Source organism: Tamandua tetradactyla, chromosome 13 (genome assembly GCF_023851605.1).
Source record: "Tamandua tetradactyla isolate mTamTet1 chromosome 13, mTamTet1.pri, whole genome shotgun sequence".
Lineage (NCBI taxonomy): Eukaryota > Metazoa > Chordata > Mammalia > Pilosa > Myrmecophagidae > Tamandua > Tamandua tetradactyla.
This window is the reverse complement of record NC_135339.1, coordinates 10,877,286-11,130,738: the sequence shown is the minus strand read 5'-3', so window position 1 is coordinate 11,130,738 and position 253,453 is coordinate 10,877,286. Positions and strand designations below refer to the sequence as shown.

The window sequence follows — 253,453 nt, the reverse complement described above, 5'->3', positions numbered from 1 at the left end:
CTATAGATAACTCTTTTACCTCCTCTGCAAAAGGACAGCCAGGGAAGGGCCAGGGCTGGGTTGCCCAAGTGATTGGTCACTTTCAGGGAACTGCCCTGAGAAGCAGAAAACCCCATGTCTTCTAAGGGAGCAAGTTGAGTGTCTCTCCCTCTTCTTTACCATTACTATGAGAAGGCTGCCTCCAGTTCTCATGATAATGGGTGATTCCAGAGTGGTCCAGGTCCCTAACTCTGAATCTTGTTGGCTCCTTCTTTGAATTTGCCTGATAAACCACCAAAGGCTTCCTAGAAATACCCCTTATTGCTTAAGCCAATGTGAGTTCACCTCCCTCACTTACCCCTCATGTACCTATCAATGGAATGGGAAAGCCAGAGAAGGCAGTGAGACCTAGGCTGGGATGCAGCGTTGAGCGCTTGTCACCTGCTTGCTTGTAACCACCAGCAATCAACCTACCTGTTCTGGGGCTACTGGTGATTTACTTGACTCCTGAGCTCATTTTCAATCTGTCAGTTGAAAAAAATTGAATTAAAAAACCTCTTGGTGAATCATTTCAGAACCAACACCCTATTCATAAGCCCATGACAAAATAAAGGGATTAGAAACTCTATTCAGAGAGAGCATTCTCCCCATTTCCTCCTCAGATTCGAGGTGCCTGAGCTATCACTGTCTTATCTATTTGCAGTTGCATTGTCTCTGTCCTGACTGAGACACCCCATCCCAGCACAGGGAAGATCCTACAACTACTTCCTTGAGATCTCATCCTCCTGTCTCAAGGCAGTCTTGACATGTCATTGCAGGAGGACAGCATAAAGCAGAAGGGCCAGAATCCCTGAAGAATGAGGTTTCCAGGCATTATGGAAACAACAAGCTAGTTTGGCCCCTCTCAGGGTCTAAATGCAGTTCCCATCACATGACATTTTCATCAATCCAGAAAGCCAGCAGGACCCGAAAGAATTCTGAGTCTGGGGCTATAATTACACAATAGGAAGCTATCTGACAGTTATCTGTCCCTCCATACTTTCACTGAGGGCAGTGACAGCACTGTTCCAAGGACAAGTGTATCAGTTATAGCTTAGTATCTGGAGCCAGAAGGTGCTGGGTTTCAGTGCCATCACCAGTGCATGCTCACTGTCACCTTGAGCAAGATACTGAACCTCAGTTTCCTCATCTATAAAATGGGGATAATGACACCTACTGTCCAGAGTGGCTGTGAGAATTTAAAAAAAAATTAGCTCTTCTACAGAACAGTGCCTGCGACCTGGTGAAAATGTTAAATAAATGCATAGCAATATTTCACTTACAGATTCTATTCTAAAACATGTATAACCAGGTTGACAAATCAGAGAGGCTGAATTCTGGCTTTGACTTAGATTATAGTTTCAGATTTTATAAATACTTAGATCATAGTATTTCACAGAAATGGCAAGTTTTTTCTTGTTATTAAACTGACCCTCACACAAAGACAAACAAACGAGCGCAACACATCTTTGAGCTCTTTTCATATAGCTCTCCTATGCAACTTAAATATAGGCCATTCAATTGTTCTGAAGGTTGTTTAAGGAACCTTGGAAGTCTTAGACCCACTTTCCAGAAGCAGGCATTTGGATGAACGTTTTTCTTTGGAGAAAAATATTCTCCAAATTTTTCATAAATGTGTTAAATAATTGCTCTTGAAAATTGCTCAGAATATCCAAAGGAAATTATTCAAAGCACTCATTCTCTGGTATCGGAGGAAAATCTCTTGCCTTGTTGGAACAAACAAAATAAGCTTGCCAATGATTTCTATAGAACCTTTCTATTATTTCTCTCCACCATAAAATCTTATAAGTTGCTGCATGTGTGCAGCAACTTAAAAAAATAAAGAAAGAAGATTTGAATGGATAGCTATCTTACTGAATGAGAAATAATTTTTCTACTCTCCAATTATTCTGTTCTGCTGGTCCCTTCCAGTGTTGGGAAACAGGGAGATAAAACACTCTTATTTCAACCCATACTAGTAATTTAGATAATGACAATTATAAGATAGAAAAAGATTTCATAAAGTAACCCTTTCCTAACTTCTATAGAGGAGCTGAAGCGGAATGAAAGGGGAAGGGATGGACCTGGGGATGCAGGAGTGGAGTTAAACATCTTGATAAATTCTCACTCCAAGCTTTACAACATCCTTTATTTAATTGAATTATAAGAATCCTGTGAAAAATCTGCAAAATGGACACATGCTCATTATGCTTGTATTACAAGAAATACATGAACATAAATATATGCACACATGTCCACAGGTATCTGAAGGGCTTTAAATATATGCCATTAGCAGCCAGAGGGTAATGTCTTAATAGCAAAAAAATTTCTGGCCTGGGAATAGGAATGGGGCTCTATTTATGTAGACTTGCCCCAGTCCCTCCCTGCTAGATTTTCACATCTGTGAAAGGAGATATTTGGTAGGCTCATATCACAAGTCTTTCTCCTTTGCTACTGCTACGATATGAAGGGTATTTTGAGGAATTCAGGCAAGGCTAAAGCTGTGATGGCCCCAGGCTGGCCTCCTGGCAGCATGGGTACTATCTCTGGTGCTGAAACAAATCATTAGCAATGTCCAAACTCAGAGATGGAGCATACTTCACTCCCAGGTATCTCATGGCTAGTGCTGGTGGGAGGTCATCTCCTGTTTCCTTCAGAGATTTATTTTGGCAGATAGAAAAAAAGGCCTGAGTTTGAATGACAATTTGGAGGGAAGGCTAAGAACCATGTTCCAGGGTCCCCATGTGGGTGAGCCACTTCCAAGAGCACAGCTCACCTTGGAGGCTTTGGGGAATGATACTCTAAATAGCCCCAGCTTTGCTAGCATGGAGGGAAACAGTTAGTCTTCCCACAGGGCTGGGTGGGTGTACATTGTGGGGCAATACCTGCAAGCAGTGGTATTAAATGGGTGGGTGGTGGGGAGAAAGGGGGCTTGCAGACTCCTGAGCCCTGTCCTCAGACTCCTGTGGGCCACACTGTCAACACAGGGCCTTCCCAAGAATGGGAATCTCCCACCAGGGCAGAGAGTGTTTCTGGAGTATAGAGGTGTAAGCCTGGGGTCTTCGGGCTTCCTCTGATGTAAGGTTAGCTCTGGTTCCCTGGAGCACACACTGCTACCTGGGGATGACCTAATTTATCCTCTTGAACATGGATGATGGATTGGGAAGGCAGCTAACTGGCAGGGCTCTGCAAGCTTCATCCAATCTTCTGGGAAAAGACTTCATGATTTCATGAGATAAAGAAGAGACGAGGGAGCCTGAAAGACATGAGGCCAGAAAAAGAGAGAGTGAAAGGGAGATGGGCAACATGGGGGGGGTGAGAAAGGGAAAGAGAGGGATGAAGGTAGGAAAGAAAGAGGGAGGAAGAGGGAGAAGAAGAAAGAGGCAGAGTTAAAGAGAGTAAGAGATGAGAGGGAGCAGAGAAATAGAAGAAAGTAGAGTGGCATGGGAACTCAGTAGCATCCTGAAAGCTCACCTTGGAAGGACATCTCAGCTTTCAGCAAAGATCATTCCTGTGCCAATCCGGGGTCAGTACTTGCCCATCAGCATAGAATACCAGTTGAATGGCTTGGGTCTGCCCTTTCTCTAAATTTTTCTGAGGCTGGTTTCTATTCCAGGACAAGCTGGAAGGCATTTGGTGACTCACAGGCTGGGGACCCAAACAGGCTCTAAAATGGCCCCAGTAAGAGGCATTGTACACACCATACTGAGATCTGAGAGTACAGTAGGATTTGGGCTTGCCAGAACAGGGAATAAGTGAAGGATGCTCTTCCAGTTGGAAGGATGGTCACTGGTAAGGCATGGAGAAATATCTAAAATCCAAAGAAGATGACTGTGATATGTAAAGTTTTCTAGGAAAAGCAGAGCTATAGGGGTCTCAGTAAGTGGCTAGAAAATGAGGGACATTGTGCAGCCTTGAGGGAGAGGGCTCAGCTGAAGATTGACCCCCCTACTCAAATAGGGCCACTCGCTCTCATTCCCTAACTCCTTAACCAGCTTGATTTTTCTCCTAAGCAGTTATGTCTCCCAGGCAGTATGGGAAAAGGCTGCAGTTTGAACCCAGGGCTGTCTGAGGCCAAAGCTCTTTGTTGAACCTGGAAGTGGCACTATGGCTGTAAAGTCCAGGGATAAGGAGATGAGAGGAATAGAGAATGAGGCAATGGGTCATCTTGGAATTGTGCACATATAGAAAGAGCACTCTCAGAATCACGGTCAAAAGGAAAAGAGGAGAAAATGCAGTGGAAACCAGAAATCCAAGGTTCCAGGGCATGCAGGTCCCGAAATGTCACAGGGAAGCAGAGGAGTACACCCTCATTATTTCATAGAAATTCATCTATTGTTGAATTCATTTCATCACCTTTTTAATTTCAGACCACTGCCCCCAACTCCACTGTATCTCAACGCTCAGTTCAGCTACTTAACGGGGTGACACCCCGAAGCCTGCATTTTACCTGCTGCCTCTTCAGCAGGTTGCAGCCGGCACATCCGATAGGAAAGAAAATTACCTTTACAGAGAACCAAGCCTGTTTCCATGGAAACATGTACTCTTGGGAGGGGACTAAGAGGGGCCAGTGGGTGCTGGAGAGAACCTTGTAAATATTCCTGGGCTTATTCTGTTTGCTTTCTGATTCACAATATAAATTAAACACCTCATCATTCACTAATGGTTCTAACCAGGAGTCATTATGAACAGCTCCAGTAGCCTAGGACTCAATCGAAACAGATGGTGATCTAAGCAACCTTCTCCAGGAAGAGTCTGAGAGAAGCAGAGTTACCTATCTTTCCAGTTGAGTAAGTAACACAGCAAGCTGTGTAACCATTTATAAGTATCACTGTAGAGCACCCAGGAATTGTCTTGGATGAGGTTGTCTTGTCAGCAGATATGTGGCTCATCCTTGAGGCACTTAACTATGACCAAGGAGGCACTGGTCAGTCATAACCTCAGGATTCCTACCTCGCTTTTTACAAGCTGTTTCTAGAGATGGAAGGATTTTACACTTAAGCAGGGACCTCACTTGCTGTCAATTCTAGGCTTTCACTAGGTGAGTCCTCTTGCATCCACCCCTACAATGATGCAATGGAAATCTCAATATAAAAGAGAAATTCAGGCTAGTTACTTAGGGGGAAATCCAGGAAGACCCTGTAAAGTATAACCCAGGGGACATTGGTCCTTTTTTTTCCAACTTTAGGTCATTTCTCCTTCATCAAATGATTGTTCCTTCTGGTTGGAAAATAGTTCCATGGAACCCCTGGCATTTCCTGTCCAACTACACACCCTCCTTGGAGACTCATACCTAGGAAAGGACAGCCCCACAGATCATGTAATTTCCTTATACCTGCCAGAAACTCTTTGATCAACTGTGAACCCCGGACTGGGGATGGGCTAAACAGAATCTCTATTGCAGTGTATTACTTAAGTTTATTTTTGTTTATAATAGAATTAAAAGAAGCTTAATTAATCATTGCCACTTATTCCCAAACAAAGAAACTGTTGTACAACTAAGCTTTGAGGAAGATGGGGACTCAGGCAGCTCTCGAGAACTTAGGAGCCAAAGCTTATAGAGGTACCCAGTAGAACAGTGTCATTCTACGTGTTTTTACTATGCATGACCTACAGTAAGATCTACATTTTACATTGGCCTATAATAAACACACAGACCTGAAATAAAAGTTTTATGAACAGTATACACCCTTACTGTGTGCAATACACTCTGATACTTTCTTGTATAGTATATTTTACTCTAGGTTCTTTTTTTTTTTTTTTTTTTTTTTTGCAAAACTGCTGGTTATCACCTGCTAAATTGATTTTACAATATACTAATGGGTTGGGTCCCACATTTTGAAAAACACTCTAGTCTAGAAAACTTCATCTGACATCATTCAGTGTCCAAATCTCAGTCTTTAATCTCAGTTTACATCCCAATGTTCTCAAGAAAGAAGACATGACTACAGTCTGCAGTCTTGATTCTGAGGTCTCTCCTTCTTCCAATCAACAATGACTGGAAACCAAACATGGTTGCTCACATCTACGTCTGTAGATCACAGGGCGTGTTCATAAACTGGGAGCAGGACAGACACTTCAAATGCTGTCTACTATTCACAGGCACTAGAAATTGAGATAAAGCCTGAGTTGATCAAATGGTAATGGTACACTACTGTACTAAGCTGCTAACTCAGGTACAGCTGTGGCCAGAGCTGAAACTATGACAATCCAGATGGACAAGCAAGATGACTTCGTGGGTGAGCAGGGACGGGAAACCTTGCAGAAGAAGCCATATGTGCAGAAATACACAACAAAGAAGAGGAGAATAGAGGTCTACTCTGTGACTCTTCAGGCTTTGCTAGGGGCTGGGCTGCACTTACTGGAGTTGAAATCTGAGATTTCCCTTTTGGGGTAAGAAGTCACTCGAGATGTTTGATGCTTATTATTTCTCTCTTTCTTTTTTTTTTTTTTTTTACATGGGTAGGCATCGGGGAATTGAACCCGGGTCCTCTGGCATGGCAGGCAAGCATTCTTGCCTGCTGAGCCACCGTAGCCCGCTCACTTATTATTTCTTAATGCTTGGATATATGATTTGTAGGATTCTGAATTATTTCATTGACAGGCATAGGGAGGTCTTATAAATGTATATGTAAATATCAGGTGGAGAATTTCTCCAATTTTAACATTTTTTTCCCCACTAAAGTGGGAGTTAAAGGCCCTGTGACTATTAGACAAGAGTATGGGAGTGCATAGTTCTATTGCTACCTTCATTCATTGAAGCTCAGAACCCTTCCTCCCACAGCCACACCTGTGCCCAGGAGCAGTGGACAAGTGTGTCCAGAAGACAGTCTGGTTGCCATTGCCTCGGGATCTTCTGGAAAAGTGAAAAACATTTCCCAAATGCTTTGAGGAGTAGTGGTCAGGGCAGGAAAAGAAGAGAGTGTTGGCATAGTTCAAGATTGAAGTCAGAGTGGAATACCATGTCCCAGACAGCTAACATGAGGAAGAACAAAAGAATATTGACTCTAAGACAAAGCTTTAGGTATTGCTGGTCTAGTTAGGAAATGAATATCAGTTTGTTAATCAAAGGGCAGTAAAAAAATAAATGGCCAAGAGTCATTTATTTTTACTTTCAATAGGTAGTAACAGGACAGATCCCAGAGTTTGTCATGGGCTACCATACCATCATCTCAGAATTTTCCTTCTAGCTGCTCCAGAACATTGGAGGCTAGAAGGAACAAATTTTTTTTTTATCATCACAATTCACCGTTTTTTTCTTTTGTGAAAAATAACATATATGCAAAAAAAGCAATAAATTTCAAAGCACAGTGCAACAATTAGTTGTAGAACAGATTTCAGAGTTTGATATGGATTACAATTCCACAATTTTGGGTTTTTACTTTTTGCTGCTCTAAGACACTGGCGACTAAAAAGAACATCAATTTAATGATTCAGCAATCATATTTGCTTGTTAAACCCTACCTTCTCTGTATAACTCCACTATCATCTTTGATCTTTCTATCACACTCTTTTTTTTTTTTCCTATCCCACTCTTTAGGGTATTTGGGCTATGGCCATTCTAACTTTTTCTTGTTGGAAGAGGCTGTCAGTAATATGGGGTGGGGAGGTGGAACTAGCTGATGTTCTAGAGAGGCTGGCCCTTATAGATTTCAGAACTTACCTGGTTCAGGGACCCATTTGGAAGTTGTAAAGTTCTGGAAAGTTACCCTAGTGCATGGAACCTTTGTAGAATCTTATATATTGCCCTAGGTCTTCTTTAAGATTGGCTGGAATGGTTTTGGTTGGGGTTTAGCAAGTTATGATAGGTAGCAATGTCTAACTGAAGCTTGCATAAGAGTGACCTCCAGAGTAGTCTCTCAACTCTATTTGAATTCTCTCTGCCACTGATACTTTATTATTTACACTGCTTTCCCCCCTTTTGGTCAGGATGAAATTGTTGATCTGACAGTGTCAGGGCCAGACTTATCCCTGGGAGTCATCTCCCACACAGCTGTTCTAGGAGATTTTTGTACATTCTTTGAAATTTTCTGTGTAGACAACCATGTCATCTGTGAACAAGGAGAGTTTTGTTTCTTCCTTTCCAATCTCTATACCTTTTATTGCCTTATTGTACCAGCTAGGACTTACAGCACTATATTTAATAGGATTGGTAATGTAAGACAACCTTGCCTTATCCCTGAACTTGGAGGAAAGTGTCAGTTTCTGATTGTCTCATAAATGATATTACATATGATGTATGATTTTTTTTTGTATGCTGTATGGCGGGGTCACATTTCGTTCTTTTTCCATGTGAGTATCTGTTATTGCAGCACCATTTGTTGAATTTTTTATTGGTTTGTTTCTGTTGGTTTCTTTTGTTTGTGAAACAGTTTGATGTATGATTTTGTAGATATTCTTTATTAAGTTGAGGAAATTCTTCTCAATTCCTTGTTCTCTGAGGTATTATTCTTAATATTTTCATCATGAATGTGAGTTGAATTGGCTTTTCAGTGCCAATTGATATGACCCTATGACTTTTATTCTTTGGGCCTGTTGATATGGTGTTCTCATATTAATTGGTAACTTTCTATATTTTTCTCTCTGAATAACTAGTTACGAGAAGTTAACTTTCCCATTGATTTCAAGCTACCAATGTGATATCAACTGGATCACAAAATTCCTGAACATTTAAGGATCTGCTCTCTCCAGAGCTGCTATGTCCTGGCCCCAGCACACAACTCCCTGTTCTGCTTCATTACTCTTTTCTTAGATTATTAGAGATCTCCAATAAACATTGAAGAATGCTTTATTGCTCCAGTGAACTTTGGAATCATTTCATCAAGTTCCTTTCAAAATTGGTCAGTGTTATGATCAGAATAAAATTAATCTCATGAATTAATCAATTAATGAGAATTTATATAGCATATGTTAAGCTTTCCTATCTCGAGAATTATTTTATTCTTATTTTCTTGCATAGGCAGGCACCAGGAATTGAACCCAGGTCTCTGGCATGGCAGGCGAGAATTCTGCCACTGAACCACCATTGCACCACCCAAGAATTAATTTTTTAGTTTCTATTTTTTTTGTAATTTTCTTATAAAATATTCTAGATTTTTCATTGTAAACAAATAAATAAATATTATTTCTCTTTTTTTGTCTATGCCATTTTCTTTTTTAATGTTTGGAAATAAGTAGAAGTACATTTATCTTGTATAAAGCCACTTTGTTGGCCATATATTTTCGTTACAGAACTCATTAAAAGATCATAAAACCAATTCAGTATTCACAACCTGTATTTTTTCCCCCTTCATTATTATTTTTTAAATAGTTTAGGACTAACAACAACAGGGGGCAAAAATAGTACAGCTTCCCCCAATGATAGCATTTCATATAAACTTAGTACATAAGTCAAAACCAGGAAACTAATATGGGTACAATACTATTGATTCAAATACAAACCTTACTGAGATTTCCCAACCATGTATCATGTGTAATAATGGTATATATGGTTTGCGAACATTTTGTTTCACTTTTACTGGGTCAAGAAATAGATGTCAGTGCTGTGATCGAAAGGTAAAAGAATACTATGCTAGAAGGTCTTATCAATTGTCATAATCTTTTTAAAAAAATTTCTGGCTACCCTTCCTTTTGTAGTATCTCTATAGGTTTTTTGAATGAACATATTGGTTTCTTTACTGTTTTGAAAGGATTCAAAACCAGGCATCTCAGTTCCATTTAGAAGAGATGGACCTTCATGAAGACAGCATATTGTTTCTGGCTGCACACCTCTGTCCTGTAACAAAAGCACTCTGACTAGAGTCCAGTGAGGATAGGCTCCTGAAAGCTTTTTATTTTTCAGAGAGGGCAGGAAATTGTTGAGTTCTTGATAACCTCATTAATCTACATATAGAGCTTAAGCCTTAGCACTCATTTCTCCCTTATTATGATATATACTCCTGTTCATTTGTCTGTTAACTTACTTAAAAAAAAAACAAACAACTACACTAATTTTCACCAAATTTGGAAGATACATTTGGGACAGATTGAATTAAAATGCAGGCTAGGTGGCATATACAGAGCTCACCTTCAAGCTCCTGGGAGAAGGGACGCAAGTGAGGATGTAGGGCTTTGGCACATCCAGCCCTTTATAGTATGCTGTATGGAAGTGGTTTCCAAATTTTGATTCCTGGACCAGAAATATCAAGATCACCTGGAATGCAAATCATCTGGCCCTGCCCCAGCTAAGTAAATCAAAATCTGTAGGGCAGGTGTCCTTAAACTTTGATGCTCATTGACATCAATTGAGGAGCTTAAAAAAAGTCCAGTGCCCAGGCCCACCTAAGACCAAGTAAATTGTCATTTCCTGGGATGGACCTAGGCACCAGCAGTTTTTAAAACTCCATTTCAGGTGATTTCAAAGTGCAACCAAGAACTATACATTAAGAAGTTGGGATAATTGTTTTAGAATGTATTTCTGTCCTAGGGTGAATATCAACAGAGATTTACTTATTCAGTGATGGGTGCTGATTCCCTGAACAACCCTTGGAAGGCCACTTAGCTGGATGATGTTTTCACCCAATGCAATGTCTTGTTTATCCCTTCTAAAGGACCAATCAGAGTTAAAAATGCCCACTTATTGACAGACCTGTCTAATTGATGACCTCAGTATCCAACTTTAATACCCATTTGATTCCACAGTGTAAATCCCCACCAGATAGTTGTATCTGTTGAGGATTTAGATCCCCAGACTTTCCTGCTCCAGTGGTCAGCTCCCTCTCTCTCCTGTAGTAGGTAGCAATGATTTTCCTCAGCTTGCTGATTCTCCCATCCTATTTCTCCACAGGCAGCCCAGCTTTGCAAACCTACACCTTATCTGCTGATAAAGAATCAGTCGGCCATAGTTTACTATGCCCTGATGGCCCTGATGAATATCTGCCTGTCCCAGGCAGTGACCCTCGGCAGGCACCGACAGAACCACATGACCCCGAGCTGCAGAAAGCTAATGAACAGTTGTGTCTTCAAATCCAGGGAGATTTTTGCAATAACCATTTCCCTTTGGCTGGGATTACTCTGCATGAAGGTGGAAGGAAGAGTTTCCAAGTGCAGAGATTCTGTGATAAGTTATCTCTTCTTTGAGTTATAAGAAATTATCTACGTAAAAAATGATCTTGGGAAAATAATGCATTTCCAAAGAGATGTAGAAAGGCAGTCACAGACTTTAGAATGCATTAAAAAAAAGTTTCCATTCTTCAGTCTGGCTCAAGGTTTGGTTTCACATTCCTGTTTTTTTTCTTAGGATCAGAAAACATAATCTTGTCAATCTTCAGTTGCCCTTGCATTTAAATCAGGTTAAAACTCAGCCAGATCAAGACCTAACTTTCTGAAGGAAAAGAAAAATGGCTGGGTTTGAGAAGAAACATGGCTATGTTGGGCCAGATCAATTCCATAGAATCCTCAGGTTTCTATGAGAAGAATTTGATTCTGTCTCAATTACTTGACTTCCAGTAAGGTAAGCATAGCTTCATATACCCCAGGAGATTAGTTATCTAGATGTAAAGTTTCAATTTGACAATATCTTATGCTCAGAATATTTCATACATTAAGAAGTTGGGATAATTGTTTTAGAATGTATTTATTTCAGAACTGAAGGATATTTGAAATAATTTGGACCAAGAGCATTAGGTAACTGGCTCATTCACAGTTTGGCATTTAATAATCTATCGATTTAACAAACGCTTAGGAGGTGACTCCTCTGTCTGTAGTAAGTAAAGGATAGGTCATAAGTAATCCTTAATTTGTCCTACTGGTGGCTTCCAGTGATTAAGGTGTTTGTAAATTTGAAACAATGGCACATGTGTGTTCTAATGGTTGTAATGGAGAGGTTCACAGGGGCTGCAAGGGGTGCAGTGAGTAGGCTAGACAGGCAGGACCAGTGGTGGCCTCAGTAAGCAGGTCTTAAAGGTCATCCTGGAGTTTTGATATGAGCGAGGTGTTGAAGGTAGACTGTCTAAGGAAAGAGAACAGTAAAATGCCCAGGGAGGGGAAAGATTGTGGCATTCGGGAAGTAAGAGGGCATCATGATTTTCCTTCTCTTCACTGAAACATTTTTTGGAAAAGCTAGACAGACAGTGAGAAAAATATACAATTTTTTACAGTGGCAAAATGGAAGAAGGACTCTGGAAGTCAGAAAGGAGGGTGGGCTGGGGAAGGTGGCACCCTTTGAAGAATCTTAAAAGAGCTCTGTAATTACCACTTGACAAGAACGAAAGCAATTCCAGTGATGGAAAGAACCCATAAACCACCAACCTCCAAAATCTTACAAGTGAATCATCTAATCGTCATCAAATACTTAATTGGGAGCCTGCCAGGTCTGCACTTGGAGCTTTATTCCTTATGACAGAAATATCCCAGCCCTGGCATTAGTATGCCACAGCGCCTGCATTCACTCTTCTACCTCAGTCTGTTGTTTCGCAGCCAGCATAAATCAATAGTAACCACCCGGGGCACAGGGATTGTTGGAAGTTCGGCTCACAATGAAAGCAGAACAAACCCCAAACCACAGGCATATCCAGAGCCCAGGCCCACAGGCCTCTGAGGCCCGGGGAGTCGGGAACCATTCAGCCCTCCAAGAGGGCCATGAGTTGGGAATAATAAATACAGTTATTCACTATTTAATCCTTTACTGTCTGTAACCCCTGAAAACCTCAGGTAGTAAAGGAAGCTTGTTTGGAGCTGGTGTGGGAGGAATGCTGATGAATTCTGATGAAGACATGTGCCCAGATCTGCCCCATGGTGCTTCCTTGCCCTCTTGCAATTGCTGCGTCCAAGATCCTTAAAGTGCCGAGCTCCTGGACTTAATGGTAGGGTGTGGATACATCTGCTCACAGCCAGAGACTGCCTGAGCATGACAGAGTACCCAGAGAGCCTGTTCTGCTTCACCCCTTCTTATAAATCAACCCTTTTCAATCACGTGATTAGAATGAAAGAGATATGAAGAATTTTATACCCAAGACTTTATAAATCTAGTGAGTATTGCATTGTGAAATCACTTGAGAAGTGCTTACATATTCCAAAGAATCTGAAAATGCTCTAGAACTCCTCTTTGGGGAATATCTCTGAGGACTACAGATTTCTCTTCCCAATGGTGCTGGAAGGTCAAGGGCCAAAGTCCGTGTATCGAGAGCAGCCTTCCTTCCACAGCACCTGAGTCTTCGGAAGGGTACTTGGAGCAAATAAATCAATCCCAGGTAGGAATATGGCTGTGCAGTGTATGGAAAAAGATAGTTGGTCCCAGTTAGAGAAACTTAAGGCTTCTGAGAGTTTGTTCTTCTCTACTCAGTAATGTACTCTTGAAAAACCCAGCCCATCTAGGGTTTTTCTCATTCCCCTTTTCAAGGCACACCTATCTTCTCAGGCCCAGGCTGGCTTATTTCCTTATTCCTGGAGAATCTTAACCAAGTCTGAGACTGAGGATCTTTCCATCAGTCAATCCACTTTTGTTTATGGCATAAACGTTAGAGGCTGAGAACTTCCAAACTCAGACTTTTGAAATCCAAAATCCTTTTAATTCTTTTTATGTTGCATCATTTCTGTGAGCGAAGCAATCAATGCTTCTTCTGACTTAAGGGAGTGGAAAGCGGAAGGAGTACAAATAATGGTGGGAAGGTAGTCTCTCAAAATGTTACCATACAGCATTTATACAATGGAGAGTAGACTAAGTACTTGGGACCACAATCAACATTATTGTCTTATATTGTTATATTGTTTTTAAAGTTCTTCCAAGACATGAAAACGAAAAAAGAGGCATAAATTTTGAAGTAAACTAAACTGATGGTTTGTGGAGAACATCTAAAACAATCATTTTACTATTTTCATTATACTGCAAACTGTAGAAGGTGACATAATAAGAGTTAGACAAAACTCAATAGATTTTTTCACTCCAACCACCATTAATAAGATGTGCAATAAAAATATATTCTATTCCCAGTATTTGTCTATTGTCTACCAAACAATAAGTTGGTACTATACAGGTAGTTGCAGGGCCTTTCCTAATTTTCTTCTATTAACTATCATATGACATATTATCCTTGTTTTTCTAAAAAGAATCTTGAGTAGAAAAAGCTCCTTTGCTGCTAATTTTCTGTGCTACCTCATCTTAGAATTAATAGAGCAGAATCTAAATTCTAAATTCTAAAGAACCTCTGTGCAGTAGAATAAACTAAAATCACAAGAAATATGACTACCCACTCAGAATATATTTCTATGAAATATGACAGCTTAAAGAAAAAAGATAAAAGGTATAGAGGATGTGTTCAAATGCATAAACACTCCCAAGAACATAATAGTTAAAATATGAAGAATATGAAGAAACAAAGATGTATAGACAATTCATAAAGACATTATTGGAAAATACCCATCACTTTTAGTATTCAGAGAATTGCTAAAGTAAAAAAGACATGTAGAAATCATTTTGCAGCTACCAAAGAAGCAAAATGAAAAGTTATTACGATAGAACTTCAAGTTGGCCAACATATGGTCCTACCAGCGTGATTATTCTTGACTGATGAAGTTTGAAGTGGAAAGAATGCTTTTGAATAGCATTATGGAAATCTTTTGTAAAGACCCTAAAAGTGTATGTAATTCTTGACCTAATTATTTCTGACCCTATGAATTTGTTCTAGGGAAATACTTATCAAGGCAAAAAAGCTTGTATGTGTACAGATAGGTTTGTTGCAGTAGAGCAAAGTGTGGGATGCTTAATGCACACACTTGGGAACAGGATGCTCTTGAATTCAAGAGTTGTCTTTCACTCAACTACCTGGTGACCTTGGGCAAGTGACCTTGGACATGAGGCACTTCTCTGTACCTCAGTTTCTTCATGTGGGTAATAGTGTTGGAGCCTAGCTAATGGATTGCTGTGAGGATTAAAGAGGTAGTATATGTAGATTACTTAGAACTTATCTGGTATATTTTATGACATTAGTATAAGCTATTATTATTGCAAAAGTAATAATAAAAAATAAATGAGCTTGTCTAACTTGTGAAGGTTATGTTCTGATACTCAACAGGACCCAAACCATTGGACTCACTGGCAATGGATTCAACTGGAGTCGTAAGAGACATCCTAAGAAATGAAAGCCACATGGGTCCACTCAGCGCTACAGACACTGACAGTGAACTTGATTTGCCTTCTTCATCATGTATCACCTCATTAGCCTCAGTGGAAAATATCCTTTTCTGGAATTAGTGATGTTGCGTGGACTGACAAACATCATCAGAAAGCAGGAGCTTTAGGGAAATTGTTAAAAAATTGCATTGCCCTGACATGATGCCATTTTATAAATCTTTGAGGACTGTGTAAACCGGGAAAACAAATTTATGATGTAATATTCAGTAAAATAAAGGACTGCAAATTCTGAATTTGTTGTGATCACAACCATGCAAAATATGTATGAAGCAGAGAGGAGGAAAATTGTTGTGTTGGAGTGGTTGGATTATGAGTGCTTTGTAGAGCATTTCCTTTAATCTTATATTGCCTTTTTTAATTAAAAAAATGAAGTGATACCATAATGAAAGTCATTCTTTTTAAACACTGTCTTTGCCTTCGTCTGCTCTTAGTATGCGAAATAAAGCACACCTGGAATGAAGCTCTTTGCGAATCCTCCAGGGGCTACAAGTAACAAGCTGGGGGCTGCCAGCTGCAGCCTAAACTGAGCAAGCTGCAATAGCAGGCACACTGCACTCTCACTTGTGCTTGCAAGCTCCAGCTCCATCCAGGAAACCCTGCCTGGGTCCTGCAAACTTGGATGGGGAGGGAACATCAGTATTCCCTTCTGGCCAGATCAATGAACTTGTCTGTCAAAGTGAGGTTCTTTGTTTTTCAGTGAAAGTGTCTTAAGGGACTTGGGAACTTGCTATTGTTAGAAGTCTAGAGTCAGAAATCTAAAAGTCCCTTTCAGATGAAGAAGTGGGCAATGAGATGATTGAACTTGGCCCAGTTTTGTCCTGGGACAGGTGACGATGCATTAGAATGAATAATTAGATGGGAGGACCAGTAATAATTAAGATGAAGATAGTCTAGAATTGGTGTCAAGATGCTGGTCTTTACAGTGTAAACTTCTGCTCCTGGTGTGTGAACTTAGTTGTGTGCCTAGGCAAGTTGCTTTCCTTATCTGTGGAACTGGGGTAATGAAGGTGCCAAAACCATAATGGGAATAGTGTCAGGACCGGGCATATAGGAAGAACTCAAAAATGCTCCTCCTTCTGATGTGAGTAGTGGTAAGAAGAGTTATGCAAGAGAAGGACAGAAAGCAGGACAGAAAGCAGGAAACTGACGAGGGGCAGGCAGCTGTTCAGGGCAAGGTCACATAATAAACCTGATTGCTAATTTTAAGGGTCGCGACGGATCAAACTGTCTCACTGTCATCACAGAAAAATCACCTCCACGAACACAGTCAGTTCTTCTCCAGAGCCTCCTTTGGTGACATGTGTGGCTCTGCACTCATTTTGCAGCATTGCTGAGTCATAGAAAAGGAAGGCTTCTATTGAGGCTAAATGAAGAAGGCAGATAGATGGAGACTCAGCTGTTGGCCTTCCAGCAGTGAATAGATTCAGACACACACTTATCAGAGTCTCTTAGAACTACAGATAAAACCGTTGCTAGGGATGCCAATGGCTTTGATTCAATTAAATATCAGAACATATTCTTCACAAACCAGGAAGTCCCCTCCATGAGAATCACCATACTCAGAATTGTTGGGGTTGCCTGGGGTGAGACTTGGGTGGTTTTTGTTAATCTTCCATAGAATGGAATTTGGTGGCAAATACTTTCTAAGATTCCTGGCTGACATTGCGAATGGGTACGTGAAAGCAGTACACTGCGGTTTTCCAAATCTGAACTTCCTTAGTCATAGAGTGAAATTAGAACTCTATTGGGTGCTATTGAGCAAACTGGATGAGGAAAGAAAATATCTGAGAAACAGTCATAGTCAAGCCCCCTAGGGTGAGGTTTTGCCTGGCTCAGGTCAGGGCCCCCCTTTCTTTACCATTGTGATGAACTCACTTCATAGTGAACACAGTGCAGAAGCAGCCTTGTTATTGTCTGATGTGTTAGGAACAAGCCCTGTGGTACCCCTACAAGCTCGATTGAATCTATTTACTCATTTACAGGTATTTGCTATGGACTAGGTGCTTAGTCTAGGTGCTGAATATACAGATGGGACAAGACAAACCAGTTCATGCTCTCATAGAGAGAGCATTCTGTTTGGAGGGACAGACAATTAATATGTCCACAAATACATAGATATGACTGCCAGTTAAAATAACTGATAAAGAAGTGTGGCACAGCCTGAGAGGACGATTCAGGTTGAGAATTTGGGGGAGGTTCCTCTGAGGCTATTACATTTGGGCAGAGGGCTAAATGAAGTGAGGAAATGAGATGAGTAAGGAGCGGAAATCACACATGTGGCCTGTCAGAAAATCCTGTTGGTTCTTCCTTCCAAACATATCCAGAATCCAGCCACTTTTTACCACCTCCACTGCTAACTCTCTGGACAAAGTCACCATTACTTGTCGTGGGTTACACAATGGCTTCTGTATGTATATCTCCTTGCTTTACTCCACTTCCCAACATACAGAATATATTTCCAACATAGACGAGAGAGTACATCTTTAAAAGTCAGAACATGTCATTCCTGTGCTGAAAATCCCAAATGACTATCCATTACATCTGAAGTCAAACCCCAAGTTCTTACCAAGGCCTAAAAGCCCTCTATCAGCTAGCTTTGCTTCCTGTGGATCCATGAACAAGGATGAGTACAATGCGTGATACGGATATGGCCCTATACCCCCATTGCCTTCCTAAACCCTGTGGAAATAGAGATTCTTTTGCTTCCATTGTCTGTTCTCTGGGCCCCTTGTTGACTCTAGACAGATTCAATGAGTCTGGAATCAGTGTGGGCAGTAATGAGAGCTTAGAACTAAGAAGGACTACTGTCTTCTAGTCTCCTTCTTGGAAAACAAAGGGACAATTTGGTAAATGTCAAGGGTTCAAACCTAGTGTATTAGGAAGGCTAAACACACAGACCCCAAATCTCAATGGTTTAAACCAAAAAAAAAAAGGTTTATTTGAGGCTTATATGAAGTCCAGGGGTGAGTGAGAGGGGGTGTCTCATCTAATTCTGACATCCTTAAGGTCCAGAGATCCTCTCCATCTGGTAGGTTGAAGAAGAAAGAGAAAAATCATGACATATAGCATGGGATATTTTGAGGGGCCTTTAGTAGCATCCATCACCTCCCTACCTACAATCCACTGGCCAGAGCTGGTTATATAACCAACCTAGATACATAAGGGCAGGGAGATCTTTTTTGCCTATGTATCCAGGAGGAGGAATCAGGTTTGATGAGGATTTGGTGAGATTCTGCCGCACCTGGGAGAGCTGGAGCCTGAGACATGAATTGGGTCAAGATGTTGACTTAGTAGGTAGTCCAGGTACAGACACAGGAAATCATGGTATTTTGTGCATTTGAAAACTGTTCTTTTTTACCTGAACATAGGGTATTTCTGGGAGCCTGGCAAGGAGTTAAAACTTGAAGGACACATGGGGGCCAGGCCTCCGGGGCTTTCCATGTTATGCTGTTTGAATTTTGTCTTATGGTGAATGGGAGAAGGGCATTGAGAGACTATAAATAAAGCATTGTCATGTTTAGATTTACATTTTGGAAAGCCACCTGGGATAGAGGACAAAGCCTCATTCCAGCCACCTGGAATGGAGGAAACAAACACCAATCTGGAGCTTTTTCTTCTAATAGTCCTTTTCTCAGGCATTTTCAAACTTGGCATATAATAGGAACTGTATTTTACAACTTGACTCAGGATTCATATACTTGTGTATGTACATGTATACTTTAAATGGGTATACATATACAAAAATAAATGTGTGCCTGTTTGAAGCTATTATGTACCCCAGAAAAGCCGTCCTTTAATCTTCATTCAGTATTGTTGGGTGGGACCTTTCTGATTGTTTCCATGGAGCCATCCATTGTGGCTGGTAACTTTTGATTAGATGGTTTCCATGGAGGTATGGCTCCACCCATTCAAGGTGGGGCTACTTACTGGAGTTCTTTAAGAGGGAACCATTTTGGAAAAAGCTTTAGAGCCACCAAAGCCACCAGAACCGACAGAGGCAACTGAACGGACAGATCCCCTGGGAAGCCACTGAAGATTTTTGGAGAGAAAGCTAGTAGACGTCGCCATATGCCTTTCCATTTGAGAGAGAAACCCTGAACTTCATCAGCCTTATTGAACCAAGGTAAATCACATTCTGGCAGCTTGCAAACTAGAACAATGTGTTAACAATTTATGGCATTTTCTGTTCTAGTCTACTTCATTTTATAAAATGTTGGTTGTCATGCATTAAATTGAGTTGTTCAGCCTCTAATAAGTTGTGGCCTACATTTTGAAAACCCATTGCCTCCTCTCACTGAAAGATATTATTCTACAACTAGCCTCTGAGGCCAAAATCTGGGCATCATATCAGAAACATCAATTACCCCCACCACCTTGTCTTAATTTGCCAGAGCTACTATAACAAATTCCATAAACTGGTTGGCTTAAACAAGAGGAATTTATTGTCTCACTGTTTTGAAAGCTTGAATTCCACAATCAAGGTATGATTTCTCTGAAGCCAGCAGCATTCTGGTGGTGACTTGCCGGCAGTTCATCTCTGCCTCCATTTCCTTCCATGGTTCCTGCTAGTCTTGCTCAGTCATCTGTGGCTCATCTCATTATAAAGACTTATTGGATTAAGTCATATTGGATTAAGCCTACCTGGATTCAATTTGGCCTTTCAAGTTCTTACTTATATATGAGTCCACACTCACAGGTTTGGGGGGTTAGTAGGTTAGGACTTGAACATGTCTTTGTGGGGGCCATAATTCCATCTACTACACACACCATACACTCGGTTAATCATGACATTTTTATGGCCTATATTTTAAAATACCTTTCACCTGATTTTCACTCGCACATTGCTTAAATGAGGTGGTTTTTTTTTTCTTGTGCAACATAGGAGCTCTCTGAGATTCTTTCATGGGGTCCATGAGTTGAAAACTGTTCTCATAATAATACTAAGATATTGGTTGAGCTTTTCACTTTAATTCTCTCAAAGATTTACATGGAGTGTTCCCGGGGCTAGACAATGAGTGCTGACATCAGTTGCTGTGATGACTAATGGAACGGATGCCCATGCATTCTTGCGCTTTATTTTGTTTTTCAATTTTAATTTCCTATAAGCTAAATATTGATAGATATGACCTTCTTAATCAAAACCTCAAAAAATTTGGAGTGTAATTGGTTCCTGAGACAGAGGAGTTTAAGAACCCCCAGTTTAAAGCTTCATACTTTTGTATTTCCATTACCACTGTTAATAACTGGGAACCATTTGGTGGTCTTAGGTACCTCTGAACAAACATCTTGGCAGATTATGTGGTCCTCTGCAATAATATTTCCTTTTTTAATTATAGTGAGGATGTCTTCACTCTAATTCCTGCCACACCAATGCCAAATCTGCCAAGATTCTCAGTTTCTTGAACCAATGTTAGACCCTCAGGACTCCATCTTCCAGGCCTTTAAATGGAACATGCAATGGCTCTGTCTTTGGACCTGTTTGTACTCTATTAGTTCTCATTCAAACCATGACTTTAAACACTATCTATGGTGTTTTGGTTTGTTAAAGCTGCCAGAATGCAATATACTAGAAACGGCACAACTTTTAAAAACGGGATTTGTTAAGTTGCAAATTTACAGTTCTAAGGCCATGAAAATGTCCAGATTAAGACACTAATAAAAGGTTACCTTCATTTAAGAAAGGCTGATGCCATCTGGAACACTCTGTCAGTGGGAAAAGCATACTGCTGGTGCCTACTGAGGTCTTTGTCTTCTGGATGCCTTTCTCAGCTGGATAGGCACAGGGTAATGTTTGCTAGCTATTGCTCCTCATTTCTTACTTGCCTGGGGACATTTTCCTTCTGCATCTCCAAAGTTCTCTGGCTGTGTGGACTCTGTTGGCTCTGAAGCTTTTTCCAAAATGGTTCCCTCTTAAAGGGTTCCAGTAAGTGACCCCACCTTGAATGAGTAGAGACACATCTCCATGGAAACCATCTGATCAAAAGATACCACCCACAACTGGGTGGATCACATCTCCATGGAAACAACTTAATAAAAAAGATCACACTCAACAATATTGACAAGGATTAAAGAACATGAATTTTCTAAGGTACATGATAGTTTTAAACTGGCACATATGGTCTAACAGTTTATATCGGACCAAATATTTCTTATTAAGGTTACATTCTAGGGTTTGTGCAATTGGAAGAGTCCAAGAACCCAGTACTGCCAAAGTCATAAAATATACTCTATACAAAACATTCCCTGTTTTTAATTTCAAAATAACCTTGTGAGGGCATATCAACCATGCCTGGTAAGGTGATATTACAGAGAAGGTGTTTGGATCTCAGGAGAGGAAATTGGGGCCAGGACTCCAAGGAAATCACATGATTGTAACACAGGGCTCTCTGGTCTACCTAGAGGTCCTCAACATGCTCCATCACCTGAACTTCCCAACTTCGTCTGACTCAGAACTGAGGACACTCTCCAGTCTTGTTTTATTCTAAGGCTGAGATAAAAGTCATTCCCAATGGCTGGATATATGTGCAATTAGATAAAGAGGCAGACTGGAATTACTGGGGCCACAGAAGCAGCACTTATCTGATAAGAAGGGGCAAGAACAGAACAAGGCATGTCAGTAATTCCAGAGGACATGGTAACCAGTAGGAAACTGAAATAGGCTCTCAGGCATAGGGAGGAGAGAGAGATAAGTTAGGGACCCAGCTTTTGAGAACACAAGCAGTAGCCCAGGTACAGAGTGCAGTGGTGAAAACATCCACGTTGACTTGATACTGAAAACCTTAAAGCATTTGATACTCTACTCAATTAAGTTTTCAGGGTACACATTGATGGGACCAGGTCTTACAGCTGCTAGTCCCCCTGTTTTAGATGTCAGTCTTAGGAAGGTCATTCCAGAGGACAGGAGCCAAGAAAGAAAATGCCTCTCATTTTCTTTCTTCGCGTGAGGCCTTGTACACAGTGCTGCACAAGAATGTTCTCATCGATTCTTCAAATAGCCTGTTAGGGAGAAGTTATTATCCCTATTTTAAAGGTGGGGAAGTTGAGATTCAGTGACATCGATCAAATCAGTCAGTCACGCAGCCAGTGAAATGTAGAGCCAGAGCTGACAACGAGTCCTTCTGAATTCAAAGCCCATGCTCTGAAATATAGCACTGTATCCTCAACCATAATTCCTGGGGCTGGAGGAACACTCTGTATCGAAGCCAGGAGGCAGTGAGCAACCCAAGAACAGGAACCACACTGCTTTCCTCTGTGTGTCATTAACATCTGGCATAGCACTGGGTACTTTGCAGATGCTTAGTGAAAATGTGCTGAACTGAAATGGACTGATCTCATCTTTAATCTCTCAAGTACTTAAAGAAACAAACATGACAGTAATTTTGAAGATGAAATCCCCCCACCCCCCACCCCAAATCTGGGTTCATCGCTTCGAGCGCTTAGGCACAGACACACCAAACAGGCTGTGGAGGAAAAGGTTTATTTGCACCGGTGGAAGGGCAGGGAAAATTCCCAAATCTGCCTCCCTGTAGTGATTTTTCACGATGCTTTTATACATGTTAAAGAAAGAAAGTTAATCATCTTGGGTAACATGTAACAGGGGTCTGGAAAACATCATTAGTTCCTTATCTCAGTTATTTACTATGTCTTTTAGGATTACATTCTCCAAGATACAAGGTGCATGGTGCCTCCACATCTGGGGCGAGAGATGAGAGAACAAACAGCAGTGATTAATGTATAGCTTAATTGGTGTCTATTCACGTCAGGATGCATACTCCACATATTGCTTCTCTGTGAGACACAAACTTAAATACACAGCTTGCTTACAGTTTCAAAATTACATTTAAAATGCTAAACACTACCATCTAAGGCTCTAGTATTTTGGTAATGGGTAGTAGAGGCTTCTGCCTCCATTCTTTATCACTTTTTACCCCAGTGAACCCCGATTTCCAGTATTATCTTGCATTTTACACTTTATATACCTCCAGCCATCAGCCCCAAAGCAATACAACTCAGAGGGACAGGGTTACCTCCTGTTCTTGGAAAATCTCCAGCTTTGTGTTCACAATAACTGATATTTCCCTGAGCATCAAAGTCCATTGTCATCGTGACTATGACACATCCACGTGCCCCTCCTGCTGGGCTGTGGGTCCTTAAAGGCACAGGATGCCTTGAGGACAAGGCCATGGTTAGATCGTGGGAGCTCCGTTTTCTTCACTGAAACAGAGTTTGCTGCTGGAAAGAAGCTACACTTGCCCTTTAATATTCATGATCAGCCACAAGGCATCCCTCTTCTAACTTAGGGGAAGAAAAGGAACAGTCTTATGGAATCCCATGTGCATTAAAGAGAATCTTCCATGTTGCTGTGATAATGCCCACAAGTGACCCACACAAAACATCAAGTCTTGTCCCGGGTCAAGAGCAAATGAACCAATATAAGCTGTTCATCTGTCCGAGCCTGGGGGAATGTGAGTAGCCTGATGCTGCGCCCTTGAGCTGTGATTTACGATGGCCAAGGACATCGCATCATGTCTGGGATTCCAAGGCCTTCATGCCACCTTCTCCCTCCCCATTTGTACTCATCTATGGCAGGGGCTGAGGAGGTGGGAGATGTCTTTTTCACTCACAGGGGTTTGAAGGTGCCTTGCATCTTTCCTGGAGGGCTCCACACCATTCTATCCTAATGAGTAAGATACAGTTCTCCAAAGCCCAAGCTTCACAACTGGTGGTTCTCAAAGCGTGGCCTAATCAGCATCAGCATGCCATGACAACTTGTTAGTAAGGCAAATTCTCAGGCTCCCACTCCAGATCTATTGAATCAGAAGCCCTGGGTGTGGGACCCAATAGCTTGCATTTTAACAAGACTTCCAGGTGATTATGATGCACATTAAGATTTGAGAACCACTGTTTTAAACCCTGAAAGAAACTCATTTGCTCCATGGAAAAGTCCATAATAAGAAGAGATGCTGGCATTAGATTTTGCACCGGTCTCTCTTCACCAGTTGTTACCACTTAGCCTAGTCAAATCCTGTGTTCAAACTTCCTTCAGTTCTCCAGATTTTGTAAACTGAGCTTTTGCTCTTGATGCTTTGTCAGCTTTATGTTTCTTTGACAGGTGATTTCTTATCATTATAGATGACTTCACTTTATTTATAGGTCCCCAATAGTGTATAAAGATGAGGAACTAGTCTTTGATACAGGATGAGGGGAATTAGTTTAGGCATAGGGGCAGAACTCAAAGCAGCTACTGACAGGTGATGAAGGAAAATGGTCCAGCCTGGGTTTGAACTAGTTTCCTTGCTTTGAGATGGGGGTGGGAGTGGGGGAAGGGGGCTTGGGAGGATGGGGAGATGGAATGTGCATTCAGGGTCAGCATGAGGCTGAGTCTAAAAGCGGATAGCTGCACCCACCCAGGGTGAGGACAAGTAAAGCTGCCAGTCCTGGGGGTGTGGGCTCCTGGAGCAAAGTTGCCTGGGCAGAGTGGCACAGTGAGTGTCATTCCGGAGACTGGAACCTCAGAGAGGGCAACAAAGATGTTGAGCTGGGGTGGCTCTCCCAGGAAGATGGAGGTGAGTAGTTGCAGAGCTGGAAGTGACGGGGAAGGAAAGGATATGCAGAAAGAGCAGTAGTACCTAGGAGCAGATAGGACAAGATTTGCTCAGGCTGGCTCTGCGGAAGGCTGCATTAAAGAGCCTTTTGGTTCTCTTGTTAAGGGTTCTGTTGGGGACGAGAGTACTGTGATAGGGGTCACTGGGTGGGTGTCTCTGTGGAAGGTGAGTGAGAGGTACCCAGATTCTGGAGGGAAGGATACATGTTTTAAAAGATACAATGAATGTGCTAATACTGGAGTTGGAAAAAGTAATTTTTCATTTCACCGTCTAAGACTCGATACTCACTATATGCCAAGCACTATGTCTTTTCAGGACCTAGCAACCAAGAGTTATATTTCTGATTTCTCTGTGTAGTTCTAATATAGCTTTACTGCACACACACACACACACATACACACACACACACATGCACACATACATGCCCCACCTCCTAATTCATGGATCAGGTCTTATTAGTGTATGTAAATTGCTGTTGTATAAGGTACCTCTGGTCAAGCTGAGGTTTCCCTAGAAGCAAATAGAGACCTTGCTTTCTGTGTCTTGTACAGAGTATTTCTGGCAATTTATAAGAAATGACATTATGTTCTTTTGGGCAAGATATTTGCACTCCTTGGAGGAAAAATCATTATAAACAAAACATTATCCTAGAACAGCACTATTTGGTTTTATTTTTCTGTTTTTTCCCTTCTCCACAATGTCTGGCTCTGCCAACACATTTCCAGGAGCTCTCTGCCCAGCTCTAGCGGAGGTCTTTGGGCTCTAGCTGTTCTCCATCCCCTTCTGGTGCCTTCTACCATCATTCAGATTCAGACCTGGGCTATTCTAAGGACAGGCGGTGGAGGAAAGTGAGGAGAAAAAAGGATCATTAAGGGCATTCTTTGCAACAATTGAGAGCGAGAGGGCCAGTTGGCTTGGATAAGTGTGCTCTTGAAAATCTGGGTGGTTTGTTAAGAATGCTATGTCAGCTTCAAAAGCTTGAGGAAGTTTGATTTTCTGATCAAAATATGTAGGCAGTGATCGATCATGATTGTGATCTGAAAATAACTGAATTTTAGAAGCAAAGGGAAGATCAAAAGCTAATCACTCCAAATTCCATAAAGACCTTGTCGAAGGACATAAAGAGGGGATATTAAATTAGAATTGGGACTAGTAATAGTATTATGAACTTCTGTTAATCAGAATAAATCTGAAGTCAGCAGATATTCCAAACTGCTTCAGACTTTATACTGAACCCATTTGTCGTTGTGGGCAACCCCTGGGGGGGGGTGCCATCTGGTGATAATAAATAGCCCCTTTTATTTTAGAGCATGTGATACAAGTAGAGCTGCATAGTTAGTGCTGGGATTCTTTCCCATTTCTTTATTTAATGTGTGGAATTTATGTAAGTTTACTATTCATTCACATTTCTAATGTGGACGCTCTGAAGGACATATCTAGTTCTGAGCGATGCCAGTGGTAAGAATACCCAGATGCATTAGGACTCCACTTGTGGATGTTTTCTGGGACTGACAGGGGACTTCTGTAGGTTACAAGAGGCCCCTAGCAGGCTGTGGATCTTTTCACAGGCCCCTCTAAGGATCTGTGTCTCTCCATCAGTGGTGGGTGGGTGGTTTATGTTTTATTCTGGTTTTTTTTCTGTTTTTTTCCATATGTCTCTTGATGACGACGCTGCTCCATATTGTGGGATGTGCTTTGTTTTGGGAACTGCGGACTTAAATTAGGAGGAGATTTTAAAAGATGACCCAATGTGGAGAAGCCGCTTAACGATCATAAACCTTTGTCAAAATGTTGCTTTGCATCTAGGCTTGAAACTGCACAATGCCTACAGCTATGTTTCCAGAGGGTACCGCATGAACAATTAAACCAAGAATATGGGGACCAAACTGCTGTTAGGTTATCTTTGTGTTGCCTGGAGCCACAGTTAGCACAGAATTTTCACAGTATTCTACTGCAGTAAAAAGAGGAAGTGCTATTTTATTTGCATACCTTTGTCCAAGAGAGTTGTGGGTGTGTTGGTTTTAAAACAGTTCTGTACCTTCTTTGATGATCTTCGCATAGAGGTGGGCATATGTCCCATTCCTGTGAATCTAGATGGGCTCGAGACTGCTTCAACCAGGTGAATATGACAGAAAGGAGGCTGTGAGCCTTCTGAGGGTAAGTGATAATGGTCTTGCAGCTTCTGCCTTATTTTCTGGAACACTAATTCTTGGAGCCCTGAGCTGCCTTGTAACAAGTCTAACCACCCCCTAGTCTGCTGTGATGGAAAGACCACAGGTAGGCCCTGTTGAGCTACACCTCCCGCCCTATGTGTGGAGAAACCTCCAGATGATACCACCTCCAGCCATTTGAATCAACCCCACCCATTCACGTCTTCCCAAAAGGGGCTCTGATATTAAGGAGCAGGCGCCAACCAGCTCTGCTGACCTGGTCCACATTTACAACCCACAGAATCTGAGAGCATAATAAATTAGCTATTGTTTTATGCCAGAAAACTTTAGGCTATTGTGTAGTTGGATATACTCAGAGCAGTTGGGAAGGATGGAATTTGCACAACAGTCAGTCTCGTTTTGTATTCCAGAGAGTAAGGCAAAGCAAAGCATTCTAGTCTCTTGGGGTGGGGGTGTAATAAATATATACTGTAGTCATGAGTAAGTATGTCTTCACTTACAGGCAACTGTGTGTCACTTAGGGGGCATATCCCCAGGGAAATAGTCACCCTGGTTGGCAACTTGCCAAGTGGCCTGACCTTAGCAAAACCATGCATCTTCTCATGATCTTTTTGCAGAACATCAAGTCGTCCAATTCCCATTGTGCCCCTCACTTTGTCAGTGATAACGGGTATATTAGTCAGCATTCATTAGTTTTATAGAGGGGATTTAAACTAGGTAAGTAGGTTGTAATATATGTATCTGTTACCACAACAGTGCTGTATAGCAGACCCCCACTCCCATCCAGTATTAGCAGCTTAATATATTTATCTCACAAGCTAGGGCTAGGGAAGAGAAGTATTGAGGTTACTAGAATTGCACTAGTACCTTGGATGAGGGGCCTTTGCATGGCCGGTACTTGAGCTGTGCAGGGGTTTTCCATGCTACTGATGCTCAGGCTTATGGTGTCAGCACTTTGGGCCAGGTGTTTCAACCAACAAGGAGGTGTTGATAGGATGGGGCATGCCTGGAGCTGGGACTGCCCAGAGATGCTGGTGGCTGAAGTTATACCTGCCTGCTGCTGCTGCCAGAGCTGGAAGCAGGGGGATCCCTTTCTCCCTTCCACTTGCCTTCTAACCTCCTGCTAGTACCTCCATTGGCCAAACCTCTTAGGAAGATAGTTGTCATGGGTTTCTGAGAAATGTAGTTCCCAGCTCTATAGTCACAGAACAGATGAGGGATGATGTGAGAGCTGAGAATCAGTAGACAAATAACTGATGTAGCCAGGAAACTTAATCTCTGGAATCTTCAAGAACACGGCCCAAAGAAATGTCCACATATCACGATGCCTTAGTACTCTTTGTTGGGTGAAAATTAAAAGAACCCAAACCCAAATTAGCTTAAGCAGGAAACAAATTTTTGGGTCCTATACCTGAAGAATCCAAAAGTAGCCAGGTTCAGGCATGGTATTAAATGATGTCATCGGGACCTGATCCTTCTTCACCTCTCACCGTGCTTTTCTTGGCCATTTCTATTGTCATATAATATAAGGATCTCCTTATATTATAGCAAGATTCCTCCTAGTAGTTTTAGATTTACAACTTCACAGCTAAAAAATGTAACAGAAATGGGGATCTTTCCTTGCCATTTCAATCACTCCACACTGTATCCCTGGGTCAGCTCTGATTGATTTTAATGTGTCATGTTCAAATTGAGCTGAGTCCAAGCACACAATCTGGCTCAAGTTCAAGGATTGGCAATAATGTCAACTTGGACTCGGTTCAAATGTTCTTTACTGGGCTTTACCTCCTAAGCATCAAGGAAGCAGTGCAGGAACACATGTGTAGATGAGACGTGTGGATGAGGCTCCACATTACCTTTCTGGATTTGCTCAAAGGCAGACCCGAAGTCTCAGCCATCCATATGGAGGGGATGTTTAAAAGTCAGAGAGTCACATGCCTTTTGTATCCCAGCCACTTCAACACCCAGAAACAACTTCCACTATGATTCAAGGCTATGCAGAAGGCAATGATCTAAGCATAATGTCCATGGACCTTGAAATTCTTGTTATATTAACACTTGATTAGTCTCCCTGTTCCTGTGTTAAATCATGGAGCCTAGAATTTTCTAATATATCTATTTAAGGTCTTCCCATGGGCAGGCCTGGCCATGGTTTACCCATTCTCTTTACCAGTTATATCCAGGACAATTTGATAGTCTGATTGTATGGACAAGGGCCACATTCCCATTTTTGGATCTGGGATAAGATTAGCCCAACCCAAGGTGAGGCAAAGGGTACCCAAAAGAAAAGGCTGGGTGGGTACTGTTATCAGAAGAAGAGAGCTTGAGGATTAGGGAGCCAAAATCAATATATATTTACTAGAGAGGTTTCATCTTATTCTGTGCACAGGAGATTCTGAACCTAGGTCCCTGCTCATCCTCCTCAACTTGTATTCGGTGTAAGTTCAGACCTTCAATACTTTCTTTCTAGCTCTGGCTGTTCCCAACACCCAGTATGGGCCATCTTTTCCCACTGACATGTACTTCTCAGTGATTGTTGTCAACACACCTCTGAATGCCATGTCTGCATCTCTGGTCATTCATCGTTCTTCCATACTTGGCTGCTGTCCACTCATCCCCAGTATCTGCTGCCCTAGCAATGCCTTTCTGAGCATAAGGATGCTTTTCCACATCAGTTGCCTATCTAGCAGGGTTCTGAGTTCTTTCCAACCTCTGTGTTTTCCAAGATGCAATCCATTCTGTTTCTCTGCAGTTGGGGAGTTCTCCATAGCCAAGAATTACTTTTTGTTAAATCATCCCTTCCAAATGTTTTCTCTACAACCACTGTAATGAACCGACAGATGGGTGTCTGATCTTCAGGAGATATAATGAAGATTTATTTTCTAAACTGTTAGGACAAGCCAAGGTTATCATACAAAAAAATGCACTGTGAACTGCACACAATTCAACCAAAAATGCCAATTTCACTTGATAGAACAATTTCCTCCAGATCATGTTGATAATATAGATTTACTTTCACGTACAGAGCTTATATCATTGTGCTGATGGTATTGCTGATAAATACTAATTTTTGAGAAAACTGGAATTTTCATGACTTCCGTAAATCTTATCATATTCAGAATACCATTTTAAATATGTTAACTTGGATCAGGTAAGGATTCTGGTCATTTGATTATCTGATGGGCCCTTCAGAAAGAAATATTAGTACCTCATTTGCATAATCAGAAGAAAAAATATCCACATCTACAAAATCATCGATGCACATATTTTAAACTTAGGTCCAATTTATGCTTGACTATAGATAATGGAGGTCTGGAGTTAGAGATGTTACTGTAGCTCCTGTGACAATGAGCAAATGATCCTGCCGCAGGTAACCAGTTACTCTTCCTAGTATCTAACTACTAAGCCTGTCACTTGCCTTTCTAAGGGACTCTATTTTCTTACTCATACTGCAGTTTCCTCCCCTGTGCTTCTACTAAAAGAGTATTACTTAAGAATTTTCTCACAGGTTGAATCTAGATGTATTACCACAGATTCTTTTTCCTTTTTTTTTTTAAAGAAAAAACCAGTAAAGGGCAAATATAACACAAATTAATACCATATAATAATTGGCCTCTCTTGGTCTGCAATCTACACTGAAGCTGAAGTCCCATTGCTCAGTGCCTAACAATTCAAACTGAATGCCGTGTGAATGAATTGGCTCTACACTGGGAGAGAACAGGGCAAGCAAACCATAAAAAAATAAAATGTACTAAACCACCAACTGACATCATGAAAATAAGACACTGGCTGGCCAAAAACCACAGTGTATCAATTAGCAGGATCTTAGCAGTTGGCAGCGAGAACTCTTGGTTCTGGAAACAGAATGTTACATGTTTTATGTACTTATATAATATTTCCTTTGTATTGAAAGAAGGTATAAAACACCTGCAATACGTATTGGAAAAGCTCAGAGTTGCATCAACTCAGTTTGAAGCTTCCATCAATTAAATTTGGCTCAACACAATGACTGCCATTATCATCTAACATGTCCATCCATTTGCTTTTCTCTACAGCTCTCCATAGAGGCATCAAGGACACAACTTTTCCCCCTACCTGATGGAAAGATAAGATGAGAAGAGATTCTGACTGCCTGGTTATTTCAAATGGAACATCACAAAATGGCTGAAATTTGGTGTGATCGTGGGAGACAGATGTAGGTGATAGCTGTTTTATTTGTTAGTTCTCCCAGAGTTGAGAGAGTCAGAGGAAGAAGTTCATAATAGCCAGATACACATGGTACCAACCTTGTGTAGTTTGGTAATTGGAGGTAATGTGGGATGAAAACTCTGGCTTTGGCATTTACTAGTTTGTCACCCTTGGGAAAGGTCTTTAGCTTCTCCCATTTCAGTTTCCTCATTTGGGAAATGGCAAGAAAACATTATAGCTTTATAGTTATTATATATTCATTATGAAAATAAGAGTTAATAGATGTGAGCAGCTCAGTCCCATTCTTGGCATACAGTAGGTGTCGCTAAATGGTGTTATTCCTTTACAGTCATGGTAAACCCAGCTGTTCCCCAAGGGCTGATTGTTTGCTCAGCACACGTAAAACTACATCTCACAGTGGTGTTTTGTGTCCCGGAAACTCAAAATAAAGAGGTCTGGATGTCCGTCAAGGTGAGTTTTGATCTGAGACACCATTATTTTCACCTTTGTCCAATTTGTAATCAAGCGGATCTTTTGCTCTGTTTGGCTTTTCGAAAACTATTGGATCTTCCTGAGCTTCCATTTCTCTGTAGTAAAGTGGACAGAATCTTGGTTTTCTGGTGTTGCTGTGAAGATTGAATAAGATAATTTGCATAAGGTATGTTGAATAGTAACTGAAACTTCTAGAATAAACGTCATAGTTAATAAGTCAGCAAATATTGTCTCCTTTCTATTGCGTTAAATGGCAAGAGTGATCCATACTCTAAAGGGAGACCCTAAGCATGCCCCCTAGGTGTATAAACCCTAATTCCCTCTCCTAAGTAAACAGGAAGCTGTTTTTGCATAATCTCATCATCCACATTTATTAATATATGGTTCAGGAAGAAAAATAATATGGAAGATAAAGTTAAAGACATTTAACCACCCCATTAGCATTATTCGTTGATGCTAATTTCCTTGACTTGGGCTTTGATAACAGTCTCAGAATTTTATGAATTTATTTTAACCATTGTACACCGTCTACATCCTTACGAATTAGAAAGGGAGGAAGTGGGAGAAGGGGAACGATTAATCCAACACTAACTGGTATATGGATGGCTAAAAGAAACCAGTCAACACTTCTACAAACCTGCAACCCACTTGAACTTTTCCACTTGTATTAGTTTCCTTTGCAGCTGCAGCAATTGCCACAAATTCAATGGCCCTTCTGGTTTAGTCTTTCACAGTATTTTGATCAGAGTTTAACACAGATTTCACTGGGCTACACCGAAGACAGCATCAGAGCTGTGTTAGTTTCTGGAGACTCTAGGGTAGATTCCTTTCCTTGCTCATTTGAGTTGTTGGCAAAATTCAGTTCTTTGTTATGTAGGAATGAGGCTCCTGTCAGCTATGAGCTCTTCCCATCTTTTAGAGGCCCTCCCATTTTCCACATGTGGCTTGCTTCCTCTATCTTCAACGGCAGCACATCTTTCTCACAGAGCAGCTCTCTGATGCCCCCTCTTTCTTCTTTCATCTTCCACTTTTAAGGACTCATATTGTTAGATTTGGTCTACCATATAATAGAGGGTAATCAACCGTTCCCAAGGATCTTAAACTTTAAAAGAAGTCTCTTTTGCTATGTAAGTGACGTATTCACAGGTTTTTAGGGATTAAGATATGGACATTTTTGGAGTGGGATGAAGGCATTCTGTAGTTATGATTCTGCCTATCAAGCCTTTGGATTGACCTGGGTAGGAAGGGACATTAAACTGGAGTCTCTCCATTACATTGATTTTGCTATACGTGACTCAAACATTCTTGGGAAAAACATAGCAGATTAAGAATCTGTAACATGTAACAGATTAAGAGGTTTAAAAGCTAAAAAACAGCAACAGACTTTCTAGTACCTTGTTACAGGGCCTGTTAAATACAGTTGAGAATATTCTTTAAGGAATTTTTGACAGATTGGTAAATTACAACCTACACCTACACAGCCTTAATTAATTTTGTCATATTTCCAATTCACGCAGTTTGCCTGAGTTTCTTTCCTTCCCATTTGTCTAGTGGCTCTGGGTTTAGTAACTTTTTTGAGAAAATTAAGGCAAAGCAGAGAGGCAGCTAGGTATTGGTGTTTTTTCTTTTTTCTTTTTTTTTTTCATTCATGCTGTGATTTTCAGCTGAGTTCCTCAAGGCACAGAAAAACGAAATGAATTGTGTTAACCTAGAATCATAACATGGAACAATAATGTGGGACAATACCATGGTGAATAACATAAGCTAAGTGGTTCTTAAATCCCTTAAGTGATTCATAAACTTAGTCTCATGGGTGTTTCATTGGGTTGGAATGGCACTGACTGGGAACCTTTTCCTTTATCTATGAGGCCTAATGAGCAGACTGGGAGATGGTAATATTGTAAAAGTGTTTCTCAACATTCTCACATTAAGATCATCTAAGGAACTTAATGAAAATGCTAATATCTGGATCTCAACCCCAGAGATCCTAATTTAATAAGTCTAAGATTTCTTCTTTCTTTTAGCAGATCCCAGGTCATTCTAATGTTCAGCCAGGGTTGAGAACCGCTGCATCTGGTAAACTTCCATGACATTTATGATAGTTATGGAAAATCCCTGTGACCAGGCATCCAGAGGCTCTCAATGGCAGGGATATAGCAGCAGAGTTGACTGAGCTGAAGTTCCAAGATGTAGCTGATTTGGGCTGGGCTTCTGTATTCCTGACATCCCTGTTTTCTTACCTTTCCAACCAGATGGCGATGACGTTTCATGACTTTGGCCACAGATCAAAATTGATTTCTACTTCCAAGGAGCTTCGATACCAGAGGTTCCTTGTGGTAGATTGAAGTATGAACCCTGATGAAATGCATGTTCTTAATCTTAATCTTACCTGTGTTCCTGTGAGTGTGAACACATGTACAAATAGGACCTTTTGAATACATGATTTTGGTTAAGGTGTGGCTCAACTGAATCAGGGTGGGTCTTAATCTATATTACTGGAAGCATTTTAAAAAGAAGACACTTGGAAGCCAGGAGTCAGAGATGGCCACAGTCAGAGACTGGAAGTCAGTGAAACTGGAAGAGCAGATACAAGAGAAAGGGATAACCATGTGACAGGAGGCAAAGATGTAAGCCAAGGAGCCTGAAGGATTGCAGCAAGTCAGCAGTAGAAATTTTGCTGTGCTCATGCCTTGATCTTGGATATCTAGTCTTCCAAACCATGAATCGACATATTCCTGAATTTTTCACAGCAGCTTGGTGAACTAAGGCACCCCTTCATTTATTTCTAGGAGGAAGAATTCCCCTTCTTCTGTATTTTAGAGTCTTAAGGCCATCCCGTTATGGGAGTAAGTTAAAGAGGTAAGCTAACTCTGAACACCATGGTAAAGAGCTCCCCAAGTTCACAGCTTCATTCCCTAGTTTGTCTTTCTAGTGCCAGAAGTCATTATCCTCAAGATCTAGGTGGTCTTTCAGGGTCTGAGGCTCTTTCATCCTTCTGTGTCACATGGTCCCTCCATTGGGTCATTTCTTCTCATCCTGATTGCAAGGGCTAACCCATGCCCCCAGCTTTGGAGAAGATTTGGTTTCTGTATCACGGCATATTCACATGGTCATCTGTGATGTTATGTGGTCTCTGTAGGGCTGCTCATGCTACTGTGAAAAGGTTATAGATCTTCATGAGCATTTCAGTAGCCAAGCCCTTTTTAAGAAAAGTGTTTATCTTTTAACTCTCTTATTTCTTTTCTTATTTTTGGATGTTCAAACCCACTTTTGTTCTTTACTGTCTATAGAAGTTAATATGAGTTCTACTGAGGTTGAGAGCAAAGCAAATGTACGTGTCACTGCTTCCACTAATATTACCTCCAGCCAACATTGAGCCACAATTGCTGGTGTATTTATACTCTTATCCTTTTTCTACCCTGCAAGTCATGCAATATGAGATCAGAGTTCAGATAACAATAGCGTTTTTCCCACTAAAGAGATAGGTGTGAAACAATGAGAGGGGATCTGCTAGAATAGCATTGCATGCTGTGGCTCTCCTAAATAATAAATGTTAAAGTCCTAGGAGCAGAATCTGAGAAAATATAGGTGGCAGTATATCCTGGGAATTATGGCCTTTCCATATAATCCATCAGTTTAGGAATATCCTTCAAGTGACATTTAATGGTACCAAACTCTGTAGAACAGAAGGGACACCCTGGTTGGCTGATAGGATTGCACTTGACTGATGACTGGATTCCTGAATCCTTGACTCAGATCTAGGGCTGGTTGAATTTGAAATAGGAAGGAATATTTAATTCTTTTTCTTGTGCTGAATGGATTCCATCTTGGCCCTGTATAATAAGGCAAAGTATAATCTCACCATTTTGAATATATAGCATTCTTTGAATCCTAGCCCTTATTTACAGTGTTTGCCTCATCAGGTACTAGATTTTCCAGAATTCACTAGCAACATCAATTTCCTTTACCCACAGTTTTGTTTCAATATTTCTTGGAATTTGTATGTTTTTACCTGTATATTTAAAATACTTGTCTACATGATGGGAAATTTGATTACTTTCAGCTTATTTTACAGAGCACCATTGTCTGTGGAAAGAGTTGGACTGTTTCCCAGTTTTCTGGTTGAACTCAGTTCTCTGTGTCAAGCAAGAAATGGTAGAGAAGGCACCTACATATTTTCTTCCTATATATTTGAAGATGGTCTTCTTTCATAACATTAAAGTGGGATTTTGTTTTGATGGAAGCCTTAGTAGGGTATTTCCAAGTCAGCATTATCTACATCAAAATTAGAGTCCATTTTTCTCAGAGCCTAGCATTGGTCTCTATTGACTCCATTTATGGAGTTTCATTATCATTTTCCGCTTCTTTTCTCATCTGTATTTCTATAAGAATGTGGAACAGACTGCTTTGGGAGCTGCTGCCAGCCATCGTTTAGAACCAGAAGTCTTGAAGGCTGTTTATCATTTCTCCTTAATACAAGCCACCTGCCTCAAATTCGCCTTGCTTATTTGCTTCTACTTGCTTCTGATTTTTGCATGGTGGAAATGCCATAATTCTTGTGGTTTATGTGAACTGTGATTCTTGATGATTGAAATGCTTTCCTTCTTAGGAAGGCCACAAAGACAAAGAATCTGTTTCTCTCAAAACAAAAGACAATACAAAAGATCCTCAGGGTTATTCTTCAACCAATAAAGACCATCTGGTTCATTCATAATCCAGAGCTGTTCTGAGGACCGTAATGATGCTGAAGGATGATAGATGCATCTTTATCTGTCTCATGAATGAATAGGGAGTCCCCTGGAGATATGCGACCTCAGAGGGCATGAAAAATTCAGGCTCCTTGCAATTCTTGTATGGCCCAGGGTACCACACAAAGGTGGAGATGTTGCTTATTTCCTTAAGTGGTTCCTGTGTGAAAGGGGTAACAAGTCTCCAAGCTTGAGAATTTTTTTTTTTTATCTAGGCAAGGGAGAGTCTGGGCTTTTTGAGGATAGAGAGTATCCATCTCTATTGAGACAGAGAAAGAATAAAATTATCGCTCATGGTGAAGAGGTATGATGGAATCTGGGGGTGGAGGGTGGTTTTTCCATAGCAAACAAATGGGAAAATGAAAAATAGATAAGAAGGAGGAAGGGAGTATGAGAAGCGGAGGAGGGGCTTACCGTGATAATGGGAGAAGGATGTGGGTTTGGGAAAGGTTATCTGGGCAGGGTGGTGGGAGATGATGTAAAGATAGGAGGAGAATGTGAATGAGTGGGGGTGGGGAGGACAGTGCAAAAGGTGTGAGGATAGAGAGGAGGACAGGAGCTGAACCTCAGGACCAAAAGAGATTTCACAATAGTGAGGAAGGCATGAAAATGGTTGGTGAGCACAGAGATAAAATGACTCATGAATGAAACTGGCATTACAAGAAGCTTCATGAGTTAAGGGCATAATCAGCATGCAGGTGATATGGTAATAAGGTGAGGGAAAAGATACTGATAATTTGAAAAATCAAAGAAAATCTTAATTACACTGCTATGGATAAACTGTGATGAAAAATAGTTATCTTCCTGTTCTTTGGCCCAGTTCCCTGTTTGGAAGTTCTGAGGCTAAAGTGGGCTTATAAGGGAGGTAGTTGGATCTTTGCCACGAGATGTTGTCTAGGAAGAGATGAGCTGTCACTTGGTCATTATGGCCAGAAATACTGAGTTGGGTATCCCGGTCTGAGGGTTCTTCGTCACATGTGATAAACTCACAGGACCTCAGGGGTCATACCATCACACTTGGGGATTCGTCTTCAGAGGTGTTTGCTCCACTCCTTGTGTTCTAGGTCAAGTGGAGGTCCTTTATATAACTCACACTCTGGTGCTAAACTACCCTCTCTTCTCACCCAAGATCTGGGAAAAGTCTGACCTACTCTGCCTTCATTAAAACATCTCTTTCTCTACCCTGTTCATAGCCCAATTGAAGATTCCATGCCTGTGGTCTGAGATGGATCTTCTGCTCTTTCCCGGGGCCACTGGCTGCCTATACCAATAGCTCCATCCTTCAGAAAATCAGAGCCACTTTCTTGTTCAGGGAGAGATGGATAACCTAAATGCCAGATGCTATCTGAGACTATTCTTTTCTTGTGCCACTATCTGTACCTCTTCCCCACCCTGCCCCACCTGACCAATCTGCAATGTTTAAAACACAATAGGCCAAGAAAGAATTTGCATGGGATCCAATTCTGACTTTGCTTTCTATACCAAAATATAGTCTGGAGAAAGGCTCAGAGTCATATTTCACCAGTGTCTCATACTAAATTAATTAGAGACAGCTGTAATTCATCATACTTTCAATTAACAATTAATCCTGTTCAAGAAAGACAAGTGTTTTATTGAGACCAAGAAACAACATGGATCATTTGTAGTTTGGCTTTTTCTCTTCAGGCCATAGGGAAGGAATTTATGGGCTACAGATTGCATGAACTAGCTTGGCTTTGGAAAATGCAAATCCACCTGGACACAATATCAGAATGATATCCTGGAACCAGAAAGGCTCTGGATCTGGCGCACAGGGAACTGAGCATTTAGGTGTGCTCCTTTTATGCCCGGGGAGGAAGGTCTCACACAGAGCCTGTGTGTTGTTCCACAGAGCTCTCAAAATTCAAGGACTCCACCCCCTCGGCAAACACAGGGCCAAGGAAAGTTCTGCTCTGGAAAAAAGGAGGCAGTGAGAGAGGAGCGGAAGCAACAAGCTCCTCTGCGGCTCCACTGATGCACTATTGTTGCTAAACAGCATGGTCTTCACAGAGATGCTTCAAACAGCACAGAAAGTTCTCTGGTTCTGAATCAGACTGATTGCATTTAGTCATTTTTTATATTTGGCTTTGGGGAAGTTGGGCAGGCATTCCAGGCAGGCAGGATGGCAGCGAGTGACCACTGAGAACTTCTCTTATGGAGGATGTCTTTTGACTTCGTGGAGCCCATATCCCATTTCCAATTCCTGCTGGAACTCCATATCCCCAGACTTACCTTTTCTCCAGGGTTGGGATCTGAGTGCCTTGAGTCTATCAGTGTATCCTATATTTGGGACCTTGTAACATGTTCAGGGAACCAAAAATGAGCCAAGGAAACCTCAGGGGATGCTCACAGATAGACCCTCTATTCTTTGCTCTGTTAGTAGAGTAGTAAAGAGTATACTGCTATTGCTATATAATGCTATTGTTACTACTAACTACTGCTACTACTATTACTACTACTGCCAACACATTAACACTGCTAACACTTGTAGAGCTCTTATCAGATGATGGACACAGTTCTGAATGTTTTACATATATAAACTCTAAATATACTCACAGCAACCTATGGAACAAATACCATTATTGTCTCCATTTTTCCCTGAAGAGAACATTAAAACTAGATCAGTGAGTAGCTTGCCAGCATCACACAGATATGAAGCAGGGGATTCAGAAATTAAATCTACATGTAACCATTATATCATGTAAAGCATGTCACTGCAAATGACATGAAGAAGGTCTGAAGCTGCTGAGAGACCACTGTGATGAACTCAGGGAGGGAATGGATTTAGAAGAATCCAGAGGTAATATCAGGAGGCTCAAGTATCAAGTTCTTCCTACAGCCATAAATGTCTAAGTCTGGGTTTAAAAGTTATATGAATCAATAAACTTCCTCTATTGCTTGTGCCATTTTGGAGTGGGCTTTCTCTTCCTTTCAATAGAAAGAATACTGTTGCTGAGTTTGGCACCAGGAAATAGGAGTTGAAGGTGTCAGACCCTGAGATGCAGAGTTCAGAAAAAGAAAGAAAAAGTGTCTTGGTTTGAACCATATTTAGATGACATGCAATTACATTTTGCCTATGCCTGGAATTATGGTTAGAGCTAAAATTAAAGGGAGAACCCCAAAGGGAGCACATGACTCATTGGAAGCTAGCAGGTGCCACTGGAATCTTACAATTGCTGCTTATCTTGGCAAAGCATAGGGGGTGTGTAGCTTGGGCTAATAAGAAAGACCTTAACTAACAGAATCTCAGTGCACAATCCTTTCCTGGTCCTAATTACCGCCTTCCTCTTAGTCTCTTCGGCTTAGTCCGCCATGCCACCTCCTCATTCATCTCTTTCCTTTCCTCCTCCTTCTTGACTTTTCTTCTGTCCTTCTTACTACTTCTAGCTTTCTTCTTGGAGGAAAATCTAGGCCTCGTGGGATTTGTGGGGCATTTGAGGATCCGTCTTCAGAATAGATCCCAGTTCCAGCTTTATCTCCCAAAATCTCTGGCCCCTTCTTCGCAAAGTGGCATTTCCCCTTTCTGTTGGAAGTCTCTTAATTTGCCAATACTGTTATGACTAATAGGACACAAAGGGTTGGCTTAAGCAGCAAGAATTTATTGACTTACAGTTTGAAGACTTGGAAGTCCAAAGTAAAGATGTCAGCAAGGCTATGCTTGCATTGGGATTGACAGAATTCCGGTGGTGGCAATCCTCCATCCCATGCCAGTCTTTCTCTGCTCTCTGCTTTCCTCTGACTGACTGCATCTAAAATTCCTCTTTATAAGGCCTCCAGTTTTGTAGATTAAGGCTCATCCAGACTCAGCTTGGACATACCACAACAAAAATAACATCTTCAAAAGGTCCTGTTTGCAAATGGGTCCTCAGGCACAGAATGTGGACAAAGACTTAAGTCTCTTGTGGAGGGTATAAATCCATCCTCAAAAGGAGGTTTGGGGGAAACAGGGATTTTAGGCAATCCCATCCCCTTCCCCTGAGGCAGGCACTTGTTCCATGAAGAGTCAGAGATGAGAACACAGCTCTGATGCCCCAACCTGATCTCACACGTACCAGTGAAGCATGATCTTGATCTCAGTCACCAAGAGAAATGGGACAGATGGGTTTTGGAACACAGCAGTGATATGAAGGTGAAATGAATTATATTTATTACTATGTGTATGATGTAAGTGCTTTAATGTTTCTCATTTTCGGGAAGGAAAAGGCGAGAAGGAGAGGGAATGGGAGGGGAGGGAGAGAGACAGAGACAGAGACAGACAGACAGACAGATTGAAAGAGAGAGAAAGAGCACTGTTGATTTAAATAGGAAATAAATTGCAGAGCAAAGATTCAAACCCAAGTGTACCTTAAACTCTACTTTCGGCTCTGGGGCCATTTTCTCCAGAAAGCAGCATTTGAAAGTACTCCAAAGATGGCAAATGCAGGATGTGCTCAGCTGTCGATGTTTAGTGATTTACGATCACTAAAGTGTCAAGGAATAAACCGTTGACTGAAAAAGATAAATTTAAAGAATGAGAGAGAGTCTAGAGACATTTAGATACATCAGATATAAATTTTGGAAAAGGATGGCATTTCCAACCAATGGATGAGTGATGGAATATTCCAAAATAAATGGTATTAGGATATCGTGGAAAGCTCGACATAGTTATATCTCTACTTCACAGATTATTTAAGGGTACATATAATGAATAAAAGAACTAAGCAAAAATCTCTGAAAAATTTAAAACCCATGAAATTATTTTAACAGTTTGGGAGGCAATATTTTCTTAATACAAACACAGAGCTCAAAATCTATAAGGAGGATTTCATCAAGATGGTGGCATATGACTTCCTGGGGAATGTTTCCCCTTAGACGCAGTTCAATAAAAGGGCAGGTTCAACTTTCACAGAACCCTGGATGATGACCAAGACTCAAGAACAGATGTTCTACAAATGCTGAATTGAGGTAGGAAAAAACACCTTAAAAATGTAGAAGAGCAGCAAGGAGGACTTACCCGTCTAGACTCATCATCCTCATGCTCAGGTCCATGTGTTAAGAGACACACAGTGGTGGCTCACTGACCCATGCACCTCCTGTTGTGGCTGCAGATTGCAGAGCACCCATGACAGCATCTTGGAGTTCCATGCATAGGGACCCAAGTCCTCATAAACCCAGAGTGGGTTTCTATCAGGTCAGCACAGGCACACATTCAAAGTATTTCCCTGCAAACTAGAGCACACTGTGGTGGAGCTTTTGGCAAGCAGTGTGAGCTCACAGCCCAGACTCTGAATGCTGGTGCACCTAAATGAAAAATTGGGTGTCTTTTAACATTCACCACATGTAGTTCTGTGGGTCAGGATCATCTAACACAGTTACTGGAGGCAGAAAATCCACATGGAAAGTGGGAGCTGAGCTGCTGTATGGCAGAGTGGACTCAGGCTAAAAGTTGGAGTGAAAGGGGGACCAGAGCTCCATAGAAGTGAGAATGATTGAGCAAATCATTCTGCTGGGGAGAAAAATATGGATAAAAGAAAAGGAGCAGCTTAGGACTCCCCAAGAGGTAACAGAAGATGGGGAATTCTTTCTTGGGTAAAGAGTCATACATCCCATGATAATCTTGAAAGTTATTGCATACATCCAGGGTAAGTAACAGATGAAGAGGGACTTGAGAAAAAATCAATTGTTAACCACGGGCTGCTCTAAATGTTCAACATAAACTGGACAAAGCATTGAAGGAGAGCTTTAGCCTACAGTCAACCAACACTGTAGCCTTAGGCAAGAGGGAGAAACAGAATTCCAGATTTAGCACATCAAAATAGTCTAATGCCTAGACATTGGCAAAATTTCACATCAGACAAAGAAATGGGAAGAGATGACCTGCTCAAGAGAATAATTAAAATAACAGAGGAAGTCTTACAAGAAATGCTAAACCAGTAGTATGACATCCTCAGTATTCTAATTTTACTTTTTATTTCCCATAAGATTTAGAATGCAATTGAATTGGAAAAAGCATATTTCCTTGATAGGGACATGCTAACTATAAAAAGGTGTTATATGTACAAACTGCATAAGAGGAAAAACTGAAAGGACATAGAAGCAGAGACTGTGTATGTTATTGAAGTTAAAGTAGTGTCATTTTGAAGTATTAGATTACAGACTTAGGATGTTTTATACAAATCCCAGCGTAACCACAAAAAGAATATTTAAAATACATACAGAACTGAAAATGAGAAAGGGATTGATCAGTTATGTAACAAAAGATCACCTATACCCAAAAGAAGGCTGCAATAACGGATGTAATAAAAAGGATATTACATATAAGAAACAATGGAGAAAATCACTGAAGTAAGTACAGCCTTATCAGTAATTATACTGAGTGTAAATGGATTAAACTCTCCAAACCAAAGACATGGATTGGAAGAATGGATGAAAAGTATGATTTAACTGTGTGTTGTTTACAAGTGACTCATCTTAGAACCAAAGACAGAAAAAGGCTTTCAGTGAAAGGATGCAACAAGAAGACCGATTCTACGCAATAGTAACCAAAAGAAAGCTAGGGTAACTACACTAATATCGAATTAAATAGACTGTAAGTCACAAACTGTTACAAGAGACAAAGAAAGACACTATATATTATTAAAAGGGTCAATCCACCAAGAAGCTATAATAATCATAAACATCTGTGCCCATACCACAGTGTCCCAAAATATGTGAGGCAAAAATGGACAAAACTGAAGGGAGAAGTAGACACCTTTACAGTAGTAATTGCAGGTTTCAGTACATCACTTTTATCAATGGGTAGAACATCTAGACAGAAGATCAATAAGAAAATGGAGAACTTGAAGAAAACTGTGCATGAAATAGACCTAATAGACTTCTACAGAGCACTACTCCTCAAAACAACAGAATAAGCAGTACATATTCTTCTCATGTGCACATGAATCATTCTCCAGGATAGGTCAGATGTTACATCACAGAACAAGTCTCAGTACATTTTTAAAAGAGTAGAATTACACAAAGCATATATAGAAGTTAAGCACACTCTTAAAAAATCAATGAGTCAAAGAAGAAATCACAAAAGATATCAGGAAATATCTTGAGACAAAGGGAAATCAAAAGACAAATATATCAAATCAAAATTTGTAAGATGCAGAGACAGTGCTCCGAGGGAAATTTATAGCTCTAAATGCTTTCGTTAAAAAGTAAGAAAGTTTTCAAATTAGACCCTCCATATCACAGCTGAGAGGAACTAGAAAAAGAGGAGCAACCTAATCCCAAAGTGAGCAGAAGGAAGAAAATAACAAAGATTAGAGAAGAAGTAATAAAATAGAGAATAACAACAGCAGTAAAAAAACATTAGAGAAAATCAGTGAAACCAAGATTGGTTCTTTGAAAATATTAAGAAAAGCAACAAACCTTTAGAAAGACTGACAAAAAAAGAGAGATGATCCAACTAACAAAAATTAGAAATGAAAACAGGAAACATTACAACTAATTCTGCAGAAAAGAAAAAAGGATTATAAGAAGACACTATGAAAAAGCCTATGGCAATACATTAGATAATCTACATACAACGGACAAATTTCTAGAAGTACCCACACTACTTATACTGCCTAAAGAAAATTAGATCTCAACAGACTAATAACAAGTAAAGAGATCTAATCGCTAATAAAAAATCTTCCAACTAAGAAAGGCCCAGGACCAGATGGGTTCATAGGTGCATTTTATCAAGTATTTCAAGAAGAATTAACATCAATCATGTTCAAAGTCTTCCAAAAAATTAAAGAAGTTACATTTCACAACTCATTCTGAGGCCAGCCTAATAGCAAAGCAGATGAATTAATCACAAGAAAATAAAATTAAGGAACAATAGCCCTTATGAACATAAATACAAATATCCTCAACAAGGCACTAGCAAGCTGAATCTAACAGCATAATAAAATTATACTTCAAAATCAAGTGAGTTTTATTCCAAGAATGCAAGGGTGGTTCAACATAAGAAAGTCAATTAGTGTAATATACGACATTAATAGAACAGAGGACAAAAGCACACTGGTGGTTTTGAGCTGTTATGGACACCAGAAAAGGCCATGTTCTTTTTATTTTTTTGTTCCCTACTGGAGAACTCCAGTAGGACTGGAGCATTTCCACCTTGCTCCATTTTCCTGCTTCTCTCCCCTGCCCCCAGCTGGCCCCCACCCCCACCAGAGTGTGGAACTGGCTGACAGAGAGGGGCCTCTCTTCAGTTCCCTGCTCCCCAGCCCTATCTTGCATCCCCATTGCAAGCTTCCAGTGGTGGGGCAAGGGAAGGTGTCACTGGCTTAAAGGCAGATTTTAGGGTTCAGGCCTGGTGAGGGGCATGTGGTGGGGGCATGTGGAGGGGGCATGTGGAGCTTGGAAGTGCAAGTGCGTGGACATCTCTGTGGCTGTTTTTATGTCTTGGTCAATGGTGAGTTCCCTAAACAGGAGCCAGGATACTTTGCACCTTAGTTCTGCAAGGACAAGGGTGGGGTCCAGGACACATCATAAGAGCTTGAGTAGGAGGGGGGCAGCCTGGCCAGGCAGTGCGTCCTTTTCAGGCCCCTCTGAACCATGCTCCCAGGGCTGAGCTGGGGTCTACCCTCACCTCAGCCACCCAGCTTAGCATCTCTTGTACCCTTCAGGGTCTCTCTCCTTCCCTTCTTGTCTCTTCCCTTTGGCCCAGCCTTGCTCGCCTACCTCATTGCCCACCAGGGAATCCTAGGTACCCTGGGAAACACTCCTTTTTTTAAAAATTTAAAATAGAATATTTATTATGCATGATCAATATTAAAAATGTGAAACATATAGAAGCCATTACTTGTGAAATCATTTACACATTCTAGCTGCAGAGATCAACATCTAACTCACTGCTATATGTGAGTACAGATTTTCCTTCAGAGTTATATGATTTGGAATTTGCTCTCTTTACCAGAGTCATAATAATAAAATCATTCTATATCTATCATTTTGTGTCTGGCTTATTTCTCTCAGCATTACATCCTCTAAGTTCATCCACATTGTCATACAGTCCAGGACCTCACTTGTCTTACTGCTGCATAATATTCCATCTTGTGCATATTTTACCTTTTGTTTATCCACTCATTGGTTGATGGGCACTTGGGTTGTTTCCATCTTTTCGCAATTATCAGTAGTACCTCTAGGAACATCAGTTTACAAATGTCTTCGTGTCACTACTTTCAACTCTTCTGTATATATACCTAGTATTTATATTGCAACAATCAAGATGACCATGTGATTTTTCCATTTCAATTTGTTAATGTGCTGTATTACTTTGATTGATTTTCTTATGTTGAACCACCTGGGCATTCCTGGTATGAATCCCACTTGGTTATGATGCATAATTCTTTTAATATATCATGTATATATTTGATTGACTAAAGTTTTGTTGAGAATTTTTGCAGCTACATTCAGTAGGAAGATTGGTCTATAATTTTTCTTTTTTTTGTAGTGTCTTTATTCGGTTTTGGTATTAGAGTGATGTTAATTTCATAAAATGAATTAGGTGATGCTCCTGTTTCCTCAATTTTGGAAATGTTTGATTAAATTCTCTGTAAAGCTGTCTGGTTTTTCTTTGTAGGAAGATTTTTGATAGCTAATTGAATCTCTTTACTTGTAATTAGTTTGTTAAGATCTTCTATTTCTTCTCCAGTCAGTGTGAGAGTTTGTATGTTTCTAGAAATGTGTGCATTTCATCTAAGTTGTCTAGTTTGTTAGCATATAGCTGTTCATAATATCTTCTTATGATTTTTTAAGTTTCTTCTGGATCCATGATAACAATCTCTCTCTCATTTCTGATTTTGTTTATTTGCATCCTGTCTTTCTTTTTTTTCTTTTTCAGTCTACCTAGAGGTCCATTAATTTTATTGATTTTTTCGAAGAAACAGCCTTTAGTTTTATTATTCTTTCTATTGTTTTTTGTTGTTTGTTTGCCAGTTCATTTATTTTTTTTCTTTAATCTTAATTATTTCTCTTCTTCTATTAGCTTTAAAGTTAGTTTGCTGTTCTTTCCCTAGTTCCTTCAGGTTAGCAGTTAGGTCATCAATTTTTGCTGGTTCTTTTTTTAACATAGGCATTTAGAGTGACAAATTTTCCTCTCAGCAGAGCTTATAGCATATCCCGTAAGTTCTGATATGTTGTATTTTCATTTTTATTTGTCTCCAGGTATTTAACAATTTCTCTAACAATTTCCTCTTTGATCCAGATTATTTAAAAGTGTATTGTTTAGTAGTTCAGAGAAGGTGGCAGAATAGAGGAGATGGAGTTCAAGCCCTGCTCCAAGGAAGAGTTAGAGAAGGAATGGGAGGGTGACCGAGACGGTGATTCCAGTGAGCAGCTGACCTGGGAGAGCTTTCTGCACTATAAAGGGTGGCCCTGGTTGCAAAACCTGAGAAACTTGGAAGCAGAGAACTGGAGCCTAACACAGAAGCATGGAGCTCACAGGAGGATGGGGAGACAGAAATGAGGAAGTAAGCCAAGCTGCGTTCCTTGGACATGCTACCCTCACCAGCGCAGCTCTGTGACCTGCGACTCACCCAATACCCCATGCATCTGAACCTCATCACCCATCCCCACTCCCCATGCTTCAAGTGCCCCAGCCCCACCAACCTCCAGCATATGTACCTGCCCCACACCCCTACCCCCAAGTGCAGCCCAACCCACCACTCCTGCACCCCTCCTGAGCACTACCTCCCCCTTCCTGCTCCCTGCAGGCTATAGCCAGTGCATAAAGGCTGCTGGCGCCTACCTCCATACCCAGGCTACACCTGCCCCCTGCCTATAGCGTCACATAGCCTCACCCTGCTCTCTCTGAGCCCTGCACATTAGTTTATAGCAGTCCTAGACCTACGCAGGTGCTTGGCCCCCAGTCATGTCCCTCAGCTCTGGAAACATCAGTTTATAGCACTCCTAGACCCACACATGCACACAGCCCTCAGCCATGCTTCCCAGCTCTGAGAAAGTACTAACCTGTGTAGCTGGATCACATCCACCCCCTGCCATGCAGGCATAATGCCAACATACTGCTATAGCTCTGCACATGTGCAGAAAGGGTCCAGCGACCTAGACCAGCACACGCCAAGGTTACGCCCTCCAGACCTGTGCACCTGCACAGCTACATCCTCCCTGGTCACTGGGTGCCCACGTTCGCAAGCTCCAGTGCAACATCCCCAACCTGTGCTGCAGTGCATCACTGCACTGTTGTGTCCCACCCCATACCCTGCATCCTGCTCCACATCCACCCACAAACACAAGGCTTTAGATTACTGAAGGAAATCAACTTCCAAAGTAACCCTATCAAGATATTTACATGTTTCAAAGACAGCAGAAGATCATTAAACATATCACAATGCAAGCAGATATAGCCCAGCCTAAACCAAATTAAAACACCAGTAGAGAAACAGATGTTGGAACAAGTAATCAAAGATTTTCATATAACTCTACTTAATAAAATAAGTGGGATGGCTAATGATATAAAGGAGATCAAGAAGACAGTAGAAGAGCATAAAGAGGAATTTGAAAGAATAAATAGAAAAATAGCAGATATCACAGAGATTAAGACTCTGTTGACCAAATAAAAAACATACTAGAGGCACACAACAGCAGATTTGAAGAGACAGAAGTAAGTATGGAATGTTCATAGGATAAGAATGCTTATGTTTGTATGTTGTTTTGTTAATAAAAGTATTAAGAAAACAGAAAAAAAAGAACAAAGTATGCAAATATAAGAATCATTGGTGTCCCAGAAGGAGAAAAGGGGAGGAAAGGGCTAAGAAAAGTAGTTGAGGAAATAATGGGGGAAGACTTCCCAATCCTTATAAAGGACATAAATACATGAGTCAAAGAAGCCCAATGAACTCCAAAAAGAATAAATCCAAATAGGCCTTCCCCAAGACACCTACTAATCAATTTGTCAAATGTTGAAGAGACACAGAAAATTCTGAAAGCAGAAAGAGAAAAACAATCTACTACATACAAGGGAAACCACATAAGACTGAGTTCAGACTACTCAACTGGTACCATGGAGGCAAGAAGGCAGTGGTATGATATATTTAAGATACTGAAAAAGAAAGACTTCTAGCCAAGAATTCTGTACCCAGCCAAATTGTCCTTCAAAATTGAGGGAGAGATTAAAAATTTCACAAACAAACAAATCCTGAAAGAACTTGTCAACAGGAGACTGGCCCTACAAGAAATACTAAAAGGAGTTCTGTCAGTTGAAAAAAAAGATGGAAGAGGGTGGTCTGGAGGAGGGCACAGAATTGAAGTGTACCACTAAGGATAACTAAAAGGATAAAAGAGAAAGCAAGGAAAGAGTATATAGATTTGATGAATAAAATAAAAAAGATAAGATAGTGGAGTCAAGAAGCGCCTTTTCAGTAATAACTCTGAATGTTAACAGACTAAACTTATGACAGAACGGATTAAGAAATATAATCCAGCTATATGGTGCATACAAGAGATTCATCTTAGACACAAGGATACAAACAGATCAAAAGTGAAAGGATGGAAAAAAGATTTTCCATGCAAATCATAACCAAAAGAAAGCAGGAGTAGCTATACTAATATCGAACAAAATAGACTTTAAGTGTAAAGACATTTTAAGAGACAAAGAAGGACACTATATATTAATTAAGGGGACAATTCACCAAGAAGACATAATCATAAATGTTTATCTCCCAATCAAGGAGCTCCAAAGTATGTGGGGCAGACTGAAGGGAGCAATAGATGTTTCAAACAATAATAGTAGGAGACTTCAATATATCACTCTCCTCTATAGATAGAACAACCAGACAGAAGATCAATAAGGAAATAGAGAAGTTAAATAACGTGATAAATGAATTAGACCTAACAGACATATATAGGTCATTACACCCCAAAACACAAGGACATATATTCTTCTCTAGGACTCATGGAATATTCTCTAGGATAGATCATATACTGGGGCACAAATAGGCCTTTAAACATTTTAAAACGTTGAAGTTATTCAAAGCACTTTCTCTGATCACAATGGAATGGAGCTGGATCTCAATAACCACCAAAAAATGAGAACACTCACAATATATGGAGTTAAATAACACACTCTTAAACAACTAGTGGGTCAAAGAAAAAATTGTTAGAGAAATCAATAGCTATGTGGCAATAAATGAATATGAGAATACAATTCATCAGAACTTATGGGATGTGGCAAAGGCTGTGCTGAGAAGGAAACTTATTGCCCTAAATGCCTATATTAAAAAAACAAGAAAGAGTAAAATTGAGGATTTAACTGCTCCTGTGGAGGAACTGGAGAAAGAACAGCAAACTAACCCCAAAGCAAATAGAAGAAGAAAGATAACAAAGATCAAAGTAGAGTTAAATGAATGGGAGAACAAAAGAACAATCATAAGCATCAATAAAACCAAAAAAAGAGGGGATGCAAATAAACAAAATCAGAAATGAGAAAGAGTGTATTATCACAGACCCTGAAGAAATAAAAGATATATTAAGAGGATACTATGAACAACTACACACCACCAAACTCGACAACTTGGATGACATGAACACATTCCTGAAACAAACAAACAAGCTACTCTGACTCAGGAAGAAATAGAAGATTGCAACAAACCAATCACAAGTAAGGAGATTCAATCAGTCATCAAAAATCTTCCTACAAAGAAAAACCCAGGGCCAGATGACTTCACAGGGGAACTTTATCAAGCATTTCAAGAAGAACTAACACCAATCCTGCTCAAACTTTTCAAAAAAATTGAGGAAAAAAGAAGTTTACCTAACTCATTTTATGAAGCTAATATCATTTTAATACCCAAACCAGGTAAAAATGCTATAAGAAAAGAAAACTACAGGCCCATCTCCCTAATGAACATAGATGCAAAACTTCTAATACTTTGCTAATTTGTAAATATTAGCAAATTGAATCCAACAACACATTAAAAGAGTTATACACCATGACAAGTGGGGTTTATACTAGGAATGCAAGGATGGTTCAACACAAGAAAATTAATTAATGTAGTACAGCACATTAACAAATTGAAAGGAAAAAATCACATCATCATCTCAATTGATGCTAAAGACGCATTTGACAAAATTCAACATCCTTTTCCTATAAAACACTCCAAAAGATAGGAATCAAAGATATTGATTATCATATTCCTGACTATCATATTCCTCAATATGATAAAGGGAATATATGAAAAACCAATAGCCAATACCACATTCAATGGATAGGGGTGGAAAGCTTTCCATCCAAGATCAGGCATGAGACTAGGATGCCCACTGTCACCACTATTATTCAACATTGTGCTAGAAGTTCTATCAAGAGCAATCAGGCAAGACAAAGAAATAAAAGGCACCCAAATTGGAAAAGAAGTAAAACTTTTATTATTTGCAGATGACATGATATTATACTTGTTAGATCTTAAGAAATTTATAGCAAAGTTATTTCAGCTAATAAACAAATTGAGCAAGGTGGTGGGATATAAAATTAATGTGCAAAAATCAGTAACATTTCATGCACAAGCAATGACCTAACTGAGGAGTCAATTAAGGAAAAAGCTCCATTCAAAATAGCAACTAAAGGAACCTAGTACCTAGGAATAAACTTAACTAAGGATGTAAAGGACGTGTACACAGAAAACTACATAACATTGCTAAAATAAATCAAAGAAGGTCTAAATAGGTTGAAAGACATTCCCTGTTCCTGGACAGGAAAGCTAAATATAGTTAAGATATCAATTCTATCCAAATTGATCTACAGATTCAACATGGTACCAATCAAAATTCCAACAGCCTACTTTGAAGACTTGGAAAAGCTAGTTACCAAATTCATCTGCAAGGGAATGAGACTCTGAATAGGTAAAAGCTTCCTAAAAAAGAAGAATGAAGTGGGAGGATTAACAATTCCTGACTTTAAAACTTATTATAAAGTGACAGTGATGAAAACAGCATGGCACTGGCACAAAGATAGAAGTATTGATCAATGGAATCAAATCGAGAGTGCAGAAATAGACCACCAAATCTATGGCCAACTATTTTTAGCAAGGGCCCCAAATCCTCTGAACTGGTACGAAATAGTCTTCAATAATTGGGCATGGAAAAACTGGATATCAATAGCCAAAAGAATAAAAGAAGACCCCTATCTTATACCCTATACAAAAATTAACTCAAAGTGGATCAAACACCTAAATATAAGAACTAGCACCATAAAGCTTCTAGAAGAAAATACAAGGAAACATCTTCAAGACTTAGTAGTAAGAGGTAGCTTCCTAATCTTTACACTCAAAGCACAAGCAGCAAAAGAAAAAAAATAGATAAATGGGAACTCCTCAAAATCAAATGCTTCTGCACCTCAAAAGACTTTGTCAAAAAGATGAAGAAGCAGCCAACTCAATGGGAGAAAGTATTTGGAAATCACATATCAGACAGAGGTTTGATTTCCTGTATACACAAAGAAATCATACAACTCAACAACAAAAGAACCAACAAACCAATTATAAAATGGGCTAAAGATATGAATAGGCATTTTTCTGAAGAGCAAATGCAGATGGCTCAAAAGCCCATGAAGAGATGTCCATTTTCATTGGCTATAAGGGAAATACAGATCAAGACTACAGTGAGATACCACCTCACGCCTATAAGAAAGGCTGCTGTTAAACAAACAAGAAACTATAAATGTTGGAGAGAATGTGGAGAAATTGGTACACTTATGCACTGTTGGTAGGAATGTATAATGGTGCAGCCATGATGGAAGACTGTTTGGCAGTTCCTTAGAAAACTAAATATCGAATTGCCCTATGACTCAGCAATAGCACTACTTGGTATATACCCAGAAGAGCTGAGAGCAATAACACAAACAGACATTTGCACATCAATGTTCATAGCGGCATTATTCACAATCACCAAAAGCTGGAAACCAACCAAATGCCCATTGACAGACGAGCGGATTTAACAAAATGTAGAATATACATATGATGGAATACTATGCAGCAGTAAGACAAAATGACATCCTGAAGCACATGACAGGGTGGATGAGCCTTGAGGACATAATGGTAAGTGAAATAAGCCAGACACAAAAGGATAGATTCTGTATGATTCCACTTTTATGACTATGGAAAAGATAAAATCAGAGGCTTATAATGAAGACTATAGGGGACTTGGAGACACATAGAAGCTAGAGATGGGTGAACAGTTAGCTAATGAGGTTGAACTCCAGTGTGAGGGAATAGATAGAAGTGAAAGCAGTTCTCTAGTGGGTCTATAAGTAATATTACCATACTGAAGATGAACAAGATTGAAAGGGGTTGTATAGACCTACGTGTCCCACTGATTAATACTAGAAATATAAATTAGTTCTTGCAAAAACTACTTCAGAGGTATGATTCATGTACAAAGAGTGTTTAGTCCAGGGTACAGGGGGAAAACTGCTATTGCATGGTATGGATAATGTTTAAAAGAAAAACATCAGCACTACCACTTCAACAGCAGAGGTAAATAATGGGGTGAGGGACAAGAGTTAAGAGGAAGGTTTAGCTTTCCTATTTGGTGTGATGGTCAGGTTCATGTGTCAACTTGGCCAAGCGGTGGTACCTGTTTGTCTGGTTGGGCAACTGCTCGTCTATCTGTTGCATTGAGGACATTTCATAGAATTAAATCATAATCACGTCAGCTGAATCCACAGCTGATTCCATTTGTTATCAGCCAAGGGGAGTGTCTTCTGTAATGAGTGATGCTTAATCTAATCACTGGAAGCCTTTTAAGGAGGATTCAGAAGAGACAGGCTCTCTTCCTGCTTCGCCCAGTGAGCGTCTCCTGTGGAGTTCATCCAAACCCTCCATCGGAATCGTCAGCTTCACAGCCTAGCCCTGCAGATTTGGGACTCTGCATTCCCACGGTTACGTGAGACACTTTCATAAATTTTTTATTTGTCTTTCCTGTTGATTCTGTTTCTCTAGAGAACCCTAAGTAATACAGTGAGTGTATGCTTTTTGGTTTTCTTTCTCTTGGGAACAATGAACTTATCTAAAATTGAGAGTGTTGATGGACTGTGGACTTTGGGCATTATACATGATGCCTGATGAATGCAAGTGACTGAAGAATGCACTGAGTGAGAAGTAGATTGGGGAATGATGTTTTACATGAATGAATGTTATGTGGCTACAAAAAGGAATGAAGTTGTGAAGTATGTAATGATGTGGATGAATGTGTGGGACATTTGATGGGGCAAAATAAACCAGAAACAAAAGAACAACAATGGTATTGTTTCCTTTAAAAAGTGCTTATGAGCAAACAGGGACTTAGATTGTATGCTTTTATAGCAGACACATTTCTCCCAGAGTGGTAACTATTATTTCTAGACTTCGAGAAGTGCATATATATATACACCAGGACACAGGGGTAAGGAAGACAGTATCTATATTTTATAACCACACATAATGTTTGAGACCAGTGGAAGAAAGGCTTATTTTGTCTGGAACCAAAATTTTCTGTAACACATTATCTAACTCAACCTATCTATATAGCTCACTTGAACAACTGAAACATAAGGAGCCCAGAATAAAAAGAGGTCCTTTAATCCTGTATAGCTTAATATAATGCCTGGATACATCCTACAGTATATTAAGCAGACAATCAAAAAGTATTGGCAAAGTCACTTGAGGGATGGGAGAAAAAATATGAAACTATTAAACTTTACCATCAGGGAATCCCCTGATACTTTGTCAAACTTTAGGGACACCCAAATCAATAGGCCATGCCCTTGATCTTGAGGCTTACTGTTATGAAGCTTATGTAGGTAGTGAAGAAGCTTAGCTTACGTATAGACATTCCTAAGAGTTACTTCTGGAGGACCTCTTTTGTTGCTCAGAAGTGGCCTCACTCTCTCTAAGCTCAACGATTTCTGCAAGGGAAATCATTGCCTTCCTCCCTACATGGGACATGACATCCAGAGGTGAAAGTCTCCCTGGCGATGTGGGAGATGACTCCCAGGGATGAATACAGCCCTGGCACTGTGGGATCAACAATCCCATCCTGGCCAAAAGAGGGAAAAGAAGTGTAGCTATTAATGTCTCAGTGGCAGAGAGAGTTCAAATAGAGTTGAAAGGCTACTCTGGAGGCTGCTCTTATGCAAGCTTCATGTAGACATTGCTAGCTATCATAACCTGACAAATCCCAACCAGGATCATTCCAGCCAATCTTAAAGAACACCCAGGGCAATATGTAAGATCCCACAAGGGTTCTATGCACTACTGTAACTTTCTAGAAACCTAAAACCTCCAGATAGGTCCCTGGACCAGGTAATTCCTGAAACGTATTAAGGGCCCAGCCTCTCCAGAACTACAGCTAATTCTATCTCACTTCCCCATATTAGTGATAGACCCTTCCAAAATGAAAAAGGTAGAATGGCCATAGCCAAACACCCGTAAAGAGAGGGATAGAAAGATTAAAGGTGATAGTGGAGTTGCACAGAGAAGATAGGATTTAACAAATGAATATGATTGCTGAATCATTAAATTGATACCTGTTTTAGTCTCTAGTATCTTACAACAATTAGAAGTAAAAACCTAAAATTGTGGAATTGAAACCCATATCAAACTCTGAAATACGTTCTACAACTAATTGTGGTGCTGTGCTTTGAAATTTATTGCTTTTTGTATGTATGTTATTTTTCACAAAAAAGCAAAAAAAAGTCAACTATAATGATAAAAAACCTATTTATACCTTGTAGCCTCCTATATTCTGGAGTAGCTTCAAGGAGAAATCCGAGAGGATTGTATGGTAGGCCATGACAAACTCCGGGATCTGTCCTATAACTACTTGTTGAAGAGTGCTTTGAAAACCTATTACTTTTTTATTTCTTTGATTTGTATATATGTTATATTTATACAATAAAGATGTTAAAAAAAAAAAGTGAGGGAGAGTCTAAAATTTCCACAGATAAAAAAAGGGGAGCCGCAGTGGCTCAGCAGGCAGAGTTCTCACCTGTCATGCCAGAGACCTGGGTTCAATTCCCGGTGCCTGCCCATGCAAATAAAAAAAAAAAAAAGGAAAAACAAGATGTGAGGAGAATTTGTTAACAAGAAACCTATCCTGCAGGAAATACTAAAGGGAGTTCTGTCGACTGAAAATAAGGACAGGAGAGAGACTTGGAGGAGATTATAGGAATGATGATTATCAGTAGACAAAACAGCAATACTAACAGAGAGAGAAATACTAGATCTGACAAATAATAGCCAAGGAATAAAACGGATACAGCAAAAACAGCTTTTATAGTGCTAAAATTGAATGGTAAAGAGTTAAACTTCCTAATAAAAAGACACAGATTGGCAGAATTGATAGAATCATATTGTCCATTGTGTTGGTTTGAAACTGTTGTTTCCCCAGAAAAGCCATGTTCATTAATCCTCCTTCAAAATTGCTGGGTGGGATGCTTTTCATTAAGTTGCTTCCATGGAGATCTGACTCATCCCAATTGCAGGTGGAATAGATGGTTTCTATGGCGATGGGTCTCCACCCATTGAAGGTGGGGTCACTTACTGAAGCCCTTTAAAAGGAAACCATTTTAGGGAAAGACAGAGCCCACACAGCCAGAGACCTTTGGAGATGCAGAGAGAAAAGCCCCCTGGAGAAGCCAATGAGGAAACTAGTAGAGAAAACTAGCACATGTCTCCACGTGCCTTCACAGCTGACAGAAGTATCTAGAAGCCAAAAACCCCAGCAGTCATGAGGCAATGCCTTCCCAGATGACAGAGGTGTTCTGGACTCTATCAGCCTTTCTTGAGTGAAGTTAACTTCTTGTTGGTGCCTTAATTTGGGCATTTTCGTGGTATTAGAACTGTAAACTTGCAACTTATTAAATTACCATTTCAAAGCTGTAAAAAACAAGTATACTGTTTAATCTCCATACATTTGTGAAAGTTTTGGTATTGGTATTTGATATTAGTATTCAGGCTTTCAGCATTAAGTATAATATTAGCTGTAGATATTTGGTAGATGCTCTTTGTTCTTAACTTGCAGACTATTTTTACTGTAAATGAGTTTAGGATTTCTTCAAATGCTTTTCTGCATTTTTGATAAGGTCACGCAATTTTTGTTCTTTAACTTGTTGATACAATGGATTACATGGCTTGACATTTTAATAATAAACCAGCTTTGCATTTCTGAAATAAACCACACTTGGTTATGGTGTATAATTCTCTTTATGTGCTGCTGAATGCTAATTGCTAATATTTTGTTAAGGATTTTTGCATCTGTATGAAGTATATTGGTTTGAAATTTTCTTTTCTTTTACTTTCTTTGCCTGGTTTGGTTAGCATGGTAATGTTAATTTTACAAAATGAAATTGGAAGTGTTTTCTCCTCTTTTTTTTTCTTAGGAATAATTGTGTAGAATGTGTGTTAATTTCTCTTTAGACACTTGGTAAAATTTTCTGGTGAAACCTTCTGGCCCTGGATGTTTCTGTTTGGGGAGCTTTACAATTAGAAATTTCAATTTCCTTAATTATTCTAGGGCTATGCAATTTCATATTGTATGAGTCGAGGGGTCTGTTTCTTGAGGGGGATTTTTCCATTTGTTTTAAGTTGCCAAGTGTATATCTGTAAAGCTATTCATCATATTCCCATATTCTCCTTTTGATGTCTGCAAGGTCTATAGTGAATGATGTTCATTGTTTGATTCTTGCTATTGCCAATTTTATTGATATTTTGAAGAGCCAGCTCTTTGTTTCATTAATTTTCTCTGCTTTAAATTTCCTCGATTTCTACTGCTCATTATTTTTGTTTGCTTTGGGTTTAATTTGTTCTAATTTTTCTAGGTTCTTGAGGTAAAAGCTTAAGTTATGATTTGATACTTGTTCTCTCTTTTTTTAATATATAAATTTAGTACTATAAATTACTCCCTCAGCATTGCTTTAGCTGCATCAACCAAATTGTGATATGTTGCATTTTTATTTTCACTCAGGTCAATGTATGTTTTATATCCCTTGAGACTTCCTCTTTGACCTATGGATTATTTAAGAGTGTATTATTTAGTTTCCAAGGGTTTGCAGTCTTCTATCATCTTCCTGTTATTGATTTCTAATTTAATATTATGGTCTGTGTTGGTAATCTTCTGTGAGAACTTGAAAATTGTTATTATTTCTGCTGTTGGTATGTGGAATATTCTATAAATATCACTTACAAAATGTTGGATGATAGTGTTGTTGAATTGTATATATCGTTGGTATTTTCTATCTACTTGTTCTATCAACTGTTGAGAGAGAGAATGGAATTTAAATCATCAAATATTTCTTTTTTACCCCTTATTGTGGGTTAACACATTTTAGCATTTCATTTTTATTTCTCTATACTGTTTTGAGCATATGTCTTTGTAAAGTTTTTAATATATATATATATATATTAATATCTTTAAATGACTCTATAGGAGGCAACTTCCATACCACCCAGCAGTGGTGGGAATCCTTGGGAAGCAGGGGAGATGCCTCTTTCCTTCAAACTGGAGGAAAGAAGTCCAGCCTTCTCACTTGGTCTCCACTGATGTCATTGTGGAGATGTGTTTCCTTATTACTGCTATTGGGAAAGAATGCCCTGGTCCCCTACGAATATTTCTCTGACACCATCCAGTAAAGGGTGTCTACACATCTTAGTCTAAAGGTCTAAATCTAGGTTCTGTACTTGACCTTTGCTGGGGGGAGGTAGGGTGGGTTTACAGGTTTGCCTGTGATGTTTATCTTCCTATATTTCTCCTTTCATGGACCTTTGGCTAGTTAGAACAGGCTTTTGGGGGAGGCTCTTTTGACAGCACTCGTTGTAATTTCCAGGATGTTTCTTTAGTCCCATGTCTGGCATATAGGAGGGGAAAAGAAAACCTAAGGACTCAGAACCATCTCAGTTCCTGGGTCTGAGGTCACTAGCATACCTGCCTTCCCTTCTCCATCTTTCAGAGCCTCTTAAGTTATTTTATAAATAATGTCCAGGCCTTCAGTTGTACTTAGTAGGACTATTACAGAAAAGTGTGCCAGTATCATCCTGCTTTGAGTATAACAACTATATAGTGTATTTCAACACCTAGTAAGCAGGGTCCCTCTCACTATTCTTCTCAGTACATTTACTGAACACCATCAGACTATTTTCCATTATATTTTCTCTGAGATAATTTATCTTGTTTCAAAAGAAAACTGTCTACAAAATTGGAATTTTAATTGGAACAAGTTTAAATATATAAATATATTTTATATTGAGTTGATTATGACAGAAATCATGTTTTTATGATATTGTCTAACATTAAAATACACAATGTGCTGTTTGTTCAGTTATTACTTTATGTTCTTTAAACCCGATGGTTTTCTTATTAGACATATAATACTTTTTATTCTTAAATTTATTTCTGAGTGGTCTATTTCACTGAGTTGTTACTGTGAATTGATTTTGTTTCTCCCTTAATGTCTAGAATAGAGGGACATTTTGATTTTGCATAACTTTCTTGTACCCAACTAACTTATCAAGTATTCTTACTAATTTCATTAGTTTTTACTTAGAATCTCTATAGTTTTCTAGACATATAATTTATCAGCCAAAATATTTTTAATAATTTCCTCTCCATAGTAATGCTTATTGGTCCATTAGTTGAGTAACAGAGAAAGAAAGACAGACAAAGACAGTACAGCAACAACTGAAAATCAAAAGGAAGTGTATCATTGTGGGAACAGTTGAATGAAAGTTAGTTTGTCCACAAAATTGAACATGACCTGGCTGTTGAAATAAGTTACCTTAGGTAAATTTCAGCTGTGAAGGGTGAGGTGAGGAAAGCAAGATGCAAGAATCTGATCCTAGTATTCTAAAACAACAGAAAACTTATCTGAATGCATCTGTATATATATAGGATTGCATGAGCAGAATGAAAGCTATGAAAAGCTATCAGTCAGGTTTTAAGGGGGGGAGTAGGTGAGAGGAAAAAGAGACATAAATAAAAACAAACATTTAATACTGCATTAACATGTTGTTCACCACAGAGGTACATACTATAATCTCACTCATGTGAAATTATACATAGGTGTGTCAAGTGATACACAGGTTGAAAGTCAACGCAACATGCAGGATTTCAGAAGACAAATTTCATTTTTACCTTTTATGAATTATTCAAAAAATTTACAATAAAAAATGAAAACACAGGATAAAACAGTTTTCACGGTAAGAAAAATAAAAGCAAAATACCATAATGTCAATTCCAGCTCAAGTATCAACCCAGGTCTTTTGCAAATCTATGCTATATTGGTTATGATTATTTGATGGAAAGCACCAGAAACTGGCAACCTAACAATAAAGACAGAATTAATTAGTATTTCCCTAAGGAAAAGGCTCCGCAGCAGTCATCTGGAAATATAAGGACTTGGACAGCTCCAGAAATTTAGAAAATGGGAACTAGAGAATAATATCTCAGTGCTTCAGGATGAATTGGGTTGGATGGTTTTCCTTCTTAGGGTCGCTGTGTGCAAGATTCAAAGTCTTCAGTGGGAAAGTCCAACTGTCCAAGTTTGGGGTCACATGCCTAAAATGAACCCTTAGCCATGGTAAGCTGGAGCTCTTTGGCTCATCCTGCTAAGGTCATGTGTGATAGTGAAGTGGAAAAGTTTCATAAAAGGGATTGAGGCACACTGGCCAAAATCAGGAGTTAGGCAGTCTGGGAAGTTAAAAAGCAAATGCCAGATGTCCACCCCAGGGACATAGGGGAGCTGAAGGACTACCAGTGCCTGGCCCTTCTCATGGGGAGTCCAGAGCTCAGTCTGCAACTATCTGTGTCTCTCTTCTTTCGGGGGGAGGGGGCACTAGGGATTACATCTGTTTCCTCTCTGCTAAATATATTCATGGGACAGTCTTCCCTTCAGGTCTCACAGACTCTGCTGCTATTGTCCCTTCGCATTTGCCTTGCCAGTTGGAATTCAAACTCACTTCTTCAAACAGACACAATGAGACCACAGTGAATCAAAACTGAGTAAAAAGATGGCGATGCCTGATAAATATCTCAGTGAAAGGGGCAAATTGCTTGTGGAAAGTCAGGTTAAAAGAAGTTACCACTAGGAAGAATTAAACTTTCTGTGGACTGCCATGGTATCTTTCATGGTTAGGGACAGGTGTCAACTTGGCCAAGTTGTGGTACCTGTTCATCTGATTGGGCAAGCGCTGGCCTGTCTGTTGCAATGAGGACATTTCATAGGATTAGGTCATGATCACATCAGCTACATCCACAGCTGATTCCATTTGCAATCAGCCAAAGGGGAGTGTCTTCTGCAATTAGTGATGCTAAATCCAATCATGGGAAGCCTTTTAAGGAGGACTCAGAGGAGACAGGTTGCATTCCTGCTTTGGCTGGTGAGCCTCTCCTGTGGAGTTCATCCAGGCCATCCATTGGAGTCATCGGCTTCGGAGCCTGCCCTGTGGATTTTGGACTCTGCGTTCCTACGGTCACATGAGACACTTTCATAAATTTTATATTTGCAAGTGTTCCCTGTTGATTCCGTTTCTCTAGAGAACCCTAACTAATACATCTTGGTACCAGGAGTGGTTCTTAAGGAACAGAATCTTAAAAATGGGTTTTTATGAATGGTTTTCTACTCTGACTGGGCTCAGAGACACTAAGGACTCTGATTCCTGTAATCAGAATGACACTCCCAATCCATGGAGTGAGTTGGCAAAGGAGATAGTCAAAATATCATCATTCGATTCTCCTAATGCTTCGCTTGTATGAAGCCAGACTCTGGGGGATAATGTTTTTGACACCTTTACAGAGTTTTGTAGAAATAAGAGTTATAGAGATGTTGGTTGGTTGTTGTTAGATACACTGTCTACATTAAAGGGTGAAAGGGATGGGCTTAAGGCTTCAAACAAGAAGCTTAAGCACCGCCTGAAAGATGTAGAGGTTTCTATGAGTATCCTGAAGGAAAATTTTATTTCCTGTAGCCGTAGACTTGAGATCTATGAAAATCAGACTCAGAATCTTATTGTTAGAGTAGCAACTTTACAACGTAAACTGAAATCTCAGTCTTGCATGGTGTCTGCCGTTAAAGTGAGGGCATTGATTGGAAAGGAGTGGGACCCTGAAAAATGGGATGGTGACATATGGATTGATAATGATGTTGGGGGTGAGGCTGAAACCCTAGACCATGCTGAGCCTTCTTTAGATAACCCTGTAATAGTCTGCCCTGAGGACATAGCCGCCCCACCTCCAGCCTGCCTTGAGGAATTGGCCACCCAACCTCCTCCTGAAGGGATTAGCCCTAGAGTTATTAATCCTGTTTCACCAGATGAAACTGCAAATGAAAGCCCTGAAGCAAATGGCTTGGAAGATATTTCTAATTCTTTTCATGACCCACCCCCACCACCCCTCATTTCTTCTAGACCTATAACTAGACTAAAGTCCCAACAGGCCCCTAAAGGTGAGGTACAAAGTATCACACATGAGGAGGTACGTTATACTCCAAAAGAACTGTGTGAGTTTTCCAATTTATATAGACAGAAATCAGGGGAATATGTGTGGCAATGGATTTTAAGAGTGTGGGAGGAATATAAGGCTGGATCAGGCTGAATTTATTGATATGGGCCCACTAAGCAGAGATTCTGCATTCAATGTTATAGCTAGAGCAGTTAGAAAAGGTGTTAACAGCTTGTTTGGGTGGTTGGTTGAAACATGGATCAAAAGGTGGCCAACATTACCTGAGGTTGAAATGCCAGAACTGCCCTGGTATAATGTAGATGAGGGGATCCAGAGGCTTAGAGAGATTGGGATGTTAGAGTGGATTTATCATGCAAAGCCTGCTCTTACAGCCCAGGAATGTCCAGAGGATGCACCTTTTACCAGAACAGTGAGAAATAAATTTGTGAGACTAGCACCATCATCCCTCAAGAGCTCTGTGGTTGCACTTCTCTGTAGGTCAGATATTACTGTAGGAACTGCTGTCACTGAGCTGGAATCCTTAAATACAATGGGGATGACAGGATCCCGAGTTGGCAGAAGCCAGGTGGCAGCACTTAATCACCAAAGACAGGGTAGACGCGGCTATTATAATAGACAACAAACTCAAAGGAGTCATCAAAATTATATGACACGCAGAGATTTGTGGCATTGGCTAGTAAATCATGGGGTGCCTAGAAATACAATAGAAGGGCAGTCTACTAAATTCTTGTTGGAGCTGTATAAACAAAAGAGTTCTAGGTCAAGGGAACAGAAGTCTAACCTGAATTACAAAAACACAGAGTCACGGCCCCTTAACCAATTTCCAGACTTGAAACAGTTTACAGACCCTGAGCCCCTTGAATGAAGGGGAGGCCAGGTCCCTATGGGGGAAAAACCTGTTACACTGCCACAAATTTATACTGTTAATCTTCCTCTAAGTCTTCCCCAAGGAGACCGACGGCCTTTTACCAGGGTAACTGTGCATTGGGGAAAAGGAAATGATCAGATATTTCGGGGATTATTAGACACTGGTTCAGAAGTGACATTAATTCCAGGGGACCCAAAATGTCACTCTGGACCACCAGTCAGAGTGGGGGCTTACAGAGGCCAGGTGATCAATGGAGTTTTAGCTCAGGTCCATCTCACAGTGGGTCCAGTGGGCCCCCGGACCCATCCTGTAGTTATTTCCCCAGTTCCAGAATGTATAATTGGCATAGACATACTGAGCAACCGGCAGAATCCCCACGTTAGTTCTCTAACTCGTGTAGTGAGGGCTATTATGGTGGGAAAGGCCAAGTGGAAGCCACTAGAACTGCCCCTACCAAGCAAAATAGTAAATCAAAAGCAATACCGTATTCCTGGAGGGATTGCAGAGATTACTGCCACTCTTAAGGACTTGAAAGATGCAGGGGTGGTGATTCCCACCACATCCCCGTTCAACTCTCCTATTTGGCCTGTGCAGAAAACAGATGGGTCTTGGAGAATGACAGTGGATTATCGTAAACTCAACCAGGTGATAACTCCAATTGCAGCTGCTGTTCCAGATGTAGTATCATTGCTTGAGCACATCAATACATCCCCTGGTACCTGGTATGCAGCTATTGATCTGGCAAATGCTTTTTTCTCAATAGCTATTAGTAAGGACCACCAGAAACAGTTTGCTTTCAGCTGGCAAGGTCAGCAATATACTTTCACTCTCCTACCTCAGGGGTATATCAACTCTCCAGCCCTATGTCATAATCTTGTTCGCAGAGACCTTGATCGTTTCTGCCTCCCACAAGACATCACACTGGTCCATTATATTGATGATATCATGTTGATTGGACCTAGTGAGCAAGAAGTAGCAACTACTCTAGATTTACTGGTAAGGCATTTGCGTGTCAGGGGATGGGAGATAAATCCAACAAAAATACAGGGGCCTTCCACCTCAGTAAAATTTCTATGTGTCCAGTGGTGTGGGGCATGTTGAGATATCCCTTCTAAGGTGAAGGATAAATTGCTGCATCTGGCCCCTCCCACAACCAAAAAAGAGGCACAACGCCTAGTGGGTCTTTTTGGATTTTGGCGACAACATATTCCTCATTTGGGTGTGCTTTCTCCAGGAGAAACAACAGTGATACCACTGAACTGGAAGTTAAGATTGCCACCTGGCCACTTTGGGCTACTTATGCCTCTGGATCAACACACAAAGAAGGGGATTACATTATTGTCTGGGGTAATTGACCCTGACTATCACAAGGAAGTAGGACTGCAACTACATAATGGAGGTAAAGAAGAGTTTTCTTGGAATATAGGAGATCCCCTGGGGCGTCTATTAGTACTACCATGCCCTGTGATTAAAATCAATGGAAAACTGCAACAACACAATCCAGGCAGGACCACTAATGGCTCTGAGACTTCAGGAATGAAGGTTTGGGTCACCCCACCAGGCAAAGAACCACGGCCAGCTGAAGTGCTTGCTGAGGGGAAAGGGAACATGGAATGGGTAGTGGAAAAAGGTAGTGATAAATATGAACTTCGACCACGTGATCAGTTACAGAAACGAGGACTGTAATGCTGTTTTGTTTGTGTTATACTATTTAAGTTGTAAGATATCAAGTTTAAGAATGAATGTTGCCCAAGGATTTGCACGCTATTCTGGAGAGATTTAATGTGTTTCCAGTTATATGCAGGACAGTTGAGTATTGTCAGGTAAAAGAAAAAATGTGTGCTTGTTTTCATTTGGAAATTAAGTATGGTCTAAGGTGATATATATATATATATATATATATATATATATATATATATATATATATGTGCCAAGTTGACAAGGGGTGGACTGTCATGGTTAGGGACAGGTGTCAACTTGGCCAAGTTGTGGTACCTGTTCATCTGATTGGGCAAGCGCTGGCCTGTCTGTTGCAATGAGGACATTTCATAGGATTAGGTCATGATCACATCAGCTACATCCACAGCTGATTCCATTTGTAATCAGCCAAAGGGGAGTGTCTTCTGCAATTAGTGATGCTAAATCCAATCATGGGAAGCCTTTTAAGGAGGACTCAGAGGAGACAGGTTGCATTCCTGCTTTGGCTGGTGAGCCTCTCCTGTGGAGTTCATCCAGGCCATCCATTGGAGTCATCGGCTTCGGAGCCTGCCCTGTGGATTTTGGACTCTGCGTTCCTACGGTCACGTGAGACACTTTCATAAATTTTATATTTGCAAGTGTTCCCTGTTGATTCTTTTTCTCTAGAGAACCCTAACTAATACAGTATCCAATAAGCAATATGGCTGGCAGGAGAAAATATTTTAAATTGGTCCATGCCTATAGAGGAAAGTTGTCTACTGAGATGAGTACTGCCCTTTTAAAACAGTCCGGGAGACAAATTCAAGGAGTCAAAAAGAGGCCCCCCGGAAGGAATTCAGTTCAGCCACAGTAGCAGACAGACCTACCTTGAAGCACTTTTCTTTCCAGGTGTGGTTCATGTGTGCCAAAGCCCTGGCTTAGAGCACCGATCATGTATTCTTCCTCTCGGGTATGGGCCTGCTGGAGTGACACTGCCTCTGCTTCAGGTGTGCAGCTTGCATGAGGCATCTCTGCCTTATTCATTCTGGGCCCTAGGAAGAAGGGACAGAAACTACCGGAGGGAAACTTTTCTTATGGAAAATGGCAGAAGCAGGAGATGACATGCCCAACTATTCTTTAGTTTCAACCTTTAGTTTGCTTCACATCTGCTGACATCTCATTGGTCCAAGAAGATCATATGCTGAGCCTGACCTCAAGGGTCTGGAATTTTCTACTCCCTTAGTAGAGCTTGTGGTTGAGAAGGGAAGTAAACATATTTGAACAACAATCTAAACCATCTCGGTCCCAAAAGATTCTTGCGCCGGTCTTCTTGAGAACCAGAGAGGTCAGAACTAAGCAGACTTACTAGGAAATGACCTCCTTTTCACTGGACTTACAATGGATGGGTCAATAAGGAGTTTTTAAAGAAAAGAGAAAAGGGGAAAGAGAAGAGAGAAATCTGGAACTATATGTTAAATATTAACTATCATAATTTTCAGGTGGCAGTATAGGTGATTAGGATTTTTTTCACATCAGGTTCTGTATTTCCATTTCTATATTGGGTACCTAATATTTTCATAATAAAAAATTACACCCACCCACCCCCCCACACACAAAAGAAAAAGACCTCCAAGGTTTCTTTTCTTTCTCAGCTAATGGAAGCACAACAACATAGCATTGATGGAGGGAAGGGAGAGCAAACCTTTCTCTCTCTCATCTGGCATTTTCTATCTGTAGCTTTTAAAGAGAAGCGAAAGCTGCAGAATAACCATTTCTTTTATGCTAGTTAAATTCTGCACTCAGGGCAGAGGCTAGAGATCACATTTTTATAAGGCATTGATTTTTTTGGAGGGCAGGAGGTAGAAAACCTTTTAAGGAATTAATGTCCATTCTCAATCCTGTTAAGAGAGTGATGATTTATTGGGTCAAGGATGCTGACTTTTCCTTCTGTTCCTTGTCTCTCAGTTTCCTCACCTGCAGTTGAAGAGGCAGAATGCAAAGATCGCTGAGGTCTTCTGAACATGAAACTTTCAGTAATTCTAACATTCTTCCCACATCTCAATGATCTCCAGGCCCACTATTTCAAAATGCATGCTTTGAAGTGAAGGTCTAATTCTTTGCCATTTGACATTTTTATAGTAGCTTGCCCAGAAGTGCATGTGGGGCAGGTCTTTCATTATCATTTTCCAGTTGTACAAATATTAATGCCTATTGTAGAAATTGTTAAATGCAGGGAAAAGAAAATAAAAACCACTTATAATCCCCCCAGTATTCACCTTTCACAGTATGTTTCCAGTGATTTTTTTTTTTTTGAGCATGTATAGCATACCTTATTTTGAAAGATTTCTGGCCTCATATTTTTTACTCCATCTGTTGTGACATTTCCCAATGCAATTAAATGATCTAAGCAGTTATCTTTAATGGCTAGATGAGATTTAATCCTTTAAAAATGTTTACTGGTAAACTTTATTATCAGTAGCCTATTTTTTTCAGTGTGGGGTAAGGATTAAATTCATGGACTTTACAATGATGGCCTGAAATTGAAATCTTAGCTTGACATCTTTGTGACTCTGACTTCTCCACACTCCATTTTCCTGGTCTACAAAATGGAAATAAAGTATCTATTGTCTAGGTTTCTTGTGAAGATTAGATAAAATAACGTTGGGCAGTGGGACAACATTATAGAGTATTAACTATTGTGCTTACGCTCCACGCTGTCTTCTGCCCTTGAATTTTCTCACTTTCATGCCAGTGGCCCTTTCCACCTCAGAGTGATTGGCTTGCCCCATCACTGTGGAAACAAAATGAAGGCAGCTGCACCGGTTTGAAAGGATTTATGTATCTAGAAAAGCCATGTTTTAATCCTAATCAATCTTGTGGGAGCAACCATTTTTTTTAATCACTATTCAATAATGTAGGTTAGGTTATCTCCACGGAGATGGGACTCACCCACTTGTGGGCATTAAACTTGATTAGGTGGAAACGTGTCTCTATCCAGTCCAGGTGGATCTTGATTACTTTACTGGAATCCTTTAAAAGAGAAAGCATTTTGGAAAAGGCTTGAGATCTGAGAGAGCTGCCAGTCTGAAGAGAACAATGGGAGAGCAACAGAGCAGGGTCAGGAAATTCTGAGAGAGACAGAATTCACCAGCCAGTGACCTTTGGAGATGAAGATGGAAAATCCTGCCCAAGAAGCTTCATGAAGCAAGAAGCCTGGAGAGAAAGCTAGCAGATGTCACCATGTTCCCCATGCATGTGACTCTCCAGCTGAGAGAGCAACCCTGAACATCATCGGCCTTTCTTGAGTGAAGGTAACCTCTTGTTGGTGCCTTAATTTTGACATTTCTGCATATTGTTTTAATTTGGATATTTTCATGAGTTAAGAACTGTAAACTCGCAGCTTAATAAATTCCCCTTTTTAAAAGCATGTTTTCTTTCTGATATATTGCATTCCAGCAGCTAGCAAACTAGAACAGCAGCAAATACTTGAGAATTAAGTTCCAGTTTGGCACCAGTGAGTAAAAGCCAAATCCAGCTGTCAACTTGTAAAGAAAGTAACTGCCCTTACCCCCAAATTGGGTAACAAATGGGTTAAAAGGAAAGAGAGAGAAAGGGTCATCTTGCCTCTCCCTTGCATCTCCAGCATCCTCCAACTTTGGGCTAGTTGAGACTGGGACCACCTGTCCTTTGCAGCACAGAGGATAGGCAACTGATGCGTGCAGGCAAGTACCTGCAGGCTTCCTTTCTCCAGGCTGCTCCTTGTTCCCAGAGGCTCAACCCCTGTTGGATCCAATCCATCAGGTACACTTAGGCTTCCCCTGGCCTTGGGTCCCAGGGTTCAGTTGGAGACACAAAGGGCAGACTCCCACATCTGAGGAGGTAGGACTGCACAGAAGCAGTCTGGCTTCTGCACAGAGCCAGGTGGCCACACAACAGCTGGACTGCATGAATAAAATGCCTGGTGTCTGCCACATAGCAATAAGAACCCAGTACCGTGAATTTCCATAGTAGTTCCAACCTTTTACCCAATAAATACTGAACATTCCTGTATGTAGAAGAATGTATTTTTCATATCTCTTCTTGTTCCTTTAAGACAATTTCTTAGAAGTGGAATTACCCTTTAAAATATGGACATTTTTCAGGTTTTTAATAAATATAGACAACATGGCCCTCAGAATGATTAATTAACATTACACTCTAATGAAAAGATCTGCTCTTCTACGTTTTCACCAAAATTAGTATAAATAAATAGCAAAGTTTTGTTTTAATGATTATAAAAATAATACATACCTGCTTATTGAAAAAAAAAAGGCCAAGAATTCAGGAAAAGCAATTAAGGTTTTCAACAATATGACCTCTGCATAGTTATTTAAATGCAAGCTAATACTTCATAGCAGGGCAGGTTTCATTTAGCTGGCCTTTTATTGATAGTCGTTAAGGTTGGATACATTATTTCATTTGATCCTAAACTTTATGAGTCTTTGAATGCAGATCTTTGAGAATTTGTCCAATTGTGTCCTTGGTATGAATTTTGTTGAGTCAAAGCACAGACAGTTTTACAAGTGTTTTTTTTTGTTTTTTAATTTTCATTACCAAATCACTATTCAAAAAGGTGATACTAATTTACACTCCCTCTAGGAGTGGCCAGTTTTGATATCCTTTGACAACACTGAATATTGTTATTTTGAAATTTTGTTAATTTTTAGGACCAAAAAAGGCTTTAAGCCTGTATTGTATTTCCAAGATTATTAATAATTTTAGATAATTTGTATATGCTTATAATATACATTGGGGATTCTATGCATCTTTTTATATAGAATTGTTCCCATGGGATGTCTTTATTTGTTTGCTTTTTTTATATCTTGGGAGATTATTTTTCATATATAATTTAAATAATTCCCCTACTTTGCTGTTTGACACTTAGTTCCCCTTGATAGCATGCTTAGAATGCCCTTCCTTTTATTCCTAGATAATAAATGTATTTTTAAAGTTTTCCTCAACTCACTGCTAAATTTTATTTTCATATGAATTTGTGTGTGTGTGTGTGTGTGCTATATGGCCGGGTCACATTCCCTTCTTTTTCCATGTGAGTATCCTGTTATTCCAGCACATTTTGTTGAATTTTTGTTTGATTGGTTTTTTTGTTTGTTTGTTTGCTTGTTTGTTTGTTTTTTGGGGAAGTGCATGGACCAGGAATCAAAACTGGGTCTGCTGCATGGCAGGCGAAAATTATTCCACTGAACTACCCTCACATCCCCCTCTTTATTTGAATCTTGAACTCATCCGGAATTAATTAGGTAAAAGCTCCAAGATTAGAATCTAAACTTATCTTGCCCAAATTTTTAGTCAGTTTTCCCAGCACCTTGTGACAAATAATCTATTATTTATTTTTACTAATTTGAAATTACCTTCATATATACTAGATCCCATTGCATTTGTTTCAGAAATTTCATTAATAGAATATTTTTTCTTTGCAGTTCCAACTATAATTATTGGCATAGTTTTTAATGTTTACCAATTCTGGGCCTTTTAATGAATATTCTTAATCATTAAATGGAACTCAAGTTGATATTTTTGGTTTTCTCTAGCTAGGCAATCATACTATTTTCAAACTGTGATGATTTTGGCTCTTCCATTCCAAAATCACTTATTATTTCTTTGGTCATTAACTAGAATTTCTAGAGCAATACAAAATAATTATAGTGATGTTAGGCTTTCTTTTTCCTTCCTGCATTTAATGGGAATGCTACAAGATATGGATAATACATTCTGTCAGTTTCACATGGATATTTTCTACCATGGTAAGCAGGTAGTTTTCTATTCTGAGCTTTCCTAGAATCTTTTAAAGTTAAGAATGAATGGGCTTCTGGGATGATGGCAGAATAAGAGAGGCAGAGTCAACTTTTCCACTGTGGAACAACTAGAGAAAAGGCAGACAATGGCTGGGGCAGTGGTTCCAGGTTAAGAGTGTTCAGAGAGGGACTTCTACATTTTATAGGGAGGACCTGGATGAAAAAGCAGAGGGATTACAACTGAAAGGACAGGGTGAGCTTATTCAATCCTGTCTGCCCCTGTGGCTGGGAGAAGGTGCCGAAGGAGCTGAGCACTTCGACATTCCCATCTCTACAACGAGTTGGGGGTGACATCTCTCAGCCCAACAGCGAGGAACTCTCGCATGGGAATTCGGGAACCCACAGACTTATTTTAGCCACACCCAGAGAACTTGCTGCAGGGTGCAGGGCCTACCCACTGTGCCTACTTTGGGGAGAAGACTCGGAATGCCTTCCCTTGAGAGGAGAGGAGACACAAGAGGATAGCCGAGCCAATCGGACAATTAGCAGGCAAGAGATACTCCATGTTTCACCATCTTTTCTCCATGGAAGCCTGTGGCACTCATTGTGTGCACAAGGGTGAGGTGGGGGCAAGGGAAGGAAGCACCAAGACCTCCACTCCAACCCCAGAGTCCCTTGGGTACATGGTGGGCATGGATCTTGTGGGTCACTGACTAACAGGGCACTTCTGAGATGGATGGCAGAGGGCTAGGAAAGGTGAAGCTCTCAACCCCACAGCCTGAGGTTTTCTACTCAGAAGCCTGGGAATCATCAGATCCATCAGGCCCTGAAGTGGATTCTCCCCTGAAGTACACGGAACCCAACCCCCATACCTAAGGGCTGGTGGTATTCAGAATGTACAGAGACCTGCTCCACTGACTGGAATTCCACTTAGCTTGGACCACCACCCAGTTGGCTGCTACAGACAGAGAAAAGCAGGCTTGAGGGGAGGAGGTGGCCCACGAATGCCATCTGCTGGGAAGACAGGGAAAGTACACTCTGGCAAATTTGCTGTTCTGCCAAATCTCCTACAGATATCCAAATACACTTGCATCTCCCACAAGAGGACTTGACTTTGTACGGACTGATAAAACAAGTGTCAAAGAAGACCTTTAATGCAAACCCAAGGAAATATAAAATCTTAGGTGAGCAAAGGAAATCAACTTTGCAAAGAATCATATCAAGATCATCAACTGCAAAGAAATCAGCAGAAAATAACAAAGCACATGAAGATGCAAGAAGATAGGGCTAAGCCAAATAACCAAATTAAAAAGCCAGAGGAGATACAGAATTTGGAATAATTAATCAAAGAAGTACCTACAAATCTCCAAAATAACTTCAATGTCTGGCCAAAGACATAAAGGATATTAAGAAGAAACAAGAGCAGATAAAGAAGAAATTGAAAGAGAAAATATAAAAATAGCAGATCCTCTGGAAATGAACACTACTGTAGATCAAATTAAAAATATACTAGCGACACAACAGCAGACTTGAAGAAACAAAAGAAAGAATACGCGAACTAGCAGACAGGGAAATTAAATGCAAATGCACAAAAGAAAAAAAATGGTGAAAAAGATTGAAAAACTTGAACTATATCTCAGGGAAATTATGGACTACATGAAGCATGCAAATATAAGAATCATTGGTGTCCCAGAAGGAAAAGAGAAAAATAAAGGTCTAGAAAGAGTATTTGAGGAGATAACTGGGGAAAATGTCTCAACACTTATAAAAGAAATAAATATGCAAATAAAAGAAGCCTAATGAACTCCAAATAGAATAAACCCAAATATACCCACTCCAAGACACATATCAATCAGATTGTCAAAGTCTGAAGAGAATGAGAAAATCCTGAGAGCAGCGAGAGAAAAGTGATTCACAACATACAAGGGAAGCCACGTAAAACTAAGTACTGACTACTCAACAGGCACCATGGAGGTGAGAAGACATATTAAATATGACATATTTACGATTCTAAAGATAAAAATTATCAGCCAAGAATTCTTTATCCATCAAAGCTGTCCTTCAAAACTAAGGCAGAGTTTAAATCTTCATAAACAAATGCCGAGAGAATATGTTAACAAGAGACTTGCCCTGCAAGTAATACTAAAGGATTTTCTGTCAGCAGAAAAAAAGAAAGAAAAAAAAAAAAAAGACAAGAGAGATCTCTCTGGAGAAGGACACAGAATTGAAGAGTTAGTTCAAAAAGGTAACTTAAAGGATGAAAAGAGAGAAAGAAAAATATATCTAACACATAAAAACCAAAGGATAAGATGAGTGGTTCAAGTACTGCCTTTACAGTAATAACTTTGAATATGAATTGATTAAACCCCCCCATTAAAAGATGCAAATTGACAGAATGGATTAAAAAGTATGATCCATCTATATGCTGTTTACAAGAAACTCAACTTGAACCCAAGGATACAAACAGACTGAAAGTGAAGGAATGTAATAAAAATCCCATGCAAGCTATTCTAGTTTGAAAGCTGCTGGAATGTAACATACCAGGAACAGAACAGCTTTTAAAAAAGAGAATTTATTAAGTTGCAAGTTTAAAGCTCTAAAGCTGTGAAAATGTCTAAATTAAGGCACCAGCAAAAGTTTCCCTTCACTCAAGAAAGGCCGATGAAGTTCAGTGTTTCTCTCTCAGCTGGGAGGGCACATGGCAATACCTGCTAGCTTTCTCTCCTGGCTTCTTGTTTCATGAAGCTCCCCTGGGGATGTTTTCCTTCTTCATCTCCAAAGGTCTCTGGTTAATAGGGTGTGTTGGTTCTGGTGGCTCTCTTGGCTCTAAACGTTTTTCCAAAATAGTCCCCTCTCAAAGGGCTCCAGTAAGCAACCCCACTTTGAATGGGTGGAGATACATCTCCATGGAAACAATCAGAAAGGTTCCAATCAGAAACACTAAATGAAGATTAAGGAACATGGCTTTTCTGGGGTATATAATAGCTTAAAACTGGCACACAAGCTGAAACCAAAAGAAGCAGTGGTAGTTATACTAATATCAGACAAAATAGACTTTAAATGCAAAGATGTCACAAGAGACAAGAAAGGACACTGCACATTAATAAAAGGGACACTTCACCAAGAAGAAATAAAAATCATAAGTGTTTATGCACCCAAGCAAGGAGCTCCTAGGTACATGAGGTAAACATTGGCAAAACTGAAGGGAGCAATAGGTGTTTCTACAATAATAGCATGAGATTTCAATATGCCACTTTCTTCTATAGATAGGACAACCAGATAGAGGATCAACAAGGAAACAGAGAACGTAGACAATGTGATAAATGAATTAGACCTAACAGACATATATAGATAATTGCATCTCCAAATACCGGGATACACATTCTTCTCAAATGCTATTGGAATGTTCTCCAGGATAGATCATATACTGGGGCATAAAACAGGTCTCAAAGTACTTTCTCTGACCATGATGGGATGAAGCTGGAGATCAATAATTTCCAAAGAAACAGAACTTTCACATATATGGAGGTTAAACAACATACTCCTAAACAATCAGTGGGTCAAAGACGAAATTACAAGAGAAATCAGTAAACATCTGGGGACAAATGAAAAAGAGAATACAATATTCAAAACCTATGGAGTGCAGCAAAGGCAGTGTTGAAGGTGAAATTTATAGCTCTAAATGCACACATTAAAAAGGAAGTGGGTGCTTGGGTGGTTCAGTGGTAGAATACTCGCCTTCCTTGCAGGTTCAATTCTCAGATCATGCACATTACCCCTGCCCCCCCCCACCCCAAAAAGGAAGAAAGAACTAAAACCAAAGACCTAACTGATCAACTGAAAACATTAGAGAAAGAAGAGCCAACTAACCTAGCGCAAGTAGTAGAGAAGAAATAACAAAAGTTAATGCAGAAATAAATGAACTGGAGAACAAAAAAACAAAACAGAACAATAAAGAGAATCAATAAAACCAAAAGTTGGTTATTTGAGAAGATCAAAAAGATCAACAGACCCTTAGCTAAACTGACAAAGTAAAAAAGAGAGAAGATGTAAATAAACAAAATCAGAAACAAGAGGGGGATTATTACTATGGATACCAAAGAAATAAAATAAAAAGAAGATACTATGAACAACTGTATACCAACAAACTAGACAACTTAGAGGGAATAAGCAATTTCTTAGAAACCCATGTACATCCTATATGGACTTGGGAAGAAGTTCATGTCCTCAACAAATGAATCACAAGTAAAGAGATTCAGTAGGTCATCAAAAACCTTTCAATAAAGAAAAGTCCAGATCTAGATGGCCTCACAGGGGAATTTTACCAAACGTTCCAAAAAAGAACTAACAAAATTCCTGCTCAAATTTTTCTAAAAAATTGAAGAAAAAGCTATACTACCTAACTCATTTTATGAAGCTAACAATCATTTATTACCCAAACCCAGGTATAGATACTACAAGAAAGGAAAACTACAGGCCAATCTCTGTAATGAATGTATTAGGTGCAAAAATTCTCAAGAAATACTTGCAAATCGAATCCAATGGCACATTAAAAGAACTATACACCAAGACTAAGTGGGTTTATTCCAGGCATGTAAGGGTAGTCCAACATAAGAAAATCAATCAGTGTAATACATTAAATTGGAAATTTAATACATTAAATTAAATTAAATACATTAACAAATTGGAAAGGAAAAAAAATCACATGATCATCTCAGTTGATGCTGAAAAAGCATTTGATAAAATTCAGCATCCTTTTCTGACAAAAACACTTTAAAGGTAGGAATCAAAACTTCTCAATATTAGAAAGGACATATAGGAAAAACCCACAGCCAGCATCAAACTCAATGGCAAAAGACTGAAAGCATTCCCTCTAAGATCGAGAAGAAGACAAGGATGCCCACTGTCACCACTATTATTCAACATTCTGCTAGAAGTTCTAGCTAGAACAATTAGGCAATAAATAAATAAATAAAATGAAATAAAAAGCATCCAAATAGGAAAGGAAGAAAGTAAACTTTCATTATTTGTAGATGACCTGATCCTATATTTGGAAAAATCCTGAGAAATCCATAGTAAGGCTACTTGAGCTAAGAAACACATTTAGGAAAATGGTGGAATATAAGACTACTGTGCAAAAATCAGTAATGTTTCTGTACACTAGTAATGACCTAACTGTGGAGACAATTAAGAAAAAAATTCTATTCACAATAATAACTAAAAGAATCAAGTATCTAGGAATAAACTTAACCAAGGATGTAAAGGAAGTCTACACAGAAAACTATAAAACTTTGCTAAAAGAAATCAAAGAAGACCTAAATAGGTGGAAAGATAGTCCTTGTTCATGGATAGGAAAGCTAAATGTCTTTCAAATGTAAGTTCTATCCAAATTGATCTACAGATTCAATGCAGCACCAGTCAAAATTCTAACAACCTACTTTTCAGACTTGGAAAACTAGTTTCCAAATTTATCTGGAAGAGAAAGAGGCCTCAAATAGACAAAAACATCCTAAAAAAAGAACAAAGTGGGAGAACTTTGCTTCCTGAATTTAAAGCTTATTGTAAAGCCACAGTAGTCAAAAGCACATGATTTTGGCATAACGATAGACATATTGATCAATGGAATTGAATTGAGAGTTTGAAAATAGAGCCCCAGATTGATGATCAATTGATTTTTGACATGGCCCCCAAATCCATGGAACAGGGACAGAGTAATATTTTAATAAATGGGGCTGGAGAACAGGATATCCATAGCCAAAGGAATGAAAGAAGACCCCTACCTCACTCCCTATACAAAAATTAACTCAAAGAGTATCAAAGACCTAAATATAAGAGCCAGTGCCATAAAACTCCTAGAAGAAAATATAGGAAAACATCTTCAAGACCTAGTGATAAGAGGCAGCTTCTTAGATCTTATACACAAAGCACAAGCAATAAAAGAAAAAAGAGATAGATGAAACTCCTCAAAATCAAATTCTTCTGTATCTCAAAAGATGTGTCAAAAGGGGAAGAGACAGCTGACTCAATGAGAGAAAATTATTGGAAGCCCTGTATTTGATAAGGGTTTGATAGTCAGTATATATAAAGAAATCCCACATCCCAACAACAAAAAACAGACAATTATAAAATTGGCAAAAGATATGAATCAGCATTTTTCCAAAGAGGAAAATGTGCTAGAAAGCACATAAAAATATGTTCATCTTCACTAGCTGTTATGGAAATGCAAATCAAAACCACAACAAGACATCATCTCACACCTAGAAGAATGGCTGCCATGAAACAAGCAGGAAACTGCAAACGTTGGAGGAGCTGTGCAGAAATTGGAACACTTATCCAGTGCTGGGGGGGAATGTATAATGGTACAGCTGCTGTGGCAGACAGTCTGGCAGTTCCTCAGAAAACTAAGTATGGAGTTGCTGTACATCCCATCAATACCGTCACTCTGTATATAACTAGAAGAGCTGGAAGCAGTGACACAAACAGATAAATGCACACCAGTGTTCATGGCAGCATTATTCACAATTGCCCAAAGATGGAAACAATCCAAATGTCCATCGGCAGATGAGCTGATAAACAAAATGTGGTACATATGTATGATGGGATATTATGCAGCAGTAAGAAGGAATAAGGTCCTGAAACATATGATAAGATGGATGAATCTTGAGGACAGAATGCTCAGTGAAATAGGCTATACACAAAAGGACAGATGCCGTATGATTTTACTAACATGGACTCCCTAGAAAATGTAAATACAAAATGTTAAAATGTGAACTATAGGAGACCTAGAGATACAAGCTAGAGAAGGGGGAGCAGTTACCTACTATGTACAGACTTGCTTACAAGGTTGAACTTAAATGTATGAGAATATATCGATATTATGTATTGATAGTATGTTAGTTGGATTATAAATAATAGTGCCGTATTGAAGGTGAATATGGTTGAAAGGGGTTGTTTAAAGTCATGTATCTCAGCAGTTAGCACTACAGATATAAATAAGTTCATGCAGGGACTACTTCAAAGGTATAACACTTGCATTAAAAAGTTAATAATAGAGAGGTATATGGGAAAAACTACCTATTGCATATTATGGACTGTATTTAACAGGAATACCTCATTACTACCACAATCATATTATGGGTAAATAATTGGGTGGGAGATAAGAGTTATGGGGTGTTTGAGTTTTTCTCCTTGGTGTGGCTGTGTCTTAATGTCCCTTTTCTCTATGGAGCAATGAAAATTGTCTAAAATTGAGAGTAATGATGATTGTACAACTAAGTGTGGATCTGTGACACAATGACTTTTTTTTTTTTTGCGTGCATAGTCTGGGAATCAAGTCTTCTGCCTGAAAGACAGGCGTTCTACCACTGAACCACTGAACCATCTGTGCACCCTCTGACTTTTTATTATGAATAGAATGTATGCTATGTGAATATATTTCAAAAAATCTGCAGGTTCAAAATAAATAAATAAGAAAAAAATGAATGTTGAAATTCATCAAATGCTTTTCCACCATCTATTGATATGGTCATGAATTATTATCCCCATAATAATGATGAGTTAAATAAACATTTTTTTTAGTTAAATAAACATGTTATAGACTCCTTGCATTTCTAGAACAAACTTTATAAATTCTTTGAATCTACTTTATAGATTCAATCCAGTTTCCTCAAGTTTTGCTTTTGATGTAGCATCAATTTCACCACCACCATTATAATCATTGTACCTTAGTAAACATTATCAGACATAAACTGAATGCACACAACATTTTAGGATTTATTTACATCATATTTTAATCCCTGTACTTATTCTTAATGTAATTATTATTTTACCATGTTAGAGAAAGGGTTTAGAATAGTTAAGTGTTCAAATTACACACACATACACATATATTTAAATTGAGTAAGAATTTAAATATAGATTTATCCAACTTCCAACCCTAAAATTTTGATCATTTCATGTTTCTTATATATTTAAAGGAAAGATTGGTCTATAAATTATTTTTTAGAACTCTAGTTGTCAAACCTTATTATCAGGGTTATGTTAGACTAGTAAAATACATTGAAATGCCTTCTATTTTTTCCAGTGCTATTAAATATTTTTCACATATCTGAGCATTTTATTATACTCACAATTGCATATTTTTGTTTCCTTTCTTTTATTGATTTGCTTGACCACATCCTTTATGGCTTTCTTGAAAGGAGAATATAAATTCATTTTATATAGCTGGTAATGCTTTTATCCTAAATGCAATCTTGGTTTAACCTTGGAGATTTTTTTCAATTCTTGGATTGATCACTCATTTCATTTGTTCTCCAAGATGATGAGCGTGGATGTGACCAAATCCCATACGTTGTCTTCTTCCCACTTACAATGTCCTACTCAAGTAACCCAGTCAATGCATCAGCGAAAAAATTCTATATAGTCATCAGAACATAAAATGGATAACAGCTACCCACCAAAAAAGGCGGGAAATTCAGCAACAAATTGTATATGTGACGGTGGAGGGACTTTTTAGGGAGTGAGATTAAGGAGAGGGGTTCTAGCCAAACCCATCAGACCCCAACTCTGACGGATCATAGAATGAACCAAACTGCGACGTAAACGTTCTCTAATTGAGTCAGAGAAGATCTTCAGTTAAAGGCTTGTGCGATGAATAATCTAAGCAATCAGAAAAATAACCCCTGAGAAAATAGAAATACAATCATATTGCATTACTGGTACATTTTAAAGATCAGACAATAGAAAAAATCTGAGAATAGGAAAAAATATATTGTTGGTAACAAAAAGAACTAAAAGAAACTAAACTTTTAGCATAATTAGTGGATTTTGCAAACAAAACAAACAAGGCCAATAAGCAAGCAAAAGCACCGAAATTTTCTAATACAATATTATTATTATCATGTCAAATATTTCCATGTCCTCCTCTGTAGGGATCCTTCCTGCATCTCGAAATACGTTCCCCCTCTGTCATCAGGCTTGGCTGTTTGATTTGCTTTGGCCACTAAGATGCAAATGGAATTGACAGGGTTGAACCAGACAGAGCATTTAGCAACAAATACAGCTCATCTGTACCTTCTCTTTCACTTTGCCGAAGATGGCATTGGATGGGCTCAGCTCTAAAGAGAATATGAAACAGTCGCAGCCTCACTGTGATTTGCCTGTGTGGCATGAGAAAACAAACAAACAATCCTTCCATGTTACAAGCCACTGAAATGTTGGCACTGTTTGCTCTTTCAACATCTGAACGATTCAGGAAGGTTGAATAATTAACCCAGAATTCAGATGGAAAAAAGAGAAATAGGTAGAAATTCACAGATAAAGGATGCAAGAAATGGGTAATAGAGTCAAAAAGAAATCCAAAATATACAGCAAAGAAATTCAGAAGGATATTTAGTTAGGATTAAAAAAAAATTCTTTAAAGGTTCAGATTCATTGGGGGAGGACAGAATCGACTTCTTACAATAATAAATGTTTTCATTAAGGAATGTAAGGCCATTTATTTTCTTCTTTCTGTTCCTTCCATGTGCTGTTGCAGATTTGTTCTTATGGTTTGTGAGTACTTCTCCATTTTTCAAACCCAAAGGGATATTAATTTTTTTCAAACCCAAAGGGATATTAATTTTACACATCTATATTTACTAAAATCAATCTGAAATGTGTACATTCAGATTTAACCTGCTACAATGCTCAGATTCTCCAAGTTTATGGTGGTATCATAATCAGTTGTTGAGACTGTTAAGAATGGAAATTTCTGGGCTTCACCCCAGATCTTCTAATTTAATTGATCTGGGTGGGGCCTAGAAATGTATAGTTTTAATACTATTTTAGAAAATTCTAATTTAAGGAAGACTGATGTCCATACTTTGAAAAAAGCTTTGCTTCAAAGATTTCAGTTGATGTTTTTTCCTTCAAGTGGGAAAAAACCCAACAATATTAGAATCAGAATTTTTTTCCCTTAAATTTTCAGCCAGCTGAAGCCCCATACTTCAAAAGAGACAACCAGCTTTCAAATCACTACAAATTAAGTTTTACAAGGGCAGGAACCTTTATTTCTTATTTACCTCTAGTCCTTGGTGTTTAGAACAGTGCTTGGTTCAATTGTGTGCAATAATGCATATATGCTGTAATAAATGAAAATTATTATTTTACAAGAAAATTTTGAAACTTTGTGGCTTGATTTAATTCACCTTCTTTCCCCCTACCCCTGGATATTTAGAAAACCAAAGCTCTCTCCTTCGAAAAAAATTTTTTTTTCTCCTTTGAAATTTGAAAGATGGATTAACCCCAAACTCCTCCAAGGGAATGTGTAGGAGTGTTTTACTCCTTGTTTCTAAGTAAGAAAAGAGAAAACTCAAATAATGAATCATGGTCTAAAAATCAGTTATTTTACTTTTTTGTAGGCATATTATGATAGATGTTAAAATTAAGTTATTTAAAAATAAAAGCCAGGCCATAGTATAATCTGTGAGGCAACATCTCTGAAGCTCTTATTTCAGTTATTTGAAAATTCATTGCACACCGTCATCTCTCAGCTGAAAGGAAAAAAAAACAAAAAGGAAAAAAAACAAACAACATTGCATTAGTTCCCAATTAGCATATTTCAAGGAAAGAAATCTTAAAAATACCTCATCTATCAATTCAAAATTAATATCTATCTTGGGCACACACCTCTACCTCTTTGCTCCCATCTTTGTCTCCATTATAACTTTTTAACTTGACCCATGGTTCAATTTCCTAAATGAATGCCTGTGTTCTTTTCCTCAAGAACAAAAGTTGTTATTACATGTTTTACCTACAATTTACACAGGCATCATGAACAGAATATAGAATAATTTTTATTAAACATCAGAATATATATAACAGTCCTCCTATATCATGTAAAACAATGTACTCAGATAATAAGCAAACTTTACCCCAAATAAATCACTATTCTGTTTTTCTGTGAAATTATTTTACACAGTTGAGAACATACCATAGGCATAATTTCACATCCTGCTGTTTTCTTGATAGCTTAGTCTAAGCATCAATTCATATTAGTAAAAGATATGTATAAACTTCATTTAAGAACAGTAAATATTATACTGATTAAAATTAAAGAGAATGGTTTTAACATTATATTTATTATCCATTATTAGCTATAAAGCAGATATCAGGTCAATCTTATCTGACCTGTCAGCATAAAGAGGTCAATTACTTTTTGAAACTCTTCCTGCTTTATTAATGAGTGAAAACATAAAATAATCAGTGACCATGTTAGTCCACTGCTATAAAATGCTGTGTAGCAATGTGCTCAGTGATTTACAACAGCAATCACTGATTCTTTTGCTCAGAGATTTCCAAGCTAGCTGCCCCACATGTCTCATTCCAGGAACAGCCTGGAGTAGCACTGGCTTCCTAGAGTAATTTCTTCTCATCATAGGTTCTGAAAACTCCCAGAAGAACAAATGAAAGCAAGAGATTCCTCTTAAAGGCTTAAACTCAGAACTGATTCACCATCACTTTTGCCCATGTCCACACTGAAAGCATATTACATGGTTAAGTTCAATGTCAAAGTGCTAGAAAGTAGACTTACTCCTTGGAGGTTGGGGTGTGGAGGGGAGGAGAGAATGTTTTCTGATCAATCGTCTTAGTTACTATGGTGGAAAATGGCAAGAAGTTTATCCTCTTATTCAGTATGGTGGGAACCTATGTCCTAAGTTCATGTAAAAATGGCTTAAAATCATTAAGGAAGAAATTTAAAAGAATAAATGCAAAAACACCTCTAATTTATATAATATGTGAAATGGTTTGATTCACCAAGAAACTTTCCTTCATTGCAGAATCCTGCAGGAAACATTCAGTGCAGATTTTGTAAAAAATGTTAATATACAAGGAATTAAGGTGTTGGTCTACAGAATTAGAGGCTAACAAAAGATTAATACAAATTGCAAATGCTCTTAGAGTTCAGATCTTTCCATGATCTGATGAATGGGACAAAGCTGCGCTTGAAATCAGTCTTTGATAAGATGTTAAATAGACCAAACTATATCTAGAAGAAAACTGGTAGAAGACTTTTGGGAAGACTTTTTCTTACATGAAAGTGGGTTAGACCCTAATTTGGTCAACTGATATCCAGTTTGGTCAAAGATATCCAGGTCCAAACCTCTGGAGCCTGCAAAAGGGAATTTGCAAATGAGATTATGATAAGGATTCTGAGATTGGGAGATAGTTCTGGATTATTGGTAAGGACTAAATGTAATCAAAAGGTCCACATGAGATGGAGACAGAAGGAGATCTTACTAGAGAATTGGAGAAAGTGATGTGATGAAGGAAGCAGAGATTGGCATGATGGGCTTTGAAGAGAGAAGAAAGGCCCACGAGCCAAGGAATCCAGATGGCATTAGAACCGTGAAAAGCAAGGAAATGGATTATCTTCCAGAGCTTCTAGAGGCAGCAGGGGCCTGGCAACACTTGATTTAGTCCTACAGAAACCCATTTGGGATATCAGGTCCCTTGAAATGCAAAAAAAAAAAAAAACTTTTGCTGTGATTTAAGCTGCCCTGTTCTTTATAATTTGCTACAGAAACTGTTAGGAAGCTAATAGAGATGGTACTGAGAAAGTTTGTAAAGTGTCTGAATCGACCTACAGATTAGAAAACTCTGCTCTGCAAAAATATCATCACACAAAATTTTGTTCAATTTCCACTATTTGATTAAATGAGTTACTGTAGGAACCAAATGTTTCTTAGGCTCTGCACAATTAAGAAAGTTGCTTGAGGCCCATGGCTGGGAAAGGAGACCTTTCAGGTATCAATGACACATGGTGTTTTACAATTTTCTACATCCCCAAATTAACTTAATTATTTTTCCTAAAGGCTAAGTCCAAGACTTCCCCCTGGAATTTGTTTTAATCAGGTTTTGCTTTGTTTTATTTGTTAGTATTTAAATTTTGGATTCATGAAGTCCTAAGTAACTAATTCTATGTTTAATTTGGCAAGTTGCCTTGCTAACAAATCTAACCAAGTTTCTCTGTGTGTCTTCCTGTCTCTCTCATTCTCTATCTAAAAGAGCCCAGATTTTGTGAAACATGGTACAAAGAGGATTGCTTTCAACGAAATCAATTGGTATGGTCTATCAGGGAAGCTTCCCTCAGGAGGCAATTAGAGTAGAGCCCATCAGATAATCTTGAGATCATAAAAGGTCAATGGCATAGTTAGAAAGCTCTTCATTCTGTCTTTTCATTTCCCATCCATCTATATGTTCCCCAAAGTCAGAACCAAAATATATCTATAAATTCTGTTAGTGGCTAAGTGGGAATCCCTTGCTTTGGGTTGAGTCTGGCCAGCTGAGTGGAGATCTTGAATACAGCTGGTTTCACAAGGATGAAAGAGAGACACACATTCTAGGTTTTACAGTAGGACATTCTCCTGAGGGGTGTGAATCTTTACTTGTATCTTTCTGTTCATATCACTCTTTCTTATCAGATGGCTGCCTTCTAAGAAAGTTCTGAGGCATGAGGGAAATGGTATGAAAGGAAAGCACCCAAAAGCAGCTGCCTTGCGGCTGCCATGTTGAACAAAAGCCAGGTCCCAGACCCACTGCTCCTTTGGTCATGCAACAAGATTGCAGGGAGCTGCCTAGAAGGGCTAGTTTTCTTTTAGTCTTAATCTCAGTGTGTTTCTTTCTTAAACAAGAGCTAGGAAGATGGTAGTGCCTGGAGAGGAGGTGGACTAGTGAGTCAAAGAGAGATGCTTATTAATTTAACTTCTCCAATGTGGAGAATTGTAGATCTGAAAGGTGTAAAACTACTGTCACCAGTGTTAGTTGCACCTACTGCTGAGAAACAATCATTTCTGGAGGGCTTAAAGAATAATTTGATGGGAGTTTTAGAGTAGAGAAAGGTTCATGTCATTTTATTTACTCTACCATTGCAAAGAAGCTGGGTAACCGTGATAGGGAATAGTTTTGAGAGTTTACCATGTACCATACACTCTTCTATGTATTTTTCCTGAAATGATTCATTTCATCCTCATAAGAGCCTCTTAAAATACATGTTATTATTATAACTCTTTATTAGGTGAGAAAACTTAGAGGGTTCGAGTAATCACTAAACCAGCAAATGTGGCTTACACAATTTAGCAAAGACTAAAGTGGTTTTGACATGGTTTTTAAGTGCTGGGAACTCGTTTGCAACTATTGAGGATAAGCTGAAAAGGAAGGACACAGAGCTACGACTGTGCAGTTGAGATCTTCCTAAACCTTTCTTCAAGTGTCTAGAACACTGTTTTGTGTGTACTATGCCTGACGTTTGTGTGTGTATCAGTGTGTGTGAGTGAGTGTTTAAATCTATTAATGAAAAATGTAACAAGCAGTTTGTTTTGCTCTTGTAAATAAATATTTTCTTTTCATACTGAAGCTGAGTTTGTTCCCCTAGGACTATTTATTTCCTTTTGATTGAGTGAGTGAACGCATATTGATTAAACACCTACCTTATGTGGCATCTTGTGCTGGACTCTGAGGATACAGTGGAGAACCACACCCACAGGTTCTTTCCTTTCACAATGTGTTGGTCTGGATTGATTTTGTGCCTGCTATAGCATTAGGACAAGACACAGCATTAAGGGCCTGGGGCAAGAGAGTGAGATGCAAGGCTGAAGAAGAATGCAGTCCTTTGGCAATTCATCCTCCCTCCGAGTGCCCTAGAAATCAGGGCAGAGAGCTAAGCTGCATCCAATACTAGTCTGGGCTGTTTTTTCTGCTACCTCCTTCTCTCTCTCTTAAGCTGAACGAAGAGATGTGAGCGGCCACCAGTTAGCCTAGCTAAAGGAATTCCCTCAAAGCTCCATGTCATGGGCTGCTAAGGCTGGGAGTCTGCTAAGTTCTCAACTTTGCTGGCTTATCTATACAGCTGGTAGAGCATCAGGTCCCTTCTTTGAATACAGTCTTTGTCCTAAGCTGGAGCCATTTGTTTGTATAAATGCAGTAGAGGGGGTTTTAGTTTTGACTCTATCCTCCACTGTTACACAATTAAAAGGTCAACCAAGGATCCCGAACAAAGTGCTCAAAGGTTGGGAGGAGAGAGAGCAGAGGGAGTGCTTTGTCCGTGGATTAACTTGTTTACGAGAGAGCTGAAAAACATTTTGTTTCAAGCAGGGTTTTATGCATTTGTCAATAAAATCAGGCTTGGAAAGGGCAAAACTCAGCCTGCTTGTCACAAAGTCCCCACATGCTTAAGAAGCCAGCTCCAGCAGAGGGGCTTGCAAATGCTGGTAACACATCCAATTGCTTTCCTACTCTGGCCACTCAGGGAGAGGGGATGTGTGAAGCTCTGCCTCACGGTCTCAGGTGAAGGCCTTGAATGCTACCAGTTTATTTGAGAGGTTATCCAGGGTTACATTAGTAAGGGGACGAGAAAATAAAGTAAGGAAAGGAGGAGTTTGGTAAAGGATGCGTCGATGACAGGTTACTTCTCCTGACAATTGGGGCCCAATTTGGCTGGGGGCCTTTGGGAGACATGGAATATGTCTTGGAGTTGTGCCACCCATGTGGAAGGAAGCTGTGGGCATATTCACCAAATACCGTTTGGCTTTGGTGGCGGAACTGCTCCCAGGGGTTCAACTTCCCCAGCACTCTAAATACTCTGGTATTCAGAGAAAGCTTTGCAACAGAAAACTGCAGTGCTTGCAATAGGAAGAGATGAGTGGAGAGGGGAGAAAGAGGGCCATCAACCTTTCTCCTAGAAGCTTAAGCCTGATGGGAGGAGGAGAGCTCACTGGACTCCAGAACATTTTCATCCTTCAGAGGTGCTAGGATCACGACCCAGACCCAGATGGCTCTGCCCTTCATCTTCCAAAGTTGACTGCTGGTAAAGGAAAGGTAAAGAAAACCAGGATGTTCTGAAGGGTCCTGAGAACCTGGCCTCAGGACTCAAAGTCTGAATAAAAGTCCCGTAGAGAGCATGGAATGCAAGCAATCTGCACCAGAGGTTGGAACCAGCAGCCCAGGAACCGCTTCTTCCTATAGTTGTGCTTTGTTTGGCTCCCAGAGAAAAACTGTGTCTGTGTATGTTTGAGATAAATTACCTGCCAATTTATGCAAATCTAGAGATTGTGCCTAAAAATTCAGATATCTAGCTTTTATGTAAAAAAGCAAAACAAAACAAAGCCAGCAGATCTAACAATGCTGGACTGCTTTCATACCTGGAAATGATGCCTGGGAGGTAAATTGCCACTTTTCTGGCTTCCTTTGGCTTACAGTCTCACTCACCATCTATGGGTCCCTGTCACCTTGGAGAATAAGTTGCATTTATCCTAGTGCTTGTGGTTTTGATTTTCTTATAGCCTGCTCCATTCATTTTGTATTTCCTGCCTGGCTGCTGGAAGCATTTGTATAGATAATATCTGATTTTGGCAGTTTGTTTCCATCACAACCACACTCCAAGGATCACGGGTGGAAACTGGCTTTTAAGAATTTTATTGATCCTATCTCCAAAGTCAGAAGAGCATTCAAATTCTTTCCTTTATTGTTAAGATATTTGAAAACCTTCCATTATCTTAACCCAAACTCCCTCAATTTATGCCTCTTGACTTTCACACCTATGACATCTTTTCTTAGGGAAATTGACCAAACCCTGATATCCAGACTGCATCAGGTCCTAAACCAAACTCTTGATCTTCTCCTCCAAGCCTATCCTTCCTCTTTCTAAGTGCCAAATTCAGAAATATTAGATGTATTCCCTTTCCTCTCTTTATGTTAGAGCCCACACTTAGTGCCTCCACAAATTCTTTTAGCATTATCTTAAAAATATTCCTGAGACTCAAGAACTGTCTATCATGCCACCTCCAAAGCTACCATTATAGCATGGGGCACCGTCACCTCTCTTTTAGATCACTTTCATGGTCTCCTGAACGGTTTTCCTACTTCTACCATTGTCCCCCAAGAATCCTCTCCTCAGTTCAGGGACCAGTGTGACCCTCCTAATGCCTAGTTCAACCCATGCTGTTCCTTGGTCCAAGCCTCCTACCATTTCTACCTGATCTCATCTCCCACTGCTTCCCACTGTCACCAACTTGCTCCCACTACACTTGGCTCCTGGTTTTTCCCAGAAAACCCCAGGCATCCTCCTGTCTCAGGGCCTGGCAATTCCTGGTCCCTCTGCCTAGAATGCCAGTTCTCCATGTATCTGCACGACATACATGTGACCTTACCTCCTTAGACCCCAGATTAAGCTACTTTCTGAAGGAGACCTGCCCTGTCAACTTTATTTAAAATTAGAACCCTCTCCCTGACCCCTAGCAAGCTATAGTTTATTTCCCCCCATGATCCTTATCATCTGATGACATTTTACTTACTATTCACTGGTTACCTGAACCAGCCCCCCAAGAAGATGCTGTCTGTATTTGTGGGAAAGGACAGTTCTAGAGAGATCTGTCATTTTTCCCTGTGACCCACAAACACATCTTGTACCAAAGACCAGGTGTTTCCTGGAAGAGATAAAACACAATCTCCTAATATATAAAGAGCCTGCTGGAACATTCCTTGTCCTATGGCCTCAGGCATATGTAAATATTCACTTGGCACAGTCTGATAAAAATGAGTGTGTTTGGGCGGGCCGCGGTGGCTCAGCGGGCAAAGTGCTTGCCTGCTATGCCGGAGGACCTCGGTTCGATTCCCGGCCCCAGCCCATGTAACAAAAAACGGAAAAACAAAATACAATAAAACAAGAAAATGTTTAAAGATGTTTCCCTTTCTTCCTTCCTTCCTTCCTTCTATCCTTCCTTCCTTCTCTCTGTCTTTCCTTAAAAAAAAAAAAAAAAAAAAAAAAATGAGTGTGTTTTATGACACCTGGCTCACACCCTTGGGGTGTATCTGTCCCTAGAGTCAGGTCCCCCCACTACTCCTCACACAAACACCCAAGAGCAAAGGGTGCTGTGTATAGAAAGAACATCTCTCTGCATCAATCACGTATTAAGACCCACTGGCCATTGGGGACTGGTGCCCACTAGTGAAGCTGATTTGCTCAGTCTCTTCTCTAGGTGAGTAAAAGTGGATTCCATCTATTGCTGTGAGAGCCATGCTTCTTTTCATGTCTGTTAGGTCAGGGGAATAAGGGGGGGCTCTATGGCTGGAATCACAATGTCACTTCAGAATGGGAGGTAAACCGTTACAACCAAGGCTTCTACGCAGCAGACATCTCTGTTCACTCATTGCTCAACGGACATCTGACCACCCGCTGCTCAACCTCCTTGCATAATGATCCTTTGCTTAATGTGCCGCCCCTTTTATGTCATCCCCTAACCCCTGCCCTTAAAAACTTCATGCGCCAAAGCCAGCGCACGGACTCACCTCACTCCATCTTGGGTTCGGTGAGCTCCGCCCGGGAGCACAGTCAATAAAGCACGCTCACTTCAAATCATTTCGACTACTTTCCTTTCTCTCAAATACCTCATTTCTTAAAACCTTTCCGTGTCCTCAATGCCTGCAACAATGGAGTGGGGTGAGATGGGTTCCCTAGGACTGAGTTCCTGGTAGCAAGCCTTGGTTTGCTCTTGCCACCCTCTATGTGGTGAGACTTTACCCCTTAGGGTGGTAATTAGTGGGTGTCCCTCTTTCTGACCGACAGCATTATTTAGTTTTACCTACATTTCCTAGAATGGGACCTGACCCTGAGTAGCTGCTTGATCATGTTTGTTGAATGAGTATATCAGTTTTTTTCCTTGCTTGAATCTCCCTCCCCTGGACAGTTAATTTCCTGTCAATACTAACTAATTATAACCCTTTTTCTCTGAACAAGGTACCTTTCTACATACTCCAAAAAGCATTTCTGATTATTCTTGTCCAGCCTGATAATTACATTTCCTGAGATCAAAATAATGGGTGAAAAGATGATTAGAAATAAATGTTCACATGCTTATCCAGAAAAATGAGAAAGGGAAAGTGAGGTCTTCATGGCAGCTTCGATAAGTATTGGGAGGCAGAGAGAAGGACCAAAAAATCTGTGTGATGGTACCTTCTCTGTTGCCCAGTTCGCTGACCTCCCTGAACTGCCCCCTCCCACCCCGCCCCGGGCTGAGCTAATACACTCATGAATTAATTGAATAATTAAGACAGACTAAGAAGCAGGAGAAAAGAACTCTGATAGGATGACTCTGTTTTCTAGTTTAGCAGCTATCTGTAGCTACATAACAAACCACTCCCAGACTTTGTGGCTTCAAACAAAACAATCAGTGTTCATGACTGAACAAGAATCCATGGGTTCTTCTGATAATGTCAACTGGGTTTGTTTAGATGTCTGTAGATGGCCGGTGAGTTTGTGGAGGCCAGCAGGTTTAGGAGGGTCTCACTCATGTTCCCAAAGAGTGAGAGTGTGACTGACTGGGCTTCATGTCTGTTTCAGTTCTCCAGCATGCTAACCTTGGCTTATCCCCAAGGGGGTGACAGGATCCCATGGAGCACACAGAAGCCCATCAGGCTTCTTGGAGTGGTGGTGGCAGGGCAAAAAGGGACTTAAAAGTGGGTAACGTTACTTCTGCCAGATTTTGTTAGCCAAAGATAGTTCAAGTCCAACCCAGATGCAAGGAGAGGGGAACCAGGCTCTACCTCTTGGTGGGGGAACTGAGTTATGTCGTTGTATTGGACATGAATACAGGGAGGTGCGAACAACTGCAGTTGTTTTTGTAATCAAAATGCAGTATTAATGATTTAGTATCTGCCTTGCATATAAGATCCAAATCCTTACATTGTGTATACTGCCTAAGAGTTTGTATTTTACTATTTTATTACTCTTAGAAAAGTCAGAGGCAAACGACTGATGGTGAAATCAGCTCTTTGCATCAACACAGACATTCCGGCTGAAACCTTCAACTATAGAACACAAGAACAAATTTAAAAGATGATAACCTGCCTTGCTCAGGAAAAGCTTGGGGTGCATTTAGCCATCATGGCACTCGGCAGGTGAATACATGACTCCTCCAGCAGGAGGGAAGAACCCAGGAGCAGCAACTGCTGTCTGCTCCCTTAACCTGTGGGAACACAGAGATTCTTGAGGTTCTCTAAGCACTAGGGTTGGGGTGCAGAAAAGGCAGTATTTGTACCTTGTACAATGAGAGAAAAGGAGAAGAATGGGATGAACCTGGAGAAGAAGAGAAAGAGGAACCTTGAAGGACTTGAGGACTTTTTGTAATGAAGAAATTCAAGGCAGATAAGTCAGGACAAGGAGGACGTAGGCTTGAGACCCAGCGTGTTTAAGGCCCCTTGCCTTTCCAGCTACCTACCCTTGTGATATAAAGATATTCAGGGCTGTTCCAGCTATAGGAAACACCATCTGTGTCAGTCAGAGTTCTCTAGAGGAACAGAACCAACAGGAGAGATCTGCAAATACAAGATTTATAAAGGTGTCTCACACAACTGTAAGAATGGAAGAGTCCGAAATCCGTAGGGCAGGCTGTGAAGCTGGTGGCTCTGATGAAGGGTCTGGATGAACTCCACTGGCTGAAGAAGCAGGGAAAAAGTCTTTCTTCTTCCTTAAAAGCCTTCAGCTGATGGGTTATCTCATTGTTGGAGAAGCACCTTAGTTGGTCACAGATGTAATCAGTCACAGATGCAATCAATGGACTGATGACTTAATACACCAGCATTCTGGTTTATCAACCAGCCATGAAATATCATTGCAGCGATGGGCAGGCCAGTGCCTGCCTGACCAGACAACTGGTCATCTTCACTTGGCCAAGCTGACACCAGAACCTAACCATCACACCATCCAACATAGTCAAATGGGTCCAAATTCTAGGTGGTGGGGAATACCCAACAGGGTAACAGGGCAAGTTTGCGAAACTCTTTTCTCTTTTTTTTTCCTGTGCTTTAATAACCCACCAAATTGCTTGCTATCAGCCATGCCATAATTAAATATTCTTCAAAATTAGCATGTTTTACTTTGTTTTCTTTACTCATTATTTTGGAGACAGCCTGGTTAAAACCTTCCCACTCACTAAATTGCTAGTCAAAATATTTTAGGAAGGAAGCTCAAACATTCATTGTTTGCCTTATTAAAAATTAACTCAGGCAGATGGAGAATACAATGTGTACTCTCATCTTTGTCTCAACTGTTGTCTGTTCCTCCCTTCATTTCACAGACTTGGTCTCACAGATGCTCAATCCACCAGAGACCTGGGGCCAGGCAGAGGGGCCCACTTAGCTGAATGTCACAGTAATGAGGTGGAGGTTAGAATTTCTTGTCCATGAATACACAGATTGCAGATGTGGAGTCAGAGCTAGAGCTGCTTTTGGCAAGAACCAAGTATTGTTCACAAAGTACCATATTTACCTGTTTTTTGCTGCTTAAAGATGGCAGGGCAAGAATAAGAGCTCAGTTTCATTGTGCAAAAACACTGAGTAAAACTAACTGCTCTGAACCCCAACCACACCTCCAGAAACTTGAGAGATATCAGGAACTATAGTTTGCCTTTCTCCATCTGTTTTGGAGACCACTGCCTCATGGATCCTCAGCCCTTTTGCTTTAACTCCAGCATTCATTCATTTCTTCAAAGGCTCATTGATCCCCTCCTTTGTGCCAGATTCTCTTCTGGACAGTGCAATAGGAAAAAAAAATATTTTCTGCCCTCATGGAGGATATTGTCATGCAGGGATGCCAACCATTAGTGTGTATTGCAGTAATACACATCCCTGATGACTGACGTACAACGTGCGTGGAAGCACATGGAAGGGACACCTGGCACAGCCTAACAATTTAAAATGTCTGTGTTTGGGAGCATAGCTCCCATCCTTCCCTCTAATGATTTTTCACCCCAGAGATAGGCAGCACTGGGAAGGGTGAGAGGCTATTGGAAAAGAGGTGACTATTCTCCAGTGCCACAATTGGATGGGCCCACTCTCCACCTTCAACAACACAATCTCTAACATGGGTCACCACCCAGAGCTTTAATGCCAATTGGCAAAGCGATCAATCCTGAAAAGAGACAAGGGGCCCCATTTTTTTCCATTCTCATCCACACATTCTAATCCCCCAAGTGCCATTCTCCATTCTGTCCCTTATTATCTGAAGGTAGCACATTTAAGTGTCAGTATTATGTCAAGCAATGTGTACAGTAGTCTCACAAACATAATGTTATTTATTCCTCCAACAGTGCTCTGACAGTTTTGCTTTATCCCCATTTTACAGATAAATAAACTGAGTTGGAGAGCCATTTAACTTACCCAAGGTTGCATTGCCTACCAATAACTTTAACTTGGGGGTAGGAGTATATAAGGTCTAATGGGACAAAGAGTAGGTTGAAATCCTAAATTATCAAAACCCAATGGGAAAGACTATAGTCCTCAATACGTTGCCAAAAATGCCTAGGAACCACTGAGTTAACATGGGTTGGTGATGGTGAGCAAGGGTCTGATCTATAGGTGGGCTCAGCTGCAGGATCCCTGAACTGGGAGGTAGGTAGTTGAGACACAGCTCCATGAAGTCTGTCTCTGTTTCGGGAAAGTGGAGCCAGACCCCTCCATATGGGTTAGAGGGGTAGAAGGACAGTGAGGAAAAATAGGGCAAGGGGACTCAACTAAATCTTCAGGGCTGGGGTCCCAAACAAAATCTGGACCCAAACTAAATCTGGTAATACCTGGGCATCTGGTTTGAAAGCTTCCCTTCTGTCTATTTAAGGTACACTGAAAACTCATCCCTGCCTTTCCCTGACCCCAGCCAGTAGTGAAGCGTCTCTAAATAGACTTACATGGAAATTCATCAGAAACTGTTAGATCTGAAACTCACTTGAACTTCTCATCCTAGCATTGGAATGGACCGGGGTAGACTGTGAGTGCTGGTTCCTGAACCTTGTTGGGGGAGAACCTTGCAGGTCATGTCCCTGGTGGCAACTGCCCTGAAGCTGGGGTTCCCTTTCTGAAAAATGGATTCCATGGCCAGTACTGTCTCTTTGGGATTCAGAGGGAGGGAAGGATCAGCCTTCTTTGGAGAGGATCCAAGAAGGATCCTCTTCTTTGACCCCTTTGAGCCTCCTCTTGTATTCTCATTATGACCTGAAACACATAAGGATTTCCTTGAATGACTGGGTATTTTAAACTCCAACACATTTCCCAACAGACTCAACCTAAATTTTTACTCTGAATGCTTAGCAAGAACACTGTCTCAACTACAGGCTGCCACCTGTAAAAGAACACACTAGGACTTTGAGTCAATACCTCATTTAGTGGCAGGTAGAACCAAAATCAGAGAAAGAAAATGAGAAACAGGCCTGTAACTCTGATTGTCTTGGTTTGCCTGACTGCTATCATGAATAGCACACAATGGATTGGCTTAAATAATGGAGATTTATTGACAAAGTTTTGAAGCTAGAGTAGGTCAAAATCAAGATAAAGGCAAGGCTTGCTTTCTCCTTAAAGACTGCAGTACTTGGGGGCTGGCTGATATTCCTTGGCTTATATCTCTGACTCCTTCATGTGGCAATGTCCTTTCTTTTCTTGCTTCTGGGACTACTGGGTCCTCTTTATAAGGCCTCCAGTAATCTGGGTCAGTGTCTACCCTCCTCTAGTTGGGCCACTACTGAACTAAAATGACATCTTTAAGAAGTCCTATTTACAATAGTTTCATATGTATTACGATTACAAAGAGGTTTTTCTGGGGTACGTAATTCAAACTTCTACACTGACCTTCGAGTAAGTGAGTATAGTCCCACCTGAACCCCAATTTTCATTCTCCACTTGCTCTGATTACCCCCTACATAGATACCAGGGAAAGTTCTAAAGCTCCCCATTCAAGGGACTTCTGGGGCTCCCTATTATGCAAAGAATACAGTTTCAAGCAAAGAATACATTCCAAGTCATTCTTGGTATGCATGACTCTTTACTATCAACTAATATTGATATTAATTCAAATCTATTTTTCTAACTTCAACTCCTCTCCAATATCCTTTTTTATCCCTGTGATGCAGTGATCCCCAAATTCTCGCATATCCCAGGATATGTCTTCAGGCTTCCTCCCCCTTGTCGTTGTTCATACTGTCCGCCCTGCTCCAAAGGTCCCATATATTGCTGTTTCTTGAATCTCTGCCTTTTCTTCAGAGTCTGCGTTCACTATAAAGCATTCTTTTATGCCTCCCAGGAGAATTAAGCTTATTGTCTTTCATGCTCATAAATCTCTGTAATAAACCTCTATTATACCCTTTCTCATAGTTTACTTTTTACTCTAATAAGTCTTTACTGCTAGTTTAGGAGGTCATGGAGGGCAGGGGCAATATTTACTTATTTTGTAACCTGCATGATGCAAATCACAGCATCAGCCCTGCACATATTGACCCAATTAACATCTTGGGGTTAAATGATAACTAACTGCCAAACCTTTCTCAGACAACTTCCTGGACTGAAGTCTGACCTGAGGGGAAAGATAATGGGCTTTAGATTCAGACAGACTTGGATACAAATGATCAAATCCTGGTGCAATCACTTACTGATCTCTCAGAAGCCTCATTTTCCTCATTTCCAAAGCAAGACTATAAATACTTGATGAGAGATGATGCTGGATGCTAGATGTATGAATACTTGATCCCTGTCTTGGCATTTCTCATCTCATGGGGACAAATGGGAAGAAGGATGCATGCATAGGGGATTGCCTGAGGCATGGTCTTGGGTAGCCTCTAGTCCTAAATGCCCACATAGCTCCTACTTGGTGAGCTGTTTGTCCCTCACACTGGTGTAAGTAGGAGAGTCCTAGATCTGCACTTGAAAGCAGGCTTCAGAGATCTGCTGCATAAAGCACCTTTCTTCAAGCCTGTTCCCAGTTTCCCCTTGGCTTTACCAAGACAAGGGCAGAAGGCTGTCATGGGTCTCATCTTACTGGAGAGAGAGACAAAACCCCAAAAGGAGAATTTTGCATAGGTTGGTTCTGTTTCTGATCTTTCTACTTTCCCTCAAAAATCCCTACCCACCAGAACCAGCCTGGTTGACTAAGTCTATGTTTCTAAGTGTGCCAACCTCTACACATTTCAAAGGTCATTCCTGGTAGAAGTAGAATGTATGTTTGTGTTAGGAGCAGAAGGGATGCCCCTTCTTTATAGACCAGCACTTTAAGCAATAATTTTGTGATCTAAATTAGACAGATGTAAAGACAGCATAAGAGTATGCTGATGTTGGTGTTAGACTTTGTTTCTTAGCAGCCCTAAGATTTTGGGAAGGTCTATTAACCTCTATGTGCTTCAATTGTAAAATAAAGATGATGTCATCTACCACCTACAGTTGTTCTGGGGATCACATAAGATAACAAGCATGAAAATTCTTTCACAATAATTGGCATGAAATAGGTGTTTTATGTGTCTTGGTAACTTTCCCTTATGGCTTGAAAGTTAACCCAAAAAGACACTTCTCCCACTTAGATACAAAGGATTAGTTTCTTATTGGGCAATCAAGGCTCATGCTACTTTTATTACCTTATCACTTGTAAGCCAAGGGAAGAGTGTGATCATGAGCTAATTTCTAACTTTCTGTGGACGTGAAATTTGCAACCCCTTCCCACAGTGCATGTTCCTGGGGCTTGCTTAGCCCACTCAGTACCTGCCTCTGTGACAAGCTCATGGCTCTCAGCTTAAACTGGATGATTCCTGCTCCAAATTGCTCAGATCTTGGCTGCTGATGTTTGCCCCTTGTGAACTCATGGACATAGTCGACTCAAAAGAAATGATCGTATGGGATGTTTTGTTTTTAAGTGGAGTCATGTAAAATTGTTGTGACCTTGCCCAGCTGCCACGGATTCAACAGACTGCTATTTGGGGTTAAGGAGCCCCATCACCTGCTCCCAGCTGCTCTTTCCCCAAACCCCTACAATCTGTGGCTCCTGGAGTAGAGTGTTACCTCTTCCCACTCTGGTAGTTGGGCTCTGAGCAGAGTTGACCATACAGGCCAGAAAGATGCACTTTAACCACTTCCAGGTGTGTTTTTAGGTGCCTACATTATTCTATGAATTGTATGGGAAAGAGGAACGTGAGGTATAGCCAGAGGACTTTTAACCAGCCCTAGAGAACTGGATGGAAGTCACTCCATCCCCTAGTTGTGAAGCCAAGGGGGCAGCAATGATGGGAAGATGCCTCTGTCAGACTAACCTCCTCTTGACAGAACCGTGCAGTAATTAAGAATGTAGGTTTTGAAGTAAGTCCACTACAATGTTAAGTCTGTTAAGTGTTCACAGATGCATGACCTTGACCCAGCTACTGACCTTTTCCATGCCCAAGTTGATTCCTCTGTATAATAAGCATTATATTTGGAATAATGGACATAATAACAGTACTCAATCAACTTTGTGAGGAAAGTTACATGAGACTATGCATGTAAAACATGAATGTAATTGGCATTACCCAATAAATGCTGCAAACTTCTTAAGTGCGACGGTCTTCACACCATGCTGCAGAGTTTAAAATTTACTGAATGGCAAGAATCCATGTAGGTCTGGATTGGATTGATATCAAAAAACAAAAGAGTAATTGTTTGCCCGGAGCAAACATTAATTAAATAGTGTGAAAATTGAGGAGTTTTCACTTCCTATTTAAGTCATACAAAAGCCGTTGTTATTATAGTCCTAAACATTCTATTGCAAACGGGACATCGAGCCAGTCATGGGTAGACATCCAATAACTGATTGAGTTCACCGATCTGATCCCCAGGCGTGTATTTCCTTATTATTTCCACTTGCTGCTCCCCTGATCTTCCCCACCATGGTAGAGGATGAAGTCACCAAGGATGGGGACAAGCTCAGTGGCCCCAGACAAAGCCAAAGTTTCTGCTTAGTAGAACCACTTAAGGTGGACTGACTTCATGAAACCACTGTGCCACGATGCCCCCTGACTCTACCTCTGGCTTTGGTCAATCCTGCCCACTCGTAGCGTGTCTCCAAGTTCACAAAAAAATAACACACCCCATTATCAGTCACATATTATCACAGTCATAGGTGTGTGCATGTGTGTGTTTGCTTCCACACACGAAAACACACGAATACACAGAGAGAATGCAAATGCACACATCCACACAGACATACGTGCATACACATTTAATCCACATGAAAACCGGTACTAGCATACATGAAGCATCACACAAGAACACACACACATACCCTTTGATCATGTGACAAGTCTGGGAGGATATGGGTTATTTGTACTTCAGGAATGCAGTTTTTGTTTTAATCACATTCTTTTTATGAGGATCTTTCTCTAGATCCCTAGATCAGCAGGACAATTCCATATCTTATTACAATCTGCCAAGGAGAAATAGATAAATCTATTAGCCTGCCCTTTGCTTGTTTCATCATTGTGACAGTCTCTCCTGGGTCTCCATTCATCAGACTCCCACGCCACCTGACAGCCAAATCTCCAACACTAAACCACAGGTTAATATGCCTTAATCTCCATTTAATTGCTCATTAATAATTCCAATACTACTTCCTCCTGTTAATTGATTAAAAAACAGTTTCACTGGACATGAATAAGAAATTTGGTAGTAATCAACTATGGAATGAGTTTTCTTGTCATCAAAATGAAAAGGAGAAATAGTCATCAAGCACCCTTGCTCTATGTCCAGGTTTCTAGAATGTTTAGAATGCTGGAAGCAGCGGGACCCTTGGGTTTCTACTCCATCAGCATTTCCCAAACTGTGATCCACAAGAGATAAAATAGTCTTCCAAGGAAAACAGTATGCTGTGATCAGGTAAGTCTGGAAGACTTGGCATAATCTTTCTCCCATTTGGGAATTTCAAATCAACATAAGAAACCCATTGTTCTAGTTTTGCAAGTGTGGGAATGTGATATACCAGAAACAGAAAGTCTTTTGTTTTAGTTGCTAACTGCCGGAATGCAATATACCAGAAGCAGAATGACTTTTTAAAAGGGGAATTTAATAAGTTGATAATTTACAATTCTATGGCCAAGACAATGTCCCAATTACAACAAGTCTGTACAAATGTCCAATCAAAGCCACCCAGAGAAAGATACCTTGGTCTTTCAACAAGGCTGATGAAGTTCAAGTTTTCTCTCTCAAGTGAGAAGTCACACGGGGAACACAGTCAGGGCTTCTCTCTCAGCTGAAAGGGCACGTGGTGAAAAAGGCGTCATCTGCTAGCTTTCTCTCCTGGCTTCTGGTTTCATGAAGCTCCCTGGGAGATGTTTTCCTTCTTCATCTCCAAGCGTCGGTGGCTCATGGACTCTCTGATTTGTGGTGCTGCAGCATTCTCTGCTCTCTCTGAATCTCCCATTCTCCAGAACGTTCCCTCTTTTATAGAACTCAGTAAACCAATCAAGATCCATCCAAATAGATAGATACATCTCCCCTAATCCAGTTTAACAACCACTCTTGATTGGTTTACACATCCAGAGAGATTATCTAATTACAGATTCAAACATACAGTATTGAATAGGGATTATTCTGCCTTTATGAAATGGGATTTTGATTAAAACTGGTTTTTCTAGGGTCCATACATCCTTTCAAACCAGGACAACTTTTAAAAAGGGAAATTTAATAAACTGCAAGTTTACAGTTCTAAGGCCATGAAAATGTCCAAATGAAAACAAGGCCTTAAAAATGACCAATCTAAGGCATCAGGAAAAGATACCTTGGTTTAAGAAGGCTGATGACATTCAGGGTTTCTCTCTCAGCTGGAAAGGTACATGGCAAACATGGTGACATCTACTAGCTTTCACTCTAGGCTTCTTGTTTCATGAAGCTGCTCCCAGGGGATTTTCCTTCTTCATCTCCAAAGGTCTCTGGCTGTGTGGGCTCTGTGGCTCTCAAGGCTCTGAAGTTTTTCCCAAAATGTTTCCTCTTTTAAAGGATTCCAATAAACTAATCAAGACCCACCAGGAATGGCGTGGGTGGAGTCACATCTCCCTCTAATCAAAGGTTAATACCCACAATAGGGTGTCACATCTCCATGGAGATAATCTAATCAAGCTTCCAACCTACAATGCTGAATAGGAATTGAAAGAAATGGCTGCCTCCACAAAATGGATCAGGAGTAAAACATGGTTTTTCTAGGGGACATACTCCTTTCAAATCGGCAAATGGGTTCAAATGTACCTATCTACATTTTTCAACCCATCCTTGTGCAAATTTATTTCCAAACAAAACCCTGTTCTTTATTGAGCACTGTTTCAGTTGCCTATTGCTGCATAATGAAGCACTTCCCCTCCCCAAATTAAACAACAACAAAGGATTTGTTTTCATAATTACATAGATTGAATATGGTTTATCAGGTTTTCTCTTTGGCTCATTCACATGACTGCATTCAGCTGGTGGGTTGACTGTGCTGGAAGGTTTATGACTCTCTGGCCCTTGGTGTTGGCAGGGGTGCCTCTCCTCCACATGGTTTCTCATCCTCCAAAAGACTTCCTTACAAAGTGGGCACAAGGCAGTGTCTTCATAGGGCAGAACCCAGAAGCTAACAAATCTTCTAAAATCCTCACCTTAGAAGTGGCTTCTGCCACTCAATATTAGACAAAGCAAGTCAGAGGCCAGGCCAGATGCAAGGAGGGTATACATCGACTGCCCTGCTGATGGGAGGTCAGACAAAGTCACGTTGCAAAGTGGCATGAGAATGGAAGGAGGAATTATTGTGACTATCTTTGAAAATAATCCAACTCAAGTGTATAAAGGTTTTGGGGACACAGTTTAGGAAATCTATTGTAGACCCATCTCCATCTCCACATTTTTCAGATTAGGATATCCAGCCTCATAGATGTGGAGTGATTTTCCCATGGACACAAAGCTGATGACCAACAGAGATGAACCTAGAGTCCAGTCCCCAGACCCTAGCTCTCTTTTCTTCATCATGGTGCCTCCAAACGATGCTCAACTGAGCATGAATGCCTTCAGTAGTACCTGCAGGCTTACCTCTGGATTTGGGGCATCCTAGTCCTTGATCCTGATCTTCTAAGCAGCTCCAGCTGGATGTGTTACAGCTACAATAAGTCAATAAACTTCCCGTGCCCTCAGTCCATGGATGGTAGATCCTGAAAATAGCACAACTTGGAGATTCTGAATGGTATAGATGAGATATTCCCTTTCTTGTGACAGAAAGGATAAAGCACCCTCTCTCCTGACACACACACATATATTTAGCCATACTGCCTGGCTCTCCCCTGGGTCCTGCTCATTTAAGATCTATAGTCAGATCTTTATCTAATCTCTCATGCTTCTTAAATCACAATCAGGCCCAACTCTTCGACATCTCATAAAAAACTTACTTAATGTCTTTTATCTTAGCATCTTATCCTAAACATGCCTTTCTTACTACTACAATGCTTTAAAGTAAATACTGAATTCTTGAATTTTTCCCAGACTCATCAAGACAAGTATGAAACTTACCCCATTGTTGTGTCTGAAAATTCAGTTCAGGCGACCTCTGCTTACTCATCAGTATGGTCTCTTTCTTGGCACATGCTGCAAGAGTTTATTAAATCTATTGACAAACATGATTCCTGCTTGAAATTATTCCACATAAGTTCAATTTATGTATCTATCTATATATCATCTATCTCTTCTTATTTATTTATAATGAGATCTAATTGGCTGTATTTTATTTGATTGGAGTGCCGTACTGTAGCTCTTGGCCTCTAAGCCATTCAGTGGAAGGGACCACATCTGAAATGCTTCTGCAGATGCTCAGGTTCAAATTCGCTGCCTCGGTGCCTGAGGAATACTTGGTGGTGAGGATTTGATCAACATCTCTAGGACACTGGCTCCTAGCAACATTGCTTAAGCATTTTGCATTATCTTGGCTTTAAATGTTCCAGCTTTCTTTGCTCAGGAAAGCTAATGAAAAAGAAACATTAAAATGAAGGTTAATGATTACAAAGAAAAATTATGTAGTATTTTTTTACAATGCACGAGACTGCAGCCTCATCTCCATTCTGCAACACATTTATTATGAAGAAGACACAAACTTTTTCTGGATGACATTTTCAGCTGATGTGCCACAGCATGAAAGGGTCTGAAGATTACATCAACTTCACATTCTTAGCTCATTACAAGGTAGGGGGGACAAGAAGATGAGGGATTTCAGGGCTGTGATTTATGCATACAGAGCAGGGGCTGGTGTTAAGTCCCTAGCTTAGCACTTAAATCTAAGATTACCTGGAAACTAGAGAGAAGAATGACAAAAAGGAGGCTATTTTATAAACATAGCCAGCATCCAATAAATTTTGAAAGCTTTCTCTGGAAATGCTGTTAAAATTCAGCTAAGACCTTTATTTGTTTATTTGCTTGATTTTCTTTGAGGCAGAGGTTATAAGAAGCAGAAAAGCAAATACCGCATGTACTGCCTGTATTTGAAGACTATGGAAAGGCAGGTTAACTGATGAAGTTTGTGTGTCAAGGAGAAAATCCTCTCTGAGCCACTTCAGATCTTGGGAGATGCCAATCTTCCTGGGCCCTGGTATTAAAGTCCCCTGAGTGTGAGATCAGGTCCAGTTGGCAGGATAGAGCAGCCCATGACATTTTGGAGACTTTCTTAATCTGATGAACAATTAAATCACATTCCCCTGAAATTTGCCTTTCCAAATATTGTCTGTGCTCAAGTCAAAATGAAAAGTCAAATTGCAAAAGCATATTCGTTTAGAAATGAAATGACCTCTAACATGAATTGAAGCAATTCCTCCATTTCTAGAATCCTCCGCGTGTCAATTTCAACCTGCTTTTCCCCTTTAAACCACCTGCCCTCACATTCACCCACTCCATTCTTACCCACCTTCTATTTTTTGATTCACTAGAATGAGTCATCCATTTTGGTGCTGTTTCTGCTCCAGGGTTACCTAAGTTAATATGTGTGTAACTGGGGCTTGCTTGTAGCATTTTGGAGTCAGATACACCATAGACAAATGCAAAAACAAAGAAAGTGAAAGGGCTCCTACAGAGACAGCAAGTTTGCTGCAACCTTACTTTCATTTCACTGGAGACTGGGACTTTATTCCCATGGAAATGTAAGGTTTCACGGAGCCAGGCTCATGAAGGAATGAAGATCAAAATACTGCAACTTGTTCTTTTAAAAAGTGACACCCAAAGGGGAGATAAGTGTGCAATCCTAGGTGAGGAAGGTTTATGTGGAGGGGCATTTGTTTGGGAGAAGAATGGAGGTGAGAGGACTGACAGCTTAGATCTCAGTTCCAGAGACAAAAATCCATTGAGCCAACACATCAGAAGCCAACCCAAGAGCATTTGGGAGGTGACTGAATGGTTACAACCAAGTTTCAATAATCACCAGTCCAATCAAACAGAAAACAAAAGATAAAATGGCAGATCTATGCCCTCAAATACCAATAATTACATTGATTAAAAATGATCTAAATGCACCAGTGAAAACACAGACTTTGGCACAATAGGTTAAAAGAAATGATCCAACTAAATGCTGTCTATAAGAAACTCACTTCAACTATAATCATACAGACAGGCTGAAAGTCAAAGATTGGAAAGAACTGCATCATGCAAACATAAATCAAAAGAAAGCAAGAGTGACTATATTACATTAGATAAATTCCACTCTAGAGCAAAGTAAACTATCAGAGACAGTGAGGAACATTATAAGATGATAAAATTGACAATCCACCAAAATGATATAGCAATTTTAAAAGAACATACGTCAAACAATATCACTGCAAAATGTGTGATGCAAAAACTGATAGAACTAAAAGGAGAAATAGGTAAATCCATAATTTTATTTGGGGACCTCCACATCTTCTACCAACACTGAAAATATAACTAGACAGAAAACCAGCAAGGACATAGATGAACTCAATTTCACCATTAATATATATAATGTATATATTAATATACATATGTGTGTGCTATCTATATGTGGATCTAATCCACATTTAGAGAACACTCCACCAAACAACAAATAAGACACATTATTTTCAAGAGTCCAAGGAATACATACCGAAATAGACCATATCCTGGCTCATAAAAATAACCTTAACAAATTTAAGAGAATTGAATGTTCTCTAACCAAACTAGAATCAAGCTAGAAATCAATAGTAAAATAACAGGAAAGTCTCCAACTGCTCAGAAACTAAACAACACATTTTTAAATAATTCATGTGTCAACGAGGAACCCTCAAGGTATAGAAAAAATATATCAAATTATGAAAATGAGAATACAATCTGAAAAATTTGTAGTGCATAGTTAAAGCAGTAATGAGAGAGAAATAGATAGCACTAAAATACATGCATTAGGAAATAAGAAGAACCTCAAATAAAAAACTAAACTTCACCTAAAGAACCTAGAAAAAAAAGCCAAATAAACACAAAGCAAGCAACAAGAAGGAAATAACAATATAAGAAGAAATACATGGAATTGAAAACAGTAGAATATATGAATGAAAATAAGAACTGTTTCAGTGGATGCATCAATCAAATTGGTAAATCTCTAGCAAACCGAAAGAGGAAAAATGAGAAAAGGCACAAATTATTAATAGCAGGAATGAAACTGGGATGTAACTACAGACACTGCAGACATCATAAGGATGACAAGGTGAAGTGAATTGAATGGTGACCTCAAAGCTATCAGGTACTCATCCCTGATTTTGAGATGGAGAAATTATCCTGGATTATCATGTGGACCCTACATACCCTGACAGGTATCCTTTTAGAAAGGAGAGTGAAGTTGGACTCACACAGAAGAGGGGGAGACAATGTGACCACGGAGATAGAAATTGGAATGATTTAGCCACAAGCCAGAGAATGTTGACAATGACCAGAACCTGGAAGAGACAAGAACGGCCTCTCCTTTGGACCCCTGGGAGAGAACCCAGTCTTGCCAACATCTTGAGTCAGCCAGGTGAAGCTAATGTTGAACTTCTGGCCTCCAGATCTATGAGGCAGTACATTTCTGGTATTTTAAGTCACCAAGCCATAGGAAACCAATACCTAATGGAATGTTATGACTAACCCAAAACACATCAATATGACAATTTAAAGGAAATCAAGAAATTTTTTTAAATGCACAAAATACCACACCTCATACAATATGAAATAGAAAATTTGAATAAATCCTATAACTATTAAGAAAATTGAACTCCTAATTGAAAAATTCCCTAAACAGGATTCTACCAAATAGTTAAAGAAGAAAGAATAATTCTATAACATCACTTCTAGAAAAATAGAATAGGACAAAACACTTTCCAATTTATGAAGCTAATATTACCTTGATACCAAAACCAGATAAAGGCAGGACAAAAGCAGAAAACTAAAGAGCAATATTCCTCATAAATATAAATGTCAATGTCCTTATACAATATTAGAAATATAATTCAGAAATATACAAAAAGAATTATATACTAAAACCAAGGGAGACTTATTCCAGGGATGCAAAGTTGGTTAAACATTAAAACACAAAAAGCAAAAAAAAAAGAAAAAAGAAAAAAATTAACATACCATATCAAAAGCTAAAGAAGAAAAATCACATGTTCTATTAATAGATACAAAAAAGCATTTGATAAAATTCAACTAGAGAACATTATGCTGAGTGAGACTAGCCAAAAACTAAAGGACAAATACTGTATGGTCCCACTGGTGTGAACCGACATTAGAGAATAATCTTGGAATATGTCATTGGTAACAGAGACCATCAGGAGATAGAAATAAGGTAAGATAATGGGTAATTGGAGCTGAAGGGATACAGACTGTGCAACAGGACTGGATACAAAAACTCAGAAATGGACAGCACAATAATACCTAATTGTAATGTAATTATGTTAAAACACTGAATGAAGCTGCATCTGAGGTATAGTTTTTATTTTATTTATTTTTTATTTTTATTTTTATTTTTTTCTATTATTGTTTTATTTCTTTTTCTGTTGTCTTTCTATTTTTTTTTTCTGAATCGATGCAAATGTACTAAGAAATGATGAATATGCATCTATGTGATGATATTAAGAATTACTGATTGTATATGTAGAATGGAATGACTTCTAAATGTTGTGTTAGTTAATTTTTTTAATTAATAAAAAAAATCAACTATCCATGATTTTTTAAATCTTGAAAAGTTAAGAAAAAGTGGAATTGATGAATGTATAAAAAATCCATAGTGGACATTATACTGAATGCTTAATTTTCCCTTATTTTTTGAAAACTAGGCAAGAAGGTCTCCTCTCAGCATTCTCATTCAACTTATCCATACAATTGCTGGAAGTTCTAGACTGTGCAATAAGGAAAGTAAAGTAACTAAAAGACATATCAATAGGAAAAGAGGAAGCAAAATTGTCCTCATTTACAGATGACATCATTATTTATGTGGAAAATGCCAAGAAATCTACAAAACAATTTTGAGAATCAAGTAAGTTCAATAAGGTTACAGAATACAAAATAAACATACAAAAATAAATTGTATTTCTATATGCAAGCAAAGAACACATAGGCACTTAAATTTAAAATTGAATACCATTAAGCAACGCATAAAAATAATTATATCCTACGATCAAGTCATAATTATTCCAGATATGCAAGGCTGGTTCAACACTAAAAAAAAATCAAACATAATCTACCATATCAAAAACTAAAGAAGAAGAAATACTTGGGCATAAAAAATAAATACTTAGGTGTAAATCTAACATAATGAGCACAGAACTTATATGCTGAAAACTCTACAAGATTGGTGAAAGTAATCAAATAAGATTTAAATAAATGGAGAGCTACACGGTGTTAAAATACTGGAAGGCCCAATATGGCAAAATGTGAATTTTCCTAAATTGATACACATTCTATCAAAATCTCAGCAAGCTCTCCATAGATGCACACGAGATCATTCTAAAATTTATGTGGGAAGGCAAAGAAAACAGAATAAAATGATTTTGAAAAAGAAGAGGAAATTGGAAGGAATCAGTCTACTTTGTTTCTAGATTTATCTAGCTATCGTAATGAAAACCGTGTGCTATCATTAGGATAGAAACATAGATACATGAAACAGAACAAGAGAATCAAGAAATAGACCCAATCATATAGTAAGAATGTTTGCGTTTGTACATTGTTATGTTTAGAAAAAATTAAAAAAAAAGAAATAGATCTGCACAAATATTTCCAACTGTTATAGATAAAGATGAAAATACTTTCAATGGATTAGTATAACTTTTCAAAAAACTAATTGCTCATCCATAGACCAAAAAAAAAAAAAGTCCTCAGTCTAAGCCTCATATTTTATATAAAAATTAAGGCATTGTGGATAAATTAAAAGTGTAAAACTATAGGATTTTTTTAAAATAGGGGACTGTCTTCAAGAACCAGGGCTAGGCAAAAAAATTCTTAAAATTGACACCAATGCATGACTGATAAAAGGAAAAATCGATATATTGAACTTTATCAAAATTAAAGACCTTTATTCTGTGAAAGACCCTGTTAAGGAGATGAAAAGACAAGCTATGTTCCTGCGGAAAATATTTGGAAACCACATATACATCAAAAGACTGATAAGTAGTATACTATATACATAGTATGTATTTATCACTCAAAATTTAACAGTTTAAAAAATCCAGTTAGAAAAAAACAAAGGATATACAGATGGCAAACAATGAAAATATGGGATGACGTTGGTCACCATTATCCATTAGTGGCAAATTAAAACCACAATGGGATATCACAATTTACCCATTAGAATGTCTAAAGTTAAAAAAAAAAAATAGTGAAACTCCAAATGCTGGTAAGCTAATAGAGAAAGAGTTTCACTCTTACATTGTGGATGGGAATATAAAATGGTACAGCCCCTCTAGGATGCATTCGGCAGCTTTGTAAGAGCCTAGCCTTATGAAACTTATTCCTGCAAAGAAGAAGTTAAATCCTACTTATAGTTATGCCTAAGTGTTACCCCAGAGAATCTCTTTTGTTGCTCAGATATTGCCTTTCTCTCTAAGCCAACTCTGTAAATAAACTCACTTATCTCCCCGCCATGTGGGACATGACTCCCAAGGTTATAAATCTCCCTGGCAGCAATAAAAAGCAACATGCTGCTACCATCGAACGTGGCAATCACAGTCCTGTGCATATTTGTCTTAGAGAAATGAGAAATTATGTTTACATAAAACTTGTATATGGATGTTTATGGCCGCTTTATTTGTAATAGCCCCGAATCGGGAGCAGCCCAAATGCCTTTCAATGGCTGAGTGGTTAAACAAACTGCAGTATATTCATACTGTCGGAAAACTCTCAGGAAAAACATTCTTGATACATGTAACATAGACGAATCTTCAGTAAATTATCCTGAGTGAAAAAAAGCCATTTTCAAAAGTTTACGTTCTGTGTGATCCACTTTATTTTTCTTGAAATGGCAAAATTATAGAAATGGAGAACAAATGAGTGATTGCCGGGGTTCATTAGTGGCTGGAGATGGAAAGGGAATAGGTGTATCTATAAAAGATCAGCACCAGGGTCCTTGGGGATGCTGAAAATTTTCTGTATCTTGGCAGTATCAATATCAGCATCCCAGTTGTGATATTGAATCACAATGTTGCAGCATGTTACCATTGGGGGAAGCTGGGTAAAGAGTACAAAGCATCTGTCTGTGCATGTGAATCTCCACTTAACACAAAATAAGAAATTTAATTAAAAAAATAGATGAGGAAAGAGGATCTTTTATACAAGGCAATTTACATTTATTTTAGAAACAACTAGAAAACAGAGAAGAAATTTGAAATATAAAAGAACTTATGCCACTATACCTTGCTACATAAATTTCTACACACATATATATATGGAAATACACACACACACATACATATATACAAACTCACACACACAAACTTGTTTTCTCTTTGAAATGGAATCATAACACACATAGTCTTTTATAAACCGCTTTTTTCACTTTAACATATGCAATAAATACTTTCTCATGCCACTAAATTTTCTTCTGTGTTTTTTTATGACTGATAATTTCATAATGTAGCTATTCCTTCAATTAACTAAAAATGCCCTTTTTGGACATTATTTTCAATTTTTGAATAAATAAGCTAATAAATAATGCTTTTCCAACATTTGCTGTGACAATGTGTGTAATAGTTTTAAGATGCTAAAAAACATTTTGTCCACTTTTGTATCTCCAAGGCCTCAGATCAGTCTAAGAACTTAATAATTACGTGCTTCATGAATGAATGAACAAAATACTGCCAATTTGTCCTGCTATATGATCTCAATAATTTGAAATTCCTGTTTTCCCAAATTGGATTATCATTATCAAAATCTTAGCTCATTTAGGAGAAACATTTTGTTATTAAAATCAGCATGCATTTTTCTTTTTTGAGATAGGACACTTTTTCAAAAGTTGAATGCCTGTTGTGCTTTCTGTTTTATGAATGCAGAATTTGTGGATTTTTTTTTCTATTGGGCACTGTCACTTTTAAAGCTCTTTATGTAATAATAATAACAAAATAACTCCTTTGTTATCTGTATTGCAAATACTTTCCCAGCATATCTTTTGCCTTTTAATGTTTTATACGTACATAGGTTTTATATGTTCGACAACACCTAATAATATACTTAAGAAATAATACCTGCAACAGGGACTTACCTTACTTGTCTTAAGTGCTTATTTTTCTTGTTCTTTTCCTGGGTACATGGTCCGGGAATCGAACTCGGGTCTCCCCCGTGGAAGGTGAGCCTTGTCTATGTTCTTTAAATCCAAGAATTTTTTGAAGCATTTCCACATTGATTAAAATTCCTTTCTTGGAATGTACCTTGATGGGGTATTAAACACAAAAAATTCATTTCAATTTGTAATATTACAATATTACTGCATTTGTTAACCAGGGTGTAAGATTGTAAGACAGTAAATGTCTTAAATGTGACTGGTAGCAGATAATATTAGGGTGTTCATTGGGGTTTTGGTTAATTTCAGGGAGTTGTCGTCAAATTCAATTGTCACCTGAAATTTGAATCTTTGTAAAAAGGGATTTGGATTGTCTTTAGGAATATATTCACACCATTCAAAGCATAAACAAGCACATAAGTTACTCTGTTCTATTTAATTTTGTTCAGTGAATCATCTTGGAACTATAATCACAGAAGACCTGAATTTAGAAGTAACAATCTCAGTTAAAGAGGAAATCTTGTGATTAAACTCCTCTCTAACTATAATTTAGGATTTCGCAAAATATGGTCCACAGACAACCTCTATCAGAATCCCCTGATGTCCACAGATTTCTGGGACTAACGAAGACCACAGAAATTGTGAGGCCTGAAATTCTTAATTTATAATAGACTCCCCAAGTAATTCTTATGCAAACTGAAAGTTGTAAAAGCATTACCATAGGCCAGCATTGCCAAATAGTAGCTTATACGGTTCTAGGTAAAACTGTGTTATCTGACCATGGGGTTTAATACCTGAATAGGTACTAATTAGCTTATTCTTTGATCCTCATCTATATCTGGGAGATAATATAACATGTAGGTTAAAAGTGATCACTTATTTTATAAACACTCTCTCCCTGCCAATATTATGGCTATGAAGAACATTAAACTGGCATCCTGAGGGCAAGGAGTCAAGAAGGCTGAGATGGAAGGACATCCTATCTCATTATTGGCTCCCAGGTGTTATGGGTTGAGTTGTGTCCTTCCAAAAGTTATGTTGATGTCCTGAGTACAAATGTGTCCTTATTGGATCATTACAGGTGGAATCAGGCAAGTGAAAATGAGGTCACACAAGAGTAGGGTAAGCTCTTAATCCAACGTAATGGAGAGTTTGAGTTATGCCACAAACCGAGGAATGCCATTCATTTCTGTCAACCAACATCAGATGAAACAGATTCTTCTCTACAGACTTCAGAAGGAGAATTGCCCTGTTGACACCTTTAATTCAGACTTCTAGCCTTCAGAACTGTAAGACCATGAAGTTCTCTTGTTTTAAGTCACCAAGTCATGCAGTTTGTGGTACTTCCCTAATGAACTGTGATAGCAGGGAAGTTTGGCAACAATGAGTTAAATACTGTTGACTTTGTTGTAGACCTGGAGTAGCAAACAGAGGGAGAGAGCTGGCAGATCAGGGAGTGGAGCTGGCAGTGAGAGAAGTGGAGATGGTAAGTGGTAATTGTGCATGCTTAACCAAAGAAAGAAGATAAAATTGCACATTTTTTTTACAAAATTCACACAGCTCATGCTTGTGTGAATTCAGCCCCTTTTCTCAGTATGGCTTTGAAAAATGAGTGAAATTTCAGAAAAGCAGGTGTGTGTGTATGTGCATGTGCAAAGATGTGCATTAGAAATACAGGGCAGAGTAGCAGGAATATTAGGCAGAGCAAGACAATATCTAAATAATTCTGTCTTGGCTCCAGTAGCCTTCCTAGGCTGAGATGGATGGAGCTAGCCAAACCAGCTATAGTAGCTCAGCTGGCAGGCCTGTAACCAAAATCACTCTTCTCATAGACCAACCTGCCCCATGTAGACTGTTCCAAACAGTCTCAATTGTCTCACTTTTAAAATCAAAATGCTCTATAGAAAGAAATGAATACCAGTCCTGTTTTCTTTTGCAAAAGTATGATTTTTGAGGCTGAAAATGGGGTGCAGTAGAAGTGAATAATCAATAGTGGAAGGAAATTCTAAGGGAAAACTCAAAATCCGATCCCTTCCAACCTTCCATCTCAAGAGGAAAGTTCTGCCATGTCTCAGAAACAGCATGGATTCCTTGAGCTCGTAGAGTTCACCATGCTTTGACTGAGAGAATTAGGCTAGGGAGACTCTACTATACTTCTGTTAATCCTTAGATCTACTTATTCTTTAGCTGTTTCTCTATTTAGTCATTATCAGGGATGGTTTTATTGTCCTAAGACATGGGCTTCTGGAGATGCTTCCTTCTCAGGAGGAACCCAAAGCCTAAAGTCAAATGACACACTGGGACTCATAGGAAAGAAACAAACTTCTTGGATGTCTCCTTGGCCATGGCATGACCTGGGGAGGCCAGGGGAGGCTTTGACAGTCATGTTGTCTTGGTGGGAGAACCAGAGCCCTTGTCTATGACTGGAGAGAGCACTGCCCAGTGTGGATTCTGGGTGGTCAAGGTAGATTACCTCAAGAAGCTAACCTAATAGCCATTTGAGGATTGGGGGATTAGGATTCCACTCAACCCATATCCAACATAAGACGTAACGAGGATGGAGTATATGTAGTAAGCCTTATGATTCTTTTGTCTGACATTCCTGACTTGATTCCTATAGCTTTATGTAAGCTACATCAGATGGCTGAAAGAAACAGTGATGACAGATTAGAAGCTAAGGCAGGGAAGGGAAAGTTACTTCAGCAAGAGTTCCAGGGTAGAAGCAAATGTATCCCTGAATGAATTCACCAATCGTAAGTTAGGAAATGTGAATATGTCCAATTTTTCACAGAGAATGTAAATAGAGAGAAATTAATGAGGTGGTCCCAGAGGCTTCTATTGATTGAAAGTGCGTGTTCCTGGAGTCTATACTTCAGGCATAATTCTCACTGTCTAAATAACAGTTGAACATGATGCTGAAGTACATGCTTAGAAAGCTGGACATTCCTATTATTCTCCCAGCGTTCAGTTGACCTTTGTGCACTTTGTGAATTCATTAGTAGGGGGCAACGTAGAGACAGTGTTTACTTGTCAGTCTGATGCTGTGAAGACCTATCTTTTTGCTATATTAGATAGATGGGTGTTTGTGTAGAAAAATGTCTCCATTTTAAGTTTCTTAACTCAATATATCTATCTTATCTATCTGAAGTTTCACATTTTTCTAAGTTCTTACAAAGACTTTCTCCTTGAATTTCATGAATAAGCTGAGACACAGATGATTATTTTCAATATGTAGATCAAAGCCCTGGATCTCACAAAGTTAGGCAACTTTTGTTAGATTGCACAACTCAATATATCATGGGGCAGATTCTAAACCTTCTCACTCAAGGACTGTATCCGACAGACATGACATTTCCATTTGCACAGTGTCTGGCATATTGTAAATGCTCAAAATACATCGTGCAGTAAGTGAATAGTTGTCTAAAACTCTTTGGGTAGTTACCTGATTACCTCAATATCTTTTCTTTCTTTGATCTGCTGTGTCAACCTAAGTGGGTACTTAATTTTTCTCATGACAACTTCCCTCACCTTGTGCCCCCGAGGGACTTCCATAGTTTCTCCATCAAGCTCTTTTACTAATCCTGCCAACGAGCAAATGTTTTTATTGGAACAGCATGAAATGTGACATTTCTCACAGATTCTGGCAGGAAATTAGTGGTAACAATAACTAGCTCAGCACAGGTGGGCCAGATTGCACCCCATCCTTGGAAGCAGTAAGCTGAAGGACACTAGAGAGTGTAAGGTCTCACGACAGCTAATGGGCAGGAAACAATGGACCTGAGGCCCATGAATCAATCTGAATAAGGAGATGGCTTATGAAATGCTCAAGAGATGCTTGAGCTCACCTGAGTATTGTCCACCAGTGCATGTCCTACCGGACCATTATTTTTTGTTACATAAGGGGGAAATATAACAATTTGTATACAGAAATTCTCAGAAGGCTAAGACTCGCAGGTTGAAAAATAGATGCGTAAATATGAGGCTCACCTGAAGATCCCAGAGCTCCCAGGCCCACGATTATTCCATGGCTTGGGATTTATTCCCTATTTTAGGTGTTTGTCAAAATCAAGGATGGCCCCAGATTTTAAGCTTGGTGTCCAATTTTTCTTTATGTGAAATGGGTAATGAGGCAGAAAGTTAAAGGTAATAAGAGACTTGCATTTACTCAAAGGTTCACACTTTGCCTTTGCATTCTCCAACACAGGCAATATTACCAACAACACCCCCAATAGGTTTCTTTTGTTTCCAATATTGGCCTTATCAGAGGCATCAACAAGAAAATTTCACTATAATCATGAATTTGATTCAAAGCTGGAATGTTTTCCAGTTCTTTCAACAGTTTCTTATGGAGAAGCACTGATTGGCAACACTGATAAGCAATCAGAACTCCATGACTCTTGTGAAAGAGATTGAAGGTGCAGCTTCTTTCTGTTCCTTCATAGAAACATTAAACAAGGAGTCAGCACAATTTGAAAACAAAAGTTTCTTACATGAACTTTATAAGCATAATATATTTGTTGAAAACATGTAAAATTTATTTTGCAAAAGGTACATTTTCCACGGTTTCAGCAAATATATTTTGCAAACATATCTTAATGTGATTTACTTGAGAATAATAGTTAACAGTCAAAACTTATCTCCATTTACTTTTTTCTGAAAACAAAGTTCCTTCTTTTTTTGAAATATGAGAGTTAGAAGGCTTCATGCCTTTTATGATGCATTTGCCCAGAGGTTTCTAGAAGATGCCCACATTTGGAATTTCAACAACTACTGGTTCATGACTGAAGGTGATATTGGGGTGAGTATGAGAGACTCTGATGGGGACATCTTTGTGATCTTGATGGTTAGAAGACTTTTCTGAAGTGTTACTAATTGCCTTTCTAGAGAAAGGTGCCAACTAAACAGGCTGTCATTAGATTAGAATGGGAAAGGTACATTTCCTGGGACAATTATATAACACTTCTAAATTGTTAGATAATCTACTCGTTTTCAGGCAGGCATATTTGACACCATTGCTATTTTCCCAAGGACTCTGGTTTCTAGGGTTTCTTCTATGGAACTGAGACATGCACACACATATGCAAACATACCGTGACACCCATTCTTTATAATATTTTACTTCATTGAGAGTGTGAAAATGAATTGCAGCCATGAAAGTTAAAAGAGGAGGGAGAAGTGGGTTATAAGCCAGATAAGGGGCCATGGTTTACCTCAGAAATAGAGCAGACAAAGATCAAAACTATGTCAGAAAGAAAAACAAGGCAGTGGTTTCTGCAAAATCCCATTCTCACAGCACTAAGGATTAGGGGACCTGTCCCTGATTTATTTTTTTATTTTTATAAAGTCCGCCCCAGAAATAGCCTTTTCATTTTTACTATACTTAACTTACTTCTGCAGGTCAATTGAGAATCATTCTGCTCTGTCAATTGGTTATAGCTTGACCCTTTTTCATGGTTAACGACTTAAATGCAACTCTATCAAGAATATCTGCCCAGGTCTGAGTGACCATGAATCTTTAAATTGGATGAAGAAGTGGCTCACCCTGGTCCCAGACTTCTCTCTCTTCTCGTACTTAGTAGACACAATTTGATCTCATTATTATTAGCAATAAAATTAGGAGGCACTTTGAAGGGAATGAAGCTGAGATTTTCATTTCTAGTCTCTAATGCTTAGCTCTAGGCTGCACCAGGAAGAGGGGTCTCTGATCACACTGCTCTGGAAACATACTGAGAATGCTATTAACCAGATCTGGGCAGAAGACTTCTAAGGACGAACGACTTCCAAGCTAGTGAAGGCTGAAATGAGTGCTTCAGGTTCCTCCTCTAATCAGTATCTGTTTGGAAAGCTCAACAGATTTTTGGTTTTCTTGCTTGTCAGAAACTTACTGGGGGTCAGAACTAGGGAAAAGATTTTAATCTGCGTTATGACATAGCAGAGGGTGCTGGTTAATTAAGTTACCTGAGTAGACCATGTATTTATGATTCTTGTTGTATTCAAATTATTATTCTGAGATTGAAAATGGAGTGTGCATTTTGAGGTGCTTATTGGATTTAATGGTGTGCCTATATCCCTTCACAGAGGGTTGGGGTTTTGCCAGAAATAATGATTACCTTCTCTGAAACTTGGGGGAAAATAAAGTGTGAGAGTGAATAAGCAAATTTTCAAATGAAAAAATCTTACCTTAGGTAAATTAGGGTTATTTATTTATCCGTGATTCAAATGACTAGAGAGAAGGCATCAAAGAAAACAAACTTCCTTCTCTTCTACCAGCTAATATATGCCCCCCTTTGGGTTATTTACTTAGAAAGAAATAACAAGCTAATATTTCTATCAAAGTGAGGTTGACCTATTCTTAACAAATGCCAGGATCATAAGCCAAATAGAATCTTTCATCCTGCTCTACAGTCCTAAACTAAGGTGACCTGGGCCATGCTCTGAGAAATCTCTGGCAAAGCAAACTAATTGCAGAGGTCATGAATAAAGACATTGTCACTTGCTAAGACACGTAGCTCCTTCCTGGAGTAGCTGGGAATTGGCGATAACAAACCACAATGACCCTGGGCTTAGAAATGGATTTGAATGTTGTTATTACACATTTTGTGATTTTTGGCAGTTTTGAAGGTAAAAAATGTATCAAAGGGTAATAGTTCTCAAGGACAGTCAGTGCTAAATCAATATTAATTAAATAAGCTTATTCTTTTTAATAAAGTACTGAAGTGTGGAGGTAGGGGTCTGCTGTGACCATTTTCTCTAATTCTCTTCTGCCAGCTGGCAGGCAAAATAAGGCCAACAAATCCCATACATCAGCATTTTTAAAATACAGTCAATTTTCAGCTCAAGTTGCTTACCTAATGATGTATTTACTGTGTCTATCATGATTTATCAGTGATAAAGTTATATCATTAAGCATAGAAGAACTAAGAGGAACACCTACAAAGACAATAGACATTTTGTGCAAAGAAAAATATTGGTTTTAGTTCTTGCAATAAACTCACAAACTCTAAAGGGTGTGACAGCACATAGATTTGAAATAACAAGTGCTATCTTTGCCTTGAACATATGGAAACAGTCATATGAATCATGGAAATATAGTTCAAATAGTCTTTGCACATCCATTCCATATCTGTTAACATCCTGGATCCCCAATCCTAACTTAACCACCCATAAGGTACATAAGAGAAAAAAAAAAGTTTTCCAAGAAAAGTAAAAGATTTCCCCATGCATTAAGTAGATCTACAGATCTACTTATCAGCTTTAAAGTGCTGGTAGAAACTGTTATTGTTCTTATGTATTAAATCTTTAATAGACATATTACAGCTAGGAATAGACAAGAATTTGAAGAAGATGATGATTGTTTGAATAACTGAACATTTCAGTTGTACTTTTGTTATGGTAATACTTGCGTTTAATATGAAGTCTCATAAATGCATTGAATTGTATTAAGCAGTGGTAAGATTGTGAGAAAAATATTCAATCATCAGTAGTCAAAGTAAGCGTCCCCTTTGGACAGCATCCATATCTGGTATCATCCCTAAGGAGCTTGGAGTTACTGGGTGGTATGAGAGATACAGCATCTCAAACTGTGATGGGAGTGCCTTTCATTATCTTTCCTTGTCTGTAGGAAGAAAAACATCAACCCTTCTCAGGAAACACACTCATATCTGAATTTTGATGATTTGAGCAACTGCCAACCCAACTTCATGTTGTAAATTGATCCTCTTAAAGCAGCACCTCCCTGGAATCCTGCTTGGTCCTAGGAGACCTTTATTCCTTTATTGACCTGACAACAGCTTCTGTGTCTTAAATGCGTGCAGTTTTCTCCCTGTCTATGAGGTCAATAAATCCTTCAGGCAGTCTTGAATGCTCTACACATTTCACATAATTGATAAATGGTATAAAAGTGAGCAATGATTAATAACTGGCAACTTCCTATGTAAGGAACTAGATGGAGAAACCTCATTTTCTAAAAATATGGGAGAAGTTTGTAATAACATATACCTTAATCTGACAAATCTGTGATTTGAGATAATAGAAGGCTTCCTTTGGAAGAAAATGTATAATTACCTTGCTTCTTTTTAGAATGTTGCTTTTATAAAGAGTAAGCAAAAGTAAATGATTTTGCAAGGATAAGAGCAACTTCAGTCATGAAAGGCTTTAAAGCAGCAGTGGAGGAATAATATGATCCAAAGATTTGTTGATTAAAGTATTTATCTGATGATTTATGGTGGAAATTTACCGTTTTCTGAGCTGAGGGTATAGATGTCCTGGAATTATAACTCGGAGTAAATGGACTTCTTTGGTTTTACTTGGAATCTTTGATGTCAGCCTTACTATTTCTAAGTCCACTTGTGCTTTTGTCTTTATCCAGGTGGCCCCCTGGAAAACGAAGGAAAGTCAGTTAAAGAGGATGTCACCGGGCAGATTCAGATAATGATGAACAAAGCATCTGCCACATGGGATGAGCAGGGCATTTAGATTCTGACATCTGCGCTAATCTCTGATTAACTAGTATGAAGTTTTACTGGAGAACACATGATCTCCCTGCTGTTGATTTTTCTTCTCCTGAGTTTCTATACTCAGTGAATGCTCTACCTGGTTGTAAAACTACTTTATCTAGTATTTAAATAAGAAAATACTATTTTCTGAGTGAGTCCTCAGAAAAATCAGTCCCTAAATCCTGTTGATTCTGTATCTCAAATATTTTTCAAATCACTCGACTGCTCTTCATTTACCTTATTACAACTCTTCTCCAAGCGACCATTAGCTCTTAGCCCACATCCATCTCTCGACTAGAATCTCCAATCTGCTCTTGCCCCTGCAAGCAGTCTCTAACTCTGAGTCATAATGGTGCAGTTTTATAGACCAAATCACATCCATACTGAAGGCCTTTCAATGCCTTCTTAGTGTTCCTAAGAACATATAATTCTTAAGATAAGTTACTAGTCCCAAAGTTATCTGACTAGTTTATCTCACTAACACCTTTCTAGGTCACTTTCTTTGTTGTTCACCATGATGCAGCTAAACTGGCCGTGACAATCAAGTACTTGATTGTGATCAGACCCTTTGCACATGTTTCCATCACCCCCCAGACCTTTTGCCTAACCACACTTTAATTATTCTTCAGATTTCAAATCAATGCTGTTTCAGAGAAGCAGCCCTGTGCCCCCAAACTAATGCCTACCAGTAAATTTTCCACACCTTGAATCTCCATTGCAACAATTTATATAATTGAAATCAAACAATGGTATAATTTGGTGGATATCATTAACATTCAAGTATGTAGTACGATACCTTGTTCTTAGTAAGAGATCATTAAATGATTATTGGTCAAATACTTTGTTTTGTTAGTTTTATTTTTTTTACTATTAAACTGATTTAAAAAGGACTCAGCTGTGGCTCAAAAGGGAGCCAAATTCTCTCCTTGGAATATGGGGCAACGGTAACCCAAGAATCTGCTTTCTAAATTCTACTGCTCCTGTAAACAGATGATGCTTAGTATGAGACTGAGACCCAGAGCCAGGGATGAAATTTGTGTCCAATTCTTAAGGTTACCCCATATTCCAGGCAGGCAAATTTTATCTAAGGAGGATTGTACTCTTGTCCATAGTGATGATCATTCCAGGGTGGAGCTCTTGTCCCTCAAACTTTCCTTGGGGATGATCCTAGCCCAAGAAACTTCTCCTTGGATTTCACAACCTAAGAGAGAAATTGAGGAGACATACACAAAAAAAGAACTCGTTTTAGAAATTGCACTAAAATTCTAGTACTTGATTCCATGCATGATGCGTGCTTTCAGAGAGGAACAACTTTATTTTTAGAGCTAAGTTTTACATCACAGGGTCATCAAGTCAGTTATTGTCATATATTAAGGCAACAGACCACTGTTCTAACAGGAAGGAAAAAGGTGTGTCCAGCTTTTTAAGGACTTTTCTAACACTCTCAGACCTATTTCCACCATCTTTCAATGTATTATTTAATAAGCTAAGAAATTAAAAAGAACACAAGTAAAAAATAAAATTTGAAGTAGAAATAAGTTTTAAAAGATCGGATAGACATTTTTAAAGAAAAAAATCAGAGTTGCATTTTTATTGATAGGTAAAGTTAACTAAATTGGAACAGGAGCCCCAATGCCCAGAGTTTATAGATTTGGATGATGCAAATGGGAGTTGTTCACTTCCCCTTCCAACAGCAAGAGCCAACAAATTCACTCCGCATACCATTTCCTTTGTCACAGTTATCACCCAAAACAAGCACACAAAAGCGAACTGAAAATGCATGCAAGAGAGAAAATTTAAAAACAAAAATTGAAATAACAATGAGAATCATCAATTGCTTATTTGCTAATTCTGGAAGCCCTGATCCAGGTTATAATCAACACTCTCACTAGAGGTCTAAACAGCAAATATGCACAAGAAAATAAAGCAATATTTTCAGAGTCAATGGTAGGCTGAAGCATTGTAAAATGCAAAAATACTAAGTCACAAAGAAGATGAGGTAATGAGAGCAACATGGAAAATGAGTTAAATTACTAGAAATCAAATAATGGTAAACAATAAAGACTAAAAAAATAAAGAGGCAACAGGTGGTTGAAAGCAAAACATTAAATAAGGCAGCTGGGCAACGTCCAAATCTTAACAGCTTACTAGTATGAAAGAAAAGGAAAACAAAGAATGTGTTATTTTAATTTCTTCTTGTTTCTATGGAGGTTAATGGAACAGGTAGGCATGGGCTCTAGAGCCTGCAGGAGCTGTGACAAAGCTTAGTTTCTTGAATAAGAAAGGAGCAGGAAAGAAACAGTGGATATCACAGAAAAAAAGGCCAGAGGTTCAATAAGCTTTAGAGATGCAAGAATGTGGATCCCAACAGCCAGAGGCCTAGATACCAGAAGCCAAAGAAGGATTTGAGGGAGAGCAAATGTATCTGCTGTCAGATGTTATTAAAGTTTTTGCTTCGTCATGTGTGATGGAATCCACCTGTCCATCTCATTTTGAAGTTTTCTGAAAGCACACATAGATTCACACACACATGCACACACATTGGTCACTAATGATTTGGATAATGGTTTTTCTGGGAGTACTTATTGAGCCTTTTCACCTCAGCCCTAAGGAAGTAGGAATCAAGACTTCCTCCATTTTATAGATAGGAAACTGAGTCATGGAGAGGTTAATTACCTTGTTGAGGATAATAGGAATAGAGCTGGTAGAATTTTGCTGCAAACCCCTGCAGCTTGTGACCAACTCCCTGCTTTTCTGTGTCAAAGTGGTCCATGATTGGTGAGGTTCACAGCCAGGGACTTCTGTTTTTTTTCCATGGGAAACCAGTCACACCTACTTTGGAGCTAACAATTTGAAGATCCTTCTACCCTGTTATGCTTCCTTAGACCACAAACTCTTGTTTTGAACCTAAGGCAGGATGAGAAGTTACTCAATGTCTCCTTTAGAGTAATTATATTAAGAATTTGGTCAAAATGCTTAGAGGACTCGATTGTTGTGTCCCCCACTTCCTGTCTGCCTTCATTGTGGGGGGGGGGGGGGAACATACCATCTTTCCAGATTCCTGGGGCTTGAGTTGACCCAGCAACAATCCACTCACAGTGACTGGAAGGTGTCTGCTGTTTGAAAAGTATGAGAAAATAGAAGCCTGGTCTTCTTAATTTGTCATTTTCCAAATGGAAGCTTAGCAAAACAGCCAAGACTGGAAAACCTCCAAAGACTCAGTGGTTCATTACATTTCATATCAACACCCCCCTAAGGCTGGAAATCATGTATCCAATGCTTATCCAACTCATTGGCCAAGGAAATAGATGCCTCTGCCTATAGAGAAGTGAGTTTGCTTTTGCCCAGACTGCTGGTTGTTTGTCCTTCGTGCTGGCGGTTAAGTGATGGCAGTCTCTGTGGACTCCTAGATCCTGCTCACTTCTTCCGTGCTTATGTTTAATTAGGTGTGTAAAGACAAAGTAAGGAGGAACCAATTTCAAAGGAAATTAAAATTTAAAATGTGGTATAAGGACTCTCTAAGTTCTGGCTCATCACAGTGCCACTTAATCATAGCTTTCAGTATTCCACACCCCAGCATTGCTCATAAGACAAAGTTTGAATATCTTGTTGCAGACTTCCATGGCCTTCCGTGAACTGGTGACATCCTTCCCACCGGTATCTCTTGATGATCACACTTTTCTCTACAAGTGATTCACCAGCTAAATGGGTACCCTACTTTACTACTTCCCCTACCCTGCTCAACCCTTTCCTTCCATGTGACCTTGTCGTGTTTGCTTCACCCAGCTTTTGTTTGAGTTGTAGACATAAGGGCCCATCCTCAGGTAAGGACCTTGAGCTTGGGAGAAGAGCAGCTTTTTCAGGGCCAGAAAGTCCTGTCATGAGCTCACATTTACCTGTGCTTCAGGAACATTAAAGCTCCAGAAATGCAATCAGCAGTTCTCTTCCAGAGGGGCAGTGGTGGAGAAGTGAGCGTATCTCTATCGTCCATTTGTCAACTTGGTACTCCAGCCCCTCTTACACACCAATGCTCACCTAATTTGATGAACAGGACCAGTCAGCCAGGGGGATCAAACTGTGCTTCCCAAGTGAGGTCCCCCTCACTGGGGCCTAAACCTGAACAGTTACACAGCAAACTCATTTCTGTGCCTGAATGAGTTCCCCATGTGTTGGGAGTGCAACCGAGCTTTCAGAAATGACATTAAGGTGCTCTCTGAATTTCTTGTCTACTTTTCCTTTATAATCATGTGCTGTCATTGTGTTAAGAGGTAACATTAACATTCCTTTTGGCCAGCCAAAGGGACTCATCCATTTTAATCTTTTTTTTTACTTTTTATTTTACTTTCTCACCAGGTTTCCAACAAGCAGTGGCCACTCCAATTCACAACAGTGGCAGGGCCACTGACCATCTCAAGTGCCAGAGTCCAGCCATGAGAGCTCAAGGTCTTGACAGGTGGTTTTGCTCATCAATATACTGAGTGATGGAAGCAATCAGGCTAGTGTGTGGTCCAATATATAGATGTGGCACTGGGATTTTTAAAATAATAAAATATGAAAGAATTTAGACCTAAAAAACTAGATAGACTAATATAATAAACATGTATTATAGCACGTTCAGCTTTGGAAATAGAAAATTACTTTGGATCTCTTTCTATTGTTCATCAATTGTATTACATTCCTCCCTCTAAAATGTGCCCGGGATACTGATTTGCTATTATCACAACCATGCATTTCTTTATAATGCTGCTACTCATGTAAGCGCTCCTAAAGAATATATGGTATCTTATCTGTTTGCATGCTTTCAACTTTATGTAATAGTTGCATATGTTCAGACTTTATATAAAGTATACTATACTTAAAATATTCTCCTGCATTTTGCTTTGTTTTTGCTTAAAACTCTGTTCATGAAATGTGTTCATGTTGATTTTTATGCCTCTGTTTCATTTATTTTCAGTGTTATTTGTCATGCTTTTATGCAAATATATTACAGCTTATCTATTCTCTTGTTTGACAAACCAGGTAGTTTCTGAGTTTTTTTCTTCTATTATGATGAATGCTGCTATGAACATTTTTATACAAAGCATTGTAATGCAATTTCAATACAGTTTGTAGAATATGTATGCTGGTATGTATTAGCTGGGTGGTAGAGTATCTAAATCTTCAACTTTACTAGATATTTTCAAAGAGTTTTCAAAATAGTTGTACCAATTTATATTCCCACCAGCAGGATATGAGTTTCTATGTTTCTCATCATTACTTGGAATTGTCATACTTTAAAATCTTTGTTGATTTGCTGGTGTGAAATAATATTGCATTGGGGTACTCACTTGAATCTCTCTTATTGTTAAGTGTCTTTTGTATGTTTTTTGCCATTCCTAGTTCCTTTTCTGTGAATTCCTATGAATAGTACTTCTCTCTCTCTCTCTCTCTCTCTCTCTCTCTCTCTCTCTGCCCTCTCTCTTAATTTACCTAATCCTAAACTTCACTCTCTAGGATGAGCCCTAGCGGTTCCTTCCTGTTTTTTCTGTAAAGACCTGAGCACTGAGATGCCTTTCTCTATGTATCTTAACATAAATTCTCTTTCTCTCCTACTCTTTGCCCGAGGTCGAGACTGAACCTATCAATACCCAGAAATGTGCCTCATTTCTATCTCTGTGGCAGGACATTTGGGCTCATGCCCTAGCAGCTGAAGTTTCTTATATAATCATTAGCTGAGAAAGGATGAGAAAGGCTGGGGAATTGACATGCTGAGGACTGAATAATGCTGATTTTTAAAAATTTGAAAAGAGAAGTAATAAAGACCCATGAAACATGAAGTGATTAATCACAAAATGTCTTTACATTTAAATAAACAATACTTTTTCCACCACAATCTAGGTATAGTTGTCAAAACCTGATGATTTCACAAAATATGTAATAGAAAAGAAAAGGATTTGTACTGAGAAAATGAAAAAGTAGAATGTTTCAATCAAGGTATGAACTTGTTTTTTTCTCTTTTTAATGTGTACTGTGATGTAACTGATTTGCCATGAGAAGGGATGTACAATTCTCCTCTGTGTTTTTCTCATTCTTTTTGTTTTGTGATTGGGTTGATATTTGGGAGACAAGAGAGAGGTGCTTAGTCGGTGAAACCAAGCTGGTAGCTCCATGAGGAAGCTAGAAGGTGTGTGTTTGTGAGTGAAAGATAAACAAGAATAGCCAAATTGTGAGTTTGGGGAGGGCTGTAGGGAGCAGGCTATGGATGCTACTCTGGAGTAGCTGTGGATTCTGGAATTTCTGAGGTGGAGGACCAATAGATAAATCCATGTCACTGTTGTAAGGTATTACTTGTATCTACCTCCGTGTTCTTTCTGAGATGCAAAGGAAGTTATGGAATCACCACTGTAATTACATTGATAATTTGTGACTTCAGAAAAGGACAGCTCTTACGATACTCTGACATTTGTCAGTTACATAAGAATAATAAAGTTATCATGCCACCTAGAATTTATTAAAGGTCCCACCTTTTTGTCCTTGAAACCTGTACTGATTTGAAAGGATGTATGTCCCCTAGAAAAGCCATGTTTAATCCTAATCCCATTTTGTAAAGGCATTTCTTCTAATCCCTAGTCAGCACTGTATGTTTGAAACTGTAATTAGATCATCTCCCTGGAGATGTGATGTAATTGAGAGTGGTTGCTAAACTGGATTAGATGATGACATATCTCCACCCATTCCAGTGGGTCTTGATTAGTTTCTGAAGTCCTATAAAAGAGGAAACATTATGGAGAATAGGAGATTCAGAGAGAGAAGAGCAGAATGACATAGCCACAAGAAGCAGAGTCCACCAGCCAGCGACCTTTGGAGATGAAGAAGAAAAATGCCTCCCGGGGAGCTTCATGAAACAGGAAGCCAGGAGAAGAAGCTTGCAGGGGATGCCGTATTCACCATGTGCCCTTCCAGATGAGAAACTCGGTGTTCACCATGTGCCCTTCCATTAATAGAGAAAACCTGAACTTCATTGGCCTTCTTGAACCAAGGTATCTTTCCCTGGATGCCTTAGATTGGACATTTCTATAGACTTGTTTTAATTGGGACATTTTCTCGACCTTAGAACTGTAAACTAGTAACTTATTAAATTCCCCTTTTTAAAAACCATTCTGTTTCTGATATTGTATTCTGGCAGCTAGCAAACGAGAACAAAACCTAAAGTCTGAATTGAAACTTCTAGACTAATGTCATTTGGGTTCATTAATGCTGAATTTTTGCACTCTCAAATGTTGATTTGAGACACAGCTTCATATCATGGAATGAACACTTAAATTTGATCTTAAAAACTCTAGGATCTGGTCTTTCTCAATCATTAGATTTCAGGGTGACTTTAACCTCTTTAAGAGACGTCTTTGTCTGTGTAACATGGCACTGATTGCTCCTCCCATGACTAGCAGGTAGGATTATGGTGAAGATCAACTGAGAATATTTATGTTCTGAAATCTGTATAGAAATGTCACAATGAAGAGCTACTCACTTCTTACATAATTGCCTGCATTGAAGTGTGACGGTGCCCTTTGACTTGTGGTTGTTGCTGCACTAATGAAGAAAAGTATAAACTGCTGGTCTATAGCTACTAGTCTCTACACAAAAAATACGCACAAAAGCTAGAATATAGAAATAATAGAAAAGTGCAAAAACTACCTGCATACATTATGACTGTGTGTCTGGATTCAGCAGTTTATTACAGAGAACACTTTTTTCCACATTTATAAGAAAATTTCCCATTTAGACACTTACTGTGCACAGAGAACAGCTGTAAATTACCAACGGTGACAAAAGGACCAGTGTGAAGCACAGAGTCAACCAGCCGCTCCTGCTGTGGGCATCCTCTCTCCAGTAGCAAATATTTCCCAAAGGAGGAGGGGCACGCAAGCTGGTGAAGACAAACCATCCTGTCAGGGAGGAAAATGACAAGTGTGAGATTGCTTTATTTTAAAAGAAAACCTGCCTTCTTGGAAGCATCACATGTTCTTGGGACACAGGTGAGATAAGCACATTGACTCTATTGCCACTAATACTCCTGAAATGAAAAATGTAATGTTTCCTGTGAGTGATAATTTGGACCAGCATTTGTGTTTACACACAGATAAACAGACTGTCCAGACTAGGTCACAGAAATCGGGGAAAGAGAAATTCAAGTGGAGCAAAAGAATGACAGAACATGGCCTGGGCTTCCTAACCCCTGAGGAATGAGACAACTGGTAAACCATGCAAACTGCCAAAAGATGAACTAAAACGGGCAAATGTGCTTAGGAGAGGCAAATTCTCTAGACCTTGCTTGGTAACCATTTTATATTTCAAAACACTTTGAGAAATTGTTTAAAAGCTATAGAAATTTTGCCTTAGCAAAAAAATCAGCTATTCAAACAGACAGACATTCTGCATACAAATTCAGAGAGCTTAAGGATTCCTGAGATCTATCTGTGTACCTCTCCCAGGACTCCAGTGTTGACCTTCTCCTTCATTTTGGTATGGCTAATATGATATGGTATGCTTTGATATATAAAATAAGATGTGATATATGATATGATACAGTATGATACATGATCATGGGGACTTCTGTAAACCTTGACTTATTTGGAAATGTCATTCTAAAGTGCATGGGGATAGGGAAGTGATGACTTTTGGGGCAGTTTTGCTGTGAGGTAATTGCCTTTCCTGAGTCTTGGTTCTTGGTTTTTTCCCAGATTGGGAAGTCCAGGATTTCTATTGCTCTGTGTTATCAAAATGTCAGTGGCTTAGAATCCTATATTGATGGTTCCATTAAAAAAAAAAACAAAACACACCACTCCTGGGCCCCAGTTCTGGGCTGCCATAGACAGTGACACAGACTCTGAGTAGCACAACTCTGGGGACACTGCTGAGGTAGGTTATATTGTGAATGCCGTCTCTGGGGTAGTTTGGGATGATGGCCAGCATAAATGGCTCCTCCAGGGACATCATCTCACCATTACAAGCAGACATCAGGTCTGCAAAGAACTATGAGGAAACACAAAGTTCTTTTGGTTCAGTGCTCTGACTCCGGGCTGGGATAGGGCCTGGTATGTCATCACACAAAACTATTTAAATCAAGGGGTGACGTATCCCCTGAAATTAGGCAAAGCAAAAACCACCCCTTTAATGCAGCCACAAGAAAAAGAAATGTCTTTTTACTAGAGCCAGTGAAATATCTGGAGAAAAAATACATGTGACTTTGGGGTTTCTATTTCCATCGCTATGAAGATGGAGATGGGCTATTGAATTAAAAAAAGATATCACATAAAGCACTTAGCCTTAATGTAAGCCATTGAGCAGCCAATACTAGCTCCATTCTCTTCCCCTAATTCCGTGTCAGTGGAAAATCAAGCTGCTGTGACAGGTATTCTGAGTGAGGGAAAAGCCCCAATTTCAGCTTGCATTGTAAAGTTAGTCAAACCTTGCCAGAAAACATTTCTTTTAGGGTTCTTGTCTTTCCAACAAAGTTTTGCTTCATCAGTGGAAGTACTCACAGTGGAACCAGCCAGAAACCAGAAGGAGACAGACATTGACTTTTCATTTTTTTAAAGTAATTTCATGATTCTGGAGTGAAAATACTTCTCTCCATGGAAGGCACTGCAGATTTAGGGGGCTCCTGGTTTCCATCAGCTGCTTTTCACTGCTACTAGAGGTAACTGCACCAGCAGCTGTTAGAACAGCCAGCTGTGGGTTCTATTATCCAATATCTCTTCAGGAGAAAAGGATAGGAATGAACATTTATTAGCCACCTACTATGTACTTTTAGCCCCGTTAACCCTGCCTTCCCACAGTTGTTAGAAGCTCATTTGTCTACAGGGTAATTCTCCATCATTTCTTCTTAAATTAAAGCTCTAAACTTCACTAGTCTCTCTCCAATGAACAGCACTTATTAGAATCCAGAAATTCATGTCAGCTCAGTTGTGGGGAATAATTTGGAATGGAAAATGAGTTTCAAAGAGAAGTGAGCAGCTTGGGTGTTTGTGGCAGTGCCATAGTTGTGTACAATATTAGATTTATGTTAAGGGTCTAAGGTATCAGTGCCTTGAGGTACCCACTGCTGTTTGTTGTTCCACAGAATGGATTTTATGTCCACTTTCTGTTGATATCCAGAGAATAATAACAAAGAGCTAGAAGTTACCTTAGCAACACCCAGGTCACCAAATCCAAACATTCCTCTGAGATTGTCTAAATGCACTGAACTCTTGGTTGCTGTTTCACCTACCCTGCAATTTCTGATGAGTTACCAACTGCTCCTTTCATTCATTCATTCACTAGGTTATTGACACTATATTTACTGAGAATGGAAGCCCAGGACTTGGAGACAAGTATGACAAGCATCCTACCCTCCAGTAGCTGGCAGTTCATTGGCATGGCTGTAAACACTTACCATTACAAAACAATTGCCATTAGAATAGTGCTGTAAGTCTAATGTGACTCAAAGGTAGCAATGCCTAACTGCCCTGGAGGAGAAGGGGCACTTCCAGAGTAGACCCTGTCTGAGTTCTCTTGCGGCAGAGGGACAGTTTTCCTCATAGGAGAAGTGGAGCAAGGAATCTCAGCTGGTAGGAGCATCACAAAGAGATGGGGACCTCCAGAGCTGGGTGTAATTGGAGCTCAGGGTATGGGTCTTGGGAGGGCAGGAGGTAGGTCCTGCAAAGTAGGGGGTGGGGGCATATCTTGTGTTTTATCCTTCAGCTTTGATCCTTGGGTCAAAATAAACAACTTTCAATAAAGAATAGGAAGGAAAATATAGGAGAAGGAGAAAAAAGTGCCTTTCCTAAGAGCCTTGTGTAGCTGAAGAGTCTGCTAGGACCCTTGCTTGTCTGATGGGTGGGAGATGCAGTTTTCTAAATAGTAGCATTAATTGAATGGAGATATATTGTGGTAGATGAGAGAAAAAATTCTAAATAGAAGGAGTCATCATCTGGACTACTATAAGGCAAGGGAAGGTTTCCTCTGAAGGTTAAAAAGGGAAAATGGAATTTTATCTTTCTGAATTTTTCAAAATTGAAACCCATACCAAGGTATGATTCCAACAGAACCTGTCCAGCTTCTCCTTATTTATTAATAGGACAATAGTTATCTAAAATTTTGTACGCTATAAATATTGACTTCACCGGGTTATTGTAGAAAATAGGAGCTGGCATATAGATTCAGAAAGTATCCTTTCCCATATTTATCTTTCCCTTCCCTCCCTTTCTCTTTTCTTCTTTTTCTTGTTTTCCCTTTATTGTTTTGATGGCAAAGGAAGATATTCATCTAGCTAGGATTTTTCAGAGGCAAGCTGTTGAATTCATATCTACCAAAACTTATGCATTGCAATAACAGTGACAGGCTCTTTCAAATTTTTCAGCTCATTTTCACCTTTGTGATTGTTGACAGTAAATCTTTGGAACTGAATTATGTTTCATGACCATATTTCCCCTCCTTGTCACAGTGGAGGCCCTTGCTTGCTATGAGAAGTTATAAGTTTAACTGAGAGGCTGATAGTAATTTTGTAGAAAAACAAGATGGGATCTTCGCTTTGGTGGAAAAAAAAAATTAAAGGAAAGACATGTATTGCCACCTCCTGAGACCTGGAAACGCTATATGTAGTCACAGAGTCTTGACTTTAATTCTGAATTTAGTACCCATACCTTATGTTTCTTAAGACCTCTGTGTAGTGTAGCTTCATGTTATAGGACAGAGTGATTCTCCCAGGTCTAGACCTGGGCAAAAAATAGAAGTGGATACTGGGACCTGCTCCACAGGGAACTGGGATTGCTGACTAAGATATAGAGCTACAAGTGGACACTTAATCAAATGTAAGAATGCAAGAAACTCAGAAAATATGGGTGGTTCAAATGAATGAATGCTAGCCACTTGGCATTCTTCCAAGAAAGCCACTGCCAGAGCTATTGTTTCCAAAACTTGCACGTATCTTACCTATGTGTATAAACCTTCTTTAACTGCCCATTCGCCTCAAAAGTTTTGACTCTCTATTCAGGGGTAAGTGAAAAACTCATGTATTTAGAATTAATTCAGAGTTCCTAAGACAGAAGAGTCAAATACCAGTTTTGACTTCCCCTTAATTGTCTCTAGGTCTCCCGGATCTCTATGTAAGTCTGAAACTGCAACTAGGTCCAATGGGGACTGTAAGATTTCTGAAGAGCAGTGCTAACCATCTGACATTAGGGTGCTGTCTTTATGGTTGGTTCATGAGGGTGCCCCGTGAGGAGTTTTAGATACTCTGCGGCAGCTGGTATGAGGCTCTTAGCTTCCCCAGGGAACTGGGACTCAGGCCAATCCATCTCTGGTGTGTTGCATTCTGGCAGCTAGCAAACTAGAACAGTTACATATACCTAGGGGCTGCTTAAGATAATCCCCCGGGATACGGATAGAAAACATTAGGTTTTATTTTTCTACATTTTATCAAAACAGAATAAGAGTGGGACTTTACTAATAGTTAATATATGGATTGACACCCATGTCTGTATCAGGTCTGCATATCAGATGGCCCCACAGCAAGTTTGTCCATGAAATATTGGGGTTCCAAAATACAGGGCAGTTGACAGTGGGGTCTTAAGTTTCCATTTACTTGTTAGTACATGCTAAAATTTTCTACTTCATATGTGCATGGTAAAGAGGATGTATTGCTTAGCTAGTTTGAACTAAACTAGCCTTCCCTTAACTGACAAATGGTTTGCAACATTTCTGCAGAGAAACTGCTGATTGGAAGTACTACTTAGAATGCTACAAAAAGAGAATGGCAACAAAATGGTAGTATGGATACTTCAAATTCATAAAATGTGCTCTCTGTCAACCACATGAAAACTAAAGGCGGTGATGATTGAATAATATCTGAGAAAAAGTCGCCCCAAAATAAATAAATAAATCCAAATTATCCACGAGAGTATCTGAAATGTCCTTAAAAATAGTGTAATCTGGGTGGGAGTGGGAGAGCATTGTCCTAAGTCTATAGTGCAATTTTAGGTAATAGGGAGAGCGAGCACAAAGCCAGCATGATAAGCAATATATTTAAAAATATGATTTATTTCATCTCAATTTATCATTTTAATTTTTTTCATTTCTACCTATATGTTGTAATATATTAGCAGAGACATGCAATATATGCATAAATGTTAAGTTAAAGTACATATGTATTGGAGGCAAATGTTCAAACACTTCTGTGAATCAACACATTGGAAGACCATTGCTCTAGGGAATTACGGCAATCAGAAAGGCAAGCCTCCCCTTGCCCAACATCTTTAATTCTTGTTGTTCCATCACACTAGCTGTCACTGTAGTTGGAGTCATCATCACATGGTGAGGAAGTTTTTTTTTTTTTGCATGGGCAGGCACCAGGTCTCCAGCATGGCAGGCGGAAATTCTGCCATTGAGCCACCATTGCAAGAGGGAGATTATTTTAATCATGACTTCACCAAATTCACAAAAGAGAATTCTCATAACTGAGTACATGCACCTTCTCTACATGGAAAACATGGATTGGTTAGGACATTTCATGCAGTGGTCTGTGCTTGGCACGGGGCTTTCTTCACCCCTTGTTGAGGGCAGGTTTGTTATCCTTCCATGCTATGAGAAGCACGTTTATCTCATAGTTATGGGAGCTTCTATTGAGGTAGGCATTTATCCTCCATAAATGCTCTGGAGAAGAAAGCCTAGGAGAAGTCCTAAAGTTCTCAAGACATGGTCACATCTTGGGAGATTTTCTGATTGACAGAAGAGAGAGTAATGAGCTCCTCTGTGGCTGAGTGGAAGGTAATGTGTCTGACAATAATCCAGACAACACTGCATTAAACAGTGAGCTCAGAGCTATTTCTTTCAACCAGGAGAGTGACATGAGGCTCAGAATTATAGAGTGTTTTGTGGTAGCATGAATTCAATGTGCTGGTTCAGCCACAAAGACCAGTGAAATGTGAGATATTGTCAAAAGGGGGATTGAAAACAACTCCTGCTATTAAATAAATTCAGCAAATCTTTAGAGGAATACCTACTACATGCCAGAGTGTTGATAGGAGTACAGATCTCAACACAATTTAAAACTCTCAGAGAGTTGTAAATCTCCAAAGAAAAGCAGCTAGTCTGATCACTGGAAAATACCAAATGAAGATAGGAGAAAAATAATTATAATTGCTCAGAAAGGTGATAGGGAAAAGGAGCAGTGACTAGCTTGTAAGATAATAAGCAACAATAGGTAAGGGCAAATAGAAACCATTTGATACAATTATGTGCCTATAAGTATGAGTATAGATCCCTCAGCCAAATGGCCCAAATTCATATCCTTGAAAGGATAGGGTAACAATAACATATAACAGCCAGACTCCAACCCTACTTTCTCAGAAATCCTGACATGCAACTTTTCCAGCTCTCAGCAACTACTTCTTCCTAAGCTATTCTTTGCCACCCTACCATAGCTGTATCCTGTTTGCAGATGGGTCTTGGCCAGGAATAGAAAGTACTGTCAGATCTCAGGTAGAAAGGGATTTCATAGAGAAAATTACAATACCATTGAATGGGTTGGGAGTGAAAGGCAAAGTGTCTGTGAGCATCTAAAAGATAAGGATGTGGCAAGAAAAAACAGAAGCCACCACCAATTACCGCAGTGGTGTGTTCAAAGGCCCTAGCAAACCTGTACCATCTGCTTCAACCAGTGTGTCTGCCCACATCTACCACCACAGCAATAGTATGGGTCATTTCCTCTTCCACCTTGCAGATCTCACACCAGCACCTCTCATTGACAGAGTCCCAACCAGAACCCTGATGGTTGGGAAATGCATTTTCTTGGCATCCTTTGTGGCATGAAAGAGAGCAAAGAAGGAGGAAAACAATGCTGAGTTGTCAACAGATGATCTAGTGCAGCCATCCTTTTTCAGTGTTAGTAATTACCATCTTTCTGTTCCATTGCTGCTTTTGAAAGTATCTTACTAGAATGTCACTTAATACACAGAATTATTTAATATAAACCTTTAGTTGATATTATATCACTATTCAACCAATGTGAGCTGATAATGCATTTTTAGCTGAGTCAAAATTCTAAGAAGGAAGGGACCCCACTTTTGCTCTAGGAAGGCTTTCTACCTAGTTTGTGCTGATGTCATACACCAACCCAAAGAGATTTTTATTGTTCCTCTTTTTCCACCTATGCTCCACAAAACCTCTTGCTCTACCTCTCAGCTTCATTTTGCCTTCCATTACCAAGGGTTGATCCACTGTCCTTCTCAGATAGTGAGGGCTCTCTTCCACCAGGATTACACCTCTGTTACTAGACCATGTGATAGGATTTGCACTCAGATTTTTAGAGTTAAAAAAAAAAAAGTAGGAATTGCCCTACAGTTTGATTCAGTCTTCCAGTTTCTCCCACAGAACTTGGGACACATTTTATGAGGGCTGAGGATGTATGAGAGAAAATGCCCCAGGACATGTCCCAAATTACTGATCTTGGTAAAGCTGGCTCTCTAAGACTCATTCTCCAGTGGGCTGGTTCCTTCTTGTTTGCATTGTGCCCAAAATTAAGAGAAAGGTTGTTCTTCTTACTCCTGTTGTAGAAGAATCCAAGAAGCAGTTCAGGTTCTCAGATCCATTTGCTGTTGTACCTCTTACTCCTAGCAGGACGAAATATCATGCCATGAATGAGCAACTTGTCAGACATGATGTGACATGCACGGGTGTTCACAGATTTGAGCCATGGGCAGGAATGCATCCCAACAAGCACATGTCCTTAATATGAAGCTCAGACTTTGCACCTGCGGATGCAAAGTCATTGGAAATAGCATCTCTTGACAAAGTTATTAATTCAACTGGTCAGTTGAATGAGGGTTGAATGAGGGTTGCTCATATTAAGTCATAATAACCAATGGCTTTTTAAAGACAAGGAAATGGAAACCAGAAATCGGAGAAACAAAAGAGAAGCCAGAACCAGGAAGTAAGGGGACATGGGAAGAGCTAAGAAAGGGGAGTATGCCAGTTTGAATCTGTGGTGGGCCCCAGAAAAGCCACATTCTTTAATACTCATTCAATATTGCTGGCAGGGAGCTATTTGATTGCTCCCATGGAGATGTGACTCACCCAAGTGTGGGTGGTAACTTTTGATTAGATGGCTTCCATGGAGTTATGATCCAGCTATTCCAGGTAGGTCTTGATTGGTTTGCTGGAATCCTTTAAAAGAAGAAACATTTTGGAGAAAGTCCATTTTTTAGAGCCAGGAGAATGATGAGAGTCAAAGTTCATGCCACCAGAGACCTTTGGAGATGAAGAAAGGATACTCCCCTGGGAGAGCATCACGAAACAAGAAGCCTGGAGAGGAAGCTAACAGACATCACCATGTTCACCATGTGCCTTTCCAGTTGAGAGAGAAACCCTGAACTTCATTGGCCTTCTTGAACCAAGGTATCTTTCCCCAGATACCTTAGATTTGGACATTTTCATAGCCTTGCCTTAATTTAGATATTTTTATAGACTTCCTTTAATTGGAACATTTTCATGGTCTTAGAACTGTAAACTGACAACTTATTAAATTCCTCTTTTTAAAAGCTATTCTGTTTCTGGTATATTGCATTCTGGCAGTTAGCAAACCAGAAGAGAGGGGGTACCATCATGTAACAGGAGACAGAGATACAAACCAAGGAACCCCAAGGATTGAAGGCAGCCAGCACCATAACATCAACAACAACTAAGAGAAAGACTAGCTTCCTGACACCTTGATTTTGGACTTCCTCTAGCCTCAAAACTATGGGCCAATATATTCATGTTATTAAGACAAAACTAGTCTGTAGTATTTGTGATAGCAGCTCTGGCAGACTAAGACAGGCACAAATAAACTGCCCTCTTAATGTGACTTCTACCACATCTTGACAAAGAGACCTGCATTAATCTTTGAAGAAGGAAATATAGGAAAAAATGAAAGCATTTATTTATGCTGCAAGGTTAGAGAAACTATGCTTTAAGACATTTCAGTCAAGTCTGAAATTATAACTCAAGGCATGGAGTAGTGGTGATAAAATGAGCTACATTCTCCCCCTTCGCCCTGGTAGCCCTGAAGGCTGGACAGCCCCTGGGAGCCAAAGAGTGCTCTCATTGTGGCAACATTATAGGATTTTCCTCTTGTTCACCATTGCATATCATCAATTCCATAGACCCAATAGGCAGAAATAAAGAGATGCCATAGATTGTCACATTTGTCCATGTGATTCTTTCTTCATGGAGTTCTGAAATGCAATATTGATCCAGGAAGCACTGGACATAACTGGCATTTCCTTCCACTATATTTAAAATATCAGAGAGAATTTTGATAAATTGAACAAAGTCTAGATGCTTTATCTTGCACTGACATTTTGATTTTTTAAGGAGATGCATTTCATAACTGTATCTATAGATAGATAACTCCATTATTCCAGTCATTTGTAGGAATTGTACAAAAAATAATCAAACTTGCCAGCATGCTTGAGTCTTATATTTTGCAACTCGTCATAAATCACACAGTCTGTACCACAAGGCTGCTGAAATTTCAAGAGGGGGACAACAGAAAGAAAGAAGTAAGCCCAAAATAGGCAAAGTCATACATTGGGCACTAACCTCTGTATAAGGATTAAGTCCTAAGTTGATGACCAGAAAGCCATAACATAATGCCCTAAGAAGTTGGCTCAGAGGCTATACTATAACATCCAAGGAAGATGGTCATAAGAACATATTATTATGTCCATAGAAGATGATGGAAGGCCAACTTCCAGTTTATAATGTCATGGCAAGGTAAGGGAAGTACATCATGAGACTATATTATAAAGTCCAAAGTTATTACCATAATAACATTACAATCTCCAAGGTATATTTGTGAAACTAAAGGATGGTTTCAGAGGACAGCAGCCAAAAGATCATATTGCTATGATCAAGAAAATACCTGGAGCCTGCACATTATGATATCTTGGACTGAGACCAACAAAGGTCACTTTTTTAATGCTCTACTGGGTAGCTTGATGGTTACAGTATAATGTTCAAGGACTGAGAAGCATCACCATCTCATTGTTCTGTAGATGGATGAAGATAGAGAAGCAAGGATTGCTAGAACCAATGGTAACTGCAGTCATGGGTGAGAACACTAGATAATCCATATGGAAGGCATGTTTGGATTGAAGCATCACCTTGGTCAGGCATTTACGGAGTCTTACAGGGCTGAGCTATGGTGGGACACGTAGGGATCTAGTGACAAATGCTTCACTGGCTCTTCTCCATATCACTCAGTCTTTGATGAGCCATGTGGGAAAGCAATTTAATTAATCTTCCATGCTGCAGGAGAACCAATTCTCTTGGGAGAAGACATTTTAAGAATGGTTTACATGGATGGTCCAATATGCTTCTGCTTTAATTTGTTGAATTTTATTCAAACCTCTTTTCATATTTCTAGTATGCATTACAAACTAGGTAATTGTGATACATAATTATTTCATAATTTTGTAAACAAAAATTGAACATGTAAGTTTGGATTTTCTGATTATGAGAAACCCAACACCTTTGCAATGTAAAACCAAACTTCTGCTAGACTATAAGTTCCAGGAAGGCAGGTGCTTTTTCTGTACCTTTCAATGTTATTTCTTCTGTTCCTGGCACTTAGAAGGTTCTGAAAAAATGCTCTTTGAATAAATGAAGGGTTGAATGAAGAAGGAAAGTTGAATGTTTGTTAGATTTATATCTTCTGTATATTTTCCTTCTCTTCTGCTTTAGTCCTTGCCAAGACTTGTTGGAAATTTCTGTATTGTCTCATCTGCTTAGATGTTAGGTTTTAGAAAACTTGCATCAATAATTGTGCCCAAGGTTAAAATCAGAAGAAACAGATCTTTGGAGCCAGATAACAAGGGATAAAAATGAGAAAAGAAGAAAGAGAACCCACAAGAAAGGAGACACCCATGAGATCAAATCCAAGGAACTCAGTTCATCCACCATTGGAATTTTAATCTTTGTTTTCAGTAAGGATGCTTATTCCTTTTTATACAGGACCTTCTGCAACACTATCTTTGGATTTTCAATGTAAGAAAATATGAAGCAGAGTAAAGATTTTTGACACTAAGATCCCTGAAATCCAAGACCAATAAAAGGGTGAAAAGTCAGAAAATTTCATGTCAAGAGAAGGAAACAATTTCAGGATGAACCACACTTGAGACCCCTTCTCAACTTGCTGAACCTTCACTGGAGCAGCCTAACTCCAGAAAACATTACACTTAAGTAGTCTTAAAACTCTTGTTTGCAAAGGGTTGGGCCTCTAGGACTCAATCAATAACATTTAGAAACACCACAGAAAATGATGAGTGCAAATTACCTTAAATTTAAGTTGACTACATTATCCAAAGAAAACTTTTCTCTTGTGAGATTGTTATCTGGGATCACAAATGTCTTAGTGCTCTTTTTCCATTTTGATGCAAGAATGTCATTGGATGGTGGTTGCTGAAGGACCAAGTAGGGACAGCAGGCATCTGTTTTGTACTATCCAATCTCATTTTTCTTTGATCCCTCATTCATTCACCATCTGCCATCATCCTATATCATCTGATTGTGCTAATGGATTCAAACCTTGCCTCCTTGGGAAAATCATGGTCTTGTCCAATGGCAGAGGTTACAGTGTGAACATTATTTCCATCCCAGGCAGAAGATTCTGTGGTCATGATTTATCTTCTTTGGAGACTCTCTACTTTGTGGCAGACTGTCCACACTTTTCTCCAGAAGCATACTCCCATCTCTCTGGGTGAAAGAGTTTCCAGCTGTGTCCACTCTTTCCCAGCAGCCCATGTATGCCACCTTTTATAAGAAGGGGAGAGGTCAGAATAATCGAGCTATATCATTAGCAGGCTCTCCTGTTGCATGAAACCAGAAAGGAGGCTCTGCAAGAGCATCCAGGAACATTACATGGAAACAGAACAAACCTGGATCAAGGATCTGAAGTTTCAAGAAGTAGGTTTTATTAGTCTATGGCCATAGGGCTCAGCCGAGTAGCCTCTGAAAGTTTGAGCCCTGAGCAGGGACTGACACAAAATTTTTATTGACAAGATGGCTCGTTAGAGGTACGGTGTTCCTAATATGGCAACTGGTAATGCTTGAAGGAAGCGATTGGCTGCATGCTGATGAGGAAAGGTTGCAAAGTTCTGTTTACAGGTGAGCGGTCTCAGGGAAGGGGTTTTAACAGGGACTTCTCTCATCCTGCCGATGTGCAATTTCGACCATTCTCAGGGCCTGGGAGACTTTTCAAGGAGGAAGTGGCCTGGGTAAACAAAGGCCTGTCTGCTGCAACAGGAAGTGGCTTGGATGAACAGGGGCTGCCTGCTACACTTCCAGGGGCTAAGCACCGGTGTTCCAAAGTCTATCGAGGAGATGCAAAAGAAAGTGCACAATCAGAGTTAAAGCGAAGTGCCAAGGCTGGGCAACATGAAACGTAAAGGATTTTTGAAAAATTTCTTGAATCTTTCTCTTTTGAAAAAGATAACAGTCTTGGAAACAAGTAAAACTTTCTTTAAGGTCTATGGCCACCCTAGTCACACTTTTTGTTTTGAGTGACACAATCCCATTTGTGTTTTTTAATAGAGATCTTTATAATTGACTTAAAAGGAGACCTATAGCATGGGGAAGAAGAGGAGGAGATGACCCCCCCCCCAAATATCCTCACCTAATTTATCTATTTTGATGTCCAAGAGGGGAAAATACATAATTGTTTGATATATGATAGTTGATGGATTCAGCAGTTTAATTATGAAACATGTTCCTGCTATGCTGCTCAATTTAGCATAAAAATAAAGAAAATAACAATTGAAAGAAACAGAAATGGAAAGGAAGAAACAAAAATCCTTCCTGCCATTGCATGGAGAGGTCTACTACTATCATATCAGTTTGGGTTCTCCCCTCCACCCCTCCCCTGCCATTTTAGTTTTGCTGGCTTTCTGCCCAGGGGTTTTTGGCAAATGTAAAATACCCTGGTCTTTAGGGTTTGGGGCACAGGTTGATCTGAATTGTTAGGAGCCTCCAGAGGCACCTGGGCCATTCACAGACTGGTGGTAAAGCAGATTGAAACAATGGGGGAGCTGATTGCTTATTATGGGATGTGAGTTGTTATAGTGATGAGAGCAGGAGAGAGAATCGGGTGGAGAATGGAGATTTTACTGCAATTTGACAAAAAGTCTAATTCCTACTTTGCTGGTAGACTTAAACTAATTGATAAGGTATCCTAGTTTCTGATAACCCAAATGACTTTTCTTTATTTCATTCATTCTAAGCCTCAAATGGCCATGGAGATTGTGGTAGAACCTGATGAAGGAGAAAAATTCTTTAGGTAAAGTGATTCCTAAAATTCTGTCAGGAATAAATATGACTACCCCACAACCACCACAGTCAGAGGACATCTTTGGATGGCAGATGGAAATATTTCTCAGACTTGAAAGTTTTACCTTCCATTATCTTCTTTGTCTCATATCATAGGTCTCCTTGCAGATAGAACAAAGTCAAATGTTAAAATAAATCTGTTCTTGAGCACATCAGAGAGAGGTAGAGAAGAAATGGTGGGGAAGGTTCAGAGAGAGGTTCCTGATCTTAAGTGGGGCCAGCAGATGCCAGTGTTTTAGTTTCAAACTCAAATTCACACAGTGGGGTAGCTATCGGCCACCGAGATATGGGTTCCTCAGCAGCACAGACCAGACTGCTACCCTGGATATGGGGTATATGTGTGTCTATTTGGCCTGGCTGGCTGGCTGAAGGCCGGTGAAGGAGGCTATAAAAGATGCATGACGGGCTTAGGCAGAGGCCCGTAGCTTGTTTGAACCTCCTGTGCTCAGGGACTTCACTAACTGCCCTTCAGCATTCACATCATCACAGCTGGGATGGGGTGCTTACTCCTGGGATGTTTTCTAAGACTCCATATGCATCCTACAGTGGATGAAAGATCTTTCTAGAAGGATTCATTCCTTCTTGGTGTGGGAGACTTACTTGGAAGTGATATAAGGATGCAGCAAATTTATAAAACATTTCCATCCTTCCTCCTTTTCCTGAGATGGATTTTTTTTTTCTGTGGAAACATCATCATCATGGGATTCCCCCAGTGATGGAGGGAAGCCTGAAAGATACATTAAAAAAAAAATATTTTAAGAGATATTTGAGATAAGGAAGGATTTCTTAATTAGAACACAAAAATCACAAATCACAACAAGAAAAAGGGTGTGGTAAATGTGATACCATTGTAACTAAATTTTCCACTTATTAAGAAATACATATAAATGCAGTGACAATTCAAAAACCAGAACATTTGCAACACATAAAACTAAATAAAAGAAGAAAAAGTATACAGAATAGTAAAAAATTCAATAAAGTGCCAAGAATGCAAATGACTTGGAGGAAAAATATCAGCAAAGATATAAACCAAAAATCTGCAGAAGAAATCTGGATAGGCAGCCAAGTTATGATGAAATGCTCCATGTCATTAGTAATCATGGAAATTCAAATTAAGCCACAAAGAAACAGATTTCATACAAGTAAGGATGGCAAAAATGAAAGAGTCCACCAAGGATATAGTGCCACAGGAATACTTATACTTTGCTGGTGAATGCACAAATGGGCACAAGCACTTTGAAAGACAATTTGACATTAACTGGTAAAGTTGAAGTTGCACAAATCCCCAGAGCTAGCAATTCCACATCTTGGTATACACCCCTGAGAAGATGCAAAAATAACACTCAGAACAACACTGTTACTACAAGCAAGACCTGGAACCAAAATAAATGCCAATCATCTGCAGAACGGATATTGCAAATTAAAACAATGGAATACAGCACAACTGTAAAATGAATGAACTAGAGCTCACATAGCAAACGTAACTGAGCAAAATGAATGTTGTGAAATATGTATGACTTCATATACATATACATAAAATTTTAAAACATGCAAAACAGCACACATTGCTTAGAGATAGATATTTTTGTCAAAATATATTAATAAATACATAGAGGAATGTAAAACAGTAAACTCAGGATAGTATTTCTCTGGGAAAGGAAGGAAAAGTATTTGGGAGAGATCCAAAAGGGGCTTCAGTTTTGTAGGCAGTTTTATTTGTGTAGGATGGATAATAAATGCACAGGTATTGAATGTATTGTCTTAATATCTATTTGCATGTCTTGCATACAGCAGATTTTTTTAAAGAAGTCATGATAGCTGGCATACCACAATGTTCTTGTTTCCTTTCCCTCAGAGCAAAAGGTTGTTCTCAAAGACATACTCTTCCCTCTTCCAAAAGCTATATAATTCATTCAATGATGCAACAAGAAAGGAGAACTGGAAAACAGTTAACTAGAAAAACAAACCTCCAAAAAAGCCATTTGACATCAGGAAAATCTTATCCTCTGGCTAGCAGACATGGCAACTATATGAAGTGGCCATTTGTTTTTCTGCTGGGTGTGTGTGTGTGTGTATGTGTGCACGCGTGTGTGTGCTTAACCACCTTTCCTCCTGAAGGACTCCCTCTCCTCTATTCTCAGCTCCTAGGCTGCCCATGGACCCTTGGGATGGAGACTGTGACCTAAGCTAGAGCCAGTCAGCATATTCTAAGGCTAAGTGACTGATTCAAGGATGGACATATTGCCTAGTGAAAACTAATGACATTCTAAGGATTTTTGCAGAAATGTATAGGAAAGTGACCCTTGCAAGTTTTCCCACTACTCTATGAGACTAAGACAGAATGGAAGTTCCAAAGCTGCTTCTGGTTCTGTGTAACTTGGTGGCTCTCCAGGTAACCTGAGGATGAAGATCAGGAAAAGGAGAGTGGGAAAAATTAGGTCCTGGTAGATTTGCCAAATTTATGTCTGAAATCAGTTCCACTTCTGAGCTCTTCAGATATGAGCCAATCTGCCCTCTTTATGAATATGATTTGGCTTTTCCTTTTCTAGCAACCAAAATGGACTTAACTGATAAATCTTCCATCAGTTGTGAACTATCAAAATAAACTGTCCTGTTAGCCATATAAGCAATCACAATTTTGGCTGAAAAGAGAGCACTCTGCCCTCCATGCCCATTGCCAGTGCCCCACCTGCAAGGGTCACCACCAGTTTCTCATTCCTTTCCTAACCATCTCAGCAAACAATGGAAACACAGCTGGTTCCACTCAGATCCAATACTCAGTCCTTTTGTTAAAGGATTGCCTAATCAAAACAATTTCTGACTTCTCAGAAATTAAATCCTTCTATTGACTAGAGACACTTATCCCTCCAAAAAACACCCAAAGAGGATGTCATTGTTTTTCTCATTTTGAATATCCAAGAAATGTGAAGGTAATGGAGAGGAGTCCATGAGGAGGTAATTTGCTTCTTCTGGTTAGATGTTTCACAACAAGTGGCAATCTAAATTTAAACATTCTTTAAACAGTGTATATCCAGACTAATGAAAATCAAAGTTCAAGGGCTTATTTCAATTCTGATAAGCAATCCATCCATTTGCAAGGATTTGTTGACTAGCTGGGGAATATTTAAAATCTGCATTTCACTCGCCACTTTAGAATTTTTTCCAAGAGTATTTAATCTTCCTTTCTCTTGCCCTGTTCTTTAAAAGGTCCTGACATGCTGTTCTTAAATGAAATTATCTTTGTGTGCTTCCTCTTCAGTGAAATGAAAGCAACTTTAAATAACTCACCTAGACCATTAAGTTTAAAAACTTTTTGAAAAAAGAACTTACTTTTAAAATATCCTTATGATGCTATATTCTATTCTGTTCTATTCTGTTCTATTCCATTTACAAATATACGACAAATATCACACAACAGTTTGGCATAAAAGGCAAGCATTTATTGTCTTTGGTTTTGAAGACTAGAAGTTCAAAGTCAAGATATTGACCAGACCACACTTTCTTCCATGCTTAGATGTGTTCTGGTGATGTCACTCCTCCATCACGTGTCAATGTCTCTCTGTTTGTGGCTGTTCTTTTGGTTTCCATTGACTTCTGAATTTCTTCTATTTATGAAGATTAAGGCCCATCCTAATTCAGTTTGGCTGCAATGAGCTAAAAATAACATCTTTTAAGGGTCTTTTTTAAATAAATGGATTCATACCCCCAATGAACGTAGATTAAGATTTGAATATGTCTTTTGTGGGGTACCTGATTCAATCCCTGACGTGCAGTACCCACTAATTTGGCTACTGCCAAAATTATTTCTGTCTTCCAGAATTGTTTTATATTTGTTTAGAGAAATCTTTGAGGTTCCAAGTCATTTTATTTTCCTTAACTTCCTTCATTTTACATTTAATCTCAGAATATTTCATTCAGGAAATGAAGGAAATGGGAACCGGGAATTTTGTCAGTTCCTTCAGGATCCCTGCCTGTGCAGGGATTCTTCAACCCCCTATCCTAAAGGCCATTTCCCTGCTGTGTTTCTTTGATGCATTTTGCATCAAAGGAACTTTTCCAGTCATTTGCTTTTTTTTTTGCTCCCATATCCACTTAGTGTCCTTTCTCTGTTCTGCATGAAAAAAAAAAATGCCTTTTTCAGGCTGCTTTTCCAACTACCAGTTAGGTTTATTCAAAGAAAATACTGAGAGGCAAATGGCAGATGGGTGGGGGGAGAAACCACATATAATGGTTGTGCTCATATGTCTACTTGGCCAGGTGATGGTGCCCAGCTGTCTGGTCAAGTAAGTGCTGGACTAACTGTTACTGCAAGGGCATTTCATGGCTGGCTAATAAACCAGAAGCCTGGCTTATTAAATCATCAGCACTTTGATTACATTCATGGTTGATTACATCTGCAGTCAGCCAACAGGAATGTCTTCCACAATTAGTGACATTTAATCTAAGAAGCTGAAGGCTTTAAAGGAGAAGTCAGAAGAAAGAAACCCTCTCTCTGCTTCAGCCAGCCTTTCCTGCAGGATTCATTGAAGATCTTCATTAGAACTGTCAGCTTGCAAACTGCCCCACGAAATTTGGACTTGTGCATCCTTGCAGTAGCATGAGGCACTTTTCAAAAATATCATCTTTACAGATGTCTCCTATTGGTTCTGTTTCCCTAGAGAACCCTGATTTATACACCACACCGTTCATTCCTCTCGTTCTTAGCACTGACTGTGCTTCCTCCGTGATCCCAGCCATTGTTGGAAGACTTGGTTCTGATTCTAGTTTCTCCAGGCTTCTGGTAGCACATCCTCCGACTGTTTTTCTAAGAGAAGAAATAGCTTTCAGCTATTATATATGTGGGCATACCCTAATCTCCAGAATATATTGTCTTTGAAGTGCATATGGAATTCTGGCAAAAATTGATCATATGATGAACTTTATAGCGATCTCTTAAAATATCAAATATTTGATATTATGCAGAATATGTTCTCCAACCACAGTTGAATAAATCTAGAAAAAAATAATAAATTTGTGAACGTTAAGCAAAATATACCTAAATAAACCATGGATCAAAGAATAAGTTACAGTGAAAAGTAGAAAATATTTTGATTCAAATATCAATGAAATATATCAAAATGTGTGGGATGCACCTAAAGCTGAGCTTAGAGGAAAACTTACAAGTTTCAGTACATATATTAGAAAAATAAGAAAGACTTAAAATAGTTGTTCTAAGCCTGCATCATATGTCAGGGGAAAAAAGGTGCAAAAATTATGGAAAAATAATAAGAGCAGAAATCAATAAAATAGAGAAAATAAATAAAGCCAGATATTATTTCTTTGAAAAGATCATTTGAATTGATAAGCTTCTAGCAAGACTGAGCAAGAATATTAGAGAAGGATCATATTACCAACATCAAGGATGTAAAAGGGAGAATTACTATAGATTCTACAGATACTAATTTAATAATCAATTCAGTGTAAAATTTATGCCAAAGATGTCTGCTTTCAGCACTTGTATTCACCATTGTATTGGAAGTCCTAGCCAATGCAACAAATGAAGAAGGAACCAATATATATGAACATTGACAAAGAAGAAGAAAAATAAATTTCATAGGCAGCATTATACATATATAAGATCTGAAATAACCTGTAAGTAGTTATTAAAATTAATAAGTTTGTCAGGTGGTTGCAGAGAAAGGAAATATACAAAAAATTCAATTCAATTTCTTTATACCAGCAAACATTATTAGAAAGCAAAAAATTAAAATATTTACAGTAGAATTAAAATATCAAATATATAAGAATAAATATAACAAAATATAAGCTAAGCCCCTATAACAAAGAACTAAAATTCTAAGAAATATTAAATTAAACAAGTAAAAGGAGGAATATTCCATGTTTTGAGCTGGAAAAATTGACATTAAGATGTCATTTTCTCCAAAATTTATCTGTAGATTCAAAGCACCCCCAAACAAAACCATCAGTTGTTTTAGTGGACTATTTAAAATTTTTTAAATAGTATGAAAGTTATACGGACATAAAAAGGAATAAAAATAGCAGAAAAATTTTTGAAGAAGAAGGATAAAGTTGGAGCTCTTACATTACCAGATACCAAAAAGATCACAAAGCTACAATAATGCATAGGCACAAGGTGAGCACGGATACTTGCATTCATGTATCTCATACACGTCTCAAGTTTAAATTCCATATGAAGGTGGAGTTAAAAACTTGAAAAATGAATGTTATAAAACAAGTTTTCAGGGGACCAATAAGCATAGGAAAAAAGTGATCAATATCATTAGTCATCAGGGAAATTTAATTTAAAACCACATAATTTACAACTATGAGAGTCCAGAAGGCACCAAGCAGAACAGGCAAATTTATATATTAAATATGGTGTGTGTGTTTACAGCAGAAACACAAACTTATAGTGAAATATGAAGTCACTGTAACTCTTTGTCAGTGCTACTGGGAATATAAATTAATAAATTGTGTTAGAACACGGTTTGGCCAAATCTACTAAAGTTAAACTGTTGTATAACTTATGATGTGGCAATTACATATCTGGGTATGTATGCAACAGAAATTTATAAGTAACTGAATGCAGGTAGACGATGAACACGAATATGTGACCCAAACAATAATATTCAAAATAACCCCAAACTGGCAAATCCAAATGTCCATCAACAGTGGAATGTGATACATATTTATAAAATAGAACATTGTATATATAGTGTTTGTATATCTATAATATAAATCTATATATGCAATGTTATATAGTTATTATATATAAAATATATATGTTTCTTCTACTGATATATACTATATATTATATAGCTACAAAATAGACATCATTCCTCATTAGGAAAATTTAACTTTAAACCACGTAATTTACAACCACGAGAGTCCAGAAGGCACCGAGCAGAGCGGGGAGATTTACATGTAAAATCTGGTGTGTGTGTGCGTTTAAAACAGAAACACAAAATGATAGTAGACGCGGTAGTGAAATATGAAGTCACTGTAACTCTTTGTCAGTGCCACTGGTAATCTAAATGTATAAAATATATTTAAAAAGTAGAAATATAAGAAAAAAGAAACTAAGAACTGCTGCTACAGGCTGGTTCAGCGGTTAGAATGTCCGCCTCTCACGCGGAAAACCCGCGTTCGATTCCCAGACCACGCACCCAAAAAAAAACTTGCTGTTATATGCAAAAATATAGATGTCCATATAATAATGCTGAATAAAAAAATCCAGACACAACAGTGTATGTTGTATGCTTTTTTTCATATAAAGTACAAAAATACAATAAAATCACCTATCACGGTAATAAAAGAATAGTTACTTTTGGTGGTATAATGATGGCAACGGCCAGGAAGGGGGCTTTGGAGATGCTGGGAATTTTTCTTTTCGGGGGTCTGCAAGTTTTTCTTGTAAAGGGCCAGATAGCAAACCCTTTAGGCTTCGTGGGTCTTTTTTGTCACTTTACGAAGGACTCAGCTTCAGACCCGGCTTGTCTGCTTTTGTTTCCTCTCCCTAGGTCCTGCGTTCTGGATTCTCTCGCTGTGCTACTTTGGACCTGAGACGGGTTCCTTGGCCAAGTGTGGGTTTAGCAGCATTTATCCAAACCCGTGGTTTTGAGTTCTTATTTGGCTTCAAGAAACATTACTTTAAATTAAAACGAAGGCGGTGAATGACAGGTCAAGTTTCGAGAGTCTTGTACAATCTATTTCCTCCTTTCTCAGAGGAAAGGTCGGAGTTATCCTTAACAGCTCGAGGAGGAGTTAAAAATAAAATAAACGGACTGGAATGCTATCGGTAACCAGGTTTTCCAAGTCATAATCTTTTGCACAAAATAATATATAAGCTTGGGTTTTGATATACATTTGACATTTTGATAAATTGCTTCCCAAAGTAAATGCATGTGTATCTGGGGAAAATTAGGTTTGGTTTTACCACCTACCTCTACATTAATGGCTGTTATCATTATTTTTATTTTTAAAATGTTGACTGAGTCTTTTACAGAAGCTTCCACATTAACTATTTCAGGTGGAAAATTGTAATCTATTACTCTCTTCTCTTTCTAAAAAAAAATTTTTATTTTCATGGAAAATGATGAGGAGGGATTACAAAGAAGGAAAATAAAGATATAATTATATTAATGTTTAGACCACAATGTGAGACTGAGTTTTCATTTCCTTTCTGTATTTTTTATCAATTATGAAAATAATTTTAGAAACATTAAGGTATTTTAAATAAAATATTCATATTACCCTACTATATCCATTTTGTTTGTTTTCATATTAATTTCATTACTTATCTATAAGCATATATCACTTATCAAAATTCCAGTTGTACCACTCATGAAATTTTATATTCTACATTTTCATCTAATCTGGCATAATTGGGTCATATACTATAATATTCAAAATTATCTTTTTATGAGTGCATGAAATGTCATTGAAGAGATATGCTGTAATAACTTTATTCCATGTTGAACATTTAGCTGCCTCAAATTTTTCATTACTATATTGTAATGAACATTTGTAAGATACATGTTTTTGCTGCATTTCAGTATTTCCTCAGGATAGATTTTCAGACTTGTTAATATTGTGCTAAAGACTCAATATTTTTATAGTCTTGATATGAATTGCCAATTTGATTTCCAATAATATTGCACCAATTCATGATGTCAGCCACTTTGTAGAAGAAAGCAGTTTCATAAAATCCTTTCAACTACTAGTTATTATTTTAAATTTTTGCTAATATAGTATGCATAAAATGGCATTACATGACTGGGTTTTATATTTTTTCCAATAAATGTAAAGCTGAATATTGCTCACTATTTGCCTATGTACATTTAAAAGTGCAACTCAGAGGGTTTTCTAATAGACAATTACAAGAAGAGTCTACTTTAGAAAGAACAATATATCAAGCATAGCTTTTTTAAAACAGTAACATTGATGATAAAGGTGGAAAGAGAGACAAGTTAATTGCTGAGGAAGATCTTTGCAAATATTTGGTACATCAAGTATAAAGATGCAAATTTTGGAAAGTGCTTTACAGACTTGAGGGTCAGAGAGAAGACCACCGTGTTTATTGCAGAGTGAGGTAAGGGAGACCAGCAGGAGATAAACAGGTAGGGACCATTATCAGGTCATAAATCAGGAATAAAATAATGGGAGATGACCTCAGTGCAAAGGGTAGAGTAAGGACCCCCGAAAATGTTGTCCTCTGTAATAGCACCCTCTTTTCTCGAGTTCTACAACAGCCATGAAAACTAAGAGCACATAATCATTGTGAAAAGGCAACCTGGCAGTCACCAGGGGATGGAAAATGGGGCTGGAGCTTGATCAAAGCACCGTTCTCAAAGAATTATCATCATTTGATGTGTCTGGTGGTCCCTTAGAAGATTAAACTAGCAAGACTGTCTTTATTTGACCTGACTTAGAGCTCGCCTAGTATAAAAATCCTTTTCCCCAGGGGCATTTGCTGACAACACTATGAGGTAATTGCTTAAATTTGAGGCTGCTTGAGGAGTAGATAAGAGCTGGGGCAAACACTGTGCTAAGTAAAAAGCTTAAAAGGAAAATCTGGGGAAAAGAGGAGCTTTGAAAAGTTCTAACATACTCCCAAGGAATATAGACGACCACACAATCGTGTGGGGCTGTGCACATGCCTGATGCTTTCTCAGGTGCTTATGCACATGGAAGACCTTAGAGAGTCCTAAACTGTCACTTCTTGCACACCCGGAGGCTTGGCATAATTAGGGAATAAAGGCTCAAGTCAAATTTTCAACTTCCTGGATGAGAGTTAAGGCATGCCCAACACACATAGAGCCCCTCAGCAAATACTCGGAAAATTATTGGTTGCAGGCATTTAAGGGAATCTTCGTTCAGATGTTAGCTGGACACTAAGCTAAACAAGGAGAGATGTCTGTGGCCACAGAGGTAATAAAGAAAACAAGATATGATAATGGATGTTGGTGATGGTAGCGTAACACTGTGAACATAATTAACAGCACTGAAATGTATATCTGAATGTGATTAAAAGGGGAAATGCTGGCTTGTACCTATGGTAACAGAAGAGAAATTAAAATACAATCCATGGAACTACATTGCACAAACAGTGAACCCTAAGTTAAACCCTGGACTGTAGTTCATGGTATTTACCATATGTTCCACACCAATGCGAGGTGTTAATAATAGGGTCGTATATGGCAATCCTGTATTTTATGCACGGTTATTCTATAAACCCCAACTTCCCTAATAAAAAACAAAAAAATTGCTGAAGGTCACAAATAGCTCCTAAGCACCTGAAAAGGTGCAAAAAAGGACAAAACAGCCAAAATGAGCTATCACTTCACATCAATTAGGATGAATATAATAAAAATGACAGAAAATAACGTGTTGTCCAGGATGTGGGAAAATTGGGATTTAAAACCAAAATTATGCAACCCTGGGAAACAGTTTGTCAGTTCCTCAAAAATGTAAATATAGAGATACCATATGTATTAGTTAGGGTTCTCTAGAGAAACAGAATCAACAGGGAACACTTGCAAATATAAAATTTATGAAAGTGTCTCACATGACCGTAGGAATGCAGAGTCCAAAATCCACAGGGCAGGCTGCGAAGCTGATGACTCCAATGGATGGCCTGGATGAACTCCACAGGAGAGGCTCACCAGCCAAAGCAGGAATGCAACCTGTCTCCTCTGAGTCCTCCTTAAAAGGTCTCCCATGATTGGATTTAGCATCACTAATTGCAGAAGACACTCCCCTTTGGCTGATTACAAATGGAATCAGCTGTGGATGTAGCTGACGTGATCATGACCTAATCCTATGAAATGTCCTCATTGCAACAGACAGGCCAGCGCTTGCCCAATCAGATGAACAGGTACCACAACTTAGCCAAGTTGACACCTGTCCCTAACCATGACAGTCCACCCCTTGTCAACTTGGTACATATATATATATATATATCACCTTAGACCATACTTAATTTCCAAATGAAAACAAATAAGCACACATTTTTTCTTTTACCTGACAATACTCAACTGTCCTGCATATAACTGGAAACACATTAAATCTCTCCAGAATAGCGTGCAAATCCTTGGGCAACATTCATTCTTAAACTTGATATCTTACAACTTAAATAGTATAACACAAACAAAACAGCATTACAGTCCTCGTTTCTGTAACTGATCACATGGTCGAAGTTCATATTTATCACTACCTTCTTCCACTACCCATTCCATGTTCCCTTTCCCCTCAGTAAGCACTTCAGCTGGCCGTGGTTCTTTGCCTGGTGGGGTGACCCAAACCTTCATTCCTGAAGTCTCAGAGCCATTAGTGGTCCTGCCTGGATTGTGTTGTTGCAGTTTTCCATTGATTTTAATCACAGGGCATGGTAGTACTAATAGACGCCCCAGGGGATCTCCTATATTCCAAGAAAACTCTTCTTTACCTCCATTATGTAGTTGCAGTCCTACTTCCTTCTGATAGTCAGGGTCAATTACCCCAGACAATAATGTAATCCCCTTCTTGGTGTGTTGATCCAGAGGCATAAGTAGCCTAAAGTGGCCAGGTGGCAATCTTAACTTCCAGTTCAGTGGTATCACTGTTGTTTCTCCTGGAGAAAGCACACCCTGTTTTGGAACTAAAACCTGTAGACCAGCAGAACTCAGGGTAGCAGGGACAGGAAGCAAAAATTTTCCTAGTGGATCACTAGGAGTAATAGTGAGTGGCACCACACCCATTTCCACCCCTTGGTTCCTGGACCCATGGATCCTGGCTATGGGAGAAACAGCACCATACAGCGGACGCTGATTCAGAGCATACACAGCTTCCTGGAGAACATTACCCCAGCCTTTCAAGTTTTTGCCACCTAGTTGGCACCATAATTGAGTTTTCAAAAGGCCATTCCACCATTCTATCAATCCAGCTGCTTCTGGATGATGGGGAACATGGTAAGACCAGAGAATTCCATGAGCATGTGCCCATTCCCGCACTTCATTTGCTGTGAAGTGTGTTCCTTGATCCAAAGCAATGCTATGTGGAATACCATGACGATGGATAAGGCATTCTGTAAGCCCACGGATAGTAGTTTTGGCAGAAGCATTGCGTGCAGGGAAAGCAAACCCATATCCAGAGTATGTGTCTATTCCAGTTAGAACAAATCGCTGCCCCTTCCATGAAGGGAGTGGTCCAATGTAATCAACCTGCCACCATGTAGCTGGCTGGTCACCTCGGGGAATGGTGCCATATCGGGGGCTGAGTGTGGGTCTCTGCTGCTGGCAGATTGGGCACTCAGCAGTGGCTGTAGCCAGGTCAGCCTTGGTGAGTGGAAGTCCATGTTGCTGAGCCCATGCATAACCTCCATCCCTACCACCATGACCACTTTGTTCATGAGCCCATTGGGCAATACCAGGAGTTGCTGGGGAAAGAGGCTGACTGGTATCCATAGAACGGGTCATCTTATCCACTTGATTATTAAAATCTTCCTCTGCTGAAGTCACCCTCTGGTGTGCATTCACATGGGACACAAATATCTTCATGTTTTTAGCCCACTCAGAAAGATCTATCCACATACTTCTTCCCCAGACCTCTTTGTCACCAATTTTCCAATTATGGTCTTTCCAAGTCCCTGACCATCCAGCCAAGCCATTAGCAACAGCCCATGAGTCAGTATACAAATGCACCTCTGGCCAGTTTTCCTTCCAAGCAAAATGAACAACCAGGTGCACTGCTCGAAGTTCTGCCCACTGGGAGGATTTCCCCTCACCACTGTCCTTCAAGGACACCCCAGAAAGGGGTTGTAATGCTGCAGCTGTCCACTTTAGGGTGATACCTGCATATCGTGCTGAACCATCTGTAAACCAGGCCCGAGTTTTCTCTTCCTCAGTCAATTCACTGTAAGGAACACCCCAAGAGGCCATAGCTCTGGTCTAGGAAAGAGAAGGTAATGTGGCAGCAGGAGTGGAAACCATGGGCATTTGTGCTACTTCTTCATGTAACTTACTTGTGCCTTCAGGACCTGTTCTGGCTCTATCTCGTATATACCATTTCCATTTTACAATAGAGTGCTGCTGTGCACGCCCAACTTTATGGCTTGGTGGGTCAGACAACACCCAACTCATGATAGGCAACTCAGGTCTCATGGTAACTTGGTGGCCCATGGTTAAGCGTTCAGTCTCTACTAAGGCCCAGTAGCAGGCCAAAAGCTGTTTCTCAAAAGGAGAGTAGTTATCTGCAGCAGATGGTAAGGCTTTGCTCCAAAATCGTAAGGGTCTGCGTTGTGATTCTCCTGTAGGGGCCTGCCAAAGGCTCCAGACAGCATCTCTATTTGCCACTGACACTTCCAGCACCATTGGATCTGCTGGATCATATGGCCCAAGTGGCAGAGCAGCTTGCACAGCAGCCTGGACCTGTCGCAGAGCCTCCTCTTGTTCAGGTCCCCACTCAAAATTAGCAGCTTTTCTGGTCACTCGATAAATGGGCTGGAGTAGCACACCCAAATGAGGAATATGTTGTCGCCAAAATCCAAAAAGACCAACTAGGCGTTGTGCCTCTTTTTTGGATGTGGGAGGGGCCAGATGCAGCAATTTATCCTTCACCTTAGAAGGGATATCTCAACATGCCCCACACCACTGGACACCTAAAAATTTTACTGAGGTGGAAGGCCCCTGTATTTTTGCTGGATTTATCTCCCATCCTCTGACACGCAAATGCCTTACCAGTAAATCTAGAGTAGTTGCTACTTCTTGCTCACTAGGTCCAATCAACATGATATCATCAATATAATGAACCAGTGTGATGTCTTGTGGGAGGGAGAAACGATCAAGTTCTCTGCGAACAAGATTATGACATAGGGCTGGAGAGTTAATATACCCCTGAGGTAGGACAGTGAAAGTATATTGCTGACCTTGCCAGCTGAAAGCAAACTGTTTCTGGTGGTCCTTACTAATAGCTATTGAGAAAAAAGCATTTGCCAGATCAATAGCTGCATACCAGGTACCAGGGGATGTATTGATTTGCTCAAGCAATGATACTACATCTGGAACAGCAGCTGCAATTGGAGTTACCACCTGGTTGAGTTTACGATAATCCACTGTCATTCTCCAAGACCCATCTGTTTTCTGCACAGGCCAAATAGGAGAGTTGAATGGGGATGTGGTGGGAATCACCACCCCTGCATCTTTCAAGTCCTTAAGAGTGGCAGTAATCTCTGCAATCCCTCCAGGAATACGGTATTGCTTTTGATTTATTATTTTGCTTGGTAGGGGCAGTTCTAGTGGCTTCCACTTGGCCTTTCCCACCATAATAGCCCTCACTGCACGAGTTAGAGAACCAACGTGGGGATTCTGCCAGTTGCTCAGTATGTCTATGCCAATTATACATTCCAGAACTGGGGAAATAACTACAGGATGGGTCTGGGGGCCCACTGGACCCACTGTGAGACGGACCTGAGCTAAAACTCCATTGATCACCTGGCCTCCATAAGCCCCCACTCTGACTGGTGGTCCAGAGTGACATTTTGGGTCCCCTGGAATTAATGTCACTTCTGAACCAGTGTCTAATAATCCCCGAAATATCTGATCATTTCCTTTTCCCCAATGCACAGTTACCCTGGTAAAAGGCCATCGGTCTCCTTGGGGAAGACTTAGAGGAAGGTTAACAGTATAAATTTGTGGCAGTGTAACAGGTTTCTTCCCCATAGGGACCTGGCCTCCCCTTCATTCAAGGGGCTCAGGGTCTGTAAACTGTTTCAAGTCTGGAAATTGGTTAAGGGGCCGTGACTCTGTGTTTTTGTAATTCAGGTTAGACTTCTGTTCCCTTGACCTAGAACTCTTTTGTTTATACAGCTCCAACAAGAATTTAGTAGACTGCCCTTCTATTGTATTTCTAGGCACCCCATGATTTACTAGCCAATGCCACAAATCTCTGTGTGTCATATAATTTTGATGCCTCCTTTGAGTTTGTTTTCTATTATAATACCCACGTCTACCCTGTCTTTGGTGATTAAGTGCTGCCACCTGGCTTCTGCCAACTCGGGATCCTGTCATCCCCATTGTGTTTAAGGATTCCAGCTCAGTGACAGCAGTTCCTACAGTAATATCTGGCCTACAGAGAAGTGCAACCACAGAGCTCTTGAGGGATGATGGTGCTAGTCTCACAAATTTATTTCTCACTGTTCTGGTAAAAGGTGCGTCCTCTGGACATTCCTGGGGTGTAAGAGTAGGCTTTGCATGATAAATCCACTCTAACATCCCAATCTCTCTAAGCCTCTGGATCCCCTCATCTACATTATACCAGGGCAGTTCTGGCATTTCAACCTCAGGTAATGTTGGCCACCTTTTGATCCATGTTTCAACCAACCACCCAAACAAGCTGTTAACACCTTTTCTAACTGCTCTAGCTATAACATTGAATGCAGAATCTCTGCTTAGTGGGCCCATATCAATAAATTCAGCCTGATCCAGCCTTATATTCCTCCCACCATTATCCCACACTCTTAAAATCCATTGCCACACATATTCCCCTGATTTCTGTCTATATAAATTGGAAAACTCACACAGTTCTTTTGGAGTATAACATACCTCCTCATGTGTGATACTTTGTACCTCACCTTTAGGGGCCTGTTGGGACTTTAGTCTAGTTATAGGTCTAGAAGAAATGAGGGGTGGTGGGGGTGGGTCATGAAAAGAATTAGAAATATCTTCCAAGCCATTTGCTTCAGGGCTTTCATTTGCAGTTTCATCTGGTGAAACAGGATTAATAACTCTAGGGCTAATCCCTTCAGGAGGAGGTTGGGTGGCCAATTCCTCAAGGCAGGCTGGAGGTGGGGCGGCTATGTCCTCAGGGCAGACTATTACAGGGTTATCTAAAGAAGGCTCAGCATGGTCTAGGGTTTCAACCTCACCCCCAACATCATTATCAATCCATATGTCACCATCCCATTTTTCAGGGTCCCACTCCTTTCCAATCAATGCCCTTACTTTAACAGCAGACACCATGCAAGACTGAGATTTCAGTTTACGTTGTAAAGTTGCTACTCTAACAATAAGATTCTGAGTCTGATTTTCAGAGATCTCAAGTCTACGGCTACAGGAAATAAAATTTTCCTTCAGGATACTCATAGAAACCTCTACATCTTTCAGACGGCACTTAAGCTTCTTGTTTGAAGCCTTAAGCCCATCCCTTTTACCTTTTAATGTAGACAGTGTATCTAACAACAGCCAACCAACATCTCTATAACTCTTATTTCTACAAAACTCTGTAAAGATGTCAAAAACGTTATCCCCCAGAGTCTGGCTTCGTACAAGCAAAGCATTAGGAGAATGAATGATGATATTTTGACTATCTCCTTTGCCAACTCAGTCCATGGATTGGGAGTGTCATTCTGATTACGGGAATCAGAGTCCTTAGTGTCTCTGAGCCCAGTCAGAGTAGAAAACCATTCATAAAAACCCATTTTTAAGATTCTGTTCCTTAAGAACCACTCCTGGTACCAAGATGTATTAGTTAGGGTTCTCTAGAGAAACAGAATCAACGGGGAACACTTGCAAATATAAAATTTATGAAAGTGTCTCACGTGACTGTAGGAATGCAGAGTCCAAAATCCACAGGGCAGGCTGCGAAGCTGATGACTCCAATGGATGGCCTGGATGAACTCCACAGGAGAGGCTCACCAGCCAAAGCAGGAATGCAACCTGTCTCCTCTGAGTCCTCCTTAAAAGGCTTCCCATGATTGGATTTAGCATCACTAATTGCAGAAGACACTCCCCTTTGGCTGATTACAAATGGAATCAGCTGTGGATGTAGCTGACGTGATCATGACCTAATCCTATGAAATGTCCTCATTGCAACAGACAGGCCAGCTCTTGCCCAATCAGATGAACAGGTACCACAACTTGGCCAAGTTGACACCTGTCCCTAACCATGACACCATATAACCCAGCAATTACACACACATACACCACATATACACATATATATATTGGTATATATATATATATTTTTTCAACAGAGTTGAAAACACATGTTCACACGTTCACTTTTATATAAATGTTCATAGCAACATTATTCATAATATTCATAATAATCAAATTGCGGAATCAACCCAAATATGAATCAACTGCTGAATAGATAAACCTGGTGATTACAAAGGGGTGTTTCCTTTTTGATTTGTACATTTTTTTGTATTCATGTTATATTTATAACTTCAATGAAGCATTATTTTAAAATATCAGGCTATATCACTTTCCTCCTTTAATAGCTTTCTGCAACGTTTAGAATAAGATGCAAATTCTTACTTTTCAAGAATACATTTAAAAAGTAATGAAATCTAAATCACATACCATAAAGTGATTTTTATGTGTACAGATCAGTACACTTAACTGCACAATTCATTGGTTTTAAGTACATTCACAAGTTTATGCAATCATCACCACCATCTAATTCCAGAAAATTTCTATCATTCCTAAAAGAAACCACATGCCCCCTTTCCTCTCAAACTTGACAACCAGTAATCTACATCCTATCTTACACATTTGATCTGGACATTTCATATAAATGGAAACATGTAAATTGAGGACTTTTATGTCAGAAAATAGAACACTATCAGAATTTCAGAAGCTTCTCTTTCCCTTAACCTGGTCACTATCCCCACGTTAAGGTAACTGTCCTTCAGGACCCTAAAATGTAGGCTAGTTTTCCTGAAGTCATACAGTATTTTGTGTCTGTCTTCTTTGGCTCAACATTACCTTTTAAAAATTCATCCATATTATTGCAAAGGGCAACCTCATCTCTGGATATCATTTTATTGTGCAGATATTCCTCAATAATGTCTTACTTTTCATAGATTTATATGGGTTGTTTCTAGATAGGGTCAATCACAAAGTGTGGCTAAGAATATTCTAACATCTCCCTTGAGCTAAGAACAAGTGCTCATTTCTGCAAGGTTTATACATAGGTGAAGAATTGTGTGATCAGAGATCACATTTATGTGCTGCTTTATTTGAAACTTCCTAATCTTTGTTCAAAGGAGTTGATCTGATTTCCACCAACGTCAGCATTGCATGGGAGTTCCAGATACTCCTGCCCTTACTGACATTTGTTGTTTACAGTCTTTTAAAATTTTAGTTACTTGGTGGTGGTGTGTAGTAATATTTCAAGTGGTTTTAATTTCTACTTCCTTGCTGACTAATCACTGTGAACATAGCTTTATATAAATAATTGGTCATTTGCATGCCTTTTTTATGAAATGCCTCTTTGAGATTTTTTGCTCAGTATTTCCCATTGCTTTTTTCCTTATTGATTTGTAGAGTATACATTTTTAAAAATACATATATGAATCCTTTTTTGGATTACTACACATAGCAACTGATCCGAGATCAGTGGATCTGAACATTTTTACAATTGGAGATCCCCGTTTAGGAAAACCATTACAAAATTAGTTACAGAACTGAGTATTTGTGCAGTGTAATGAAAATTACAAATAAGTACACATTTTAAAAGCTGAAATATGTTATAAAAGCCAGAAAGTAGGAAATATAAAAATGTATTGACATTGGACATACTCCATAATTGTTGTACTTCATTTTTTGTCTACATAGTATTTGTTCTGTCAATATAACAAGACATTTGGAACTGTAAGCTTTCATCAAAAGAATACAAAATAATTTTTCTAGCATGGTTGATCCAGATTTTTTTTGTTATTAATAGTTTAGAAAAGTGTATTTCAATTTCACAACTCTTCATTGTTAATGTCATGTAAAATTTTAAGATGGTTGTGAAAATGGGAAAAAAAACTTTATCAAGTTTCTTCTGCTAATGAGCTGCAAGATTTCAAGGAATTCAAATTTTCTTTTGTAGTGAATATTCTTAAATACTCTTTGGATGGATGACCCTCATTGTGGTCAATTTCAATAGCATGAGTTTTATGTTATTCATTGGAATATTTCATAGGGATGTATAAAATGGGTTGTTACACACACCTATTTACAATTTAGAAATAAGCTTGTGCTGTACATATGCAGGGATTCTGATGAATTCCATTTTGCACGATATTCATCAAAAAAGAAGAAAATGTTTTTATAATGGTATATGTCACATTTTCAAATATACTCGTAATATGAGAGCATATGACTAGCATTCAAGGGAACTGGATTCTTTGCTTACAATTTTATATTTCAGATGGGTGGATACCTTTCTCACACATTAGCCTCAGACTCCACACACTACAAAATTGTTTAGCTTCTTCTACTCACATAACCTGGGGCTGACCATTCTAGGTAGCATTCATTTACCAATATGTCCTTAGACACACACTCTTATTCTACTTGAGCATGGCAAGCAATAACAACTTTTCAAAGAAAGGAATGAGCCACAAAAATACTACCTAAATATATCCTTAATTCCCCGTTATTTGGGTAGGGGATTGGTAAAGAGATATAAACATTCCGCCAATGCCACCTGACATAAGGACAAATCAACGAAGAGCAAAATAATCTCTAACCAATTGCAGTTATAAAAGGAAACAATTTAGTCTTGTGAATTTTACAAAGACCTATTATCATGGGTACACATTGTTAGAGCCTCTCCCCAAGCTTTGAAAGGAGTTATGAAAGTGAGGGGCACTGAAGCTTAAGCTTCGTTAGTTTCATAGTAAATCCATCTCTATTGCAAATGCATCTTCACCCTGCGGTGTGCTGTTTAACTCTTGTTATGTTATCTTTGAATAAACAGAGACTCTTAATTCTTATGTATCTCAAATTATCAATACTATCCTCATTGGTTTCCTGTCTAAGAAATATGTACTACACCCAAAAAATGAAAATAATGTTTTTCTGTGTTATTGCTTTTATATTTTGATCAAAATTACCTAAAATTGATTATTGTGAATGATGTGAAATACGTGTAAAAATTCATGTTGTCCATTTTCATACATGTTGAAAATTGTAGATCTCATCGAAATACACGATTTAAAAATAGAAAATACATAAATACAAAAGAGATATTCACAGACAAATGTTAAAATATATTAAAAGCATTTTGTTACATGTATTTATGTGTATGAATCACCTTATAAACTCATTTATTTTGTACCATAAATCTTAACATACCTACGTTTATTAGCATTCATTCTGAAATATTTTTAAAATTTACCCTGTGTTTTAGTTTGTTAAAGTTGCTGGAATGCAATATATCAGAAATGGAACAGGTTTTAAAAAGGGAGTTTATTAAGTTGCAAGTTAATAAACTTGTAGTACAGTGCTAAGTCCATGAAAATATCCAAATTCAGGCACCAATGAGAGGTTATCTTCACTCAAGAGAGGCTGATGCCATCTGAAACACCTCTGTCAGCTGGAAAGGTACATGGTAATATCTGCTAGCTTTCTCTTCTCATTTCCTAAGTATTCCCCGGGGGCATTTTCTTTCTGCATTTCCAAAGGTCTCTGGCTGTGTGCTCTCTAAAACCTTTTCCAAAATGGATCTTTCTTAAAGGGCTCCAGTAAGCAACCCCACCTTGAATGGATGGAGACATATCTCCATGGAAACGACCTAATCAAAAGGTACTGCCCACAATTGGGTGGGTCATATTTCCACAGAAAAAACAAAAACAGATCCCGTTCAGCAATATTGAATAAGCATTAAAGAACATGACTTTTCTGGGGTACACAACAGTTTCAAACCAGAACACCTGTGGTTACTTCTTTTATCTTATGGAAATTTGTAAATGTATTACTATATTCCCCAAAGCACCAGTCATTCATGCTGTCATTCCCCGCAGATAATGAGTCTTTTCTGTCTGGCTGATTTTAAGATCTTTTCTTTGTTCTTGTTTTTAGCAGCTATGATGTACCCATGTATGGTTTTATTTATATTTATTTTGTATGAGATTTGTAGCAAATCGTGAATTTGTTGCTTGATATCTTTCATATGTATTAGAAAATTCTGAGCAATCAATATTTCATATATGGTTCCTTTCTCATTCTCTCTGGTGTTAATTACATGTATATAAAGCCATTTCCCTTTTTACTACATGTTGTTCATTTTCTTTTTCTTCCCTCCTTCTGTGTATTGATACTTCAATCTGTATACATCCTTTTGACCTATCTTCTTTTTTCTCTAAGTCTAACAACAATGTATAATCTACTATTATTCCTACTTGTTAGATATCTAACTTTAGTTCATAATTTTTATTTCTATGGTTTTATTTGGTTGTTTTTAAAATTACCAATTGTCTACTAATATTCTCTAACTTCTTCCTTAATTTCTAGACTTTATTAATGAGAATTATTTAAACATACATGTCTCATAATACTGATATTAGAATATTCTGAATGTCTGTTTGTTCTTTTGATTGAGCTCATTTTTTTTGGATGCAAGTTATTTTTTAACTGAACCAGTCATCACGTATTAAAACTTGAAAAGATAATTTGAGGATCTACACGATATGTTTTCCCTTTTCTCTGTGACCTTGTCTACTTGCTGGATTATTGAATTCACAAAACCTATCTTGGTAATTATCTCATTCTATCAGGCAGATTCTTAAATATTTTGTCAAGGTTTTCTGGTTGCTCTGGGTGGGAGGATATATCCCAAATAAGTTAATTTGCCATTGCCTGAAGTAGGAATAAACCGACTTTTTTTTTTAATTTTTAAAAATTTTTTATTAATTAAAAAAATTAACAGCAAACAAAACATTAAGATATCACTCCATTCTACATATACAATCAGTAATTCTTAATATCATCACATAGTTGCATATTCATCATTTCTTAGAACATTTGCATCAATTTAGAAAAAGAAATAAAAAAACAACAGAAAAAGAAATAAAGCAATAGAGAAAAAAGATTATACATACCATACCCCTTACCCTTCACTTTCATTTACCACTAGCATTTCAAACTAAATTTATTTTAACATTTGTTCCCCTTATTATTTATTTTTATTCCATATGTTTTACTCTTCTGTTGATATAGTAGATAAAAGGAGCATCAGACACAAGGTTTTCACATTCACAGAGTCTCACTGTGAAAGCTATATCTCTGTTCAATCATCATCAAGAAACATGGCTACTGGAATGCAGCTCTACATTTTCAGGCAGTTCCCTCCAGCCTCTCCACTACATCTTGAACAACAAGGTGATATCTACTTAATGCGCAAGAATAACCTCCAGGATAACCTCTCGACTCTGTTTGGAATCTCTCAGCCATTGACACTTAGTCTCATTTCACTCTTCCCCCTTTGGTCGAGAAGTTTCTCTCAATCCCTTGATGTTAATTCTCAGCTCATTCTAGGGTTTTTCTCAGTCCCTTGATGCTGAGTCTCAGCTCATTCCAGGATCTCTGTCCCACATTGCCAGGAAGGTCCACACCCCTGGGAGTCATGTCCCACGCAGAGAGGGGGAGGGTGGTGAGACTGCTCGTTGTGTTGGCTGGAGAGAGAGGCCACATCTGAGCAACAAAAGAGGCTCTCTTGGGGGTGACTCTTAGGCCTAAATTTTAAGTAGACTTGACCTATCCTTTGTGAGGTTAAGTTTCATATGAACAAACCCCAAGACTGGGGGCTCAGCCTATAGCTTTGGTTGTCCACACTGCTTGTGAGAATATCAAGAATTCAACTTGGGGAAGTTGAATTTCTCCCCACTCTCACCATTCCCCAAAGGGGGCTTGCAAATACTTTTCCACTCACTGATCAAATCACTCTGGGATTCATCGGGGCATCACTCTGGACAAATCAACAAAATCTCAAGTCCTACCTGAGATTCCAAGTACTTATGACGTTCATTCAAACTATCTACATAAGCAATATTAAGAAATGCTCTAGTCAAAATATAATTTTTGTAACAAATAAACATTTTTTACTTTAGTCTCACATATAAGGTGACATTTTAAAATATTAATTGCCATCTATTTTCAGCACCCTGCAATAATGACATTCCTTTGTTCTTCCTCATGCAAAAACAGTTTTAAAATTTGTACACTGTACATTTCACTATTATTATACACTCTAGGCATTCTTAGATTATACCATCTTGATCTTTAACATCTTTCTTTCTTTCTGATTTCATTTATGTCCCCAGCCCTCCTCCCTCCATCATTCTCACATGCAGCTTCATTCAATGTTTTAACATAATTATATTACAGTTAGGTAGTATTGTGCTGTCCATTTCTGAGTTTTTATATTCAGTCCTGTTGCACAGTCTGTATCCCTTCAGCTCTAATTACCCAATATCTTACCCTATTTCTATCTCCTGATGGTCTCTGTTACCAATGACATATTCCAAGTTTATTCATTAATGTCAGTTCATATCAATGAGACCATAAAGTATTTGTCCTTTAGTTTTTGGCTAATCTCACTCAGCATAATGTTCTCTAGGTCCATCCATGTTATTACATGCTTCATAAATTTATTCTGTCTTAAAGCTGCAAAATATTCCATCGTATGCATATACCACAGTTTGTTTAGCCACTCGTCTGTTGATGGAGATTTTGGCTGTTTCAATCTCTTAGCAATTGTAAATAATGCTGCCATAAACATTGGTGTGCAAGTGTCCGTTGGTGTCTTTGCCCTTAAGTCCTCTGTGTAGATACTTAGCAGTGGTATTGCTGGGTCATATGGCAATTCTATATTCAGCTTTTTGAGGAACTGCCAAACTGCCTTCCACAGCGGTTGCACCATTTGACATTCCCATCAACAGTGAATAAGGGTGCCTCTTTCTCCACATTCTCTCCAGCACTTGTCATGGCCATTCTGGTGGGTGTGAGATGATATCTCATTGTGGTTTTGATTTGCATTTCTCTAATGGCCAGGGACATTGAGCATCTCTTCATGTGCCTTTTGGCCATTTGTATTTCCTCTTCTGAGAAGTGTCTGTTCAAGTCTTTTTCCCATTTTGTAATTGGATTGGCTGTCTTTTTGTTGTTGAGTTGAATAATCTCTTTATAAATTCTGGATACTAAACCTTTATCTGATATGTCATTTCCAAATATTGTCTCCCATTGTTTAGGCTGTCTTTCTACTTTCTTGATGAAGATCTTTGATGCACAAAAGTGTTTAATTTTCAGGAGCTCCCATTTATTTATTTATTTCTTCAGTGCTCTTGCTGTAGGTGTAAGGTCTATAAAACTACCTCCAATTATAAGATTTATAAGATATCTCCTTACATTTTTCTCTAACTGTTTTATGGTCTTAGACCTAATGTTTAGATCTTTGACCCATTTTGAGTTAACTTTTGTATAGGGTGTGAGATACAGTCCTCTTTCATTCTCTTGCATATGGATATCCAGTTCTCTAAGCACCATTTATTGAAGAGACTGTTCTGTCCCAAGTGAATTGGCATGACTGCCTTATCAAAGATCAAATGTCCATAGATGAGAGGGTCTATATCTGAGCACTCTGTTTGATTCCATTGGTCAATATATCTATCTTTATGCCAGTACCATGCTGTTTTGACCACTGTGGCTTCATAATATGCCTTAAAGTCAGGCAGTATGAGACCTCCAGCTTCGTTTTTTTTCCTCAAAATACTTTTAGCAATTCGGGGCACCCTGCCCTTCCAGATAAATTTGCTTATTGTGACTTGTTTTTAATAATTGGATATAGATCTGTCTTCTATATTCATTTTTAGTGATATATGTCATATATTTATATATATATATATATATTATTTTATATATTATTCGTTTAGAATAGATTATGTGGTAGATAACAAAAAAGTGTCACAAATTTAACTATCTTTGTATTCTTGCTTTTTTTCCTAATGTAATTTAAAACTCTTCCCATAAAGCCATGAAATATATTTCTCTGATTTTAAATCTGGGCTTGACCGTGGGTCATTGGCCAACCAAGGGACATGAAGAAAATGATGCAATCAGAGATTTGAAAAGCTCTCTGTGCATTGGGAATTCCTCTCTTTTGTGAACTTGCTGACTACTAACATTCCCTATGTGGTTGGTCTTGGAGCATTTTCCTGTATTATGAGAGTCACACAGCCATCGCTGGTTTAGCTGACTTTGATCCAGACACCAGATATCTGAGTTAGCCCATCCTGGTCCAGCCATTCCAGCCACCTAGTTGACGAATAGAATCATGAAGAAAACTGCTTATTTGTTGTTTTAAATTCTCAAGTTTCAGGCAGGCAATGGCGGCACAGTGGCAGAGTTTTCACCTGCCATGCTGGAGACCTGGGTTTGATACCCAGTGTCTGCCCATGCAAAAAAAAAAATCAATCCAAGTTTCATCATGGTTCGTTATGCAGCAAAAGATAGGTTTTACATAAATTAGTACCTAGAAGTGGGAGGCGACCATAATACAAACTTAAAACATTTGGCAGTACTCGTGGGACTGATCAACAAGTAGAATCTTAAAAAAAAAAAGCCATGGGGGAAAAAAAGACATGAAATCAGTAGTGAAGGACGGAAAAACTGTGAACATACTGTTACGATGGGATGAAAAAGTGGTGAGAGTTTTCTATAGCAGGATGAATCCAGGTGATATATGTTATGCAGCACTGGAAACATTGGTAATACTATTATTTTTTTAATTGAAAGAAAATGTACTTAATGATATTGTGGCTCTTGGTAAGGCAGAATGTTAAGATTGTCAATTATTTTATTATATGTTAACAATTTTAGCTGCATAAGATGGGTAATAAGGAGAGAAGAAATAGTCTCTGAGAAGGATTTTGAGGAAATGAAGAGGTTTAAGCTCTTTTTAGGTTTGAAAATAAAACTATTTTCAATTCCCACTTTCATCAGCCAGCAACATGTTCTCAAAGTGAGAAATGTCCTCATTGTAAAGACCAAATGAGTTGTATTAAGACCCCTTTTAAGGCCTTAGAAGGGTAAGGTGGTACCTAGTGATCCTGTCACCCCAAGAATCTTAACAGTGTTGTCTTCCAGTATCCTACAGTGTCAAGGAGAGAAGCCTGCCTTAAAAAAAGTCATCCATATGCTTTTGTTGAACATAGTGGATTTGAGTCAAATACATAGAAAATCTACATGGCTTTTAAAAGAATTATAATGGATAAGGAAGTGGTGGTTTTAACTAAAAGGGATTCAGATTGTTCAAATTGCAAAATGGTATCTGGTTTCCTGAACAAAAGGGGGGAAAGAAATGTAACAAAAGAAAGTATCAGTGGCTAAGAGAGTTCAAATAGAATCAAAAGGCTGGCTATTCTTGAGGCTACTCTTATGCAAGCTTCAGATAGATATTGCTAATTGCCAAGGTTTGCCAAACTCCAACCAACATCATTTCTGTTAATCCTAAAAAACACTGAGGGCTCTATCTGCAATCCTACACAAGTTGCCTACACTGTTCACTTTTCTGAAACCTAAAGCCTTCAGATGGTTCCTAGGCCAGATAAAATAAGTCCTGAAATTCTGAAGTGCTCATCTCTCCTAGAACATCAGCCAGTTCCGTGCCCGTATCCCATACTGTCGGCACTGCTTTTCAACATGAAAAACATAGAACGGGGATAACCCAAATATCCCTAAAGATTGGAAAGGATCAAAGGAGAAGGAAGAGTTATAACAGAGAAGTTATGATTTAACAACTAAGTATGACTACAGAATCATAATATTAATATTTCTTTTTAGTCTCCAGAGACTTGAAGCACCTAGAAGGGAAAACCTGAAATTGTAACCCATATCAAACCTTGAAATCTGTTCTATAACTAAAAGTCAAAATGTACTTTGAAGTTTGTTAGTTTTTTGTATATATGGTATATTTCACAATTTTAAAATGTTTTTAAAGAATGTATATGAGCCCCCAACTTTCTACAGATAGAAATCTGGCTTTAAAAAAAAAAGCTGCTAAATTGAAAAGAGAGGCCATTACTACAGAAAATGAAGACCTTTTAGAGCGAAGCCAAGAGCCAAGGAGAATGGTGGACTCCCAGCGGAAGCAGAGTAGCAGATTGGGGAGCCACACACAGGGAGCAGAGCTGGACCCTTTTAGTTATTACTTTCTCTGAAATTCATCAATTCCTCTTCTCTCATGATAGCCCTTCCAATTTTCTTCATCAGTTAACTACACCTGTCCATTAGACTTTAGATAGGGGACTTCTGTCTTTTATCATGTTTCTACCAAATATGATGCTTATTCACAGAAACCTCACCATTAATTTAAGGACTAGTGATAGACAACACTTCTTAAATTACCCCCACTTTATCGTCCCATCACATTATTTTCCCAAGGCATTTTCCTTTGCAGAGATGAAAAACTGAATTACCCAGGGGAAAGGAAACGATGGTTAATATCTCAAAACTCTTTTTCTTAAAAAATTGGCTTATCACTCCCTTTTCAGTTCTGCTTATATCTCTTCCAAAATATTATTGGAGCTAATCTATAGAGTTAACACAATCTTTATACTTTAATGCAACTTTAGCTTGTTAGTTGAGAGTAAAGCATCCTTAATATACTTGCAGTTCCAGAGCTGGTCAGATGAAGATGCAACTTCTCAGATGCAACATCTATCCATGTTTCTTGCCAGCAAATGAAGATCCTTTAGAAACTCATATTGAACACTGAATCAAGACAGGTATTTTGTTCATCAAAAAAAATTTGTTTGTTGCTTCAGACAATTTTATACATATTTCAGTGGGATTTAAGGGAAAGATATCCATGGCACGAATTCAATCCATGATTTCTGGTTGGTTTCCTAAATGGCCTTTTTCTACATCTCAATGATTAAGAACTCTCAATGGTGCGAAACTTTCCCACCATGAAACATGTTTTAAATGCCTTGGTTTTAAAAGTAAATCCACTTACTCTGGCCTACCCCTGTTTATTTTTATAGAATTATTCTTTCTCTATGGGATAATTAACAATGTGATTTGGCTTTACTGCTATGGTCCAAAAATGCCCTGGCCCATATTTTAACTGATTTCATTTAGTACTTCACCTTAATAAGAGCAGTAAAATACAATTCTTACTTCCTATTTAAAAGTCCCAGTCTCCTTGCTTTGGTCCTCAGAGTTAAGATGGAATTTTTTTCCCAATAGACATTAAGTAAGCAGAAACTTTTCCTTGTCATGTTTTGACATTTTAAGTCCTCCCAGATGTCAGACTGCAGTTTATACTCAATGCACTTTCAGTAAGGCTCATGACATCCTTCCCTCCTGACCCACAACCATAAACAGACAAGGACTGAGTTTCTTCCTTCTTTTATCTCAAACACATCTCTTTGGTGACTTTCTTTAGAATTCAATAAGGTCCTGGAGATTCCGTGGTGCTGAAACTCAGTGATCTCTGAGTCTTCAAATCACTGTCCAATGTTCAAGAACTATTGTTCAAAGCCTTCTCAGATGAAGATGCCAGAGAAACTTCTAAAAAAAAGAAGATTTGGTATAAAAAATGGATAGTAATGCTCCTGACTAGTTTGTCCAATTCACACCCTAAACAAAGGTAATTTCACTATGGCCAGTTACGCTGTCCGGAAAGTTTAATTCCAGGTAGATAAGAAATTGATGGAAGCTCTTGATAAGAATTCTATAGATGGCGGCTTAGTAAGGTACGCACGTCTTAGTTCCTCCTCCAGAGCAACTACTAGGTAAACAGAAACAGTGCAGAACAGCTCCTGGGGCCACGGCAGGGAATGGACACACAGCGTATCCCACTCTGGACTGGCTAGACTGACTGCGAGACTCTGCTGCGGTGAGACCCCCAAGCGGCGTGCGCTTCCCCGAGCCGCGGCAGCTGGCGGCTGGAGCACCTCCCTCCCTCCTTCCCAGGCCGGCTGAGAGTCTCAGAGAGGCAAGTTTCCCAAGCCGCGGTGGCCAGCAACCGGTGCCCCGCCCCCGCGGGCAGCTTCCTGTCCAGTGGCGAGTTCCCCAGCCTGCGGCGGCCAGCGACCGGTGCCCCTCCCCCACAGACAGCTTCCTGGTTTGGTGGCGAGTTCCCCGGGCCGCGGCGGCCGGTGACCAGCACCCCTCCAGGGAGAGGAGGGAATTTCCGACAGTGGCAGGGACTGGATCCAACCAAACACCAATAGGGGCATTAATAAAGGAGCCACAGGGTCCCCTCAAGCCGCAACGGCTGGCGGCCCCACCACGCGCGGCCCCCCGGACCAACTGAGAGAATTGGATCAGAAATCCCCAGGCTGTGGAGTACGGTGACCGGGGGGATCTCTTCCAAACACGTGAGACAAACGTGTGCCACGAGCACCACCTACTGGGCAGGATAAGAAAAACAGAACCCAGAGATTTCACAGAAAACTCTTCCAACCTGTTGGGTCCAACACCCAGGAAAATCTGACTAAATGCCAAGATGCCAGCAGAAGATAACAGACCACGCTCAGAAGATTGAAAATATGGCCCAGTCAAAGGAACAAACCAATAGTTCAAATGAAATACAGGAGCTGAGACAACTAATGCTGAATATACGAACAGAAATGGAAAACCTCTTCAAAAATGAAATTAATAAATTGAGGGAGCACATGAAGAAGAAAATGGGCTGAACAAAAAGAAGAAATAGAAAAACTGAAAAAACAAATCACAGAGCTTATGGAAGTGAAGGATGAAGTAGAAAAGATGGAAAAAACAATGGATACCTACAATGATAGATTTAAAGAGACAGAAGATAGAATTAGTGATTTGGAGGATGGAACATCTGAATTCCAAAAAGAAACAGAAACTATCAGGAAAAGAATGGAAAAATTTGAACAGGGTATCAGGGAACTCAAAGACAATATGAACCGCACAAATATACGTGTTGTGGGTGTCCCAGAAGGAGAAGAGAAGGGAAAAGGAGGAGAAAAACTAATGGAAGAAATTATCACTGAAAATTTCCCAACTCTTATGAAAGACCTAAAATTACAGATCCAAGAAGTGCAGCGCACCCCAAAGAGATTAGACCCAAATAGGCGTTCCCCAAGACACTTACTAGTTAGAATGTCAGAGGTCAAAGAGAAAGAGAGGATCTTGAAAGCAGCAAGAGAAAAACAATTCATCACATACAAGGGAAACCCAATAAGACTATGTGTAGATTTCTCAGCAGAAACCATGGAAGCAAGAAGACAGTGGGATGATATATTTAAATAACTAAAAGAGAAAAACTGCCAACCAAGACTCCTATATCCAGCAAAATTGTCCTTCAAAAATGAGGGAGAAATTAAAACATTCTCAGACAAAAAGTCACTGAGAGAATTTGTGACGAAGAGACCAGCTCTGCAAGAAATACTAAAGGGAGCACTAGAGTCAGATACGAAAAGACAGAAGAGAGAGGTATGCAGAAGAGTGTAGAAAGAAGGAAAATCAGATATGATATATATAATACAAAAGGCAAAATGGTAGAGAAAAATATTATCCAAACAGTAATAACTCTAAATGTTAATGGACTGAATTCCCCAATCAAAAGACATAGATTGGCAGAATGGATTAAAAAACAGGATCCTTCTATATGCTGTCTACACGAAACACATCTTAGACCCAAAGATAAACATAGGTTGAAAGTGAAAGGTTGGGAAAAGATATTTCATGCAAATAACAACCAGAAAAGAGCAGGAGTGGCTATACTAATATCCAACAAAAGACTTCAAATGTAAAACAGTTAAAAGAGACAAAGAAGGACACTATATACTAATAAAAGGAACAATTAAACAAGAAGACATAACAATCATAAATATTTACGCACCGAACCAGAATGCCCCAAAATATGTGAGGAATACACTGCAAACACTGAAAAGGGAAATAGACTCATATACCATAATAGTTGGAGACTTCAATTCCCCACTCTCATCAATGGACAGAACACCTAGACAGAGGATCAATAAAGAAATAGAGAATCTGAATATTACTATAAAGGAGCTAGACTTAACAGACATTTATAGGACATTACATCCCACAACAGCAGGATACACCTTTTTCTAAAGTGCTCATGGATCATTCTCAAAGATAGATCATATGCTGGGTCACAAAGCAAGTCTTAACAAATTTAAAAAGATTGAAATCATACACAACACTTTCTCGGATCATAAAGGAATGAAGTTGGAAATCAATAATAGGCCAAGTGCCAGAAAATTCACAAATACATGGAGGCTCAACAACACACTCTTTTTTTTTTTTTTTTAGGAAGGGAAGGAAAGACAGAGAGAAGGAAGGAAGGATGGAAGGAAGGAAGGGAGGAAGAAAGGGAAACATCTTTAAACATTTTCTTGTTTTATTATATTTTGTTTGTTTGTTTGTTTTTTACATGGGCTGGGGCCGGGAATCAAACCGAGGTCCTCCGGCATGGCAGGCAAGCACTCTTGCCCGCTGAGCCACCGCGGCCCGCCAACAACACACTCTTAAACAACGAGTGGGTCAAAGAAGAAATTGCAAGAGAAATTAGCAAATACCTCGAGGCGAATGAAAATGAAAACACAACATATCAAACTTAAGGGATGCAGCAAAGGCAGTGCTAAGAGGGAAATTTATTGCCCTAAATGCCTATATCAGAAAAGAAGAAAAGGCAAAAATGCAGGAATTAACTGTTCAATTGGAAGAACTGGAGAAAGAACAGCAAACTAATCCCAAAGCAAGCAAAAGGAAAGAAATAACAAAGATCAGAGCAGAAATAAATGAAATTGAAAATATGAAAACAGTAGAGAAAATCAATAAGACGAGAAGTTGGTTCTATGAGAAAATCAATAAGATTGATGGGCCCTTAGCAAGATTGACAAAAAGAAGAAGAGAGAGGATGCAAATAAATAAGATCAGAAATGAAAGAGGAGACATAACTACTGACCTCACAGAAATAAAGGAGGTAATAACAGGATACTATGAACAACTTTACGGTAATAAATACAACAATTTAGATGAAATGGACGGGTTCCTGGAAAGACATGAACAACCAACTTTGACTCAAGGAGAAATAGATGACCTCAACAAACCAATCACAAGTAAAGAAATTGAATTTGTCATTCAAAAGCTTCCTAAAAAGGAAAGTCCAGGATCAGACGGCTTCACATGTGAATTCTATCAAACATTCCAGAAAGAATTAGTACCAACTCTCCTCAAACTCTTCAAAAAAATCGAAGTGGAGGGAAAACTACCTAATTCATTCTATGAAGCCAACATCACCCTCATACCAAAACCAGGCAAAGATATTACAAAAAAAGAAAACTACAGACCAATCTCTCTAATGAACATAGATGCAAAAATCCTCAATAAAATTCTAGCAAATCGTATCCAACAACACATTAAAAGAATTATACATCATGACCAAGTAGGATTCATCCCAGGTATGCAAGGATGGTTCAACATAAGAAAATCAATTCATGTAATACACCATATCAACAAATCAAAGCAGAAAAATCACATGATCATCTCAATTGATGCAGAGAAGGCATTTGACAAGATTCAACATCCTTTCCTGTTGAAAACACTTCAAAAGATAGGAATACAAGGGAACTTCCTTAAAATGATAGAGGGAATATATGAAAAACCCACAGCTAATATCATCCTCAATGGGGAAAAATTGAAAACTTTCCCCGTAAGATCAGGAACAAGACAAGGATGTCCACTATCACCACTAGTATTCAACATTGTGTTGGAGGTTCTAGCCAGAGCAATTAGACAAGAAAAAGAAATACAAGGCATCAAAATTGGAAAGGAAGAAGTAAAACTATCACTGTTTGCAGACGATATGATACTATACGTCGAAAACCTGGAAAAATCCACAACAAAACTACTAGAGCTAATAAATGAGTACAGCAAAGTAGCAGGTTACAAGATCAACATTCAAAAATCTGTAGCATTTCTATACACTAGTAATGAACAAGCTGAGGGGGAAATCAAGAAACGAATCCCATTTACAATTGCAACTAAAAGAATGAAATACCTAGGAATAAATTTAACTAAAGAGACAAAAAACCTATATAAAGAAAACTACAAAAAACTGCTAAAAGAAATCACAGAAGACCTAAATAGATGGAAGGGCATACCGTGTTCATGGATTGGAAGACTAAATAAAGTTAAGATGTCAATTCTACCTAAATTGATTTACAGATTCAATGCAATACCAATCAAAATCCCAACAACTTATTTTTCATAAATAGAAAAACCAATAAGCAAATTTATCTGGAAGGGCAGGGTGCCCCGAATTGCTAAAAACATCTTGAGGAAAAAAAACGAAGCTGGAAGTCTCCAGCTTTAAGGCATATTATGAAGCCACAGTGGTCAAAACAGCATGGTATTGGCATAAAGATAGATATATCGACCAATGGAATCGAATAGAGTGCTCAGATATAGACCCTCTCATCTATGGACATTTGATCTTTGATAAGGCAGTCAAGCCAACTCACCTGGGGCAGAACAGTCTCTTCAATAAATGGTGCCTAGAGAACTGGATATCCATATGCAAAAGAATGAAAGAAGACCCATATCTCACACCCTACACAAAAGTTAACTCAAAATGGATCAAAGATCTAAACATTAGGTCTAAGACCATAAAACAGTTAGAGGAAAATGTAGGGAGATATCTTATAAAACTTACAATTGGAGGCGGTTTTATGGACCTTAAACCTAAAGCAAGAGAACTGAAGAAGGAAATAAATAAATGGGAGCTCCTCAAAATTAAACACTTTTGTGCATCAAAGAACTTTATCAAGAAAGTAGAACGACAGCCTACACAATGGGAGACAATATTTGGAAATGACATATCAGATAAAGGTCTAGTATCCAGAATTTATAAAGAGATTGTTCAACTCAACAACAAAAAAACAGCCAACCCAATTACAAAATGGGAAAAAGACTTGAACAGACACCTACCAGAAGAGGAAATACAAATGGCCAGAAGACACATGAAGAGATGCTCAATGTCCCTGGCCATTACAGAAATGCAAATCAAAGCCACAATGAGATATCATCTCACACCCACCAGAATGGCCATTATCAACAAAACAGAAAATGACAAGTGCTGGAGAGGATGCGGAGAAAGAGGCACACTTATCCACTGTTGGTGGGAATGTCAAATGGTGCAACCACTGTGGAAGGCAGTTTGGTGGTTCCTCAAAAAGCTGAATATAGAATTGCCATATGACCCAACAATACCATTGCTGGGAATCTACTCAAAGGACTTAAGGGCAAAGACACAAACGGACATTTGCACACCAATGTTTATAGCAGCGTTATTTACGATTGCAAAGAGATGGAAACAGCCAAAATGTCCATCAACAGACGAGTGGCTAAACAAACTGTGGTATATACATACGATGGAATATTATGAAGCTTTAAGACAGGATAAACTTATGAAGCATGTAATAACATGGATGGACCTAGAGAACATTATGCTGAGTGAGTCTAGCCAAAAACTAAAAGACAAATACTGTATGGTCCCACTGATATGAACCGACATTCGAGAATAAACTTGGAATATATCACTGGTAACAGAATCCAGCAGGAGTTAGAAACAGGGTAAGATAATGGGTAATTGGAGCTGAAGGGATACAGACTGTGCAACAGGACTAGATACAAAAACTCAAAAATGGACAGCACAATAATACCTAATTGAAAGTAATCATGTTAAAACACTGAATGAAGCTGCATCTGAGCTATAGGTTTTTGTTTTTGTTTTTTTTTGTTTTTACTATTATTATTACTTTTATTTTTTTTCTCTATATTAACATTCTATATCTTTTTCGGTTGTGTTGCTAGTTCTTCTAAACCGATGCAAATGTACTAAGAAACGATGATCATGCATCTATGTGATGATGTCAAGAATTACTGATTGCATATGTAGAATGGTATGATTTCTAAATGTTGGGTTAATTTCTTTTTTCCGTTAATTATTAAAAAAAAAAGAATTCTATAGACGTTTACTGTTCTCTACAGGAGAAGACTTAAATTAGAATTAATCCAGTACAACAGATATTCTGGGAAAATCTGGTTACTAAGACTAGTCCAGGATTATTCTAACTACTAGAGCTATGTAAAATATTGCCCTAGAATTTAGTGACTTAAAACAATCTTTTAAATTTTGATCATAATTTTATGGGTCAAAAATGTGGGAAGGACTCAAATGATAGTGTTTTTCTTGTCTTTTTTTTATGAGGTGCATTCAGACGATAGCTGGAGCTGCAGTGTTCGCAGAACTCGACATAGAAAATGGCTCACTCACAAGGCTGGTTGTTGTTTATGGCTGTTGGCTGTGAGCTCAGCTGGGGCTGTTAAACCTAAGTTCCTATATATTTCTTCTCTGTTATGGTGGTTTCATGGTAGTTGGAATTTTCACCCAGTGAAAATTATGACTTATGGCTCCTACACTCTGTGTCCCAGCTCACAAAACAGAGACTGTAACTCCTTTAATGACTTAGCCACAGAAGTCACCTTGCATCACTTCTACTTCATTCTGTTGGTTCTTCCTGAGCCATAACCATGCCCAGATTCAAGGGAAGGGGAATCAGACACTGTCTATGATGGCAGAGTGGCAAGATACAAGAAGCACATGTGGAAGGGGAGGTATTGTTGCTACCGACTTTGGGAAATATAATCTACTGCAAAGACAACCCAATATTAGAAACTTCAGGTGGGTCGATAGGTTCTAGAGTGCCTCTATTGGCCCTAACTGCAGGCAGCTGGAATTCCAAGGAACTTAGAGTCTAAGCAGGAGACATCAAACACAGGGACAGGAGGAGAGCTGAGATTTCCCTCTCAGTAAGTTTATGGGGGCCAACCTCCAGTTACTCTCGAGAATCTGATCAAAAGGGCTTTAGGAAAGTATGGAGAAGAAAAGTAAAACAACACACATTTTATCCCCAATAGATTCATTTACATCATTGAATAACTCTGCCACCTACAAATTACAGCAAAGATCATGTCTCCTAGGGTATTCTGAGCATTAATGAGGAGAATTGGGCAGGGCTTTCATCAAATAACCAGTGACACAGTACTCTGAGTAAAGGGGGAGATGGCATGGCTCCTGAACGAAGATGTTCAATTGAGGGATGATGGGATTTCATTTTTGTTGTCTTTTCAAAACATTTCAACTGTCTCTGAAAGGCTTTAGTCTCCCTACCTTCGGGGGGTTTTCCCTGTGATGCTTTATAGACCTTTCTCCAATGGATCACTACGAAGGCTGGTATGGAAATTTCTTGAAGGAAACTTTGTTCCTTCTATAACTAACTGTGAGGGATGCTCTTCAAAGACCATGGAAGGAGGGAAACTGATATATATTTTTAAATGAGACACTTTCTGCATGTCCTAATATTTAATTTCATCCTCAAAACAACCCTAAAATATTAATTGTATCATTCCCACTCCACAGATGAGTCTATGCTCATCTTTAAAAGATACATTTTGAGTAGAGTTCTCACGGGTAGTACTCTGTGAGTTACAATTTTAAAAAGGCATGTCAAATGTCAAAATCCCCGTTCTTTGCACTGCACCTCAGTGCTTTATGGATCCCCAATGAAGCTCAGAGGAAATTATTCACTATTAATGTATTTTTAAATTTTGGTCTTCTTTAAACTTGTATTTTGATTTTCTATAACTCACAGAGGAAATCTCAACATAAAGAAAAAAACAAAGCCTGTGGCAGAAGGGAAGCTGTGGCCAATTCTCTTTATCATCAGGCTGAGGTCTCAACCTGGGAACTTAATCCCTGCCTTCAAAGGTGGACGAAGCCTTAAGACAGAATGAAACTGGTCTGCAGCAGCTTTGCTCAGCTCCAGTGGAGAGACAGATAAGGGCCCCAGGTTCTATCTGCAACCACACATGACAAATTGAGTTAACACAACCCAGCTCTATGGTTGAAGCTGTTTTAGGTCTGAAATGACAGAGAATGGAAGAAAAAAATTCCAAGATTCCCTAGTCTTAATCATATATATATAGACTTAAGGTAAATACAAAATTACAGTTCAGAAACAGGGATTTGGTGTAGTACTATCAATTCCTTTCTTCATTTACTAATTTGTTCATAACAAAAATGTCTGTAGGACTCTAATATGTGCCAAGTCACCATGAAGACAGAATAATGTCCCTTTGGCAAATGTTCTTATGAAGTCTAAGATCAATATTGGTGGGAAGGATCCACATGTAGTCAAGGTTAAGACTTATTTTAGTTTAGAGGTATATTAGGTCCTGGGTTAAGAGTTAATTAGGATCTAACTTTGAAATTAAATTATAGGCAGAATCAAAGAATACTCTAGATCAAAGTCTTACCTATTCTGTGGCTTGTGAGAGTTCATTTTCTTTGGATGTTGGATCAGCATGGTGCAAAGTTGAAAGGTCAGTCTGGACTAGTAGACTTCTGATAACAAGATGACACTGATGTTGCTTTCTCTGACCTCCAGAGGAGATCCACACTCAGTATAATTCCTGCCTTTTTCTTACCTCATGTGTTTCAAATTGTCAGATCAAAAATTGTCCCAATGGTCAAAGGAATAATGATAGCATTTTTCCACTGTAATATGGAAAAACAAATATGGGAAGCCTGGGTATATTCAGTAAGATGTGGATATCTTCTTGGCTGATGCTATTTTGCCAAAAGATGCAGTAGATGCCTCTGGGTCTACTTGAGTTTAAGCCATTGCATATGATGCTATGCATCTTAAAGGTGGCATGGACATGCTACTTGGATGTCTAACTACTCAGCAAGGTTTCAGCAAATCATCACAAGTTGGACTATCAGTGAAACAATGTATGAGACTTCTGCATTTCTATCTCCTAAGAGGGCACCATCCATAACTGGCCATCTATTAACAAAGAAGAAGATAAGAAGCCTTCTACAATCATAAGAGTGAAAGGAAATTGGTCCCTAACTATCTAAGCATTTGCTGGGACAATAGAAAAAGAACCTGATGTGCAGCATCTATTTTTGTATTAATTATGGTGAAACAGATAGGGGCAGGATGGGAATCCCCATCCGGACCAAGGCCCAACACTACTTCTATCTCAACCAATGAATACAAGCTGGAATATTAAGTATAGCATGGTTCTGAGTATCTTTGGTTAGGAGTTGTATTTATGTTGCTATTTAAATTTGAGGTCAATATTTCCCAACCTTTCAAGATCTGAGAAGAGCCAAGCATGCAGAATGTAAAAGTCATATCCTACTTTTGGCTATTATGGTGTTATTTTGTTGAAAACATTGTGTGGACAGAACCTACTACATCTGCAGTGCTGCACCTGTCCATTTGCGACCCAGGACTTTGCAAAGATGATGGTTATATATGATGGTTCTCCTGCTCCCTCTAACTCAGTTGAATTCTCTGAGGGCCCCTAGGTCTGCTGGTAAGAATGGCAACAAAGTGAGTTTTTGGTACTGAAAATGAGATTGTGAATAGATTACTTGGCTGTGAAGCTCCTAGTTACTAGAATAACATGATAAATTCTCATTCCTAGAGATGTCTATGTTATTCTCTTTTTTCATCCCTGAGTCTTCAGAGACCAACCCATCTTGTAGCAACTGAATGTATACAGGATCTTTGGTTTAGAATTTTTTAAAAAAATCATCTACAATAAACACAATCTAATGTTCTCTGTTCTCTTGACCTCATATGACCAAAGCCCCTCTGTCCAGCAGCTGGGACTGTAATTGCAGCTGATAGATGATTCCACCTTAAAGATAAAAGTTTCAGAACATGGGGAGCACAGAGCAGAAGCTCCATGCAGGGATGGAGGCATAGGAAACAAAGTTTAAGCATCAAGTCTGAGCACCAGCTGTGGGCTTCAGTCTCTGTGAGCTTCTGAAAACAGCTCTTGATTTTATCAATTCATCTCGGCCCACTGCTTTGGGAAAATGCCTCTAAATATTTCATGGGCTGTTCAGCCCTTTTCAAAACCTCCACAGGAAGCTCGAGTCCTTTCTCCTCATCTCATTAATTCACAAAATGTACTTCGCCTCACTTGATGGAAAATTCTTTTGTTGGAAAAGCAGAAGAGGCATCGCTGTGCAGAGAATGGAATGCAAAGCATTGGCTGAGCACCTGACTGATACAGTCTCTGGGAGTGGCCAGGAGAGACCTTGGGCTAAAGCGGTCTCTACTCTCCATGCTGTCTCATTTCCCTGCTGGGAAAGCACTTTCAGGCAGGATTGGACAGCCCCTTAGGACAGAGAATCCTGGGCTCCTTAGGGCTCCCAATTGGAGCTGTAGAAATCTCAAGTCTAAATCCTTACAGTCTCCTTTGGAAAGAGGACACATATACACATACACACATGCATACACACAGAATCTATGATTCATAGCACTGCCTTTGGATGCTGTGCTGGTTTGGTGTTTGGTGGATATAATCTTTGGTCATGAAATAACAGACATGGATGAGGTCTGTGGTTGGCATTACCAACTGGCATAATTGCATTGCCTAGTTAGCATTCCTATCTTATATAGATTTTCCTCCCAGCTTAGAGCTTGTAGAAAGCGCGTTCCAATCCACTCTGGATTCCTAACAGAGCATCTGGACCCATGCTAAGGGTACAAAGCTAGTCATTGGCCTTACTCCTTTCCTCAATTCCTACCAGAATCAGTAGGGGACATAATGACAGGCTTGGAAATTATAATCAATGCATTTAGAATGTGTGTCTGCATCCCTGACACCAACTCACATCACGAGAAAGAAAAAAGGTCATACTACCCCTGTATAGGATTGCTAAGATCCAAGAATGGTTCCTCCACCTATCAGCTTCTGACTGGAGGGTAGAGGATCATCTTTAAAGAATCCCTGATCAGGACAAGCCCACTCCACTCAGGAAGTACACACTCACCAGAGGAGGAATCCAATGTCACAGAACCATCGTGGACCTCTTAACACTGCCTCCCCAACTGTATCAACCAGCGTGGGTTACATTATGGTGCATTACACATGCACCCCCAACTCTGTGGCTTATAGTTCATAAAGGTTTATTTCTCACTGGTATCATCTGTCCTTAATGGACGGACTGTGGCTCTGTCCCACATCTTCTCCATTCTAAATAATGGTGGAACCATGTGATTGTTCCTAAAGCTTCAGTTTATGGGTAGTTATAAGTTGCTTATACTTATATTTTGTGAGCCAAAGCAAATGAACAGGCCAAGTCTGAATCCTAAGAATGAGGAAATATAAGCTCTCAATGAAGTAATAGCAAATAATTAGGACCGGTAATGTAATATCTTATACCCTTATTCCTTGCAAGATATATCCTGCTTTGTGAGGAGGAGGCATAAAGTTTACCAAACCATTTAATTACTATTTAACATAACCAACATTGATTGAGTATTTACTATATGCCATGGACTGTTGTAGTCAGCAAACAAAATAGGACAAATTCTTACTCTTAAGGCTCTTATATCCTGGAGGAATGGGAGGGAAAGACAGAAAAATAAAAAAAGAAACTTGTAAATATATAGTATATTTGTGGTGAATGCTAGGGAAAATAATATAGCAAGGTGAGAGAAAGGAAGCACACGTGTATGCTTATATGGTTAAGGCAGGAACATTGTGAAAATGTTTGAAGAGCAGCAAGGATGCACGTGTTTCTGGAGAAGATGAACACGGAGGAAAAATGGAAACGACATCACAGCAGTACTGGAAGGTAGATCACTTCATATCTTGTAAGCTGTTAAGGACATTTGATTTGTTTACACTGAATAAAATGGAAAGCCAGTTGATTGGCTTTAAAGCAGAGGCATGGCATCATCCTACTGACATTTTGAAAGGTTACTCTGGCTGCTGTTGGGCAGAAGCAGAAGCAAGAGGATGGTGGGATTGTTTGCAGTAATCCAGGCTAGAGGTGGTGATAGTTTAGATTAAAAGGATGGTGGGAGGTTGTGTGAAATGGTCAGATTCTGAATGTACTTCAAAAATAGACAATGCATATGCTGAAGGTATGGAAGTGGGGAGTATGAGAAAGAATTAAGAAACAGCTTAGGTATTTCATCCTGAGAAAATAGAGGAGTTGATTTGCATTTATTAAGATGGTGAGCTGCAAAGAAAAGGAGGTGAGGTGGTGTGGAGAGGGAGAGGGCAATCAGGAGTCCAGCTTTGGACTTGTGAAGTTGGAGGTGCATGTGAGACATCCAAGTGAAGAGGTTCCATAGGCAGTTGTATATTGTAGTTCTGGAGATCAGGGAGACATTCCAGCCAAAAAAGTAAGTTGTAGAGTCATCTGTGTTTGGGTATTTAAAGCCATGGGGCCAGATAAGACTACTATGTGAGAGGTATGGACAGAGCAATGATCTGATATCAGAACCTTAGGACTTTAATATCTGGAGCTCAATGAGCAAAAGAGAAGCCAGGGAAGGAAGCTGGGAAGAATCACCCAGGGAGTGGGAGTGAAATCATGAGAGTGGTGCCATGGAAGACAGAAGAGGATATGTCAAGAAAGAGTGAAGGACTAGTGATGCCCAATGTAGTGGGCCAAGGCCACTATCTTTAGCCTGAGCTGTCAGAGAAAAGTGGCAGAGAGAAAATTCTCAGGGGAAACTAATGGCACTGGTTCACTTTCTTTCTGATCCTTCTCAGCTATAATTTCTGAGTATTCTCAACTTGTAGACTGAGCACAACCCAGCCACGGCTGACCTAGAACTGCAAGCTAAGCAGCAGCTCAGACTTGTCAGCCTCTGGGGTCCAAAGTTCCTTTTGAACTGAGGTGACTTAGGTGCACACTAATCCACTGAGCAAAATTTATCTGCTTACATGGAATCCACCTAAAACTGGCCAGAACATACTGAGTTGCATTCTAAAGTTAAACCAGTATTACATTCAAAGAGCATTGCAAAGCACTTAAGTTTTTTTTGCTGTTGTTGTTGAGGGCTCTTCAAGAAGCACTAAGTGGAGATTACTTGCTAACCCAAAGCCAAATGTTAAAATCCCTTTTCCCTGTCTCTCTCCTACCCCTTCTCTTATAAGGCACTGAAGCTGCCTCTCAATTTCTCATCTCATATTCACAAACTTCCTCAAACTCTTGGTAAACAAGAGCTAGACTGGCTCTTGATTCTCTCCATCCCCTCCTGACTTTTTGGGTCTATCTTTTTTTCTTTTTTGGCATCATGAATAGCTTTCTGCCTTTCTAATGTAGAGTGACTTAGCTTTTCTGGTGGTCTTTCAAGTTTCCTCTCTCCTGCTAAAGGAATCAATAAAGCAAAGGCTAGAAAGCTGGCCAGGTAAACACAGAAATCCTACTGAAAGGAAAGGGAAGGAGGAGAGCAATGCATTGCTGTCCTTTACACTGTGCCTGTTTGTTCTGATGCAATGGGACATTCGCTTTGAATTCTAGTGGGCTACCAGCTCCATCCTGGGCCAGGATCCCACATGCTAACCACTCAGTGGGTATCTGCACATGTACCTCTCTTGGTAGTGGTGTTTGCCCTGGGCCATAAAGGGCTCTTTAGTCAAAGCATGGACCTCCCCTTTTAAACCCTGCCCACTGTTCCATTTTGACCTATTTCCCCCCTCCAGGCCCATGTGGGTTGACTTTCCCCTTTGAGGATTTGTCAAAGCCAAAACTAACAATCCCGGCTGCCTGTCGCTTAAACAAGAGGAGATTTATCAGATTTATCAGAAAGTACATAGTGCGAAAGAGATAAAGATGCGAGGTTAACTTTGGGTCACACAGGCTCACCTCCTGTCCAGTCAGGCTTTACCAGACAATCATTTTTCTGGCCCTGAAGTAGTCTGGCTGGGTTCAGCATCCAACCTCCGGACAGCAGCTGGGTAAAGGAGTCAAAACCACAGACCCTGGTGGCCCCACTGGTCCTGTGTGCTAGCTCCAGCTTTGGATGTTTGAAGAATGAGGGGGCTGCGACTCACAATGGTTGCTGCCGTGTCTCACCTGGGCTGCGCCTTGCGTGGTACAGGGTCCCCATTGGGCGTGGTCATGCTCCTACCTACAAGGGTTGGCAGTGCCCAAGTCAGCTTTCAGTGGGTCTTAAGAAGGTAAAGGGTTGAGTCTACAGATGGCCATCACCATAAGTGCCATCTTTTTTTTTTTTTTTACATGGGCAGGCACTGGCAATCGAACCCAGGTCCCCTGGCATTGCAGACAAGCATTCCTGCCTGCTGAGCCACCGTGGCCCGCCCCATAAGTGCCATCTTAGTGCCCTAGGAAGACGCAGAGAGTGGGGGAGAATTGAAATTTGATTTGGAAAGTACCATTCAAGTAGCACTCAAAACTTATTTAGCCTCTCCTTAAGCATAGACTCCTATACCCCGTAGGAGTGGAAACAACAGTCATTTCCATGGTTACAGAAGCCCCCTGCTAGGAAAAAAATGCAAGGTGTTCCAAAATGGGTGATCAGAAGAGAAAAGCCAGTTTGTACAGTTTTTGTGATGTGTGTGTGTGTTTATAATGTTTGTGTATATGTGATGTGTGTGCATATGCATATTTGTGTGTGTATTACGTTCCTGATACTTTCAGGTATCTTATTCTCAAGCAGATTATGTATCACCCTACAAGAGAGCAAGCTCTGTGCAGACAGACATGGCATTTATGTGCAGACAGACACTGCACTTATTTTTTTCAGTACTGTGTCCTCAGATGGGATCCTGAGTTGTGTCGAATTAATAAATACAGAGAGAATCAGCAGTGCATTATACTGTGTTTTGTCAGCTTGAATGAATACATTCATGCTTTCTGGCTGTGCTTTGCCCACCATATTAGATGCCCACAGATAATGTCATGAGCCAGACCTGACATCGACTTTGCCACATCTCCTGGGATTTCTGCATTTAGACCACCTCCCTGACCCTACAAGCCAAAAGCAAACTCAGTTTCTTAGCTTATAACCCATTTATATCCCTCTTCTTCCCAACCAAGAGTTTGATTAAGAAACATAAAAATGGTAAAACTAATGAAGTGGCAAAAAAGTCAGTTCTTACTCATAAAGATCTCAGCATTTGATGGAAAGAACAAATTTTACTGGAATCAGGGTCCACGCCTCCTGTGAAAACAAACAGCAAAACACACGGCTGGGCCTCTTGTTTGCCAGGAACAAGTTAGCAGCTATTTCCAGATCTGTGATGCAGCGTTGATGGTGAGTAGGGATGGGTGGTAAGAAGTGGTCATCAAGAGGCACGGAGAGGCTTTCCCGGGGGTTTCAAAGCATGTTTCTAAGGGATGAAAGCAAATATCGGAAGGTTCTACAGTAAGTATTAGAATACAAAAGTAAGTAAGGATCTGTCTGTTTAACAAAGAATTCTGCCCGATGTTCAGATGGTCTCTCTGGTCTATTTTCTTTTCTTTTTGTATGCTGTATGGTGGGATCACATATCATTTTTCCATGACAGTATCCCGTTATTGCAGCAACATTTGTTGGATTTTTGTTTGTTTGTTTCGCTTGTTTGTTTATTTGGGGGAAGTGCATGGAATGGAAATCAAACCCGGGTCTTCCGCATGGTAGTTGAGAATTCTACCACTGAGATACCCTTGCATCCCCACTCTGGTTCATTTTAATCGAGCATTTTTACTTTTGACTTCAAGACAGATCTCATTATTTAAAATAGGTATTTAGTAGCCCACTGTGTATCATACTTTGATTTATTTAGCTCATTCCTTATTAATGGACATTTAGGTTGTGACTTTTTTCTGTTACAGTTGCTTTGTTGTTACAAAAAGTACTAATAGGCACATAGACTACTTGTATTAATGTTTCTTAGAATAGATTCCTAAAATTTGGATGACTGAGTCATAGATTGTATTTGTTTACTTGGTGCCAAAACAGATCCCAGGCAATGAGTTCGCTTAACAACAGGAATATTTGGCTTACAGTTTCAGAAGATAGAGGATGCATTTCCTCCCAGCATTGGTATCTTCTGGTTGACAACAACCTTTGGGGTTCCTGTGGCACTGCACACGGCAGCATCTTCTTCCCTCCCGTCCAGTTTCCATTGACTTACAGCTTCCGGCTGCTCCCTGTGGTTTCTTCTTCTGTGTTCAATTTCCTTTGCTTACAATTATTTCAGTCATATTGGATCAAGACCTGCCCTCGTTCAGTTTGGGGACGCCGTAACAAACAGCATCTTCAAAGGTCTTACCTACAAATGGGTTCATACCCACAGGGCCAGGGGTTAGAATCTGAACATGCCTTTTGTGGAGACATAATTCACTCCCTAACATAAGTGAAGATATTTTGTATTTTGATCAATATTGCAGTTGCAAGCCAGATATTTTGAAGCAATTTATATTCACACCAACCAAAAAACAAAAGTACCCCATATAACTACAAACGGTAGACATTATTATTAATTTACAATTTTACTTATCTGATGTTAAAATAAATCTCACCATTTAAACTGCTATGCCCTTAATTATAAATATGATAGTAACTACTATTAATAATTTATTAATTATTAGTATTTCTTTTGTGCACCTTTATAATAAAATATGTTTTATTTTTTTGCATTGAATTTGGTATGATTATTGATTGACAGCAATATTTTATGTATTATTGTGCCGGTTTGAATCTGTTGTGAACCCCAGAAAAGCCAAGTTCTTTAATCTTCATTCAGTATTGCTGGGTGGGAGCTTTTTGATTACCCACAGCAATGTGACCCACCCAATTGGGGGTGGTAACTTTTGATTAGATAGTTTCCATCTTCATGGAAACTAATGTGTCTCTACCCATTCAAAATATGGTTGCTTACTGGAGCCATTTAAGAGGGAAACATTTTGGAAAAAGCTTGAGAGCCCATGCAGTCAGAGATTTTTGGAGAGGATGAAGGAAAATGCCCTTCAGGGAAACTTCGTGAACTAGAAGCCTGGAGAGAAAACTAGCAGATGTCATGTTCGCCATGTGCCTTTCCATTTCAGAGAGAAACCCTGAATATCACTGGCCTTCTTGAACTGAAGTATCTCTCCCTGGATGCCTTAGATTGAACATTTTTATAACCTTGCTTTAATTGGGACATTTTCACAGCCGCACTGAATGTAAACTTGCAACTTAATAAATTACCCTTTCTAAAAGCAGTTCTGTTTCTGGTATATCACATTCAGGCAGCTTGCAAACTAGAACAATTGTGGATAGGGAATTTATGCCAGTTGTATGTGTTGAAAATTCTTCTAAGACAAAATCTGTGTCTCTTTTGTACACCAGTTTCACTATCAATTTGCCCAGGGCCTAACTAATGTGGAAATCCAATAAATATGTGATAAAGACATAAATGGATGCATAAAACATTAGAGATTATGCATGCCAGTCCCCTTCCTTGATTTGCAGCCCTTGTAGCAAATAACTTATTCGTTAATAATAGTAGAGGCCTTGTTTACCTAACCCCCAGGAGTATTTCATGCCCACCCTCAGTAAAGACAATTCTACCTTGCTGAAACGCCAATGTTTTTTTTGTCCGCATATTATCCATGGAACTCTTTCTAGTCCTAGTTTCTAGTGTGAATACAACTTCTCCTTAGCAGTCAGTTGACATGACGTGATGATTGTCTAAGGAATGATCTCCAGAGATGAAATGTAGTTACTTGTACATGTCAGCTTTGATCTGTTACTAATGATTTGTTCAATACATAACATATTCAATGTTATGTCTTCAGAGCTTAGCTCTTCTCATACTCCTCCAATCATTTGTATGTTGGTTCATTCAGTGAAGAGGCCCCTTCCTACAGAAAGAAAATTTTTCAAAATTTGGCCTAACCTGAGAATGCAGTATTCACAACCTATATGTTATAATCCTATTATTTCTAGCCAGCCAAACCATCAGAAAAGGCTATAGCATAAAGAAATGTGATACTGCACCTTCTTTGGTGGAAGAGCTCAAAAAGTCCTTTAAAATAGTCTCAACCACTTCTTAATATTTGTAAAAAGCCCTAATTATCATATTTTGTTCAGAGATATTCAATGTCTTGGCTTTTATGGAAACAGAGGTCTTTTACTTGATACCTGGAATTTCACTGCACCATAACACTGCAATTTAACAACCATTGGGCTGGATACTGAATATTCTATGCTAATTCTCCCTCTAAAGGATTCACAGAACAGGAGATAAAGAACACCTGACTATATAGGCATCATGAAAATGGTTGCAAAATGTGAATACATTTTTAGGGCACATTCCTTCCTGGCAAGAGGTTTTCTAAAGATGAATGGATTCTGGTTCATTCCTCACAGCACAAATACACTCAACTTAAAAAGTTGTGAGAGACTTGCAGTGGACAAAGATAGCAATATAAGATGCTCCAGGTACCATAACCCCACAGAATATCCGAACAATTAGAAAGAAACGGGCAGAGCCACCTTCCTCAAAACCCCAGAAAACAGGGAAAGGATTGTGGCAACAGGGCAAGGGACAAATCAAGAAAGCACAGCTTTAAAAACTGTAGAAGAAGCTCAAGGCACACTTACTCCCCTCACCCCCACCCTCGCCCTTCCCACTTCCCTGCACTCCCACTGTGATTCCTGGCCTTGAACCAGAGGGAGCAGAGTAAGCCCCTTGAACATACTGGGGTGACTCTATATCAGTGCCAGTCTGTCAGGTGGCAGCCTGAAGCACTGTATTGGAAATAGATCTCTGGTTTACCCTTCAAGAATTTCTCTACAGGTGGAAACAACTCACAGGCAGCCAAAGCAATGTGAGAAAAAATTAAGTTAAAGTAGTTTGGGTCAAAGGATGACCAGCTTTAAGATATAAAAAGGAACACATAGATGGGACCAAAAGTCTATTTCACAAGGAATAGACTTTTAAATTCCTGTAAATGGGGAATTCCTAAGGACAGGAGTGAGTGCAAGTCCAAGATATGCAGGGTTAGAAGAGACTGAGAGGACCCTGAACTTCACTTTCACCTTGGGCTAATCTTCTTGACAGGAGTGCTAAACTCTGAAGGAGTTTATCAAGCCAATGCAGAGCCAACTTGCAAAGACAGTGACTGGTGATTTTTGCATTGATTTGCTTGTTTCTGTTAACTTCTGGCACTCAAGAAAATATCTGTATATCATTAGCTGTATACAAAGTTAAGGAAAGACAGCTTACAGACTAGACCTCAGAGTTAACATTTTAAGTATTATAAGGTGCAGTGTGCAACAAAAGATTACAAGATAAACAAGAAAATAGAAAATGATGGTTCATTGAAAGAAACAAAATAAAAATTCAGAAACCATCAGTGAAGAATACCAGATTTTGAATACACCGGACAAAGAGTTTTTAAAAATTGATTCTCAGTATGCTCAAGGAGATAAAAGAAAACACAGGTGATTAAGGGATTTCTTCCGATAGAAATGAAAAGAAACTAGAAAATGGATCAAAGTGGCATGAAGAAATAAAGAACTCCTGGAAAAGTAAACATTTGAGTAACTATAAATGTTGGTACTATTATACTGTACTTTTAGGTATGCAATTTGTGTAATGATATTTTTTACTTCTTTTAGTTCCTAAAATACAAATTCATAAAAAGTAATGATAAATCTGTGGTATTGTACATACCCTGTATATTTATATACACTTTGTAACAAGTACAGCAAAAAATGAGGAAATGGAGAGGTACAAGGACAATGTATGTGTATGCTATTGAAGTTAAGTTGCATTTTAAAATACCATCTTTATAGATTTAGCATGTTAAATTTAAGCCCCATGTTCACAAATAAAATATATGAAAAACATACAAAGAAGGAAGTGAGAAGGCATTCAAAATGGCATAATACAAAAAGAAAAAACAAATAAACATTTTGACAAGAGTTTGACGGGTTTTGTATTTTATGGGTTGCTATTACTCAGCCTCATTTCTGGAAATGATATGGCCTATTGGAAGTTCTGTTTGGAATTGCCCTTTAATCAGATGTCAGCCATATCGTGTCGGTATGAAGTGATTGTTTAATGATCATTTTTAAGATTTTGGCAGTAGAGGTTAGAAATATATATATATATATATACATATACTTTAATATTGGTACTGAATAAAACATGTTGGCCAAGTCAGTGACAGCAAAACAATTGCCCATGCTCCTGTTTATATCCTTTTTTATTGTTTATTCATGTGATGATAAGAAAAAGGGCTTTGATTCAGAGGACTTGTGCATGAGATTTAGTATAATTGATGATTAATTGCCATTCGCTGGTGGATGCTTTTAGAACTGGCACCATAGGACTACTGCATAAGGATGCGGTGGGCATAAAGTCTTCCTCTTTGAGGAGATTTTGAATTCTAGGCTGAAGTCCCACCGGACTTGTTTCAGGTGATATTGTAGCATTTATCACCTTGATTGGCAAGGAAAGCTTCATAGGGGGTTCCTTTTGGCATGGCCCACACAAGAGTCAAAGATTTGTGTTTATTCTAGGCAACTTGTTAAAGCAACAATATCTGTGGTAGGGAAAGTAAGAGCGAAAATGCCATCACTAGGGTAACTGTTTAATAAGAATTGTTCTAATAGTCACAAGCTCCAGGAGGGCGGAGAGCTAGGCCTTTGATATGCAGGAGAAAGAGGGGTCCTCCTGGGAGGGGGCCTTGTCATGCCATGTAGAGTGGCAAACTTGGCCTGATGGGCCAGGAACTGTGACTCTCATGAGAATCCCCCTCAAATCCTGCCAACAGCCCCAACCAGTCCACTGTGTCTGGACAGTATGAGCCTTGCTGAAAACATTGAGTAAAGCTGCTCTGTAAGTTGGTGGGGAGAGGTCTCTGTGAAAACGTTTTCCTTGACTTGATGACAAAGGAGATCTCCCCAGGTCTGGAGACAAATTCTGGGTATTTTTTGTCTGAAGAAATGCTGTGCCCACTGTATCATCTCCATGGTTTCAAGTTGTAATTGGGTTTCAGTAATTAATTGCTAGTGAGCATGTGCCTGCTAATTGTCTCATCTCATGTGGTAGGGGTGTGGGGAGTTACTAATAATTCAGACCATGTGTTGCATACCCTTATCAGCCAGTCAGCTACAGATTCTCCTTCCTGCTGAGCACAGTCATTAGGGATAGTTTAAATTCCTAGGCTGGTAAAATTTCTAGTTTGGGTTTCAGTATCTTCTTTGTCCAGGGTCTATTTGACCTTGTAGGTCATTGCTGAAAAATGTGTGTGTGTGTGTGTGTGGGCTACTGCCACACTGACTCATATTCTGCCACCTCTTTCTCAAGGGTATCCCAGTTGCCCTCGTTGGGGTAAAGGTCTGCAACCAAGGATTGGACCCTTCATAACCCATGGGTTGGAGGATGCAAAGTGACAGCAGTGAAGGCGTAAGCCAAATAAGTGTTTCAGACATTTGTGTCCATTTGGCCAACGTATGTCATGTTATCATGGCCAGGGGAATTTCCCTTCCTTAGTGCTGTGGTAAAGGAAATATTCCCTAAATCCAGGGATGGTGCAATATCCTTGGACAAGGTCTGCCAGACACAGCTCAGACAGGATGATCAATAGAGGCTTCCATCTCAATACAAAGCCACCCACCGTCCTCCGGGTGATTTGTGAGACACAACCAGCAGCAGGCTGAGTCATTCCCACTGGGTGGCTTAAGACACATAGGCCTGGGAATGGTCCCTTGTGTATTTTATGTGATCTTATATGTCTCTGGAGAGAACTAGTCAATTAACTTATACAAAATTTTCCAAAGTCTCACCTTGTCCTATGGTCCTTTTGGGGAGAACAATAGGGATCTATGTTCCCCTTTTTGCCCTATGAAAGCAAATGGCCAAATTAAATGGTCTCCAAGAAACTGACACATGACTCTGCAGAAACCAAGCCCTTTAATGGATCCACAATTTGGTGTGAATAATTTAGGAAAACCGACAGACACAAAAGATAGCTACACAAAGCAGCAACAAAGAATGCCAGTAAGTAGCATTAACCACTTAGGATTAACCACTTAGGACAGCATGTTAGTGAGCCAAGAGCAGCCTAAAGGCTTTTCTCCCAGGCAGCCATCGACCAGCATCAACTCACACAATTGCTCACTGCATCAGTTGTTTTGTGTATTGTGTACGTTCTTTGGTTGATGAGATCTGAACACAGATAGCCAGCCAGCTGAGAATGTATGAAAGGCCAGCTTTGTTAGGTCAAATGTACTGTACCAAGAGAGACAAGAATGAGGGTGATGGCAGGGCCTGGGGCTTACCTAACCTAGGTTGCTGTGAAGACCAGGGAAATTGGGGGGAAGATAGAATAGAGAGTATTGGTCCCAGGCTCTTGCCTGTATTATGGCCCATGTGGGAAGAGTAGGGCTTTCCCATGGAAGCCTGGGATTGGTAGTTTGAAACCATATGTCATGAAAGGGCAAAAGTAGCAAGGGCCAATTAGAGAAGCTGAGTACATTTTTTATCAATGAAGTCATATGGAGGTGCAGGCCTTCATAGTTGCAGTTATACTCAGGGCAGGAATACATAAGGTGGTCACTCAGAGAGGAATTTATGACTAAGCTGGGCAAGATTACAAGGCACCAAATAACTTATGCCATTATAATTACTACACACTGCACAGAAATATGAAGGATTATAAGAGGATGCTTTGAACAATAGTATGCCAACAAATTAGATAACCTAGATGAAATGGAAATAGTCCTAGAAACACTTAAATTGCCTACACTGACCCAAGAAAAAATGTAGCAGATCTCAGCAGACTAATAAACAAGTAAAGAGATCATGTCAGTAAACACAAACTTCCCAACAAAGAAAAGCTCATAAGCAAATGGCTTCACTTATGAATTTTGCCCAAATTCCAAGAAGAAATAATATCAATCCTGCTCAAAATCCTCTAAAAAAGTAAAGAGCAAGAAGCACATCCTAACTCATTCTCTAAGGCAACATCACCATCATACCAAAGCCAGATAAATGCACTACAGGAAATGAAAATTACAGACCAATATCTCTCTTGACTATAGATGCAAAAATCCTCCACAAAATACTAGCAAACCAAATCCAATAGCACATTAAAGGAATTATTCACCATGATGATGTGAGATATATTCCAAGTATGCAAGGGTGGCTCAATATAAGAAAATCAATTAATATAATACAGCACATTAATAGAATGAAGAACAACAACACACGATCCTTACAATTGAGGCAAAAAAAGGTATTGACGAAATCTGGTAGCCCTTTTGACAAAAGTACATAGAAAACTAGGAATGGAACTTCCTTAACATGTTAAAGGGTATACATGAAATCTCCACAGCTAACATCATCCTCAATGGTGAAACATGATAAGGTTCCCCTGTATGATCATGAAATGAAAAGCATGCCCACTATCACCATTGTTATTTAATATTCTACTGGATGTTTTTACCAAACAATTAAGTCAGAAGAAGAAATGAAAGGGATCCAAATCAGAAAGAAATAAATAAAGCTGCCCCTATTTGCAGGTGAGAAGACTTTATGTATAGAAAATCCACAGCAAAATTATGAGAGCTAAAAAATGAATTCAGTAAACTGGTAGAGTTCAAGATCAACATGCAAAATAAATAGTGTTTCTATACTACTTATTTAGTTTGTTAAATGTTGCTGGAATGAGATATATCTGAAATGGAATAGCTTTTTAAAAATGAATTTATTAAGTTACAAGTTTACATTTCTAAGTCCATAAAAATACCCAACTAAGGCATCCAGAGAAAGGTACTGTGACTCAGGAAAGGGCGATGTCTGTCACATGGGAAGTCACATGACATGTAACTTAGTAAATCACCTTTTTCCTGACTGCTTCCATTGCTTCCAGCTTCTGATGCCAGTGGTTTCCTCTCTAAGCTTCAGTGGGCCTTCACTTAGCTCCTCTAGGAGACAACTGTGGGTTCTGGTTTGCTTAGCATCTCATGGGAAGAAGGCACATGGTGATGTCTGCTGCGCTCTGCATCCCAAACTCCTATGTCTAGGCATCTGTTCTCTTTGTTGGTACTCCAAGTATCTCCAAAGATTTGCATCTCTGTCTGCTCTGAGGTAACTGTGTTTTCTAAAAAATGTCTCTCTCTCCTGTTAAAGGGCACCAGTGAACTAATCAAGACCCACCTTGAATGGGAAGATTCACATCCCCATCTAATCAAAAGGTCACACCCACAATTGGGTGTATCACATCTCCATGGAAGTAATCTAATGAAAAAGTCACACTCACAGTTGAGTGGGTCAATCTCCATGGAAACAATCTAATCTAAGGGTCCACCCTACAATATTGAAAGATGATTAAAGAACATGGCTACTTTTCTGGGGTACACAACTCTTTCTAACCAATCCATTCTACCCAAACAATCTGCTTTAGTTTGTTATTGCTGTTGGAGTGCAAAAATACCAGAAATGGAATGGCTTTTTATAAAGGGGATTTATTAAGTTACAAGTTTACACTTCTAAGGTCATAATAATGTCCAAACTAAGGCATCCAGAAATATATACCTTGACTCAAAAAAGGCCAATATCTGTCACATGGAAAATCACGTGGCTGGCATCTGTGTCTTCTGGCTTCCGGTTTCAAATGGCTTTCTCAGGTCCTGTGTATTCTTCTGGTATCTTGTTTGCTTAGCATCTCATGCAAAGGCACTTGGCGACATCTTCTGGGCTCTGTATCTCCAAACATCCACATCTTGCCATCTGCTCTCTGTGTCAGCACTGCAAGTATCTCTAAATGTCTGTGTCTATGTCACTTCTGAGATTTCTCCAAAATGTTTGGAGACATGACAAACATGTTTCCATGTTTAATGACTCCAGTAAACTAATCAAGATCCACCTCGAATGGAGTCACATCTTCATCTAATCAAAAGGTCACACCCACAATTAAGTGGGTCAATCTCCATGAAAACAACCTATTCAAAGGCTCCACCTTACAATATTGAATCAAGATTAATAGAACATGGCTATTCTGAGATATACAATAGTTTCAAGCTGGCACAACCAATAATAAAAAATCTGAAGAGGAAACCAAGGTAAAAAACTCATTAACAATTGCAATTAAAATAATCAATTATCTAGAAATAAATTTAAGCAAGTTGATGTAAAGGATTTATACATGGAAAACTGCAGAACATTGCTAAAAGAAATCACAAAACACCTACATAAATGGAAGTATATTCCATGTTCATGGATTGCAAGAGTAAATATCGTTAAGATGTCAGTTCTACATGACAGATTTATTATTTACAGATTTAATACAATTCCAATCAAAATTCCACAGCCAATCATCAAGTTTTCATGGGAGGGTAAGGGGCCCTAAATAGCTCAAACTATCTTGAAAAAAAAAGAATAAATTTAAATAAATCACTTTTCCCAATTTCAATATTTATTATAAAGCTAAAGTAATCAAAACAGCTTGGAACTGGTACTAGGACAGACATATAGACTTATGGAGTTGAACTGAGAGTTCAGAAGTAAACCATCACATCTATGGCCAGTTGATTTTTTACAAGGGTGCCATGTCCACTAAACTGGGAAGGAACAGTCTCTTCAACAAAGGGAAAACTGGATCTCAATAAGCAAAACAACAAAGGTGGACCCCTTCCTCATACCATATACAAAAATCAACTAAAAAAGGATCAAAGACCTAAGTGAGACCGAAATAAAAGAACCAAAACTATAAAACTCCTGGAACAAAGCATAAGGAAGCAAATTCAGGACCTTATTTTAGTCATTGGTTTCTTAGACTTTACTCCAAAAGCATGAGCAACAACAGAAAGTAATAGAGGAAATCTTTTGTATATCAAATGACTTCACCAAGAAAGTAAAAGTACAATCTACACAATGGCAGAAAATATTTGTAAACCACATGGCTGATAAGGATTTGATATCCAGAATACATAAAAACATCTTACAACTTACAACTTACCAACACAAAGGCTTATAAACTAATTTTAAAAAGTGAAGAAAAGACTTGAATAGACAAAAAAAGATTTCAAATGGCCAATTCACATAGGATATATGCCTCAAATCATTACCCATTAAGGTAATGAGATACTATTTCACACCCACTAGAATGGCTACTATTAACAAATCAGAAAACAAGTGTTGGAGAGGATGTAGAGAAACAGGTACATTCCTTCGCTGTTGGTGAGAATTTAAGGTGGTCCCTCATTCCACTTCTAGCTATATACCCCCAAAATTGAAAGCAAGGATGCAAACAGATTTTTGCACACAATGTTCATGTTTATAATGGCATTATTCACAATTGCCAAAAAGTAGAAGCAACCCAAATGTCTATCAACAGATGAATAAATAAACAAAATGTGGTATGTAATGTGGTATGTAAATATGGTATATTATACAGCTATAAAAAGAATGAAGTTATGATACATAAGGCAATATGGATGAATCTTGAAGACATTATGTTGAGTTAAATAAGCCAGACACAAAGGGACAAATATTGTATGATCTCACTGGTATGACATCATTAGAATACGCAAATCCATAGACTCAGAATAGAACACAGGTTGCCAGAGGCTGAGGTAGTGGTAGAAAATGGGGAGTTAATGCTTAATTGATACAGTAGTTCTGTTTGTGGTGATAAAAAGTTTTGGTAATGAACAGTGGTGTGGTAACACAACATTGTGAATATCATTAGCACCACTGAATCATACATTTGAATATGGTTAAAAGAGGAAATTTTAGGTTGTATATATGTTATTAGAATAAGAATTAAAAAAAAACAACTATAGAGCCGTAATAGGCAAATAGGTCATACTAAGATAAACTATGCACTATAGTTAATAGTATAATTATATTAATATGGTTTCATCCATTATGAAAAAAGGTACCACACTAATGCAAAGTGTGGTTAACTGTGTGTGGAGGGGGGGTATATTTGGGAACTCTATTTTCCACGTAATTTTTCTTAAACCTATAGCTTCTCCAATAAAAAAAAAGCGTGAATGTGGGGAATATTCATCAAACTGGGGAAGTAAAAAACAACAATAAAACACCCCAAACATTTTCTTCCCATTAAATAATAATTTAAAAAAACTACTGTAGAAGAGGTTAAATATCATTAAAGATTCCATTTAATTCAATTCACCCAATAATTCTTACAGACCCAGTTTCTACCTAGAACTACAAAATAGAAGGGAAAAGATATGGTTGGAATATTTGGCTCTCATTGATAAAGGTTTAAGCACTGCAATTGGACAATTATATCAAAAGGCTGTAGAAAACAGTGCTAAGTTCAATTCAATTGCACTCAAGAACCAAATTTCAGCCATAATGCCTGCAAAGCAATGCAGAAGAGAAAAGAAACTATTTTCTTCACCTTGGAATTTTATAATTGAATGGCACAATGTGTACACAGCCAATACATGCCTTGGAAGTTTGTTACTCTTATCAGCCTCTTCATCAGATAAAGGACAAGACCTGAAGACAGCAAGGGAGTCCACCCACAGTGGTTAAAGGACACCAGCTTTCCAAATTACATTTTCAAATTCTGTAAGCCTCAGTTTCCTTAAATGGAATGACCTCTCCCAGTGACCAAAGTGAACCAATAGGCATGAAAACACCATGCAAGGAGTATCCTTTGAATTTAGGATGCTTCGAGGGTTCATGTGATTTTCATTTCTTAAAAGTAACAATTGGGTTGTGCAGTAGGATGCAGGGTGTCTAGATACTGCTTTTATCACTCTTAGATTAAGAACAGCAGAGTCTTAGCCTACTTTTCCACCTGATGGTCCAGTGATGATTGTAACTGCTTGCCTACTCTTGTGCCTTATTTTTAGGACTAGATCTCTTTGTAACATGAACCAGGAAGGAAATAGACACACAGGAACCCCAGAATTATAGCCCAACTTGTCAATGAGGCCAAAATTTATACGTTAATATTTGAGGGGTGAAAACCTCAAGACCAGAAACTCACCCAGTATCAGTTAACTTTGATAGACCCACTGAACAGAAATGGATATCAGGACCTTGGGGAAACTGCCTAATTCATGGAGACACAGTTGAAGTTGTACTTTCCAGCTATTTGCATGTTCTCTCTATCTTTTTCTAAGTGTATCCCTGTTTTAGTTTGCTTAAATCTAAACATTTTTGGAACAAGTGAAGGCAAAGAGCACTAAAATGTTTGTTTCCTTTTCATTGGAGACCAGATATGATCTGATATTGTGAAATCTTTTATGTCACACAAAAACAAACCTAACCGATCAAACAGGCAGTAAATATGTTGGCTTTCAGTAAAGCAAGTCCCTGTAGTCAAACAAAAATGCTTTCTGAACACAACATGGAAAGTGTATAGCTCAGGCTCAGGGTTCAGGTTATAAAAGCAAGGGGGCAAGGTGGAGCTTTCGGGAAGCCAGGAGACAGTCTGGAAATCATTGAAGAAGAAAGTGAAAGAGAAAAATAGACCTAGATGAGCTATGGGAGAATCTAATTGGAAAGAATATTTTTATACAACTTAGAAGCTGGTGAGGTTACATGGTTGGTTTCTGGCTCTTGATTTCTGATCTTATCACATCTAATTTTCTTTAAATTTTCCTGGCTCTTGGAAAAGGATTTTAAGTTGGTATTAGGTATAGAGGGAGGCAGTGGGAAAATCTGCAGTCACAGCATATTTATAAGTTAGGGGGACCAATGCATTATGCAAAATGGTTGTTCTTTCCAAGCCAAAGATGATGAGCAGCAACAAAACTATTCCCTATGGCTCTCCACTGGGGAACAGAAAAAGAATCATTTAGGCAACTGGCAGGGAGAGATACAAATCCCATCTGCAACTGATTTTCCTGCTTGTCCACCCTCTTCTTTGAAGGAAAGCAGGCAAGAGGAGGCCATGGCCAGTTGGACCCTAAAGTAAGAATGGAAAAATGTCGTATCTTTTTCTTTACAAAGATGAGAAAGCAAACATTAAGTTTTGAAATAATCCAGAGCAGCAATTCTAAACATGGCCAAGGAAGGGAGTGGGGGAGCATGAAACTTAGCATTCTTGAAACAACATTGGAAGCCCAGTAAGGAGAAAATGTGTCTTAGGGAACCAAGAATGTTAATAGCAAGAGGAAAGGACTTAGGTTTGGCACATAAAAAGTGATTGTGGAATTCCCTTGTCTAAGGCCCCATATACCTGTTTGATTTGTGATCCCATGGATTTGTAAGAGCAGAGTAGGTGCATTCAAAGGGCTGGGTAGAGGGGTCTTTCCTTCCTGCTATTAGAGCCAAGCTCCTCCTTTCCTCAGTGGTGCCAAGTGGAAGTTTTGTCTGTTATTTTCCAGAAGACAAGGGAATAACAAAAACAGCCAAAACTACATCAATTACATGGAAGGCCCTAGTTTGCTGGAAGAGAGAAAAGGCTCTGCCAGTCTCTGCCAGCCTCTGACCTCTCAACAACTTAACATTTAGAAACATGAGCTGTCTCTGTACATCCACCTGCCGTGGCTGCTGCCCTCACCATATATGCAGCCTCCATCCTTCTCATTGCCCAGCACAGACAGACTCCTTTGTGAATGCTTAAGTCAGTAAGGGTGCAACAAACAGAAAAACTCCAGAGCTCAGAAGGATGTGAGGCTTGGAAGGACATGTAATTCATCTAAAGAAAAGAGTTCTATCTTGGAGGATGCTACTACAAACCCCAACAACATGGTCTCCAGTCCACTCTCCTGCCTCCCTGCCTGCTAGATTCTCAAACACCAGCATTAGGCAATTTTAGGCAAGCCCTGCTACAAACTCTCTGACCTCCCTTGTTCATTCTAAATACGGAAGTCCAAGCCTCCTTCTGCTGTGACACTCAACATATTCGATTTCGCTAGGCCTATCTCAGATAGTTCCTATTGTCAGATTGCCAGCCTAAGTCCTAGCCTCTTCCCTTTGTTTATTGTGTTCACTTAATGTATATTCAGTCAAGCTCTGTGATCAGTGGATTGATCTTCTTTGCAGAATTTGTCTTTCTCATCTGAATGTAAGGAGACATCTAGGCCAGAGCAACCCTTGTTTTTGAAAATTCCAAAAATCTCTGCTCCATCCTGTTGCCTAACAAAGTATTGCCTTCTTTCTCTCCTTTCTAGAAGTCACATGCTCTGACTGCCTTCATTTCTTCACTCCTATTCCCTCCACTGTCCGCCGCAGCCTTGCCTTGTTTCCCACCACCTCTCAGAAACCTGTGCTCAGCCACGGCTCCTGGCAGAGGCATTAAGACATGGCTACTGCACTGGATATTGGGGGGGGGGTTCCCTGTTGGAGACCCTCTCACCCTTTGTTTTTCTTCACATTACACTCTCCAGGTTTCTCCTCCATGGCCTCTATGGCTCTCTCTTCCTTCGCTTCTCTCCCAAATATCAGCGTCCACCCAGGTTTCTTTCCCATTAGTATGAAGTACTGCTTAAGCATCTTGGCTCTGACAACAAAATCCTCGATCATGAATCTCATCAGGGCCGCTTCTATTGTTGGACACATTTTTAAACTCTCTGTGAATCCATTTCCCCATCCCACCCTAGTACTCAACCTGCTGAGTTGTGGTAGGATTAAATGAATGAAAATAGGTAAAGTGCTCCAAGCAGGTGCTGGCTACACAGCCATCACCCAATACAGGTATTCTGCTTGGATTTTTTTTTTTTGTCTCTTATCCTTTCTAACAGTTTTAATTACCAGCTCTGCACTCCCAAGTTCCAAATCTATTCCAGTAACTCAGAACACATCTCAGTTCTTGACGTATATTTCCATTTCCACATTTTTGTGTATACCAGAGGTACATACAAATCAGTATGTTAAAAACTAAACTCATTACCTACTATCTAAAACCTGTTCTTTTTCCTACATCCTATATCTGGGTTAATGATAGTGCCCTCCACTGCATTGTCATAATTAAATTTCTCCGAGTCTTTATCTATTACTGCCTCTCTCTCACCTTCCACAGTTAATTTTGAATTGAGACTTGACTATTCATCTTCCAAAATATTTCTTAAATTGTTTTATAATCCTTCCTTGGTTTCAGAGCTTTAACTCAACCCCTTATCATCTCTCACTTGGTCTATTATGATAATTTTCTTTCCCCATTTTTATCCTTTATACCAATTTTTTTTTTAACAACGCTCACATTTTATTCCTATTTTTTTAAAAATTGAACAAATGAAAGAACAGCAACAACAAAAATAACTTCCTGGGGTCTCTAGTACTAAAGGAAGAAGTTATAGCTATAGATCCTGCATTCCTCTGTCTCCCCAAACTGCTACTCTGCAATCCCATTTATCGCCTTTTCACATGAAGGGTCTAAACCTCTGGTCCTGAGAGAGGACTCATGATTCCACAAATAAGTCACACGCTTTCACCCTCCCTGCCATTATCATTTTTTACCTCCTTTTCTCTAGTTGACATAAATCTTAGTTTGAAGGCCCACATCAAAGATTTCTTTCCTGGGCAGCCTCTTCCAATGCCCCAAGGCAGATACACTGGCTCTTCTCAGCCTTGTTTGCCCTTTGGGCAGACACAGATTCCTAAACTTGTAAGAGTACAAAGATATTATGTATTTCTGTTTTCTCTCTCTGAGCTATAAGTCTTAATGTTATCTTTTATCCCCAGGGGCTTTCAGCATATATTAGCACTAACTAGTATTTATTGATTGCGTTTTTCTAAGACTCTTAAGCCAAGCCTGGTACCCCTCACTTTGCCACCCAGGCAGTCCTTTTTTCTGCCGAGTGCCTAAGCACTGCAGACAGACTTCTCAGCCCACTGGCATTGGAATTCTTCTGGGAGCCGGAAAATTTGCCTATGACTCATATGAGCAAATTTCGTTTGATGAATGGAAACTTCCCTAATGGCAATGAACTAGAATTCATATTTACACAATTTAGTGCACTCTATAGTACATATATATATATATATATGTACCGTGTTTTACCTTTTAGAAGGGGTGCTTTCATTCTTTTAGGAATAGTTTTATCTGTTTTGTCTACTTTTGACAAAACATTTCAACTATTTTTAGACTCAGAAATCTCCATTTATGAATTTTACATTATATCATAGATAATCCAGCAAATGCAACCCTTTTGGTGTTCTGGCCTTCATTTTGGTGTTTGGGGGCTATTTTAGGAGACTTTGCACATTAGTTAAACTTAGGAGACAGTGTAACTGATAGCAGATTTTCCATGTTAGTGAAATATATTTTGACTCTAAGAATGAAACACATTTAGCTCTATTTCTGTATTTTATTCAACAATCTACACCAAAAAGTAATATTTGATTGAAAAATAGTCAGATAACACAACAACCTAGTCTAACACTGAAATTTGTAGATTACTGTTTTCAAGATAAAGTAATATATATTCATTATATATAATTTAGAAAGAAAGAAAATAGGGAAACAAAACTATCCTGGCCATTATTCAGAAAAGGATCCAAAAATTAAAATGTATTCTCTTTTGGTCTTTCTAAGACTATTTTTGCTATTTTAATTTAATATTTTAACATTTAATAGTACTACATTACTTTGTTTACTGTATATGTGTTCTGTTTAATATTGTGTTGCTATAAGCACATATTTGTAAAATATGTGATGTGTGTATTTCCACATGAAGTTCATTCACCTCACTGGCAAAGGTATTCCATTCTGTTCACATACACAACAATATAGTATCTAGTTATTCACTTTACTATCGATATTATTAGCCAAGAAATTGCAGACTGAGCTACAAGGCAACAAACTCATTTATTTGGGGTCTTCAGTTCGGGAAGCACGATTCAGGTAGCAACCCAAATTGTGTCCCATCTTGAGGCTTCCAAGCAAGGGTTTTTAAAGAAAAAGAAGATTACCGAGCGTTGTTTGTAAAGAATTATGACTGGTGGGTATATGGGACTTTGCAAATGTCCTTCAAGGCAGTTCACTGATTTCTTTATCTTGTAGTTGGTTTGTGGCGTCCAGATGTCCTGATTGTTGCCTTGGGTTTTATACATTGGCAGTTGGTGATAATTGGATGTGACATGCATAAAAGTAAACTTCTGAACGGCAGGCAGACTCCATTTGAAATCTCTTAGCCATAGTAGCTTCATTTTGTGCTATCCCTTTTATATCAGACAAATATTTATCCAAGAAATATTAATGTGTATCTCTAGATGTATGTAGGATGAGAAGAATTGCTGGATCAGAGGTTATCTTATCTCCAAGTTTACAATTTAGAGGGTGTGCTTTTTCCAACTTTATCAGTTGATGCAAGACTCTTTTCTAAATAACATTCTACAAGTGCATAAATATATGCGTTGATCCACAACCTTTTCAACACTTGATGTTTTCCAGGTGCAGACATTTATTATAATATTTAATATGTCCTCTTCATTGCTGAAATAAGCATATAAAACATGGTTAAAGAGTTTCACATTATATTCAGACTTAGATTGATGAATATTTTCCCCTTTACATGTTTGTTATCAGATTTTGATATTAAGATTACACTAGCTCTTGAGGGGGCCAAGATGGCGGCTTAGTAAGGTATGTGCATCTTAGTTCCTCCTCTAAAGCAACTACTAGGTGAACTGAAACAGTGCAGAACAGCTCCTGGGGCCACGGCAGGGAATGGACACACAGCGTACCCCAGTCTGGACTGGCTAGTCTGACTGCGAGACTCGGCTGCGGTGAGATCCCCGAGCGGCGCACGATTTCCCGAGCAGCGGCAGCTGTGGCAGCCGGAGCTTCTCCCTCCCTCCTTCTCGGGCCAACTGAGAGTCTCGGAGAAGCAAGTTTCCCAAGCCAAGGCGGCCGGTGGCCCCCTTTTGCGGGCGGCTTCCTGGTCCGGTTACAAGTCTCGGATCAGAGGGCTACCCAAGCCGTGGTGGCCCTCCCCCGCGGGCGGCTTCCTGGTCCGGTGGGGAATTCTGCAGGCCGCGGTGGCTGGTGACCGACGCCAAACCCCACGGGCGACTTCCTGGTCCGGTGGCGAATTCCCCGGGCCCACTGCGGCCGGCGACCAGCCACAGGGTCCCCTCAAGCCGCGGCGGCTGACGTCCCCACCACGCGCGACCTCCCGAAACAACGGAGAGAATTGGATCGGAAATCCCCAGGCCGCGGAGATCGGTGACCGGGGGGAATCCATTCCAAACACGTGAGACAAACGTGTGCCACGAGCGCCACCTACTGGGCAGGATAAGAAAAACAGAACCCAGAGATTTCACAGAAAAATCTTACAACCTTGTTGGGTCCGACACCCAGGGAAATCTGACTAAATGCCCAGACGCCAGCAGCAGAAGATAGTGGTCCATGCTCAGAAGATTGAGAATATGGCCCAGTCAAAGGAACAAACCAATAGTTCAAATGAGATACAAGAGCTGAGACAACTAATGCTGAATATACAAACAGAAATGGAAAACCTCTTCAAAAATGAAATCGATAAATTGAGGGAGGGCATGAAGAAAACATGGGCTGAACATAAAGAAGAAATAGAAAAACTGAAAAAACAAATCACAGAACTTATGGAAGTGAAGGATAAAGTAGAAAAGATGGAAAAAACAATGGATACCTACAATGATAGATTTAAAGAGACAGAAGATAGAATTAGTGATTTGGAGGATGGAACATCTGAATTCCAAAAAGAAACAGAAACTATCAGGAAAAGAATGGAAAAATTTGAACAGGGCATCAGGGAACTCAAGGACAATATGAACCGCACAAATATACGTGTTGTGGGTGTCCCAGAAGGAGAAGAGAAGGGAAAAGGAGGAGAAAAACTAATGGAAGAAATTATCACTGAAAATTTTCCAACTCTTATGAAAGACCTAAATTTACAGATCCAAGAAGTGCAGCACACCCCAAAGAGATTAGACCCAAATAGGCGTTCTCCAAGACACTTACTAGTTAGAATGTCAGAGGTCAAAGAGAAAGAGAGGATCTTGAAAGCAGCAAGTGAAAAACAATCCATCACATACAAGGGAAACCCAATAAGACTATGTGTAGATTTCTCATCAGAAACCATGGAAGCTAGAAGACAGTGGGATGATATATTTAAATTACTAAAAGAGAAAAACTGCCAACCAAGACTCCTATATCCAGCAAAATTATCCTTCAAAAATGAGGGAGAAATTAAAACATTCTCAGACAAAAAGTCACTGAGAGAATTTGTGACCAAGAGACCAGCTCTGCAAGAAATACTAAAGGGAGCACTAGAGTCAGATACAAAAAGACAGAAGAGAGAGATATGGAGAAGAGTGTAGAAAGAAGGAAAATCAGATATGATATATATAATACAAAAGGCAAAATGTTAGAGGAAAATATTATCCAAACAGTAATAACACTAAATGTCAATGGACTGAATTCCCCAATCAAAAGACATAGACTGGCAGAATGGATTAAAAAACAGGATCTTTCTATATGCTGTCTACAGGAAACACATCTTAGACCCAAAGATAAATATAGGTTGAAAGTGAAAGGTTGGGAAAAGATATTTCATGCAAATAACAACCAGAAAAGAGCAGGAGTGGCTATCTAATATTCAACAAATTAGACTTCAAATGTAAAACAGTTAAAAGAGACAAAGAAGGACACTATATACTAATAAAAGGAACAATTAAACAAGAAGACATAACAATCATAAATATTTACGCACCGAACCAGAATGCCCCAAAATACGTGAGGAATACACTGCAAATACTGAAAAGGGAAATAGACACATATACCATAATAGTTGGAGACTTCAATTCACCACTCTCATCAATGGACAGAACATCTAGACAGAGGATCAATAAAGAAATAGAGAATCTGAATATTACTATAAATGAGCTAGACTTAACAGACATTTATAGGACATTACATCCCACAACAGCAGGATACACCTTTTTCTCAAGTGCTCATGGATCATTCTCAAAGACAGACCATATGCTGGGTCACAAAGCAAGTCTTAACAAATTTAAAAAGATTGAAATCATACACAACACTTTCTCGGATCATAAAGGAATGAAGTTGGAAATCAATAATAGGCAGAGTGCCAGAAAATTCAAAAATACGTGGAGGCTCAACAACACACTCCTAAACAACGAGTGGGTCAAAGAAGAAATTGCTAGAGAAATTAGCAAATACTTCAAGGCGAATGAAAATGAAAACACAACATATCAAAACTTATGGGACGCAGCAAAGGCAGTGCTAAGAGGGAAATTTATTGCCCTAAATGCCTATATCAGAAAAGAAGAAAAGGCAAAAATGCAGGAATTAACTGTCCTCTTGGAAGAACTGGAGAAAGAACAGCAAACTAATCCCAAAGCAAGCAAAAAGAAAGAAATAGCAAAGATTAGAGCAGAAATAAATGAAATTGAAAACATGAAAACAATAGAGAAAATCAATAAGGCCAGAAGTTGGTTCTATGAGAAAATCAATAAGATTGATGGGCCCTTAGCAAGAATGACAAAAAGAAGAAGAGAGAGGATGCAAATAAATAAGATCAGAAATGGAAGAGGAGACATAACTACTGACCTCACAGAAATAAAGGAGGTAATAACAGGATACTATGAACAACTTTACACTAATAAATACAACAATTTAGAGGAAATGGACGGGTTCCTGGAAAGACATGAACAACCAACTTTGACTCAAGAAGACATAGATGGCCTCAACAAACCAATCACAAGATAAGAAATAGAATTAGTCATTCAAAAGCTTCCTAAAAAGAAAAGTCCAGGACCAGACGGCTTCACATCTGAATTCTATCAAACATTCCAGAAAGAATTAGTACCAACTCTCCTCAAACTCTTCAAAAAAATCAAAGCAGAGGGAAAACTACCTAATTCATTCTATGAAGCCAACATCACCCTCATACCAAAACCAGGCAAAGATATTACAAAAAAAGAAAACTATAGGCCAATCTCTCTAATGAATATAGATGCAAAAATCCTCAATAAAATTCTAGCAAATCGTATCCAACAACACATTAAAAGAATTATACATCATGACCAAGTAAGATTCATCCCAGGTATGCAAGGATGGTTCAACATAAGAAAATCAATTAATGTAATACACCATATCAACAAATCAAAGCAGAAAAATCACATGATCATCTCAATTGATGCAGAGAAGGCATTTTACAAGATTCAACATCCTTTCCTGTTGAAAACACTTCAAAGGATAGGAATACAAGGGAACTTCCTTAAAATGATAGAGGGAATATATGAAAAACCCACAGCTAATATCATCCTCAATGGGGAAAAATTCAAAACTTTCCCCCTAAGATCAGGAACAAGACAAGGATGTCCACTATCACCACTAGTATTCAACATTGTGTTGGAGGTTCTAGCCAGAGCAATTAGACAAGAAAAAGAAATACAAGGCATCAAAATTGGAAAGGAAGAAGTAAAACTATCACTGTTTGCAGACGATATGATTCTATATGTCGAAAACCTGGAAAAATCCACAACAAAACTACTAGAGCTAATAAATGAGTACAGCAAAGTAGCAGGTTACAAGATCAACATTCAAAAATCTGTAGCATTTCTATACACTAGCAATGAACAAGTGGAGGGGGAAATCAAGAAACGAATCCCATTTACAATTGCAACTAAAAGAATAAAATACCTAGGAATAAATTTAACTAAAGAGACAAAAAACCTATATAAAGAAAACTACAAAAAACTGCTAAAAGAAATCACAGAAGACCTAAATAGATGGAAGGGCATACGGTGTTCATGGATTGGAAGACTAAATATAGTTAAGATGTCAGTCTTACCTAAATTGATTTACAGATTCAATGCAATACCAATCAAAATCCCAACAACTTATTTTTCAGAAATAGAAAAACCAATAAGCAAATTTATCTGGAAGGGCAGGGTGCCCCGAATTGCTAAAAACATCTTGAGGAAAAAAAACGAAGCTGGAGGTCTCACGCTGCTGGACTTTAAGGCATATTATGAAGCCACAGTGGTCAAAGCAGCATGGTATTGGCATAAAGATAGATATATCGACCAATGGAATTGAATAGAGTGCTCAGATATAGACCCTCTCATCTATGGACATTTGATCTTGGATAAGGCAGTCAAGCCAACTCACCTGGGACAGAACAGTCTCTTCAATAAATGGTACCTAGAAAACTGGATATCCACATGCAAAAGAATGAAAGAAGACCCATATCTCACACCCTACACAAAAGTTAACTCAAAATGGATCAAAGATCTAAACATTAGGTCTAAGACCATAAAACAGTTAGAGGAAAATATAGGGAGATATCTTATGAATCTTACAATTGGAGGCAGTTTTATGAACCTTAAACCTAAAGCAAGAGAACTGAAGAAGGAAATAAATAAATGGGAACTCCTCAAAATTAAACACTTTTGTGCATCAAAGAACTTCATCAAGAAAGTAGAAAGACAGCCTACACAATGGGAAGCAATATTTGGAAACGACATATCAGATAAAGGTCTAGTATCCAGAATTTGTAAAGAGATTGTTCAACTCAACAACAAAAAGACAGCCAACCCAATTACAAAATGGGAAAAAGACTTGAATAGACACCTCTCAGAGGAGGAAATACAAATGGCCAAAAGGCACATGAAGAGATGCTCAATGTCCCTGGCCATTAGAGAAATGCAAATCAAAACCACAATGAGATATCATCTCGCACCCACCAGAATGGCCATTATCAACAAAACAGAAAATGACAAGTGCTGGAGAGGATGCGGTGAAAGAGGCACACTTACCCACTGTTGGTGGGAATGTCAAATGGTGCAACCACTGTGGAAGGCAGTTTGGCGGTTCCTCAAAAAGCTGAATATAGAATTGCCATACGACCCAGCAATACCATTGCTGGGATTCTACTCAATGGAATTAAGGGCAAAGACACAAACGGACATTTGCACACCAGTGTTTATAGCAGCGTTATTTACAATTGCAAAGAGATGGAAACAGCCAAAATGTCCATCAACAGACAAGTGGCTAAACAAACTGTGGTATATACATACGATGGAATATTATGCAGCTTTAAGACAGGATAAACTTATGAAGCATGTAATAACATGGATGGACCTAGAGAACATTATGCTGAGTGAGTCTAGCCAAAAACTAAAAGACAAATACTGTATGGTCCCAATGATGTGAATCGACATTCGAGAATAAACTTGGAATATGTCATTGGTAACAGAGTTCAGCAGGAGTTAGAAACAGGGTAAGATAATGGGTAATTGGAGCTGATGGGATACAGACTGTGCAACAGGACTAGATACAAAAACTCAAAAATGGACAGCACAATAATACCTAATTGTAAAGTAATCATGTTAAAACACTGAATGAAGCTGCATCCGAGCTATAGGTTTTTGCTTTGTTTTGTTTTGTTCTTACTATTATTACTTTTATTTTTTTTCTCTATATTAACATTCTATATCTTTTTCGGTTGTGTTGCTAGTTCTTCTAAACCGATGCAAATGTACTAATAAACGATGATCATGCATCTATGTGATGATGTTAAGAATTACTGATTGCATATGTAGAATGGTATGATTTCTAAATGTTGGGTTAATTTCTTTTTTCCGTTAATTAATAAAAAAAAAAAAGATTCCACTAGCTCTTAAAAGTAGTCAAGGAGCATTCTCTCTATTATGTTTTGGTTGGAATTTCACAATGCTGGAATTATTTGGTTCATGAATATTTGAAACGACTCATCTGTTAACTTATTTGAATGTGGTGCTTTCTCTATGGAGCAATTTTTACCTACTGAGACAACTTATGTAATAGCTCTGGTCAGCGGAGTACTGGTCATTTTTAAACAATTGACTCTGAAAACAAACAAACAAAACAATGAGAGCCCCGATTGGTAGCAATGTCAATTTCTGTGGCATAAATGCTTCTGCCATGGTTGATTTCAGCCTATCAACCCTAATATCACAAAAGAGAATTTGGAAAAAAACATTCACAATTCTATCTTACCAGTGAAGCAGGATGCGGTAAACCATTGACTATGGGAATAGTCAAATTTTCTATTTCCTTTTAAGTCCTTGTTAATAAATTATATTTTGGTGATAATATGCTCATTTCACCTAATTTTTCCAACTTAATTTGTCTAAAGTCATTCCTTTTACTCTTTTCATAATGTTCGTAATATTTGTCATTATGTCCTCTCTTCCAATCTTAATAGTATTTGCATCTTCTCTTTTTTCCATTGATCAGTCTTACCAAAGAATTGATAATTTTATGAGTCTGTTCAAAGAGTTATTTCTTAATTTTAAAAATTTTCTTTATTGCATGTCTGTTTCTTAGTTTATTAATTTCAAACCATTCCTTTTATTATTTACTTTTAATTTTTGAGTTAGTTTTGCTGTTCTCTCTCTTTTTTTGCATTTGCACCTTTATTGAGGTGTAATTAAGATTCAACATGCAAATGTTAAAAAAATGATCATGGCGATGAATACACAACTATGTGAAGATACTGTGAGCCATTGATTGCATACCATGTATTGAATGCTTGTATGTTAAAAATGTTAGTGTGTTTGTATGTTGTTTTATTAATAAAAGTATTTTTAAAAAAGATTCGACAAAGTGCTCATATTTAAAGTATAAATTTATACTTTATATATGATACACTTGTGAAACTATCAAGATAATGAATATATCCTCACCTCCGGAAGTGTTTTCTTGCTCCTTGGAAATACCTCTTTTCTACCCCTCTTAGGCCTGTATCCTAGCCTCCAGGCAATCATCAATTAAGCATTTGTCATTACAGTTTAGTGTGCATTTTCTAAAACTTTATATACATGGAGTCAGATGGTATACAATCTTATTTTTTGAGTATGGCATCTTTCACTCAGTATAATTGTTTAATAATTGTTCTTGTGTGCATCAATAATCTATTCCTTTTTATTGCTTATTTGCATGCCATTGTATGGATGTATCACAATTTGTGTATCTGATGATCTGTTGATGAACATTTGAGTTGTTTCCAGTTTTGGACTATTCCAAACAAAGTTGTACTGAACATTCACATATTAGTTCATGTACGTTCTTAATATCTCTTGGATATATGCCTAGGGATGGAATGACTGGACATAAATTGGTGCATGTATGACTTTTTAGGAAACCAAAAAATGGTTTTCCAAAATATTTTCATTATTTTATATCCCCACCAAGAGGGTATAGTAATTCCAGTTGCTCTGTATCTTTACCAACACTTGCTATGCTCAGTCTTGTTTGATTTTGGCCATTCTAATGGAATAGAGTGATATTTCATAGTTTTAGTTGTGATTTCCTAATGTTTAGTGATGCTGAGTATGTTTTCATGTGCTTATTTGCCATTCACATATCTTTTTTGCTGAGGCGTCTGCTCATGTATTTTGTCCTTTTTGTTATTGGGCTGTTTGTTTTTTTAATGTTGAATATTGAGTGCTTTTTACATGCTTTGAATATAAGCCATTTATTAGATAGGTGATTTCCAAATACTTTCTCTCAGTCTGTGCATGTCATTTGATTCTGTGAACAAATTATTTGAAAGAGCAGACATTTTTAGTTTTGATGAGCTGATTAATTTTTAATATCATTGGATTGTTCTTATTGTGTTGTATCTGATGATTTTGCCTAGCTCACAGTCCCAGTGATTTGTTCTCATGTTTTCTCTCTAGAAGTTGCATAGTTTTGGATTTTAAATTTAGGTCTAAGATTCACTTGGAATACGTTTCCATATATGGAATGAGGTATGGACTAAAAGGCTTTTTTTCTTTTATGCGTATGTTTTTTTTAATTGTTTAGCTATCTTTTCTCCACTAATTTACCTTTGCATCTTTGTCAAAAGTAATTGTTCATACTTGTATGAATCTATTTCTGGACTCTCTATTCTATTTCGTTGGTTTATTTCTCTATTTTTACTCCAGTTCCACAGTGTCTTGATCACTGTGGCTGTACTTTCAAATAGATCCTCTCTCCCTGTGGAGCTCTAATGAATCTCATGTTAGACCTTATGATCTTGTACGTTTTATTAAAATTTCCCCACAACTTTCTGTGTCTTTAACTTTTTCTCTATTCTTCATAGTTTCTCTTGATTTTATTTAATTCTATAATTCTTTCTTCAGTTTTGCTGAATTAGCCGTTAAACCCATATGTGGTGGTTCATAGCTGTGGGTACCCCAGGATAACGCTCTTAAATCTAATCCATCCCTGTGGGTGTAACCCCATTGTAAGTAGAATCTTTTGATGAAGCTATTTCAGTTTAAGGTGTGACCTACCTCATTCAGGATAGGAAATAATCCCATTACTGGAGTTCTCTATAAATGGAATGGAATGGAAGGAGAGAGAGAGAGAGAGAGAGAGAGAGAGAGAGAGAGAGAGAGAGAATAACTGAAGCAAGAAGCTGAAATCAGGGAAACCTGAAAGAGTTGGGAGAGGTGAGCAGATGCTGCTGTTTTCCTTTGCTATGTGACAGAGGGGCCAGTTGCCAGCAGCTGGTCTTTGGGAAGACAGCACCGCCTTGCTGATGCCTTGTTTGGACATTTTCTTGACCTTAAACTACAAGTAAAAAATTCCCATTGTTTAAGTCAATCCCTTCGAGGTATATGCTTGATATAGGAAGCACCCTAAGAAAATTAAATACCATATATTGCATATTCTATTTTAATAATTCTGTTTGTTTTCTAGAATTTTGATATGATGATTTAAAAAATGCTTTGGGTTGTTTGCTTGTTCTTTAATCTTGGTTTCATTTTATTTCTTCAAGCTTATATTCGTAAGTGATAATTCCAGTATTAGATATTATTGCAGATTTGATTTAACTACATATCTTTTTATGCTGCCTTTCACACCTGGTAGCTTTATGTTACTGTGTTGGTTTGAAACAGTTGTGGACCCCCAAAAAAGCCATGCTCTTTAACCCTGATTCAGTATTGCAGGATGGGATCTTTAGATTCTAAACTTGTTTCCATGGAGATATGACCCACCCAATTGTGGGTGGTACCTTTTGATTAGGTGGTTTCCATGGAGACTGCTCTCCTTCCATTCAAGGTGGGGTTGCTTCGTGGAGTTCTTTAAGAGGAAACTACTTTGGAAAAAGCTTTAAAGCCCATACATACAGAGACCTTTGGAGATGGAGAAGGAAAATGTCCCAAGGGAAATTTTATGAAATGAGAAGAGAAAGCTAGCAGATGTCGCCATGTGCCCTCCCAGCTGAGAGAGGTGTCCTGGATGGTATCTGCCTTTCCTGAATGAAGGTATCTCCTGTTGGTGCCTTAATTTGTACATTTTCATGGCCTTAGAACTGAAAACTTGCAACTTAATGAATTCCCTTTTTAAAAGCCTTTCTGTTTCTGGTATATTGCAATCTGGTAGCTTTAATAAACTAAAACAACCACCATATAATTTTTTGTTTTACTTTTTAACCAAGCAGTCTCATTCCTTAGAACTATATCTATTGAAATTCTCTGACATCTGTTTTCATACTTTTTTCCTCCAGAGATGAGTTATTATTCCTTCTGTCAAGTTTAAGTTGTTTTCCTGGTCACTATCATTGATGCCTTTTAAAAATAATTTTTGCCAGATTCTGCCAAGCCCTTTTAATATATTCTTCAGTAAGTGGACTTATCCCATTATCTAATTGCCTAGACCACCAAAAACAAGCATCTTGACTTAAAAAAAAGCTGTTATTGCCTCATGACTTCAAGCATGCAGTTATATAATCAGTCCTTTAATGAATATGCCACATTTCACTCAAGTCCCATCATTGATGTTACTAGACACCCTGTAAATAACAACTTTTAGAAGACAGCTGGCATTTCATAGGCACCTGAATATCTATAATTTGTTGAGTGACTAAATCCTTTGAATGGTGAATAATATTACCTTAAAGGATGTGTTAGAGTTTACCCTATGGTTGGGCATTTAATATTTTCCTAATTTTTTTATTACTAAAATTTTTGCAATGTTAGAAATTAGAATTACCAGGCCCTAAAATATTAATATTTAATATTTACTCAAAGTTATTTTCCAAGAGGATTTTGTCAACTTATAATCCCACTTATAATATCTGAGAATTTTTATTTCCCTACATCATTTCTAACACAGAGCAAAATGAAAATAAATTTTGTTATTTTGAGTTATGAAAGAGTTTCTAATTACTTTTTTTTTTTTTTTTTTTTTTTTTTTAAAGGAAAGACAGAGAGAAGGAAGGAAGGATAGAAGGAAGGAAGGAAGGAAGAAAGGGAAACATTTTTCAAACATTCTCCTGTTTTATTGTATTTTGTTTTTCCGTTTTTTGTTACATGGGCTGGGGCCGGGAATCGAACCGAGGTCCTCTGGCATAGCAGGCAAGCACTTTGCCCGCTGAGCCACCGTGGCCCGCCTGTTTCTAATTACTTTAACATACATTTCTTTTATTTCTTTTGAGGCTCAACCCCTACCCACATTTTTGTTGGTCAGTTTTTTCATTTTCTTTTGTTCAGTGTCTGACCTTGTTCTTTCCTCACTAATTTTCTGTGATCTTAGTATTTTCAACTTTAATTCCTTTGAGATCAGTCTGTGATAAATAAATTAATAAATTTATATATTCCAAATTATAATTGACTCTTTAAAATTTTATTTTCCATCTAATATTTAATTTTAGGTAGTCAAAGTTGTCTCTTTTTATCCCCATTGTGACATCTTCTATTGAATCTTAGTTTCAAATATGCAGTTTTATGTATTAGAGTCCCATGGTTTTATTTTTAAAATGTTTAACTGCTCCATTCATCAGCAATATATCAATTTTTCTTGTATGAGATTCATAGAAAATGTATTTTTAAAGTCTTGCAAAGGAAGGACTCACAATGCCAGAGCCTACTTCTTTCCTCTTTGCCCACAGTTCAACAGTTCTCCTAGATTCTCAGCGGAAGATAATGCCTTCCAGGTGATTGTTATTCTGTTCATTATAAGGAAAACATTGTCATTTCTTCATTTCCCTTACATCCTTTGTCTACACTTTTTAATTAGTACATTGAAATGTGCTCTGTGTTTGAAATGCTTAAAAATAAGCAAGATAGGTATAAAATAAATAAACAAAATAAATAAAAATCACTTACAGGAACATAAAATAGGGATTCCCAGTAGCTGTTAAAATCAACCTACCATGTATGAAATGTCAAAAATGTGATACAAAGGCATTTCAAGGGAATATTTTATTAACCAATTGCTATTAGAATTTAAAAGATTTCGCTTTGGCAAACTGACCTGGAGCCTGAGCTCTCACCTATTCCCAGGGTCCACTGATATTTTTTTGACTTTTTCCTCAGGACAAGGTTTAACCAGGTCTGGTCATCACTGGTTCACAATAAAAATACTTATGACCTGCAGTGAGAGGAGAGCTTTGGTCTCAAAAACTTGCACCCAATCTCAATGCCACACCTGTGAGCAGAACCTCTGGCACCCGTCTCTGAGAATAAAGTCTATTTCAACATTTGAAGCATAAAGCATTTTTGAACACCACTTGCCTAACAGATTCTCATTCATAATAATGAAAACTGTCCATATGTTGATAATAGCTTTATGAGAGGTTTTCAGATCCCCTAAAGCAAGTGGATTCAATTACTCATGGGAAGTTGGTGTTTAATCATTTTGAATGATGTCTAATTTTAATTATATGATTGTCCTTATTCACTAAAATGTGAATGAAGAATGCTCACTTAATTCAATTCAGCCTTCCACCCACGCCTCCCCAGCTACATATGCCAGTGAAAAACCTCTGGGTTATTTCCCGTGGGGCCGATGGCTCCAGCTTTGAGAGATGTGGAGACAGAGCCAGGACGTGGGGCAAGGGCCTTACGGATGGATGCTGTATGGTCCCCACTGATTCCCGTGGGGACATCTCTCTTTCTCCTGGTCCTGGAGGCCCCACTGCTGGCTGGGCCCTTGTGCTGGGTCTCTGCTATTATGGGATGTTGGGGTTGTTCAGGAAACATGGCCTTTTACTTATACGGACAATTTTATTTTCTAATATATTTTCGCTCAAACTTGAAGGGGGGTTTACCTGCTAAATCTCTCTATTATCTATCCACTCTTTTCTATACCATTGCTCCATCCTTGGTTCAGGTTTTATCAAAGGTACTTCTGTTGGACCCAACTTTTTCAATCTCACACCATCACCTATTTGCCATAGTAGAGACAGGATGAACATACCTGAGACACAGATGTATGTGTGGCCTTCTGCGATCAGCTTCTGGAGAAAGGCAGATGCTCACACAGTGTCTAAAGCCTTCAGTGATCTGGCCATGCCTCTGCCACCAGCTCCTCTGCCTTGCTGCTGACCTTCCCTGTCCACACTCTAGCTAGCTAGACCAAACCTCCCCTGCATCCCTCATGTTCCCCTGCATTTGTGAAAGGGACCCTCACTGTATCCCCTCCCAATTGTCTTCATTTATCAAGCCTCCCCTTTCACTTGAGTTCTCCTTCGTCCTTGTCCAGTGACATGTTGTGCCTCAATCATGCATCTCCACAGTGCACTGACCTTTCAATTCTTTTTATCACTTATCAGATCACACAGCCTGAGACCAGGGCTTCCTTTCAACTTCTGTGCCCATCCCCTAGCGCGGTACAGAGTGGGGTTTAGCAAAGGCATACTCTGGAGCCAGAGAATCTGACCTAAATTCCTATGGATCTGCTTCATAGCTATGTGATTTGGAAAAATTTTATATTCTCAGCTTGTGCTTGAGGTTCCTCATCTGTACAATGGATTACTAATGGTATATAATTCATAGGGGTGACATAAAATTACATTAGATAACAGATAAAGTTCTGAGAGAGTTTCAAAACAGAGTAAATGCTATCTCCTGCAAATATCAAGAATGCTATTGAATGAATTTAACACATATTTTATGTTGGATAATATCAATGACTAACATGTGATTGAACAGTCCCGATATATCTGATATAGAAACAATTTACCCCCCTTTTTTTTCCAATTTACCCTTTTAATCCTCATAGCATATGAAGAGATGAGGTCCAGAGAGAGGTTAAATAAATTATTCTATGTCATAAAATTAAGTGGGTGAAGTAGAAATTAATTCCAAGGAATCTTGATCTATAGCTTTCTCTCAACTACTATTCAAAACCTTCCCCAAATACACTATGGTGTTTCTCCAATACATATTTGTTGAATGAATGAATTTAAAAAGAATAAGTAGATTGATCCTCTATGGCTGTAGTGTTCTAGATATACATGGTGTGAGGGAAGATATCTGTATTAGGTAGGGTTCTCTAGAGAAACAGAAACCACAAGAAACCCTCGCAAATATAAAATTTATAAAAGTGTCTCACTTAACCATGGGAACAGAGTCCAAAATCTGTAGGGCAGGCTGTGAAACTGACAATTCTAATGCAGGGTCTGGATGAACTCCACAGGAGGGGCTTGCCGGCCAAAGCAGGAAAAGAACCTGTCTCTTCTGAATCTTCCTTAAAAGTCTTCCAGTGATTAGATTAAGCATCACTCATTAAAGACGACACTCCCCTTGGCTGATTACAAATGGAATCAGCTGTGGATGTAGCCAATGTGATCATGATTTAATTCTATGAAATGTCCTCATAGCAACAGATAGGCCAGGACTTGCCCAACCAGACAAACAGATACCACCACCTGGTCAAGTTGACATGTGAACCTACCATGACAGTCCACCCCTTGTCAACTTGGTAGCTATAATCATCACTTTAAACCATACTTAATTCCTCAATAGAAAACAATAAAAGACACATTTTTTTTCTCACCTTACAATACTCAACTATCCTGCATATAACCGGAAACACATTAAATCTGTCCAAAATAGGGTGCAGGTCTTTGGGTAATAATCATTCTTAAACTTGATATCTTATAACATAAATAATATAACATGAACAAAACAGCATTACAGTCCTAGTTTCTCTAACTGATCACGTGGCTGTAGTTCATACTTATCATGACCTTCTTCCACTACCCATTCCATGTTCCCTTTACCATCAGCAAGCACTTCAGCTGGTTGTGGTTCTTTGCCTGGTGGGGCAGCCCAAACCTTCATTTCTGAAGTTTCAGAGGCACTGGGTAGCCCTAACTGGATTGGGTTGCTGCAGTTTTCCATTGATTTTAATCATAGAGCATGGTAGTACTAAAAGACACCCTGGGGGATCTCCTATATTCCAGGAAAACTCTTCTTTACCACCATTGCGTAGTTGCAGTCCTATTCCCCCTGACAGTGAAGGTCAATCACTCCAGCCAGTAATGAAATCCGTTTCTTGGCTTGTTGATCCAGGGGTATGAGTAGCCCAAAGTGACCAGGTGGCAGTCTTAGATTCCAGTTCAATGGAATTATTGTTGTTTCTCTTGGTGGAAGCACTCTCCCTTTTGGAACTAAAACCTGTAGACCAGCAGAGCTCAGGGTTGCAGGTACAGAAAATAAAAATTTTCCTAGTGGATCACTAGGGGTAATAGTGAGTGGTGCCACTCCAATTCCCACCCATTGGTTCCTGGACCTTTGGATCCTGGCTTTGGGAGAAACAGCACTATACAACAGACGCTGAGTCAGAGCATACACAGCTTCCTGGAGAACATTACCCCAGCCCTTCAAGGTATTGCCACCTAGTTGTCACTGTAATTGAGTTTCAAAGGGCCATTTCACCATTCTTTCAGTCCACCTGCTTCTGGATGGTGGGAAACATGATAAGATGAGAGAATTCTATGAGCATGTACTCATTTCCACACTTCATTTGCTGTGAAGTGTGTTCCCTGATCAGAAGCAATGCTATGCGGAATACCATGACAATGGATAAGGCATTCTGTAAGCCCCCGGATGGTAGTTCTGGCAGAAGCATTGCATGCAGGGAAAGCAAACCCATATCCAGAGTATGTGTCCATTCCAGTCAGAACAAATAGCTCCCCCTTCCACGAAGGGAGAGGTCCAATGTAATCAACCTGCCACCATGTAGCTGGCTGGTTACCTCGGGGAATGGTGCCATATCGGGGGCTTAGGGTGGGTCTTTGCATTTGGTAGATTGGGCACTCAGCAGTGGCTGTAGCCAGATCAGCCTTGGTGAATGGACCATGTTGCTGAGCCCATGTATAAACTCCATCCCTACCACCACAGCCACTTTGTTCATGAGCCCATTGGCAATGACAGGAGTTGCTGGAGAAAGAGGCTGACTGGTATCCACAGAACAGGTCATCTTATCCACTTGATTATTAAAATCTTCCTCTGCTGAACTCACCCCCTGGTGCACATTCACATGGGACACAAATATGTTCATGTTTTTAGCCCTCAGAAAGGTCTATTCACATGCCTCTTCCCCAGACTTCTTTGTCACCAATTTTCCAATGATGGTCTTTCCAAGTCCCTGGCCATTCAGCCAAACTATTAGCGATAGTCCATGAGTCAGTGTGTAAACATACCTCTGACCAGTTCTCCTTCCAAGCAAAATGAATAACCACATGCACTGCTCAAAGTGCTGCCCACTGGGAGGATTTTCCCTCACCACTGGGTTGGAGTGCTGCAGCTGTCCACTTTCAGGTGGTATCTGTACATTGTACTGAACCATCTGTAAACCAGGCCCGAGTTTTCTCTTCCTCAATTAATTCACTGAAAAGAACTTCCTGAGAGGCCGTAGCTCTGGTCTGGGAAAGAGAAGGTAATGCGGCAGGAGTGGAGACCATGGGCATTTGGGCCACTTTCTCATGTAACTTACTGTGCCTTCAGGACCTGCTGTGGCCCTAACTTGTATATGCCATTTCCATTTTATGATGGAATGCTGCTGTGCATGCCCAACTTTATGGCTTGGTGGGTCAGACAACACCCAGCTCATGATAGTCAACTCAGGTCTCATGGTAACTTGGTGGCCAAAGGTTAAGCATTTAGTCTCCATGGAGACCCAGTAGTGGGCCCAAAGCTGTTTCTCAAAAGAATAGTTATCTGCAACAGATGATAAGGCTTTGTTCCAAAATCCTAAGGGTCTGCATTGTGACTCTCCTATAGGAGCCTGCCAAAGGCTCAAAACAGCATCTTTATTTGCCACTAACACTTCTAGCACCCTTGGATCTGCTGGATCATATGGTCCAAGTGTCAAAGTAGCTTGTACAGCAGCTTGTACCTGTCACAAAACCTCCTCTTGTTCAAGTCTCAACTCAAAATTAGCAACTTTTCTGGTTACTCGATAAATGGGCTGAAGTAGCACACCCAAATGAGAAATATGTTGTTGCCAAAATCCAAAGAGATCAAGTAGGCATTGTGCCTCTCTTTTGGTTGTAGGAGGGACCTGATGCAGCAACTTATCCTTCACCTTAGAAGGGATACCTCAACGTGCCTCACACCTCTAGACACTTAGAAATTTCACTGAGGTGGAAATCCCCTGAATTTTTGTTGGATTTATCTCCTATCTTCTCACATGCAAATGCCTTACCAGTAAGTCTAGAGTAGTTGCTATTTCTTGTTCACTAGGTCTAATCAACATGATACCATCAATATAATGTACCTATGAGATGTCTTGTGGGTGGGAGAAAGGATTGAGGTCCCTGCAGACAAGATTATGAAGATTATGACATAGGGCTGGAGAGTTGAAATATCCTTGAGGTAGGACAGTGAAAGTATATTGCTGACCTTGCCAGCTGGAAGCAAACTCTTTCTGGTGGTCCTTAGTAACAGTTATTGAGAAAAAAAGCATTTGCCAGATCAATAGCTGCATACCAGGTACCAGGGGATGTATTGATTTGCTAAAGCAATGATACCATATCTGGAACAGCAGCTGCAATTGGAGTTACCACCTGGTTGAGTTTATGATAATCCACTGTCATCCTCCAAGACCCATCTGTTTTCTGCACAGGCCAAGTAGGAGATTGAGTGGGGATGTGGTGGGAATCACCATCCTCTGCATCCTTCAAGTCCTTAAGAGTGGCAGTAATCTCTGTAATCCCTCCAGGAATCCAGGATTGCTTCTGATTTACTGTTTTGCTAGGTAGGGGCAGTTCTACTGGCTTCCACTTGGCTTTTCCCACCACAATAACTCTAACTGCATGAGTTAGAGAGTCAATGTGGGTATTCTGCCAGTTGCTCAGTATGTTTATTCCAGTTATGCATTCTGGAACTGGGAAAATAACTATGGAATGGGTCTGGGGCCCCACTGGACCCACTGTGAGATGGACCAGAACTAAAACTCCATCAATCACCTGACCTCCATAAGCCCCCACTCTGACTGGTGGGCCAGAGTGACATTTTGGCTCCCTATAATTAATGTCACTTCTGAACCAGTGTCTAATAATTCCTGAAATAGCTGATCATTTACTTTTCCCCAATACACAGTTACCCTGGTAAAAGGCCATTGGTCTCCTTGGGGAAGGCTTGGAGGAAGATTAACAGTATAGATTTGTGGCAGTGTAACAGGGTTCTCCCCCAAAGGGACCTGGCCTCCCGTTCATTCAAGGGGCTCTGGGTCTGTAAACTGTCTCAAGTCTGGTAATTGATCAAGGGGCCATGACTTTGTCTTTTTTTGTAATTCAATTTAGACTTCTGTTCACTTGACCTAGAACTCTTTTGTTTATACAGCTCGAATAAGAATTTAGTAGACTGTCCATCTATTGTAATTCTAGGTACCCCTTGATTTACTAGTCAATGCCACAAACCTCTGCAAGTCAGATTATTTTGACTCCTGTTTTGAGTTTGCTGTCTATTATAATAGTCACATCTACCCTGTCTTTAGTGATTAAGTGCTGCCACCTGGCTTCTGCCAACTCGGGATTTGGTCATCCCCATTGTGTTTAAGGATTCCGGATCAGTGACAGCAGTTCCCACTGTAATATCTGACCTGCAGAGTAGTACAACTACAGAGCTCTTCAGGGATGATGGCACTAGTTTCACAAATTTATTTCTCACTGTTCTGGTAAAAGGTCCATCCTCTGGACATTAAGAGCAGGCTTTGCATGACAAATCCACTCTAACATTCCAATCTCTCTATTCCTCTGGATCCCCTCATCTACATTATACCAGGGCAGTTCTGGCATTTCAGCCTCAGGTAATGTTGGCCACCTTTCGACACATGTTCCAGCCAATCATCCAAACAAACTGTTAATGCCTTTTCTAACCCCTTGAGCTATAAGATTAAATACATAATTTCTGCTTAGTGGTCCATATCAATAAATTCAGCCTAATCCAGCCTTATAGTCCTCCCACCATTATCTCACACCCTTAAAATCCATTGCTGCACAGGTTCCCCTGATTTCTATATGTATGGAAATATTCTATATAAATTGGAAAACTCACACAGTTCTTTTGGAGTATAATGTACCTCCTAATGTGTGATACTTCGTACCTCACCTTTAGGGGCCTCTTGGGACTTTAGTCTAGATATGGGTCTGGGAGAAATGAGGGATGGTGGGGGTGGGTCATGAAAAGAATTAGAAGTACCTTCCAAGCCATTTGCTTCAGAGCATTCATTTTCAGTTTCATCTGGTGAAACAGGATGAATCACTCTAGGGCTAATCCCTTCAGGAGGAGGTTGGGTAGCCAACTCCTCAAGGCAGGCTGGACATGGGGCAGATATGTCCTCAGGGCAAACTATTACAGGGTTATCTAGAGAAGACTCAACATGACCAAGGTTTTCCATCTCTCCACTGACATCATTATCAATCTATATGTCACCATCCCATTTTACAGGGTCCCATCCCTTTCCAATTAATGCCCTCACTTTAATGGCAGATTCCATGCAAGACTGAGGTTTCAGTTTGTGCTGTAAAGTTGCTACTCTAACAAAAAGTTTCTGAGTCTTATTTTCAGAGATCTCAAGTCCACAGCTATAGGAAATAAGATCTTCCTTCAGGACACCCACAGAAACATCTACATCTGTCACACAGCATTTAAGCTTCTCATTTGAAGTCTTAAGCACATCCCTTTCACTCATTAATATACACAGTGTATCTAACAACCACCAGCCAACATCTCTATGCTTACTATTTCCACAAAACTCCATAAAGGTGTTTTTATCCCCCAGAGCCTGACTTTATATAAGCAAAGCACCAGAAGAATTGAATGGTGATATTTTGACTATCGCTTTTGCGAAGTCACGCCATGGATTGGCAATACCATTCTGATTATGGGAATCAGAGTCCTTAGTGCCTTTGAGTCCAGTCAGTTTAGAAAACCATCCATAAAAAACCATTTTTAAGATTCTGCTTCTTAAGAACCACTCCTGGTACCAAGTTGTATTAGTTAGGGTTCTCTAGAGGAACATCATCAACAGGAAATATTCTTAAATATAAAATTCATAAAAGGGTCTCACAGAACTGTGGGAATGTAGAGTCCAAAATCTGTTAGATAGGCTGTGAACCTGATGATTTCGATGGAGAGTCTGGACGAATTCCACAGGAGAGACCTGCCAGCCAAAGTGGGAAGAGAGCCTGTCTTTTCCGAATCCTCCTTGAAAGTCTTCCAGTGATTAGAATAAGCATCGCTCGTTAAAGACACCCCCCTTGGTTTATTACAAATGGAATCAGCTGTGGATGTAGCCGATGTGATCATGATTTAATTCTATGAAATGTCCTCATAGCAAAAAGCAGGCCAGAACTTGCCCAACCAGACAAACAGGTAATGCCTCCTGGTTAAGTTGACACATGAACCTGACCATGACAATATCTAAGGCAGTCCAGAAATTCAAAGGTTTGAGACTGGCCAACCAAGGGAAAGCATGTCAGGGTCAAAGCTAAGGAGTGTGTTAGGGTGTGTTCCTGACTGCTACATTAATCACTTTTTTTTGCTAGTGTTTAAGGTTCATTTTCATGGTTGGCTGGAGTCTGAGAATGGGTACTGTTAGAAGGGAGTGTCCATTCTCCACTCCTGGTATCTTTGAGGGGATTTTCCCTTCCTGCCCCACCCATTGCTTCTCCCTCTGCAGGAGGAGTGAGTCACCTGAGCAGAGGATGACACCTGTTGGACCACTTTCTCTACTAGATACAGCTAATTTATCAAAGTTTCTGAGCATGGGGGTGGGTATGCTTTCTCCTTCCTTTTCCCCTGGGACCAATGGGAAACATTGACCTGAGCGAGTGCATCTACTTTATAGACTCATATTAACTTCAGATGTGCTCCCCACAAGTGTACCAGTATTTTTCAATTTTGGCACTATTGACATTTGGGGTTCAGGTGATTCCCTTTTTGGTGGGAACAGTAGGGGTAAAGCCTTGTCTTATGCATTATAGAATGTTTAACCACATCTCTGACCACCACCCACTACTTGCTCTTAGCATCCCCAGAGTTGTGATAACCAGAAACTTCTCCAGACATTATCAAATATCCCCTGGGTACAAAATCTCATCCTCCTCATCTTGAGAACCCTTGTTCTAGGCTGTATGGGGAGTTGGTGGACTATTCGTACCTCATACAAAATTGTGTTCTTTTTCTAATTCAGCTTCAACAATACAGCTGATATTTCACCCTCCATTTTCAATCTTCCTTTTAATAATTTACAAGTTGTTCGGACCATAAATGAAGGTCTCTTCTGAAAAGGAGTTGTTCTGGGTGGGTGTGTAGGTCCCAGATGAAGTGGACATCTGTGTCATAGTGAGTGCTATCATGTTCATGCCTGTGACTTTCTTCCTTCCCTAGAATAATCATTCCTCTCACAGGCAGTTTTTGCATAGTTACAAAGAGAGGGTCCTGAGCCCTACCACTGAACCAGGCAATGTCTGTAACTGGGCTGTCATCTAAGGGGATGTTGCCTTGGGTATCCTGATGTTCCAACTCTTTGCTGAGTCATGTAGCCTTACCAGCCAGGTTGGAGGCAGGCACTGACCCCTTCACAGACTGACTGCATTGTCTCAGCAGCCTGCTGAGGTAGACCAGTTGGCTCTAGTCCCAGCTGTGTTTTCTGGAAAGGCAGAGTCAAGATGTTTTTGATGTTGGGAAAGTTTCTTTGAGGGCTTCTGTGGGCAGTCAAAAGTCAAGGCTGAGTTCAGGAAGTTTGGACGGGGCATTTCAGAAGCTGTTCACCAAACTTGGGCCATGTTCCTGGCTTGAGCTTCACCCACAGTCACCTTGTCCTCCACAGGTCCCATCCACAGAGCAGAAAGGCTTCGCTTTCAGCTCTGCAGAGGAAACAGCCTTTAGGCTAATTAATAAATCATCAACGCATTTGCGGTGTGAAAAATGAAATATTTATGCTCGCCAGAGTAATATTTCTGCCTTGCAGCCCCATGCTCTGTTGATGCTTGATGGAGGATGAAGTAAATACCAGCTGGTGTAGAATGAGTGGAAAATAATTACTCTCTATAAAGTTAAGTGAGTATTAAAACACAGAAGTTGCAGGCACTGGCACTCATCTCTTCCCCATTCCACTGCCCAGGAAATTGCATCCTGACTTGATGTTTGCCTTACTGCAGCTTCCAGCAAGGATCTCTGTAGGGGCTTGTTGGTCAGCAATGTGGAAACAGCCAGAATAGGTCATGGGCTGCCAAAAGGAAGCCAACTACCTTCAAGGAGCATGGGATGGAGCTCTCCCTTGTGGCTGAGAAACAACGTGAGATCCTGAAAAGAAAGGGGCTTTGGAGGCAGAGAGACAAAGTTCTGTGTCCCTCCTCTGAGATTTACAAGCCGTGTGACCTAGATCCTTGGCCAAGCTCCTTCACTTCTCCAAGCCTCAGTTTCCTTACCTAGAAAATGGGAATAATAATGCATCCTCTGATGACAGAATTGTGCATTAGAAATGAATCAGGCTAAGTTCTCCACTGTGACTGGAAGTAGAGATGAAATGTGAGGGGAGATGTAAGGGGGTTGGTTAAAAAATCCTATACAAATTAAAGTGATGGCAGTGGAAATGCAAAGAAAGGGGCACATGTGAGAAACAGATAGAAGAGTTGACAAGACTGGCAGGTAAATTTCCTTAGCAGGTAATTTTAGGACTGGAGAGTTCAAGGGGACTCAAGGTACGGACGTGAGCAGTGGGGAAAACGGTGATGCCTGTGACACACTGGAAACTCCAGGAGAAAAGCATTCTTGAGAATGGGAGGGGCAGAGCTGTGGGCTGTGCTTAGTTTGGATTTGAGGCTAACAGGCTAAGAGGAATAAGCGATCAGTGGGATTTCTATAGCCTTGGAAAATTATATACGTTCATGGCAATTTCAACTGAGAAGTGCTTAGCATTGCACTTTAATTTTCTATTTTTTTTTTTTTTTGATAACTGCTCAAAACCTTCCCACACTGCAATTTGAAAATGATGTTGGAATTAGGAACCTACAGACAATATGTGTGCTTCATGATCAGAGCCACTTTATCTTTCCAGGCAAGCAGTAAATAATTGGCCAGGGATTCTGGTCCCCTCCATAACTCCCAGATTCACACATTCACAATCTCTACTCAGCAAAATCTCCACTATGCAAAGATTGCATGGTTCTCTCATCTTTCCTGAACTCCTCTCTGGCCTTTCATTTTCCACGCGAAGTGCCCCATCATCAATCTGTTTAATCTTAGTGAACCAAAGGAATATGGTTGTCTAGTTCATATTTTCCAATCTAAATGACATTAGGCATCATTTTGTTTATTAATCGGTCTTTTTTTTTCTTTTTCTGTGAAATGCTTCATATTCTTCATTCATTTTCTTTTTTGATTATTGACCTTTTTTCCCTATTGGTTTGTAGTAGCATTTCTTATAAATTGAGAATTAGTACTTTTTTATCGAATAAGTTAATACCATATTCTATCTACCATATCCTGTTACATAACCAGTTTCAGAAACAAAGAACAAACAAGGGTTGTGGAAGCTAGGAAACATCTTATTCACCGTTATTTGAGCCTGGTTTATCTGGATGTCTTCTAAAGGCCCACCTATTGGTGATGCAGGTACCTTGGAAAATGTAATAGAAGAGTCTTTCCCCGGCCTTGGATAGCTCAGTCCAGATGCGGATGATATACTACACAGACACTCTTTTTGTTTTAATCCTTGTTAAAAATCAAGTGTCTGATAAGAGCACTTCTCCTTCATGCTCAGTTATCTGAATCTATTGAAAAGGCAAAAAATAAGCAGAAGGGATCTCAAAATAACTCCTCTTAACCTATAATAATGGCATTGGAGAGGGGGAACGATACTTTCAAACCAAGACCTTAACTCTGGTCCTCAGGATTAGGTAGCACTGGGTCCCTGCAGGCCAGACAGACAGGTCAAGACTTTCTCCATGTAAGACCACATGGCAGAGAAGCAGTGCACACTATGCAGCTTCTATTGGTGGGGCTTGTGTGGAAGAGGAGGAGGGAATCTCTGAGTCAAACATGCTCAGTTTATTCTTTCTCCATTTACTAATAAGGCAAGTGACTCCATACACCATGGAGGAAGAGTGAGTGAAGGAACAGACAGAAGCCAGGAGTATGGTCATGATAATCTTCCCTCTAGAAGGGAAAACAGGGCTGGGGAATCAATGCCCCCTACTTCCTTGGTATAGAAACTCCCCTGAGACCTTTAGAATGTTCCTCCCTTTACTTTGTCCACCATCTTATTTACAAACATTTCCTCTGACAGTCTACTGTTTTACACACCTCCTCTGAGACTCAGTCTATCACACAGTCTCTCTTCCTCCCATTCTTTGCAATGATCTTTGACATCTGGGTGGTAGCAGCTTTCACCATGTTCAGTGTTCTTGCATTTCCACTTATGGCTTCACCTGCTTACCTCTATCCTTCTCCTACACCCTTCCAGGTGACCCATTTTTGTACCCACAAGTGTTTAACATGGCTCACCGAGAAGACCTTGTGCCTTTGTTTTATTCACATTTTACCATTGCCTCTTTAAGTCAATGTCCTTTCCCCTTCCTCATCCTAAAAGATTCTTTCTGCTTATTCACTATTTATTCTTTGTAATTTTTTCCCAAGTTCTCTTTTTTTACCTCTCTTGGCTTTCTCTCACTATATGAAATGTTGGTGTTCTCCAGAGTATCCCTTTTGGTTCTTTTCTTATTCTCTAAACCTGCAGATGTATGATTTCAGCTGTCAATTATATAATAACAATTCTGAAATATATATCTTCTAACCTAAGCTACACACACACACACATGCACACATGTCTTTCCAATGCCTCATACATATTAATGTCTGAATATAACACTGCTACTTCAAATTTAACATGGCCAAATCCTACCTTTTTTTCCTATGTGTCTCAGCTAATAGCACAAACATTTATCTAATCAGAAATTTAGACATGATCTAAAATGTAGCATTAGTTTTTTCATAAATCATGCATTTCATAATTCTCTGATTAAAATCTTTCAAGGGCTCCATATTATGCAAAAGATAAAACCCCAAATCCTGGCATTCTAAATATGCCTCTACTCTATGGATCTGGTCCACTTCTTAAATGAGTTTGTTTATTTGTACTTGGGTAATAAAAAAAGAAACAACAGAAAAACAATCAGGTTGACAGACAATCAAACAAAAGCTAGTAGGCTAGTAAGTAGAAAAACAATTCACCGTAACCACCAGCACAGACCTGTGGTCCAACCATGTCAAAGTCAAAGTTCTTGTCTTTCTGGAAACACGATGAGCTCCTTAATGTCTTTGTGTCATACTCCATGCTTTTCTCTCATTTTGAAAGACTCTTCCATTTTTCTTTGCCTGCCTTTTCTCAGCTTCTCTTGGCAGATTTAGATGTGACCTTCTCTGTGTTCCCATAACACTCTGTCCCTGTCTTTATTTTGGCAGTTCTCACACTGGATGATCATCAGTTATGTCTGCCTTGCTCACGTGATTCAAACTTTCTGAGAACTGGGGCTCTAAACCTAGCACCCAATGGGCCCTCAGTCAACTTTTGTGAATTAGAATACCTTTAGCCTACAGCTAACTTCTCCCTTGTCTTGTATGCAGTGGATAGAATCAATTTCTCAAGGGGAAATCAAATCCTATATCTTCCCAATGAGACCTTGACATTTGAGCACTTACTGCCTCATCAATTCCTTCGACATTTGATGTGTCAACTTAACTCAGAGCAGAATGCACAGGGGACATGGCTATATCCTGGGACGCAGAGATCATGTAGCCCGTTGCCAGACCTCAAGGACTCACAAGAGCACCAAGGAGTACTGAGCACATGTGAGAGGCAACTTGGCATGTGGCAGCAACTTCCTTTTCTGTTGAGGTTAGTAAGAGCCAAAGTCATCACACTGAGACCATACATGCCTTTCTTTATTCCTTTGAGAAGTCATAAATTCCTTTATTCCTAGATTGTAGTCTTCCTAAAGGCAAGCATGTGCCCTTTTACCCCTCATGAGTGTACACTGTGTGCAAATATAAAAATATTTCTCAGTAGCTGTCAGTATATATTTCCTTGATTTAAATGATGTGAAGGAAGTATCTGGGTCCAGAAGCCTGGCCTATTTGAAGTGAAGAGAAATATATGTGATGCAGCTTTGACTGAAACTAGGAAGGACTTAGTAGCTGCATCTACTACAAGTTATTAATTAATCAGATACTTAAAGACAGATTTTGGGTGTCTCAGTTTTCCAGGGCTGCTATAAAAAAAATCACAGACTAGTTGGCTTAGATATCAGGAATTTACTCTCTCATATTTTTGGAGGCTGAAGTCCAAAATCATCAAGTCAGAAGGCCACGCTTTCTCTGAACTCTGTAGCGTTCTGGTGGTGGCCTGCCGGAGATCCATGACTCAGTTTGCCTCTGTCACGTGACTGTCCATCTTCTTCTGTCTCCTACTCCTGCGGCCAATTTCTGCTGCTTATATAGACTCCAGTCATATTGGTGTAAGACCCACCTTGATGCAGTTTAGCCTCACCTTAACCAGTAATATCTTCAAAGTTCCCATTTACCAATGAATTCATTCATAACCATAAGACCAGGCTTAGGACTTGAACGTGTCTTTGTAGGGGCCTTGATTCAATCCTTAAAAGTGAGATTTTGTATAACATACACTAATCTATATTTTGACTTCAGCACCTACTATGTAATATTTGACAATTATTTTACCTTTCTAGTGTCAATTTTTGTTCTGTAAAATCAATCCAGTAGATCACTTCTTCACACTATTGTTTGAAGAGTAAAAGAATTGCAATATGTCGACGCGTCCATCACCAGAAGCTCCTCAATAAAACGGTTGTTGAATCTGAGTCTCCAACACCCTCTTTATTATAGGCAATCACAGTTCTTTTATTTTTTCTATTCTCTATGCCTATAAACCTTGCCAAAATGCTCAGATTATATTAACCTTGCAGTAATAAAGAAAAACAGCAAGCTCGTTTGGGCAACTTCCAATAGGAAAAAGGTCTATTAAAATTTGAAAATGGTATAAAAACTATATGATCACAATCGCCTCTTTCTGTTTTGCTTGGGAACCAGAGGTGAACGTCATATTTCTAGTGCTCAGCTTCTGCTGTTGGCTTCTAGAAGAGACAATTTAAGTGCTGGTTATTAGTGCCTGTCAATAAATCTCAGAAGTGAAGCAAATCTCGCTCAACTGACTGACAGCTACAAATTAATTTTGCTTTCTTTAAACAGCCAACAAGCCTGATGTTCACGCAGCTGACAGACCTCGCCTGGTAGGCTCTCCCGGCGGGGTGCCGTGTGGCCTGCCATTGCCATGTCGTGCAAACGATATCACCTTCACTCGGTCCCTTAATCCCAAGATAGTGCAGCTTGTTCCCAGATACCTGGGCAACAGAGGGCTGCAGTTTAGGATTCTGCTGTTGAGATTTACACAGTCATGCTAGGAGACATTTATAGCAGAAATGGCACCACACTATCAAGGGACCAACTCAGTTCTCCTTGTGATTTCTTACTGCATTCATGCAGCCACATTTGACCAAGAACTGTAGTGAATGCTAAGGATGGAAAGAGAGAGACTGTTGGGTCCCTTTGTATAGATGCAACAGGCTAAGAGCAAGAAAGACACCAAAGAGGATCAAAAGAGACCACTTTGTTCTAAGACAGCCCAGATATGCAATGAAGGCATGAAGCAGAGAGCAATTATTTTCTGGGTAGAGACTGGGGTGTGGTAACCAGTTGAACATAGAAAATGCTTCCCCAAAGAGGGGTTCTATCTGTTGGTGTCTGTCTTCTTGCTGAAGGAGATATTCTGCACATACCATGAGGCTCACAAATCTTCATTGTGCAGCCCTGTAAATGTGTACATATGTGGGCAACTGTGAAATTGCCACCCAGATCAAGATATTTGGTGGAATATTTTCATCTCCTAAGAAATCTCCTTTGTGCCCTTTCCCAGTCAACACTTCCCACCTCTAAGATGTAACTACTGTTTTAGCAGTATGGATTAATCCTGACTTTTTTTTGAAATTCATAGACATGGATTCATATGGCATGCTCCCCTTTGTCACTGATTTCTTTAGTTCATACTTTTGGCTGTGAGATCCATTCAAGTACATGTGAGCAACAGGTGTTGTCCTCACTATGTGGTATTCCATTAGATCCACTGGTATTTGAAGGATGAGTATAAACTCCTGGGTGAACAGGTGGGAGGAGGCATAGCATCCATTCAGCATCATGTATTTGGGGAGTAGCTATAGTTATATCATAGGGGTTTGGGGGTTCATATGGGAGATGAGGTTGAAGAAAAGCTTGGAGCTGCACTTGGAAGCATGTAGAATGTCATGCAAGATGTTTGAAGATCATTCCCCTAAATTATCAGAGGGTTTTAAATGGGAGGCACAGTGAGATCAGTTATATGTCTTAGACTCAATATTCCCTTATAAGCATGATTGGTACAGGGAAGCAAGGAGAATCCAGAGTCAGGACCTGGAGGCTGCATCCTCATGGTGGGAAGTGAGAGGGAGCTCCATATGGAGTCATGGGAGAAGTCATCAAAGAGAGTGCAACTTGTTTGGAGGTAGAAGAGAGAGAGAAAGGGCAAGGGTCAGAGAAAGGAATTGAGTTTCTGGTTTAAAAAAAATGAGATGTACAATCTAAGTTTGGAACAACTGAGCAAATGAGAAATAAGCCACTGCTTTCAATGTTAATTTGAAACTGAGCTGTGAGAGTGAGAGTGAGTGGAAGCATGCAGATTCTGCAGATGAACCACTCTCCTCGTGACTCCGCCCCAAAGACCCCTCCCCTAATCCTAGCTTACTTTAGAACACAACTCTTTCAGGAGATGGATCAAAATGCCCTCCAGAATTACGCATGTACAATTTACATCTGGCTCTGAATTCCCGTGCCCGCTTTTCTGTCATTTTGCCATTTCAAAGAATAGCATACAGGGCTTTTAATTCCAGCCCTGTGGAGGTGCCCTTTTTGAAAGAATAAATCCCAAGTAGTGTTGCAAAGAGCCAGTGACATTTGCCATGTTTGAAAAGACCTCATTTTGCAGAATGATTATTGATTCTTTTTCACATTTCACATCACTCCTTTGATGCTGCCTTTTACTGGCCCAGGTGAGCCACCTGCAACTGCTGTCCACGACTCCTCGACAAAGCTGTTCACCTGCATGGGACACACTTGCTCTTTCCAGTGGTGAGCACCTGAGCCCGGCCACCGGGAAAACCACTCTTGCTCTGCTTGTTTCATCACAACCCTCACCAGGAATTTGGAGAATATGTAAATGCACTTATCAATGAATGCAGGCAATGAGGGAGTTTTTAAGGAAGGAGTGAGAGGCATGAATGTGCAGTTCTTCATGAGAAAGAGTGATGACAAGTTTGGACCTTGTCATCACAGGCTGTGGTCACAGGCTGTGGACCTGCAATTTCCAGAGAGGCGAAGTCAGAAGGGCAGAGAGGCACAAGGGAGAAGTAGGTCCAGAGAAAGTGATCAACAATCCATTGTAATTCTGCACAAGTCATTGGTCGTGAATATCCAAAAGAGTCACTGGCTATGGATGGTGCACCACAGCCAAATAGGGCCCTGATCTCCAGATTTCAGGATCAGATGGACCCTAACCATATGTCTTGGGAAACTTGATGTCATCTGTGAGTATTAGAAGTGAGAGCCCACGTTCAAGGGCAATGAGGGTTTTGTGAGCCTAGTGAGAACAGTAAAAGGAAAGAATGAGGTTTGCAAGCCTCGATTTATAATGTGCATATCTGAAAGGGGCTGTTTGCTCTCGATTAATTATGTCCCTAGCTGTTTTGTTGCCTTCTGGATGGTGGCAAAGATAATAGACAGACCACTGCTTGTCAATGAATTTCTAGGACTGGCAAAGAACTTTTATCAAACACTGGCTTAAGTCTTCCATGGAAGGGCAAGGCTAACATCCTACAAAATACCACAAACTCTACAAATTTATATTGTATAAGTATACAATACAGGAAAAATTACATGTAGTGCAGTACTTACCATTTTCAAGGTAACGCCATAAGTTGTGAATGAAGTGTTTAGCCTAATTCCCATAACTTAGTCATTATACCCCACCTCTTTCTTTAGACCACTTCTCTACAATGGGGATGGATGCTTCTGATTCAGACCTGTAGATACAAACCTGTGCTTTGAAGGACTCCTCCGGCCTGCCAGCACTGGGATTTCTAAGTAGAGAAGGTACCAGATTGGTACCTGCTGGTAGGAATGTGTCTGCAGAAGAGGGATCGCCCTATGCTATCCCATCTCCTGCCTTCTCTGGCCATCCCTCTCCTTGTGTCTGTGCCATCATGGGCCTGATTTCTTAAGAGGCATAGTAACTCCTTTATAGAAGTTTATTCACCTAATTTAGAGCTGGACCTGTAGTGGACTGGGTTGTGTCTATATGACTGACGTACCTGGTCAAAATTCTACAGCACAAAGACAGGGCCTATAATTTAGGCAGCCTTTATCACATAATAGGATATGTATATTATCTTCTCCTTTAAATAGCCGTATCCTTCCATTTCTTGTATACACATCAAAGCACAATACTTTATTTTACACAATATTTCTGCATCAGCCTTTATTCTTCTTTCACATGGAATCTGCGTGTTATGATTTACAACCTTATACACTCGCTTTCAAGTGTTAGTGTAAATTATAATCAGATGGGAAATGTGTTTGAATACAGTTGTCCAAGCCCAGCCTCAAACTTACTCAGGGACACTCTCCAGATGATGTAAATAATAAGATTAATTCTGGTGACCACCAGTGGTTTAATTAATTTAAAATTTTAAAAATTTACACTAACTTCAGTGGAGGAATCAAACACATCCTGTGACTGGACTAGGCTTCCATTTTCTAAGTTCTTGCTGTTACTGATCACTTTTAAGGGTTTCATCTAACTCCAGCATGACTGATCAGTTCAATTTCTTTGCATGTTTTGGATCAGTACAGGTATGGCTTTCTAGCATGCTACATTAGGGTTCTCCCCAGATGTAGAACCAATATGTTAAGAGATTTATCGTAAGGCATTGGTTCACACGACTATGGGGGCTGGAAGTCTGAGCTCTGTTGGGATGGCTGCAAGCTGGAAACTCTGATACAGGTGATGTTCAAGTCCTTTGTCCAAATTCCCCAGGGGAAGCTGTCTGGCTGGCAATTCTGATAAGAGTCAATGCTGAAGTTGAGGCAGAAATTATTCTTCTGATTTTTAAAACCCTCTTCTGGATTTTAAGACCCCCATTTGGATAAGGAGATTACCCACATTGCGGAGGGCAATCTCTATTGCTGATCATGAATGCAATCAACCGAATGTAGATGCACTTTCCATCTATGAGGTACCTCCACATTTATAAGCAAGACAGTGCTTGACCTAACAACTGGACATTATAACTTAACTGTGTTGACACAATAAATTAATCATCACTACTTGCCTTTCAGTGACAGAATTAGCCGTTTCATGGTGAAATTATGGTCTCTATATCCCTTACTTGGATATGAAGTCAAAGAACCAGTACTTCTGACAAATAACCAGAAGGTACAATTGTCAAAACCTAGCAACATCTCACACTAGCAATATTATTTCAGAAAGCAGTTATCAGAACTCCAAAGCATGTCAAAGCCAAAAGCACCAGAGAAATCACTTTGGCAAGTAGAAAAACAAATATGGGACCTAAGATAAATTCTGTAGGATATCAGACCTGGGACAGCAGCTTCACTCCATGTGCAAATGCTTCTACATCTTGGTTGACTTCATGTCTAAAGAGTTTTTTTTTTTTTTAAAGGAAAGACAGAGAGAAGGAAGGAAGGATAGAAGGAAGGAAGGAAGGAAGAAAGGGAAACATTTCCAAACATTTTCTTGCTTTATTGTATTTTGTTTTTCCGTTTTTGTTACATGGGCTAGGGCCGGGAATCGAACCGAGGTCCTCCGGCATGGCAGGCAAGCACTTTGCCCGCTGAGCCACCGCGGCCCACCCCTAAAGAGTTTTTTAAAAGAAGGTATAGCTTTCTTTCCTTTTAGAAGAATATATTAGTTAGGGAAATGTTAATTGTTCTATTAGATGCATAAGAAAATGTCAATGCCTTAAGACAATAGAAAGATATTTCTTGCTCATGGAAAGTACAATGTGGTTGTTCCTCATATGCAAGTGAGTTTTCTCCAGACAATGATTAAAGAAACCAAACTACTTCCAACTTGTGGCTTCCCTCTCCCTTTAGGCCTCAGAGTCCCTTGCATCTAGCTGACAACAGGGGAAATGGGAAATGAAGAAAGCATACCCTCTTCCTAAATGTCTCTACCCCCAAGCAACATGGCATCTCAGCTCATTTACCTTTAGCAAGGCCTGGCCACGTGGCCTCATTTCCATTCAAGGGGTCAGGGGTCAGAAAGGGTAAATCTTGGTTAGGCATTCCTTTTCCAGCATTAAGTCTATGGCACAGCAGGGGGGTTATTTCTTGTTAAGTTATTCCATTTCTTAAGACAAGTCTCAGTGTGAAATTCTCATTCATGCACGTATAATGCATTTGTCCCCAATTATAAAGGAAAGATGGAAAAGGAGGTCCATTTCCTAAGCCACTTTTGCCTGAGTGAAACCTGTGTTGTCTTAGTTGGCATTTACCCACAGTCTTATCTTATATGTACTGCTTGAAATTTTAAAACAAAATGAATTCACTTAGTAACAATACTTGACTCCATGGGCATTTAATTTTTAACTTAACTTCTCCTACAAAGCTTTCCAGAAATTGCATTCTAAAGGGACCAGTGCTCCTTATGGCACAACATAGGTTTCAACAATGCATGGGCAGAAATGAAAGATTGCTAAACTGAGTTCCAAAGTGGTTTTATTTTGCCAGCGTAAAGCAGAAACTATCTCTGAAAGGGGAGGCTGAGCTCTATACGTGGAGTTCATATGTGTCCTACAAGACCGTGTAAACTCCCAGATATGGTGTGATCCTACAGGTGTTAGACTTAGATGTGTGTTTCCAGAACAGGATATTTTCTGGAAGGTTCTATTTCCTAATGTTTGCTGGTGACTAGAGTAGCTTAGGAGATGGAAAGGCTCCAGCACTGATTTCATTTGGATCAGTGTTGGACTCAATTTGGGAAGCCAATAGCTCTCCTAGGAAAGGGGCTTGGGCTGCCCTTTGCTTTTGAAGACCATCTTGCTTCTCAGGCCAAGCTTGAAAAGGCAGCAGCTGATCTTACTTTGCCAAATCAGGACCAGTAGTCTCCTTGATCAGCTTTGAGAAGGAAGTAGTCTGCCCTGGATGTTGACTTAGCCAAGTCATAGTGGAAAGCATATATTATGGGCAGATTTGGATTTATATTCCACTTTACTCTTAATGGTTGCAGAGCCTTGCATGCGGCAGATTTTTATTGAGTGCTTACTATGTGCCAAGCTCTATACTAGGCATTTGTGAACACAATTTCATTTATATTGAGCAACCACCTTATGAGAGGGTAGTATATTTATTTCCATATTACAGAAGAGAAAACACCAAGGCTTAGGGTTGTTTGGTCTCTTACACAAGGCCATAAGACAATTAACTGGCAAAACTGTTTCTATCGCAAGCCTGCTGTGCTCCAAATTCTGACCACGAGGCTCAAGGTGATATACCCATGACATCTGATTCATTCACTTTGACTCACTCAATTCATAAATATTTACTAAACAAGTATAAAAGTGACACTGTCTCTCTTAGTATAAAAGTTATAGCTTAGAAGGGAAGACTGAAACTAAGTCAAAATTGCAACATAACCATTTAAATCCTTTTGTGATGGGGGCGGTGATGTAAAGGGCAGGGCTCTGTGAAAGGACTTGGGGGATACACCTGACACTGTTCTCCATATCCCAGGGGCCCTGAGCAGGCAGCCTTTAAGTTGGGACCTAGAGGCTTGGGAGATGTCAGCCTTGAAAGGATGGGAAAGAAAATGCCAGGAAGAGGATAGTCCAGAGAGAGAGAATGTTTGGTACAGATCCAGAAATGAGGGATACAGGGCCACCGGGCTGTGGAGAGCCAGGCTGAGCAGTGGGAGAGGCAACTGAGGAGGCAGACAACGCTCAGCTCAGGACGGTCCCTGGAATCCACACAGATGGACAGTCCCCACCTGTGATAATGCCCAAGCTCAGTAGGTGGGGTGCTGCTGCTGAGTGCTTCGGTTTGTTTCCTAAATAACTTTAAACATAAGCGTCAGCAGTGTGTTAACTCTTTATGACAAGGCATTTGATGTAGGAGTAGCTTGTCTTCACCTCTCTTCTGGAACATTAGGGTGAGTGAAGTGCTCAAAATATCATCAGTGGCAAGAAAATCAATTGAGACAGATGTTCCGGAATAGTGAGTTAGGAGATGCAGTATTTCAGATTATTAGATATACTGGTTCTAAGAGCTATGCCATCTTGGATGATCAAATTAGAAAAAGTCAAAATATAATGAAACACTTTAGAACATTAAAAAAATTAAAACTCTAATAAACATAGTTTAATTTTCTTTGCGGTTTCCAGTTAAATATAGTATCTTACGAGCCTTCTCTCTTATAGCTCCCAACTTCCTACCCCAAACACAACGGATGGCATGAGAAAGTAAAACAAAGAATAAAAAATGAACCTAAAATTTAAAAATAGCAATTTCTACAAGTCCTTGCTGCTCCCTCCAGATAATAATAATATTCTATTGAACACCTCTTAAGTACTGTCCTCAGTGCTTCGTATGTTAAGTGCTTCATAGGCTTCTCAACCTTTCCAACATCCCTATCTGCTAGGACTTCTAGTTTCCAATTTTTAATGATAACGCTAAATGTTAATAGTTTAAATAACTTGCCCCAGGTCTCACAGAGGTGGCCCTGGGCTCTGGAGTCTGTGTCTTAAGCTGTAAACCCTTGTGGCTCTTTCCAGGCAGAGATCAAAGGTAACAGTGGGGAGCCCGGAAGGAAGGACCCCTGAGGTCGCTTCACCCTGCTAGCCCATCTGCCTAATCCCAGTGTCATCCTGGATGGATCCCTGGATAAATGCTGATTTACTCATCAGAGGCAAGATTTCCCACGCACTGCCAACAGCGAGCTCAGAGTAATGTCAGCCCGCCTTTCCGTTTATCCCCTCCTCCTCCCTTAATTCCTTGGAGAAACTGGCCCACCCTCTTCTCTGGGAGTCTGTGGCACCAAACGTGGCCTGGATTTTTTCTAGTTGAGGCTCAAGACGTGTGCCCAGAGCTACCCTCTTGATTTCATCTATGACATTCCCTTTGTGCTAAGCCAAGGCACTGGCTAAATCTGTTTATTCATGTACCTGGAAATCACTTGCACTGCAGCTGAGTGGGACACCATGGGTGGGGCAGGGCCAGGTCCTGTCCGATCTCTCCCGGCTAGGTGAGGATGCTGGAGGATGGCACAGCATGTTCCCAGGGCTGAGAAAGAGCTTGGAACGCAGGCAGAATGGGGCACTAGCGGGTCTTTGGAGCTGAGGTATCATATTAGGGTGTATCCTTACCACAGCAAGTTCCCTGCAGGATGCCGACACTTCTTCCAGGCGAGGCCAATTTGGGAAGAGGAGCAAGACGCTGGCCTTGAGCCCAGCTTTGCCCTGCACCTGCTCCATGCTTGCCGTTCAGTAGTAGACGTGCTGGGCTCTGACTTGAGAGCTATAAAATCTGGTGCATGAGACAGACAATTGTAGCTCAACAGTGCAGAACTGGGACAAAAAAGAAATACATTAGTTCCCTGTGGGTTGTCCCTAAAAACCTTCACAAAGCAAGGTTTGCTAGGAGAGAGGACTTTTTGCCATCACAGATGGGAAAGAGGGCATGATAGGGAGAGATGAAAGATGAAAGGTATGATAGCATACCTGAAAGAACATAACTTGTCCAGGGAATTGAGCAAGCATAATGTCATCAATATAAATCAATCTGTTGGTTTAGAAATTGTGGGGAATTATGGAGTGGGCATTCCCTTGTGGTCATTGCATGTGTTGTTTAGATTGCAAAGAGCTTTATAAAGAGCATAAGGAGTTCTTGTGTTGCCAGAAAGTGAGGAGTGCTCTCCTTTCACCACCATCACCTTGGGGCCCATTGTATCTCCAGCTCTTGCAGTAGAAAGTTGGGTTTTAAAAGATCAAAAGAGTAGCTTGTGTCCATAGTCATTCCTTTTTTTTCTTCCCATTTAAAAAATTTAATTTTATTAATTAAAGAAGTTGTAAGTTTATGGAAAATCACGTTAAAAAAAAACACAGCTATGCCCATATATCCTCCCTTCATCAATTTACGTTAATTTGGTAACTTTGCTACAGTTGATGAAAGAATATTGTAATTAGTCATTCTTGAACCAGAGAAAAATTACTTTGCTGGCATTTTTTCAAATCTTTTCATTTTCCTCCCCCTCTCAGTTGACATCATCTTTGTCCCCTTGAATGTGGTCCCCCAGCTCCTCGTCACGCCCCGCTCAGCCCACTGCTGGGGACTCTTCCTCACATCACACAGACCCCCTTTGGCCAAGGCCACTGATGCTGCCTCGTGGCTGAAGCCAGACACTCCTCTGGCATTGGGTATGTGAATGACCAGCTGTAGACCACAGGGGCTGATGGCATCTTTCTCTCTGTTGGCGAAAGCGTCAAGGACTGAGCAGGCATGGAGAGAGAAGAGGAGAGCTGGGATAAACTCCTGCTGGCTTTTGCCCCTCCTTGCGACCCTTCCATCACCTCTGGTTTCTTCCTTCCAGGCACAGTGAAGGAAGGATGGAGAGATTTAGCATCACAATGATTTGTGGCAATGAGAGACATTTAGTTGGTGCCTCTTCAACCCCATGCCTTAAGGATTCTGGTGGGGACCCTGAAGAGAGACACTTGAAGGAAAATTGAGCACCTCCTCTTTCCAGAAAAGCCAGAATGGACTCCAGGCAAATAGAAACAGCAGATGTCTCCCACACAGGGGCCTCACATGCTTACATTTTTTTTTTTTTTAGCTTTCAAAAAAACTCTGAAATATTGGTATAGATTAATAGATTGAAGCTCAGATGCATTCTGTAAATTATACACTGTCACGTAGGTAATCAGACATGGAAGATTAAGAGTTAAACTGCTCCATACTGCACGTGTGCATTCTCTACTCCAACAAGGATTTTCAAACACCCTTGGGTTTCTTTATCTTTGCTTTCTTTTTTCCTCTCTCTCTCCTCTTTCTTCTCCTCACCTCCTCTTTCTAATCTTTATCTTCTTCCAACTTTTTGGCAAGTGTTATTTTTTTGTTTGTTTGTTTTTAACAAAATCTTATTTTTAATAAGAAGAGTTGCTTGAGTAGAAATAGGAGTTGAAGGCAAAATGTCACTCACTTTCTTGGCAAATTCTTTCTTTTGCAAAGTAAGAAAGCCATGTGGGATGTTTTCTAACTGATTGCAAATAAAGTATGATTTTCCATGTGCTTTGATTACCAAACTGATACATCCTATAAGGTGCAAATATTATGTACATATCCAACGCAGAATATTATAAAAATCCCAAACTGGTTGGCGAGAAATGATGCTGCTTTATATTTCAGTTTGCATTTTCTTAATTATTTGTATGACAATGCATATTTTAATATATTTCTTGACACCTACATTTTTTTTTTCTTTATGCTGTCCATTTGCATCCCTTGCTTTGCTTGCCTTTTTTATCTTTTGGCTACACAGGAGCTCATTAGGTAGTATAGACACGAATGCTTTATTTATTATAGATATAGCAAATCATTCACCTCAATCTTTGATTGTTTTCTTTAACCTTGTTCACAGAATATTTTAAACTTGGTTGAACGAAGAGGGAGAGGTAGTTGTGTATTAGATATATTACTGCTTTTTTGTTCAGAGAAGATCTAGACTTGAATCCTATCCCCTCTATCTGACCTTTCAGAAGTTGCCTAAATATCTCTGAGCCTCTATTTCTCATAGATAAAGAAGGATGATAAAATCTGACTCATATAGTTTTGAGAGGATTAAATGAGATAACAGAGCTGAAAGCACTGGGCAGATAGCAAAGCACCATATAGATATAAGCACCCCATTGTGTCTATTTGCAATTAGATGGAAGGCCCCGGGTTTCTTAGCCTGAATAGACCCATCAGGTATTTCCTTTCAATCAGTAAATTATTTCTAAGTTACAACACTGCTAATCTTAAGCACTTGTTTTGCACTTTTTTTGTCTTTTTCAATAACTGTTAGTATTCATACAGACCCCATGACCTCTATAACTTTTTACCTTTTGCAGAATTTTCTCTCGTGTGAACTGATCCATTCATTTTTCTGCCTAAAAGTGGGCCTGGAACCAGTTTATTTGCCTGTTTTTTTATGTTAAAAAAACATAACATAACGTTTGTTTATGTTAATCAAATCTGTTATTCTTCTTTTTCCTTCTCTACTCCGTTTTTCAGGAGACTCGTTTCTGGTTTTCCTTGCCTGCAGGCTTTTCCTTGCCTGCTAGCCTTTTATAATACAAATTTTATAAAATATGTGCAGAAGCATCTCTCTCAATCATTTACTTTGTAGCGTCTGAATTTTGGTCTTAATTAGAAGAGCTCTTCTCTCTAAGAGTAAGAAAATAATCTCTGATATATCTTTATAGTACTTATTGCAGTGAAAAAAGAAAGACATTTAATCTATTGACACTGTGTGCTTGTATATGATGTGAGATATTCTATTCTTTGTTCCCAAATAAATAATGAATGGTCCCAATAACATTTATTGAATGATTGAACAATCCATTCCTTTCTCTCTGAGGTGAAAAGCCACTTTCTGCATAAATTAAATTGTCATATATACATAAGACTCCCTGTACTCTTTCAATGGCCTATTTGTCTATTTCTATATAAGCACATTATTGCCCTTTTTTATGCTACAAATGAATTCAGAAACTTTTCTTATTCATAAGGTTGTTCTGAAACAATTCATATTACACAAAAAAATGTGTTCTTTCATGAGAAAACTTTGCTATAAAACCATTTGTTCTAACACTCTTTGGGTAGATATTTGCCTTTGCAGGTTCTTGGTGGACTAAGTGCATCTTTATATTATATATGACCTCTGAAGTCATGTTGGCTACTTCACTTCTTATTTATTGAGATTGGTTTACTTCATCTAGATTTACAAGTGTATTTACACCTAATATCTTTAAGAATTTGTAAACATCTTTCACAGTGTGCTCTTTTACATTTCTTATATCATTCCTTTGATTTGTATATGTTTGTGTGTGTGTGTGTGTATGTTTCCTTGACTGACTTACCAAACTTTTATCTATTTTACTTGTTTTTTTGAGGGGGAAAAAAACTTCAAAATTTACTTAGAATTTGGTAAATTTTTGCAATTTTCTGATGCTATAATTCTTAACTTCTCGCTTCTATTTTATTTTTCAGCTTATTGCTTTGCTTGGTTTGAGTTAAATGGCTCCCTCCAAGTTATGCTTTTGGAAGAAAATAGAGAAAAGGAGGCCAACAAGTATACATATCAGCTTTATTTAGGAGTATATGGTAATGACTAAATTGCAAGATATTTGAGTTTTTCATGAAGAAAGGAGCATGTCATAGTGACTGGTGGAAATTTGTGTTTCTGTTCTACTCTTGCAATACTGTTACAGGCATAGGTGGTTTTATTGTGCTTCACAGACATTGCATAAATTATGAAATGAAAGTTTGTATCAACCTTACATCAAACAAGTCTATTGGCATCATCTTTTCCAATAGCATGTACTCACTTCATGTCTCTGTCACATTTATTTTGTCTACACTTGTAGTAGTTCATGCAAGAACTTATTTATATGTGTGGTAATAAATCACCTATGGTACTCACTATTACTTATAATCCCAATAAAAAGCTACCATCACCTCTATCCATTCCCAAAATTTAAGTTCAACATTATTATGTCAAATATATTAATAATTCTGTGTATATTAGGTAACCTCTCCCCCTTCTCTGGCTTCTGTTTATCTCTATATTCTAAGACTCTTTGAGTTTACAGGTTCAAGTTAGTTCGTATTAGTGAAATCATACAATATGTGTTGTTTTGTGTCTGGCTTATTTCACTCAGCATTATGTCCTCAAGGTTCATCTATGTTGCCACATATTTCAGGACTTCATTCCTTCTTAGTGCTGTATAATATTCCACCATATGTATGCACCACATTTTGCTTATCCACTCATCTGTTGATGGACTCTTGGATTTTTCCATCTTTTGACAATTATGAATAATACCATATGAGTATCACATCTGTTTACATCCCTACTTTCAGATCTTCTGGGTATATACAAAATATATGCAACCCAGTAGAATTGCTGGGTTGTAAGGCAACTCAATTTTTAGTTTTCTGAGGAAACACCAAATTGTCTTCCACAGTAGCTGTACTGCTTTGCATTCTTATCAGCAGTGAAAAAGTGTTCCTAATTCTCCACGTTCTCTCCAACATTTGTAGTGTCTTGTTAGTTTAATAGTACCCATTCTTATAGGTGTAAGATGACAGCTCATTGTGGTTTTGATTTGCATTTTCCTAATAGCTAATAAAGATGAAGATTGTCATGTGCTTTTTAGCCATATGTTATTCCTCTATAGGAAAAATGTCTATTCATGTGTTTATCCCATTTTGAATTGGGTTATTGTCCTTTCATTATTGCCTTGTAGGATTTCTTTACATATATTGGATATCAAACCCTTATCAGGTATATGGTTACCAAATATTCTCTTCCATTGGGTTGGTTGCCTCTTCACCTTTTTGACAAAGTCTTTTGAAGCACAGAAGTGTTCAATTTTGAGGCGTTCCCACTTATCTATTTTTGTTTTGTTGTTTGTACTTTGCGTGTAAGGTCTAAGAAGCTACCTCCTATCACTAAGTGTTGAAGATGTTTCCCTATATTTTCTTCTAGGAGTTTCATGGTACTGGATCTTATATTTAAGTCTCTAATCTACTTCAAGTTCATTTTTGTATAGGATGTGAGGTAGGGGATCCTTTTTCTTTCCTTTGGATATGGATATCCAGTTCTCCCAGCCCAATTTATTGAAGAGACTATTCTGTCCCAGTTCAGTGGATTTGCTTCTTGGCAAAAATCAATTGACCATATATCTGAGGATCAATTTCATTGATCAATGTGTCTATCTTTGTGCCAATACCATATTCCTTTGACCACTGTGACTTTATAATAAGCTTTAAATTCAGGAAGTGTAAGTCATTTAACTTTATTCTTTTTAAAGATGCTTTCAGCTATTTGAGGCCTTTTCCCCTTCCAAATAAATGTAACAACTGACTTTTCCAAGACTGAAAAGTAGGTTGTTGGAATTTTACTTTGTATTGCATTGAATCTGGAGATCAGTTGGGGTGGAATTGACATCTTAGCAACATTTAGCCTTCTTATCCATGAACATGGAATGTCTTTCCACATATTTAGGTTTTCTTTGGTTTCTTTTAGCAATGTTTTATAGTTTTCTACATACAGGTCCTGTACCTCCTTGGTTCAGTTTATTCCTATATACTTGATTCTTTTAGCCACTATTGTGAGAAGAATATTTTTCTTAATTGTCTCCTCAGTTAAGTCATTAATAATATAGACATACTACAGATTTTTGTGCAGTAATTTTGTATCCTACCACCTTGATGAATTTGTTTATTAGCTCAAGTAGTTTTGTCATAGATTTCTCAGGATTTTCCAAATATAAGATTATGTCATCTGCAAATAATGAGAGTTTTACTTCTTCCTTTCTGATTTGAATGCCTTTTATTTATTTTTATTTTTCTTGAAAACTTTCAGTCTTTCCTTATAGATTATTATGTTAGCTGTGGGTTTTTCATATACTCTGTTTATCATGTTGAGGAAGCTTCCTTCTATTTCTATCACTTGAAGTGTTTTTTTAATGAAGAAAGAATGTTGAATTTTGTCAAATGCCTTTTCTGCATCAATTGAGATGGTCATGTGATTGTTTTCCCTTCGATTTGTTAATGTATTGTATTACATTTAATGATTACATGATTACATAATTAATTGGCTCAATGTGGAGCTGTGCCCCATCTCCCTTTACTTGGGTCAAAGGACTCCCACAGCTGCCCCAGTCCAGAGCCCTCCCCTGGGCAAGGATCATTAGTCCTTTGGGACAAGAGGCTTCTCTTTATAATGGAAGGGTTTATTGTGGCTCCTCTCTGCTGGTTCCATCACTGTGTTCAGGAGAGAGCAGATAACTTACTGTTTTATTCATGGTTCCATTATGAGCTTCAAGCAAACCTAATAAAGAAGAATGAGAAACAACAGAAAACCATGAAGTTTGAACTGGATTTAATAGCTGAATGGCTTTTTTTTTTTTTTTGGATTATCTCCCTATATAGAATGAGGGATGAAATGGTTATTCCCTGACCAGAAGGGTAAGGTGTATCAAAAAAAAATGCTATACATTTGTCAATGTCCTTTTCTTACCTTCCCTGGGCACAGAGCTAGACTGCATTTCCTTTCCTTTGTTGCAGTTTTGTTGTGACCAAGTTACAGTGCCCACAAGAAGATGTGAGCAGAAATGATAAATGCCACTGGTTAATCAATGCTCTAGTTTCAAATATATGGAGCATGAAGTAAATTTTTACCCGCTTTAAGCCATTAAACATTTGAAGATTTATTTGTTTTGGCAACTAGCATTACCTTAACTCATATCACAGGTGTGATTTTCTTTTTATTTTTCCTGCTTAAGATTTGTTTTACTTCCAGAATTTGGAGAACCAGCTACTTCCTTAAACCCAGAATTATCTTTTTATATAGTATCACTCTCTTACTCTCTCTGTTCTCTTCTGTTGGACCCCAATTGCATGTGTGCTAGACTTTATCAGTCTATCCACCATGAATCTCAACCTGCCTTTCATATTTTTAATTTTTGTGCTGCTTCCTAAATAATTTCGTGAGGTTAGTAATCTCTTCCACTATCTCTATTCAACTATCTCCATTTTGCATTTTAAACTACCATTGAATTTCTAATTTAAGTAAGTGTAACTTTTAATTTCTAGAAATTCAATTTGGTTATTTTTCAATCACATCTTTTTCTTTTAAAATAACCTCTTTTGTGTATTTTAGATTCTCTTTTCTTTCTTTGTACATTTTAAGTAAAAGTTTCATGCCCTGTATCTCATAATTCCACTGTTTAAAGAGCTTAGAGATAAAATTTTCTTGAATTACTTTATCTCATGGTAACTTTTTTATGTGTTTGAGCTTATTTTCACCAAGTATTTGTCTGTGACAAAGTATGAGAAGGATCATTTCTTTTATGTCTCAAAAGGGGCCTTGGAGACCTAAGACTACTTTAATTTCATTTCTGGAGTTACTACTTTCTGAAGCATTCAGACAGCGTAAATTTGCCTGTGTGGGGGCAGAACTGACTTTGTAAGAAATGTTTCTGTTTATCCAGATTTCTGAACAACGTGATTAAAATTCCTTGTTTTCTGCCTTTGACAACAGGTACCATTTATTGAAGTTATAACCTTATGAGAGATTTATATTGTATGGTAGATTCCGTCCAACTTCCAACTGTGTACACCAACTAAGTGAGACATTTTCTTCTAAAGCCATTGAGTTTGTTAAGAGTCAAACCAGGGGTTATCGATATTGGTAAATGTCCTTGGGACAGCCAGATTTTCAGTTATTATTTTTTAATTATGGTGAAATCCATGTAACATGCAAGTCACCATTTAAAAGCTGCAATACTGGTAAATATAGTACCTTCACAATGTTGTGCAGCTATCAGCACTGTATAGTGCCAGAAAATTTTCATCATCTCAAAAGGAGACTCCATTCCCACTGAGCAGTCATTCCCCATTCCCCCTGATCACCTCTAATCTTCTTTCTGTCTCTACTGATTTTCCCATTCAAGATACTTTGTACAAAATGAAAGCATAAATACATGGACTTTTGTGTTCAGATTCTCATACTTAGTTAATGTTTTCTTGGTTCATCCATGTTGTAATATTCAGTAATTCATTCCTTTTTATGGCTGAATAATATCAATCTATCCATCATCTATGTAAATATTAAAAGATTAATTACACTAATTGTCTCTCAGGACTGTGGGTATTGGCAAGTCTGAATATGATGGTGAAAGCTGCAAGTTGGTTATATGATGGTGACATTTAATTCCCCAGAATCTGCAAGATGAGATTGCTGATAAAAGTGATGATGAATTTCCCAAGAGAATGTGGTTGACTGAAGTAGAGGCAAATATTCTTCTTTCTGACTGTTGAAATCCTCAGTTCTCCCTTTAAGGGCTTCAACTTATTGGATGAAATGATTCCTCTCACTGCTGAAGACAATATCCTCTGTTGGTTGTAGATGCAATCAGCTATGGATGCAATCAACTAACTAGTGATGTATACCCATGAAATACCTTCACAGTAACAATCAGGCCAGTGCCTCCTTGACCAAACAACTGGAAAGCATAACATAGTAAGCTGACACATGAAATTAGGCATCGCAATAACATAATTTGTTTAGCTATTCATCATTTCACAGACATTTGTGTTGTTTACATCCTTTGGCTATTATGAATAGTTCTTCCATGAACATCGATGAACAAGCTTTTGCTTGAATACCTGTTTTAAATTAATTGGAGTGTATTCATAGACATGGAATTGCTGTGTCATATTGTAATTTTTTTATTTCTGGACTCTCAGTCTATTCCATTAATATTTATATATATCTTATGCCACCATGTTTTTACTGGCTTTCAGTTTAGTTTTGAAATAAGGTTTAAACTCTAGAAGTGTGAGAATTTTAGAAATTTTCCTCTTGTTGAAGATTGTTTTGGACTCTCCTGCTGAATTTCTTTCTTCCATTAGCATCCCCTTGACATAACTCTGAACTGGTGTCAGAGTTCTCCCCAAAGTTGTATCTGACAGCTTACCATTACATTAGTGGAGGGGTGGAGTTTTGGAATTTCCTAATTCTCCAATTTCCGTGATGATACTCCTAGACCTTCAGTTTTAACTAATGGTCTTATTTGCTAGCTCCCTTTTAAATCTTATACTGTGAAGCTTTCTCTAACATTCTTGAGAATTCAGTTAAGTAACTAAAGCAGTCATTGTTGAATTTTATTTAACATTTCTATATGTTTTGAAATGTGTGCTTTCATAAAATTTAACCAGTGCCTCTAGATTCAGCTTTACGTTTTACAATGGATAATTTGTAATTTACCCGAGTTTTGGTAGACTGATCATTTTGTTGTCCCCATAGATTGAATTTTCTTCTCACCATATGTTATACTAGTTTTTACATTAACTTTTGGCAAATGCATTTAAATTTAGTCAATGTTTTAACATCCCATTAATGTCAGAACAGAATTAGTACCCATATTTTACCCCCTTGTCCCAGTAGAAGAAAGCAAAGAATTTAGAATGATTTGAATAGTTTTCTCCCTCTCAGGCTCTTCCTTTTGAGGGGAGGACACTCGTTTAACAGCTGAATTAAGCTCTGTATCTGTACTATCTTTAACAAAGTATAGTGAACCACTTTTGTCATTACGTATCATCCTCATACTAAGATCCCTTTCTAAGTTTGCAGGAGTTTGTAATACATATATATATATATATACATTTTTTTTCCAGAAAAATTTTAAAATGTCCATTTTTCCCTATAATTGGATCAAAATTTTAATAGGGACAGAATTTTTTCAGTTCAAAATCTTTCAGTCTTATTTACCAGTGTTTTAGATGAAAAATCAGATATTGGTTTGAATCTCAAAAAGATATTGACTATTATAGATCTATTCTCCACATCTGCTTTATGTTTTTAAATTCTTATTTCTCTGACCTTTTCAAATTGCATGCTAAAATAATTTTTAAGCTTTGACTCTCAAATCTCTAACTCCCTATGACAATTCTATTTGACCATTGTGTTGTTCTTGTAATTTTTAATCTTAGCAGATTTTTAATTTAAATGAACAATTCATAACTTTCTATATGTCAGCCCATCTTATTTTTTCATATAAAAATAAAATTATAAAATGGGTCCAGTCATGCTGTGTTTGACACTAACTCTGATTCTCTTGGTGTTGTTTCCAGTTTGTTCATTTTGATTTCTCCCTTTGATGGAATTAGGTTTGCTTTTGTGTTTCTCCCCTGTGATATCTCATGATGTTTAGATCCTATACTGTGAAGCCTGTTTGCCTATTTGCGTACATTAATGAAGTTATAGATTCAGCTGTGATCACTATTCACAAGGTTTCATCCGCATACGTAACTATTATTGCCTTAGCAGTGTGCATGGGCAGGAAAGTGGAAGCAGTAATGACCATGCCCTAGAAGTGGGCAGGGAGCCTGTCTGGACACTGTGCTGGTTGTGTCCTCCCTTGTGAGAGTCAGAAGTCACTCCCACAGAGAGTCCTGGCAGAATCAGAATTCCTACATTCCACAGAAATGATCCTGCAGTCTCTATCCAGCTGGAAAATGTCTCAGATAGCAGGCTTGAAAGAAGGAGCTTGCAGCATCTTTTCTGCAATCCCTTAGGTGCACAGCCAAAACTCCACAACTGGCTCCAGCCAACTCTTTACTTTTGTTCTCACCATGTTGTTTTGAAGGATTCTTTTGGGTAAACAATTTTTTAGAGGTTCACTCTCTTTGCCTTGCGTGCTCTCTCTCTGTTTAGGTTTACAGGTGGCTCAGCTATATTATGCTTGGATATTAATATTATTTCATTAGCTTATTATCTTCCAGAAATACTCAATTTATCTTCACTTTTGATGATATGCTTCTTAATATTTTAGAATTACCACTTTTTTCCTGTATTTGAGTCATTTTATCATTTTCAGGAAATTTTGAGTGGAAAGAGAGGATATTTATGCTCAAATGAGTCATTTTGAATCAGAACTCAGATTTTTTTTTTGTTTTTATTTTTATTTTAAATTCAGAGAGTTCACCATCATCAATTTAGGTGGAACCTCCTTCATTAAGTCTTTCAAATTGAAGCCTCAACCTTGAACTCAAAGGACTCTTTCTTCCTTTCTTCCTTCAAAGTTTTTGTTAAGCTCTATTTAGTTTTAGTTTTTAAAACAAGTTTTTAATTCACTTTTTTCTGCAGGTTTTAACCTGATAGTCTGTGCTGTATTAGTTTGCTAATACTGCTGGAAATGCAATATATCAGAAATGGGTTGGCTTTTATAAAAGAAATTCATTGTGTTACAAGTTTACAGTTCTAAGGTCATAACAATGTTCAAACTAAGGTATCCAGAGAAAGATACTTCGACTCAAGAAAGGGCAAAAGAAATTTGGCGTTCCTCTGTTAGCTTGAAAAGGACAATGCAATGTCTGCTAGCTTTCTCTCCTGGCTTCTCCTTTCAAATGGCTTCCCCAGGAACATTTTCTTTCTGCATTTCCACACGTATCTCCTTGTGTCTCCTCTGAAATTCTTTCCAAAATGGTTCTTTCTTAAAGGACTTCAGTAAACATGATGAATGACTCTCAAACTCTCAAACTCTCCAATGGAGTTCCCCCTACAGTTCTGATGACCCCTGTTTTCCTTTCAATTTCTCCCTGTGACAATGAGAACAAACATATATTCTATGACTGTCCTTCCTTTGTGTATTGGCAGACAGATAACTTGTTCTGAGTTTCATAAGGTCCAGAGCCAGAGGAGAATTTTGCCTTAGAACAGACCATGTTTAGCTGACTTTGATGAGATTTTGTACTGAATGCATGGAGACCCATCTCCATGGAAACCACCTAATCAAAGGGTCCCATCTAATGTAATCAAAAGGTCACATCTCTATAGAAACAAATGAAAAAATCTCACTCAACAATAATCGAATACAGATTAAAGAACATGGCTTTTCTGGGGCACACAGCAGTTACAAACTGACACACTCCACCCTTTGGAGCCCAAAAATACATGTTCTTTCCATATGCAAAATACATTCATTCCAATACAAATGAATGAATCACAGAGCCTTAAATCATTTCAGTAACAATGCAAATACAATACAAAGTCAGAAACAGTACAAAATCTCATCAAAGTCAGCTAAACATGGTCTGTTCTAAGGCAAAATTCTCCTCTGGCTCTGGACCTTATGAAACTCAGAACAAGTTATCTGTCTGCCAATACACAAAGGAAGGACAGTCATAGAATATATGTTTGTTCTCATTGTCACAGGGAGAAATTGAAAGGAAAACAGGGGTCATCAGAACTGTAGGGGGAACTCCATTGGAGAGTTTGAGAGTTTGAGAGTCATTCATCATTAGGGCTTTAGAAGGTAACAGTCCCACCCTTCCAAGGACCTATGCAGTGGCCATGCTCTCGGTAAACATTGGGGTGAGGTTTGCAACATGGGATTGTTAGGGGGGACCATTTTTTCTTGGCTTCACCCTCTCCAAACATAAGGGCAGTACCAAGGCTCTCTGCCATCTCCAGGGCATGCACTCAACCCTCTCAAAACAATGGGACAATTGCCAGGTTCTTCCCAACCCCTTGTTTATGTGCTCCATCCTTTCTGAGGCCTGAGACACCAAAACTTTTCCTGAATGTCAAGGCAAAAGTCTCACCCTCTGCCTTCAGGGCAAACTCATCTTTTTCCAAGTGCATGGGTGGGTCTGCTCTCCTGGCCCCAGATTTCCTGACTTCTTGAAAAATGGAATCTGCAGCAGCTGCAATGATATCAACTTTTTTACATTGGCTTTCAATACCAGATCCTCCCAGCATATCCTTAGCAGCAGTGTATATGGCTGTAAAGAAACACACACAAACACACAGATCCAAATGAAATAATAAGGCTATGTAAGTAATGAGCAAGCACAGCCCTTTCAAATCATTAAGACTAATCCCTTCATTTCTCAGGTGAAGAAAACAGGGTCCAGGGAGCATAAGGGATTTGCTGAATGTCCTCCAGATAAAACTGGATTGAGAACACATACCCTTCTCTATACAACACAGCCTTATACAGAGCATATACATTAGAACCACAGCAAAATTGAATGAAACTTCTGATTTCAAATTTTTAAGAATGTATATGCCATTCTTAAGAAGCAAGAAAGTCAGTAAGTGTTTTGGTTGTGTCAGTTTGAAATTGCTTTGTACCCCAAAAAAGCCATGCTCTTTAATCCTGATTCAATATTGTCAAGTGGGATCATTTTGTTTAAGTCATTTCCGTGGAGATGTGACCCACCCAATTGTAGGTGGGACCGTTTGATTAGATGGTTTCCATGGAGATGTGTCTCCACACATTCAAGGTGGGGTTGCTTACTGGAGCCTTTTAAGAGGGAACCTTTTGGAAAAAGCTTCAGAACAGACACAGAGAGATACATCTGGGGATGCAGAAAGCAAACATGCCCCAGGGAGCCATTTGAAAGAAAAGAGAAAAAGCTAATAGACATAGCCATGTCCCTTTCCAGCTGACAGAGAAACCCTGAACATCATCAGCCCTCTCCTGAGTCAAAATATTTTTGTCTGGATGCCTTAGTTTGAACATTGTTATGGTCTTAGAACTGTAAACTTGTAGCTCAATAAATTTCCTTTACAAAAGTCAACCCATTTCTGATATATTACATTTCCGACAGCATTGACAAACCAAAACACTTGCTTTTATTGACTTTATTCTTTTCCATAATCTAGCTTTTCCTCAGAATACAATATTTTCTAAATATTCTTTTTTTCTTTTCACACATTTATTTTAAACTCTGATCTTGATAAGGATATGCAGTATGCAAGTTTGAAAGGATTATGTCCCCTAGAAAAGCCATGTTTGAAAATGTCCTGGGGGAGCTTCATGAAATAAGAAACCTGAAGAGAAAGCTAGCAGATGTCACCATGTTCACCAAGTGCCTTTCCTAGCTGAGACAGAAGCCTTGAACTTCATCAGCCTTTCTTGAGTGAAGGTAACCTTTTCTTGGTGCCTTAATTTGGATATTTAGATAGACTTGCTTTAATTTGGACATTTTCACAGCTTTAGAACTGTAAACTTGCAACTTAATCAATTCCCTGTTTTAAAAGTTGTTCCATTTCTGGTATATCACATTCCAGTAGCTAGCAAACTAGAACATGCAGTAAAAATATTTCTTGAACTTTCTTTTTTCTCTTTTCACAGAATAATTTTGATCTTATTTCTCAGTTTCTTTAGAACCATGTTTTCCCGTGTTCCTTCTTGGCTCTCATTAAAGAAGGATTATCCTGTTTATCTTATGTTGAGAATCAAGAAGAGCATGACTCAGAGAACAAGCAAGGTTTTGTTCAAAATTTTCATGCCTGGATGAAAGAGAGGGGCATGTTTAGATTCGTTCACTTTTTCTTCTGCACACACACACACACATAGTGATCTGAGGATATAAGAAACTGTTGAGACAAATGTACACTCTTAAGCATTCATTTGCCACTTAAGCTCCATTTAAGAGATGTAGCTTTGCTTCTGCTGAAAGCCTTCTCTGGCACTTTTTTTTCCTTTTCTATATCTGAGGTGTTTGTGTGAAAGGGGGAGAGAGAGAGAGAGAGAGAGAGAGAGAGAGAGAGAGAGAGAGAGAGAAAGCTTTAAGATATCCGGTTTAATGTTAGAAGCTGGTCCAAGAGGCACTTCTTTTCTTAGTGTGGCACTGCCACAGGAGAAAAGGTCTACCCTGCTGGTAACTGCTGGGATGGGGAAGGCTGCATTTGCACTGTGCCAATTCTGTTAAGGTCCAAGGTTGCTAATTCGTGTCCCCCACCTACTCCCAAGCACAGACAGTGAGCAGGAGGAACTCTTACACAATTGTTTGCAGAGTGGCTGTCAGTTTTTGTTTTGTCTTTGGGTGCCACGCTTCCCTTGTTTGTAGTGTTGATATGTGATTCTCCCAATTTTCTATTTCATTGTTTATTTTAATGGGGATATTAAAAGAGCAAGTTAAATGTGTGGTTTTAAATTTAAATTTGAACTGAAATTCCTACTGATTTTATGTTCAGCTGTTCGCAGTTCTGCTCTTTTTTATTTTATAACATGGATTTTAATTATGTTTTTTAGGGCTCAGATGCCTTGTAAATCCTTCTCTGATCATCTACCTCCATGTAAATCTCCTCCTCTTCTTTCTTTATCTCATTCTATTGAATTTTGGTCTCTCTCTATAATTTGCTTAAGGCTTCCCATGCCTTTTTCACAGAAGACACGTCTTCTTGTATTTTATTGAGGATGCCAAGCTGTTTTTGATGTTTTATTCTGGCCTTCTACTGGCAATTTCCATATCATTCACAGAACTTTGCTACTTTTCTGAATCTTTAGTCAAGATTCTTTTTCTTTCACACAGTATTATTTTATTGTATTTTCATTGTTGTGGTTTTTCTCTCTCCCTTCATTCACTATTAGGGACACCACATATTTCATCATTCTTAGTAAAAAAACATTGAGAGAGAAAGAGGGTGCTTAATAAAAAAAAACTGTGATAAAACTACACTGTTTTTAAAATATTTATGTATTATTAGACAAATCGGTTTATTACATTGGCATACCTTTAAAATAGTTCTGATACAAAAAAACTTTAATTTAAATTCAATGATAAATGAGAAAGATAAGATAACATGACCAAATAAAATTTATTCTGAATGTGCAAGGCTGATTTAACACTTGAAAATCAATGTTATTTACCACATTTATAAAAAGAAAGTAGAAAAACTGTACAATCACTTCAATGTATGTAGGAAAAGCATTCTACATACATTGTATGTATAAGAATAAAGTTCTACACCAATTCATGACTTTACACAGTGGCAACCAGGATGAAAAACTCCAAAACACCTACTGGATACATTCTACTTACTTTCAAAATATTGAGTTTTCCATCTAAAATAAAAAGGAGACAAATATACCTGCTTTCACGATTTCTATTCAACTCTGTACTTCAAGTTCTAGCTAGTGCAATGCAAACAAAGTAATAACTTCATTTGCATTTAGTGCATTTTAATGCTTGTCTAGCAATGTTTGTCTTCTGGTTTACATGCAGTGAGTAATACTACTATTGACCAATAGTGGAAAGTAAATGTTGGTGAAAAATTGTGTAATTACAGGTTCATCATCAACTTTTGCGGGAGATGAAATGTAAATATTTTATTGTTTAGCACATTATTACCAAAGTTTTGATGCACCATTTAAAAGATGCATTGCAAAACAACAAAATAAATAAATCACTTTAAATTTACACCAGGCAATTACTAACAAAACCACAGCAGCATCCACACTGAGAATATTCCTTTCATTTTTTGATGGGACAGCCTTCATTTCCTGCATGTAAAATATGTCTAATCTGTGCTTTACTACAGTTTCCCCTACTCTGGCAACTCAGCAGCTTCATGTATCTAAGAGACTAGGGAAGGAACCACAGCCTGTTGGTACGCAAATACATTATCAGGGGCAGCAAACGCTTAGGATCAGAAGGAATTACCTGAACTTGGTCCCTCCTCTCCGAGCACATTTTATCAACAGATTTCCTGCACTTGGTCCTTAAAAGTGAAGGTTTAGCTCGATGGAACTTGAAAAGGTTGAGGAAGAAAGGGACACGTCATTGCTTGTCGTCTTGCAGATTTCTCACTTTAACATAAAATTGAAGCTCCATTTTAACAACTATTTTTTTAGACTTTTGCAGGTCACCTTTTTAGTGGCTGCGATATGGATTAAAATATGTGACTTTAATTTTTCAAATTCTACATAGAGCTAGTATGGTACTATTTCATGTAAAATATAACTTTGCAACCACCCAGACACTATAATACACTCACCATTTTTTTTGTGCAATAGTTGTCATGTGTATTTCAACTACTCACATTAAATGTAAGAAATCTACCATTTTTATTTTAATCCTACCTAGCATTTTTAAAGAAATTAAGAGAAAAAAATAGTCTTTTTAAATTTCAACATATATTTACCATTTCCAGTGCTCTTCATTCATTCCTGAAAATCTACATTTCCTTCTGGTATTTTCTGCTGAAAAACTCCTTTAACATTTACTGTACTATAAGTCTGATGGCAATGAACTCCCTTAGATTTCCTTTGTCTAAGTGTGATACTCCTTGAATATATCA

The 253,453-nt window shown here is 39.1% G+C and overlaps 3 long non-coding RNA genes across 8 annotated transcripts; 1 reads left to right on the top strand and 2 right to left on the bottom strand.

The window, feature by feature from the left end:
• Window positions 1-18,131: 18,131 nt before the first annotated feature.
• LOC143653019 (uncharacterized) lies at window positions 18,132-19,842 on the bottom strand. The gene is made up of 3 exons (XR_013161023.1): window positions 19,639-19,842; window positions 18,715-18,762; window positions 18,132-18,212 (listed from the first exon to the last, which is right to left on the bottom strand). It is a non-coding gene; the product is annotated as an uncharacterized LOC143653019 (long non-coding RNA).
• On the top strand, window positions 19,154-146,406 carry LOC143653016 (uncharacterized). 6 transcript variants are annotated; one of them, XR_013161017.1, is made up of 6 exons: window positions 19,154-19,310; window positions 31,019-31,158; window positions 31,501-31,622; window positions 109,819-110,026; window positions 110,151-110,223; window positions 117,106-117,403. It is a non-coding gene; the product is annotated as an uncharacterized LOC143653016 (long non-coding RNA). The 6 variants fall into 6 exon arrangements; XR_013161016.1 differs by having other exon boundaries at window positions 109,819-110,223; XR_013161021.1 differs by lacking the exons at window positions 109,819-110,026; window positions 110,151-110,223; window positions 117,106-117,403 and adding an exon at window positions 146,134-146,406.
• LOC143653018 (uncharacterized) lies at window positions 137,272-181,244 on the bottom strand. Its single transcript, XR_013161022.1, has 3 exons — window positions 181,121-181,244; window positions 139,214-139,340; window positions 137,272-137,600 (listed from the first exon to the last, which is right to left on the bottom strand). It is a non-coding gene; the product is annotated as an uncharacterized LOC143653018 (long non-coding RNA).
• Between the last annotated feature and the right edge of the window lie 72,209 nt (window positions 181,245-253,453).